At 38.0% G+C, this 260,218-nt stretch overlaps 1 protein-coding gene across 1 annotated transcript; it reads left to right on the forward strand.

Moving 5' to 3' along the window:
• The first annotated feature begins 76,690 nt into the window (after positions 1-76,690).
• On the forward strand, positions 76,691-209,849 carry MAN1A1 (mannosidase alpha class 1A member 1). The gene is made up of 12 exons (XM_065734660.1): positions 76,691-77,470; positions 108,932-109,028; positions 119,692-119,807; positions 131,727-131,807; positions 153,602-153,696; positions 180,078-180,201; positions 181,597-181,690; positions 185,443-185,558; positions 197,230-197,449; positions 198,253-198,425; positions 205,599-205,714; positions 206,922-209,849. Exons 1-12 carry the CDS (start codon positions 76,880-76,882, stop codon positions 207,046-207,048), a joined length of 1,950 nt encoding a protein of 649 aa, XP_065590732.1. The 5' UTR covers positions 76,691-76,879; the 3' UTR covers positions 207,049-209,849.
• Positions 209,850-260,218: the final 50,369 nt, after the last annotated feature.

The following is a 260,218-nucleotide window of genomic DNA, read 5'->3' on the forward strand; positions in this document are numbered from 1 at the left end:
AGCTTTGTTGATTTCATTGTTTAACTACAGAAGCAATTTATGTTCTAGAATTACAATAACTGTTTCAATATTCAATATTCAGTAACAATTAGATCCCCTAGACTGGGCTACATCTTGGATGTAAAACGTGTTTTCTTTCTGAAAAGCTCTCAGGGAAGTGAACTGTCACTCAGCATGCTAGAATCCATAATTTTGGTTACAGAGGATAATTTGTGAACAAAAGCAAGATAAGAAGCACTTTGTAGAACTACTCTTAAAAATACTTTTCTTGAATAAGAACCTTTTTATTTTGTCAAGGACTCCAGGCAAGAACGAGACTAAAACATCTTGAAATGTAACTAACAACATAAACTAAATCTTACACATTTAACTCATACACAGTCATTTTATTTGCAGGCTAAAGGAGAAAAAACACAAGGGAGGAGATGTATGTTACTGAGAAACAAAGGATATGTATATTTACTAAAGCAACATTGAGACCATTAGCACCTTATGTAAACAAAATTAGAGGACAACAGGATTTCTCTTCCCCAGTGTATGGCAGAAAATGTCACCTCCAAATATTTAATTAGATAAATTGCCTTCAAGTGTACTCTTTTAGGTGATCTTTTACATCTAATTGTAATCCTAACTGGTCTATGTCACCATAGCCTTTGCTGCTATAAATCTTACTAATGACAACATCTCCACAGCTTTTTTGTTTCATACCCTAAGCACAGCAAAATTGTCAGATCAGTTCATGAAGTGACAGGCTATTGTTCTTTCTTGCATTCCTGAACACCTCGTTAACACAAATTTAATGCCTGTAACATTTTAGAGGCTTCGATTAGGCATGAAAGTAGCATGAGGGACAAAAGTGTGCTGCCACTTCACAGAAGTGAACATGCACAAAACTATTATTTTCCTAATCGGAAACCAGAAAAAAAAACTTGCAGCTTCATTAAAAGCAATCCTTTCCAGCACTTCCTTAAAGACAAATAGTTCTGTCTTGAAGAAAAATCAGTAAATTATTTTACGTCAGTCAAAACAGAGTGGTACACTGCTCCATGGTTCTGTAGCTTCTACTCAGATTCAACTGACTGTAGGCTATAAAAATACCCAAGGGAAGTTAGTTTCATTTGGATTAGCACACATATTTAGTGTATAATAACTCACAATACAGAAAGAGCTCATACTGGGACTGAAAGAATGCCTGTTAATAAAAGAGATCTGGATTGCAATGAAGCCACGAGAATTTCTAGTCAATGGCGTATGAAATACAATTTAAAAGTTGGTTATTTCACAAGCTACGTTTCGATAATATTTTAAGAAATAAATAGACTTCACTTTTTCACAGTGTATTTCATCTGGGAGAAGTGAGAAGAAGGCCACTGGAAAAACAAGTTGTCCTATAAGACCAGCAGCAGGATATATCAGTAGTTAAGACATGTTAAAACAATGAGGTTTAAGCAGAAATTTACAGTTAGGTTTTCAGCAAAGTTTTTCCTGAGGGCCTTGGTAAGCCAGTAGCGCTAATAGTTTCTCAGTAATCACTTCATCTTTAAGGCCCAGTACTCAGTTCAAGTACAGTGAGAATGATTCAGGGATTATAGGACAGCAAAGGTCTGCAGAAAGTGATAGTGCTACAGTGTTGTTGTATCAGCATAGAAAAATGAATGAATGAAAAAAATGGGGAAGAAGTATTTTCCTGATAGAGGCCCTTGCCTGAGATTTGGTTAGGGAACTCATTCTCATCTTCCAGTGTGATCCCTAACCTCTGCTAGCTTGATCCAACTCCTTCCCCACCTGCTCCTCCACCACAGTCAATTCAGAAAGCACACATTTCAGAACAGGCACATCGCCCCAGTGCTCTAAGTAAATGAAAATTAATAAGGCTACAGAAATTCAGTATGACCAGTTTGTAGCACATCAACCACATCCACCTTCAACCTGCTGCAGTTGTTACAGGTTTCAGTTTATAAAACCTGCACACTTCTGTTGCAAGACTCTCCAGCTGAGAAAATATTCATCACTGCTTTGCAGAGAGCTCCTAGGACTGTAAGGCTGAGCATAATTTCTCAGTCCAGAAATGCTGTTCCAGTATACACTAGTAGTACTCCATGCCCACACAGATTTCCTGAGCCTTCAACAAGACTCCTACAAGTGGCTGTAGGAATACATCTTTACTCATCGAGAGGCTGAGGCATCTGTTTAGTATTTCCTTGCAAATCAAACCCAAGAGGAGAGCCTGCAGGGTTTCAAGGCACAAGTGAAGCCTCCTTTCTAAGACGCTCTGGCAGAGACAGCATTTACAGCGTCTTGTTTGCATGAATAATGCAAAGCATGAGGGTGATGTTTGTGCACACTGAAAAGTAACAGCATCATGCTACTGTGCAGTTGGTGTCCCAAGGGCTTTCAGATAGGAATTTTCTCAGTTTACAAGCACAAAATGATTTTTCTCCTACCTGCTCGCTCTGAAAACTTCAACTGAAAGTTGGTCTGAAAGTCAGGCAAAGCTTCCTTTTATTGAACATTGTGAAGATTTTGTGAGCTAAACTGCACTCTAAATTACAAGTGTGAAACTGCATTTGTCCTCAAGGTCTTCATTTCTGCCTTGGCAATTTGTCCCTGTAACTTCAGCTCCATGAACAATTGTTGATAATGTATGAGCTAGATGGAATCCATTTTGCCTTTCCATAACTGTGGGTTCTGTGATTTGAGCAGAAGTAAAGCTATAATAAAACCCTCTTATCTGCAAGAGTGATAATCATCATTGCTGAGTCAGAAAGTGTCATTTCCACTCTTATATCTCAAGTACAGCTACAGCTTCAGGGACTACCAAGCATTAATTGCATAATGAAGGTGGTCTTCTGGAATGATTTCAAAAAATCTTTTGAAAAAATATTGAATCTGACAAGTTAGAGAAATACCACGTGGTCTCTGGTACTAGTTTCACACAGCCAATAAACATAAAAATCCCCGTGTTACCTTCAGTGCAGTCATTTAGTGGAGGTATATGTAGCATGCACATCTCAGTTGCACAGAGAGCCTTACTGCAGAACCACAGCCCTGCTCGCCTGAAATCAGTGTCAATGGGGCTGAAGTGCTCCTGGTAACGTGTTCCTGGTGGCTGCTTCAAATCCATACCTCTCATGAAAATCTGTTGTTACTTTGGATAAATCCCCAGCACTCTTTAGCCTACATAACCTTTCTGATACTGAGACATGGAAAGTGATAGCCAGATTATTTCGATTTCTTCTCCATCAGTGCCTACAATATTCCTTTGGAGTTACGCTCTATTAGGCAACACAAGCAGAGATCAATACTTGGATCTTTATCCGTTTCAACTTTATTTGCTTATTCCCCACTGTGCTTTCTGTGGGAGAATGATATCTACTACTTTCTGGTTTACAGCATTTTGAACCACAGCGAGAACTGTTCACCTGAATACTGAACTCATGCATGTAAAGCAGAAATTAAGATAAAATTCTGATTAATAGGTAAGGAAAAAAAGAAAATTATGAGCCTTTTCCTCAGCCTATACCTGATTGCATCATATTCTGCCTGCTTTATACAAGGTAAGAAATCTTACAATTGTAACGAAAGAGTCTGTAAAGCCTCTGGAAAAACATGGGACAAGGCCCCTTTCCCTGCCCTTCTCCTCCCCAGTCTCTGGGTGTCTGTCTCTACATCAGAGGCTGCTGTCCCTAACACTTCCCAGTGGAAATGGAAAGCAACTTGTCTTCTCCCTGGCTGGGTGCTAATGAGGAAAGAGAAACAGTACCTCCCACCAGCTCAGTCTTTTAGGAGCTGAGCACAGATTGGAGAGGGCCAACTGTCTGTATTTAGGAATTTCTTTGAACTTTCAGATCTTTACTGACAGGTCTGGGGAGCCCTGAGCTCCACCACCTGTGACTTAAACTAGAAGCCCCTGCTAGCATTGTGCATGAACTCATGGGCTGCAGGACACCAGAACAGAGCTGTGCTAATGCACCTTTGGAGCAAGGCCCTCTCTGCACATCTCTGTATGATTACAACCCAAATGCTTTCAAGTCTTATTTTCAGTTTTCACAAAAGTAGAAAGACACATCTGAGGCAAAGGTATGAGAATGCGAACAGCTGAACTCTATTCCCAGCATCTCCATACCTTCCTGTGTGTCCTGGGAGTTAACAGCAGGTTTCCTTACCTTGTTGATCAGACATCCCATAAACAAGAAGCCCTCTCAAGATTGTTACAAGTGTTAGCTCATTTGAAAGGCAACTGTTCAGAGGACCTTCATGGATAGATCTGTATTAGCATTCATTCTTTCAACATGCCTACCAGCTCATGTGTGATTTAGCAATGTGCTTACACACTTCAGAGGGGTGTTCATGCTTTATAGATAAGCACACATGCAAATACACTGTTGGATCAGGATCAGAGTATTCACCACCAGATGGCACCCACAGGTGGCCGGTTTTATTCTTTCTAATAGATAAACATACTTTTATGATTTTTTTTTCTAGTGCACCAGTGACTAAACATGAGAGAATTAGACTCTCCTGGCAGCTGCAACTGTTTTTCCTTTGTCAGTTTAAGGCAGCCTAAGGCATTTTAAAACCTCATTATTTAACACTTTTATCTGCATAGATGTGTGAAAACAGGTTTATCTGCAGCACTATGTGTAAGCTAGACATGTGCCACATCACCATATTTCCCCCTTTTGTTTAGACTCATTGCTACAACACATGTTTGCAGACCTACCATAGCACCATAGATTTCCTTTCATATGTACGCACTCCCAAATCACACACTGGGGACAGAGATGGAAAGGCTGTTTGGCATCAGAGGCGCCGACATGAGACACTGTAACTGCTTACTGTGGATCATGTCACTGGGAGGCACAGGTTAATAAGAAGGTCTGAGCACAATGTCTGCAGCATCTCCTTCTGAAAACTTACCAGCAAATCATGTCAGTCTGCACGGTGTCAAGCTGTTACCATGTCAGTAACACAAACTTTGATTTACTATACATGTTTCCAGGGCTAAGACCCACTCTGCTAACAATAAAGGATGTTCTCAGGCATACTGGAAAGCTGAACCACACAGCTTTTAACATCTTAAACTTAATTTAAGGTTAGCTTACTTTAGCTTAATAAGAGCTATTGTTAAACAGAGTGGGAGGCCGCTAATCCCCCAGGTGTGCATAGTTCTTTGTTAGGCTTCACTAGCAGAGCCTGAAAATGTGTCCGTGTGTATTAACATGTTCTAGTCACAGAACCTCAGCATTGCCAGGCAGCAGATTCTATCTACTGACATCAAGCCACCCTCATGTCTTACTGAGTCACTCAGTGAAGGAGTACAAACAAATAATAAGAGAAAAAAAATCACGTAAAACCAGTGCTACGTTTCCTTCTAGTGACACAGAAGGAACCTGGATCTCCATGACAATGCACTGCCATAAACTACATACTCCTGTGGTACATCTATAACCATAGCATCATGCTTCTTCTAAACTTGTACATATATTCTACTTCTCCACTTTTTCTCCTGCCTCAATCTTTCACATTATTAAGGTATTAGGAATAATTTAATCAGAGAAGAAGGGTTGAAGGACTGAAACAGGCTGTCCAGGGAATAGGAGGACACTTAGGAATATAGTTTAGTGGTGGATTTGATAATGTAAGATTGATAGTTGTACTGAGTCATCTTAGAGGTCTGTTGCAAACCAGACAATTCTGTGATTCTACATAAGCCACTGTTATTATTAATAGCTCACAGCTGTTTGTGCTGTTTTAATACAACTCTTAGTAAACACTGCCAGTGAGATTCAATATACATAAATGCAGAAGGATGCAAGTAGGAAAAAACAGTTTCACATCTGCAGTTGTCTCAGAGCAGATTACCAACAAGACTAAGATCTTCAGCTTACAGTAAATTATTGGGGAAAACAATAAAAGAATTTGTCAGGAGCCAAATGAACAAATCAAGTATTCAGAATTATGAGAAAAGTAATAGACAGCTAAAGCAAAACAACACTACATCACTATATATCTCTTCATGAAAACTGTTTGCTGTTCTTGCTTCTGTCTCCATATCAAAAAGGGCCTAGAAAAAAGATAGCAGAGAAGGAAAACAGCAATGAAGCCAATTACAGAAGTTGCCTGAAGGCAGTTTCAGAATGGCTCCCATTATAAAGAACAAGTGAAATTACTAGTCTCATCTCCAGTGTCCGGCTGAGGGAGGATTGCAGCAGAGATATTTGAAACTATGAAAAAGTGAAGAAGGAACAAACAGAGGTCACCAGCTGAAACTAGACAGTGGCAGGTTAAAAGTAAGCATGGCAGAAATACACCCTATGAAAGAGGAAGTCGTTGGAGCAGAACACAAAAAAGGAAAATGTTCACATTGGAAGAATTGGTGAGCACAGTACTTGGCAGACAGGCTAACTTTTTTTGGCCTGCAGATATTCAAAACCGGGTGCAGGCAAGGAAGAAAGACTACACAAAGCAGAAAAACGTAGAGTTTGGCAATGCCTTGTGACTGTCCAAACAACTTTTGTTGTATATCCCAAACTACAGATACAAATAAAATGAACTCTCATGGAAGATAACCAAATGATAACTAAAACGGATAGGGTATGAAAGTAAAAAGTGTCTCCAAAGCATCCCAAGAAAACGTACCTGGCGGCAATCAGTTCAATACTGCTCAAGAAACTGAGATGGCCCATCTGATTTATTAGGCTATTAACCCCAAAAAGTAGCTTTTAGGCAGCCCTAACAACCAGAATCTACTAAGGGTTGTTGCTCACATACTGCTTTTGCACCTAGAGCCTCCCAGACTCTTAAAGCACATTTACATCAGGCATGCTACAAACAGTAAATTTCCTTCCTCTTGCCAAATCACGGCTACAAAGAGCAGAGAGAATTGCCCTTAGTTCTCCACCCCAGTGCAGCAGATTCTTACCTTAAAGAAAGACTCCTGAGCACTGATGAAAAAAGCAAACTGCAATAGCTTGCTAAGCAGACATCCACCTAAATCACATTAATTAGTTCAATTTAGTGACTCACATAATGTTGCAGAGTGGCAGAAATGCAGCATTGCAGTGCACGAATGGGAAATTACAGCAAGCTGCTAGTGGGCATTTTTTTCATTCTTGTTTGTCATAGCTCTAAGTGGATGGAAAGTGTTGGTATTCTCCTGACTATAACAGAGCAGTAAAGGCTAACACTTCAAGAAAGCAGAAGCTATGGAAAAGGAAAAAGCACAAACACAGAAAACAAAATAGAAACGAGGGATGTGATAGAATGGCTTAAACTAAGAGAACTTAAACCATGAATTGAACAAGTTTGGAAACTGACCACAGGTTAGTATAAGCTGGAGATTCAGATGAGTCTGCAGATTTTGAGATTTATACATTTATTTATTGTAATGATACTGATCCAAACAATATTTCATACAGAGCCTTCTAAAACATTAATAACTGTATAAACTCTTGAACAGCATATTTACCTTGCCCTGTCATTCGTCTGATTAAGCTGACAAAAGTCATCTTAATCAAAGCCAAAGTAAAATAAGATTTATTTTTAATTATAGGCACAGCAGCTTCTCTGGACTACTTCTGGACATTTTGTATACTGCAGGTGTTGGGGAAGTGGTAGTTTAGACTACTCTGAGACCACACCAATGGTCTCAGCATGGGATCCCATTGGAGAGTTAATTGAAAGATGCAATTCCACAACATCTATTTAAGGCCAGATCTCTATTGGAGACAGTTCAGCCAAAACAACTGTTGACAAAGCAACCAACATCCAAATCAGCTGCTTGAGCCAATTCTGGCATGTCCTACTTTCTACCTTGCTTTGGCTCAAATGGAGAAATCCTAGTTCCCTCTGCAATGGGGAACCTCTGCATCCCTTTATTCCCAGCACACCAACTAGCCATCTGGAAATGTAGCACACTGGGTTTGATTTTGGTGTACGGGTAAGTCCTACACTGAATCTCAGACCCGTAATTCTTACATATAGGCTGACATTTACATGCGAGATGTGTGAGAGAGAGCATCTGATTAGACCAAGCTGCATAGCCAGAAATTGTTTGAAAAGGAAGAATAAATGCTTGGAGGTTTAGATGCTCAGACAGATAATTGCAAAACCTGCAAATTTTATGCATTTGCACAGATTTAAACCTATTTTATCACTTTAGAATGAGTGCTCTGTGGGTGATTGAGCATCCTCTTCCTTTCAGCAAGGCCAGAACAATTAGCTAAGTCTAAGCAGAATGATCAGGACATTTTGTCTGTAAAATCCATTCTTTAAGGGTGTTAATGGATAGGCAAAAAATAATACAGTGGAGAAATGAATAATACTATTTCACATATGAATGTTCTCTTCCTAGGCTCAGGATTCAAGTCTTTTCACATACAATGATGTGCAATGTCATGTCCACCTCAAAATAAATGTCTATATCAGATTATACGGTCTTTAAATTTTCTGTGTACATTGGATCAGATTTGATCTGAAATTCACTGACACAAGCAGTGAACTCTGAAATGCTCTTTTCATCTAGATATTATTCAGGATAGAACTGCATTCAAACTACTTTCAGTTTGGACCAACATAAATGTTAAATGAAGGACAATGTAAAAAGCACAAGGTCATGCAAATTTATTTTCATTCTCATAATCCGAGATACTCTCTAGTATCTTAGATATAGGTAGCAGCTATTTCAAAAAGAGAATATATACATTGCCATCTATGCCTTTCCACAATGACTTTCTTTACTGCTTTTGCAGTTCTCTCCTCAAATTATAAACATAATTAATTGATTGTGGGCTATATTAAACTATTCCAGCAGGGGACATCACACGGGCAGCTGCCAGTTGCAGTGCTCAGTTCCATTCCTTTGAGCCTTATCTTTCACATTTACATTATGTTGCACCTGGAAGACATTTTTCACCATTACTAGGCACATATAAACAATAGATTGAAAGCATAAATAAACATACTGAGGGACTACTCATTGAGACCTAACGTCAATTAGTGAAAGTCTTTGGCATCAGACAGCTCTAGACATACAGCGAAGAATAACTTCTCATCCATTTTATTAATTCTGTGAAAGTTTACAAGTCTCCAGCCTGAAATCATTTAAGTCTCAAATTTTCCCTTCTATAACTCATTCAATTACACCAAATGTTACGTACTTGATGACTGTCCGTATTCTTCATAAGAAAGTGATGATCATTTTCTATCTCATGTACAAATACAACATGCTCCGCATTCTGCCTGGTGAACTACACTGACACAATTTCCATATCTAACATAGCACTGCAGATTGTCAAAGTTTTCCTGTTTGTTCAGCTGCTGAAAATGTATGGCAGAAACTCAGATTCTGCCTCCTGTCAGAAGCAGATGTCAATGTATGAACAGGTGACAATGAGTGACATTATTTTCCTTTCCTTGCATATTGATGATCAAACATAAAAATCACAACTTTCAGCTCATCTTGTACTTCCAAAAATCTTATGAAAACTGCTTTAAATGAGAGATCAAGAGGCAAGGATTAAGCAACTTGTGGACAAAATTTCCTAAAAATGAGATCAGAACAGGAAAAAAAAAGAACAAAGTGCAGCACTTTAAACAAATAATAATTAAAAAAATATAAAATGTAGTCAAACTCTGGAGTAGACCCATATCCTACCTTGTCTGATTAATGCATTTTGGCACAAAATAGCCCCCATCTCCTCAGTCAGCACCAACATTCAAGCTAATAAAACTCATGGAAACTATATGTAAAAACTGAGGAATGCTCATTATTTCAGGAGACCAGTTCAAATATTTTTCCATACAGATTGTTTTTTCCCCTTGAATCTTGAAACTTTCTCTTTTTTTCTTTTCCTTTTAAATCTGCAGTGCTTTCCTCTTTCTCCATATATGGAATTCTTAAAAATTCTTATTCTGTAAATGCGCATTTACTAAAAAAAGTATTGAAAATCATTTACTTTTAAAATAACTTTATACATATTTCTGCATTTAAAATTGAAGAGGTAATATTTCAAGGTTTCCTGTCTTAATCCAAGCTACTGATTTTAAAATGGCTGTGTTTATCACAACAACTAGTTCATATTTTTCAGGGTGCTTCAGACACCCTGATAAACTTTAAGTCTGTAATCCTTGCTCAAACAAGCACATTTATTTACATAATCCTTAACCTTTTCATATATTTTGCTCTATCTTGCTGTCCAAAAGCCATTCTTTAGTTTAAAATTGTATATGCACCCCTGAATTCAACATAGTAAAAAGTCCTTCTGCAATTTATCTCAACTCCACTTATCCAATGACTCAGCAGAGCTATTCCCTAGCTACAGATGGTGAAACTTGGTCTGAGGGTGCAGTGCTGTAACTGGCTGAGCCAAAGTTAATTCACATTACCCAAGAATGGAGAGGTCCCTCTTTTTTTTTTTTTTTTTTTTAAAAAAAAACTTCAGCCTGTGTATTCTTGGGCTCTTCCTCCTCTGTGAGAGCTCACAAGGTCAGAAAAAGGCAGAACAGTGAACTAATCTGGCTGAAAACTACCTGAGGAAAGAACTGAGATTAAACAAAGATTGAGACAGGAAGCATCTTTTTAGTCTACACTGGTGCTTAACACAATGAAATCTTTTATAGATTCCCCAAGGGCTGAGAGCGTACAAATGAGATCCCATGATACATGCCACGGGCTCATTGCTGCTGCATCTAGGTTTGTATATCAGCTGTACTGTGCAAACATTACCACAGCATAAATGTTTAATAATGGAGAAAGACAATGTGATTGATATAGCTAGAAAGCAAATCCAGTCGTGTATTGACTGCACTATTCCACTTCCCCTGCAGCCTAACTCTGGGACTTAATGAAACAAAAGGAGTACATTAAATTTATGCTGACAACAACAACAACCACCACCACCAACACAACATAGCAGGGAACTTTCAGCTATTCCAGGGACCATCTGTAAAGGTTAGATGGCTTAGAGCAGCAGTAAGCTTAAATCTTTATGGGGAAAATATGTGATGATGTAATATGGTCATCCTAAATGCATGGATATAAAAACTTTATAGTACATCACGGTTTTCAAGGCACTATAAAGGTTTTATAGCCATGCATTTGGGATGAGTGCTTTGCTCAGGAGTGGTAGAGCCACAAGTGAGTTATGCAAGTCTTTACCAGAGAAGTGGCATAGAACATAAACCTTCTTCTAGCACTCCATGCCATCTCATGAAATATTCTGGGGATGGGCCTTTTCAGTTTCCGTCTATATTTTTGTTGTTGTTTCCTATGGAAGAGCAGTGATTGTGAGCTATATTGTGCAAAGAATGACAGAACTCACTTCCATTAACAGTGCCCTTCAACAGCCATTTACATAATGAAGTTCTATAAATTCAATTTGTACGGTTGAAATTGGACTTACAGGTGTCTGAATTATTGCTGTTAACACAGATGTGAAAGATATGTTGACAAGAAGTAAGGAAAAAAAAACAGTGGCAGACATCAAATTGCAGAGCAAAGCCTAAACTACCCCTCTACACTCCCTTTAAGAAGCTCTGTGCTTTGTGCTTTTTAGGTTGTTTTTGTTTTTGTTTTTTTTATTTTTATTTTTTGTACCAGCCGATATAGAGTACAGTCTCTAGGAAAAAAATGTTCCTTTACAACTTTGGACTCCATAGGTATTCATTGTCTTTAATATAGCCAATCAATCTTTTTCTCCTTCCCCACCTTACACTGGGCAATATTATCCAACAGGCACTTCCTCATATAACTACTTGAAAGGAGTGCTACTAAATAAACTCAGAAATTAATCTCACATGCTCAGAGGGAACCAGGACCTACCTTCAAAGAACTACTTGGGAATCCAGCCTGTCTGGAGGCCTCCAAGGAGGGTCTGCAGTTCATTACTCGAATTAAGCAAAACTAAAAGTCTAGAATTCAAAGCAAGCATGGTTTGCTGAAATTACCTCTTTTTTTTTCTTCTTTTATGTATGTATGTTTTATCAGTTTTGTATGCAAGCACACTGCTGGGTTCCTTCTTCTATGTAAGAACAATGTTGAGTTTAGGCAATTTGGCAGAGAACTTGTCAGCTCTCTATCCTGAAAACAAGCATCCAGATAAGGTCTAATGGAAACCTTTATGCAGAAAGTTGGAATTATTTAATTTTTAAGAGCTTCTACCTTTCTCTTTCATGCAAACCAGTCAAACTGTCGGCCAATAAATAAAAATTGCTTTGAAGTGCATACACTTCTGCCCTATCACTCTCTTTGAATGACAAAATACGATTACTGGAATCTGATGGCTTTTTTTGATTGCTTGTGTTCTGGGGGCTTTTTTTGTTTTTGTTTTTATTTTGTTGTTGTTGTTGTTTACTGTTGCTGAATATTGAGACTTTGGTCTGTGAAAACATCTTCAAAAAGATATTACAACATGTGCAACACAAGATATACTGCTGTGCATGTATATGTAGAAAGCATGATTTTGATCTGTAATTTTATGAAATAAAGGATAGCACAGTTTGAAAAGCAAATGATCTTCAACTGGTAGAGAGACAGAACAATATAGTTATCGGATAAGATGTGTATTCTGTGACAAGTTTAGAGAGACCTGCAAAAAAGTACAAAAAGAAGAAGAATAACAGGAAAAACAAGACTGAGTAGTTCCTGTTGAGCAAGAGTGACATACGCAAAATAAGAAATGCAAATTAGTTAAGAATGTTATACGGAAAGTAGGCTTATTCTTCTTTAGATTATAATTTTTATCTGAAAAATACTTTGTAAAAATTTATATTTTCCCCCACAGACCTGTAGCCTGCACAGTCTGCTTTAGAAACAGACAAACAAAAAAATTAACTAAAAATGTGTGCTTTCCACCCAACTTCACATGACAAAAGCAGGAGAAATGTAGGGAGATGGTTTCTATTTCTTGTTGCCATGTATCAACAGAACCAATTAATACACCCCAGCCATCTGTGCAAAACTGCATATAAGATGGTGCTTCACAGGTGGCAGTGCAGGTCCAGTTCAGAGGCCATAGACTTACTGAGGTACAGCTGAAGGTTCAATTTGGCCCATGCTGCACTCTGAGGCTGACAATTACATGGGAGAAGAAAAGAACCTAGTGTGAACTTCAAGCCCAGGTTGAGTTCACAGGGGCTGACAGGAAAGAAAAAAAATAAGCACCTTTTTCACTGCACACTGAAGGCATTTGATATGAAAATGATTTAAGGATGACAGGCAAAGAACCCCACAGTGCCATTTTTAAGATCATTTTTTCAGTGTAGAGCTGCACTTTAAACCACTGCCAGATAATCAAAGGCTTTTGGAACATCAAATGGTACTACAGCTACCTGATGCTATTACCTTTTAGCTGGAGACTATCAATTTATGTCACTGAAGAGCAGGAAAAGAAAACAAACAAAAAGATGAAAGGATGAGCCAATTGCTCTCTCTTTTCACACTGTGGCATGATCTAGGACAAACCATCAGTATGTGACTCCATAATACAGTAAGGAGAGTTCAGAGACACCCACAATGGCAAAGTATGGCTGACCAAATGCTTTGGGAAGATTTCTTGAAAATGTACGTGCATCTTGCACTGAAGTCAGTGTTTCATACCTCACCTTGGACACTGTCCCAAATATTTAACCTTGCTCCATAACTTCCTGCTTCTGCACTTGGAAACAACTCAATCAGAAAAGAAACACGGAGGAAAGAGATGTATTAATCACTACTCATACAGCCTTTTGAGCTGTCAGCCTCACACTGTTAGACACCGGGGCAGTGCAGGAATCTTATATAGGTAGCAGAGCCTAGCACAGAAAGGAGGAGCCACTTTTGTACAGTTTATAATAGTGTTTTACCAGCATGTGAAAGAACTGAGCAAGGCAATATTTAGAAATAGTGCAAAGTCAAATACTGAAAGGACAAAGAGCCTTTCAGAGTCCTGGGAAGGTTGGTCAGGCAATGGCACCCATGACAGGCATCCTTTCTTAGGAGTTGACAGCAGCTTCTGCTCTGCTTATTTGAGGGAAGCTAACCCAACTTCACCCACAGAGAACCATGAGATTAGATTAGGGAAAGCATTCACACAGCTGTTTCCAATATCCTCTCTGTACCTCTTTTTCTTTACTGCTAAATGGCAATGAATCTGCATTAAGGAAGACATTGGTAGAAATCACAGAGTTTCAGATGTATCAGGAACTAACTGAGGTACAGCAGTAACCTCACATACTTGTCCTGGAGATGGAAGAAACAGGACTGGTTTAGGTTAGATTTTTATCTTAACATAACTTGACTGCACAAGCCACTCTCAGTTTTAAATCAATCAACCAATTAAGCAAACATATTTTCAACAGAAACCCACAGAAGGAGAGCAGAAAGATAACTAACACTGAAATCACAACCACATCTAAGTGGCAAATCAATCATTTCTAGGTGTGTGAACTATGCACGTGAACATAGACCAAGAACAGGAGGTGAGCACACCACATACACCAAAACTCAGAGAGTTGGTATCCACTGGCACCTTTTCTTAATATTAATTTAGTATTTAATACAAGAATGCTTTACAGCATCCATTAGATTTTAATAAATACACACACGTATATATCCTTAGCTCACTGTCATATTTTGATCAAAACATCGTTCAACTGCAAGTATTACTAGATAGACTGAGCAAACTCAGCTTGACCCTTACAGATATTTAATATTTCTCATTATAGAAGTGTTAAGGAGTTTGATTGTTCCTGCCCTGTTCTTGATCATCAGATCAGTGATGAAACTGAAGCTCAAAGCTCTGCAGCAGGATTGGTATATATAATCAGCATAATGCTGCCTTGGTTCTGATGCAGACTATTGGCTAAACTGCAGTGCAGACCTCTGTCTTTGCACTACGTGCTCACATATTTGATTAAATTGATCGTTTCTCTGATAATATCCTGCTTTTCTTGCTATCTGAGGAGGAATTGATCTATTACTACCTTTGCCATTCAGAAATGGGCACTTTGAAGAAGGAAAATGTCAGAAGAGGAAAATGTGCACAGTTCAAATTTGAAAATTATACCTATTACCAGTAACCTCATGATTTAAACCAACGTGTTTAGTTCCCCCAGAAACAAAGCCCTAAAATACCACTAGGCTTGCTTAAACAGGTTTACTATCCCATGTGATCTACCTTTTATCTGTACATAATAAGGAACTGGAAAAGATGACAAAGATGATAAAGAGCTACCTATGATATATCAAGCTATGTGGCGACTAAGAACGTGAAATTCAGGCATTCTATTGAGTCCACATTTAAGATGTGACCAGTTTGGGATCTGATGCATCTCCTTTGGAGGGTGTGGAACAAAAAGAGTAAAAAGGAAAAATTAGGCTAATATTAAAAAAAAATAAATCAATCAAATGAAAGTTACCAGGAAAATACTTCTAACAATGGAAAAACTTCCAGGGAAAAAGGGTAAAAGCTTTATTATTTAAGACAGTTAGTCTGTTCAAGTCTGATGTTCAAGAGCTATAATCTTATATTGACAAAACAATGGGTACATGACCCAAAGCTTTTCTGTTAATTACATGCCATTTTTTCCCTTCCATGCACTAATATATATGCCCTGAAGTTTCAGGCTGAGTGTTGCAGGTGAAGAAAGTAATCTGATCTCAAGAGATTCCTCCAGATAGGAACTGCACCTTGGATACACATCAGTTTGCCACAGCTCACCCTCCACCACGGAATGATCTGGGCCAAAGCATCACCAGCTTCAAGCAATAAGGTCAAACCTCTCCAGTGCCTCCCAGGACATGGGCCTGTGATCCTATGAGACCAGTGTGGCTCTACAAAGTACAAAAATAACCACAATTTGCAAAAATGAGAAGTGACTTTCAATTTGGCAGTCTCAGTTCAGCATCTTGTATGCAACAATTTTCTGCTCAGCCACATAATAACTTAGAGGTGCAAATACAAATAACTCTTCCAGTGTGTCACCAATATCTTTATGAGAATAATAAATAGTCTTCATCTCTAGTTTAATATCAGTAGGTACTGGGCATTAAGTTTTCTCAGGAGAATATTCAGAAAAAAATATCTTAATTTTGGAATTATATTTCCTATGAAGGCAAAAAATAATTAGCACAGAATTGAACAGCAGAGAATGAAGTAGATTTTTTTTTCATTGGCCTGCTATGCTTCTAATATGAAAAATCTCCCTGAAATGCAGAGAGACAAACACCAATATCATTATGATTTAAGAAAAGTAGTTCACCTTTCCAATACTACCGGCATAGACAAAGGGTAACATGGGACACACAAGCTTTTCCTGATTTTCTATTGAAAAGTCCCATAACATCACTGGCTTCTACTTAGTTCCAAGTCATAAATGAACAGATAAAATGATTTACCTTTTTGTCACATCTGAAGGAAAACATTTCCTAACAAGACCAAACACAAAAACCCAAAGGCTATATATACGTACATACATACACACACACTAGTAAAGGAAACATGCCAGGACACATTTTCTGGCCCTAACAGCAGCTGGCTAAACACAGCCACGTCTCTACAATTAAGTTCACTTAGCTTCCAAAACAAAGGTCACCCAAACTGCCTCAGTAAGTATGATCCCTGGCTTGTTCTAAGCCCCTCACTGTACCTGGACAGTGATTCAGATAATGCTTACTATCCTGAGCAAAAAGAGTGCCAGGGACCTTTCCCAGCGTCTGGGAATGTTGTACCACTGTTTAATTCAGCAGCATAAGTGCAGCCTAAATCTCAGTTATCAGAAATAGATTTTAAATCTGGAGATGTAGCAACAAGGTAGGAAGTTACACTTGTAACTATCTTTAGAATGAGAGTCTGACTCATTATGAAAAAAAGAATCATTTTGAAAGTCACAGCAGGATTAAAAAATCCTGACATTAGAGAGCTGTACACATCAAGGTTATCTGGGTCTGAGGCCATGGTACCTACAAATCCGAAATGCTCTGTTGATATTAGTCTTGGATAATAATTATGAGGTACTCTCCTCCTGTAACTACCACTGTGAATACTAACAATAAGACATTATTTTTATACTGTCAATTTGGTTCAGCAAACAGATACAGAACTTGTTGTACCTGGAGAAATGCCTCTGAAAATCTTAAAAGAAGCAGGAAATTGACGTTATATATCCTTTCACTTTGAATGAAACCATCACCATATCCTGGTTTGCAATATTACAGACTGAACTACATAGTAGTAATACAGAGTTATTGTGAACTGCCTCTGATTAGGTAGTTCAGACTACATCCAAACATTTAATCAAATACTGAGCAAAAGATCAAAGGGAATTAGAGATGCACAGCTCTGAAAGAAACTGAATTTCTTTCCTCTTTGCCCCCTGTGATCCTCAAGTCCCTTTAAATCTGTAGGAACTGCTGAAGACAGTTGCCAGCAATAAGAGCTGATTCCGTATGCACTTCTGAGCTTCAAAAAGAAGTTCAAAGTTCAAATCCATGCAGTCCTTAGAAATCCATACATTCACTACACTTTTACAGTTAAACCTACACAACTGGTAAAGTACATTCTTCAAATGCTCAAGCGAAAACCAGCTCATACAAGGTAGGAATCCTAGAGTGAACAATGAAGCATAGCAACTGCTAAGCAGAGCCTCAGCCAGGATACCGAACTGCATTTCATCTCTCCTAAATCCTATACTTTCTCTCAGTTCCAGAGCTGCAATTCCATCTCTTCTTACTTTTGCAGGTATTGCAATCATGGGCAGCATCCCTGCATCACCTGTTTCTGCAAGAGGCTCTGCATGCTTTCAAGCCAATCTGCTTCTCCCCTAGGGACTGAGGAAGCATGCAGCGAGTTTAGTGTAAACTTTCAGAGAAAACTATCAGCATGAACAAGAGCAAACGCCTTGTCCAAGCCAGCACTGCATGAGGTAAAAGTAGCATCTGGGTGATAAAAAGTCCAGAGGTAGAAATTCTGTCTGAAGGGCATGCCAAGCTCTCAAAAGCATAGTAGCTAGAAAGTTTGGGAGGAGTCTCATGTAACTTCTCATTCACTGTGATATCTGAATTGGGGGCATGTTGTATTGTTTCTTCCTCTGTGTCTACTTGTGTTAGAAATCCAAGGTCTGAAACTTAAACAGCTACTTGACATGTCTGTATTAATTAACTGCACCTTGATTGGCTTCCTTCAACTTCATCTGTTTACCAAGGCTCTGACCCTTGAACTTTATTTCCTTACTAATCTTATCTTTTATACAACTCTAGGAGGCTGAAATGTAGGTCAGTTTCACCAGGGTGACTGCACAAGGTAAACCTAATAATCTATCCTGTTTTTACATATTTACGTAGAGGGTAAAAAGCAAATTCTGGAGATTAATCTGCTTGATCTTAAAGGACATGCGAACACGCTGTCCTGATTTTTCTAGATGGAGTCCTACTTTCTCTAGCTATGTCCTTATTGTAAAAACCTAGAAGTTATATAACAGACATTATTTAAAAGATAAATGAATTCATTTGAAGGCAATAGCTATATCCTATGCTAGGTAGAATCCTCATAACAAAAGGTTGAACACTTATTTATTGAAAAGTTAGTGAGGTCGAAGTAAATACTTAAGCATCTTTTTTGTAGTTGTTCTGAAATATTTCTGCCCCTAAATACGTTAGCTCTGCTTCTACTTCACAGACATTGAAATAATTTTGTTCCTGCTCCTAACCATAGCTGACACAGGCAGCAGAAAAACAGAAAACGTTAGGAGTGGTAGAAAGAGGAATAAGGCAATGCAATATCTTCTTCCTGTTCCTATATAGACCTAACATCTTTCCCCTTCACATGTGCTGAAGGTTAAAATGAGAATAGTCAGCACCTATCACAAGATAAATAAATAAGTCAAGAAGACAGTGGAAGCTGTCTTTAACCTTTGAATGAAATTCAGATGAAGTAAAGGTGGGAGGGTAAAGATGTACTTTAAGGAAAACTTAAATGCTTTAAATGTAATCTAAACTGACAGTGTTATTTTGTTCTTATTTCTATGAAAAAAATTTAAAAGTGAAACCATAAAACCAAACACAAGCTTAATTCTAGAAACAAAAGCATAGGTAGGGCATAAGTTGCACCAAAAGAATATTTTCTTTGGGGAACTGATATAAGCAGTCTCTCTTTGCTGATATAGCTGCGCCTACATTAGAACATCTTGCCTATGTGGTTACAACAACAAACCTTTCCCTTGAGTGAAACCCAGTATAGAAATCAGACAGAAAAATTTTTATTTGCCAGAGAAAGGGGAGAAAAAACATGTCCATTCCCTGCATTTAAGAAATGTTCAGCCCTTTCTCCAAGTACGTGAGGTAAATATGCAATCATTATTTATATATGTTAACACACACCTTCTGCCTTTCTACATGTAGCTGCGATCAGTAAATTCGAGAATGGTCCAGTACTCAGGGAAACAACAAGGGCCAGACTGTGCTGCTCAGAGTTTCACCTGCTACAATACATGCCCCTAGTAAACTAGAAACTATCAATTTTATAAGTATACATAATTGGTGATGGACAAAAGTGTGGCTAAAACTTATTAACTGGTCAGCAATGCCAAAACAAATGAGCTGGCCACGATGGTGCCCATCTGCTCTGGGCATAAGACTAAATTTGAGAGACTGCTGTGAAACACTGTCTATGTAACAGAATTACATACTGGAATGTCCCTGTGCTTCATGTTCACCAAGAACTAAATTAATTGACATTTCCTGAACCAGGCAGTGTGGAGGGATGTGACAAGAAATCTAAATCTGAACCAAGCATTTATTTTTCCAAATTATGTCACTCCCTATACTTCAACCAATAAACATTATCAAAATAAGAATGAAGCATTTTCATAGTCTCCATCATTTATTTCCAAATAAGCATATAATCATAATATGAATCATTATTATATGTTGGTTTTTATCATTTATTTCCTAATGAAATTCTTCATATCTAGTAATATCTCTTTCTAATTGCTACCAGAAGCACTACTTCTTTTCATGATCCACTTCCTCGGTTCTTCATTTTTCTCACTATGTAAGAAAATGTCTCCCAGCCCCAAAATTCAAAAACTGTTTCCTTAAAAAAATCTTTCCTAACTTTATAATTAGACTGATATAGTGTAACAGCATAGGAAAGAGAATCGGAGACTGAGAGCATGAAAAGCACCAGATTTATGTAATTATCAAAAACTAAGATTTGATTTGGGGTTCTATTCTTCTAACTTCAACTTGTAATCTCCATTTTATTTCTGTTGTGTTCTGGTGTTGGAAAAACACAGAAGCTCAAAGAGCAAGATAAAGCAAGAGTCTGTCTTAATGGTATGCTCAGTGTTTTTTTGGAATCAAAAAGTCCCAAGAATTCATTTTTGCAGCCAGCTTAGGTGGTTGGAAAACATCTTATTCTTGAGGTTGTTTTTTTCTTCCAAGCTGTATTTTCAATGCTTTTGAAACTCACGTATACCAAAATAGATCCCTCTGCGTTTAACTAGATCCCCTAATCAACTCACATGAGGTTTTTTACATCACTGCACAGTACTGTAGTATTCACAACAGCTTTTGCCTTTCCAGGCACACAGTCTTCCTATAATTCTGCAATGGAGATAAATGCAAGAGAAAAAACTGAATGTTCTGTTCTACCAATTTAACACACAAACTGTTGAGCTTTAATCCCACAAATTTTTATAAATCTAAGAAAATTGGTTTCCTTGAATGATGTGAAAGACTCAGCAATATCCTTTAAAAGTTTTCACCTATGGTTTTTCAGAACCAAGTTGTTAATCACAAAGTAGTATATGCTCTTCATTGTTGTTAGAGATAAGGAGATGGTTATTTAGCATTACCTTTCACAGCAACAGGATGTCATTCATACAATTTCATTTGCAATAATATCCACCTTCACGATCTGCTGTCCTTAGGAACGTTTGTTTTGAATCTTGATATTTATAAAGAATATCTATCAACGATTTTTAGTGCCACAGTGAAGAATTACAAGCCTTCCTGCTAAGACATCTCAATCACTGCTGTCCTACTTCCTTCTTACCCATTGTACTGTCCTAGTATTTTAGTTTTGCAATTACGAAGTCTAGCCTCATTAACCACCTTCCACCTATTAAATCATTTTATGTTCCTAGTATAGTATTTGATCGTCCTAGTTCTATTGTCCTGTGTCATATGGCTTACCTTTTTCCATTAAGTTTACTGTTTTTACCCTAGTTTTTTGCCTTTATTGTCTATTATGTCACTCTGTTTAAGCATTGAATGTGCATTTGCATTGACCTTTGTGGAATATCTTGCATACATAGAACATTTAAGTGAGAAAACAATTCAAGGACAAGTAGAGTTTACGTAAACTTACTCTACCAATTCAGTCATTTTTGCTGAGGCCACTAAGCAGTTATTTGTACTTCACAGCAACAGTCTTCTTATCATACAAAATACAAAGGAAGACATGTTCCTTGTCCTGGAAAGTTTTCTTTTAAAAATATTCACTTCAACAACATAGCTAGGATATAGCAAGGATATAATATGATGACATATAGTAAAAAAAAATTACACTCAGATAGTCTATTAGGTGCCTACCCACTTGTGCCAACCATATAATGTTATTCAATTTTTCTTTATAAATTTAGAATTATTTTCTAGAAACATATAAAATGTTGCCATACTACAATAAAATTACCTATTTTAATATTGTTGTCTAAATGAAGTTACTGATGTGGTACAGATTACCTGATCAGGAAGATGTAGGAGGTTAATATTTCTTCTCCAGAAAACTGGACAAAGTCACAAGCTCATGGGCCTTTGTCCTCATGGGGGACTTCAGTCATCCCAATATCAGCTGGAGGAACTTGATAGCAGGGCACAAGCAATCCAGAAGTTTTCTGGAGTGCTTCGGTGATAACTTCCTCTTCTGTGTTAGGAGAGCTGGAATTGTTCGGCCTGGAGAAAAGAAAGCCCTGGGGAAGTTATGAATTAGGTTGCCATGGTTTTGCTGTTATTGGTATTCCACATTACAATATCATGCAGTGCACTGGCAAATAAAGAGTTAATGCTGCAGCTCCAGACTCAGAAGACTTTCATTTCAATCTTCTGGGCAGAGGGAAGAATCCAGTGACTTCCAGTCATTGTATGTCTCTTTGCTCTCTCTGACAGATCAAAGAACTTCGGTTTTCAGAAACTCTCACATTTATTTGATATATGAGCTTCAATCCCAACTAACTTGCATTTTCACTATTATAATTAGTAACCTATATTTGGTTTCCTCCATAGACCATTGCCACTTTTTCCCCCTTCTTTAGCTCCCTTTCCTCCCCTTTTGGGGCTAGTGAGTTCGCAGGGCTGTTGTCCCCTGTCAGGGACACAGATCTAGGGATAAAACTGTGACATAGGTGCATAAGTACCCAATGGTGGAGAGCAAAGAAAAGCACAGCCAGACTCTTCTCAGTGTTGCCAAAGAAGAGACAATGAGCATGTACCAAAATACAAGAAAGAATATTTAAACATAAGAAAAGTGAAAAACAAAGCTAAATAACAATGGAACAGGTTAAACAGAAAAGTTTTAGAATTACCATTCTTGAAAATACTCAAAATATGACCTGACACAGCCCTGACCCTGCTCTAAGAGTCCCTGCCGTGAGCGGTAATTTTGAACTAAGTAATCTCCAGAGATGCCTTCCAACTCAGCCTTTTTTGCTCTTCTTTTTTTTTTCCTTCCCTGAACTACGTTTATTCGAATGCTCAATGAGTAGAATTGAACCTCCCAGCCTTAGGCACCCTATTTGCACTTCCTTTGGTGCTTCAGATTTAAAGGTCAAAGTTCCCTCTCTAATCAATAGAAAGAGGCTAATGTCCTTAGTGACAAATTTTACCTGTCTAAGCAGTAGGAACATCTAAGTTGAAGCACAAGGCTGTTAGTTGAATTAGGCTGGAATTTAGCCATTGATTTTTCTGCAGATCAAAGTCTACAGATACAAATATACATTTCAATGGAAGAAATCTGACCAAAGTTCAAGTGTTGCACTTAACAGAGAGTTATTACTCAAATAACTGGAACTAGTACAAAGATCTTATCCATGACTGAGTTTATTGCATCTTGCTGCCACTCAGCTGCTACGTTTACCCTTAAGTAAATTGTCTATATATATGAAACAGTCCTAAGTGTGGGAGTTACATGATGCAGATGAGCCCATTTAATATTTGTTGTGACCAAAAAGGAAACCCAAGTCTCTACGCAAATACACATTCTGAATGTCATCTTTCTTATCCCCACAATTCTACCTCTAGAACACGAGTAACCAATGTCTAACACAGAAGAAAAATACTGTTTTTTTCTCCTGTTCCACTAGATTGATTTTCTACTATTTGAGCAAGTTTTCATTGGCTTGGAGCAAGATCAGAGGAAGCATAGAGCCAGCTCAACATTAAGGTCAGGATTGCAAGGCAAAACTGTAAGTGAAAGAGGAAAATGGGGCAGAGTGGGAGAGTGGAACTGCCCTGGAGGCATAATTGAACCTCTAGACTTGCTTAAGCCTGTCACATAGGCTTTAACCCTTAGCAATAAGCAATAAAAAATCATAAACCCACAGACATAAAAAGGTATCAAATTGAGATTCTCTGTCATGAACAAGAGAGAATATGGCAATGAGAGTTTTCTTCTTTAAGTGCAGTGACAATGCAGCACTACATACACAGGTGCTCACATGCAGAGAGATATGACCAAAGCTGATGACACTGTCATAAGAGGGCAGGACTCCACATCCCATCAACAAAAGGAAAGCCTGAGTGGGACCAAACCAGGAAGGCCTTTTACAATGTACACAAATGGGTTGGCTTGATACGCCACGAGAGAGAGAACAAGCAGGGGAAGGAGATGTTCTCATGACTGTGCTTCACTGTGCACTTACACTCAGTGATAACCTTCAGACATAGTTTCATGGAATCAAAACAACTGCTAAGAACAGCACGCTGTACCAGGCAGTACGTAACTCCGATGTGTATCTCCCAGACTCTATTGATAATTAATAAATGATAATTAAAAAAAAGTCATTCTCAGTCATAATGCATCAAAAACAAATTTTGACACTAAAAAAATACATATATTAAATACTAAATAATATATAATACTAAATAAGACCCTTTCAAGTACCATCTGTTAATTTAATTCTACATAAACTTTTAAAACAAAAATTCTTGGAGTTGAATCATTCATGTAAAAGAGAGAAATGCAAAATCTAATAGGTCATTTCTGTTTAACTGTCCTGCATAAACACCACAGCCTATCTTTTAAAGCGTCATCCATTTTTACTTAAAACATGGCCTAGGAAGAAGCCATCAGAACTCCATTTTCTCCTGATATTCAACTGTTGTTGTAAACACATTATTCCCTGAACATTTCTGTTTGTATTGTGATGAAATGCACAGGGATACTGTTGAATTTTTTTTTTTTTTAATAGTAACTTGTCATTAACTTTTCACTCTGGTAGTTTAATCATTGACTTCCAATTGTGCACTGAGTGAAATATTTGGAAAATCTGAACTTGAAATATTCCAGTAGTAACAAGTAAAGCAGATTTCCTGAGAATGTCACTGCACAGCTAACAGCAGCTAAACAAGTGGTTTTCTTGGAACTGCATTTGCAAAAAAAAAAAAAAAAAAAAAAAACCACTGAGGAAGGAAGTAGTTTCCCAGCCCTGTTTTGTTTAACTATTTGGATGCCCCAACATGATTTGCCCCATGCTAGTTAATACTATCATAAGTAGCATGGTATAGAGAATGGCACATGCTTGGAGACAGATCACATAGGTACATTCAACACAACTAACCTATTTTGGGGAGGAAATGAGGTTATAAACGGAGAGAAGAGCCACAGAATGAGGGACAGAAAATAGGGCTTGGACTTCTATTGAGTAAATACATAAAAATAAATAAATGATGGTATGTGGGGAAAGCATTACCTGTATCACAAACACTCAAGTAATAACAAAATTTCTGATATCTCTGTTGACTCTATTAGTAATTATATGCTGCTATACAAAACAAGACTAGCATTTTAAGAACACATTTACAATTCTGTTTATCTTTTTGAAATCTGTATTTCAGTTTTCTATACTTTTAAACCTAGGTACTTCTATTGCAGCTCTAGAAGGCCGCTGAATAAATGTATTTCACAAGTTCAAGGCAGTTCTCACAAGGGTTATCAGTTCCTCAGAGCCTTGTATTATTGCATGAAAACTTCATTTTGCATTTAAGGGATATACTTTTTACCAGAATCTATTATAATATGACAAGGGAAAATGACAGAAAGAGGGAAAATTTGGATTTAACATATATATATTTTTTTAAACAGTAAAGGCAGTGAAGCACTGGGACAGGTTGCCCAAAAATGTGGTGTATGCCCTATCCCCAGAGACACTCAAGGTCAGGCTAGACCATGCTCTGAGCAATGTGATCTAGCTCTAGATGTCCCTGTTCATTTCAGGAGAGTTGATCTAAACCCTTAAAGGTTCCTTCCAGCTCCAGTCATTCTGTTAAAAATACTCTAATATTCATGCCTGTGAGGAGCATAGGAATAACACATTGTGGTCCTCCCAAAAGATAAGTGGAGAGAAAGAAAGAGCTTCACATCTGCAAAAAAGAACAAATACCTCATAAGGTTATACTGGGAAGGACTTACACTCCCTAAGTTATATTTATTCATAATGAAGCTATGAGAAATGAGTTTTACGTCCACACACTAATAGAATAAATACAGCGGATAACCAGGAGAAGGAAGTCTTAAAATGATTTAATCACTGCAGAAGACATGGTGAACTAATTTACTTGGCCATGAACAAGTACAGATTTAAAAGGAGAGGTGCACAGGGAAAAAGAGCAGTGGATATTACCTTGCTTGTGAAATTGAAGTTGTGCAGTAGCACATACAAAACAACAAATGAGCAGAACTGTCCAGCCAATTAAGGACAACAGACTTAAATAAAGCCAAGTTTAAGAAGCTCTGAGAATTAATATCTAAGACCTAGTAAGTCAAATGTTCTTTATAGAAGAGGAAATAATCTCAGTGCGAGGGATAGAATAAATTGAAGAAAGGTAGGTGGCTAAAATGACTGATCTTTCTGTGATCTTTGCATCAAATCACATAGAAACTGTCAGGTGGAATTGATGCAAGTGAGTTTGAAGGAAGAGCCTACATAGATAAAAGAAAAAACAGCAAAGACCAAAGTCCAAAATGAGATACCACTAGCAAGAGATGTAAGCTCAGGTAAATATTTCCTGCCCCACTGAAAAAAGCCACACGTGATCCAGTGGTGCCAAGAAAAAAATGCCATCTTATGTCAAGCAGTTAATATAATAAGCACCAGTGAAAAAGGAATAAGGCATCAGATGCAGCAGGAGAAGAACAGGACAGAAAATGCTTTGAAAATTAGCTTTTCTCACATCAGTTGTGCCTAATAAATCTCATTCTTGTGTGAAAAATTAGTACCTGAGCAACCTCAGAAGCACTAGCACTGGAGTCTTACAGAGGATGGAGAGATAGTCCAGAAAATAAGATAATAATGATGCTAACATACAAATGGAGTAGGCATGAAGGAAGAAGAGAACAGCTTTTCCTTAGAAAAAAGAGAAAGATGAAGGAAATTATCAGTTTGTATGCACCTAGAAAATAACAGTGTAATAAATATCAGTCAAAAACAAGATAAACTCTCTTCCTATGACACAATGTTTTCCACAGGCAGAGCAAAAGCAATAGCTTTGAAATTCCTAGATTTCAGTATGCTTTATGACATTGCCTCCCTTGATTCTCTTAAGAAAGCATGAATTAGATGGTTTCCCTAGAGGTCTGCCCTCAGTCTTGTATAACTTAATGCTCGCACTAATGGTTTGGATGAAGGAACTCATAGTAGATGTGCAGCAGGAAGGGTTGAACACAGGATTAGGATTCTAAAGCTTCTTATTAAATATGACAAATGGTCAGGAAGAAAGAGGCACTGCAGTCAGGACAAATATATAAAGATCCATGATTAAGTAGGAATAATCTACTACATGGTGTGTACCACTACAACAATCTCCATGAAGAAAATAATTTTGCATTATGAATTACCATCTGAACTTGAGTGAACAGTGTCACAAAGTCACGAAAAAAAAAAAAGCACATACCAAAAAAAGTCTATAAACATGAGCATAAGCTATCAGCATAAAGGAATTCTTCTCTTAAGCCACGTTAAGTCAGTAAAGCACAACAAATGAAGACCTTGACAAATCTTCCCGTTGGAGACTCCAAAAACAATTCCGTACGCTTCGGGTCTCCCCTACACACAGGCAAGCAATTAGGCTCCATGGCCTTTTAAGGTCACTTCTACCTTGCTACCTATGAGATCCCTGCCAAATGAAACCCTCCAGTACAGCATAATATTGCAGCATAGCTCTTCCCTCATCAATGCTTTCCTGCTGGTATGAGGGTAGCAGTGAGGGCTGAGTGCTGTCTTGCAAGCAGCACCCATAGAGGAATGATCTTTCCTGAACTCTCTCTTTGGATATTCATCCTAGAAAGAAAATCTATTCAAATACTGATTATGTGATATGGTGCTTTGACACTTTGAAAATTAAAGAGAGAATTGTATATCCTGATTTTTCTAGAAACACTGTTTTCCCATATTTCCCTCAGACAAAGTCAACAAAAATAAGATAATGTTTTTAAATTGTTAGTGAAAAATATTCCAATTAAAATAAAATTTCATGCACTGCTGTTTAATGAAATTACATAAGTAGTAGCTGAAGCAACAGGTATCAGACTAGAGTTATTACTAAAATAAACAGCTTACGTGTATTTTAGATATAGAAATCAGAATTCCTTTCATCACTGCATTCTTGAATCTTGCACATTAATCTTGCTACAATGCAGCAGAGTTCATACTGCAGTAATAGAATATTGATTGCACAATGTTCAGAGACAAAGAACTCATGTTTCTGAACTTTATACACACGCATGTTGTTACAGTAAGAAATTCTCATCGATACTCCTTGCCAAATATATTCAACCACCACTGTGCCTGCTGGTTATTTAATTATAAGATATAGAATTTCGGGGGGACACAGTCAGTTTCACATTAAACTCAGATGCCAGCAATGGAAATGATCTAGAGAAAAGAAAAAGATAAATACTCAAACTCAGGAACATGTGATGTTTGTTTAGCTCTACTTATTTCCTAGTTTATTACTGCATAGGAGTATACTTCAGAGTTGCCAAGAACTTCTGTAAAGATGAGTAATGTCCCTGTAGTGTAGATTTCATATCTTGATTCCAAACAGCTTGCATTTTCTCAGGTCTTCATTGGTTTGAAGCCCGCTGTAAAATGAAGAATAAGAAACCTGTGGTGGTCACTGTGCATGCATTATTCCTCAGAACAGCCTCCTGATAGACACTTCTTCAAAAACAAACATAATACAGGAGTAACTTGGGACCGACACTGACTGTTTGCCTCATGCTCCTTACTGCTCCTTCTGAAGAAGGGCCACATATCCCATCCCACAGCTGCTGGCAGTTCAGCAATTCACAGCTGCTCAGCCCCTTGCTTCTGTTTCACTACTGAATGTAATCAGTTTCCAAAACAACCTCTTAACAACTCTACGGGATTTCATGACAGGACCATGAATATAATGTCAGTTTTACATGAACTTTAAGGTAATGCCTATGTAGTGGTTGTTACATATAAATACATGCATAGATTCAAGTTTTTGTTTGAGATTGTTTCATTGCCTGCTGGTGGTGAATGGATTAGAAATTTTATCAGCAAGCACTAACAACTCTTAGATAAAATACTGGACTGATGATCTGATCCCCTAAGGCAATTTTCATATTTGTTTTTTCCACTTAGAGTATTACATTATTCTATTTTGTTCACTGAGCAATATCCTATCAACCACCTAGAATGAGCACACAGATCCATTAGTATGCCCTTAAGTTGTAAATTATTTTAAAAGGCTTTACACCACTGAAATCACTAAACAACTTCAAAACAATCAGAATTGTTGCCACAACTTTCTAAAGTGCATAATACACAAATCTATATACAATAACTTTAATACTCCCAATTTTATCCCTAGATAGACAGTATTCCATAGGGTACTGCAATATACCTGTAAAATAATAGTATAGAAAGAGATTCTGCCCCCATCCATCTTCTTCTCCTCTCAAATTATGCTTAAGCTTCTCCATTCTGCATAGAAAAATGTTGATTTCCAGGCCATGTGTGCTGCTCCCCACCAATTATTATTTTCCACTTCAGTATGCATCAGGAGGAGCAAAAAATATTACAATCAATGTATTTGTTTTCTGTCCTGTTTTCCCATTAATTGTTAACTACAAATTTTGAGTTATGATTCATTTGAATTCTCTAGAGGAGAACTCAGTACCATCAGTTGCTCAACATTAATTTTCTACCAGTAAAAAAAATAATTTTCTTTAAAAAAACGTACTTATTTAAAAAATTAATATGTCCAAGTCTCACCTAAGAGAAGAAAATCTGCTTTCGTGATTGGTATTCATTATGGTCTACCATGTGATTACTTCAAAGTTTACAGAGGATGCTGCTTTGTAACTCTCTGTATTGTCTCCTCTAGGCATTATTTTCATTATAGTATAAAGTGGAAAAAGATGCCTTTATTACCACAGTTCATTAGAGTGGGCTAAACATTGCCAAATGAAGCAGCATGTTTTCCCCCACAATTACTGTTATTACCTAGTGCAATTTTGCTGAATAGATAAAGTGTTTTCTTTCAGAAAAAAAGATTTTGTGACAAATAAATTCTAAAATACAGTACAGAAGAAGCCTGAAGGCTTTTAAAATGTGTAACTTCGTATTTGAAACCTTTTAATCTTCACAAGGACCAGCTTAACTAATCTTAAACATTTTTAAAGGATAAGTTCACCATTTTGATCTACCATTTAAGACAAAAAAAAATTAAATGACTTTCTCAGCTAGAGGGGCTAATTTCCAAAAGCAATCTTCCTGTACCTGAAATTTTCTTTCTTTAGTGTATGGGCAAAGGATGCTGTTTTCATTTTGACAGCCACATTTTAATAACTGCCAGGGTTCAAAAGGCAAATGAATCAAATGTCTCCTAAATTGTCATTGAGTTCCTTCTGAAGGAATAAAAAGCCATTGAAAGACCTATTTTGAGTAGTCCCCAAACATTTTGGCTAGTGGACGAGGAAGTTCTGCTCTAGTAGGTAGAAGGAAGTTTCAAGCAGGATAATGTTCTTTAAACTAATGAGATTGGTAAAAGAAGAGGAAGGTTATCTGTCTAACTCCATGTACTTGAGGAAATGTACTTGTGGTGAACAGCAGCCCGCCTCCTTTTGTATCTCTCTGGGGAAAGTACAGGTGGAAGGAGAAATAAAACAGGAGATTTAGTCCCAATAACCCAACAAGAACAGACTTCTGAGCTGTTTCCCCAACATATACAGGGTCTGAAGAGGCTAGCATTTGTTGCCAGGCCTCTTCTTCAGCATACGTTCCTGTTTAAAGATTCTGCACTTGCATAGGCACAATTCTGAGTTGAGAGCTGAGCATCATAAGACTTCTATTAAATGAACAGAGCAAAATCACCACTTATGCATATTGCATGGAAAAAAGAAATCAGTAACTTCGATCCAATAAAAATAATAGAAGCTGGAGAAGACTCCGAGGAAAAAAGTCTCAAGAAGTTCTACAAAAAAATTGAAAACAGCTTGCCATGTCATGGCTGTAGTACAGATGATGGAAGAACAAGACAGCTCAAATTTCAGAATTCTTTAGGTTCAGTGAACAGCAGCCAGCAGTTAACAGATAAAACTAGCCCATATCCAAGGGTCTGAGACACTGTGACACAATGCTTCTTTAGGACTCCCAAAGCAGAGAGACGATACTCACATCAGGAAACAATTGGTTGCTCTGAGCTACACTCTAAACATATACAAAAAGAAAATTATGAATCTACAGTGTTAATACCATTAGTCAGTTATGACAACATAAAAAGTGTAAGAGTGCAGTAAATGGTAGTACTGACAAGATTCTTCAACATATGCTCGGTAACAAAGGACTTGTATGAAAAGTCTGAGATCACAACCAATGAGCGTAGTAATTGTGCTCTGAGAGCAGCAGCTTAATTCTTCGGACACACATCCTGCACTAAAATATCCAATACCAAAGAAATATGAGTTTAGAGATACTTAAGTCCAGTGGGGACTTTCACTCTTTTCAGTGACAAAAAAAGCCTTCTACAATTAGTTCATAAACAGAACAATGTAACTGAGGCAGGCCGAATTTAGACTGTGTCAACTACATTTCTGCTGATATGAGAGAGAATGTCCAAAAGAAAAACGCACATGCCAGAAGCGTCAAAAGTTTAAGTAACACTTGTCAACCTATGCTGCAATTGATTCTGTACCATCTTACAATTAAAGAGCATGACAATAAGAACATTTACCAACACCAGGTTTCTATGACAAAATGCAGTTTGTATAGCCAAACGAAATGCAGGCAATTGGTTTTAGAAATGACATAAATTGAAGGTGTGTTCTGATTGGGTGGTGACACTACCTGCACTGTTATCAGAACAAGTATAGACATGGCCTATCTGCTCACAGCATGTCAGTACTATGTCTGACATCCATGTCATAACAACTTGCTTTTAAACAGAGACATTGCTCTTCCCAGCAACAGAGGAACTGATTTGTAAGCTACAACCATAAAAGGTTGGGTTAAAGCTACATTAAATTTAAGTGGTCCACAAATACTCACAAGAACACTGTTCCCCCACTCCTATTCTTGAATAAACATTGTTGAACCCCTAATTGCTTAACCTAAATAAACCTCCTTCTTCCTCCTGGCCCAGGAGAGAAAAGCTTCCATGCTTTCTGAGTCCTGCTAACATGGAAGAGGGGCCTCCTCCTTACAAGTTGCTGATAAAAAGAAATCAAAAGCTACCAGAATCCATTACAAATATGTATGCATGCCTGCAACATCAATGAGAGGCTTCATCCTTGCCCAGTTCTTCCTCTCTGACATCTTCCAAGATAAAATGCTGCACTAAGACAAACACGTGCAAAAATAAATAAATAAAATCAGGTTACATACTTTAAAAAAGACAAGAATTCCTTTCCCAGAAAGGAAAAAAAGTGGTACTAATCAGTATGACCAAATTGCTGGTTCTCAGTCCTAGTTCTAATTTAATATACTGATGTGAAGCCTGGAAATCTACTCATGCACAAGAAAGCATCAAAACGCCTTCAGAAACACATAAATCGGGAAAATACCAGGCAACCAGGAAATTAATTTTTAATGTTATACCTGGTCACAGAGTTCAACAACACTCTACTTCCAAGGGTATCTATCTAGAAAGAAAACACATGGGCACTGTTAAAAATGAAAGCATATTCTAGCAATGTCAGTATGCCATTGAGCAGATTAAGGGATGTTAAGGAGGTTGATGGGCAGTTGTCTGTTAAAACAGCATGCTGTGAAGAAACTCAGCTATTTCAGTAGCAGATAACAGAAGGATGCAAAAGGGTAAACCAGCATAGGTTATGCAGGCAAAGCACTGCTGTGGTTAAAATGTTTTTCCTTGGAGGACATTCTGAACTGCCCAGTGGCATTTAGGATAAATGATGATTTTATTTATCATACTGCAGTTCTGTTGCAATACACTGACTTGTATTCAATTCTAGGAAGATTCTAGACATAGTTTGCAATAAAACCTCTAAAAATGGAACTCCAGACTAGTCCAAAGGAGAAAGTTTGGACAGACAATCTGGTCATATATTCGAGGAGGCTGGAGTAGACAAATTGCAGCCTCATGAGATGCAATATAAATTCCATTAACTTTGAAAGCATCCAATTGTCTTACAGTTGCAAAAATATATCTTAGAGTCAGAAACGGCAATACAACTCCGAACAAGCAACTTAAGATCACTTTCACCCTTCCTTTCTATTTTTTTAAACTTTAATTACCAACATCTTTAGTTAAGCAAAAATACCACTTACAGAACTCCTTCTTAAGGAAAGCAGTCCTTGCTGAATAAATATTTACAAAATTTCATGTCATAAAATACTCAAGATTTTAAGTAAATTTAAGCTTTCAAATGTGCTAACATTAAATTTGTGATTTTGTAGCTCTAGCTGTTTGAAATGATTTTAGAATAACATCTGTACAATGCTACACTTGTCAATTTTGTGTCAGAATTTCTATAGCTCTGAGTAAGCAAGGACACTGAATTGACATTGTTACTGAACAATTTTTTCATGTATTCCTGCAAGTCCTGTAGATGTATGTTTTTCTTATAGATCCCAGTCATTTTTTTTAAATCTCTATTTAATGCAACTTACCTGATCTCTTTTTATTACAAAATATTTGAATGGCTCATTCATAAAAAAATATATTTTTCTTCTGATTTGCAGATTGTATAAATTTAAAGATGATGTATTCTGCACCAGCTCTCCAGTAAGATAAAACATATAATGGCATTATACAGTAATTTGGATATTTCACTGACTTTATATTCTGGCAGTATGTTTCATGCCTCATTTGATAGAAAACTCATTAGACTAGTGCAAACCATGTTTCAGTGCAATAGATTTGGACTTCCCCAACTCAAGCCCCTGCCTCTTTTCTGTACTTTTATGCTTGAGCTAATAAAATTGCAAACTTTTACTCTTCTTTTTGCTCTGTTCCCCTTACATACAATATATCAGTGGCTCTGTATTTTGACATAGAGAGAAAGGATGAACAGCAAATTATCCCCTTGGGATCACAGAATGAAGCTGTCCTTCTTATAACCTGTGTTCTGATGGAACATTACATTTTACTGAGCTCGCAATTTGTGGAAAAAGCATTTACTAAAATTCAGAAATATCAGTAGGGAAGAAGACAAACATAAGAGCAAACTGCTGTGATGTTTCAAACCCAAGTAAGAGTTTGTGGATATTCCATTAAACCACTTCTACTTAAAGTAATTGTTCCACCATAGCTCTGGTGCTCCAGCATTGCAGTTCTGTGACCGTGGTAATCAAGATCCTTCTGTTTGTTTCCCTGACTTCATGCATCTCTGTTCACTAAGGTAGAGGGATACCTCACTCCCAAGCAGCCACTGGACCCCCACAGCCATTGGCATGTCTCTTATTGCTGCTCTTTGGGAAGGGTAGAGCAAGTAAAGCACATCCCAATCCATCCCAAAGAAGTATTGGCAAAGCTTTATGAGGAAAAGCATATGGAATTACCCCCACTGATTCTACCAGGATTCAGTAATTCATTACTGAATATGTATGCATTACCGTCAGATATTAGTGATATCATTGCAACCAAAGGTGCTGTCAAGTCACAACAGCACAAATAGGGAAACAAAGCTATTGGAGTAATTTATATGTCAATAAATGTCATAGATGAAGGGAAAGGAAAATGATCTTATAGTTACACAGGATTCTCTACAAAAGATAAGAATTGAACGTTAATGTAAATATGCATAAAAGCAGTAGACAGGGTTATAATGTTACTTTATATCTGTTATACCATCTATAACTTTTTTGTTAATCATTTCAAAACAAAAGCAGCAAGAATGCTAAAATAACTATATTAAAAAACGAAGTAGAAGTTCTGACAAAGAAATAAACCTGTCTTCTTTCCCCAAAAAATATTTGTCTACCAGAATAAAATAGCTCAGTTCTAGATCAGTCACTAATTCCCAAGACACACAGGTATCTAATGTTGCAAATGTTTAGTAGTTCTGCTAGGCATCATCTTTCCACTTGACTCCAAATGAATTCTTTTGTCTGCTTTGTCTTTGAATTCAAAAACAGTGGTTCTCCCATGTCATGTCATATGGTTTATTTGGATCTAAATTATTGCTTCAGTGCATCTACAAATAATGTTGAGTTGCATCTAGAGATGTACCTTATTATAAATAAAATATCAACCTTCTATATGAAGTAGAAACAAAAAGGTTAATAATGAATAAAAACATTTCTGCACAGCACATAACAAGTTACAGTCTGATACATAAGGCTTTTGTGGTATTCATTGAGAAGACTTACATAATTTAGTTTTGCCTATTGCTTCTCTTAAGTAATGCAGGCATCTCATACTTGAACTAATAAATTCTTTATAGTATACCACCATATTTCCTTCTACATAATGCATTGTGTATGACTTTTTTTAGTTATGTGCCTTAAACACAGTCCCATGCACTTCTCTTTCCCTGATGGGCTGAAGAAAATACATGAACAGAAAAGAGTAAGTGTTAACACAGTGCAGCTTTTAATTATGCAAACACACACACAGCACACATTCACTTAAGTTCTGCAACAGTTGAATAATTCTGGCTGAGCACATCTGTTTTAAAACACTGAAACCATTTTAAAAGTTATACATAAAGCAGAAGGTGGGAGAAATGAAAGTAGTATTTACTTTAGGGTCTTTAAACAAGGTTTTTTGCTTGTTTGTTTTTGTTTTTTGAGACATGGCAATCCTGCCAACTAGATTATCCTTCACTTACTCCTCCATATTTATAGTTTTCAGGTTAAGGTCACATCTGTAATATCCTATCCGTATTTTTGAGTGAAAAGGTGTGAAAGAGAAATTCTGTCCCAGAATATAACACAAAGCACCAGGATTATTTGCCTTCCACAGTGTCCTCCTGCACTCACTTCACTTCCCTTATCACAGATGATTTGTTTCAAGAGCCTTTAACGTGCTGTGACCAAGCTGCAATATTCTGAAGCTAATTAATCTGCAGCACATTTGTGAAAAGCAACTGCATCTCATTATATACACTGCTGTAGAGAAAGAGAAGCTTAATCTTTCTAATATCTTGTGTTACAGGGTTTATTACGCAGCTTCTGGCATGCTAATTTTTCATGTTTTTGACTATTTCTCTAATGATTGATAAACATTCTCACTGAGAGGCTCAGGTGAGTTCATTACTCTGTTTTAAGCTATTTCAATCGTGATTATTAATGCCATTGAAGTGTAACCATGACTAACGTGCCCACGTGAGGTCTGGGTTAGAACGAGAGAATGCAGCACTGCCTGGTACCTGACACAGTGTCCCTACAGGCTCACAAAGTACTAAGCAGCGGTGATACAGATTATGTGACCAAGTTCAATATCAAAACAACATTACAAGTTGCTCTAATTTAAGACAACTGGGCATTTGTAAATGTTTTAACACCAGAGCTGGTATTGCACATCTCTGTATATACTGCAGGCATTTCTGTAATCCCAGATTTTAACAAAATGAAATTGAATAGCATTCCACTAATCTAATTGAAGATAAATTCTCATTCCCATACCCTCTCTTCCATGTACTGCCATTTTTCCAGTGGTAGGCATTTCTATCTACGGAATAGAGTTCTCTGCAGATAAAGTGTAAATCATAATTTTAAAAAAAGGTTAATCAACAATTTGGTTCAGGATTTTTTTTTCTGTATTGTTGATATTTCAGTAATACTATGAAAGCCCCAAACTCCAGTTCTTCAGTCAAAACAATGCCTGGATAACTCAGAATTTATATTTGCCTTCATCTCTTATTTTAAACAGGTTTTAAAACTATCTATGCTACCCATGGTACCTTTTAAAATACACATAATACTTCTTTAAAAATTATTTTTAAAAGAGTTTGAGAAGCAACTGCTGTACATGCAAATAAAGCTGTCTGCATGCATGACTATCAGTGAACAATATTTGTGTTGCATTTCTCATAATATTGTGGTCTGTTCTTTGCTGATTGTTTTCCTCTTCATTTACATTATTTTAGTTACCCAATTAAAAACAGGATACAATACCATATGATAGAAATTTTAGCACATCATAAATATTCATTACAAGAAGTTGCATACAGACCTTTTACCTAAAAACTACTCAACCAATTTAGTTACTAATTATAAGTGACGAAGAGTTTCATGGAAATTAATGCTCAAATCATACACAGAATAGTCCAGTTTTAAGTGCAAAATACTTGCAAGGAGTACAATACAAACCTCCAAGCCGCATACTTTTTTTTGCCCCAAATATAGTTTCCCCAAGATAGTGTTTTTTCCTTCCCCTTAAGTTATTTTAATCAGTAATTGCAGTATTCACACTGCAGAGCAGAAAATAACTAATTTAAGAGAATGAATCACCAAACAATTTCACAGCCTGTCAATATAATATCAATACTGATAATTGTTACTGTTTACATCGTTAACAACCCATTCAGATGGTGCTGCTTAACAAAGACACGTTATCAGGTGTGGTATGTGGCCATGATATGTTCGTTCTGGATTCCAGAATGCCTGCAGACTTCAGAGGGAAATCTCTCCTTACTTCTTTATCAAGCAGAGCTGTTGAAACCTTGACACTTCAATTTGCAGAGACCTGTGCAAACCTTTCTTTTGGCATGGATTCGAGCCTATCGAATTTCACTGTGAGCTTTAGGTTTGAATTAGTTCAAACTCCACAGTAATACTCAGCCAAAATTGTTAATTTATGCCAAATTCACAGAGCCTTGAATTGTTTCCATCTCTTGTTAAATCAGTGCAGTACAGCTGGCTTAAAAATTGGATCTGGTTTGGCAGTAAGCTCACAAATTAAATCCGATTTAGTTCTGTACCCACACTAAACCATGCAAACCTGCACTGAGAACATTAGAAAATTCCTGGGAGAAGCAACCCCAGGGGTGATGAGAAGAGCCTGCGATCCCAAATGCCAAACACCTCTTTCCAGCTTGCTCTTTTCTTAAACGGCGTGCTGGATGCCATAAAGGCTCTCACTAAGGGAAACATGCTTGACTTTCTGCCATTGTGATTCTTCCTCCCCAAACACTGACATGCTTTCATCTCACATACATCATCTAGCTGATCCATCCTCATTATAATAACCAACATATCCTTACAATCCAACACTGACTAAATTTCAAGGACAGAGCCACCAGATATTCATCTGAATCTGAGCTGCTTAGGCAGATTCATTGCAGTGCTAGCTACTTCTGGTTCATTTATCATCAAAAGAGAGTTGTCTGCCCCAGGACAGTGACTACATTTAGCAGTCTGCTCCACCACCTCCATCCCTTCCCCGTATGGGGAGGAGAGACATTTGTGCTGCAGGCTACCAGCAAGGGGAGCCAAGCATGCACCTGGGCCATCTAACAGGAAGGGTCAGAAGCTCCAAGACTGGGCTGAGCAAACAGAGCCAGAAACCATTGTGGGCTTCACCTGTGCTAATTCTGCACCAGTTCTGGAGGCAGCAAGTGTCAGGAAAATCAAGCCTGCTGTATAACAAATATTTTCACTACAAAGTTTAACATTGAATTTGCTAAAATTGTGACAATTTTGAAAAATAAAAATTCCCATATATGGAAAACAAAGTTAGTATTCTCCAATATTAAACAAAGTATGGCCAATTAATAAAATTAGCTTTCTGATCTCAAATACAGACTTCATCTTCATTTCAGTGGGCTGTGACTGAGGTACAAGGACTGTTCCAAAAGTAACACCTCCTATTTTGTTATGTTGGCCCATGACAACAGAGATGGATGTTGGTAGAGGGCAACCTTTCCGCCAATTGTGAAGCACAACCTTCTGCTATGCTTTTACATAAAAGCACGTTACAGAATGCAAAAGAGGGGCAGTCTGACAAAACTGCATCTGACATGGAAGCCAAAAAACGGAACAGAAGGTGTGGAACTGAATTCTACCATATGGAAAAAATGGAGGACATTAACATACATTATCCCTTACTGAACACTGATAGAAACCAAACAGCAAATGGGACCACAATTATATGGTGGATGACCTAATTCAGTAGTAATTACCAAAAACATGAGTGACAAGCCACATTCTGGATGGTCATGCAAGTCTTTATGATCTTGGTATGCAGGCTCCTGTTCATTGTTGACAAAAAGGCACAGCTAATGATAAGGGCTATGTTGAGAACTAGTGTTTTATAGCTCAGAACTTGCTCTATCAAATAGCATTATTGCACTCTTTGGTTCTATTGTTATTTCCATGGAAAGAGGAGGTGACTACTTTCCAAAGTCACCTGTAAATATATTTACTTTCTAAGAGAAAAATTCTGAACTTTGCTTATCAAATGAAGAATGGATCCTTAAAACCATTCTAAATGCACCCTAATTTCTATTTACATTTTAATTAGAGAAAAAGAACAGTACAGTAACTACGCATCCCTTTTCACCCATATGTTTATCTGGCAAAGTAGCAAAACTGCTTCTGACAAATTCTTTGCAATGCCAGTCAAAGTACTGTTGAGAATACCAAAAGAAACATACAAGAAAAAAATCAACTCGCCCACCTGGTGATGAGTATCTCTAGCTGTACAACACTCTTTCTCAGAGTGCACCCTTCATCTAGGAAACATTCTCCCTTCAGAGGCTAGCTCTTCAATGAGCCCGGGGAAGGTGGACCCAAGGTCCATGCCTTCACTACACCCGTGAAGCACAGCTGAATTGCTTCCTGGGCTAGCCATACCTCTTCACCAGGTGCTCGATCATCAGTTCAGGCTGTGACTTAACAGTTCCCCTATACCATACTTATTTGTAAAACATTCCTGTATTTGAAAATATTCAGAACTCCTGAAACAAAGGATATTTAACTTTATTATAAAGCTAGTAACTTCAGAAAATTCCAGCTGATGTTTAGATTAAACAAGTGGCAACAAACCTTAGCACAGTGTATGCTCAAATCTAAGCTACAAAATCATTTGCTTTAAAGCAACAGCTGTTATAAGCTAAGAAATACAGAAGTAAAATAAAAGTTAAGGAAAAAAAAAAAGAACTTTAATCTTCGAGTTTTATTTAGGGAATTGCCTGGAAAAAGCATACAGGCCTTATTTCCAGATGTGCTTATAGCAAGAAATGCACCTGCTGTTTGCTTCAGTGTAATGCAGGTGAACATCAGAAACTGGTCTGAAAACTGATGCTCTTCGTTTAGTCTCTGATTTAATTTTTTTTTTAAATAAAAAGAAAACCCAAATCACTTCTTCAAAATTAACACATTTGCCAGCAAGATTTGTAGTCAAATCAGAAAGCTAACAGCTATGGAGGGAGAACTGCCCCCATCTCCCCCCGGAGAGGCACTCTTTGCCTATGGAACTGATGCCTCAAAGGGCTAGTGAGGTCACTTGCAGGAGCATCCGCATCTTGTCTCTACGTGAGGGTAATTTCTGAACACCTACCTGGCTGCTCGCCCTCGTACCTATGGCACTCACAGAGAGTCCTGAAAAGGTGAGAGACTTGAGTTAGATTGGCAAGAAAAAGTAAGACATCTAGTGTTTTCATCTCTCATACTAAATCAGTCCTATCTTTGCTTCGCTCACTCTCTTCTTATTGCTCTCTCTACCTCCCCCCATCTCATCTACTTTTCTGCCTGGTATCAGAGGACATCTTTTCCCATAGGAGACCTCAACCTCTATATGGCGACTAAGTAGCTATGTCAAAATAAGCTGAAAATGCCAACAGTGATAAGGAAATTTATAGATTTTAAAATTTAAAAATTAAGCCATGTTTAACAACAAGAAGGGAAATAGTGTTGGTTTCTAAATGGACCTCTGTGTGCTTTTTGCGTATGGTGAAATATTCCTTAACCAAATGCTTGTGTCAAAGGACCCAAATCACCTTAATGGAGAATTTGTGTGTATAATATGTTCTTGATATGCCAGGACAGCTTCCATCAATCCTTCACATATTAACATTTCAGCCAGCAGTCATTTACTGTATTAACGCATCCTGCATTTTCTGGTAATTACTCAATCTTCTGCTGTTTAACATGCCACCAAATGCTTTCCAGTTCTGCCCTAGGATCTATTTCCTTCTTTATGCTAAACTTAATCCTTTTTCACATTCAATTTATAAATACTTATTTGTTTTATAGAATTATTATGCTAATTCCAAGTCGATTTATGATCATTTAAGGATGCAGTTATGAAAGTATAAAAAACATTATTGTTTTCACTGAATTGTAGCATTTATGATACAGCTATTTTTATGAGGGATTAAACACCTCCAAATTTATGAAGGTTGTTATGTTTTTAATGGCAAAATTAAATGATAGTGAGAAGAGATGGAAATCAATACGTTCAGACCTAGACTAGATAAAATCTAAAATAACTAGGGTGATCCTTTTTACAGAGAGAAAGAGGAAATGAATTCTCTGTAGTGTGGCACCAGCTTTACATCAGGATAAGCAGTGTTTGTGATCCAGCAGAGACAGTCTGGGTTTCCCTGTCATTATGCTAGAGACATACAGAGAAGAAAGCAGCCCAAGAATTTTCAAGATTTGAGAACACAGTGTGTAGCTTTGGAAAAAAGCACAGTTGCTCTGTAATATTCTGGAAGGTTTTTCATGCAGGACTTATTCCAGAATAGTCTGTTTTATTATTCATACATGCTGGTCAGTTTGTGCATGTTGACAGTCCCCTATCAATAGGGAAAAAAGTTTGGGGAAAGAAGAAAAGAGCACAATGGGAGGAGAGAGATGGATCTGTGAAACTGAGGCTTTTTGATGGAAGAAGAGTAAATCTGACATTTAAAAAGTGAGCAAAGTCATCTATCTGATCATGTAGGAGAGGTCAGGACTGTCTGTGCACATGTGCAAAGGGATATATCTTTTTATGTATGCTGCAGTATAGAAAATTAGGGAAACTGAAGACTGTTCCTCCAGATAGCACAGCATGATCAAATGGCTTTCAGTGGACTTGTCAGAGATGTGTAGAATTAATGAGTTAATGCGTTGCTCTTAGCATCATCACTAATACTAAGATGCACTCTGGGTGAAGCTACCTCCTGAAACAGAGGAGAGAGGTAAGGGAGCAGAGCACAGCACCAGATTAGCAAGAGTTTGATTACATTTTTACCAGTAAAATTGAAAAATCCTATCTCAGAAACTCATCAGGAGCAGCAAGACACTGCCTTGCTTCCAGAAGATGTAAGTAGGCAGCCTTCAGGAGCCAAGTGTGGCTGAGACCATGCACACACACTGGCACAAGTGGTGGGATCCCCATGGGCTTTCTGCCACAAGCCCTGCAGCTCTATCTCTCCAAGAGAGAAGAGAACAGAGCGTGTATTGTCCCCAGAGAGCTTCTAAAGGCAGGTCAGGGAGAGTTTCCTACCTTTCAAAAGGGGAAAGGAGGCCATCCTATGAAAATCAAAGGATTTACTGAATTTTCATACTTCAGCAAGAGATAGGATGTCTTGTTTTCATCCCAGTGAGCTATCCCAATGGAAATGCTCTTCCTTCCCATCCTTCTCTTTTTCCTGTTGTTTTTCTAACTCTGGTCACGGAAGGGTGAATTAGTATGCAAGGTGTTAGGTAGAGGGGAATGAGGCAGTCATCAGTCATTTATAAGAGGAGACACTGGCATCGAGGATAACATAATGCAAACAAGAATACTGAAGCACAGAAAGAAACTAGAGACCTACATTTCCTGTGAAGAGCACAAAGATAACAAGTTAACAGGGAAAATGTGTTACCTCAAAACAAACCAAAGGCAGGGATACGGGCAAAAATGTCTTTATATCTTCTTACAGATAGTGTTGCAAGCATTAAAGCATGAGATATGAAGGTCACTCATCTAAACCTACATCCAGCCCTAAGCAATGTAAATGTTAATATACACTCATTACTTTGAAAGCTCAGATGACTCATAAAACAGAAGCTAAAATCTTCAATTTCCCAGCATTATAGTAGCATTTTATTAGTTAAGACTATAATATGTAGCAAATTCTCTTCATCATCAACATAACACTTTTTTCATGCTACTGAAATGAGTTAGTAACAAAAGCTCCATTTCATTATTGCTTTTTTTTTTTACTAGCTGCCATGTTTTAAGCTATGCCATCATCATCCTTCTCAATTTCCTTCACTTTAGCATCAAAGAACCACACAACTACAGCTACTTTCTTTGAGTTTCTCAGTAATATTGAGGATTAAGCTTTGATTGCCCTGTTTCGGAGCAGTAGGGGTAGGGCATGCCTCTGGTTTAAGGAACTCATACATAAGTGTTCACTGTCCAAACTTGCATGCAACTTTTTCAGTTAGAGCTAAATGCTGCTCTGAACTCTCATCAGTGGCACTATGTATATACCATGTTAATATTCCAACTGCATTTATGGCAAATTTCAGCCATTCTTTTCTTTTCTAGGAGAAGGTAATTGTACACAAGTTCGTACAGGGGACACTTCGATTGTGCATAAGAACTTATGCACCCTAGAGGGTATCAGTTGTTACCTGTAATGATAAGGTAACAGCTTGTACAAACAAGTGGTTTTTTTGTTATTTATTTATTTATTTATTTCCATCCATGAGAACAGTTAACAGAAGTACATATAATTGTTATGGCATTACAGCTTTTTCTCTTCAGTTGGCACATTGTCTGTTCTGCTTTATCCTTGTCATGGGTGACTGCTGACTTCTTTCTTGCAAAAAGAATAAGAAGTTATTGGAACCACCGGAAGCAAGGTTGTAACAGGTTGAATGATTACTGTCAGAGGTATTTTATTTCATCCTATACAAAATGAATTATTCAAGCACTTCTCTGATTACAGAACTATTTACTTGTTCACTATTTGATACTAAGGAGATCGCTTGTGATTTTGTGAGAAAAGATTGCCAGGGTCATGTAGCTTTTTCATATCTTATTTTGTATTGTTATTAAGTGGAAACATTACGCGCTCTATCCCAATATAGAATAATTTCTGCATGCAAAAGGGAACATTACTGCTCCCACTGCACAGGCTGAAGTTTTTTACTGATTTATTATTTTCTGTGGGGCAATTACCTTAGTGATTTGTAACTCCTACTATTGTTTTAATGTGACCCAACAAAGCAGGTAACCTTTCCTCACCACGTGCACCTTGACCAAAAACACACTAATGCACCTCCATTTCCCTACACTAAACACTCAGTCCCAGAGAAGATATTTGTCAAATCAGTCTGGAAATCATAGTCTTCTTCCCTACTGACAGCTTATTCTTGAGCTCTTATATCCTTAAGAGGTTCTTGTAGTTACACCTCTTTATACAGATAAATTATTTCCTACATTCAGGTCTTTGTGGAATTCCCTTAATATCTTACTTCATCATCAAGTAGTGCATGCAGAGGTATATGATGGCTACCAGAGTAGTCTACAGAGATTGACTTGAACAAAACAAAAATGAATAAATTCAACAATAGTTTGAGATCACATTTTACTAGATCATCTACATTAGTTAATGTTCGAATGATGTTTGTCTGGTTTGCAAAGTCCTTCGAATTAGAAGGTCTTGTTGAATAAGGTAGACTATATCAAAGGGAGATGGAAATTTCTCCTTCATTCCCAAAATCAAAATGGCATAATCTAATTCTACAGCCCTCTTGGCAAGAAAATTGAGCAACAGACTTTATTCCTCAAGGGCTTTCCACCAAACTGGCTTGCCCTTGATGAGCTATGGGCAAAGTTTCTTTGGTCTCTTCCATTCCTAGAAACTTTGTTCAAGATGAAAGGGACAGGATCACCAACAAAAGCAGAGCAAACATTGAGAAAGTCAAAGTTCACAGCTCTCACCACTCCAGCAGAGGACTACTGAGGTCCATAAAATTAAGTCTGGCCCTGACAGTTTTATTGGACATTACTTGTCATGGTTAGTGCTGTGCTGGATTCAGCTGCAAGCCTGGCAGATTTCTCTGGATTGGCTCTCACCTTCAGCAAGGACGCCTTTGGGAAGTTTCAGCTCCAGTTCACACTCTCACCAAGGAAATAAGCTGAGCAACCAAGCTGAATTATTTTGCCTCTAACAATTGCCTTCTGACTATAGCACTGCTTGGGTGGTGCTTTGCTTTTTCTGTTTTGACAATCCAAACTCAGATGGAGTTTTCTGTCAGTGTATCACCTAGTGCCTGCTAGCAACACAACAAGCAATCGGAGCTGACTGAATACTGTCGTTAAACTGATATCTAGCATAGCCAAATCTGATTATGTACTCTTTGCAGCTACAATATGTTGGCTTAACTATACCATCCAGAGACACCTCATTACATTTCATTGTCTGTGTTAGGACTCAAGTGGTAATTCTTCTGCCTTCACTATCCAGTCTGGGCATCCACTGCAAACAAATATTCAACATCTTGTATTCTAAAAAGGGTTCTTAATTTCTTAATTTCCTGCTAATTTGGATTTCTTAAATTAAGCCTAAACAGGCCAATCATAAGAAACTTGCAGTATAAGGAAGTAGAGGCACAGGTGGTCTCTCAAGCCAAGGAATTACACAGCAATATTTGCACCAGCAAAAATAAATAGCATTAGTGGATGAGTAATTGCAAGAAAACAATGTGTTCTGCACTCCATAATATCTCCTAGAAGTTACATATTAATCAATGATCTATGCCTAGCTAAAGAGCTGAAGGAAACTCACACTTTGAGTTTCATGAGGCAAGAATATATGGCCTACCAGCTTACTGTTGGCCATAAGATCTAAGGCTACAAGTTCATCTGAAGTCTTGTATGAGAGCAAATTCAAGTTAAGGGCATTTTTTGCATAAAGATGAAGAAAAAAAAAACAGACAAGATACTTCAGCTGCCTTTATGCTCTGAAAAAGCACTACAGATGGACTCACAAACACACTTTGATACCTCCCGGTAACTCATTGGCTCAGTCTGCAAGTAAAAGTGAAAGCACAGAGCAGACGGGTTTCCTGCCTGCCAGCCCAGCACAATTTTGTCCTTTCCATCGTGCACAGCAGTAGCAAAGCAAAGGTTAACAGGCAAAAGTGTGCACATGCAGGAAAAAAGGAAAAAAAAAACAAGATCTGGTCTTTTTTGCCAGGTGTCCTATCACAGCAGGGGAAACAGATGGAAAAATCAGCAAAATTTGGATGCACAAAAACACTGCTTCATCAGCAACATGTTACCTATTTGAAAATATGACCTTCCAGAAGAGTATTTCCTGCTAAAATCACTGGTTTAACATCACATTAAAAGTAAATGTCAACTAAAAAAAAATGAGATAAGAAACAGGTCTGATACTTCTCAATTTGTTCCTGAAAAGGAATTTTTATGGTTGGATTATTAGAAAGTCAATTTGCAGCTGTGACAAACAAGTGAAGAGTTATTCAAGTCACAGTATCACCAATAGTATTAATGATCTTGGTAATGAAAAGCTGATGACTTTTAACAAGTGTTATCTGACACACAAAATAAATACTATTAAATATGAAAAATCTCTGTGATTACATGTGCAGTTTAGAGGCTTGTAAAAACCAGGCAAATTGGTATGCTGTTGTCTTCTCTACCTGTCACTAGGCAGAATAATGCCATAGCTCAGTTACTGTGAGCTCCACTGGTGCATGAGCCTTAGCTCCAACCAAAATGCGGAAGCACAGGCTCTCTGAATCTTTCCATCAGGAAGCAATAGGTTTAAATCTACTACAAAAGCGATGCTGAGTCGTTTTGTGCAACTAGGTAGCACAGGCAACACAGGTTCCCAGCTAACAAAGATATTTCCACTTTTAAAATGTTTTACCTCTGTGTTTGTTATTCCTCTGAGAGAACCTTGCAGAGCTCCTTGTGCCATTTTTTCCTCTAGGACACTGAGAGTCACAAAGTCATGCTGCATGTCTTTAAGGAGAGTTAAAAGGCATGGTCAGGTAGTCGATTCCTGACCAGGTTTGTAATTTAGAATTCAAGAAGCTTTTGTTTCAGTGCCTGTGATAAACACTCTGCTTTAAGGCTTTTAAATTCCAGTCCTACTTTTTCTTAAAATGGTAAATGCCTGCTTAAGAAAAATAAATAAATCCTGTCAAATCTTCACACTTCTTTATGTGTATGTTTTTAAGCAAACTTTTAAAGAAGCATATAAGAGATGAGATTTCTTAATAGGTAGCATGCTAGCTCAGTGATTCTCTCAAGTTCTTTTAGTGACTGAAGTTTAACAGACTTTTGTGAATAACAGAAACACTTCCCACTGTATTCATGCTATAGAAGAGGTACAGGAGAGAAATATGATTTTCTAAAGAGGTACAGGAGAAAAATATGATTTTCTAAAACTGCACCTCCAGCTACAATTTTTACTCCATCTCATTAATGGATTCATGTAAGAAGTCTCATCTTTTACCTAAAAAAAACAGCTCATACCTGTTTGGAGGGTAGACCTTGGCTGTAAGGTGTATCTCCCAGGGAATCAGAAGAACCCTCCAACTACAAAAAAAAGACCAGTGTGGATGAACCGGGAACTATTGTTGAGACTCTGAGAGAAAATAAGAGTGTATGTCCTCTGGAAGATGGGTCAGGCTACTTGGGGAGACTACAGAGAACTTGCTAAGATTTGCAGGCAGAAAGTTAGAAATGCTAAAGCCCAGCTCGAACTTAGACTGGCTACTGCAGTAAAGGAGAACAGGAAATCCTTTTACAAATATATTAACAGCAAGAGAAGAACTAAGCAGAATTTCTCTCCTTTACTTGATGAGGCAGGGAATATAATCACAGAGGATAAGGAAAAGGCTGAGGTTCTCAATGCCTTCTTCACATCTGTCTTTAATAGACAGAGCAGTTATCCACAGGGTACTTGCCCTGACCTGGAAGTCTGGGACAGAGCCCTGTAATACAAGCAGAGACAGTCAGACCTGCTCCTCCATCTGAACTGCCACAAATCCATGGGACCAGATGGGATCCACAAAGGGTGCTGAGGGAGCTGGCAGAGGTGATTGCCAAGCCACTTTCTGCCATCTATCAGCATTCCTGGTTATCTGGAGAGGTCCCACAAGATTGGAGGCTTGCCGATGTGACTCCCATCTACAAGAAAGGCCGTAAGGAAGACCCGGGGAACTACAGGCCTGTCAGCCTGACCTCGGTATCAGGGAAAGTTATGGAGCAGATGATCTTGAGGGAGATCACACGGCACGTCCATGGAAACCAGGGGATCAGACCCAGCCAGCATGGGTTCACAAAGGGCAGGTCGTGCTTGTCCAACCTCATCTCCTTCTATGACTGGGTGACCAGACAGGTAGATGAGGGAAAGGCTGTTGATATAGTCTACCTGGACTTCAGCAAGGCCTTCGACACGGTCTCCCACAGTATTCTCCTGGGGAAACTAGCAGCCCGTGGTGTGGACAGGTTCACTCTTCTCTGGGTGGAGAACTGGCTGGAGGGCCGTGCCCAGAGGGTAGTGGTTAATGGAGTTAAGTCCAGCTGGCGTCCTGTTACGAGTGGTGTCCCCCAAGAGTCGGTATTGGGGCCCATCTTGTTTAATATCTTTATTGATGACCTAGACGAGGGGATTGAGTGTACCCTCAGTAAGTTTGCAGATGACACCAAGTTGGGAGGATGTGTCAACCTGCGTGAGGGTAGGGAGGCCCTTCAGAGGGATTTGGATAGGCTGAATAGCTGGGCTGAGCTCAATGGGATGAGGTTCAATAAGGCCAAGTGCACTTTGGCCACAATAACCCCATGCAATGCTATAGGCTTGGGGCAGAATGGCTTGAAGAATGTAGAGAGGAAAAGGACCTGGGGGTGTTGGTTGATGCTCGGCTTAACATGAGCTGGCAGTGTGCCCAGGTGGCCAAGAAGGCCAACAGCATCCTGGCCTGTATTAGAAATAGTGTAGCCAGCAGGAGCAGGGAGGTGATCATCCCCCTGTACTCAGCTCTGGTACGGCCGCACCTCGAGTACTGTGTTCAGTTTTGGGCCCCTCACTACAAGAAGGACATTGAGGCCCTGGAGCGTGTTCAGAGAAGGGCAACAAAACTGGTGAGGGGTCTGGAGCACAAGTCTTATGAGGAGCGGCTGAGGGAGCTGGGATTGTTTAGTCTGGAGAAGAGGAGGCTCAGAGGAGACCTTATTGCACTCTACCACTTCCTGAAGGGGGGTTGTGGCGAGGAGGGGGTGGGCCTCTTCTCCCTGATAAATGATGACAGGACGAGAGGGAATGGCCACAAGTTGAGCCAGGGAAGATTTAGATTAGACCTGAGGAAACATTTTTTCTCTGAAAGAGTGGTCAGGCACTGGAATGGCCTGCCTAGGGAGGTGGTTGAGGCACCATCCCTAGTGCTGTTCAAGAAGCGTTTAGATGAGGTGCTGAGGGATTTGATTTAGTGGTTTAGTAGGTAGGGATGGTGTTAGGAGGATGGTTGGACTAGATGATCTTGTAGGTCCTTTCCAACCCTATGTGCCTATGAATCTATGAACCTACAGAATGATTAAAATCTAGGATGAATGATTTCCTATGGCAGCATTTTCATAAATAGATTTGATTTTAGTTTTGATTGAATTGGACCCTTGATGCATTTATGACTGAAAGACATAACATTGTAATTTCGCAAAAATAGGATAAATATAAATTTAATTTTAATAGTATATACACAGTAATAGATGATATACTAAAAAGTTCCCAGTTTAATTTAAGGAGAACTAAAATAAAAATACTACTGAGATGAAGTCCTCAGAACACCTGATAACCAGCCTGTAGTTTCATAGAAACAGACTCATTTGAGTTAGAAGGAACTCTTAAAGATCGTCTAGTTTTCCTGTTTTCTGAGGAAGGAGAAATTTCTTCCTAGGATTTATGTGTATAAGACACAAATAAAAAGACTTGGTGTGAGTTTATATACATGCCCTCATGCACCTCCTGTATGCTTGCCTTTAAGAGGAAACACAAGAAATACAGGAATCAGTCTTTTAAAACTGGATTGTTTATACACAATTGAAAATAAATTCTAGAGATAGTTTACAGTATGGGAAGGGAAAGAGAGGGAATGTGGGTAGATTCACAAAGTATCTTCACTTCACATAGATGCTGTTTGAAAGCAGAAGTAAAATCAAAGTCTCTTCCCTGACATCCTAAATAGCGCATTAACTATATTTTCTGTCCGGTCTATTTTAACTTCTCTGCCACAGGCAGGAATTATTTCGCAGGAATCATTTAGCAGTGCTTGAATCATTTAGAAATGAATAACAATTTGAGTGCCTTACAGGTAAGCATCTAAGCTGACTTGAACTGCCTGTGCAAACTTCAGCAAGAAATGAGATTCTGTTGAACCTCACAGGACTGATGCTTTAGTTTGGTGCTGTCCCTTGCTGTGGAGTCTCACCTGGTTGCCTTCAATTGGATTATGAAGTACAGTTTGAAAGATTCTACTGATTGGCAAAAGTTACAGGACCTGACTTTGCCAAAAGCAGTGGTTTTCCTTTGCGATGCTTTTCTTTATTAGCACTGGGAGCTGAGGATAGTCAATCCTTCCAGGAACTGCTCCGCACACTGCATTATCCAGTCTATTTCAGCTTGTTACAATTCTATGTATATTAATTATCATCACCATAGTAACAGACATAAAGTACATTTGACTTAAGAAATAAGCACGATTAGTATTTTGTAGTTCCAATTTAAAATGTTATTAACCTTTTGGAATCATAACCAGATACTCTGAAATTTTTAAATGATACAGTATTTTAGTAAGTTTTGAAGCTGCCTTCATTAAAATCATTGGAGGTGCAAATACATACTTTTGGCTTTTAATGGGAACAATGTAAACTCCTAACTACCTGAACTAGCTACAGGAAATTTTTATGAATTATAGGGTATGATACCCCATGAGAACATGAAAAGAGTCTCACATCTTTCCAATTATAAAGAGCCTTTTTTGTATTTATTACATTCTTCTGCTCCTCTCATTTGTGAGGCCAAAGGGGATATTGAAAGAAGGTTAGGAGTGTGTCAGCAAAAAAATCACAGTATGAAAAGGGCATATGGATCATCAGATTACTGGAAGGAAAATAAAAATTTAGCATATTTGATTCAGGAACTTTTTTGTAACACAAACCATAGGCTACCTTTAAGTTGCCAGATGGAACCAAACACTGTAATTATTGATATTTCTGGGACCTAGTCACACTATAGCAACTTGTTAAAGACAAATGTCTTCAAAACAGCATGTACCACTGTGTCCAGGGTGGCCAAGGGTATGGCCAAACCTATCTAGTTTAGCAAAGGAAGGACCTCATTGCACAGCTCTTTTGAGGGGGAACATAGATCAAACTTTGTTGGACGTCCCTTCTGGGTGACATCCAGCAGATCAGCAGAGCACTCACTGCTTACTATCACCTCCAAGTCTACATTTCATCACCAGCAAAACTCCTGCCAACACCAATGGTGCAGTATCAGAGGGAAGATGATCATGATATCATCTGGGGATCTAGCCAACCATGCTAGGTATAATAGAGCAGATGATGCACAGACTTCTCAAACAAAAATGTTCTAGCTTTCAGGAAATGGAACTGTAAAAAGAAAGTATTAATAGTTCATCTTGCTTCACAGCATGATTCTCTGCCTATAGTGAAATGTACAGCCTCCAAACACAACACACCTCATGAACAGAAAAAATAGCTCAGGTTCAAATACTTCTCAACAGATGCATTTTAATTTGCACAGTTTATTATATTTCGCCATTTGTACAACCCTGCATTAAAATCACACCTTAGAATCACATGCAGATTCATAACTGTGTATATTACATGAATATATGTAAGGTTCATCACAAGCAGAATGTGAAAGACCAACCAAATCTTAGTATCTACAGTCGTAAACTGCAGGAATATAAAGATGTTGTCTGGTAACAGCTTCATAGTATGCAGTCTGGGAAATTAACCCAAATGATGGTGAGTGATTATTTTTTCACAGACTAAAATAAACTATTGCATTTTTTCTGTGTGCAAAAGCAATGGGTGAAACAAGACCTGCAAGGAACCATCAAAAGCTTAACATACACAGAAATATATAAATGAATTCATCAATGCTACCCATATGATATATTATGTAGTTTAACATTTCTGATACCAATATATATTTCTCACTTTAAATTCACTGTCATCAGAGGTGCAAAACCATCTTTATTGCTCTATAGAAAACAAAGTAATAAATAGCAATAACTACATGCTTAAGATGGAATTCCATTCAGCCCAGAACCTGAAGGTGTATGTGTATGAATATTGATTTTTGTTTGAGCAATATTTAGCATTCTTCCATCTATCTGCATGTTTACACCAAAATTCAGTTATTATAACAATAAGAAGGCATCCCAGGGAAACCAAGGTTGTCTCATCCCTGTTTTGTAGGCAATTGGACCCCAGAAATGTATGTTGAGTAACAGGCACAGGACAAATCAGGACTAGAGCAGAAATCAAATTTAGGCAGAAACTAAACTGGGAGAGAAAATAAAGCATCAGACCTTGATTAATTAGAGCAACATAATTATTGTAGAAACATGCTAGAAAACACATAGGCATGGAGCAGAGAAACACTGATTACTAATTTTTTGTTACGAGAGCTAGAAGAGAGCTCTGCTCCAAAGCAACCAAGTGGTTCTGTACTCAGATCAGGTGTGGAAAGGACAGGTTCTTGGCCATGGGCTAAAGTAGATTCTTAGGGCTCTCTGTATGGAATGTGAATGTTCCAGATACCTACTGCTCACTCTACTGCCCTTTAATCAAATTAAATAAATACATAAAATATTTTAAATCTCCCATTTTCCTCTCCAAGTAAAGAAGGGGTAAAATAAAAAAAAACCCAACTCCATAGAATATTTTGTGAGAGGGAAAACATCCAAGGAACTCTATTCAGAGGAAGTGTGAATTTTCTGACTAGTATTTATTTCCCCAAACCATACTGCTGTATCTTTCCATCAGTGAAATACAGAAGCAGTAGGGCTGGGAAATGCAGCCAAATGCAGCCACCTGCAGATAGCAGCACAAAATATTTCCTTGAGTAGTAGATGCCTGTGTTTAGCTTGCTACAGTGATTGAGAAGAAACAGAAGACTGAAGGGACAAGGAGGAAAAAGACACCAGAGGAAAGATTCAGTGCTTTACCCACTGAAGGATTAAATGAAAAGATGGTAAATAAAAATGTAAATCTGGGTGCATGTGTATATACTGGGAGGTATAAAATATGATGAATAAGTAGGAATTTATAGATTTTTGTTTTCCTTGATTCAGGTCCACATTACTATTTCCAGTCTCGGAAGTCTTATCTGTTGCTGAAAATGAGGTGGTCCTGACAGAAGGAGTTTCACCTTTTAGAAGTGTTTAGCCTAAGGGTCTGAGCTAAAGTGAATATGAATCAATAATACCAAGTGAAACAAAGTAAATAAAGGAATCAATGGGAAAACTCCCACTGAATTGAACTGTCTGTGGACTACAGATGATAAATTAAGGCAGCAGAAATATATCCACAGGGAGAGAAATCCTGAGAGAATAAATGTTTAGGATAAAATATTACTACATTTCTTAGTATGATTAAGAGCTATGAAATAAATTCAGCAATTCATTTCCACAATGTCCCTAATAAGGGTGTAATGACCAACCTCACCAAGGGCCCAGACACTGCCAAGGCTGGTAGGAATGTGCTACATTTGGGCAATAGAGCAAAATATTACTGGAAGAGAATCTATAATCCTTGATTGCTATGCATACTAGCAAATATGCCTATATTTTCTGTCAATGAGGACTTTTAAATTTAGTTTCAAGACAAAAGGAAAAGAAACACTCGATATGAAAAATACACTAGGAGGAGCAGACAGATAGTACTGTAAATATGAAGATTGAAAAGACTGATTCTTTTTTTAGGCAAGTTTTCCTGAGATCAATGCCTGAAAGAGCTAAACAGTTTGTAATGAACAATTAAAAAGCAAGACAGCATCATGTGAGAAAAGCTGGACTATATGTAACTACAGAAAATGAAACGAAGTGTACAATAGCTGTAAAAATATTTTTATAAGATAAGCAGAAATATTTCCTCTGTCATTCAACTTTTCCTGTTGTCAAGCTCAGTAGAATTAAAGGAGCTTAGTGCGTCCCTTCAATTCCACCATTTTCTGTTTGTCCACAACATTTAGGGGATCCAGAATTAACAGAAAATGTTCTGGCCAAGAATTAAGAGCTCAGGGCTGGTTTCTCAGAAAAAGAGGTAAAGCACAGACTGCTTAACTGGTCATGGTCATAGGGAAATCTGGAGCAGAACTGAGAAACAAACCCATTTCTCAGCCAGCATTCAGCACTGTAATATAGAAACCACAGTCTTGTTACTACCTCGGTCTTATCACAAAAGCATTACAGGAATTAAATTCTGACAAAATAATCACTTACTCAAGAAAGGCAATCTGTTGGGAAAGTTATGTTTTAACCACTAGTTTCACTCAGTCTTCAGCAAAATGTGTGACAGCTGTGGTATCATGAATCAAGAGCTCAGGTTTGTAGAATAAGATACAGAAAAAGATGCAAGTTCTTCACTACTATGACTCACCTGTACTTCATAAAGGGTAAAAATTACAGTAATCACCCTCTGCATCACTGGAAAGGCCAAGGCTTATTGGGAATGCGAGGGACAATTTCTCATTTCTAATTTCTCATTTCTAACTGCTTGTTTTTCTCCACTTCCTGGAATCCTGTTAAGGACTGCTGGCTGGGTCGCTCCTCTGAAACTGTAAAGAAAAAATGAATTCTCTTGGAACTGAATAGATCCTATACACCATACTACAATTATTCTGTTTAACAATGGTCTGGCTAAAGAGAGCTTAGCAAATAATGCAGCCAAAAGCATTCTCAGTTGTCACAAATGAGATCTAGTCACTCTCTTAGCATCAATTTTTGCTGTATGGTTGTGTGGAAATAGCTTTGTTCAAGATGCTTGAGATCTTTGTGTTTGTTCTAAACAATTCTGAGGAAGGATATTAATACTTTGGCAAAGATCCCAAACTCATTGTTTGTTATGAAGGCTACCCAGTAGCTGGATGAGTTCAAAGGATCCTTGTCTTTTTTAATTCAAGACCGAATAACATTATATCTTCCTTCAAATGCTGGCCTATAAAACCACCTGCTTGTACAGTTGTTCTAGATTTCTCATTATTTTAGACTTCACACTATGTGTCTGTTATTTTAAATCACAGTGCTGTAATTCATACCTGCTGACGTGACAGAAACAACTGAAAAATCATGATACTGCTAAAGCTGTTGTGCTCAAGGGAGATCAGAAAGCATAAACAATTTGGCATTAATGCCCTTGTCAGTGATTTTCTTACAGTAGGAGGGCTGAAACTTGCTGATGAGAGATACATTAAATCACTGTCTGGAAGCCTTGACTCAGCACCTCCCAGTTTGTAGTCTCTGATGGTCAATCTCGTGGCTTTACTATGGCATGCAGAGTACTTGGGCCTCTCTGTGACTCACCCGACAATGAATGAAACACTACCAGCACTCTCCCATCTCTGGATGCCAGTTTGACCACTTTGTGAACTAAGCCCCTAGAATTTTCTAGAATGACTACAACAGAACAACTGAATTATATACCAATAAATAAATAAACCAAAAAACATCACCAACAAAAAACTGTCTTCCTGTGATGTTTCTGTTAGTATTTCTTTAATAAAGTTGCTCATAAACTGTTCACATAAACTAGTATGAAATGATCTGGACATTACATAGCAATTCCCTCTGAGTCTTCCAACACATTCTTTCTCACGTGCATCCTACCATGACCCATCAAAACAGCTACCTACAATCTTGCCACATATTGCTAAGAATTTTTCACAAATTTAGACAATGAATATATCCTGCAGCAGATACTTGATGGCTGCTTCAACCTTCTTTTACCCTTTTTTACAAATAGTCTGAATATCATAGAATAACAGGCCAGCTGAGGTTGACAGGGACCTCTGGGTCCATCTGGTCCAACCCCTGCTCACATTGCCCAGGCCCACATCCTGGTAGAATTTGAAGGTCTCCAAAGAGGAAACTCCAAAGCTTTGCTGAGCAACTTTTGCCAGTGTTCCATTGCCCACACCGTGCATAAGTGCTTCCCAGTGTTTGTACAGAGCTTTCTGTGTTCATTTGCGCCCACTGGCCCTTGTCCTGTCACTGGGCACCACTGAAAAAAGCCTGGCTCCATTCTCTTTGCACGCCCCCTTCGAGTATTTATACACACTGATAAGTTGCCCACTGAGTCCATACAGAGCATCTAGGCAAAATAGCTATTACAGTATAACAGGTGAAGCCTAAATTGTTCCAAGTGTATTTCCTTGTGTGGTTAAGCCTGTAATTCAAGAAATTTTATGCAGTATCCCTAAATAACTTAAAAATTACATTTCTGACGAGTGGATTCTTTAGAGTTAGTATAAATTTATTCCTAACAAGAATAGACCAAGAATGACAGAGATATGAGAATTGGTTCAATTAAACCATGGAATCCTAGCTTTATTTAAACAATGCTGTCTGAAACAAGTTTCCAGAGCTTAAAAGCAGGAAAGATTTGTGAGTAGTTCTGTAAACAACTTGTTGCTTCTGCTACTGGACTCTCTAGGGAGAAATCTGAAAAAAAATAAAAAATACACATCTTTGCAACACACCACTACACTCAATCAACAGTGTACTCTGTTTTAAAAATGGTATGGAGGAACTCAGCTGTAAATTGAGTGTCAGTGTTCTCTTGCATTGACCGCAACAACATATTTGTCTTAGTGCTCTGACAGTCGAACAAGCAGGCATGCATGAATGATGCTTAGGGATGGCACTTGTGTATGTACTGTTTCCCAAAACTTGTTCAAGGACACGTCACCCTTGGAATGCACAATTCCTAATTCTGTCAAGTTAGGTGTCTCCATGGGTTATCTGCCAAGTAATTGTCAGTTCTTTAACCTAAAAATGTCTGGGGACAACTTCAAAGATCAATGGGAACACAAAGATATTTTGGCTTTCTCCTCTCCAATTGCTTACTTCCCCTCAGCTGCAGATTTTTCCCACATTCTGTTCTGCTTTCATACATCTAGGTCTGCAATAGATGGTGACCCAGTCCCAACATGGGGCCACACAGGGTGGACTTGAGGTGGCTTACACTGAGTGTTGCAAGTCAAGGTGACCACAGTGAAACTGCAGGCAAGGCCTGTTACAACAAAAGCTTGTTGAATTCCCAGCCGCTGTCTAGCCTCCTCCCATCCTCTTGCCACTACCACCAGCCCTCATACTAGACTGCAGATCATCGGCTCTCTGATCATACTTGGAGGGCTCCTCTTTCAATCCTAAGGACTGTATCTCCCAGAAGCCTGTCCTCTGGATGCCTCACCTGAGGCTCATCCCCTGTTCTTGCTACAGTTTTCACTGGAAGAACAGAGAAAGTCCCAATGGCCTCCTCAGGGCACAGCAATGCACTTCACCAATTTGCACTTCACTGATCTGCCAGGCAGATCACAAAACACCAAGCATGCATGCTGAGGGCACAGGAAATCAATTATGAGAACCAGTAAATTTACCCAGATTCTGAGCAATGTCGAGATTCATGTCCACAAGGTCATCAGTGGGGTCTTCAGGAACATGTGTGCAAACTCCAGGGACAAGCAGATGGTCTTGTTTTCAGTCACAGAAACACAGAATCATAGGGATTGGAAGGGACTTCTGGGGATCATTAAGTCCAACTCCCCTGACAAAGCAGGTTCCCTACAATAAGGGAAAGGGACAACACTCACCTCAGAGGGACCTAAATCACCATCGCTTCTCCTTGGACTGACTCAGATTTCAGGAAGATACAGATGAATGGGAAAACAACAGAACAAAGCATATCAGCAGGGCATAGCCAAAGATTTTCATAGATTCATAGATAGATTTGGGTGGAGCTTTACTCTCGGATCTTAGCTATGACTTTCTCTGTGGTCAAATTGTGCACTGTCATATTGCTTTATGTTGACTGCTTCTCTTACCTCACTCCTGATTTGAAGATGCAGACAAACAGAGGTCAAAATGCTGTGCAACAACTGTAGTCTTCCAGTGTTCAAAAAGTGTCATTTTTCTTATGGAAGAGAAGTTAAAATAACAAGTTCTGTGGTTGTTGTAAGAAATAATATGCCATTAAGCATTATTAAATGCACTGGCAACCAAATACTATTTTATCTGAGTCTCCCTTTCCCAGGGAGAAACTGAGATTAGTTTAATCAATTACTGGAAAGTTATAAAATAGTGTGTGTTTTGCTCAGAAAAATATTATAGGTAATCTCTGAAATTTCTTGTTAAAACTAGTCTCCCTGTACTATCCATATAATTTGAGACTTTTACCCTGTCACTAACCCAGTTATCTGCTAAACACACAGAAAATTGTCCTTTACACAGATCAGAAAGAGCTTCTCTTCATAGTCTGGGTCCTGTTTCACTGCTGGAGTGAGGGGAGCAGGAATACCATCCTGGCAGTGGGCGTGGAATGCTAAATGACCAGGCTTTGCACTGGCCTGTCAAGGAACAGAGGCCAGGAGTGCAGGAGGAGCAGTGGTCACTGTGCTGTGCCAGCCTCTGGGTGCTCTGAGTCCTCAGGCAAAGAGGACCTGTTCCTACTGCACCTCCCCCAGACCTCCCATAGCCTGAAAGCACAGGATAACCATGGGGCAGTTACACCATAATGCACAAAAGCACTTGCTTAATGTGCTTCTGTTGACTTGTGGAAATTATGTCTCTCTGCATGTTCTCTGGTCTGTAGCTATAAGAAAACAATGTTCTAATTTAAAGGGGATCCTGTTCCTCTCACTGCTGCTGCTGCTGCTGCTGGAAATAAAGCACTTACTGGAAAGTAGAGTTATGGCATATATATGTAAGAAAATTTGTTTTGTTTTCAATGCAAAAATATATACAAACATATACATACCGTCTTTTCAGCTTGTGGAAAACAAATCAAAACAACACATAATTGATTTTATTCTCAGTTATTAAGACTTTAATAAAACCCCAAGACTCAGGAATAAAGAACACGATTGCACTCTTCGCGGAACATTCCCATACTGGTCATGCGTGTAGCACCTGCAACACCCTTCAGATCATCCCCCGCCACTCACTGGTGTCCATGCAACAAGAAGGAAAACTGCTCTGAAAGAAGATCTCTCTTAAGTTGTTCCAAGGTTTCACTTAAAATTTAGATAGAAAATCCAGAGGGCATTATACAATCTTACTGAAGTTAAAGTAATGCTCCGCGTTCCAATTTCTGTCTGTTTCCAGAAATCACTTTATCATCTCCCATTGTTCCCTGGGATTTTTTACAGCAAATTGGAAAGTTCAAGAAAATAATCTGACAATAGGTTTTGCTTTCATAAAAATTAAAAAATTAAAAATTAAATAATGCATTCAAAACAAAGTAGGAAAGTAGGATAATATATATATATATACATATATATATATATATATACAGAGTCTGAAAAAAATATATATATAAATCAGTATTTTCTGAATTGGAGAAGTTGTGCTACTACTGTTCATTTTTTATGTTTTTTTTAATTATGTTTATTATTATTATTTTGTTATACAGTGTCAAAGCAATAGAAAAACTCCATGAAATATAAGCAAAAAATCTGTTGCTGAGACTTGAATCATGGTCTCTGGTAAAAGATGCTGGCTAATAAAAAGATGAGCTCTCATAAAATATTCAAGAAACTGCTTTGGTTTATTCCTTATTCCTAGAAATACATTCACACAGACCTTATTTCACCTGTATGAAATGTAGAAGACAGTTCCATTCTCCTGCTTCTGGATCAGAAAGTGCTTTCTCCTTCCACTTCTCCTGATGACATCTTATTTCTCTGATGCTCTGCTTCTTTTAGCCACACGGCCAAACATCTTTTATCCAATTAAAGATATCATGTGAAAAAATGAATTCCTGTTCATTCTAAACCATGTTAATGAGGCATTAATCTCTTTATTTTCTGTCTATTCTATGAATGCTGACATATTCCTGTTCATTCTAAACCATGTTAATGAGGCATTAATCTCTTTATTTTCTGTCTATTCTATGAATGCTGACATAAAGTCAACTTTCATAGAGTAGAAGTTATTCATGAATGCAGTTTCATTTGCCCTAAACAGTGCTCTACTTTTAATACCATTGTTGCAGAACTGAACTCAGGAGCCCACTCCAAAAAAAATTTTAAATGACTTGGCTCAGAAAGTTCTGTTTTCTGCAAGTTTGTGTTTAAACAATACATCTCTATATTCCAATATATAGTTAAAGACACAGATAACAGCTCTGCCAGTGGTGCTGCCTCTTGTCAGGTGTGGTATCAAAGATGCAATTACATCTGTGTACTGTGGAAACACCAGAACACAGTATTGTCAAACCCCCTGCAACTTAGGCATTGTCCTTCCCATGCACTTCAACCCCATATGTTATTTAGTTGGGCCCTATAAACCCTAGTGCTACAAAAAACATTCCGATCTTCATCTTCTGTTTATGCCAGTTTATTTTCTCCCTCATCTTTGTATACATAAGTCACATATATTAACGATGATACCATGGTTTGTCCTGGCTTGACCTATATAGTAGCATGGTGGAGGTCTTTGCTACATTCCTCATTTCCCTTACAATGCAGATGTGTTAGACTGTGATTTCCTTGGATGCTAAAGTAAAGTGAAAAGGGGTGCTGCCTGATCTCCTATCCATGCAGCATGTTCCTTGGCCAGTGAACTGGGCAGAGCTCCCAGGCAGCACGCAGGCCTGCTTTTTCTGCTTGTTTCACAGTTATTTAGAATAGCAAGGAAAAATAAATGACAGTTTCTTAGGCAAAGGAGGTGTTTAACCTGTGTGAGTTGGTGATGTTTTTCAGGCTACATTAAGCCTGACAGTGAAAAATCCACTCCCTGTAATTGCAGATGTAATAACTGTAGAAGATCTAAATTAAACTGCTTCCCTTAACTGAAAGCTGTGACCTAAGTCTTAGTAGTATACTTTAATAACAAGAAAGTTTCCTGGAATTCATTCACAATGGTAATTTAATGAACTGCAAATTAAAACAAACTGAAGACCAAGCTGGTGAAACTTTAAACAAAAACACTCACTAATAATCTTTCAAAAAATGTCTATTTTCTTCCCACAAATCTGTAATGCAAGTGAAGAATGGATTAACCAAAAACTGATGCTGATACTGCCCTTAGGTTTTGTTCCCAATACACACATACACACACACATACACACACACACATATATATACATACATATTATAAGCTGAAAATTTTCTGCCAGGATTAAATGAAGCTGCTTTTCATTAATACAATCACTAGAAATATCACACAAGGCCCAATGTTTAATTCTAAATAATTTCTTTATTATAAAATTGTATTTTTATATACATTGCATCACAAAAGCAGCATGTATTATAATATATATTTTGAAAAAAAAACCAAAAACCTAAAACTTAGCTATTACATAGTAAAATAAAATTACTTTTAAAGAGTTTGCTTTTTGCCTTTTAGATAAGATCAAAGACATTGTAGTGTAGAGTTCAGTTGTGCTGAATTCTGTGAATGAAATTTTTACATGAGATCACAATCCACTGCTCAGAGACTTAGCTGTCTGGTTCTTTCAGTTACTGTTGATATGGAGAAGACAACACTGCATAGCTCTAGTAATAACTTTCAACCTCCAAATAATACTGTCTAACTAATTAGGCCACCAGCATTTAGATGACTGAGCTTCTTGGTTATACTACAAGTGGGATTATTTGCTTTTAGTTCCAATTTTCTATGCAAAACTCCTTAGTTGTTCATTGTTTTCCAGTGAAAAAAGTGTCAGAAATTCTAAAAATTAAGATTTTCCTGTGATTTGTTTGAATATCTTCTGTACTTGAAAAATATTTTATTCTACCGAACTATACTGTATGATTCATATAAAACTATTACAATTGCAAATAAGCAAAAATTATCTTTAATAATACATATTCTACATTTTCATACCCAATACAATTAAGACCTATAGCACTTCTCAAAAGAAAAAAGGCTTCTCCTACCTCAGCAAAATCTTTAGGGTCATGCTTGACACTGTGTTTAAAAAGAGGATCATGACTGAAAGTGCTCACAAATCAGGGCCAAGAAGACAAGTGCTCATCACTGTGAAATGATGAATAAGCATACTAAATGTACTCTGTTATAAAAGCTAGCTTTCAAATCACAAAAGATATTAAATTCACCTTTGTAAAATGAAAGAAGGAAAATATTTAAGTCCAGGTACTAAATAATAAATCCATCAGGGATTCAAATGACTCGGTTAATTAGTAACAGAGTCTGAAATTTTAATCTCCAGGTCACCCATTCAAAACCAGCTAAATTCAGTAATAAAAGGTTACTGCTGCTTAATGACAGCCTCCTGAACAAGCAAAAAGACTGTGTTTAAAAGTAGCCTGACAGAAACCCTAGGACAGAGGGAGTCCTTTGATGGCAAATCCAGTAATTTGAAAGAAAAGACAATTGTTAACATCAGTCACAATGCAACAATGTTTTTCCCCATACTCATGGGAAAGCCATCACAATATTGCATTTGAGGAAGTTGGGAAGTTTTTCTCTTTGATAGTGTTGAATTGTCTATATTCTTTGCAATGATCCACATGGAGGGAGCTTTCCCAGGCACAGTGCTCCTGTGTGAGTGAGTCATTGCACAGGAGTGGCTTTCATGGAGATAGCTTTTACAAGAGGGGAATTATTTTGTCAGGGTAATATAACAAGCAGTGGCTTCAAAGGTAGTGGGGGCCCAACTATTTTTTCCTACATCAGTTTTTAAAACCTCAACTGTACAGGCCTCCAGTACCTAGTGTGAATGTTTCAGAGTATGTGGGCACTACTGATCAGGCAATGGATTTCCTATTACCTTTCCACAGAGGAAAATGTCCTTGCAAAAGTGAAAGGCAAAGAATGCTCAGGACAACTGGATTCTACTCCAGTAGGAAATTACGCTTACTCTTAGGGGCAAGATGGGTCACCTACCAGCATTACCATAAAAAAAAACTCTAGTAGTGATCAGCAGTACATCTGACCAGGGCTTTTGAACCAGATCTGTTAGGGAGCTTGTCAGAGATCAATTCAGCTACTTCTCATCAATGCAGTGACTGGAAACTGCATACAAGACCTAACATTTTATTCTGTGCTTGTGAGAGGATTGTGAGAGAAGCAAATCTGTTTTCACTAATAGTTCATGCTTTATGAACAAGGATATGGAGCTACTAGCACATACTGCTGTCAGGCGAGAGTAGTAGATATTATATACCAGTTCATTCACCTCCCTTTTTCTCCATTTAATTCAGAAAATAAAATCTCTGGAGCTTTCTTAAACCACTAGTGCTTGTCTGCTGCTGTCACATGATTGTCACGGGTATTACCCTGCAAGCTCAGGGAGCACTGAACACTTTGAGTTGGAGTAGCCAATACATCTCACCAAGCTGACATTAAGCTGTGTGGTGTGGTCAATGGTCCTGAGGAATGAGATGCCATTCAGAGACCTAGACAGGTTCAAGCAGTGGGCCCACAAAAACCACATGACATACAACAAATCCATGTGCAGAGTCCTGAACTTGGGTCATGGCAACTCCAGCTATTTGTACAATCTGGAGGATGCAAGGATGGAGCACAGCCCTGCTGAAAAGTGCTTGAAGATAGTAGTAAATAGCAAGCTAGATATGAGCCAGAAATGTGCCCCTGCAACCCAGAAAGCCAACCATATCCTGAGCTGCTTCAAAAAAAGAGTGGCCAGTAGGGAGAGGGAAGTGATCCTTTCCCTCTACTCTGTGCTGATGGGGCCTCACCTGGAGTACCACATCCAGATATGGAATTCTCAGTACAGGAGAGACATGGACCCATTGGAGTATATCCAGAGGGCCACAAAAAATGAAACAAAGAGATGGAACATCTCTCCTACAAAGACAGGCTGAGAGAGTGGGGTTGTTCAGCCTGGAGAAGAGAAGGCTCCAGAAACATCTGATAGTGACCTTCCACTATCTAAATAGTGGCTGTAAGAAGGAAGAGGACAGATCTTTTATCAGTATCTGTTATAGTAAGACAAGGGGAAAGGGCTTCAGACTGAAAAAGAGAAGATTTAGATTGGACATAAGGAATAATTTTTTTACAATAAAGGTGTTGAGGCACTGGAATAGGTTGCTCAGAGATGTGGTAGAAGCCCTGACCCTGGAGATATTATTCTAAGTCAGCCTGGACCGGGCTCTGAGCAACCTGATCTAACTGTAGATGCCTGTTCATTTCAGAGAAGATGGAATAGACCCTTTTAGATCCCTTTCCAACTCAAAAGATTCTATGATTTGATCATCTCTAATGCAGATGGAGAGAAAGAATCTCTTCCAGAAGAGATTCAGAACAAAAGCCAAAGGCAGCTGCTCTTTATCACATTTGAAAGAATTTATCTTTCCCCAGTGACTACTAAGGAGTCCATGGAAATGTCTCCTACTAGATTAATGTTAGCTGTGCAGAATATTCCCCTTCTTCCCCCAGCGTGTATCCTTCTACATTTGTTTCATTGTCTGTTTACAAGCAGCCAGAAAAAAAGGAAAGAGAATGCTTGACTATCTACAATTTATCTTGCTCTGCTTGCAGGCCTTTTTGGTAATGTTTAATAACTACAATTTATCTTGACAACACTTTTTATTTTACATATATTTGCTGGAGTACTTATTGTCTTGAACTCCTAAATTGTAGGCACAAAAGAACAACAGATAAAAACAGAAGAAAAGAAACATAAACTGATTTTAATGTCCGTATTAAAAACAATGGAGACAGATTTTCCTAAGGTACCATGATTCAGGCCTTTTACAAAATCATGAGTCTGTACCTATAGTTTACACTTCATGGAAAAATATGAGGAAGCTGTTTTAGACCATGGAATATTGTAGTATACTTTCTGACACCTAAATTTCTCTGAATCTCAGATTAACTCAAGTTTCTCAGCAGCCTTTTAGCATATTTTCATATAACAAGGACAATAATTACTGTGAGGCAAAATGAGAGTGAACAGTGTAAATGGCTACTACTATCTGGGCACAAAATAGAATCTGAAGATTTAGTGGTATCACAGATCAGAATTTGGTTAAAACGTACTCAAAAAAGAGACAAGCATAAATTATCCTCTTCTTGTTGTGTGCCTTCACTTATTAACACTATCTCAGTACTGTATTTCACCACATCCTTAAAAATCATCTTCATCAAGACCCAAACATAGACAGATCCCTCTTACTCAATACTTGAAGTAAAACTGAGACACCTTTTATCTATCTATAGAATGCTACAGCCTGACCTCATTATCTATTTTGATAGCTACAATCAAATTCAGCATAATTGATTACAGGACTAGATTTATGTTAGCAAATATCTGAGCTCTGCAAGCAAAAAAATAAAGCGAAAATACAGACATATTTGTTTGTCTATTCATCACAATCTTATGTCTTGAATAATTTCCACAGCAGAGTTTATAGGGGAAAGTTATAATTATTAATTTAGTATTGCATTGGATAACTTACTTAAAACACTTATTCATTTTTCATTTGAAATGGAAAACAACAAACACAAATGAAAATTGATTTTTTCAGTATACTGCTTTATGAAAAAATATGTTGTTGGACAAGTGGAGGAAGAAAGGAAAAAAGAAGAATAAAAAGGACACCTTACAAGGAAACAAGGCAATCTGCTATACTTAAGGTCATGCTACACAAACCTGTTTCAAGAAAAAGCCTGTTCAAGATTTTTAGTGATACTTCGTTGAGAAAACAGCTTGTTCGGGAGATTGCTTTCTTTCCTGATACTTTTCTTTCCAGGGGGAAATGGTTAGGAAGGACAAATTGCCTCTGTCAGGTTTGTACAAGATAGCATGAGAGAGAAATTTTAGCCCTGGTCATTTACCACCTCATGAGTCTTTCACCACTACCAGTGTAATCCAGTGGATGCGAAACAGTGAGAATGGAATAGTAAACATTGGAAATAACATATTATAGGCATTCAAGTGGCATTTAACTTTATATTTTAAAGATTATATATATATACATTATTTAATTACAGTTATAATAATACCTGGCTGATATTATTTTAACACTGGTTATTCTCTGTATTTTCTAAATGCTGAGACTCTTGCTGGTACGCCATCTAGTTCTCCATCTCAATGATAAGCAGCTCACATTACATATCCCCCAGTTCAAAAGTGAAGAAAAGCAAAAGATAAGGAGTATTAGACAGGCCTGACACAGGACACAGCTCAGCAATTTTTATTTAGGGATCTATTTTCCATATCCACCCATCCTGTTTTTGGAGGATGATGGAGTAACTCATTTTAGTCTAATGCATTAAACCAAAATAACTCATTTGGATTTCTCATTTCTTAATATTATTTGTATCTGTTTTACTTATACATTTAGACATTCATCTTCGTACACAGTTCATTGCATTAATCATCCACAAGCCACTTCAAAGACAAGAGTGTTAATTTCTGCCCTGGTGGTTTAAACTGTAAGTCATGCTTATTAAAAGATTCAGGGAATAAGGTCCAACTCATACAGAGAATTTTTTTTTTCTTTTTTGGTCAAGGTTGCAGAGCACATGGCTGATACTTCATTATCATTTAGTTCCATACCACACTAAGTATTTCAACTGACTAAAATAGGGCAGAAGTAGGCAATATCTAAGTGCAGTAATGTTAACAAAACTGTTCCTAAGGAGGACTTCACTCATAATTTGAAGGGCTTATACTATTTGGGATGTCCCATAGCTACACATTTGAATATCAGTTGCTTCAGCACAGGCTGCATGATGAATTGGGTAGTGCTTTGCCCCTTAAATTCATATTGTTCTCTGGAGCTGGAGCTACCTAGTCCTATTACACTGGCCCTGACCACATTCTGACCACTTACTCTTTCTTAGCCTTGAAGGGGATCAGGAGAACTTCCTCACTAGAAAGTCATCAAGCTGCTTCACATACAACAGCCTTTTGTAAACTGGTCATTCAGCAGTAACCACCCAGAGAGAATAGTTCCTAATCCCACCTCCTGCTGTATACAAATATACACTGGGTTTCTTCAAGAAGGATTCTCAACAAAGTTATACTTTCAGTCAAAGCAAGAGAAGGAAACTGCTTCATTCCCACAGAGACAAGCAGAAACTACCTGAATGAACTGCCCTAGCTGCCCTGTCTGTACTTTCACTGGTCATTGTGCATCATCTTGGTTAACATCTGTATGATCCTGGGTCAGTAAAGCAAAGAAATGCTGGCATGTAAAGAAAGCAAGAACTGGCTGATTTTAGGACACCTATTTGCTTCTGGCTAGTGCAAGAGACAATAATAAAGGTGTCTTGTCTTGGACAACAAGCATCGATTGTGACTCCAGCTGGTGATAAATAATATCTAATGATAATATCTGGTTTCCTGACACAGGACCTCAGAGATAGACTTTTATTCAAAAGTACTTACTTTCTACTCCCTACTTTTCCTTCCTCATACATACATGCTAAGAACTGTTCTCTAATTTCATTCTCCCAGTAGTTCATATGCCATATGGTCCATATTCCATAGATCAATAATCTGTACTTGTGTCCTCAGACTTGAATCGGTCTAGGTCAAGCCTGTGGTTTCCCCCCATGGAAGAGATCAGCTGAACTGATGAACCTTGCAGGATGTAGCAACATGGCTAGTTCCAGGCTAGGGGAGAAGTCATCAGTGTAGACTACAAAAGTCTGGGAGGGTACCAGATGTCTGGCCTTTAAGAACACCTGGAAATAGGGGTGCACTGTAAGTATGCCTGTGGCCTGAAAGCCTGGCAAACCAATATTGCTAATTTTCCACTTTCTCTATGAAGTGCTGGTGGACAATGGCTTAAATGAAGTTATCATCTTTCAAGATGACCATGGGATGGCTATGTGTGGCACGAACACATCAGTAATGGAACAATTAGCCAGGGATGCAAAAAGACATTTGTGGTAAAAGATATGGTTCCCAAGAGCCCTTGTAGAGATGTCTCTACAGCCACAGCAGGACTGTGAATAGGAGAGAGCTGCTGAGAGCACAAGTCAGCAGAAAAATCCCAGGGAGAGCAACACTTCTGGGAGATCAGCAAAGCAGTTATATAAACATTAATAGAACTGTGGTGAATACAATTTTCCTTTTTATTAGTATTATGCAAAAGGTATTCCATTGAAATTCCATGACAAATATTTAATTCATCATAATTTTTCTGTCTTCTTGAGTTCCGTGCTATCTCATTGCCACTAAAAATTAAAACAGAGGAATAAGCATGAGGCAATAGAAGACAGAAAATCTTTCTTTGAAGAGAGATGGTGAGGTTGCAGCAAAAGATAGCATGACACCAAACTGTTCCTGATAAAGATCTTTAAAGACAACCCCATTCATTTTTTTTTCAGTACGTAGCTCTCACAGAAGGCATGGGATAGGTCATGCCAGCCCAAACCATTACAGAAATGTGGCTTTTTCCTGCCTGCTAAGTGGGATGGATTAAGTCTTTGTTCCACTTGAACTGGAGAGAACAAATTACTTGAATCAGCCTAAATGCAATGTGGAAAATTGTGTTGTCTATCAGGAAACATTCCTCACAGAAAAAGAAAAAAATCCTAATTTTAAAGATCTTTTCATGGGTAATTTGCAAATCAATATTTTCCTAATATAGATTGAACACTAAGCTGTGTGTCCATTGAAAAAACCTAGCTCTGTGTTAATCTTAGGGGAAAAAAAGTGGAATAATAGGTAACAACTTCATAATGGGTGATTCTAGGAGCATGACGACCTTACCCAGATGCCTCATTCAGTTCTCTTTGGAATTTGTCCTCTGTTTTCATGTACATAAGTTAACAATTAACTTATTTTGCTGTCTCTCATCTGTTGATTCAAATATAGAAGGGAAGAATATGCCAAGTTGTTTTCATTTGAACAAAATAATCAGTGGTGCCAATGATGAATCAAAACTCAGTTTTGATAATAAAGAACAGACATGAATATTTTGCAAAAGGAGAAAGTAGCCAGTTACTGATTAACCTAAGAAAATATTCAATAACATCTCTCACAGTACATACATTACACAAATATATTGATATTCAACCACTATTACAAAAAACAAACAAACAAACAAACAAACAAAAAACAGCTATTCACTTTATCCGTTTGCAGTTAACTTGTAGGTTTATTCAAGACGAAGATAGGTTCCCATCCTGTTCCCTGCAATGTTAAAGGAAACATATTGTACAAAAGGTAACTGTAAAGACATACAAAACCATGAAACACAGAGAACCCTCTCCCACTTGTACTCCAATTTAGAGACTTGATTTATGTGTAAATATTTACCCTTTTCCACAGGCAATGCTCATATTCAGTTACTTGTCATTCTTGAGTCTGCCCAGGATTCCATGCTGCCTGGTGTGTTTGGGGTACATAAAGCATTCAAAGATGCCTTACACACATGAAAGCATTAGGCACTTAAAGTTCAGTCTTGCAACAGTGGACCAGAGTATCAAATGACACTGAGGTAACGTAGATGTTAGTAAAGCAGAAGGCTCAGCTGGATATATGAGGAGATCTGTGTTTCAGGAAAACTGGAAAAACAAAAACAAAACAAAACAAAAGAACAAGAGTTAGACTAGGATAGATGTTCAGTGGTGTACTACAAGTCCTTAGATTAGTAACAAAGCACTGAAAACTAGGAGAAGATTTCATTTTCCAAGGACAAAATTTTGCACCCCAAAAACGCATTTAATTTAAGGATATTAAATAAACCCCACATATTATACAAATAGGATAGATTTTATGTTTATTAGCTGAAGAAAATTAGGCTCACCACCCTACAAGACAAAAAAAAAAATAGTCTCACCATTTTCCTTTTCTAGGTTTTCAGTAAGAATCTGGTTTAGCCAAGCAGCAAGAGCAAAGGTCAGATTAGCTGTGATTTTTTCTGCATCATTTAGTCCAGGCAGTAAATCAAACAAGGGAATTTCAGTGGGATAAAAGATCAGAATTGAACTGAGGCTGAAAGTCCCGGATTTCATTTAAAGAAGACAAATAATTCAAAACGATAGAAGATCTGAGGAGACGTGTGGCTCACACACACACACCAGCTGGTATTATTTAGCTATGAGCCACACACCACTGCAAGTGATCTTACAAAAAAAAAAAAAATCACAGTCAATAGGGTGCGAGCTGGACATATCTGATTTCACAAAGTGCCTCAAGGTGAGTCAGATCAAAAATAACATAAACAGAGAAATAAACTTAAAAAATAATTCCTAGTCACCAGAAGGCTTTTGTGGCTTGGAGTGTAAGAATCACAGAATCACAGAACTGTAGCAGTTGGAAGGGACCCCCAGAGATCATGGAGTCCAGCCCCCTGCCACAGCAGCTCCCTAGCCCAGGTTGCACAGGTAGGCGTCCAGGCGGGTCTGGAACGTCTCCAGAGAAGGAGACTCCATCACCTCTCTGTGCAGCTGTGCCACTGCTCCGTCACTGCACTGGGAAGGAGTGCCCATGCACATTTGTGCAGATCTTATGCTTCATTTTGTGGCCATTTCCCCTCATCCTGTCACCACACACTGCTGAGATGAGACTGGCCTTGTCCCTTTGCCTCTCACACCTTAGATATTTATAGATCAGATCCCCTCTGAGTCTTGTTTTTTCAAGGCTGAGCAGACCCAGGTCTCTCAGCCTCTCCTCATAAGGGAGGTGTTCCATACTCTTTCATCATCTCTGTAGCCCTCCACTGGACTCTTTCAAGGAGATCCCTGTCGTTTTTGTACCAGGGAGCCCAGACACAATACTCCAGGTAAGGCTTTACTAGGGCCGAGTAGAGAGGGAGAATCACCTCCCTTGACCTGCTGGCCACACGTTTTTTAATGCATCCCAAAGAATGTGCCAAAGAAAGATGGAACTGGCCACAACAAATGGCTGTGAAGAAAAAATGTGCAGCAAGACAAATTGAGATCAAGTGAAAAAAATGTTGCAACACTTTTTTCCAGATGACAGAATATTTTCAATAGGAACAGTTAATGAAGAAAATAATTAACTATACAGGCTTATATATATACATATATAACTAAATATACAGTTCCTTATAAAATTCAAGGCTGTTAAAATCTACAGAGGAGAAAGTGGCTTTTAAGATGATAGACTGAAAAATAAGCTAAATTTGAAGAAATGCCTCAAATGGGATACAGTCAGTAAACCACATCTGTACTCACTCCATTAACATGTGCTGTTCAGCGAAACTAGGGAAGAAGCCATTGTGTACCAGTGCCCAATGGAAGCACAAGAGCACTACTTCAACTATTACATTACAGCAATTTGCATAATCCACATGACATCTCACATGGTCAGGATGGTAAGGAACATTCTCAGAGGTATGTGGGTTTTTTTTTGTGTGTGTGTTTTCATTCTTGTTTTTGTTTTTATTTAGTTGTTGTTTGTTTGCTTTGTAAATTAAATAGCCAAAGAGTCATTGCATATGGAATTAAAATCTTAAACTAACCAAGCACTCATAATATAAATAAATAAATGAGTAATTCAGAGCATCCTCTATGTTTCAAGGCTCTTGTTAACACTTTCAACCATCTATTACAGTATACTCTTCCACTTTGATAGAGTTATCAGGTTAGTAACCTGCACTTCAGTCACTTTTCCTTAGGCTTATATACTGAAACAGCAAGCTTTGGTTTGCAACCAAGATGTCCTGACATTCCCAACAACTGGTTGCTAAACACAGCTGTCAAATGACTGCAAAACCCAATTCCAGTGGCCATATCTTGCTCTCTGCCAACATTTCTCCCCTCTGGTTCAGGAAAATCATGCCATCTTGGAGAGGAAAGTAAGTCTGTTTCCAAGGGCTCTTTCAAAAACATTTTGCTTCATTCTTTGTCTTGATTTATTCTTGTCAGAATAAACTCTAATTTCATACCTGTAAATGCAATATACAATCTTGATGACTGCCAAAGATGTGCTGCTGCTGGGAGAACAAAGTTGTTATAGTCACCATTGCAGGCATGAGATATTACGCTGCTATTAGAGTTAGCTAGGGCTAAAGGAAAGAATAATAGTTAATACACATAGTTTTTAGTCACGTAAAATCCATTGAGCTTTGTCCCTTAAATACATGCTGTATCAGGTGACTTTCTACCTTTGATTCTGGGTAAAGAAGTGGGAAGCAAAAGAGCAGTAAATAGGAGCCCTTTTGATTCTGAGGGACAGGGGAAGAGTACAGAGGTGCCTGTCATGACTTTTAATACATCTTAAAGATCTAAGGTACAGATGGAATTTCAAATCAACTTCATCCTTAATTGCTATGAAAAGAATTGTAAGAAATGCTTATCTAAATGATGAAATATCAAAAAGGTTAACTTCAGTTAAAACGGTTAACTTAATTCTTAGCTTCACAGCTAAAATTCACTTAAAGGATGTCAGCAGTGATAAACTTATGTAGCTCTTTTTATTTATTTTTTTTTCCTGTCTATCTCTCACATGTATAACACCGCAGTCTTGTTTGCTTACTCTGAGGGACTGTAGAAAGTCTGTAGCAGAAGCAATTAAAAAACACGAAAACTAGGAGTGTGATATTCTCAAAGATGCTATTTGAGGGTGAGTATGACAACTTCATGTGAGTACTGTATACAATCCCCCAGGGGGTCAGAGATCAAATTCTAGACTCAGACTTGCTGTAATGTTGAGGAAAATGCTTTTAATCTTTCATGCTTTTATAAAAGGATAGTAATTTTTTTTTTCATCTGGCAGCATACCTTACAGGTCATCTTCTGTGCCTTCTGAAATACTGGGGAAGAAAAAACAGGCAGAGCCTTTGTGCCCTTAGCTGGATGTTTAGCTGAATTTTTCCCAGTAAGCACTGCCAACTGCATGTATTACAGAGCTTTCATTTTGAGAAATGAATGATTCCTTCCCACATGTGGAGCTAGAAGGAGTTTTGAAGGATAATTCCAGAAGTATGGGTAGGAAAGTGACCTAACATAGTATTGATGGGCCATGGTAGAAAAAAACTGGAAATAGTGGAGTAAGAAGTTCTGCAGTCTTAGAGCTCCACACACCTGGTACATTCCTGAAGTATTTATAAAGTTTGGATATTAGCCAAAGTTCAGATAAAGTGTGGATATTAGCCACATTCATCTCATATGTTTAATTAGAGGAAATGCTTGAGAAAGGATGTAATACAATTTCATTTTCTTTCTTCTGTTTTTCACCCTCAAAATGGAGGCTGATCTTCAATGCTCATCTCACTTTGAAGGAAAAAAAAATGATACCTCCCACCTCTCAGGCTGGTGCCAGGGCTTTTTGGCTGCAGGCTTCTCTGAGAGGTGATTATTCTAACTTCAGGGCTGTTGAGCAACACTTCTCAGGGAAAACTCCTCTCCTTTTTACTCTCTGCAACCTGCACTCCTCTCAGAGTTGTAGTACAACTTCAAAAGGGAGTGCGAGGAATGGATATGCTGCTCTAGGATACCACAGCACAACAAAAGATGTGGGTTTGAATCACCTGAGACTATGAAATGTGTTGAACACATATCGGCCAACTTCCTGAGCAAATGCTATAACCACGCAGCTCCTATATAAGTGGTCAATATTTCCTTCTTCTGAGCTGTTACAGAAAAGCATGAGACAGTCCCTTGTACTCAAAGCACTGAAGACTGAGCAGCTTTTGCAGCTGTGAATCACACTTTCCTCACACACTGAACCAGAACTGCAGCCAAATGCCAAAACTGCAGAGACAGGCAGTATTTCATGCACATGTGGCCTTCAAATTGCCAAAGCCTCTTTCCAAACAGCACTCAGGGTGTTATGAAGCCTGTTTGTGAGCGCTGGGAATACTATGGCTTTGTCATGGTTCTCAGTCCAGAAAGAACTAGAAGGAACTTCTTGGGTTTGTGAATTGAGTTCCCAAAGGCAAGCCTGTTATAAGTGCATTGGACGATCTGGACAGAAGTACTGTGTTTTGAAAGGAAGCTGTCAAGTAATTTTTAAAACTGGTCTTCACCAGAACATAATACTAGAAACCCCTGGAAAAGGAGCGGTACTGCTACAATCTCACTACATAGCTGCAGGATGTATCAGACAACACCTCTGCCTCTGCTGGATGTGATGATAAATGGGCCAACTGTTGATACTCTCCTTATCTGTCCCACATATCTCTTAGAACACACTGCCTAATTCTCTATCACTAGGTGAGATCTAAGGCTAGAACCACTCCAAATTAGGTGCAGCTGGTTAAAATGTTTGGATACAGGAAAAGAAACAGAAGTTTTCTTTCCCATGTCTTTCAGTCAATATGCATTGAATTTGCCCATTCAGAACATTTGTTATAGAAAAGGGCCTTGCCTCATGATTATGTAAATCTCTCTCTCACTGCCTCTCATGTATCAATCCTACCTTTCCATAAATGCCTGATTTGTGCATGATAGCTGGGAAATGATTCCTAACCCTGCAGCTGAACCCAGTGAGGAGGCATTTCACTCTGCAGCCCAGGATTTTGTTGGCATAACCACTGGATAGGGCCCAGCCTTACTCAGCACAGCAAAACAACTGCCTGAAGGCTTGTTTTTTTCCCATTAAGCTGATGTCATCCAGGATATAACTCAGCTCAATTAGCAAAAAAAAAAAAAAAAAAACGTAAGCCAGCTCAGTGTTCCCTCTAGGTGGATGTACTGTGCTGACAGTTGTGTCGAAAGAGGCCCTTCCAGTACAAGCCCTGGTGCAAGCCTGGGTAGGCTTTGCACTGCTATCATTAGGAGATTACTGCAAATGTTAGGCTTCGTTTGTTTGTGGTTTATTGGGATTACTTGATAGTATTTAATGTGGTAGCCTATCAGCAAAGATTAACTTGACAGCTGTGCTGTCTGTCAGATACAGTCAAAACTGAGCATGTACAACCCTTGGCAATACTGTGCATACAATGGAGGGTTTTTTTCTCGGATACAGCCAATATTTTCCTATTCTTTGCAATACTTTATACAGTTCTGTCTTGTGTCTGAAGTGAATTTTGACTTAAGATAAAGCACTTGTACAGTGATGTTGGGCTTAAGCAATATTCTTCTTTCAGTCTCCATTGCCCTCCTATTGTGAGCAGCTCCATGTGTCGGTGACTGGTCCCACCGTAGGGCTCCCAAATGACTCTGCTGGTAACTGTGTGTAACATCAGATGTCCACAACAGGAAAGCTCTGCATACAAAATTCCGGGTTCTGTTCAGAGGAGGAGGTTATTGCTGTCCTTGGAACAATAATCTCATTGCAGAGGCTGGAGAATTTAGCAGCTCCTGCCTTCACATTGAAAACACTTGTTGTTGCTTCCCACTCATTCAGGAAAATAGCAGGATGTCCCAACAAGAGTGCTGAGGGTGGCAGTGAACCTCCTGGCATGGGTATACATTTCACCTCCAGCTCTCACCTTGGTCATTAAAACCACAGTGGGCAGAGGGCTTTGGACTGGGGCTGGGGACAGGAGCAGAACCCAGGGCAATGGGAGGTTCCGCTGCCGTGAGTCTCTCAAAGTGCTCCAGCAACATGGCAACCTAAGGAATTGCTGCAGAGGGCTGAAGAAAAGCATTTATTCCAGCAATAAATTCTACCCCCAAATATTATCACATAATTAGCAACAAGTTTTGAGGGCAATCTGTGAAAAATATTATACGCCCACAGACTCAGTGATTGAAACAGAAACTGTTCACTGAAGCTGAGTGTGGTATTTCTCCATTTAGGAAGCTTTTTCATTAGTCAAATGACTTGCAGTATGTAAACTCTGCATCTGCCACCTTAAATGTTCCTTTCCAACTACAACAACAAACTAACAAACCAAGGCAAAGATTCTTATCTCCTTTTCCAAGCAGGCTGAGTCCTTCCATCCTAACCAGTTTTGTCTTGGCACAGCTCACGGGCTATGTTACACATTTCTGGGAAATGTATGTCAAAATCACAGTGCTTATTGTTTGGTTTAAGCAATCATTGTGGATCTAACTGTGGGGAAAGGCAACTCGGGGAAAAAAAAATAGAAAATCAGAGTAAAAGCTGAAGGAAATCATTGGTTTCACTGGATGCAAAATCTCAGCCCCAATCCTTAGGTCTCATGTATATTCCTGAATTTTTACAGAAGCGTTCAGCAGTATACTTAAGGGAGATCTGCAGGACTCAGTCCAGCATTTATATGTAACCATCTCTTCCGGACCTGTTTTTAATTAATCTGTTACATATTCTAACTACTAAAGAATGGGATTTAGAGAAGCGCTGGGCAGCAGCCTCATTTGATTCCTATTAAGTCAATGGTGAAACTCCCCTGAATTCCCCTGGGAGCAGAAGGAGGCCCATGCCAGGCACATTTTCAACACTGCAGCTTATGCAACGCCTTCTCCCTGCTCTTGTTCAAGGCTCAGGCTTCCCTCTACCGTTATTTTCCCACTCGCAAAACAAAATGATGCAAACAAAGTAACTAACGGCATCAGAACTTCTGGGAACAACGGATCCTGCCGCTTTCCCGTGATAAAGCGGTCTGCCTGTGGGCGAAGCGTTGCCATCAGATCAGCGGGGCTGACCTGCTGTCGCGCTGCGAGCGGGCACCAAAAAGTTGGAGCTAACGCTCTGGGTGTGCCACCCCGCGTGTTTCTGTGCGCGTTTCCCCGCCGTTGGTTTTCGCTAATAGGCAACGGAAGGACACACCCAGCGCAGCTCCGCTCCCTGCCTGGAGACTCGAGCGCCTTCGCGCCCGCGATCGCAGCCGAGCAACCCAACCGCCCGCCAGCCGCGGGTGCGGAGGGGCGGGGCGGAGTGGGGCGGGGCAGGAGGGCGGGTGCTGGATGGCCCCGCCCCTCGTCCGCTATTGGTCCGGCGGCGGCCCCGCCCCGCCTCGCCCCGCCCCCGGCCGCCCGGCAGTTGTTCCGCGCGGGCGGAGCGGGAGCGGCACCCGCGGCGGCGGCGGCATGGGCCGCAGCTGACAGCGCCCGCCCCGCACACGCCGAGCACTGCCGGCGGGGAGGAGGGGAAAAGTTGTCGCGGCCGCTCGGTGAAACTTTCCGTCCGCCGCTGCGGTCGGGTCGTGTGGCGTCGCGTCGCTCCGCTCGCGGCGGGGCGCGTTGAGGCGGCGGGGGGGCCATGCCCGCCGCCAGCCTGCTGCCGCTCTTCGGTAGCGCGGCGGGGCCGGGCGCGCTGGGCGGTCCGGCGGGCGGCGGCGCGGGCGGCGGGGGCAGGAAGGCGGCGGGCCCCGGCGCGTTCCGGCTGACGGAGAAGTTCGTGCTGCTGCTGGTGTTCAGCGCCTTCATCACCCTGTGCTTCGGGGCCATCTTCTTCCTGCCCGACTCCTCCAAGCTGCTCAGCGGCGTCTTCTTCCACTCGGCAGCACTGCAGCCCCCGCCGCCGCCGCCCGGTTTCCAGCCCCGCGCCCCGCCGCAGCCCGGGGCCGGCCCGGCGATGCCGGAGGAGGCGGGTGGGGCGGGCAGCCTGGAGCGGATCCGCGCGGACCACGAGCGGGCCCTGCGCGAGGCCAAGGAGACGCTGCAGAAGCTGCCCGAGGAGATCCGCAGGGACATCCGTCAGGACAAGGAGAAACTTCTGCAGGACGCCCGCGGCAGGAAGGAAGCTGCCGCCGCCGGGCTGCCCCAGCGCCCGTTCCAGCAGCCCGTGGGCGCCGTGGGACGGGAGCCCGCCGATCCCGCCGTGCGGCAGCGGAGGGACAAGATCAAAGAGGTGGGTGGCGGCCCCGCGCCGGGCAACAGGTCCTATCCGGCCACCTCCTCCTCTCCTGGTGTCACAGCGCCGAGACCCCGAGGAAGCGCGCACCCGGACTGGGAGCGAGGAGGCTGCGGGCGCGGCAGCAAGGAGCGTCCGTCCCAACCGCTGAGCGCGGACCGCTCGGTTGTAGCGGTACGGCGTCGGCTGTTGGACGCCGAGTGCCTCCTCGAAGCGCCCTGTCCGAGCTGTGCGCAGGTTGGGGCTGCCGCGAGCCGTAGCGGGAGGGTCCTTTCCGTAGAATAAGGGTTTTCCTATAGATACATCTCAACTTTGTGTCATTGCTGACTCTTTTACATATCAGTTTGACAATTTCAGCCGCCTGCTGGGATTACGGTTTATAAATTAATAAGTGGTGTGTTTTCCCCGTTCCGTGGTGATGGAGATGAGATAGGGAGCGAGGCTGTAATAACCAAATGTTTCTGTGCTGGTGAAATACCGTCAGCCTGTTTTTGGTTTTGTTTTATGAGACGTTCATATAGAGCGATGGGAGAAGTGGACATTTACGCCGCACAGAGCTCTCAGATCTCATGTCGTGCTCTAAGCATCAGTTTATCTGTTGTAGCAAACTGCACGCAGGTCATGAGTAGAGTCAAATTTGGAGAAGGGAAACTCTCCCGAGTGCATAGTACAGAGCGCAGCTTGAAGTGTGCAGAGCCTGTGTTGTCCTGTCTGCAGCCTCACAGCCTCTCTGGGGCACGCGGAGCAATTAAAAGTACCAACAAACTGTTCCCTGTTATCTGGAATTGCCTTGTAAAAGAGGTTAGAAATGGCGTAATGAGTCTCCAGAACCCATGCATGACATTTGTTGTACAGCAGAGTCCAACACGTAAGCAGGAGGAAGGAGATAACGTTGAGGAATACTGCTGATTTTGCAGGGCTAACACTGTGCCAACTACTCCAGTGATGTTTTAGCATAAGCGTATACAAACGTGCCTGCGTGCATCTATCTGCATGCTTCTGCATATGAGGCACAAATGTATGTACATCCATACAAACCCCAGCACCCCTTCGTTATTTCTTCCTTCCTTCCTGTCCTGTTCTTATTTCTCTCGACTTCCACCTGGGAACCCCTGACAGCATGGAACCCCCAGACCAGATGTTTGGCAGCTGTAAGCACAGGAAATGATGGCATATAGGCTGCTCGTAGTTCCCAGGTCTTTATTTCTTTTTTTCCTTTCCATCTCAGTGTAATTCTTCAACACTGTGTTGTTTGTGGGAGGTTTTTTTTTTCTCCCTGTTCAGTATGTGAACTTCACATGTTTACTTGATTGCTATGTGTTCTTAATGCACCTTAACCAGCTTGATTTTTTTTTTCTTTTAAGGGAATGCTCCTTTTCTGTGAACTTAAAACACTTCCTATTCTCTGTCGTTTCATGTGCTGACCTTTCTGTTGCTCTTTTCCCTGTCTTTCCAAGCTCTTGTCCACCTCTCTGTGTTAATGCCCTACTGTCAGGCTGGAATTCCAGTTTGCAGGCTTCTTAGGTATAGTTTTATACTGTAACTTTCAAAAATGTGAACTATGCCCTACAGAGAAACAGTGGAAATCACCAGTTATAGTGTGGCCTTTGCTTGCTTGGAATTGTAAACTGGGAAAGAAGTTGAAATAAATATTTAACTCTAGCCAGTATCAGCAGATATGGTTTGCAGCCAGAAAACAATAAAACAACATGATTCTGTAGGTTTTCTTAATGAGGATGTGATATAGGAGTTTTAACTTCTTTTTTTCTATGGCATACTTTTTGCATTTAAAAAAAAACAACAGAAACTTGAAGAAGATGGGAATATAAAGATTGCTGAACTTTATTTAGTATTGAAACCAACATATGGTGGCAAACAGAAAAATAAGGAAGTTGCTATAAGCTTATCAAGTAAGTCAAGCGATGGTAAAGGCAGCAAAGTGGTGATCTCATGTTGCTGCCGTTACGCTCTGTCCTTGTGGTTAAGGGAACAGAAGCCACAGCCCAGGACACCGATGCCCGCTGTGGTGCTCCTCTGGTTTCTCTTTTGATTATGAGTTACAAGCAGGCACTGAGGAAGGCTTGGCAGCACTGCCTGCCCTGTGCTTCCTGTTGTAAAGCTGCTGTCAGCTGCTCGTGGCTGCTGGATTCTGTACTGGCTGAGCTGATGCTGTCTGTGCTGTGCACCTTCATCAAGCTGTGTGTTTCAGGGATGTTTGAGCAAGGAGGCACAGCCGCTCTCAGGCATGTCACTGAGGTTATGCTTCGTTAGCAATTACAGTACAGGCAGTTTCCCTCTTGCTCTATGACTTGGAGCAGGGTGTGGGTACCTGGTACTCCTCACACTGCTCTCTTCTGGTGTCCTGATAAGAGCTGTGGGCTCTGAATGAGGAGCGTGTGGTTTCTGCTCCTGCTCCTCCACCTGTTGAATGGAGAGGCAGCCCCCACTTTGAGGATACTCCCCACTGGTGAGAAAAGAAGCTGACATTTGTCCAGTCACTGCTGCTGTCACTATTGGTTGTGGCTGGATGTCAGAAGTAACAGGGAGAAAAACATCAGGGAAGACTTGCAGGCACGTAGACAGTTCGGTAAAGGTGATGTGAACAGAAGCGGTGTTAAAGAGAACATAGACCTAGTGGGGACAGGCTATGAAAGCAGGAGAGGTCTGTTTCAGTTAGGTCAGGTCTGTTACCTGACTTTGAATCTTCTCCAAGTTTCATTACTCTCCCTTCTAGGAGGGGGGAGGGGAAAAAAAGCAATTGAATTACTTAGGTGTTAGGTAAAAACAAAAATGGAACTCTTATTATTTCAGAGGAAAGGAATAGAAAACAATGAATGAGCTAGCTCAGGTACAAGTACCAGTACAATCCCATTAGTGTAGTGCTCTGCCCTGACTAATCCTACAGAGCAGCAAGCTGTTGGTGGGGCACGACAGCAATGCAGCACACTGTTCCTGCAGAAGATAGCAAGCACAGACCCTGCATGTTTTCTTACGGTGCTGTTCAGACATATATGCCTTCAGAACAATGGTAGGAAACCAGAGCCTGATGTCCATAGTGCCATGACCTTGCTCTCAGTCCCTTGTACTTGCACAACTCAGATCTGTTGCAGTCATCTAGCAGAAATCTTGGAGAAGTGTATTCCTTGATCCTATAGTTCCTGAGTATTGGTCCTTTGAGACAGCACAGCAGTTACAAGGCAGCAGAACAGACTTAGCAACTGAAGATTACTTCATGCTGTCTTCCTATAAAGAACTGAATTGAGTTCAGTTGTCAGTGTGAGTTCTGGAGTTTCCAAAAATCCTAAACATTGATTTTTGTGGTGGCTTTTAGTTGAAAATGATTAGATTAAGCTAGAAGTCTTAGCAATGTTGCAGGAAAGTTCAGAAATGTCTGAAGGAAGATAAGCTTGTGAACATGGACATAAAAGGCTAATCATAGATCTAATATGCACATGACATAGCATCACTTGGCTCTTATCAGAACTCTCTGACAGTGAGGGGTGGTGATGGTGAAATCACAGGGGTGGTTTGTGTTGGCAGCCTCCTCATGCATACTTGCAGCTCCCTGGCTGGTGCTGCTTGGGGGGAACTGATGAATGTGCTGGTAGACATTTTCCTTTTGTTGATTTCTGTGAGGCAAGATTAATTCACTAATACTTATTGCTGTCAAAAGAGGAGGAGAATCTCTTCTGACCACTTCCTCTTACCCACTGTCTCCCACTGTCTCCTTTGCACGACTCCTTGGAGCCCTCTGGAAGCTGCTTCAGCTCACTGAACCAACAGAGAAGTGACAGAGCAGGAAAGCTGAACAGTTTTCTGCCAAGTTGAAGGCTTCCTTGAAGGGTTGGCTCAGCAGTAGATTGGGCTGAGGGAATGGAATGGTGCTAGATGGGTGAGGAAGGGATGAAGCCCTTAGGAGTCTGGCTTCTCTATTGCATTTGAATCTGCAACGTGGCATTTGCAGAGGAGAGCACTCAGTATGTAGCGGGCGGAAGTGTTGCACTTCAAAACTCTCGACCCTTTTTCTCAGAACAGAAAAAGGGAAAAGAAACACAGGAGCAGTAATTACAGAACCCCCAGCTCCTGCAGAGTGCAATTCTCTGTGCATTCACTGTGAGGAAGTTGTGGGACCTTCCCTGGTGTAGGGGAAATAATTAAATTGCTGTATGCAGGTATGGAGAGATTTAGGTTTCAAACATATAGAGCCCCATTTCCTGATGGTACAGATCCTTATGATTAAGATGCAGTGGAAGAAAGAGAATCTATATGTAATGAGTAATCAGGTAGTGATTCCTGCCAATACACTGATGATACAGTTCACTTCTGAACTTTTCTTCAACTGCTCTGACCTTAATGCAGATGTCTTGCAATTGTCATTTAGTTTCTCAGAGGAATTTAAAATGTCTTAGCTTTTTTTATCCCAAAGTTTTGTTTTTCTACCTGTAAACTTCAGTATTTTTGTATCTGCTAGTTCTTTTTGAGTTATGTTGTGCATTTCTTCTAGACAAATACTAGCTATTGTATTTGTTGATTGATTGATAGTGGTTTTATAAAAGACACTAAGAAGGTGTGTTATGTGCCTAAATACAGGGAATGTAATATGGTGAGTAGGTACCTTTTATTTCTAAGTGAAGGGTATCCTCTGGGGCTCAGGGACATTCAGTGTTTTTTTGGGGAGTTCTTTGCTCTCTTGGGACATGGACGTTACAGCATCTAAAATGCAACAAAACAGTGAACTGAATAGCTGGCATGGGGATAATACCGGTAGAAGATGCAAAGGAGCTGCCATTGAGTTACAAAGGATACGGGTCAGTGACTGTTGAGCAGTGTCTGCAGGTCCTGTGCAGAGCCATCCCAACCTGCCAGCCATCCAGAAGTCTGTCCAACCCTTTGCTGTATTCACTGTTGGATGGGACAGGAAGCTAAAATGGAGTTGTGTGAGCCAGGGGAAGGAATCGGTAGACCCCTAAGCTAATGTGTTTGGAAGGGTGGACAATGTGGAGAAAAGTGGGACGATGTCATGTTTTTGTTCATTAGATGTGGCATGTGGTATACCTTTGCCAAATAAAATCCTTTCCATTGGGATCCCTTGGTGCCTTTTATGGAAGGACATTGTTTCAGGTGACTTGTTCTGTCTGCCTGTGGTTTTTGTTTGTTTGGGGTTTTTTTTTGTCTGTTTTAGGAGTATAATTTATGACAAGGAGGAATGTTCTGGTGTATGATGGTGTGCATACTTGACTGGAATAGGATCTGTACCCATTGCTAGTTTGTTTTCCATCCTTATATCTTTCTGTGAGCTGACCAGGAGGAATGTTTACTTCTCCTATGTTCCAACTTGGTCTGCATTCTCAACAGGAATATTAACAAAGCTAGTGAGCGTTCCATGGAGAGAATGGGTACTGAATCTTTAGAATTATGGGGAAAATGAAAAGACTTTAAAGGTTCAGTGGAAAACATCTGGCTTTAAAAAAAAAAAAGAAAAAAAAAGAAAAAAATCAGCACCTGATTAATTCTTTAGCTGAAAACCATGTGCACATCTTATGCAAAGGCAAAACCTAAATTCCAGACACACAAGACTCTTCGTGAAAGCTAAATAAGGTGATGAAAAGGGGTGAGGTAAAGCTTAAAATGGAATGTCTTATGCATTTTGGCAAAAGTTATATTCCCATGGTGATAATTTTGTATTTAACATTAGTGTAGCAGCCTATGGTTGTGATTTAGTATAGAGAAATAGAGTAAATCATGATGTTGGTGAGCACAACTGCTTAAGGCTGTAATTCTGTGCTGTGGGCAAACTGAAGCAGAAAAACTCCACCTGTTTATTAGAATCTACTATTAAGGCTGAAAAATGTCTATCTCATTCAAGCAGAAAAATGCTAAGAGTGGTAGACAGGCTTCAATAGCTTCTTTGAATGTTAATGAAAGCACAGATCTATGAAAAGATGATCACTGACAGACAGCTTCTTGTAATTAACTTCATTATCTAGGCACTTGTATAACTGCTGGACAGATACCTTTTCTTACAGCTATCTGAAATACAGTGCTGTAAGAACGCTTCAGTGTCTTCACTTTTTCTATTTTTTCTTTTTTTCCTCCTGGTTTTGAGGAGCCAGCATAGTGAATTCCTGTGTTCTTTCATCTCAAATAAAACCTTAACATGTAGTTTCTTTATCTGCCCATTAAATAGTAAATGTGTCTTACTAACTTACTTGGCTGAATAGGAGTCTAATACTTTGGGAAAGTATTCACTGTTTGATTCATTGTTTGCTGATGTCTAACAGTACAGACCTTTTCTGGCAATAAACTGCAGCCTGAGATAGTACAGCGATGCTAAAACATTCTGCTTATGTGTATTTCTAGTAAGAAACTCGGTTATAAAGAGGTATCTCTGCATAAAGTGTTTTAGATACTCTGTTTTGAAGAGTTCCGTAGGTAGGTTATTTTTAAGTTATTCTTAGAACTGACCTTGTAAACCAAAGAAAATAATTGTTGTGGGTCTAAGAGATAAGTAATGTGGACACTGTACCAGGTAGTCAGTATACTGGTTCCTTTTTTGTGTCTGAAAACCTCCTTTATCCAAAAAATGTAGCATGTGATAAAAGAATGTGCGCATACTAAGAAGACTGTCTTCCTATTTTCCATCACTTCCTATAGTCAAGCCTGCAAGTCTGCTATGAAAACATAATTGGCGAGTAATAAAGCATATGCTTTCTTGCCTGATACAGATTGAGACCTTTCACTAAACTGTTGTTAATCTCTTCTTGCAGCAGCTACCAGGCAGCCTTGCTGCTGAGCAGGGGAGCTTGTGTGGAGGGGCCTGGGCCTGGCGCAGGTGTTGCGGTGTGTGTGGGGTGATGCACAGCTGGGGTCTGGCTCAGTTCTTTGCCTCTGCACTAAGGGCTGTGCTTGGTTGTTTGCTGCTGAACTGGGGGCTGTGCTGCATGCTGGGCTGCCTTTGCTTTTGTTTATGCTGTGGGTTTGCACCTGGATTGTGGAGTCAGGCCCAAGGCTGCAGGTGGGCAGCTGTGGTTTGTTGCGCTGTGCTTAGGTCTGCTGGCTGTGGACATTGCAAACAGCACCTGAAATCAAATGCTCTGGACTGACTGTTCTGAAGGGAAGTAAGTAGGGAAGTAAAATCCCAGGTTTGCCTTTCTCGCATCTTGTTATCACCACTTTGAACTCAGCAGTAACCTAGAAATGCTCACATGAAATAATGCACCAATTGGCTATAACTCTACACAGTAAGCTGATTGGATTTTATAGCTGGTGTTTATGAAGATACAGGTATTGCTCATTCTGATGCCTCTAATTTTAAAAGCTTTTGAAACAGATTGGACGAGCGTGTAACCTGCTGTTACGTTCGTACAACTGTTAGACTTTCACAGCCCTTGTGGGAACACTGAGATATGTAGTCTCTTAGGCAAAGGTAACTACAAGTGTAAAATCTACTTTCATTTGTCCTCCCACACTCTCTTGGAAACTATATGTACCTTGGCTTTGAAATTGCTTAGAAATAAAGTGAGCAAATGGAGATCTGACTTGTAAAGCACTTGGACCCTTTTCTTTAATGTATATGTCTAATAAGGTAAGAAAAAACACAGAGATAGGGAGGGAAGATAGGCAATACTGAGCAAGGGACCAAAGTGATGCTGTGCCAGGAAAGAGCTGGTGGCTGTGCACATCCAGCTGTTACAAGACCTCCTGTGTGCTCTTCAAAAATTCTTTCAGAAGAATCTACCTTTTTTCTGTGATGCTGGGCAGAAAACAGGAGTTGAAATTTCAATGTAAAAACACGAGGCATTGCAGTTCTCTTGTGAAGGTGTATGTTGTAAAGGTATATATTGGTGGCATTTGTGTTACAAGCAGTGCTGTGTATATCATCTGTATTCTGTAAGAATAAAACAGTGTCTGATACTTTCCTCCAGAATTTTACATCATCTGACTTGTGTAGAGGTGAACTTATTCCTTGGCAACATAAAACATTATTTTTTTTTTAATTCAGTCTGTGCTTTTAAAACATAGCAATAAAATTACGTTCGATCAGTGTAGATTGCTTCTTTAATTAGTATTCAGACCACCACAAGGCTTTTTTTTTTTCTTGGTAGTATCTGCATATTTTTCTTCTACTTGCTTCACTGCATAATAAACATCTATATGCCTTTTGAAATTTCTTTTGTTCAGGGACTGTTTTCTTCCAAGGAAATAAGAAATAGCTCATGTAAAAGAATACCAAGCTTAAAAATACGTTTTGCTTTCAAAATGTAGTGCTCAGGGAGATAGTAATTTTACTATTCCCTGGTATGCGCACACAGATGCAGACTGTCTTTAAACTCCACTGTCAGTTTTCTCACTGCCTTTGAGCACTGACATCTGTTGGTGCACTGAATGGTGATACTGATAAAGCTGTGCCCACTTTGCTGTCTGTATGTGCTGCTTGTTACTGTGGTTATAGTTCTCCACCCATCTGTGATTCTGAGAACTGCACTTCAAACACTGTGTTGGATCTAGACAGTAATACTAAATGCTTTAAACTGAAGCTTGAAGAAGAGGAATAGATGTTAATAACTTGCTGTGGTGGTTGGACTCCCCTTGCCCCATCCTGAAACAGTAAACAAGATTACCATTTAGAGAATAGGAGATTTATAGCAGTTACACATTTGAAAAGTCATAATACTTCAAGGCTGTATATTGCTGTTTTGCTTTCTGTGTTCTGGTGAGCCTGTCTGAAGATCCACCATGGGGAGGGGGGGGAAGAACTGGTATGATGACAAGCTGTAAGCTGTCTGATACTTTTATGTCTCACTCTGTAAAGCTCTGGGGTAAGCGTGGTACTGAACCTGAACTGACTCTTTAGAAATGTGTGTGATGTTGTCAAGGGCTAACGCGATACCACAGATCAGGAAGGGCATTTCAGAAAATGACCTTTCTAAAGAAAAGCCCTTAAGCCCCTCCATGCAGTATTTTTAAAATTCATTGTATTTAGAAAGAGAAAGAGAGACAAATTTATTTGCATCTCTTTCCATATGTGTCTTACAGTACAGCTGAATACTTCATGCAGTTGGTAAATGATAAATTCTCTTGTTTGTAACTGAGGATGTAGTTTGATGGCAAGATCTGATCTAAATAAGCACATCTAATAAAGACAGATATATTTTTATTTTTCTTTATGAATTGTCAGCTACATTTATAAAATAAATAAGAAAAGAAAATCATATGCTGCAAGCAGAGTCCAGATCAATAACCAGTTTTCATAAGTCACCTTATGCATCTAAACTTTGCAGAGTGTAGACGGTCTTTGAGAAAGTTTTCAGACTTTGTGGAGTCTGTGGTCTTACGCAGCCTGATGATGTGAAAGCATTAAGGAGGCATCATTGGTCTGCTTTTATATATGCTGTGGTTTTTGTTCTTTCTTCCAACCTTCTTCTTTCTGTATAATTTTGTCACTGAGGGATTCAGGCTTGCTGCTAGACCTCTGGTGGCCTCTGGTCACTGTCTGAGCAAACTTCAAAGTTGAATCAGGTTGTTCTGTCTTTAAGTCAGTTTTGGAAAATCTCTGAGGTGGGAGATTCTGTAGCAACTCTGGACAAATATATTCCCATGCCTTTTTTATGATTATGGTAACAAGTTAGAATAACATTTTCTTCTTAAGCGCTCTATCTCTAATTTCATCTTCACTTACTTTCCTAATGTCTCTCCCTGATAAACTGTTGCCACTAGGAATATGGTGAAAACCAGTACAAAATAAACATTGTATTGCTAGCTTTCCCAGCCTGTTAAGCAGCAAGACCATTTTGTTTGGTCCTGGTGTTTCTGTAGTAGCATTTTATGTCCCATAGCCATTTCCAGCAGAGCTTTGGTAACCTTCTGTACTGCTGTAGGGTAGCCCCTGCCTGATTTCCCCCCTCCCTAGGCTAACCTGGGGGTTTGATCTCACCTGGGTGCTCCACACCCTAGCCTGAATGAACTCTTTGACCTCAGTGGTCTCCTGTCAAAAGCCATTCTTGTACTTAGAGATCATTGAGGTTTCCTGAGGACCCCTGCCCTCCAGGGATCTCTCTCATGAGATCCTGCAGATCAGGTCCCTGTGCAGATTGAGCTTGTTCCCCAGAAGTCTGGGGCTTTTTTCTTGATCTTAAACTGTCTTTTCTAGCATTTAAGTAGACATATAGTTTTGACATTTCTCCTACGTGTATAAATTGTTTTGAAGTGAGCTATTATTGAAAGAGGTGGGGCAGCAAGGGAAATGACATGTGGCCTTTTCTAGCTTCTTTGCATCTGTGCTTCTTTTTCAGTTTCATTAAGCAAGCATAGTAGGCACTGCATGTTAGCTGAGTTGGTAGTTTGAAATTTTTAAAGCAGAAAGTGTTTACTGGACAAACAAATGTGGTTAATACAGGGATTCCAACTTGAATTTTGAAACAAGCTGTTGATGGAAAACAAAACTGTTAGTTGTAACTTTTACCTCTTGTGGGTGTGAATGGGTGACTAGCAATCTGATGTACTGCAAGAAATGCTGTTGGAGAGCTACATGGCATTCTTAAGTTATTTTCTCTGGGTACCTCTGATGAAAATAAGGTGTTTGTACACTGCAGATATGAAACTAAGGACATGAGAGCTAATTTAGTGCAAGTTCAACGTTGCCAAGTTTGAAGTTTCAATTTGACTGAAATTGAAACTATTGAATTAAATTTAAAGCAGAGTTCTGATTGATTTCTTTGTAAAGGCTTAAGATTAGCAAATCTAATTAAAAAACAAGTTTAGTTAATTTTTCATCTATTCTCTGTGACTTACTGTATGGTTTACAGCAGACGTTATAAATGTTTTTTTACAGTAGGCTTAGATTTTTTGCAGTACATTACCAGTTCATGGGAGTCCAACTTCTTAGTATTAGCTTTTTTGTTACTTTTGATATCATAAAGAAGTCTGGCTCTCCAGAAGTTTGGTTTTGAAAATGAAGTCCTTTGTTTCCTTCTCCTCAGTGTCCATATTCACCGGTCGTTTCTGAAAGTGTAAGTTTCCAACGTCATAGTGGTACATGAGTATCCCTTCGATTTGGCATGACTGATATGATTTAGTGGTGTGGGGAATACAGCTCTTGTCAGCTATAGCAGTGATTATGTAGCATTCCTTTTGCTTCAGCTCAATGATCCTGTTATAGGAACAGTGCTCACCCACAGCTTTTGCTTGCCACTTGGAGCAGAAGTAGAAAAATGTAACTTTAAAGCCTATATCAGTACTTACGATGGAAAGTAATGAAGTTTGAGAAGAGCATCTCTGAGTTTTGGAAGGCAGTCAAGCTTATTTTAACTTTGTTCAGACCTCTTTTTTTCTCGTCTTAGTTTTTCCGTGGTGCCCATGAATGGCAGTTTCATTTCATAAAGAAAATTATTTTGGATTTATTTAGCAATCTGAAGTTGACCAATGGTTGTGTCTTTACTATTGCATTTTTTTTAATCTGTTTTTTGGAGTAAAAGTTCAGCATGTGATTTTCCTATGGAAAGCAGATCCTATAGTGAAGGCTAACCAAGTCACGCTACTTGTGTCTACTGCATGTGAAATTTTAGGTGGACAGTCTTCTGATCTGGCCTTTGGAGAGGAGAAGAAAAAAAAAGTTTTTTATGTTAGCCATAGACTTGACCATGAGAAGTTAGAAGGATGCTAATATTGCTTAGTTGTTTTAAACATACAGTAGTACACTGTATGATGTTTTGTGTTCATTTCAGAGAGACTTTATAATAGCTTCCTGGTGTGCTAATTACCTATGACTACAGTCTGTGAAGAGGACTTGGTGTGGATGTTTTATTGCCTTATGTTTTGTACACAGTATTTTTGTGATGCCTATTTTCTTCTTTGTTTACAATGGGGAACCTTTTCTACTTTAGATTCATGCTGTTTGAAAAATGCAATTGTTGTTTGTTTTCTGAGGAAGAAACAAAGCCAGCAGCTGATGCCAGAGACAAATCTCAAAAAGAGCTTTAAAAGTCCTTGTGTCTGTGTGAACACATCAGGCAAATAAATAAGGATGGGATCCTATAGCATGAAGTCAAATATACCAGATATATGTTTTACTGGCCACACCTCATCTCCACACAGGAAAAAAGAAAAATTCTTGAGAACTTTGTGGATCTTTTTACTGCACCTTCACTAGTAATGATTCCCTTGTATTTAGAACTTCATGTTGCTGTTAGTCCTGCACTGTGTGGGAAGTTTCAGCTGTAAAATGAGCTGTGAATATGCCATATCAGGAAATAGGTTATTCATAATTTCTCTTTGATATTCTTGCTGTACTTTAATATCCAGTTTCAAGTTATTCATAGAAAACATCCTGGGAGGCACTGGAAGTGCTATAATCAAAACAACAGAATTTTGTTATCTTTTCTACCACCCCTCCCAAATCCTAAAAAAAAAAAAAAACAAAACTAGAAAAACAAAACAAACAAACAAAACAAACAGTGACCAACATCCAAATTTCAACTTCCTTAAAATAGTCAAGAACTTATCTAACAGCTTTGGAGAACATAGATATTTTATAGAGTAGGAGTAGAAAGACTTGGTGATCTATGCGGTGGGGTAAGGAAAAGCGTGAAGTATGTGGTCATGTGCTGTACGTGTATTTTTTCATTTGCTTTATAATTTGGATAAAAGCCAGGCTAACTAAACTGTAGTGCACTTTGTGTGGTGTATAAAAATGGTACCCCAGTGAACAAATTAATTGCGATAGTTTGCTCCCTGAAAGAATGCTGGTGGGTGCATATGAGATCACCAGCTGATCTTTCCAACTGGGGCAGGAAATTAATTTCTCCCAGTGCCTTTAATTTAAGGATAACTGTGTCTGATGGCTGGCCTTTCACCTCTTCAGTTATGGTATTCCAATGTCCCTTTCCCTGTTGAGAATAGAAAGAGATGAAAATTTGGACATTACAACGGATGAGTGCTTTCTTTTCTTGGTGACTGTATCTGTCAGTTTCAAAGAAGGCAAATGATACTCTCTGGGGGCTGCCATTTTCTTCTAGGAGGAAAAAAACCAGTAGGCAGCTTCAGTTAAAATCAATGAAAAAACCACCAGACTGCAAATATTAAACAAGTTTTTCAGTGTATTTGTTTTGGACAACTGTAATTTTTGAACTCGAGTTTAGTTAGTGCCATCAGGAAACTTCAAACGCAGATGCATATCTGATGTGCTGCCCCTCATAGACCATTCTTTTTCCATTCTGCTTGACAGCCCTTTGCATTTAGTTTGCAGTCAGATAACAGCACTCACTTGCACCAGCAGGCATTATTGACTTTTAGAAGTAAGTGTATTTTTGATGTTGACTTTGAAACTTCCTTAAAAATGTAAAATACTTGCTCAGTATTATACTTCGAGAGTTTCTTGCTGTGATTTCTAGTTATTGCCTATTATCAAGTAGAAGCAACATCATATTATAGGGTAGTCATGCAGTCAGTTAGAGGAATTGAAAGCACTGCTGTGTTTCTGGCTTTCAGTCATCAGCCACAGGCACTGATGCGAAATGAGCGTACTTGCTTTAGTCAAATCTACTGTGCTAGGACACGTAAAAGGACTGGACTAAAAGCTGATTTTTCTTCAAAGAAATGACAGCGTTGAAAGAATAGAGGCTGTTATTAATGGATACAAGCAGAAAATGTTCTGTTCAGTGAGATAGGCCAGTGGTGGAATTGGCATATTTGTTTTCATGACTGATGGGTGAGACAGTTAGATTTGTCTGTAAATATCCACATCAGCAATTTATTATCTTTCTTATCTACTATAGGTAAATTTTTAACTTCCAGTTCTCCATGTCAGCTGAAATTTGTAAATAGGCTTAACCTGCTATGGTTATACCACCTTTAAGTGTGTTTTGCTACTAGTTGATACTGTGGCAGCAAAATCACCCGCAGCACACTGTATTGGACACATTGTTGAGGTTTTGGTTATGTAGCTCTGTAGTTGTTAACAAAGTGTATCCTTCCGCCAGTGACAGACTGAACTTTTACGTGTCTCAGAGAATTCTTTTTGAGTGCTACTTCAGAACAATAGCTTTCTACTCAAATGACAAGCTAATTCTGTCAAGTCTGAATCTCCTGGCCACACAACATCCTGTGTTTTGACTACTATTTTAGAAGGTAATATGCTCGTTAGAACAAGTTCCACTTCCTTTGTACAGAGAACCACCCTAATTTTACAGAGAAGCCAAATTTTGACACACGTTTCTTTGTGCTAGTCCTCAGCTCCTGTTTCAAATACATACTGGTTTGCTATTTCATAAAATACTGATCTGTGCTTAACAGAAAATAACTTGGAAACTAGGTTGCATTGTGTTGTACTGTGAAGAAGTGATGTTAGGACCTTACAAAGTGTCCTGTTTTAAAAACTAATAATGATAGTTACTATTGCAGATTTAAGTCATGGTATGCATGGGAACTATGTACGGGCTGCCAATCATCTGTGTACATGGAAATTCAGGGTTTTACAGCAGTGAGCAAACAGGATAGATTTGGGAGTGTTAGATTTATTTTTATTTTTTTCGCATAGCCTTTGTAGGATGGAAATCTAAATTTGTGGAACTAGAAACCAATGTACCTTTTCTGTGTTAGTCTTCAACACAACATCAGGGAGTGTTTCAAATAAATAAAATGCTTCTAATTCTTATAGCAGAGTGAAACATTTCATTCTTTTATCTGAAAATGTATTATTAAAACAACTACATCTTCTTTTTTCATTTTTGACAGGAGAGATTATGAAAGAGTAAGTTCTGAAAATGAAACTGCAGTTTTGAGAACACTGTTAGAAGCTGCCTAAATAGCTTGTATGTTTGACTTCTGTCTGCTTGAAAAGAAAGATTTTTCTGGAGAAATGTAACATTAGGAGGATTGAAATCTCTGTTGTCCTAAGCTGTCATCTCTGAGACACACTATAGTTTAATGTGTTCAATGTTACATTTGAATCTTTAAAAGTTAAAAGCTCTGGCTTTCTGTAATTTGATTCTGAGATCATAAGTGCATGGAGATGGTGAGATCATAGGCAGCCTACCTGCATGTCAGTATGAGTAAAGGCATGCTGGTCATGCTTGCAGTGTAGGACTGGATGCTATGATAACACGTAGCTATTTCATGTAAGGTTTTTAGCAACAGATCTTACAAAGCATTTTGGAGAGCATGACTGCTTCCTCATTTTAAAATGCGGGAATTAAAGCAGATTTAAAGCACTCTTGCTCCTTCTAATATACAAATAGCAGATAATTAGAATAAGCCAATTTACACATCTCAGTCTATTCTCCAGTACAAAAATCATTGCCAAAATTCATAATAAATGTTTATATATATTTCAAAATAATTGGACTAAATAGATTTATAATTTTCCAGGAAAATAATGTAATTGGAAGAAAAAGATAATAAAAACAATTATTATCTTTTTTTAGTTCATTTTATTTAAGCCTTTTTTGATAAATATTCCTGCCTTTCCAATACAGGATACATCAAATGAAATTGCTAGGTGATAAAATCAGAACAAACTTGTTCTTAACATTCTCTGTTGTTGAGCTATAGAGCCCATTCTCTGGGACATTGTCAGCGTCAAAAATTTCCAGTTCAGACAATACTTGGGTAATTCCATGAAAGAAGACTCTCTTGGGGATTGTTAATCATACAGACATCCCATCTGGTCCAGAATGTACCAAACTCTCTATTTCTGAAGACTGACAATACTGACAAGAAGTATTTTGGTTTGCTTGTCCTGTTCTTAAACTTTTGTTAGGGACAGGAAGCTATTGTAGATAAGCCTTTTAGAGCCATCTAGCCTTTGTTGGGGGGAGGGAGGAGGGGGCAGGGATCTTTTATGCCTGGCTTGTACACAGAGAAATCTATTTTTGAGAGAGAAACAACAACAAAAGACACTGAAAATAAACTCTGGAACTATTTCCTAATGGCACAAAGAGCATTCTTAACTTTCCTAATTAAACAACATTAGTGTTACTCAAAAGTGAGCTATGAGCATGGGGAAAAGCCTGTTTTGTCCTGCATGTTTGGACATTGGGAAGGTCTTTCCATCAACCATTGTCACTGCTTCCCAAATAAACAGCTCAGCCCTGTTTCCCTTTCCATGCTTACCTCAGTTCTGTTGACTTTATACTTCATTGGATGATACAGTTGTCCTGGTAAATTCTGTTAAGCTGCTGTTCCCTGTCTGTTATCTATAGAGCTTACCTTTTTTTGTGCTGATATCTTGTTAGTGGTGCCACAGGACAGGGCAAGCCATCTGTGTATGTTCTGCTACTCCTCCTCTGTTATCTGCAGTATCTTGCACTTGTTCCTATTATCTTGTTAGGAGAGCCATGAGTCTGGGTGGGCCCTCTGCTAACATACAGGAAGTATGCTCTCTAACATACAGGAAGTTTTTTTAGTTTATAACTTTGTGTTATTTCAGGATAATATAGTTTATATTTACCTCAATGTTTACACTAGGAACACGCTGGCAATATTTGAGTCTGACTGATCACAGCTGTTTGCACTGGAGGTATCTGGAAACAGATAGACTTGCTAGGGTTAAGCCCAGAGCTATACAGAGAACACCTGTGGGAGATGAGGGGGGAGGGGTGGGGGGAGGGGGGAAGAGATCTAGGGAAGAAATATGAGACAAAAAGAATGTTTACTTATTTTCCAAAAATGCTTCACCCCAAATAGAATCTCCAGAATTTACAAAATTTGCTCACAGGCAGCCAGTAAATCAGAAATGAAAATTGACAGGGCCTGTCAAGCAGAGTGCTAGGGAAGCTCAGCTCTGTGCCTGCTCTGTTCCTTACCCATCAGCCTGCCTAGAAGGGACTTGTCAAATCCAGCAAAAGACAGAATTGAAATCAGTACATTTTGGGTGTTTTATTGTTAGTGGTTGTTGTTCTGTTTTAGTGAGGGGTAAGGGGCAGCTGGTTTTTAAGCATGGACAGTTGGATTTTTGTCAGAGTACTTCTCAACCAGCTGTAGTCTACCAGACATCTTGTAGCTCAGTGACTCAACACAGGGCAAGTTCCATTTTTGGATATTACAAGAGAAGTGACCTGAGAAACTTCATACCTTCCTAGAAAATTTATAACAAAAAAAATAAATAAATAATAAAATAAGGACTGACATAGTTGTTTGAATGGGCTGAATTGTGGAGGCGTAACCTGTCTTTTGTATCTGTGGTACTCATACATTTGTGTAATGTACTATATGTACTAAGAAAATGATAAGCTTAGATGGCAATGCAAAGCCAAAACTTCTGCTTATTAGGGAACAAGTCTCTTCTTAGAATCATAGACTCACACAGTCTATATATAGAATAAGAGCTTCAAGATCATCAAGTCCAGCCACAACCTTCTTGGTGGACTGGAAGCTGTGTACCCCTGCTACAGCTACAGCGTGTGGAAGCTGTTGCAGTATTAGCTGTGCTACAGAGAGCCATCAGGTTGGCACTGTTACAAATATGGCAGATGGGAATTATTCTCTGTGCTGTGAATGCTATAATGCATTTGGAGTAAACTTTGTTAAGAGACTAGAAAGTGCAATATGGAATCTCTCATTTTCTTCTCTCTTTCAGCAATGATTCCAGAGTGTTTGCCTTTTCAGTAACAAACTTTGTGTGTTTCAGCCTCTCTTACCTTGTATAAAAATAATCAGGAGAAGCCTCTACTGTTTGAATGCTTTTACTTTGTTACTATTTTCTTTTTTGCCTGTTTACAAATAAGTAGAGTTAATTTTTTGACTTTCCATAGAAGAAAATATCTCTGTGCCTCTTAATTGAATTCTGTTTCCTCTGTATTCTTCGCTGTCGGGTGGTGATTGGAACAGAGTACTGGTATTTGTCTTGGTTGGTGTTAATTGCACATCAGTTTTACATTTTCCCATTCATTTCCTCGTAAAACTGCACCAGATTTCTTCTGCCTGTCATGTAATCACAAACACAGACGTTCTCCATAAGCCTGTGACAGCTCTTATTAAATCCACATACATTTGAAGAAATATTAACAGTACTATAATTTCCTATCTCCGTTAAAAAGGCTTCTTGCAGAAGCACAATTGGGTATGGAAGAAAAACATTGTGTGAAGCACTAATATGCTAGTTATAGCATTGGAAGAGATGCTATCTAGAGGTTGAATTACTTCTAGTACCTAAATGCAGATCTGTATGCATTTTTAAGGTCGTTTTTAAACTGTACCTCTCTATAAAAGGCATCATTGTACATATATATAGCTTTTGGTGTAAATGTGTTATTTCCAAGGTGTTTAACTCCAGCTTGAATGGTGGGGATTATTTTTAGGTCGCTGTGAAAGGAATGCTTCCTATTTATTTCCATGGAAACTACAGCAGCTACAAGAGCACAGTAACACTATTTGATAGAGCAAATTCTCAGCTATAAAACATTGTTTTTCAACACAGTCACCACAATTAGCTATGCATTTTTTCCAGTGAGGAACAAGAACCTGCAGGCCATGCTTGTAAAATCCTGCACCAGTGGAGTAGACCCACTGTTGCCACTGCTGAAATATACCACCCACTGCATCACTGTGCTCACCCGCACTTTGATCTCTATTGATGTTCAACAAGCATTGATGAGTGTGACTTTTTTCCACATGGACAAAATTGGTGATATGCTTTTGCTTCATACACACTTCCATTCTGTCAGACTGGCCCTCTACTGCCATCTGTCACACGACAGCAAAATGTAGTGGAGTATTACTGGAAAGGTTCAGCTTTTACTGCCATAACACAATCCACCTCTGATAACCATGGGCAACATAATAAAATAGGAAGCATTACTTTCAGATCAGCCTTCATAGATAGTGGTTGGTATATTTCACCTGCTGGGCATGGGACCAAGCACCTTATTACTTTTTTTGCAGATGAGTTTGTGTGAACTGAAATGAGAAGTTAACTTACAAGTCTAGTTAGGACTGTGTAACATGAATACCGTGGTAGTGGAATTAAGCAAAAAGCTTAAGGTCTATTGCATATTTTGAGAACATTATCAGCACTAGTTGTGTCAGGATCCTCAGACCAGATAATTACATAAACATTGCAAGAGGAAGATAAATGCTACACAAAGAGTGATAGCATTTGTTTGCAATATCAATTTCAGTGCTAAGGTAAAACTGCTGAAAATGAACAGTATATACTCATTTTTTGTTACTGTGGCTCTTCCTCTATTGGTGCAGAGAGCAATTATTAATGTACAAAAAAAAAAAAATCACCTAAGAAAAAATTACCACACAGCCTATATTTCCTAGAAATACTTAGAGGGCTGCAAAAATAAATATATGTTAAAATAATTTATTCTTGATTTCAAATGCATCTCTGGGTGAGCTGTTTGATCAGTCCTAAATTAAAAAGTAGATACAAATGTGAAATGGGCAGAAATCATAATTTCCTACATGACACTAGATCTTCATCGTATTTTGCAGAGGTCTGATTATTGTAATTATTCTTGAATCTTTCTGTACTAAGACAGTAAGTAGATAGTAGCAGTAAGTACCTCTTAACTTGCTGTCAGAAATGAGCTGACAGTGTTTGCATAGCTGAAGCAGTTTATGCAATATAGAAAAAAATCTTGAAATATTTCTGATGGCTGGGAAAAAATCTTTAACAACTCATAATTCTCCTGTTATATTTTAAACAGCCAGAATCTTGGGCTGAAATGAGAGTTGTGTGCTTGTTGACAGAAAGAACTGCTGAAAGGCTTGGCTTGGAGGAGGCCTCAAATACCATCCAACTCCGATCTCCTGCCTTGGGCAGGGCTGCCACGCATCAGATCTGACTGCCCTGGGCCCCATCCAACCTGGCCTGAGTGCATCCAGGGATGGAGCACCCACAGCTTCTCTGGAAGCAATGTGTTCCAGTGTCTCACTGTCCCCTAAGTGAGAAATTTCCCCCGTACACCTAGGCTGCTCCCCACCCTGGCCATCCCCGCTGCTATTGTCAGGGATTGTGGACTTTGCATTTATCCCTGCTGTGCATCAAGAAATTCCTCTCAGCCTGTTTCTTCAGCCTGTCTTGGTCTCAGAATGGCAGTCCTGACACTCTCAGGTAGGGTATCCATCTGCCCCTTTCCACCTGGTGTCACCTGCAAGTTTGGTAAGGGTGTCACACTCTCCAGGTCATCAAGATATATAGAAAATTTTTAAAAGTGATGTATTGTCTGTGATTGACCTGTATGACTGTTTTTCAGCTGTTGAGAAACAGTTGAATCCTTTTGCTCTAATTTCAGGCTATTGGGTCACAGATACTCCTCTGAGCATCATGATAATGATGCAGATTTAGCCCTTGATCTATGCCACAACTGGGTCCTGGATTAATCTATGTAAATACTCTTTAGTGAATTGGTACTCTGACTTTTGAAAGTGCAGTTTCACCATGGTCACAATAATGAACTTGAGGGGAGGAGTGCTGCAATTTCTTTAATAATGTGCTGGAGAGGGAACCAGAAGGGAAGGACTAATTTGGTGCATGGGGAGAAATTACAGCTGGGAGTTGCACATGGATGAGGATTTTATATGGACTGCTTTGATCTGACCTCTTGTCATGAGCTGCTAGTTTGAGGAATGGGGGAAGTGTTTATTAGCAGTAAGGGGTGTTTTGGAAAGCTCAGTGCCCCACACTTCAAGAATTCGAAAGAATGCAGTGAAAGAAAAGAAAATGCAATTAAGGAAAAGAATGCACTTAGAAAATAATCTGAAATTTACTTTTTCAGAGCCAGCCTAGATTCCTGTCACAGCTGCAGCTCCTTACTAGTAAGGATGCTCCCTTCTCCCTCCTAATTTCTGAAGTGTGGTCTGGTAGGGATGCAGGATTGTACAATGAACGTGGAATGTAGACTTATTCTACTGAGGGGGAGAAACTGCTGTTGGGTTCTCGTTAGAATTTTTATTTACTTGTTTCTTTTCTGAATAATCTACCAGAAATTCAAACTGGGGGCAGGAAGGAGGAGAAATGAAATGAGGTATTGAGTGTTTTGTTCTTCCAGGCACTCAAAGGAGCTCTACTCATGTCAGCAAGGTGTGTGCCAGCTGCTCAGGTTTGTCACTGATGGGACATTTTAATAAAGATCACAGGCAGTTCTGCCAATGAATTTGTGGCTGCGGAGATGTGCAGGAGCTCAGGAAATCTTAGTGCCCACTGATTCACAATGATATGCAATTGTATAAAGTTGTTTGCATTGAAGATGGAGGGAAATAATAAACAGGTTCTTCAAAAACATTTTCCTCCCTTTTTTTTTAAGATTTAGTTGTGTGATGAGATGGTGACTTGAGTCACCTTTGTATTAATCACTTCATATGGATGTGTTGTGCACTGCACTTAATTTTTATTTGCTTTACTCCTGCTGAGATTGGGAATTTCAGTAGCAGCATGGCTGAATAGTGCCAGGTACCTACAAACGTGTAGGAGATGCAGTCTCAACTATGAATAATTCATAACTTAATTAGAAGCAAACCTTATCAAATAGCAGTGTAAAGAACAGCAGGAAAAATAGAGGAGAACAAAAGTGTGGTTGTGTCACACAGTTGAGGGAGCCTTTTTCTTCACCCTGTTTAGCTTGGGATTTCTTGGAAACTGTAACAATTCATAAGTAGCCTAGTAAGTAGGAAAAAAAAATGACACTAAGTGGGATGAGTTGCTGTATAACAGTGTTCTTCATAAGAGAAGAATTTCCACAAATTGCTTTCTTTTTTTTCCCTTTCTCTTTTATGACATTAGTCAAATTATGCATAAACTTCAGAGGCTGATACATATTCTGCATAAGATCAAATAAATATAATGTTTTTGTACAGCTCTGCAAAGCTTCTCCAAGTGAAAATCAGCTTTCTTTCTCGCTATTGTCAGAAATGAACAATGACTTGATTTCTTGCACATTACTTTATGATGTGGTATGTTTCTCTTTTAATGGATGCTTCACTAATGCAAGAGGTACACATGATTATATTTAAAAATGACCCATTAGTGGGAGGAGAGGGGGAACAAACAAAAAACAAAGCCTTGGAGCCCTCTCTTTTTTTATATCATGAAGATAAAATAAATGAATCCAAACTGCTGAAATCATAGATTTTATGAAGAAAAAGCATCCAGAATTTACACTAGTAATACAGAAATAACTTTTCAGCACATCTATCAAAGAGACCATCTAACTTTGCTATTAGGTTTTGAAGATGATGTAGCTTTGGAGAACTACAGTGGTCTTGGGTGAAAAGCTCTAAACTTCCCGTTTTTTTTCCTGAAATCTTGGTAACAGTTGCTGAATGGTAAGATAGAGGCTGTATGGAATCCATTTCCATATTACTTAGAATATTCTTTTGTTGATTTTCTTCCTGTATGTGCGCACAGATGTCAATGGAATCTGTAGTTGTCTGAAAATAGAGCATCTTCAATGTTAATGTCAGCTGCGTTCAATTTCATAGTGCTACACTTCAATACTACATCTGCATTTCCTTTTTTCTACTGATTTAGTTACTGAGGATATGCCATTGGTTCCCCCACTATTAACTGTGAGTTGGGTGTCAAAGAAATTGGACAGCATCTGTCTTGACGCTTTCATCAAATACTGCTTCCAGGAAAAACTCTTAAAATGCCTACAGCACATGCTGAAATTCTGGCTTACTTGGATCTTCCGCCTACCCCCCTCCCCCCGCCAAATGTATCAACCAAATCTTTCAGTTTTAAAAGGAAATTAAGAATTCTTTCACATCTTTTTGTTTTTTTTTCCTTGCTTGCTGTATGTCAGGCAGAAGAAAGCTGAAGTTGAGTGAATGAAACTAAAGTTGAGCTAGAAGAGATCTGCTTGTCCAGCTTTGGCTGGTTTAAGGTAGAATAAATACTATTATAATGGACTTGCATAACTATATGGACAAGTTTTTTGACCCACATTGCCCTACCTGAGGAAGCATTTCTTTTCTGAAAGAGTGGTCAGGCACTGGAATGGCCTGCCTAAGGAGGTGGTTGAGGCACCATCCCTAGCGCTGTTCAAGAAGCGTTTAGATGAGGTGCTAAAGGATTTAATTTAGTAGTTGGGTAGAGATAGTGATAGGAGGATGGTTGGACTAGATGATCTTATAGGTCCTTTCCAACCTTATGAACTTATGAACTTATGAACTACATGAAGTTGATAATTTCATCTGGCTGAAATGAGCCAGATCTTAGGCTTTTGAGAATGCAAGGATGGTATTCTTCATGAGGAGGATTGTAAGAAAGTTATCAGCTAGGATACCTTGGTGCTGGAACAAATAGTTTGCTTTTCTTATTGGTGTTGGTATTGTTTAGGAAAGAAGCACTCTGTTCATACAGTCGTGATCTGAGTAATACCAGTGTTTGGAAGTAAGAAGGTGAGCTCTGGCTTCATTGCAAGTTCCTCTGCTTTACCACCCTGTGACTTTTACTGAAATGAACTGCACAATAGCTTAAGCAATGTAACCCAGCTCTGACTTACTGCAATGCTATACAGTTAGGTTCTATCTCCATTTGTTCAGGAAATTCGTTCAGGAAAAAATCATAGTTGTAGATGTGCTTCACTGTTTGATAAAGAAAGATAAAGTATCATAGAATAGCCTGGGTTGAAAAGGACCTCAAAAACCATCTTGTTTTCAACCCCTCTGCCTCAATCCCCCTGGGTTGCTAACCACTAGACCAGGCTGCCCAGAGCCACATGCAGCCTTGCCTTGAATGCCTCCAAGGATGGGGCATCCACAACCTCACTGCGCAACCTGTTACGCTGTGTCACCACCCTCTGAGTGAAAAACTTCCTCCTAACATCTAACCTAAATCTCTCATCTTAGTTTAAAACCATTCCCTCTTGTCCTACCACTAGCAACTCCTGTAAACAGAACTCTTGATATTTATTTTTATGCCAACATGTGCTTTATGCAGCATCAAGGTTAGTGTTCTTATCATTTCTTATACAGTCTTATTTTTGCATGTGTTTGTGCATTATACAAAATACACGACAATGAAATAAGTGTAGAAAGTAACCTTACCTTCAAATTTCCTGTTCTTTTTAGTTAACTTTTAATTCATGTTACAGAATTAATGGTATAATTTATCCTTTTAAAATATGTAACAATGAATTGCTCTGTAGCTTCTGTCCCTCGTTAACAAATGATGCCCACAGCAGCATAAGATGAATATTAGCTGGATAGTTTAATACACTGCTAAAGAGGCTTACAAGCTACTGTGAGGAGTAGAAAATACAAGAATAGGAGCTTATCTGTAACTTAATATAACACTTGTGGGAATAATACTTAGCATTTCTGTCAGGCTTTCCATATGAGAATTTTGAAGCACTTTGCAGTGCAAGTGTTGAATTAATCCTCAGAATAGTTCACAATGGTTTGTTTTTTTTTTCCCTCTCTTAGTTTCTTTTTCATATGCTGAACTTAGATAACTCAGATTTATGTACTTTTTTGTGGTCAATAAATTATTTGTGCGATTCTGAAATGCAGGATTTTGCTTATACATCCTCTTAATATAGAATTATAGAAAATATTTCATGATACAGTGTGCATTTTTAATATTAACAGAATACTGTGAATTGGTTTGGCTATCCTTGCTGTACTGATGTCATCACATCTCTAGGTATTCCCACCCACAGGCTGCTGTGTGTCCTGTGCTATGGGTGGTGGTTTCAGAAGCACTTCTGAGACTGAGTGGTTATATTGAACTGAATATATAGTGGTTATATTATAACTGAACCTCTGAGTTCAGTTCTTCATTTCTGTGTCCGTGCAAATGAAGACAAGGCTTAAACGGCAAGCATCTAAATGTTCCTAAAATCTCTAAACACTTAGCACTGGAAAACAGTAACTGCGGGTTCTTGTCAGCATCCCATTAGCTAATATAGCAGCCTCCTTTGGGGTTTACTTGTCTAGGGGCAAATTCCATCATAAAGTTCTCACAGGAGCTCCATCTGAATATGCTTCTGAGCATGCATGTCAGCTGCCTGCTAAGGAGGAATGGTCCCTCTTGGACAATGACTGTTAAATGCACAGTGGGAGGTGTAGCTTGCATTTAACATTGAGGAAGTGACACTAGAAAATTAGGTTATAAACACCAGAAATCTGTCAAGCTGCTGATTTGCAATAATCTTCATACTGACAGGTAAGAAGTGGCTATATGCGTATATGAAATTTCATAGTGACAGGATTTATTTTACATGTCTTGAAGTAGAAAAACAAAATTCTGTTGCCAGTAGAGCAAGGGAGTATGCTGTCATTAGTCTTGTTTTGTCAGATTCATATGAAGATGTAAACAGTACCCAGTGAGATGAACTTCCTTTGGATATTTGAGATAGTTGTGGTTTTTTTGTTTTTTTTTTGTTTTTTTTTTGCAACTTGATTTCTGGAAGAAGAGAGAGTAACTAGAAAATGACGAGTTCAGAATAAAGATCTTTTGGTTGTAAGTGCTAATTTTTAATCTCAAACACTAAAGACAATTCAACTTACAGAAAACATAATCTGAATACAAACTGATTTATTGATTTCTCTATCTGGTTTTCTCTTGGTCTTCAATCAAGAAGCTGAGATCTTGCTTCAAAAAACAGCAGCAAAAAACAACACCCAGATATGTATCAATCCTTAGTCATATCTACGTGTCAACTTTGATAAGATTAACTACAAGTAAGTAGCAAAGAAGTAGGAGCAGCAGAACATCCTGCATTTTTACCTAGAAATCTGATCTGGAAAAATTTTGAGCAGGGTAAAAAGCTGTAATTATAGATATGAGTTACTTTAAAATCTGTTTTTGTGTGTGTGTATCCGAGGAAATTCAAGGCAGTTATTATTAACTGATACACTTCCAGATGAAAAAGACATTGAAATGTATTACAATTACCTGCAGAACTGCAAGAAAAGATTGAAATGAAGAGTTTGAAGAACAATCGAAGTAATAATAGTGAATGAAGACAGGAGTTAAAATGGATATGCTCTGAAACAAGAGAAACTTGCAAATGATTTCACAATACAGTACCTAAGCATGATGTGTTGAGATATACAATCTTATTGCTTCTTGTTTTCAATATGTAAGTTATTTAAGACAAGGTCAATAAATTCATCAAATAGCTTGTATTTCTCTAGAGGTCTAATAGTACTCAAACTGCCATTACAAAGATGGTGAAGCAGACTTAGTACTTCCACTAACTTCTGAGAAGATAGGTGGCATTGCCAAACATTGCTCGCTATGATAAACAGTGAATTCCATAAAAGCGTATGAAAATAGCTCATATATGCAGCATGATTTTATGAGAGTTGATTGTGAGTCAGCTTAAGGAGTTCATACAATTTTTCACAGAGAAATTCTAATTGGTGACCTCGTAATACCTTCAAAGGTACTGTTATGCTTACTAATAACAATTTCTGGAATGCTTTTGAAGTTTTTCAGCTGTATTGCAATTTGGCTACTGCTGGAGGACTGTGAAAACAATTGAAAATTGGTCTTTTTCTGAGCCTCGTTTAGATACAGTAGGTTAACAGTAATGGGCACGGAAAGAAAGTAAGGCTTCCCAAAACTTGAGAGTTTGTTAATGTAATATGTAACACTGGTTAATGTAATATTTTCTTTGCACACTGGGAATACCACACAAGCTTGGTTGAGGTTGGTTCAGCAGCCAAGCATCACATGGCTACCTGGGGAGGAGAGCAGGAGGAGAAGAAGAGGGAAAGCTTACGGTTTGAGATGAAACTGATTTATTAGGAGAAGGAAAGGAGATGAGCTAGGGATGAGAGATGCAAAAGTCACTTGTCACTACCCACAAACAGACTTGAGTGGTCGTAGGTGCTCTGGAGTCTTGCTTCAGCCAGTCTAGGTCAGCTAGTCCTGTGCCCACTCCCAGCCTACTTGTGACAGGTATGGGAGAAGAGACAGGATTGAGAAAACGAGGAAGCCTTGATGCTGTGCAACTGCAACTCTGCAACAGACAAAACAGTGCTGTGCTATCAGCATTATTTTAGCTGCAAATCTGAAACAGCAGCACTTAGGATGCTATGAGGAATGCTAATGCCAAACCTAATACAGACATCAACCATGTGAGTTGACTTGTACCAGAGGAAATTTTAGGTGGAATATGTCTAGCCATTTCTTACTAATTCTGGGGGCTTCCTTGATTTGCCTTGTTGATTCTGTGAAAGAATTAAGAAGCTTTAGTTACAGTAACAGGAAGGAGAAAAGCTGCAGGGAAACTAGTCTGAATGAACATATATCTCTGCTTAGGAAAAAATTAAAAGGTGAGGGGGAAAAAAACACTATGCAAAACATTCAGTGTTAAACTAAAGATTTTTTAAAATCTGCCAACAAGGGTTTAATAGAGTAGACAAGCAAGCTATTAAGGTTTTTTTAAAAAGGCTTTTCCTGTTAGGATTTCTCAAGGGTCTTTCTCTGTTGGATGTCCAATACCATTTTAGTCTTCTGCTTCCCCCTCTTGGGAAGACTTGGCATGGTTTAAATGACTCTGTTGAAGGTCAGCATAATACAATTTCACGTTGTGAAAACGTTTTTTCTTTAATATTGCCGTTTTAAAAGGTGCTTGAATTATTTTCCTGGCATCCTCTCTGAGATCTCCATAGCTTGCATCTTAACAGCTGAAAATAGATCTTACTATGTTCTTACTTTAACTCCACCTGGTACTGCAGTAGTTTGCATCTAAATACCATTACTGTGCTGATTCAACATCACTCATTTTCTAGCAGTATTTCATGCCTGAGCTCTTCATGAATAGTGTCATACTCTCTCTTCTTTTCTTCCAAATCTTTGCTGATAGTGTAATAGCACACTTAGGTATTGGCCAACAAAAATGGGGTGATATTTCATATTTTCTAACAAGTAAAAATGCTTGCATCATTTTGTTCTTAAGATGTAAAAGCAGTCTCAACTGCAGCTTCTTCTGAATGGCCTATGGTACAGCTCAGAAAGGGATCTTGCTAATGCAGACTTAGGGTTTTCTGGTGGGCTGTCAAGCTCATCTAGATTTTTAGGTTCAATGAACATGTCTTAGCAAAGCTAGAAGAACTGAGGAAAATACGTCCATGCAAATGTAATTCTGCCTACTGACATCCTGGAGGAATAATAAGGAATTATTTGAAAGCACTCAAGTGAAATCATTTCATTAGTTACACTGTGGGGAAGTTTGAGAGTATCTGAAGTCATCTGGCCAAGAACTGTGATGTTCTTCATCATTAGGAACTTCTCATTACATAGAAGTTCTCAGTAAAGGTGAAATCTATTTAAAATTTCAAGTGTTCAACAGCACTTATTCAGGGAGTCAGAAAAAGGTCCTTGATGAATGTAAAAACAGCAACAAAAAGTCTGGAAGTACTGCTTTGTGGATGCCTCATTCAAACAGAAAAGTAAAGATTGCAAAGGTAGTTGATTTTCTCCAAACAACTGTTAAAATTTATTTCTAATCTTCCAGTGCTACAAGTCCAACTAAGCAAAGGCTTAATTATCTTTAGCGTGGATCTATGTAAATTGCTACTCAGTATTATAGAACTTTTTCATTCTTATGTAGAAAATAAAGCTATTAACAGATAGGAGATTCTTGTTTGTAGGGATCTTGATTTCTACAAGGTGAAAAGCATATAAAGCCCTTCTGATGTACTGAAATCTAGAAAATCAGACCTGTTGCTAAGTTAGAAGCACAAACTGTGACTCTATGATCCAGCAGTGCTAAGGTTTGGTGGTGGCGGTGGTTGTTTGTGTGTTCTTAGGACTACTGTAAATCTGTGCGCTATTTTATTTGCGCATGAACACTGAGTCCTAGTAACTTTTTGCTACAAAGTCACGTGCTTGTATCTGGTTGCTCGTGCTTATGTTTGTGTCTAGCATACTGAGTAGTTACTTTCTGCAAAATGAGAAGACTTTCAGAAATAAGAGTGTTTCATTAAAATCTAATTAAAACTACTGTTAGAAGGTAGGGTCTGCTGTGTGGGCTAGCTTCCTATCTTACTATCTATGCTTTTGTACTGGGTGATCTTAGTAATCTTTTTTAACTTTTATGAATTTATGGTTGACCAACAAAAAATTGCTTCTGTAAAGAGCACACATTTTCCATTTACAATGCAATATGATCAAAATGTAAATCAGTTGGAAAAGCTGAAGGCAACTGAGTGAACATCTTGTAGTGTCATGCACTTACTGAATGTTTTGGCTGAACTGGGTTTGGAGCTGTTTCTGTCTTTCCTGCTTGGTTACTCTGATACTCCTGGCAATGGGACAGGACAACAGTTATTCCCAACACAAAAAATTGCAAAAGATTCTGTTCCCTGAACTGAATTGGTGTGGGGATGGGTAAGCAGCGACTCTTCTGCAAGAGAAGGAACAGGGAGGTGCTAGGATTAAAATGAGGGAAAAGGGGAGAAAGGTCATTGGCTTGTGCAGTCTTAATTTCGTTACAGTTAGAATCTTCAGGCACTTTCAGATCATTTAATTTCAAATTTGATATAAATATACCCTTCCTTGTGGTATTCTCAGATTAAACAAACTAAAAGAATTCCACTGTGATTTTATAAGGAAAAAAAACTTTGACAAAGTATAGAAAATGACAGGTTCAGAGAAGATTAGGATTTAGCTTGTTGAAATACTTGAGAATTTGTTTTCTAATATCTAAAGCTGAGCTTGCAGAACTTGCACATGATTGCAGAGCAGAATAAATCTGTCTTATATAACATGTAAAATTACTCAAAAACTTAATTGGTAAATTAGAAGGTGTCCATGTGCCTTCCTTTTGCCAGGAGCCAGGAGTGCCACACAGACATAAAGCCTGTGACTTGGCTGCCTGTTGCCAGATCTGTGCTGGGACAAAATGCCTGGTCCAGGGGGAAGCTGGGTGAGGGACTTGGCTCCTGCTAGCATCCCTGCTGCCTGCAGACATTCCCCCACAACCTCTTACTGCCTTTCAGCTGAGATCTGACACCAGATACACTTTCTGCTTGAAAATGCTCATATAGTAAATGTTGACTCCAACCAATTCTTGCATTTGTGAGCTTGACCCTGTAAATGCTGTACGGTAAATTAGCATTCCTGAATTCTCCTGCAGGGTAGATGCACTTTCATACTTCTATAAATAGCAAAGAATATTTTTTTTTCCCACAGGCATAGCAGTACTCTAGAAAATCTGTTGTCATTTATTATGTTTTGGCCTAATGCGGGTTTTTAATTGACATGATTTCTCTATGTAATTTGAGCAAAGGAAAGAGGAGGGAAGAAAGTTGAGGATTACTATTATCAGCATGTCCTAAGGCTGTTGTTTTTAAGTGTAGGATTATAACTGCTATTTAACAGAATTACCCTTGGCATGCATGGCCTCTGGAAGAGCTCTGAAAGCAAGGGTAGAACAGTGGTGACAGCCTGAAGCAGTATCTTTGAAAAGGTCTGAAACCATCACTTCTTGTCTGGAAGATGACCTCTGGCTTTCCTAGCTCAGTTCTGCTTTGTGGAAGCAGGGAGGAGAGGCTGCAGAGTGGCATAGTCTCTCCTGCTCTTAGATAAATTCAGGCTGCTGGTGTGACCATTGAAGAACAATTTTCCTGAGCAGGGGTTAAAGGTGATGCTGGCTGAAAAAGAAGCTGGACCTGCTGGAGCAACAGGATGGCACACCTCAGCCACCACTAACTTTGGGCTAGGTCTTGGTTGATCAAGACAGCAGAGAGTGAGAAGTGCCCTGGAGTGGATCTGCTGCCAGTTTCTGACATGAATGTCCTCTGTTCTTATTGCAGAACTCTGTGCTGAATTCCCTGAAGGAGTTTCCTAAAGCAGTATTTATTTGTGGTGCGTGGTGTGACTCTGTATGGCAAAGGCATCTTTATAGCCATGCTTAGTTGTAATATTTTTTGGATGTTTATGCAAAATGGCATATTGGAGTAGCTACAGAGGCATTCAGTAGTATTTGTAGTCATTATTCATTAGTCATTATTAATGTAGACATATATCATTATAACCTCAGGACCTCTCCTAGATGTCTTGCCTGCCCTGTTCTAACTTCATTCTTCTCATTAGCTGTGTTAAGTTTGAATCATCTAGTTTTATGCACGAAAGTCTTTGCCAGACTGAAAATTCCTGTGAACTGCTCTTAATTTTGACCATAAAAATTTCTGCTCTAGAATAAACAACAACTACAAAATATTTCTATCTGTTTATGAGATGTATGGTTAAGGGATAGAAAATAATATTTGAATTAATTTATAACATAAAATCATTTATTAAATATTGTTTATTATAAGCATGCAAATGTCCGTGATTAGTGGATCTTGCAGACATAAACCTCTTATAATAACTACACCACTAGCATCCAGAGAACAGTGCTACTGTGTAAAATATTTCATAGTTCTAATGCATAGAACATGAATTTAATGGAGCATTGAATTAAATATGTTTAATGTTGAGAATATTCTCAAGTCAGTATTTGCTGTGGCTTCTTGCAAAATCAACATTATAATCCTGCTTTTGTTTCCCTCCAGATGATGAAATATGCCTGGGATAATTATAAGCGTTATGCATGGGGATTAAATGAACTGAAGCCCATATCTAAGCAAGGACATTCAAGCAATTTATTTGGTGAGTTGAGTGTGTTTTTGCGCTTAGTGACGTTAGCGAAAAACAGTAAATCAGCTGAAAAGATTATAAGTGATAAACACGTGTTCTTTCTAGCCTTTGAGAGACAGTGTCGTTTTCCTTGCTTATGTTATGTATAGAAAATAATTGTTACTGAAGGTGATGCTATGACATATAGATTCCCTTTTGAATGAGAATAAATGAAGTATATGTCATTGCTGCATGATAAATAAGTAGTTTTGTTGCATTGAATTTTGCTCTGTCAGTACTTACCATACGAACTGGAACTCATTGACACTATAGTCCATAAGGACAAAACAAAAAATATAAGGTGGGACAGGTTCAAGAAAAATCCTGTACAAGAAACCAGCATTATTACTAGATGCTCTCTACAGCCATGAAGGTAGTTGAAGCTGTTTGGCAGTTCTCAGGAATTTATTCCTAACACTTGAGGAAACTTGTTAATCTGTATCGGTCAGGCTCTTTTAGCAGGCTGTTTTTCTTTCATGAATACAACCATTATTTGGACCTTTAAACATTATGTAAGAGATGTTTAAATAACACCTAAGTTGTTATCAATTTAGAACAAATATGGGGCTCAAAAGCTCCAGCAGGAAAAGCACACTGCAGAAATCCAGTGTAATGAGGTGAGACTTTTTACTGTACAAGTGGGACAGAGCTTTGGATAAGCAGCAATTGAAGGGCAGCAGCGTTCTGTGAAAGTGTGAGAAAGTAGTCCTACAAATTATCGTCTTTGGTTTTGCGAAAAAATGATCAGTTAAACTGTTTGACATCAATCTTTGTGTTCAAATAAATTCTGTTTTTCAAACAGAAAGCTGAAAAATGAACTAATTTCTGTAGCTGAGAAAAAGTCAATATATTATGTTGATTTTAACAGGAGCTTATTTTGTCAACTGTGTGGAAAAGATAGTTTCAAGTGGGAACAGTTCCTGAAGCAACTTAAATAGAGCACTTATCATATTCTCAACTGTATTTGGAAGTTGCTAAGAGAAAGCAGTTGTGATCATGAAAATATTTGTGAAAATAAAGCATCTACACTGATATTGCTACATTCCTTGTCTACCTAAGATGACATCCAGAAAAGTTACTAGATAATGATTATACAGTTAACTACTGAATTTTAAGTATTAACTGGCTGCTTGAAACCAAAGCAGTTAGGCTTCTGTTTTCCTAGGCAAAACTTTTTTTTTCTTCTTCTTTCAGATCACATATAGTTTTGCAGTTCAATATCAAAAGTCAGTAACTGTTTAATGCAATCCTGTTTGCTTTATTTTCTTGGAGGAAAACAAAATAGTACATGATGTCTTGAAAATAAAAATGTTTATTCTAGTTTAATTGGCATCAGAAGCAGTATAAAATTTAAAGTGATTTGAGTTCATAATGGTACCTCATGGATTTTTCAGAAGAAGCAGTAGGTATATTGACTTGTGAAATTTTTAAGCAGAAGTGCTTCAGAGACTGCACAAAAGGAAGTCTTTAAGGCACTGTTTTAGTGTGTAACAGGAAAGTGTTGTATTTGAAAATGAAATTACATTTAGAAGGATAAGAGCTGGAGTTAGTGTAATTACAGATCTCTTCCTCATCGTGATCTTCCAGAATAAGAACTTATTACTGATGAGATTTCCTTAAGAACATCTTCACATACTGGTCTTGGTGGCAAATCAAAATAAGTATTAGCTCTCCCTGATGAACTGTTTTATCGAAAAGAGAGGCATTCTGAAGAATCATTCTGGCTCTTCTCTGGGTCTGCATTCTCCTTTAGTTTTCTTTTTTTCCAGAGACAAATCCTTGTTTCTATACTGTTGTCTTCAAATCGCTAAATCTGGTCTGTATCTTCATGTATGAATTCCACCAAGGGCTTTTCCCTTTATGTAAAGTAATAAAAGGAATAAGTACCTCACTGTGGGTATCTGCAGATTCCAGCGCTGTGGTTCACTACTGCTTAATGTTGTATAGGCTACAAACAGCATAGTTCTGACACAGAAGGGGAAAGAGAGCTATTTTCAAATGATGTTGCTTCTAAGCTTTTGGAGATACAGTGGAATGATGAAGCATTTTGTAGATAATCATGGCTGTTGTCTTGAAGGCTCTGAAACATAAAAATAACATGAGGATTTAACAAGCTTAATCACACGTAGATGTGACTGTTAGTCAATACTATCATGAATTTGGCAACTTGCTTAATGCAATGTGATACTACTGTTAGGCTAGGAGAAAGAGGATGACAGATTGCCAGTGGGATGACAGTAGGAAGCTGGGCAGAAGCCCAAATAGTTCTGACTTCCAGGTCAGATCCTGATCTTGCTGATATTCTGTGAGCAGCATAAGTGGGGAATGGAGGGTGTATTCAGTGAGTCTGAGGAAGTCTTCAGAGTGGAAGACATTCATCTTATGAGCACAACTTGCTTCCTCTCATATGTGCACACTCAAAATAACTTATCTTTTAAGGAAAGACTTAAACATATGTTGAGCTGAAATATTTCTATATCCAGATGGAGACAAAGCCTCATACTTGCCTCTGACCTTTGAAAGTCTTTTTGGCATATCCATATAATATTTTGTTTTCTTTTTAATTGCCACTTCAGCTTTACCATGTTATACTGGCAAGCACCTAACATTACTGATATGACATTTGCTATGTGTGCCAATGGTTCTTCATAAATCGTAATTGTTCACTGGTAGAATGTAGTCCTGTGCAGATGTTCGGTTTATTATAAAAATATATATACTGAAGAAAGTGGCGGAGTTGCTATTGAATGATGAACTATTCTTCACTAAGCATTTGCTACTAATATTAAAACTGGTGAGCACTGTTGGTAGGGAGCTTGAAAAAATTCAGATTTCTGCACTTGAGCATCACTAAAGTTTTTATAATTATCTATAACTGTATTTCATGTATAGTATTTCGAGTTTAGTAATATTTTAACTTGTGAGCATAGTATAATTAGTCTCTGCTAGAGAAAAGGGACCTTTTCTGGAGGAGTAAGAGGAAGACAGTGTATATTCAAACACTTTATCTGGCTAAGAACTGAATTTTGTAGTCTTCAGAGTATTGAGGTTTCAGAAGATTTTTAAAGCCTCTCAGTACTCACATTCAGAACTCTCTTCCAGTGAATACAAATGTATATTTTTGAACTGATATTTTATTAATATCGTTTAAGAAATTTAATTTTGGATTATTAAAAAAGTAGCTGAATTTAAATTGAAAAGCTTCCAACATTTCCCATCCTCACTCCTCATCTTGCTTATCTTCACTATTGTTGCTGAAGTCCTTGAAATTATGAATTTCAGTATGCAGACTTAATTTTAGGAGTGAGCCTGACATCCTTCTCAAATAAATTAATAGAAACTGGTTTAAAGAATAACATAATCAGATATGTAGATGAATGGCTCAGCTCATCTGTGAAAGGAGGTCATGCTTCACAACTGCTATTTTTTTGAAGATGGTCAATATGAAGGCAAGGAAGTTTATTATCTTTTCAGATTTCCAAAAGCCTTTTCTGGGGCTGTTAATGTCCTCTTGAAGTACTTTTCCAGCAATGCTGTGGCCATACTCCCAAGTTACTTACTGCAACCCTGGAAAAATCAAGTGAACAGAGTGACATCTAGGCAAGGATAACAAGTTACCCAAAGCAGTTTATGCAATGGGTAACTGCAAGCAATACTGTGAACCCAGAGGGATTCCTTGAGAGATTATAATGGCACTTTAAAATAGCAAATTGGATATAGTATACCTAGATTTGAACCAATACATAAGTGATATGGGAGATATGAATCTACTAAGCTGAAAATAGGTAGTAAAGATTGGATTTTTTGTTTTTGTTATATTATATGGAGGTCCATTAGAAGTTAAATAGATGGAGTGAATAAGGATTTGTTTCTTATAGAGAACACTATCCTTTGTATAGGGTTGAAATATCAAATCAATAGGTGACGTTTAAAACAAGCAAAAGAAGAAGGCTTATTACAAAATGTGTAGCTGAGCTGAATGAGTGCCAGAAACATGGTGGTTGCTAATGACTTCCTTGGAAAACGGGTGAGACAGTGGAGGAAAAATTCCAAGAGCAATTCAATAGGCACTAGAGCTGTATCTAGAATGTGTAAAACAATAAAATACTTGAGATGAGAAGAGCATTGTAGAAATATTACTTCATTGCTTCATGTTGCACATGTGAGAAGACAGATTTGTTTTAGAAATATATATATATATATATATACATTATATATATATATGTATGTAGGCTTTTTCTCCCCATTCTTGGCAGCTGGTAACAATTACTGAAATTGGAAATGTTGCTGGGGAATTGACAGTTTATGAGCAAGTTTCATGTTTTGGCATGTTACATCTTAATAATCATGCCTGACACTTTACATTTCCTTTATTTAAAGGAAATCACTTTCAAAAATCTGAGTCAGCCTTTGAAATAGTAATTTAAGAAACTTACAAATCCAGTCAAAACGTTAATTTTGTCAAATCTGTATATATTTTTTTAATATATTGAAAATAATGCTATTTAAATGTTATTGTACAATGTGTATGTGTATACAGCTGGAAAGAATTAGATGCTTTGATTTTTTTCTTTCTTGTATTTAATATTACAAATATTCAGTCTTACTTTCTCTTATCAAGTAAATCTAAATTGTTCTTAATGTCTAGATTAATAAGAAAGCTGTTTATAGTTCTGTGTTTTTAGCTGGAATTGTGAGTATAAATTGACAAATTGAAGGAAGAAAACAAAGTAGAAAGCATCTGCTTTGTCTCAGTTTCTTCAACTTACAATAAGGTGATGAAGCAAATTTTCCTCAGTGACTAAAAACAATGACAGGTCTGAAGGATCAAGGTGGGGCTCAAATTCAACAGTTGTGTATATATTTTTTTCTTTTCCACAGTCATTAAATTAGTTATTCGATAGTAATATAAGAAAGTTGTTTTTGAATGTTTGCATTTATGAAGTGTTACTCTTTATTTTGTAAATGCTGAATTTCCATCACATTTATGTGTATACATATATATATAAATAAAAACATTGTGTGTGTGTACATTTATATAATACATATAAATGTCACATACTAGTTTTCATGTTTCAACTCAGAAACACAAAAATATCACTTTTTCAGGAAAAAAAAAAACAAAACCTAAAATGTTCTACTCCTCTTCTGTGTGTATGCAACAACAAGATATTCAAGTTTATGATGCTTCTTGGTTAGTGATCTTTACAGGTGAAGGAGACATATAGAATGACACGAAGTCATTTCATAGTTCATTCAATTCCTCACAGTTTTGCTGTATACTTTTCCTCAGTTTTCTTCCATTCCGAGTATGATACTGAGTCAGAAGAAGAAAAACTGTTAATTTCAAGAAGGATAAGGGGAAAGTAATCTTTGTGTATCTTCCATTCTTTTATAGGAAATGCATTAAAACAGATTTCTGAAACTTTTCCATGTAGTGTTTTCTTTGACATGCCTGCAAATTACAAATCTTTATCTGATTCAAAAATATACATGCAAGTACGTGTGTGTGTGTTATGTGTCCAAATATATTTGTTGGTAAGGAATGTGAAAGTTCTGGAGAATGAAAATTTGATATGGGAAGAAAGTTGTAAACAAGTTATTAAATGCACCAACATGCATTAATTCTGGCAACCTCATTGTGTGCTATATTTGACTCTCCCAGCAAAAAACAAACAAACAAAAAAAAAAGCCTTGTCTAAAAGCCTGAGACAGAAAAATAAAAGTTTCTTGGCCTGTCTTCCATACAGTTTGGCCATGAGACGTTTGAATTTCTTAAACCATATGTCCACATACATTCTGCCACAGAGCATTTATAGTAAGCTTGTCATCCAAGGACAGCAGTTTCCTCTGTGCTATCTCCCTGGAAACTCATATGAAACTATTCTTTCTGTGACCAAATTTTTAATTTATTTTCTTCTCTGCTTGCCTACTCAGGAGGTGCTACTCCATTCTCTAATGTAATCCAATTTTCTTCTGTGTACATAGCTTTTTTGGATATTAAAAAGGATATTGTTAAATTGACTTATTGCTTACTACACAGGGACAATCTAAGCTGCTCTGTTTATCCACCTCTTGCAAAATTCTAGATAATCAGTCATCTTGAGTCATCATCCACAATGGCAGTAGTCTCTTTCAGATTCTTCCAGATCGTTGTTAAAGATATCACCTTGTTAAACTTGAAAGGATCTTTAGATGCTGTTAGATAATCAACATTATGTTACGTTACGTTGACTGATTTCTTTTGCTTTCTCTTCAGTTAATTATCTTGTAGGCTATTTTATATGTTCTCTGTTGGTCACTTAAATGGAAGAAGTGATGCTTTTAGTATAGGGGAGAGGTTAATGCAGAAGCAGATTTAACAAAGGAAGTAAAATCGTGGTTGTTTCCCCCTGATGGACAGGTAAACACCACAACTGCTCTCATCTCCCTCCTCAAGGGAAGAGAAAATGCAATGTTAAAGGGCTAAAGGGTTGAGATAAGTACAGGGAGTTTATTCACCACTTAGCATTATGAGCAAAACAAACTCAGCACAGAGAGATTAATACACTTTATTGCCTATTACTAACAAAGAAGAGAAATGAGAAACTAAAAGCAAGCTAAGAACACCTCTCATCCTCCCCATCCATCATCTTCTACCTTTCCCCTGTGAGTGATGCAGGAGAATGGGGGCTGTGATCAGTCCATAACACTGTCTCTGCCACTCCTCCGCAGTCCTTCCTTACCCTTGCTTCTTGTGGGATCCCTTCCAGGGGGATGGTGACCTTCCTGAACTGATCCTGTGTGGGCTTTCTATGGGCTGCAGCTCTTCAGGCACTGCTTCTACTCAGAAATGCATACTCAGCAAGGCCCATTCTCCAGGAACCATACCAGCATGGGTCCCCATAGGCAGAAGCTCCTCCAGCGCTCCTGCCCCACCATGAGCCCCTCTCCATGGGCTGCAGCTCTGGCCCAGGACTTTCCATGAGCCTCATTCTGGCCATATCCACTACTGCACCATGGGCTTCTCTATGTCTGTACATGAAGATCTGCTCCATGTGGTGCCCATGGGCTGCAGGGGACAGCCTGCTCCTCCATGGGGCTCTCCTGGGCTGCAGGGAACTTCTCCTCTGCATCTAGAGCTTTTCCTGCCTTCCTTCTGCACTGATCTTGATGGCTGTAGGGCTGTTTTTCTCTTATCTTCTCACTCAGATATTCTTGTGCAGAAGCATTTCCCTTTCTTCATTCTGTTCTCACAGTGACACAAGCATTTGCCCGTGGCTCAGCTCTGGCGGTGATGGGTCTGGATCCCTTTTGGAGCTGGCTATGATCTGATATGGGGCAGTGCTGTGCTCTGCTCACAGAGGTCACTCCTGTATCTGTCCTGATACCAAAACCTTGCCACATAAACCCAAAGCTAGCATATACAAGTAATTGGTTTGGAGGTTTTGTAGACACTGTTTCACTTTGGTAGGCTTGCACATCTGATTATCATTTTATTATCAATTATTCACTTCTTGCTTACATTTTATGAATTTCAGTCCATTTTCTATACCCTGAGTATACAATTTATTGTATTATCTGCTATATAAATACATAATTACTTCAGGTCTATGCGTTTACTTGGAATATTATTTGTGATAGCTTTTTCCTACCTATGTCAACTTTGAATCATCAACTTGGAGTTAGCAGCTTTGCCAGCTCTTTTTGTAAATAGGTGTTAAGCAAATTTATAGCTGTTTTTTAAGCATATAACAGGACAATTTTCCTGCCAAATATTATGTCTTATGAAAATGAGCATGTATTTTAAATGCCTAACAATAATCTCAGTCTATTGTAGACCTTGACGTCTATGTAATTTCTTGGGAAAATTGTATAGAAGCTAACAAGACTGATAACTCTATTTGATCATTTATGTGATGTGCTCTGAGAAGCATAGCATATATTGGCTTGTGAAATGTGTTTTTATTCCATACTAAGAAATGATCATTTAACTTTATTATCTTTTTTTTTCCTCTTGTTTGTTTGATTGGTTATAGATGAAGAGCTACACGATGTCCTTAATGCTCTTAAGTTTGGATTATCCAGTTGGCTAACTTAGCATAAACTACAGTTATTTTCAAGTCATTACTGGCTTCTGAACTAGTGCTCCAACATCCCTCTGTGTGTTCTTTTTTCTTTTTTTTTTTTTTTCAAGTTTAACTGTTTGCAACAAATTTAGCTACTTAAATCTTACTGTCTTCTGGAACCTTCAGAATAATAGATAAGATTTTTTCAAACAAGATAAAATGTACTAGAGATTCTCCCATTCTCTTCTGTCTGCTCAGCAGTGGTGTGTTTCTACTCGAAGTAGGGCACATTCTGGTTCTGTGTAGGCCAGAGCCTGGAAAAGTAACGTGTAACTCCAAGGGCAGGTTCTCAGTATGCTTGAATTCTCTACTTCTGAGTAAGTAGTGAGTTGCAACTCAAGCACTCATCCTTAAAATTGAAATGTTGATTGTTTTGAGATGATGTTAGCTGTTTTACGAAGAGATAACCACAAAAGAATGTCATTGCATTGAGCCTATCAAAATCCTCTTAAGCAGATAAGGTTATAGATGATTTTCTTTTAGGTAGAGCTCAGTTGAAAAGTTCACTATGAGCAGCTTTGTGTGTGTGTGTGTTTAGTCACTAAATATGTATAGTCTTTGCAGTAAGGTTCTTGAGCACATTCTCTAGCAGTTTTCTGTACTCATTCTCATTTTCTCATGAGCTCAGTAAAAGTATAAGTTACTTGGACATGTTTAAGGGGATGCATTTCCTTTAATATGGGAGAAGGGCAGCCAGGTTCCAAGTAAGCTCTGGAAAGACAGTATTCACGCTCCAAAGAATGCTGCAGTTTTATTGCTGGAGTATCTGTGAGAAAACATAGATGACTTTATTTACAGTAGGAAGGGGACATTCCAGAAATGACGATACATGGTATAAGCAATCAGTAACTGCTAAAAATGATAAAGTGTCTAGTTATATTACACTTATGAAGTAACATATAATAATCACAGAATCATAGAATGTCTTAGGTTAAAAGTGACCTTACAGATCATTATAGTTGCAACCCTCCTTGCCATGGGCAGGGTTGCTACTTACTTGATCAGGCTTGATCAAGTGTTAACTAGTATTATATTTTTGAGAGGATAAAAATGGGAAGTTATTTCCTATCTGCAATCTCAAGTTGAGGAAGTTATGTCAGTCCTGTTATATGGAGGCCTTTGATCATTCCTCCATTTCACAAGGAAGCAGAATACCACAGTGATGGTGAATGCAATAGAATTCACTGAAATGATGAAGTTCTAAGTCAGATATGGAATAATTCAATCTTGATGTATGGCAAGAGTTTACAAAACCGAGTTCACTTTTTTATCTAGCATCTCAGGATTATATTCAAATTCTGTGAAGTTCTTTGCTGCTACTCTCTTGTTATTTACCAAGGGATATCTATTCCTGATTGAGTAATCAATTATCCACCTGAGTCATTAGCTTTGCTGGAGAAAGAGGGATTAGATCTAATGACTTTCTCTGGTTTTGCAACCTAAATTATTTTGCAGGTATAGATGTTTACTGCTGTGTCTAGGGTCTTCTCTAAAGATTATCTTAACAGTAATTTGCATTAATTACGAAGATTGCTGGAGCCAAATTTATAAATTCCACATTGAATAAATTGTCCCAAACTGAATTTTGTACAGTCTTTTGTAAATAGGAATCAAAACTCTTTCTAGACTAAATGCTGTTTTGAGAAGGTTGTCATAAATTTCAAGGAAACATGGGAATGTAATTTGGGTTGGTTTGTTTTCTCCTCCACCCTCCACAACAGTCTTTTAGTACAGTTTCATGAATGTGTATTTAATCCACGTCAAAGTGAACATATGGGTGACATTTCATTTTGCAATTACTTGAAGGGTAGTAAACTAACTCTTATCCATCTCTGCAAAAGAGGTGGAAGGACATGACTTGCACAGACACACAGAACTTTCTCTGAAACCCTTCATCTGGCAGCCTGTTCTGAGCTGTGAAATTCAGATGTACACACGCTTGCCTTTGTTCCCCATAATGGTATTGCGTGCAGGCTAAATGATGATGCATAATATCAGAGAAGGGTTTTTTTTTGTTGTTTGTTTGTTTGTTTGTTTTGGAGAGAATACTTATGGAAGGGCTGGCCTAACTGAAGTGTGATCACCGCTTTTCTGCTTCTTAAAGCTTTATATGTGTTACTGAGTATAAAAACAAACAATACAGATTATTTTTTTTCAGAGTCAGTCATTTCTCAATGAGATTTATTATCTTCTGTGAATGTCATAAAACCATGGCAACAGTGAATGGTTTTATCAGTATTAAAAAATATAAAAACCATGGCTGAAAATGCAGTGCATTAGAGCCACTCTTCAAAACAGCCTTAGTGGAAGAACTACTTAAATATTGTGATGTTTTGTAGTGGCATGGAAATCAAATTTAAGGTTGTGAATTACTAGTTGCCCTCTTGAATGCCTATATATCCCATTCTTAATTGGATTAATTAAAACTGGATTTTGAAATTAGAATTAATTTGAATTAATTTGAATTAATTAGATGTAACTGAAAAACTTTTCGTTGGAAAGTGTATCACTGACTTTATTTATTTCAGGTAACATTCAAGGAGCAACAATAGTGGATGCCCTTGATACACTGTTCATCATGGAAATGAAAGAAGAATTCAAGGAAGCCAAGGAGTGGGTTGAAAAAAACTTAGATTTCAATGTGGTAAGTAGTGTTGATGATTAATACTTAATGATCTGTTCAGTATCTAGGGACCAACTGAGTACTGGATTCTAATGTTGAAAGCATGATACAAGGCTACAGTGTTTAGATTATTAACAGATAAACGTAACAAGAAGCAGGAAAATATTGAACTTACTGCTGTGGGTAGTGGCAGGTTTTCAGTTTGGGAGATTTATGTAGGTAGAAGGCAACCACCTGAACTGAAGCAAGGAAAAGGTAATAAGGATGCATTGTAAAATAAGCAACAGACTTACCAGCCTTTTTTGGATAGAACTGTCAGGACTTCAATGCAAACAGAATCACAGAACATTATTATTTTTTTTAGTTACATAAAAACTTTACCTTTTTACATTTTGAAATCTTCCGTAAGTTAGACTTGCATTTAGAGAAGGCTACACATAGCACATAATCATTTAAATTCCTTTGAGTATTCTAGTAAAGCTCAATCCCATGACTTATACTGAACTCACCTCAGCTCAAACTGCTTTAGCCACATGAGGCACTAGGTCATTAAACCTGCATGTACAAATCATCCTATTAACTGGTAAGTATGCACTTGAGAATTAATTTATAAAGCTTTTATTCTTGAAATGTTCTAGCACAGAACAGCCAGAACAATTGTAAAACTTTTGGTTAAATTGTGAAGGTCTGGTCTTGGTCCTGTTTTCTTTTAAATCTTTTTTGTGGGTGTGAGTATGTAATATAGTTGTTGGGCACAGAGGAGTAATGGAGTAACTCCACTGCTCAGAGTAGTCCCAATGAAGTGTAATAAAGAATTGTAGGCACTGAGTAGTGTACTGTACTGAGCTCTGTAAACCTCTTGTAGTTAAGGTACATCATGGTGGAAACACTTTCTGCAAACAAAATACTCTTTCTAGTATGTAGAAGTCATGTTTAATTAGCTTCGCTTACATACTTGAGAAATAATTATCAATTTAAGAAAGAGGAGTAAATAAGAGTGGATATTACATAGTTTATATAAGCAGCAATTTAATGTGCATTTATGTTTATGTTAATAATATGAATACAGAATTTTAAACTGTGCTTCTGAGTAGCATCAGATGTCTGAACAACACACTATCTATATCCTGAGCATAAGATTTTTTTCTGTAGAGATTTTCATGGTGTAAAATTTTTGTCTTACTAGCTTAGCATTAGGAAGTTTAAGAATTTAAGAACAAAATATCATAGGAAATAACAAGCTCTTCTTTAAAGTAAAAACTGAGCTCTGCTTGGAGGAATATAATAAAATCTGTAAAGTGGTTTACATTACTAACATTAAATTTTTACATAACACTTATTTTTTCACAAGTCTTGCTATCCTTTCTATTGCAAAATTCTTATAGATGGTGCTCCCTATAATTTCAGCTCCTCCTACTAATCTAAGCATTACTGAGGAAAAATAAGTCAAAGCTATAAGATTTCTGTCAAAACGTCTGTAATTTTGTATTGCGTTAAGTCAGTCAGTGTAGTAATCCAACAGATTTACCAAAACTACTTTACATATTATAATGATATGCATCAATAACAGTGTCTGAAATAACTGTCCTGAGTTCAGCAGCTCACATATCTGTTTTCGTAACACTTCATAGTCATACAGAGCTGAATTAATTTCCCTATATTAAATGACGAAATTAAAACAAATAACAAGACCAACTTTAGTAAATCGTTATTACTTTCAGCTTTAATATTGGTCACATAAACTGTTCATTTAATGACTGAGTTGTCTGAAGCTACTTGTTTAGTTTGTCATTTTAAGTTCCAATTTCAAACGCTGCTTTGTATCTCTGTCCTGTGGTATAAAGCTGGAAATTACTTAGTGCAAAGTATGCAGGGCGTCTTTTTTGTTGTTTTATTTTGTTTTTTGTTTAAGTATTTAGAGCCAAAACATAGGCATGTTTCAGGCATTATGTAACATTCTCTTCTTTTATGTTTTGCCTATTGTTACTTATTTGCATTTCATAAACTCTTTTCCTGTGAAATTGATTTGGTTTTTAATAACTGACACATAGACTTACCTTTAAATGCTATTTATTGTAAATATTATAAAACATGGTCTTTTTTGTATGTTTCTGGTCATTTCCTAGGCGATGTCTACTTAACTGGCTTTTAAGGAAACACATTTGACCATTGTTTGTATAAATAGGATTAGATCTTCTATACATATAATTTTGGAACTGTTCTTTCTAAATCTTTAGTTTCTTTAAGATGTTCTTTTCAAAAAATGCTGAGTATAACCTGTGGAAGAATCTTTTGTGTTTTTATTCTAGTGTAATGCAGCAGCTGGATAATGCAAGCTATCAAAAATAAATACTACTTCAGATACTCAGTGTATGTCTTGAACCATTTGGCTAGCAGTATATCATTCTCATCATGTGGTCATATAAGTTTCCAAATTTCACTTTGTAATGTAGCTGCTAGTTTATCTGCATAGAAGGATTTATGGAATGAAGATGTCATAGTGTGAAATGGCATCATTACTTTACATTAGTTTTCATTCAACTGGAGCTGCAAGCTCTGTTTTTGAATCTGAGATATCCACATTGCAGTGCTCAGTATCTATTCACATAACTACTGAAATTCCTTGTATTTGATGCCTTGTTGAAATTTCAGTCAAACAGAATGGTTCTTTAGGAATTTTCATGTTCTTATTCTGTTGGTATTTTAAGAAATGTAGATGTACTCAGACCTTTGGAAATATTTGACATATAGCATTGAATAAATACATGGCCTTTGCATCATAGGGATGCACTCTGTTTTCTATTAAATAGCTTCATGTGCGTGGGAGTGTATCTTTGATCTTCATTAATAAAGCTGAGGATATGCTCTGACCTCAGCACATGCTACAGCTGAGGAAAAAGGAGGCTATATTTTACAAGACTGCTAGGGAACTTGATTGTTTCCTATCTATTACTACACACTTCTGTGTGGTTCTCTTTTTATATTTTTCCCTGTTTCCTTTAGGGCATGCACACACACAAAGCATTCATAGATTTCTGAAAGAGTTTCTCTACCACCACCCAACTTCTACTTCATACCAGGGAGGAAAGGCTATCAAACTGCAGTGCTAGGAGGTGAACCAAAATGAGCTCAGCCTTGGGAAAACAGAATGCAAGAGATGTCTCAATAAAACACATGAAGGGTTCAGGAGCCAGTAAGGAGTGGTGGAGGAGCTCAGCTGTTTGACTAAGTAGTGGAGGTCTAGGAGTTGTTAAGGACTAGAACTGATGGCACTTCACTTCTGTACCTGAATGCTCAATCTTCTTTAGGATGAGAGACTGTCTTCCTGTTCTGAGTGTGGTGGGAACTGCAGGCTATGGTGAGGCAGAGGAAAGGGCAGGAGTAGCATGGGGAAGGCTCAGAGCTGAAGTCTTGCCTTTATTCTTCATCTATGTTGTGATAGAAAGATGGGGAGAGATCTGCAACTAACTGAACTAACTGGATGCAGAAGATGAAATTACACTGAAGTTTTGGAGAAGGGAGGGTATCTCAGCCTACACAATTAAATTAAGTGCTCTCTAGCTATGCTGAACTCCTTCCCATCAGAAAAACAGGCTTGCCCATACTATATTCTGGGAATCCATGTCCTAAATTATACCTGGGCTGGAACAATAGGGACCAAAATCTGATCAGAAAGTACTAACAATGAAATGCTATGTTGGGCAGTGCTTAGATTCATGTCTTGACCTGCTTGGCATTCTAAAGTGGGTGAAATCAGGCAGGACCAGAGTGGAGACAAGGTGTGGAGAAGAAAGCAATCAGTGTGTTGGACAAAGAGAAAAATTGCTTCCCATACTAGAAATTTTCTCAAAGCTGCATTTGTATCCTGACTAAAATAACTTCCTTGCAGTTTTTCAGATAACTTTGCTTTGTTTGCCTCATATCTCTCTATTTTGGCCAAAATGGAAGGTGGCAGGAAGTTATGATTGCTTACTTGGATGGAAATGGTAGAGGTCTATGCAGTAGATCTAGCTATGTGGATATAATTTAATTGACTCTAATTAACATTTTATGTGAGCACTGAGTCATTGTACATTATCTATCTCATCAGAGATAACCTTTTCTTGTTAGCTACACGGGATGCATCTCCTTAGAAAAATGCTGAAAAGGGCTCCCCAGAACATAAAAAAAAGACAGGGATCTCCTGGAAAGAGTCCAGCAGAGAGCTACAAGGATGATAAAGGGCATGAAGCACCTCCCTTATGAGGAAAGACTGAGAGACCTGGGTCTGTTCAGCCTTGAAAAAAGAAGACTCAGAGGGGATCTGACCCATGTCTATAAATATCTATGAAGCAAGGGGCAAAGGGATAAGGCTGGACTTTTCTCAGCAGTATGAGGCAGTAGGACAAGGGGAAATGGCCACAAACTGAAGCATAGGAAGTTCCAAACGAATGTGCTTGGGAACTTCTTCACAGTGAGGGTGATGGAGAACTGGAACAGGCTGCGCAGAGAGGTGGTGAGTCTCTTCTGGAGACAGGACGTTCAAGACCTGCCTGGATGCCCACCTGTGCAACCTGGGCTGGGGAGCTGCTTTGGCAGGGGGTTGGACTAGGTGATCTCTAGAGGTCCCTTCCAATCCCTACAATTCATGATTCTGTAATGCTGTGCTGTGGGGAAAGTATTAAGAGCTTTTCATTCTTTACTGTTTAAGGTGGGTACAAAATGAGTTGAGGAACTGATTAAAGATAAAGGAATATTTAAAATGGCAAGAATCAATTAAGGCTTCTGTCCTGCCTGCAGTCTTAAGCAAAGCTGTTCACAGAGATTGGTCACTATCTAATCTTATAAACCATCTTGAAGCTTGGAGACTTGCTTATAGTATGTCTACTTTTGGCAAATAGAAAAATGTGTGAAAAGTACAGAAGCTTGACATTACATACGTCACTGCTGCCATGTACATGTTAACGTGTCCCTTTTCCAAGATTCTGGAATACCAAATGTTGCTTACATTGAATTAATAACACTTTGTGCATTTATGTTTAGTTCAGATATCTGTAGCACTGAAGACAGTAACGACAAACTTTTAGAATGAAAATTGTTTATTTCAAACATCAGCATTTACAAATTTTAAGCCTACTGTGATGAAACTGTAGGTACTATGACTGAGCTGTAATTATTTTTAACACTCTGTAACCTGAAGTTCCCTTTTGGAGACAGATGAATTTTTTGCACTTTTTTTTTTCCCTTTCTCTTTAAATGCGAAAATCAGAAAGAATCCTAATACAAAATAGCTTTCCTACTTAAAAACAAAGAAAAACCACATGTGGGAAGTATTGAGTAAGGGGACTTCAAGTATACTAGGTCAGTGAGGATACTTAAGAAAGGCAGCAGTTGAGGATGGTTTGTGGGACTGTTTGTTCACTAGTTTGCCAAATAGCTTTTTATTACACTCTAAACAATAGACTTCAAAGTGACTAGATTTTGATTTGATTGCAAGATATTGTTTTGATAGGTTAAAAGTAGATCTTGGCAAATTTAGTATTAAATGCAGTTCTTTTTCTGCTAGTGTTCATAACACTGTGTTTGCTTAAGGTCTTACAGCTTGCTATGTGGGTACACTAGTAACCTTAAACAATGTGCCATGTAGTAAATAATGTTTAGATGCTTGCAGTAAAGGTTGCTAAAATTGCTTCCCATGTGAATGAGAACTGCGTGCAAAGTGCCACCAAATTTTGTTTGTGGACTATGAATTAAACTTTCTTCCTATGGTTGCAAGTAACCAAAATGTAGATAAATTACAGTAGATTAAAGTAAGCTGTTATAGTATTCCTCGTGTCTGTTTTTCACTTTCTGGACTGCATGAAAATGCGAAAGTTTGTTGCTGTTCCCAACCTTTGTGTTTAAGCACAGGAATATTATTACTCAATAGAAATCTTTAAGTACAACTACAAATCATTTCACTTGAAATGTGGTCCCTTTGAGTCTAATTTGGTAGTCTATAATTATGTACATTATTCAGTATTGTTCAGTGCAGGGTCCCTGGAGTTGTATTGCACAGCTTGTTAACCTGCAGGATACAGGTGAGGGGTGTGTGTGTTTGTAACTATTCCTTGTATGCAAGAATTATATATGGAAATAGAGATGAGGTAACCAAAATTTTATTACTCTGTTACAAAACAAGAATGGGAGAACTGAATGAAAAAAAGGTTGGGAATTAATCTGTCCAGTGACTGAGGCTGAAATAAATTGTTGGTAGGATTAAGGCCTTATTTGGATCTTTATGTAAAACAAAAGAGTGAGTTTTTAACAAATATAAATTAAGGTGCCCTGATTATTGTAAATTTATTCACCCATATAAAAGGCACAGGGTATTTTCCCTAATTGAATTGTGAGTAGCAGAGCAGCTACCAGTGCCAATGAGTGCCAGGTGGAAGCTGATGCTAGATAAATAAAATTGTACTTCAATTCTTGTGTTATAAGTGAGGGTTACTTCCCATGAGAAAACACAGATGAAAATTATCTTCACTTTGATCTATAACTTTGTGGAGAGGAAGATTTTCAGGAGACAGGTATGCTATAGAAATGGTCCAGAGGATAAAAATATTGATCTTTAAGAATATGGAACAGTTGTGTAAGAGAAGGATTCATGAGAGCCCAGCTGACAAGTAGCATTTTTTATGTGCACAGTGCTTTCAACATTAAACTTAAAAACAGTTGGCTGAAGCTTCAGCATTGTACCAGTTGTAACTTAACCTTATGGTTTACCAGAGTGATAGAAGTGAGGAAGCAATGAGATCAGGTTGGTCTGTCACACGTTTGCAAGTAAAATGGAAATGCAGAATAACACTAATTAATGTAGCACTTGAGGGTTTTTTTCTCTTTTTTTCTGTTTGTTGATTTTTGCTGCTTTTTGAAGCTTCCTGAGGTACAGTCAGTTTCCCTTCCTTTAAAATGAGTTAAGCTAATAATCTTGCTAGTTAAGCCTGTCAAGTACTGCAACTTCTTGCGATGTTTCTCAGTACTGAACTGCAGTTTCTACTCTCACTTAAAAAACTTCTTTCAACAATTCTCATTATCAAATATGGTATGCTCAGCTGTTTCATTCTTGGATTATGAAGGCTTGCTTATTTACTTAGATGTGTGATAGCATTGCTAGGTTAGAGGGACAGGGTGCTAGCAGGGGCCCTCAACTTGCTACCCTGAAATGTGCTGACAACACTGCAGCACACTTGAAATGTTACAGAAATGAGGCATAGGAGAAGGCAAAAGATAAACTGGTTATAAGATACAAGAAAAAAATATATTACCATAAGAACAATGAAGCACTGGAACAGGTTGCCCAGAGAGGTGGTAGATACCCCATCCTTGTTAACACTCAAGGGCAGGCTGCACATGGCTTTGAGCAACCTAACTCTAAGTGTCTCTTCATTGCAGGGAAGCTGAACTAGAAAGCCTTTAAAGACCCCTTCCAACTCTTAACAATTATATGATTCCATGATTCTGTTTACTTGAGATTGAGAATGAGCATTCTCCACCATATATAAATAGCGTTTGATTTTATTTTATTCAACATTATAGAGGCTGCTACATCTCTTTGTCAGTAAATATTGTTGTCTTTAGGATCTAATCAAGAAAAACAGGTGAAATTCTATGAAGCTGTAATCTTTTGTTCTTGTACCACTTAATGGATATATGGTTACTTATATTGTTGTTTTTATTCACTAAATATGGTAAGCAGTAGTTAGAGTTTCTTTGAATTTTGGGTGGTACTTGGACTATCCCATTTATGATCAGAAGTTCAAATAGTGAATGATCAAATATTAATAAAATGTAAAATGAAAGACCAAATTACTCTCGTACTCCAATTAACATAAAAGTCTTGGACATAAAACAAAAATACATTGTTCCTAGTATAGGAATGGATTGGGTTGGAAGAGACGACAAGGATCATTGAGTTCCAAACCTCTCTGTCACAGGCAGGGCCACCAACCTCCAGATCTGGCACTAGATCAGGTTGCTCAGGATTCTCCAGGGCATCCACAGTCTCTCTGGGCAAGCCTGTTCCAGCACCTCACCACTCTCTCTGTAAAGAATGTCCTCCCAACATCCAAACTAAACCTTCCCTCCTTGAGCTTAAAACCATTCCTCCTTGTCCTATCACTGTCTACCCTCGTAAAAAGTTGGTTCTCCTCCTGTTTATAATCCTGTTATAAAAATACTGGAAGGCTGCAATGAGGTCTCCTCACAGCTTTCTTTTCACCAGGCTGAACAAGCCAAGCTCCTTCAACCTGTCGTCACAGGGGAGGTGCTTCAGCCCTCTGATTATCTTAGTGGCCTTCCTCTGGATCCTCTCCAACAGCTCTCCATCTTTCTTGTACTGGGGGCCCCCAGACCTGGACTCCCCACATCGGGACTCATGAGGGCAGAGTAGAGCAGGACAATTATCTCCCTGTCCCTGCTGGCCATCCTTCTACAGATGTCACCCAGGACACCATTGGCCTTCTGAGCTGCAAGGGCACATTGCTGGCTCATATTGATTTTTTCATCCACCAGACCCCCAGGCCCTTCTCCTCAGGACTACTCTCAAGGAGTTCTTCTCCCAGTCTGTATTACATATTTGGGGCTAATCTGATGCAAGTGCAAAACCTTGCACTTTGCTATGTTGAACCTCATTAGGTTCACATGGGCCCGCCTTTCAACACCTCTAACTTTTTTGCAAACAACTGTAATCTTTGTGATTTCCAAGAATCCTACTAGCCTAGTATGAGTTTAAGAATGCCTTATGAAGCATACGGCTTTCAAATCTTCCATTAATGAAATGCCTGTCCACTTAATTCATCATGTCTGCTTCAGTGTCTTGTGCAAAGGTTTTAGATGAGGATCTTGAACAAAGGGTCAAGGATGTGTGCAAGTGAATTACTGGAAAACTGCTATCAATTAAAAGAATGATTAGTTTCAAGAAATGTCCTGTAAGATCAACGCTTCAGCAAACATGCAGGATTACAGTGAAGTTAATCTTTGAGGTTCAATAGTAAAATATTTTTCTATATTGCTGTGTCGTAGGAGGTTCAGGCTGGATATTTGGAAGAGTTTCTCTACTGAGAGGGTGGTAGGGCACTGGCACAGACTCCCCAGGGCATTGGTCTTGGCCCAAGCTGCCATAGTTCTGAAGTATTTGACAATGATTTCAGATACAGAACTTGAATTTTGGGTGATCCTGTCTGGAGCTGGGACTTGGACTCGATGATCCATGTGGACCCCTTCCAACTTAGGTTATACTAGAATTACTTCAAAGTGTTCTTTTTGTCTGTATCTGAATTCTAGAAGCAGATGTCAGTGCTATAATATATACTATCATTTTCTTAACAGGCCTTTATATTTCTTAAGTCACAGTGATTGTGACTTAAATGGCCATATTGAATCCAGAAAGATGGAATGTAAGGTTCTGGAGACTAAGTATTCACCTCATATATCACTCAGTTTACTTGGATCAAATCAAACAGTAATTTCATTCAGGTCTTGTAGGAAACACAACTATCTGAGATATCTGATGAACGCATTCCCTTGTCTAATACCTTCCTCTTTACAGCTTCAGCTTTCCCACATCAAAGAAAAGTTTTTGGCCTTTGCTAAAGCTCAGGATTGTAATGGAAAGGACTGTAATTTTTGAAGTAGACTCTTAAGCAAAATACAAATTTTAGAATTTTCTTGAAGGGATATATAAGCTTAGTTCAAGTTCCAAGGAAGTACTGTCCCTTTAATGCCCTTAATCATCATTTATTTTGAACAGCCTTGTTATTTTTATTTTTAGGTGTTTTTTTTTTAAGTCAGACCAGTTCCCTATGGGCTATTTTTGATGCTGGATTTCATTAACATAAATATCCTTAGTTATGTTCTTACATAGGTAGCCAGCTTAGTAGATGAACCGTTGTACTATTTAGTTCAGATTTCTAGAAGATTTAAGTATTTTTGTATTTATATCCTCGAGTTAACCATGTACTTTGATATAATTAAAAAATACAGTGCGTAGAAATTCTGCACTAGTTAAAGCTGAACTGAATGCTTGCTTTGTTCTACATCTTGCTGGATTCACTGACACAAAGAGTGAATATTTGGAAGCAGAAATATCAGATTAATTTTTGAACAAGAAATTAAGTCCTATTGAATTTCCTTTGTAGCTTTTTTTCAGAAAGAATGTAAGTAGATAAATATTGTGAGAGGAATAAATTAGGAGAATCCACAGAGCTTTAGTACCTTTAAGACTGATAAACTAGGAAGAAAAACTTTGTTCTGACCAGTCTTGTACACTAGCAAAGCCTTCTCATTTGGCAGTCTCAACATGTGATGCCAGCTGGAAGATTTCTATAGGCAGAGCTATGTGACTTTGATGTTTTGAAAAAAAAAACAAAACCAACATACACATGTGAGCATACACACACAATATGAATTATATATTAATGAGAGTGATTCTCTGAATTAAATTATATTCTCAATTTTTAGAGGAGGACCCGCACAGTCAGTTTTGTAGGATGTTTCACACTTAATGAGAAGTGGACAAGCATTGTATCAAGTCAGAGAGTGTCTTGTACCTTTACAACCAATGAGACAGTGAACAACCCTTTGTAATGTGCTTAGATACCTTTACTTAAACAGAGCGCCTTGCATACTGAAATCTGAAAGAATATTTTTAACGAGCAACTCAGTACTGTTTTCATCTGCTAAGGTACTTTGCTAGAATTTCAATTCCATAGAAAATAGGATACAAGTTCTTCTCTCCTGTTCAGATTGACGTCTGAACATTAAAAATGGAGAAATGTACAAGAACTTGATGAATGAGATAGACACCTACAAGCAGGGAGAAAATACTGCAGCTCCACTATGCACTGATTTCTATTGAATATAGCTATAGTGTGTGCCAGGAAATAGAAAACAGAAAAATAAATCAATAGAAGTAAAAAGAACTAAAAATACATGAAAGTCAAGCATCTTATTTTTGAACCTGAAAGTCTAGACGATTGACAGGTCAGTGCTAGTTTTCTATAGAGATGCAAAAATAAAAGAATTGGTATTACATTCAAAGACTGAAATTAAGAAGCCTCACCAGACTATTTTTTCAACTAAATGTCTCTTCCACGGATCAAATGTATATTGGGATAAAACCAGAATTGATTTGGTCAAGAATAGGATGATAAGGTAGTGATCATAAGAGTTAGAATCTTTTAGATTTATATTTTAAAAGGCAGAGAAGCAGCTGCTTTGAGTTTTGAGTGAGGTAATGGCTGAATCTGTATTGCTATGTACAACAAAGGCAGTCTCTATAATTGGTAAAGACCATGCCAGCTTGGGAAGGGCTGTCATTATCATAGTGAAAGATCATCTGCTTCCTAGTGAATATATGGTGTGATTACAGATAATTGACTCATTCTCACATTACCTACAAGTCCCAATTTAGAATAACCTGCATTTAGAATGAAGTAGAAATATTCTTGATAACAACACTCTGACCAAGAACTCATATGGTGTCTGATACAAGATGGTGTGAGGTGAGGTAGTGTGGGATGTATGATCTAGAGAATATTTTGTGTGTGAATTCTGAATCGCTTGCAGTCACTGGAAGTGCTCGCATATGTGGATTTATACAGTGAGTCATATCTAAGTGGAAAAGATGAAAAGATAAACTGTATGAGAATAATTGAGGTGATATTTTATTGAAGAAGAGAAGGAAGCACTTCAAAATGCTGTAAGTTATAACGTTTGCATTCCCTACATATTTTGTGTTTTACCATCTACTATTGTGGTTTAATGCCTGTGTATGTACTTAAAAAATAAAATATATTTTTTTCTACTTTAGCTAGAATTACCACTCCATGTAAATATAATCAGAACTTAAAATAGCAGTAGAGAGAATCTTTCTCACAGAAAAGCATCAAGGAATAACACTATCTCTGTTTATTTCACCAGAATGCAGAAATTTCAGTTTTCGAAGTGAACATCCGTTTTGTTGGTGGACTTCTTTCAGCTTACTATCTTTCAGGAGAAGAGGTAAGATATTTTCACCTTTCATATTCAGATTAGCAACCTGTTTTATTTATCAGACTTAAACTTATTTAGACCTTTTGAAAATATGACTTCACACAGTGAAGGTCTGTCCAATGGCTCTTACTGCTCCTTGTTACTGTTAATTTGTATGGAAGTTTTTAAGCTATTGCTTTGTGTGTGGGGTTTTTTTTGTTTGTTTTTGTTTTTTGTTTTTTTTTTTTCTCAGTTGATGCCATACCAAGTACATTCCTACTGGGCTTCATGTTAAAGCTCAGTGCTGAAGTGTGTAATTATGGAGCCTCTGTGCCACTATGCTGTGGAAGTAGTAGATTTGGCACATCAGGTATTTGCTTCACAAATCATTTAGGAGCACGTCCTTTAGCTCATATAAACTGCACCTCTGACAAAGCTGTTGGCTTTCCTGAAGTCGGAAGCATCAACTCTCATGGAAAAGACATGTTAAGAAAGAGAGGATAACTGTGTTTATGTATGCTTACATGTGAATGTTTTTAAAGCATTAATATCCCATTAATCTCAATGATTAGTTTCATAGGTCTTGTGACAACACTTACCATGGTTTCTAGAGAAGATAAAGAAGCACTTTTTGTTTAAGAGCTTTAATGAATGCAGTTTATTGTGTAACATATTTTGAGGAGGCTATACTAAGCGACAGTAACTATGATATTTAAATTTTTTTGTTTGGCACTTAAAAAGTCTTCAGTCTTACTAGTGTAATTTCTTGTTCCTTGACTGTGGATTATACTCGTATTTTACTGTAGGGTTAACACAAGTTAAAACTCCTTAACCATAAGTTGAATCTGTCTTGGGATTTCTTTAAATTCAAATCACAGAGTCACAGATTTGCAGGAGTTGGAAGGGACCTTGAGAGACCACTGAGTCCAATTACCCTGCTAAAGCAGGTTCCTTATGAAGAATCAGTTATTATCATTAACTTCAAAAAAGCCTAAAGATGTATAATTTTCGATCATACTCAAAATTCTCAAATATTAGGCAGTGATATATTTTGAACCTGTTACTTTAAGTAATATTAAATTTTAATAAAAATCGACATATATACCATTTAAAATAAAGATAAAATTATCTTAGCAGGTACTATTGGGTTATGTAATTAAGACAAAGCAATTATGAGGAGACAATTTTTTTACTGACAACATTGCCACCTAAAGAAACTTACTGTTTATTTCTCTGGATCCTCTTATGAATTTAGACTATATTGAAAACACGGTGATATTATAAAATACACAGTTGTTTATATTTTAGCTTCTAAAATTTGAGAATAAAATGCACTTAGATTCATTTCAAATTCACTCTTAATGAAAAAAAAAATTGAGAGGTGATTAGTAGCTTTCTTCTTCACCTTTAATAAATATTGTTTTACTTTATGTTTCTTCCCTGGCTCTTGAAGGAAATCACTCATCCTCTACAATAACTTGGCAGCTGGAAATAAGCATACCTAAGGCTGTTATCAGAATTGAAGGTTCTTCCAACTCAAAAGATTCTATGATTCTATGGAAGAAGTTGTTTCTAAAGACACACTGATAGCAAAAAATTAAAAAGCCAATTTGCTTAGACTAGTTTAAGGAAGAAATGTAGAAGAAAGGAAATATGATTAAATATTTCTAGCTCTGCTGAGTCAGTCTCATAAGGAGAATCCATGCAGCTGCTGAGGAGTGACCAAAAGCTTCCTAGAACATCTCAATCAGTTCCCCTCCTGGAGAGGTCTAACCACAATCTCTTTATTGTGCAACATCTGTGTACTAGATATTCTATGTCTGTCACTCTCAGAAACCCTTTGTGTGAGCAGAAGTTCAAGGATGATGTCTGGCTTGTGTAGACAGCAGAGGAAAGAGCTTGAGTACCACAGTGTAAGAGGGACATAAAAATACTAGCATGCAAAGAAGGACAACTAAGGGTCTGGGTCTGGAAGGCAAGACAAAATAGAGATCAGCTGAGGTCCCTGATTTGTTCAGCCCAAACAAGAAACTGGGGGAACTCATGGCAGCCTACAGCTTCCTCATGAGGGGAGATTTTCCAGTATATGTTTTAATTAACTGACTGTGACAGAAACAGAGAATATTTCTTGGCAGACGAGAGTTGGTGGAGGACTTTGTGTGAACCTTTAAATAAAATGGCAATTGTCTGCCAAGAAATGCCTGAGCCATTTGTCATCAGTGCTGCTGATTTTATACGTTGATGGTTTATATCTTGTGTCTGTTAATGTGTGATCTCACTTTCAATCAATACATGTTTTTTCTCCTAAATAACATGTAGTCACAGCTTCTCATCTATTCCTTCACCCTTACAGAGGTAGTTTTACTATCATCCCTGGGTCTGGATTTATAGCCGCACTGATATTCAAATAAAACTTTATTGTACAAATGAAATGAGGAAGCATTTAGAACAAAAGAAGGATTTCACATAATGCATTATTAAGTGAAACAATTTGCAACGGTATGTTAGTGATATTGGATACTAACATCTATTCTCATAATGATTGGAGTCATTAACTAAAGCAAAACACAAAGATGATACATATGATTAGGGAGGGACCAAAGCCCTTTCAGTTGAGAAAGACACTGTCCAACCCAGTGAGTATTTTTCATTACTCTGATAGAAATCTCCTATCTGAAACAGAATGGTGTTTCTAAATAATAGTTGTCATAGTGACTTAGAGAGCGTAACTCAGTGTGCTTTCTCATGCATCTCTTAAAAATGTTCTACCTTTATCAGATGTGGGGAAACTTCGTGGTTTGCCTTTTTAATGATTTGACATTTTTAAGAGCTGAACCTATAACCAGCTGCTGCATATGGGAAAAGCTAGATGCAGCTATTCTGATGGCACACCAATCATCCATCAGTGTGTTGTTTCTCATGTTGTTGGGTCAGTCCTCCACTGGTGCTGCTGACAAGCATAGCAGGGACTGATGTTGCCAGAGCCTGGTTGCTTCCACATCATTCTTTAATCTATTATATCAGTGGGCATTCCTAAGGGAATGGAACCACCTGTATACTGATTGTTCAGTGGATTAAAATTTTCAGTTAAAAGCTCATTTAACTATTTAAAACTCACTTGTGAATATCTTAATTAAAGAAGTCTATGTTTCATTAGAAAAAGTGACAGAAATAGTTGTTTGTACTTCTAGATAACATTCCCATGTGTAATGATCCAAAGCTGCAACATATTGTGTGTTTCATAACAATTTCTAAATCCTAACTACATAAGTAAATCCACTGTGCTCTGAAATGAATAAGGAGCATGGGAATTTTAGATCCAGCTGGTAAGTTCTTAGATTCCTTTGAAGCTTTTCTGCTTTCTGAATGGGATGACTAATTGCTTGTTTGGAAGGTTGTTGTTGTTTGGTTTTTTGTTGGTTTTTCTCTTCTTTTTTGTTTAATTAAAATATTTTGGAATCGACAGCTGTTCTTCCTGCGTAATATATCCTCTTTTTTGGGAGTAAAGGCAGTTGTCTTCATGGAAAGAAGATAAAATAAAGTTGATACTGATCAACTTGATGTTTATATTGCCATTTCTCTCTGTGACATGAAGTAGAAATGTAACAGATTTTTAACTACTATGGCAGTATAAGGGTATAGATTATTTTGATTCAGAGCTGCTTTTTCCAGGCTGGCTACAAAACATTGCTGACTTGGTACAGTGCTTAGACATTCTCCACCATTTTACTGTAACTGTTTTTATCTGGCTCCCGTACTGTTGCAGATGGATCACTTAATGAAGAATATTTAAATTCCATTAAAAAAAAAAAAAAAGAAAGAAAGAAAGAGAAAATAAACACAAAAAATCACCAACATATAATTAGTGACTTACCAGTCTTCATGGCAGAAGGATTAAGTTTTCTCCCTGTGCAAAGGTATTTGTTTCTGCCAATCAGAAAATGTAAGTTTTAGTATAGATCCCTTGGGGATCTTTTCTCACCAGTATGAGAACTGACCATGTTTTATCTTCCGCTTCCTTTCACTTAACTTGACACTAATTAACAAAAGGGCTTTGATCATGGAAACTTCATTTTTTACACTGTTCAAAACTTCAGACATACTGTGTATCAGCTTAAACAATTCAGTGTGAATGCCACTGGAATGCCACTGTTCCACCTCTTCACAGACTGGCAGTATAATTCCCTGTTTATTAGAAAGTAAAAGACTTCTATTGCATGTCGTTTTCTTCAGTGTTGTTTTAAGATTTGGTTTATGTTTGCTACTAACTATCCATCTGCTGCTACTATAAGTGATACATCAGTATGTATACCAGTATTTCAATGGTGTCACATTTTAGTTCCTTTAGGGCTCTGAAAAGATCTTCATTATTTGTTTTTATGATCTTTTTTTTTCTTTCCTTATTTTATTGAATCTGAGAGTCATTCAGCTTGGAAGGGATCACAAGAGGTCATCTAGTTCAATCCCAATATTGGATTGTGCATTAGGGTTACTCTTTTAAGAATCTCTTCAAGAGTATTCCCTAGTGAAAACTTAGCTTTTCACTTTCAAAACTTGAGCATTACCGACGTGAACCTTTTGTTTATAACAGAGCGTTGAATTGGTGCATGAAACATCAGTTAGCAGAATGTCAAACGAAGTCAGGAGCTACTCTTTCTCTTAAAACCGCTGAGTTTCTGCAAGAAGGCATCATTACATTGTACAGAAATGTGGTTTATATCTGCTCTGATGAGGTGCTTAACCTCACAGACAGAGATGGAGTTTAAGTCACTATTGTTTCCCTTACTGTCTATTATCTACATTAGTATTTCACTGTCCTCATCACCTTTAATAATAATGCACGTCTTTCTTTGCTAGCTGCATCAGAATGTACAGACTCCCTATGGGCTTGCATTCTGCAGATGACCTCCTAAGATTTGTCTTCTCAGACTGCTCTTCTTTTGTTCCAAGCTGATTGCCCTCCAGTCTTCTGACTGCTTATTAAACCTGTCTCCATTTAATAGGTTCCCTGTACTCTGAAAGCTTCCTCATTCCTAATATTCTCTCCCTTTTTACAGTCCTACTTGCTTGGCTACTCTATGCTACACTGTCTCTCTAGGTGGCTGCACACAAAATGCTGAGGATGTTTCAAAGAACTGTAACGGCAGTGCTCATTTTCATACTTTGTTCACATTTTGCTGTTCAGTGTTTTTTCTCTCCCTGCTTTGGAGTTATTCATACCACACATGCATACCCTAATGGGGAAAGCCTATCCAAATAAAACCTTGTGGAAGCTCCGCTATCTATTCATCTGTCAAGCGATCTACTGTCATCACCAACAATTTTTGAACATTATAATAAACACTCACATACCGTGCTAATGTAAAGTGAAAACAGTGACAACTCACATCTCTATTCATTAAATTGTTAACTGATGAAGTTCAACATAAGTAGATTTCTCTTGGAGCTGTTTGTCATTAACATGAATACTCACAGCAGTGATACCCAGGGCAGGAAGGTCAAAGCAGCTGTGGTGAAAATCCATTTCAGCTGCCATATGTAAACCTCATAGCAGGAGGAGAAGTAAACCAGGAGCCTTGATTTGGGCTTTAAGAACATGAGATTAGAATTGACCTGTATATTTATTCTCTAACACATGTAATGGATTTTCTTTTGCACAACTAAAAGTAAGTTGTGTGCTTAGAGAGTTCATAAAAACAACTTGGTTTGCCTAATGACAAACCTATTTGAAAAGTCTTTGCATTCATTTAATGACTTTAGAAATAAGTAAATAAACACTTCATTGCTCATTTCACCGATTTAAACAAAAAATCCTGCTCACTTCCAGACTTGCAGTAGCTGGATGCCAAAGCTAGTAAACTGTTAAACAGGAGAATGGATGATAATGAGAGCTAAGTAATATCTGATTGTAACAGCTGGTGTGGTTGACATGAACACCTAAGCTATATTATTAAGTAGAACTGACAGGGTGCTGGTTTGTTTGCTCTGAGGATTTGGCTCTCAACCAACCCCCAGTTTCACTTGTTTGTGGTCTACAGAACAGTTGGAGAGGGTGTATCTGTGAGTAGTAGTAGTGTGGGTGCTTTCCTTTTGAGCAGCAGTTCTGAATTGACCCAGAAGAGGAATTATTTCTGTGATATGCTATTAACAGTCTGTTTGAGTCCATGTATCTGCAAAGAAATTTGTAGATACTTGTCTTTCATTTATCTCAGTATTCGGTTTTGTTATTTTGCAGCACCAAATGCAGTTTTAATAATAAAGATGAGTAAAATCATATTGCCTGAAGAGTTAGTAGGATTGTCCTACTCTGAAAATTTAATAGAAAATGTACAGCATATGGTTAAATACAATACTCCTGGCTCCATGGAGCCAGTTGCAAACAGTGTTGGCACTGTTGCAAATATACTGTCCTTATCTAAAGAATAATGTCTGTAAGCTTACAACCAAAAATCTGACTTTTTTTCTGCAAATGAAAGCAACATCGAAGTATCTCAGCTTGTGCTGACAGGGAGAATAGAGGGGCATTAGCTCACCTTCCTTTAATTTAGGCTACATCAAAAATATGGACAATTTCATTCTCTCTGTAAATTATAAAAGTTCAGTTCAGTGGCTCAAAAGTAATAGTTAATAGACTATATTGAATCATTAAACTGATTTCACCCCCCCTCTTCCCCAAACAGAAACAAAACAAAAAGGGAGGAGGTAAAAATAATGTGCACCAGCACATTAGAAATGAAACAGTTATTTGCGGTAGAAAACTTATATTTTCTGTAGGATGTCATGGTATTTGTTGAGAGATGTTGGGAAAATATGCTAGTATGCACCACACTCCAGGAAAAGGTTAAATGTCATCAAATTCCTGCTTGACCAACCCAGTGCCTATTGTGATGGTGTCACTGCATCAATGGAAAAGGGAAGAGCTACTGATGTCATCTATCTCAACTTTTTTGACACAGTACCCCATAACAGAGTCATAGAATGGTTTTGGTTGGAAGGGATCTTTAAGATCATCTTGTTCCAACCCCTCTGCTATAGGCAGGACACCTCCCACTAGATCAGGCCAATGAAAGCTTCATCCAGCCTGGCCTTTAATGCTTTCAGGGAGGAGGCATCCACGATTTTGCTGGGCAACCTGTTCAAGTGTCTCACTACCCTCGTAGTTAAGAATTTCGTCCTACTATCTAGTTTAAATCTGCCCTCTTCCAGTTTAAAACCATTTCCCCTTGTCCTGTCTCTACATGCCCTTCTAAAAAGTTCCTTCTCATCTTCCCTGTAGGCCCCCTTCAGGTACGTCCTTCTCTCCAAATTGGAAAGATATGGATTTGGTGGGTGGATTGTTCAATAGATGAAGAACTGCCTGCAGGATCAAGCCTAGAGAGTGATCAATAACTCAGTGTCTGAATGGAGATCAGTGACAAGTAGTATCCCACAGGTGTCAGTGCTGGGACCAGTACTCATTAATATCTTCATCTAATATCTTCATCAGTGATATTGACAGTGGGGTTGAGTGCACCCTCAACAAGTTTGCTGATGACACCAAGCTGTGGGGTGCAGTCGACACACCAGAGGGATGGGATGCCATCCAGAGGGATCTAGACAGGCTTGAATAGTGGGCCCAGGTGAATCTCACAAGGTTCAACAAATCCAAATGCAAGATCATGGCTATTTGAAGAATCAGTTTAGAGATTCATTACAAAATAGCAAATTCTCTGCTACATAGAAGTCCTGCAGCTTCAAGTTAAGTGAAGATCATTGAGAAAATTGAATGCCTCACATCAGAAACAGACATTATTGTTGTTTTTGATGTTCTTTGTGCCTCCAACAATAGGTACAGGTAATGGCATTTTTGCTACAGAAGACAGATATACTTTTAGCCTCCTTTGGATTTAGCAGTACACCTTGCCGGGCAGATCAAATCTGTATCAAATACAAGCTAGGCTTGTTGACTTTAAATTAGCATGAACACTTGGGATCAATTTATGGAGAGTGCTAATTGGCCTGACTTTAGGTTTTTTGTTTGTTTTTGTCAGGATCATGGCTTTTCAAAGAACAGAAATCTGAAACATTTGAAAGGAAAACTAAGAAGGGGTTTTTACTTTTAGAAACTGCAGGAATCTGTTTGCCATTTGTTTGTAAAAAATGCAACAGTTGAATAGTGTTGATAATTTTTTTGGTCAATAAATGAACGCAGTTCCTGTTTCTCCTATGCCAAAAGCTATTCGCTGCCATACAGACTGTATTTGCACTCTATGTGCAAATGATTGAGTAGGAATTTGGAAAAGATGGCTCACATGAAAAATCCTGAGCTGTTTCCAGTACAATTTATGCCAGAAGGGAATTTGGGTATTTGGCAGGTGATCACCCCTAATTGGAGCTATCATGAAGTATTTCAAAGGCAAATCTTTTGTTTTCCTCAAATTAGTAAATATAAGGCCAAATACATAGAAGTGGGCAATTTACAAACCTTTCTCAAGCCAAAAACCGAGAAGAGGATGAATAAAATCACTTCAGTGAAGACTTCAAAGATGAAAGAGAGGAATAATATTAGTGCCGGTGTTGCTTTTCTCAATGAAAAATGCTGTAGGATATATTTAAACAGCAGATTTAAGTTCCTTAGCTCACTGTTTGCATTGGAAGTCTTTTGTCAATAAATATTTTAGTTTTGTATTTCCATAGGTGTTATCTGGTCAATTTTCATAGAATCATAGAAGGGGTTGGAAGGGACCCCAAGGAACATCAAGTTCTAGCCCCCTCTGCCACAGGCAGGGCTACCAGCCTCCAGATCTGATACTAGACCAGATTGCCCAGGTCCCCATCCAACCTGGTCTTGAGCACCTACAGGGATGGAGAATCCACAGCCTCTCTGGGCAGCCTGTTCCAGCACCTAATCACTCTGTAAAGAACTAATTCCTGAAACGCAATCTAAACCTTCCCTCCTTGATCTTAAAATCATTCCCCTTGTCCTGTCACTATCTTGGTATTTAGTTTTCTAGCATTGCATAAGATGTAAAAGGTCAAGAGATAGTTAAGATATTCTGAAGAACTGGGCTTTTATGTTTAGGTACATCTGTGATATTCTCCACTCAAACATCATTAATTCACAGAATCACAGAATTGTAAGGAGTGGAAGGGACCTCTAGAGATGATCTAGTCCTGATGATGGCTACCGTGCCAAAGCAGCTCCGTAGCCCAGGTTGCTCAGGTAGGTGTCCAGGCGGGTCTTGAATGTTTCCAGAGGAGACTCCACAACCTCTCTGGGCAGCCTGTGCCAGTGCTCTGTCATCCTTAAGCCATCTGACTTTGGTAATCCTTTTAAGTAATAACTGGTTAAGCCAGTACAACACAGGGATTCTCATAATTCGGCTTACAAAAAAAAAAAAAATCCAGATGTAAACTGACAAAACTCGTAAGTAAACAGGGAAGACCATTTCGGCAGCAGTGTTAATGAAGTAGTCAGTCAAACAGAAACCAAACTTCCTTCTGGCATCATGGGCCAGTTCTGTTGCTTCTCATGAGTCAGATGTGTTGAACTACCAAATGACTCCATAACCATTGATCTAAAGAACTGAATGTGTCTGGTTTGTTTGTTTTCTTCAGTCTCTAGGTTGTCATCTACTTTTGTAGGCTAAACAAGATAACATTAGTCATTTTTGGAAGCTGGTTCAGCTCTGCTAGTGGTTTAAAGTTGTGGTTTTTTTCCTTGGGGGGCATGTTGTCCTTAATTTTTGCAAGCATGGCTAGATAATTTTACAGTCCAGTAGGTCTTGAGGACCACTGTATGAGAAGAAAATGCTATAAAATTCATTTTCTTCCATTTTTCTTTAAAAATCCTTTTTTTTTTTCTTCAAACCAACAGCTGCAGAACAAAGTCAGCAGCTCACGATGCCGTTTCTTAAAGGATGCTATTTTCCCAACTTGTTCTTAAAAACACTATTCATAGTATACAGACAATTCCAATCTTTTTCCTTTTATTATGCAAAAGTAATGAATAACTCATGCCTTCTCATCAGTATTTACAGCTTGTAGGGTATCTCTTGCAAACATCAGACTGACTGTGCTCAGTCTTTTCTCACCATAGTTGCCTTTATTTCCATTTATATTCAAGAGGGATCAACAAATAATCTTCCTGATTCTAGGCAAGATCAATAACTGCTGAGATGCTGTAGACAAATATTGCCAGACTGCTACAGGTGACTCACGATGGTAGTCAGAACTTCTGGGGAAACTTAGTCTAATGTTAAATGCCATAAGACATTCTGATTTGCTCAAGGATTATTTCTTAATGTGATTATTAACTGGCCCAATGATGGAAGTCAAGAGCTTACTGAGGTAGTAAAAATTCTTTGCTCAACTGTTTCTTTCTCAATGGTCTATGACAGTGATAGAAGAAATGAATGTAGATCATTCTAAGTCATGCTCATAAGACTTTTTATTCATAACCAGATCCAACTTGAAATGCAGATACGTTACTGCTGTGTTTTAATTTACACACTACCAACTAGAAAAATAATCAAGTGAAAACTGCCAAGTATTCTTTCTAGGATTGGCCATGAGAAGTCTTCAGTCAAACAATAAAATGAAACGGTAGAATTATGTCATGAGTTTAGGTAAAAACAGAGAGAGCTTATAGGACTGTCATGCTTCTTTTTTTCCCCCCTCCTTGCATCAAAGTAGGGAGAGACATAATACCTATTAATGATGATATGTATATTACCTCATATCTTTATGTTTACTTCTGACCATCATTTCCTCCAAATATACAATGCATTCAAAAATAATGTATTGCTAATCTTTGGAGAGACCATCTCGGGGCTTATTTAGTTATAGGAATGAATTCAAAGTTTAGCTGTTAGGGAAAAGAAAAAAAGAACAATTTTGTTGGAAATTCAGAGAAACTAATTGATTTACTCATAAATGTATTACTTTCTGGCAGCACTGCTCTTCAGTCAGAGCAATTGTTTCTGATGTTTAAGAATTGGAAATGTCTGCTTGCCTTCTTATATTTTAGCCACTTAGTTTTATAGCTTGTCCAGTAAGAGAAATAGTCTTAGAGTAAACACAGAGGAATTGAATTAGTCTGCCTGATGATTTAACTTACAACATAAAAGTAGCTTCTTAAATTATAGTTCTCTCTTGAAGACCTTCTCTTTGGCTTACATTAAAAGAACTGCAAGAGAGTTCACGTTTCTTATATTTAGTTAAAGGAAAATACACAAGCATTTTATTTAGGCTTGTTTTGGATGTGCACGTTTTTCATCAGACAGACTAGTGACTACTGTTGCTCAGAGAAATCTCAACAATAATAACACACTGAGCTAGGAAAGCATTGTTGTACTTTTCTAATATACGAGAGATTGTTTTTTTGTTATATTCCTGGTATAAAAATCAGAAAGATTGTGTGTGGTTTTGTGGAGAAGGGAGCTAAGAAAGATGTTAAATGTTAGTGTTCCTCTCCCCTGAAAAATAGCATCTCAGAAATGCAACATCAATGTAACTGCTAGTGCTAGAGAGCTCACCTGTCACAGAATAAAGCAAAGCTGTTTGAACAGAGCTGCAAATCCAGGCTGAATTTACTCAAATTACAAATTCTCAATCCCATTGCTTTAAATAAATTTCTCCAAAAGAAATGAAAAATACATTCTTTGGTTAGTATAGTGACTGAGAGACTACTGAAAACTTAAGGCTGGAGCAAATAAACTTTTTGTTCCTTTTTCATACATCTAGAAGTGAAATGAAAGAGACTGTAACTGCTTGTCGCAGAGGAAGGTCAATTAGAATTTTATGTCTGATGGCTTGTTCCTAAGTGATCCATGTTGTAAATCTATCAGACTAACAGCAGGCATTGTCTTTGTACTTGCAATCATTTTACTTCTTGAAGTATTTATGATGTTTCTAGTATCTGAGGTCAGAAAATCTGGAAATTCCTGTATCAGCTTTAGTATTAGTATAAGAATTAAAAGCACTTCTTAGTTGTTTAAACACTGAATAGCTTTAATATACAAAGTTGATTTTAAATACTCATTAAACCTGATATATATTTAAACAATAGAAGAAACACTCTAGATTAGTTTAATGTAATCTTGTATCCATGAGCACATCTAATTAATGGTCAGTGGAATTGCCAAGGCATGAGCAGGAACAGAGGATCTCTTTGAAAGACATTAGAGTAAGCTTTAATGCAAATTGAAGTTACTTAGGCTTTTTGTGTTTAATGAAGACAAACCCTCTAATTCTATGTCCAACATCATTACTTGTTTTCAAACAACAGTATTTAGACATATCTGTTTGGGTTCTCATCCTTGGTTCCTGGGCTCTAATCCTTTCATCTGCGTCATTGCAAGGGAATTAGTTTACTACTTGCTTCTTTCTAGTGCAAGCCACCATTGTCCCATAAAAGCGGTAGCAGGTTCTGGCCATCGCTGGTTTGTTCCACTGTCCACTGAAACTGTACTTTGAACAAAAGTTCAATTAAGACAGTCCTTGTGACACTTCTTTACATGCCCCGTGCTGTGCTTCAGGTTATATATAAATTTCACCTGCAGCTTGCGGAAAATACAATCCTTTTGCAATCTGGAGCACTTCAAGTGGGAAAAAAAAAAAGAAGTTTTATATCTTGGGGCCCTAGCACTATCACTGGAGAAACAAAACAATTGCTCTGCAGCAACTGACAGCTCTCTCCAGAGGGAACAAGCCCTGGGCTAGGTGTAGAGGAGCTGGTCTGTGCTACCTGGTCTGTGGGCCAAGGCAATACAGACACTGTCAGAAGTTTTAACTATTTGAAGGCTGGCCTTTGAAGGATACCAGTACCTAGGTTACTTAAAATACTTGTGATACTGAGATACCAGACTGAGTGTTGATTCAGGAATATTCCCTTTTGATAGGGGCTAGAGTAAAGAGGCAGAGTAGTTTCTTTGCTTTTTTCCATAAGTTCATCAAGCTGGCCATATTTTCTCTGCAGATACCTGTTTGCTATAATCCAACTCAAGGAAGTTTTTAGAATATGGGAGACCTTGTGTTTTGGCCCCTTTGGAAGGTATCCCCCCCCCAAATCAGTGAAACATGTAGGGACATTACACTTTTGCTGCTTTCTCACTGCTCTGGTCTGCTATTTGAGAATCCCTTCATTAAGCTATTATTCTGATTCTAGAGTAAAATATTAAAATTAACTAAATGAAGTTAGGAAAAAGAGTTAAACTATAAAAGTAGGAATACACAGTCCTCTATGTGTTACTGTGCTTATATAGTTAATACGCATTCTTTAAAACTCCATTAGCAAGTGGAACAAGCTTGCAAGTATTATGGAGCAGTGGCTGAAACAAACAGCTCTCCATTTGCTGTGAGATAACATTAAAAATCACACTTTCTTTACCTACAGAGTGATTTTTTTTACAGTGTCTTTCACAGAGTGTGGTTTAGGATCACAATTTACAGTAAGAGTATTTCTCTGAATCACGTAACGGAATTAAAAGATAAAGACAAATTTACAAAGCTGGGAATTAATCTTCAGTTAGCACTTTATGCTACATTAAGAATGTAATTATTGATTCACCATTTAATGTTTATTAGGCTTCTCCACCCCTCCCTCCCTTTCACACAGATGGTGTTGCAAATCACCTCTCAGCGGTCACCTGCTTGAAAGGAGAGTTTCATATGCAAAGTGCTATTCTTTGTTTAGATATGATAGCTTGCAAGATGTAAAATGAGGCAGCTATTTAAATTTGTTGTTCCAGCACTTGGGCTGGGTACACAAGATTAAATAAAAAGAAAATTAGGAAGCAGATGTTTGTGGTTTAACAGATGAACTGTGATAAAAGATATTCCTCATTACTGGTGGATATGAGTAATTTACTAAGGCAGCTGTTTCCTTAATCACGAAAAACACAAATCTCTAAGATGGCATCCAGATGTTTTCTATATCGCTTCACAGTATAATGAGTTTTCATTGTATATTCAGTATTTCTAATTCCATTCATATTTACTTATGTCTAATATATTTTCAAATACATGTACCATCTAACTTAAGTATACAAGACCTGAGCACTAAACACATGACATATTTTGTTCTTTCAGCCCACTTACCTGGTGCTAGTCAAGTGGCTGCTCCTAGAGATGATAGTGTTTGTGTCACTCACCAGTGTCCAAGCATTTGAATACCAGATTTCTGTAGGTTGCCAAGAGTTTTTTTTTTGCTGGGGACTAATGAGGAGAGATGGGTCTGTAACATGAACCCTGTTCCGGTTATTTGGATAACAGGTAAAAATAGATTTCAAACTTAGGCTGGCTCTTAGGTTTGGGCTTAGTTTTCCATTTTCACTAAGGCTGCTGACAATTTTAATTCCTGCTAACTTGCCATCTGCCCTTGGCAGAAGCACTTACATCATTTGATGAGAGGTCTGGAATTCCAGCCTCTTCAGTGATTCATTTGTACTTCTGGCAAGACATAAGAGTGGTATCCCAAACCTTTGACAGAGATTTACTTACACTGAGCTGTGTTATAATTTATTTATTTGGGGTTGTGTGGGATTTCAGAAACTTAAATTTTAAGCATGGCTTTTTTAGGCATGAATCTTCCTACCTGTGGTTTGGATCTTTAAAGCCAGCTGCCATAATATGATTGATCTGTAGCAAATGCAGCTCATTACTCAACTTGCATGCTGCAAACTACACCATTTGGAAAGTTAAGGCCACCCTGAATTTAGGGTGAGGAATTCTCGAAGGCTTTTATACCTAAATCATTCCTTCTATTACAGACGATTGTTTAAGTGTAATTTATTCATCTCCACCTTTTCTTGAATTATCACATCAGAGGTAATAGTAAATGACCGGCTCTTGAGCTGTCTGGGTGCTAAAGTGCTGTAGGTTAACTTTTAATTGTGTGAGTATGCATAAGCTTTAAAACAGTTAATGGTTTCTTGGCATTGGTAGATAAATTAGCAGTTACTATAGCATAAAGTTCTTTATAAGCAATCTTAAATACACACAAGTAGCACAAAAGGAAATGAACAAATATAACTAGAACAAACTCTTCCTTTATGATCTTTTAATTCTACTCTTATTTAGCAATATCTTTCCTTCATTCTAGTTTTAAAGTATGTGTGAAGCGTGTATATATTACTGCATATTAATATTTCTTTGTTTTATACTTTGCTTACTTTCTGTCAGTTTGTATATTTATTAGTGACTTTCCTGAAATAAGCTTTTCGATCAAAAAGTATTTAGGAATTTTTTAGTTAAAAAAAATCCTGAAGTAATCATGTGTGTTAGCTTCTGCTGATAACTTGAGGGGTTTTGTGTTCTGCTTGTTGCTATGTACATTTGGATTAAATCTGGAAATCTCTTACTAATCCAGTTACTTCCATTTGATTAATTTCTTCTTAGTCTTTTCTACCGGGGAGGGACTATTCATGGTACTGTGTGATTTCTTTGATACAATAATCAGCTAGAAAAGAAAATTAATTTTCTTGTCATCAGTAAAACCGTAACAAAAAAAAAAAGGTTAATTGAATACAGTGTTGTTTTTTGAGGTTTTTTTTTCAGAGCTGTAATCAAATTTTTGTAATAAGCATCTTTAAGTAGATTTGCTTTAGAAAAAGTTACTAGCTTGATGTACATTTTAGCTCTCTTTGTATAATAGCAGATGCTTTTTGTTCTTTTAATTGTGGAATAAAATCCATGGATATTATAACATACTTCTTTTTATGTGCTATGGTCTCTACAAGCTGGAAACCAGCAGACTCTGGAGTATCCCATATGAATCTAAATACTTATCTCTTTGTTACGTCTGTGCATTGTGAAGAAGACGTGCTGCTCTAATATTTTGCAAGTGAGATGGAGTTGTGGCTCAAAGAAACCACAGGCTATCTGAATCTCCAGGGTGCAGAGTTCAGGGAGGTTCTTGGCATAGTTGAGGATCAAGATTTTTGAAAGCTGGAAGTTGCTGTTCCCCTTTCTGAGCTGACACATCACATTAGGTGCCAAGAGCTCTCAAAATCTCTAGTGAGTGCTCTAATGCCTGTTGCCGTCATCAGCGTATTAAATATGAACTTTGGATTCATGTAAGGAAGAGCTTGTTAAAAAACACTGTCCTGTGGCTGTTTCAGCCTTCATCTTAGATAAGAATTCTGTAACTTCAGGATCTGCATTTTCCAGGTTCTCTTATCTGGAAACTGTTGTATGCATCTTTTATAATGTTACACCCAGCTCTGTGTGACAGCAGATGCTTAGCAAGATTCTGGGAATGGCTGAATATTGTGATTGTTTTTAAACATAATATTTCTCTTGCTTTATTCAGCTGATATTGTTCTTGTATGTGAGAGATTTGAATGAAAACTAGCACAGCTTTGAGGATTATAATGAGAGAAGAGTGGCTGAGATTATTCACCACTCTGAGTCTTCTTGATGTAGTCGTTTTCCGGGGCTTTTCTGTTGTCTCCTGACACCAATAAGCCCCTCTGCTGTGCAGTGTATCAGCAAAATGTTTCACTTAATAGCGCATTATGTGAAATACCTTCTTTTGTTCTAAATGCTTCCTCATTTCATTTGTACAATAGAGTGTTATTTGAATATCAGTGCTGCTATAAATCCAGACCCAGGGGTGATAGTAAAACCACCTCAGTAAAGGTGAAGAAATAGTTGAGAAGCAATGACTACATGTTATTTGGGAGAAACAATATGCATTGATTGAAAGTGAGATTACACATTAACTGCAGTTCTACATATGGCCAGTGATTGGTGGCTACTGTGTGGAAATTGTTAAAATAAAACTCTCCTCTGTCCAGTCAAAATTCTCATTTGAGGGTGTGGCAAACCACACTTTGTAAGGAAGCCAAATGATGCTTTGTGATGATTCACTTTTCCAGCACAAAGTCAGCTCTTCCCTGCCCAGGGCCCAGCCTTCCTTGTGGGAGGATGCAGCTTCGACCCCAAAGGGATATGGGTATTCTAAGTAGGGGATCTTGTGCAAGGGGGCTATCCAACATCCAGCCATGCTCCTGAAAAACAGTGAAAAAAAACTCAAAATGGGTTTTCTAGCACTTGTGGATGTGGGTTCACAATAAATACAGTTGCAGCTATGTAGGTCCGAGGTGATGTCTGCTTGGACTCCAGCTGTCAGTTTCTATACCAAAGTGACTCATTACAACACTTGTGTTCAGAAGTGTTGCTGACTTGAAGCACAGGTCTTTAATAACTGACTTGGCACAGGTAGAAGTCAGTGAGGACTGACTGGAATTAACCTCCAAACCACCTGTTACAGTCAAGGTGACAGAAACTGTAAAACAGACCATTGCTGCCAAATTAATGTCAGCAACCAGGTATCTTGCCAGGTTGTCATAAACAGGGAAAATCCTACAGGAAATTGTTTCACATAACATGACAAGTGTCATATCACTTGGTATTAAAGATAGTGGAATAATTCATCTTGTCCTGTTTAAAGTATTTTGGTATCTCAGGTGGAACACAGCAATTTTTGAAGTGTTTCTAATCTTTCACTATAAAAAAAAAGTGAAAAAAAAAAGATAGCAAAAATTCTGCATTATCTTTTAGTGAAGAAAGTATTAGAACAAAATCTCCTAAAAGAGTTCTTTCTTTGCGGATCACTTTAAACCTAAATCAACATTTGTTAGGCTGAAAGGATTTCTATTTGGTGTTCTGAAGAGAAGCAAAGCAGCCTGTCTTTGTTCATTTTTCTGCTCTTATTTCCTGCTTTTGCACTGAAATATTCATTCCCTACCCTACTGGGAAAGGCAATCAGGTACAGGAAAGAGAGCAATAAATCTTATTTAGCAGCTTGTCAGTTTTTATCTGTAAATATTAAACAAAAAGGAAAAATGCTTTATTTGGTAGAATTAGAAATGTTCAGAAAGTGTCTTTGACAATTAAAAAATAAATAAATTAATAAATAAATTGTTTCCTCTGATTGCTGTTAAATTTTAATTTCTAGTTTTACTGCTATGGTGCATACTGTGCTCTTCTTAAATTACTTGTGCCTCATATGCAATTCTGAGATATTTCTTTGTTTCCTGTGTTTTCTTTTCTTCCTGATTAGCAATTAAATGTGTGATGAAGTAATCTAACACTTTCAAAGGAGTTTGTCCCTTTGGGTTGCTCCAGCTAGAGGAATCTTTTGGGAATCTTTTTTTTTCTATTTTTTTCATTTTTTTAAATCCAGGGTAATAACCATTCTGCACCCTAAACAAAGTCAATATTGCACCAAATTATAACTTGTCTTAGTCCTACAGTTGCATCTTTACAGGCAGATATTTATTTCTTTGTTGGGAACTCCTTTATCCCTAATAAGATTTTATGATGTACATGAGTCTGCAGAATCTCATTAATGGTGGGTTTGGGTCTTCTAACATGAGCGATGCAGTTGTGAATGTTTGACTTCTTTTAACTAAGCCTTTTAAAAGATAAGGATTCTTTCTTATTACATGTTTTGTTGTACAAATATGTTAGAAATTGTAGTTAAAAATAGAGAAATGTTTGAGGAAACATTTAGTATCCTAACAGTGTTACGTACTAGTTATATAATTCTTGCTCTTTTCAGTTATTATTTTTTCCTAAATCACAGTGCTTTACTGATTCGAAGAATAATAACTATATAGCCAACTCATATGTGAGTGCAATTTTTAGTGCTTTAGTTGCTTTTTGCAACTAAAAAACTATGGTGCGGTTCAGAGCATTTTGTTGAAGTTAGCTTTCTTTACTGCTGGATGAACACCCATAAGAAGAGACCATAAAATGTCCTTGAGTCCCTCAAGATAACCACTGTAATGGAAAATTTTGCTGTAGACTTTCCCGTCATTATATATAATGTCCTAAGTTCTTCCATGCTCTGTCATTATTGCATTTCTGTACTTGCCAGTAGTGGATATCATACTTTTTGCTCACCGACTAAGAACTTAGTAACAGTAGGAAGAGTTAAGTTCATGGAAAAAAAAATGAAATTCATATCAGTAACAACATTTATTTATTGGTCTAGAAAAATTGCAATTTACGCTAGCTTTTCCTGTTACTATTTTGTAAATGTTAAAGCCTCAAATGAAAAAACAATTTGGTTCCTTTATTAGTCTTCAACCTCTGACCCTCAATGAAAGGGTGCCATTTTGCTGTACAAAGTTGCTATTTAGTGCGTTCAGTCATATTTTCTTACCTCTTCATATCAGCTGTGTTTATTTTTAGATAACTGTTACTCTTGACATTTTTATGGAGTAAGCAACTTTTTAAATAAGAAATTAGGTTGTTAATTTATAGTAAAAAAAGAGTAGAAAAATATATGTGAGAGGTGGCAGAACTGTTTGAAATTAATATACTGATGCTATATAACAGATATTCAGTTGAGAAATTAGAATGCATTTTTGTCCTGAAGCAATTAATATAATAGACTTCTTTATGAGTTTGAATTTCTTTTTGATGATGAGAGATAATACAGCCTGTAGCTGAGCAGTTATGGAGTCTTGGTCAGTTGCTGTCCTTGCTGCCACTGCTATGGTTGAACATGTATGTGCCTTTTGAAAGAGTGATTACCTCTTGACCTTAAATACAAGTCTAAAAAGAGTATGTATGGCACATGACAATATCCACCTCCAGTCACATTGACAATCTCCACCTTCAGTGTCCTTTACGTATGATAAAAGGGTTAGTTTTATGCTGTGGAGCCAATAAGATACTTCTACAGGAATTCAGGCACCTTTGTGCCCATTACTAGGGAGGTTCATCATGACCACTCTCTTGTTAATACCTCAGTGTTTCAGAGCAGAGCTGCTAAGGTAAACTGATATTTTGACCATACTATATACTGTTAAAATCTTAGGAGAGTTCTCTTGTTCTGAAAGAGCAAAGCATGTGTTCAATAGTACAAATGAACAAATGCAACTGTGTGGTGTAACGAGGGGAAAGCTTGTGGGCTCCTTATGGGTCACTTGCTCCTTTCTGGTAAATCTATAGGGAGTTAACACAGTTCTGCACCAGCTGTTTTTCCAGAGCATCCCTCAAGGTTTAAACCTTGGGAAGACTGAATGATGTGCTGTCTGATGATCACAAATTCATGACTAATTCTTGACAGAATCCACAAAATCATTTCCCTGAGAAGTCAGAAATAACAAGAATTCTGAAGGGATTTCCAAGCAAGTTGTTTTCCCTGCTGCATTGTTTCAGCTTTCTCCAAGCATTTGCAGGTACTCCACTCAAAAATGTTTTCTGACGTCAGCCAGAATTTAGCTTCAAATTCTTTAACTTGTCAAAATATCTGCCATTCCAAATCTAGGACTAATTTCACACAAACCTGTGTCATATGAAGAGACTGTGGAGTAGTTTGGAGGTTCTTTATGGTAATGTGATTGTCCCAGTGTTTTAAATTCTCTCCTGATCACATTTTTAAACAGTAAAAACCTTTTGTCCAGAGAAGCTGTGGATGCCCCATCTCTGGAGATATTCCAGGACAGGTTGGGTGGGGTCTTGGGTAGCCTGTTCTGGTGGAGTGGGGGCAACCCTGCCCACAGCACGCGGTTGGAAATGGATGGTCTTTTAGGTCCCTTCCAACCCAAGACATTCTGGGATTCTACAGTATTCAAACTAAATAGCTCCTTTGCGTAGTTTTCAGAGAATATACTGTACTGCATTTGGCTATACTGTGAGTTGCATCTAGCGTTCAAGCTGAGTTCTAAAAGTAAATAAATACAAACCCATCATAAATACATTCAAGGGGAAAAATGAATTGAAGAGAGAAAGAGAAGATGGTAAAAGTAACTTTGTTATTCTGGCTATTACACCTGGGATAATGCCTTTCAGTTTCGCATTGGATTTCAGTGCAGCCCTAAGCAAATAGGCCTTGAGCATCTACATTCTGTGATCTCTGTGTAGGTTTCTGTATTTAAGTTGGAACAATTTTGCTTCTTATTAGAAGCTCTTTTATTAAGTGCTCAGTGCTCCAAAAGTCAGGCTAACCTGAGCTGAGCTGGTAGTCAAAGGAGAGAAACATCCTATTTGTTGTAGTGTTATAGCTATTGCTATTATTGTAGAAGTTCCTGATGTTGAATTGTTTGTCATTCTTGAGGGCGTATGTTAAGCATTCAAGGTTTTTTCTTTGTTTTAAAGGGGAATGTTTAGCTAAAGCTCAGTTGACTCTGCTGTCTGTAGGAGTATAATCAGTTTCTGAATTAACCATGGCACTGACGCCAATCTGGGTGTAAGCTGACTGAGTCCATAAATGCTATGATGCTGCAAAAGTATCACTACAATACTATTTCTCTTTTTTGGGGCAGCAGGAGGTGCTGTGTTGTGCTGTGCTTTGTGTTTGTCCCAGATTACCGGTGTAGCACATTCACCACACAGCAGCTCCCTGGTGATCCAGCCCGAGTTCCCATGAATTCTTACCAAATCCCAGCACTGTGAGCTGACTCATCCAGAGCATATGCAGTGCTACTGCGACATCATGCCTATGCCCAGGGAGGACATATCTTCTTGGGGAGGCAGCGGCATGCTGGCCAGCATGGACCCAGCAGTGCACCCAACTAATGAACCCCCTGCTCCATTGCACAGCAGAGCCTGACCAGTCACACTGCTGTCTCTGATTTAATGCTGTTCCTGCCAGCATTGTTGTCTGGACATCTTCACCATGTAACTTTGCTGTATGAATTCTTCTGTAGTCCATGGCATATGCTAGCTATCCTCTTATTACACTGTGTAGTAGGAAACAGAATGTGTTGCTCTGTTTCTTGGACTACAATCACTAGGGAAAAAACAGGGATTTTTTGTGGTGCTGAAATATCATATATTGGGAACTGCAGTGAATTTTCTAACACTTTTATCATCTTAACTTCCAGATTTTCCGAAAGAAGGCAGTAGAGCTTGGAGAGAAATTGTTGCCTGCTTTCAACACTCCCACTGGGATACCTTGGGCATTGCTTAATATTAAGAGGTAAGACAAGTAATTTTTGATGACTAGCGCATATTAAAAAAATTCTGTTGTAACTAAAATTCTTTGCCATGTTGATGTAATATCCTTAGTTCTTTAACTTAAATTAGGAAATATAAGTAGACATATATTGTACATGTGAGAATGCATACAGAAGTGCATTTATCCACCTCAGAAGTGACTGTTACTTGTGATTTAGTAAGTTGCTCATCCCTTTTCCCAATGTCCTACATAAATTTTAGTGTTGTTATAGGTACAGTAGTTGCAAAAGGACAGGTGCTACTCTGAAAAGGTAATGTGTCCAGCTACCTGCACTCTTTATTTTTACCTGTTCTCACTTGCCGTTGTCAGTGTGTCCTCCAATAGCTAGTATATCAAGAAGCAACAGTAATATCTTTTCCCAGTTACTTTTTGATTCGCATCCTCTCGTGAGGAAGGCATATTCCCTTTTTTTTCTCCATATTCTTAGAGACCAATTAGCTTTAATAATACTGCAAATAAATCTCTGCATCACCCTTTACAAGAATGCAGGAGGGAGCTTGTTCCTTGTGGAAGTTTTCATCACTGATTAACTGCTGCTTGGTGATAGTCCTTGTAGTTCAAGTAGTTACTTATACTCATGTTAATGATTTATTCTCAAAAGATTTTAATGAGTTCTGCACAAGTTAATTGCACAATAGCCTGAGTTTTTCATTTGTTTTTAAGCTGTTACAAAATCTTCTGAGTACAAAATCCTAGCATACATTTGTAATTGCAGCACAACAGTACCTTATACTACATAGTGTATTTAAATGTTATTAAGTTAGGTAGGCTAACAATTTCTTATATGCACGAATGTGTGCAAGAACTTCTTTACGGTGAGGGTGACGGAGCACTGGCACAGCTGCACAGGGGGGTTGAGGAATCTTCTTCTCTGGAGATATTCATGACCCTCCTGGATGCCGAACTGTGAGACCTGATGTAGGGAACCTGCTTTGGCAGGGGAGTTGGACTCAATAATCTCTTGAGGTCCCTTGCAACCCCTATGATTCTGTGATTCTTATCTGAACCCTTACTTCTCTACTAAATATATTGATTTATTTTTTTTTTGCAAATGTTTCAAATTCAGTGGCAGATCTATATAATTTTGTTCCCAGCTTCTCTCACAACAAATGCTGTGGGACACTGCAGATGTTGACACCAAGCAGTATACAGTTGTGATTAAAAGTAGCAAATGTTGGGGATTCATTTCTTACCTTTCACCAAAGTGGAAGAAAATCTGTGTCAAGATAACTTCGTTAGCTATGGCAGCAAGTGTTACATTCAGTGCTGTGCTCTTGGTTATTCATTCTGAATCCTTGCACATCTGTCTAGATTTGACCTTCAGTAGATGACTCTTCAATAATGCTGTGTGTAAACAAATATGCTGTCATCCAGGCTTAGGAAATGCTAAGCCACTGAAGCCTGAATGTATTACAGATCTAATATGCCTCATTTCTGATTAGTATTTTATTTGATTTTGTTTTGATTTATGCTTCAAACTGGAGAACAATAAATTGTGCATGTCTGGTTATTTTTAAATGATTATTTTTGGATTTACAGATGAGCTGAGTATTTGTTTCACTAGGCAAATATTCTTCACAAAATAGCTTATTTTCTCTGCATCTCCCATAGTATCAGAGACGGCCTTGCTGTCTCTGTAATTGCCTGCATGCAAACCTTCTTTTGTCTTTGTGTGCCCAAGTATGCCAAATGCATCCACCTGAAGACTTGTCCTCTTTTTCTTTTCTATTCTTTTTCTTCATTTTGTTCCTTTTCTCTTGATGCAAAGGCCATGGGATGCTTGCTGTCTACTTGTGGAACCTTAATTTTCAAATACAGAAGTTAATTCTACTTTTTCTACAGCTAAAATCATTAGCCAGTTTCTTGACTGTGTTTGTTTCTGAATGAAATTTCACACTGTGACTATAGAACATTTTAAATAATTAGATTGAGTGTTTGTAATGGAATTTCCTTTTCTTTCTTTCTAAATATTTAAGCTGCATTTCCACGTTTTTTGATATTCCTGATATTGCTCTGCATCATCAACTCACTTTCAGCATCTATTTTTCACTCCTTTCTGACAAAGCTGGTTTTTAAAATGTATTTATTCCTCACATCCAAAAAGAATCATCTTGTCCTCAGCGCTTCTAAAGCAGCAACTACTACCACTTCTTTAGATACTATTCTGAAGTTTATGATTGTTTATTTTTATTCTTAGTGAGTCGTGATAAACTGAGTTATTCATGCTAAAGTTTTCATTTCCCTCTCTCTTAAACTTCAAGGAACTTATGACTGAGCAACTGTGTTGCTTAGATATTTCTGCAATTTACCTCTCCAATTTATAGGGAAAAAAAAATTACAGCTCTCTTAGTGAGTTAAGCAATCTTAAGAACTATCCAGCTTGTGTCATGTTCACAATGTCAAGTAACCTTTTTAATATATCTACCCTGTAACTACTATAAAGAAAACTGTATGTGATTTGGGATTTTGAGATGGTGTCCAGCTGTGAAACACATGGAGCCCAGATTATTTTTTTTCTTTTCTTTTTTTTTCTTTTTTTTTTTTCACTCAGAAGGTTATGATGAGCTGAAACAGGTTGCCCAGGGTGGCTGTAGATGCCTTATCCCTGCAGGCATTCAAGGTAAGGCTCGATGTGGCTCTGGGCAGCCTGCTCTGCTTGGCAATTGCCCATGGCAGGGGGTTGAAACTAGATAATCTAAGAGGTCCTTTTTAACCCAGGGCATTCTATGATTCTATGATTGCTGTTGGTCTATTGGACCAGACAAGAGAACACGTCTCAATATGGGATTGTGTACAATGTTTTTTTTCTTTCGGATGGAAATTCTCTCTTTATACCACTTTCTTTTCTTTCCTTTTTTCCCTTTGAAAGCAAACCTGTATCTTTTTTTTCAGAACCTATTAGTTCCAATAATATCACATTACTGCCTTATGATAAAACAACCCAGGAGCATTCTTCCATGAAAAATTGTAGTTTCCATAAAATGTTTGTTCTCCATGCACTGACCAGTGGAATCACTGTTTTAAAGTTATTTATTTACCCTTGCGTGCCAGTATGCATCAATACCTTGTGCTTGCTTCCAAGTGTTGTGACTGGGAGGATACTGTGTTTTTTTTTCCTGTCTCCATGATGAGATTGACTGATTTCAGCACTGGTGGATATGGGGACTGTGGGAAGTCCTGTGTAGAAGGAAAGGCCATGAGGCATGGATAGAGTATGACAGAGCAGGGAAGATTAATGGAAGTCAAAAGGGAAGAGATTTAAATAAATTTGATTGATGTGTGCTGAAGTCAGGAAGTAATAAGATTTACTTGACGTAAACATAAAGTGTGTACTGTCTGATGTCAGCCAAGCATTCTTTGCCTTTTACACTTTATAGCATTGATTGTACATTAACAGTGGACCTGAGCTGAATTCAGTATTATTTATTTTGCAAAGCAAGAATGCAGAGAAAATTGGTTGACCGAAGTAGTTACTCATTTGTAGGAAATCAGGGGTAGAAGTAACCAAAACTGCAGTATTTTTGGTTTTGGATCAGCCCATCATGTCTTCTGTTTATAAAACAAACCACATTTGCTTTGTGTTTTTTTATTTTTTAATCACACTTTGTACAGAATATTCATGTTAGGCCACAGACCTTGCCAAACTTCCATACTTGTATGAACATTTTCTGAAGCTATGTATGACCCTGTGGTCCCCTGCCTTTGCTCTGAGCAAGATGATGTACTCACAAAGCATCTTTTTTTCCTCCTGCCTTGTTTGAAAAAAAAAAAATGCTCTCTTGTTTCGGTTCATTTTTCTAAAGCAGCATGTGCTGTGTTTCTTCTGTCTTTCCCATTGGATGAATTTTGAATGCTTTAGGTTTTACCGCCAGCTATGCTTCTCCTTCTCATAACACCAGCATACAGCAGAACAGCTCTCTCCCACCAGCCCAACTTCCCTTACAAATTAATCCGGGTGCTTTTGGTGAGATCAGTTTTGTGCTAAAATGCCAGTGTAGCCAGAGGGACTAAGGCAAATGTGTTCCTTCTGTTGTGAGGCACGCACTCTGGTATTTCAGGGAATTGGTAGCATTTTAAATTGCAGTCATTTAAAGGAGCTTACCTGCCATAATCTTCCATTTAGTAGGAAATGTGGCTCTAAAATCAGCCACCAATGTATGAAGTGTTAAAGATAAACTACACAGCTTGCTTGAAAATGTTTTAACATTTCAAAGTGATTTCCAGATTCAAAACATGTTTACGGTTCATGTGCCTAAATCACTTCAGAAGCAGAAATTGGCTCTCATAATCACTTTAGTACCCTATTGTGTTAGGAAAGCTTACTATTTTCTTAAGAAAGGATACAGATTAATGCTTAACAGAGTGGTTTTCTTCAAATTGTGGGGCTTTGAAAATGTCATAATCAATGCACTTACTGTTATATTCCTTAAGGTTTGTAAAGGCATCTTAATACACTGAGAAAGCTTAAAAATACAAAGATAGGATCCAAGCAAATAAATTCAGTAATTTGTTTTTGGACAGCTTAATTCCTCCTCTTAACTTATCAGAAATGCCAAACTATGAATGGTGCATGATACTGCAAAATTTTCCTAAACATCGTGTTGTCTGTGTAATATTATATTCTTTAACAGAGATAGTGATTCATGCATTTACTTGTCCTTGTGACTCATCAGGCTTTTCTAAAAGGGAAAAGTGAAAAGGGAGAGGGAAGGGGAGGAAAGGAGAGAAGAAGGGAAGAGAGAAATCTCACACATTGTCAGAAGGTTAATGTAAATTCTTTGGTTTGCATAATTAATTCTAATGTCTAAATTAAAAAAAAGAAAAGATTACAGAGCTAAGTAAGGGTTGTTCAAAATTGACTATCAGTGGCAATAATAAATGTGTGATTTAAGAGGATTGTCATTAGGAAACATTTGCATTGTCTTTGCTGTTTGTCACTGTAGGGCTGTGCAGAAGTTGTATTTAGGTAGAATCTTTAATTTTCTCCTATCTATCCTGGGCTTAATTTTAGAAAAGAAGAATCTAAAATGCGTTAGAAAATAAAGCTAGAAGTAATCTTGTAGTTTGCATGTTTGACAAAGGCTTGTGTGTGGTTTTGGCTAGTGCTCCATGGGTGCTGTAAACTAAAGTGGTAACTGTAATAAAAACGGATTTGGATATTGAGTAAAACACTGATATTTCCACTGTTAAAACATACTGATTGAAACCAGACTTTTTCCTACAGGCATTTGGATCACAGTGTGGATTTGTATTAGTACTGGATGTGGAACGATAAATCCTTGCTGAACTTCAGTTATGTAAAAATTATTTGTCTGGTGTTAAACACTTTTTTTGAGGATCAGATTATTTGCTTTCTCAGAGCTATTGATCTCTCTCTATTGGCTAATGAAAGCTTTAGACAAATTATTAATAGAACTCAAGTTTTGAGTTAGGAAAATGAATTCCAGCCAGATTTATAAGTAACCACTGATGAAGACTGTTTCAGTAAAGGTACATCTTTTCAGCACTACCATTTTAAGTGCTGTTTAATCTATTGATGCATTGCATGCTTCATAAACAAGTTTGGAGTTTTTGAGTCAGTACAATGCAATATTTACCTTAATAATGTTTTTGTTTGAACTCTTTAAGTATCACCATGTTATATACCATCTATTCAGCAACTTCTGTTTTAGAATATCTTATAATACTATAGTAAGCAAATTGCTTGCCTTTTGCCTTATTTGCAATGAGTAGTCCATTCTGCTCTGAATGACTAGTACCTTGTATTCAATAAGAATGAAATGAACCGGTCCAAGTTTATAGTTATTGCAAACAGCAGCATTCCTTTTTCCCTCGAGTTACCATAATTTCTCTGCGTTCACAGATGAAAATAAGTAAATTGGTCTGAAGGTATTACTAAAATTCGGATTTGATGACCGTATCAGTACTGTTTTTGGACACAGTTATTTTGGACCTTTGACAGTGTCTAATTCACCACTGAACAGTGCAAGGTTCCCAAACTATAACAATATTCATGAGATCAAGGAACATATTGGGGGAGGAGGGGGAAGAGAAGAAACAAAGAACCAAGAAAAATATTTTTTTGCTAAACTCCATAAGGTTAAACTGCATTATTCAAACAGCAGTTTCAATTCAATATTGGAACCATAAATTTCTGTGAGAGGCTGCCCACTGGAAATACTACACCAAGGATTCGGGACCTATTGTTGCTACTGCAAAGTACTTCCTCAGGTCAGGTGCTTTTTTTATAACCAAAGGAGATACATTCTGGTCCTAAAATCTAGGTTAGAGCAGTAGTACCAAAAGGTACTACTACTAAAACCAAAAGTACTACTACTACTACCAAAAGTACTATTTTAGATGCTAAAATAATCACTATTTTAAATAAGAGACTAATATTTGTAGTTATCATACAATATTCTAATTGTTCTAAAGGAGTGAGCATGAAGAAGTATTGATAACTACATTTTATGTAAGTCGTAATTGAGAACAGATCCTTCTACCTTTTTTTTTTCACTTGTTTAATTTTAAGTTGACTTGCCATAGCAACCTGTGATATCTTTTGTTCTGAATGGTTTCATTAAGGAAAAACTTTTCATTAATAAATTGCATATTCTTTCAGCCCAGTTTTCCATTTAATACTATATAGCAACCTTAAAATATAAAATAGGTTTCCAGTCGGATGTATTTCTTTGTACAAATCTGTCAGTTTCATTTGACTAAGTAATCAGATGTAGTATTCAGTTAAGAGTAGTGAAATATTCATACAGACTGATTTTAAAATTTTTAGAGCATTTTGAAATGTTATTTATTTTAACATAAGTTTAGTATTTGTTAGTTGTACAGTTATATTTAGAATCTGGTGACATTAGGAGGGCTTCCTTTACTTTCGGAAATCTTAAAACGATTGAAGGATCATTGGCTTCCTGTTTACAGCTCCAGCTATTTTAGCTGTGAAGTGGTTGTCTTTTAGTAGTATTTCTTCAGGTTTATGACCAGCTTCAAACATTCAGGTGAGAACAGAACATGTCCTTGCTTTTAAATAATGATCTCAGCATTGAATATATGCAGCAGGAGCGCTTTGTTTCTTTCAGTTATCTAGTGTTGCATCAATGTGATGATGCAGTTTCTTTTCTCTGTTTATAATGCCTCTTGACCTGGTTTGAATCCTGAATCTAAGTTGCAAGTGGCTGTTTGTGGTATCAGTTTTTAATTACTACTTCTGAGATCATCCAATGTCTCTGTATGTTTTCAGTAAATCAAGAAATAATTCAATCCGTCATCAGCTGTGTTGGTCTCGTCTGGTCTGGTCTAGGGTGCCTGCCTTGGCAGAAGGGTTGGACTAGGAGATCTCTAGAGGTCCCTCCAACTCCTACAGTTCTGTGGTTCTGTGTTCCAGTATATGTATTTTTAACCCTACCACTCCTTCAATGCTTCTTGCCCTCTTCTAATCTAAATCTTTGTTTTGGAGAAGAAGCACACCAGTGATGATATTTTGGTCTGTTTCTTCTGCTGAACTGTGATTCTGCGCTTGCTCCAATATGTTTAATAAGAGAAATTGGAAATCTGATATCATTATATAATGATATATATATGTTATAAAAAGATATATAAATACTGGTTTATTGATATATAAGCACTTAGCACTACATGTCAAATTGGGCTGATTTAGGCAAATTTGGGAGAAATAATTTTTTTAAAAAACTGTGCTTTGCTGCTGAAGGCTATCTAATCATAAAAATGCCTTTTCTTATCTCCTGTTTCTCTCAAATACAGAATTGTTTTATACCACTCCCCAGAACACTTAAGAAATTCTAATATATATATAAATGCGTTTTCAGGCTTCATTAGCTGTTGAATATTCAGTCTTCCTTTTCTAGCACCAAGGCTGACGACAAGAGTTTTGTTGTATCAGACTGAGTAACACAGATTGCTGCTATTGGGCAACCATGATGTTGTATGTCTGTTCTTGTATCTTAGAACACCTGGGGGGGAAAGGGAGTGAAAAGAATTAATTTCTAAGCAGCAATGAGGCTGGAAAAATAGAACAACTTTCAGGCATAAATGGAAAATACAACAGTTACATTTGTTTTACTTGTTTCTCTTTTCCTCACAAAAGAACACTTAAATCATCTTTCTGTTCTATAAAAGCAACTTTTGATACCAATATTGACACAGGCGAATGTATGCTGTTTGAACTCTGCATTAATTAGCTTTGCCTTCTTAATATCTTAACACTATCAAAAATTGGTGAACTGCAATCCGTATGGTTGTTTTCCCTTAATATTTCTTATAAATACTGCAGTTTGTGCTCTGTAAAGGCCAGACAGGTGTGGAACACTTCTAATAGTTTCTAATGAGGATATCAGCTAATTAAAACATGCTTTCTTAGTCACAACTATATTTTAATCATTAAAATTCTCAGCAGTTAAGTCTTTCAAACAATGCAACTAAAAATAAAGCATCTTTTGTAGTTGAAAATTATGTTGAAATACAATCAGTCTCTGACTTTTGTAATTAGAAAACTGTTTAACAATTTTTAAGACTAGTTTTTCTACTAACCATATTAAGTCAAATTATAATTTATAATTTATTTGCTTTAGTAGAACACTTCATTAAAATGTCAGAAGATACAGCTTCTAGCTGGGATATTTCACCAAGAACTGTGCACACAGAGCTTTTCACAGATGGAAATAACTACAGCAGTTCTGTTCTGCAGAATGAATTAATGAAGATTGATTACAATCTGTTTTTATTAACTCAAGGAAGAAAAGCAGTATAGTGATATTAAGAAAATTAATTATAACTTTCTAATCTGGTAATTAATGTGCAACTGGGCATGAGTGCAGTTAGTGGAATTCAGTGATTTGACAATCCTGACAAATTATCATCTTTTTTAAGGTGGGCAACTCTTTTTTAATCTCTGCTCAATTTCTTTTTTTTTTTTTTAATTTCTGAACGGTTTTCACAATTTAGATGTTAGATATGGTCTTTCACTATAGTGACATGAACTGAAGTTGAGAGTTATTCTTTACAATCCTCCTTTATTCTTTTCCAGTGTTGTACTGAGGTTTCTTATGAAGCAGTTGTATGAAACAATGATTACTGGTAATTGACCTGCATATGTTGAATAATCTTAAAATGCTACTGAGAATTTAATGTACCTTGTAAATTGAGAAGGTTCCAATTAAATAGAGTTCTTCGGATAATCGCTTTCAAAACTAATCAAGTAATATAACGATGTTAATGAAACTCTTATTGACTTAATTGTGACAAATTAATAAACCTAACCAATGCAATTACTTTAATGGTTATATTAGTTTGCATTTTTCGAAACCTATCCGTAAATGTTTTTCAGAGGCACAAAAGGAAAATAGAAGTTACGTAGGTGTACTGAATTAGCATGACAAGGTGACTTGAGTGGGGGAGTGTTTGTGCCCTTCTTGCTATCTTTATGAGGCATGAAGGTCATCGTGAATCACCCCATGCTCTGTGCCTCTTGTCTATTAAGAAACCAAATGCTACGGAACAAAAATCAGAAATAAGACCTGAACAGTGGTATTGATAAGAGAAAATATTCTTAATCAGTATGACTGCAGAACAAAATAACGTAGTCTTGTCAGTAACATTTATCTTTAGTTCTGAAGTCAAGGAGGTCTTCCAGAAAAAAATTCAGTCCTATATAAATGCCTCAAGGCTTTTTATAACAATATGTGTTTTTTCCTCAGAATAATATAGGTATGCAGTGTTAACCCTAACACTGAAATCTTTTCATTCTGTTTGATAGATTGGCCTTTATTGTCTTTTTCCTTAGTCTTTTTTATAAAAACAAATATATATTTTTTTCTTTTTCTGATCAGTTGCATGTGCAGAAAACTGAAAGGTGATCCTCTTCTTTGTCATTGAGTTTCTGCATTGTTGGCCAGTATGATATTCATATTGAGAAAGAAACTGTAGAAGAAGATACTCAATTCTTCTGTCAGGAGAAATAAGGATCATTAAATAATTTGTATTTGCTGAAGTCCTGGATTTTCTCTATTCTGTTTTGCACTGAGTTGTTGCTACAAATCCTGTGCACATTCATACCAATGGTTTGATTTTATCACTATCAGTGTTGTAGGTAGTTGAGACAGACTCAACTGAGCATGCCTCTTGCTGCAATGAGCCTACCTGTGTTAGAATGATTATTAAAGTCTGTGAAGGCTAAACCTGAACCATTTATTTTTCTAATGATGCCGTATAATTTGGAATGACTGTAGTAGGGAGCTAAAGCCTGGTGAGTCAGTCTTAAGAATGAGTGTTCTGATGAGGAATTCTTCCATTACCATGTTCTGCTCAGACATGTAACTCATCATGGGCTGACTTTTTACTCCTTAGTGCAGAGGACTGATGAGGAGTATCATCTATGTGTTTGTGTTAGCTGAATGCATCTAGCTGACATCCAAAATATGCTCAATCTTCTTTATTCTTGCTGTAATCTCACATTAAAAATAGAGCAATTTTGTGTTATACTCCTTTTTGATGAACAGACCTTGCTCACTTTTTTGTAGATTGTCACCTGAATCAACCTGACTTAAAGGATGCAGTATAACTGAAGGTAATTTTTAAAGACCTAACAGAATAGTCAGTTTGCTGTATTTTAAACAATCCACTGCCCACCAACAAGCTGTAATAAAATCCTGGCACTAAATGTGAAAGTCACACAAATGCCACTACTACCAGAGTGTAAAGAAAAAATAAGACTTCTTAGTTTGAGAGCTATTCAGAAGGAAATGAAGAGAGGCCACTGAGCCAGCTAAGCAGTTTGTTCCAGAAATTTGCCTTCATTGGTTTAAATTTCATGTTAAAATTACGTTTTTATTGTTATACCTCTGACACATCTTTATGAGGAAGTTAATAGGAGAGAGCAATCTTTCTGCAAATTAAATGAAAGGCTACTGTTTCCAGCTGACATCTGTGAAACTGCTGCTTCATTCCTTGCAGTAGTTCTTAGAGAAATAAATGAGCAAGTATTCATTATAATGGAGCTTTAATGGTAGCCATATGTTATATATCTTGTAATGGTGCTCATGTTGTGTGGTTTCTGTGTAGTATAAAAAAAAATAGTATGTCTGTTAAAGGCCCATTAATGCAAATGTCTTGATTCAATACTTAGCCTTGGTGAAAATTGTGTGTTTTAAATATCTCCCAGTAAGCCACAGTCAGTACAGCAAATCTGACAGTCTTTCTGGTTGACCTTTCAGGTTGTCCATTTCATGTCATATTGCATTCTTTATAGATAATGAAATCTGTTGGAGCAAAGAAGATTCTTAAGTATTTTACTTGGATCTTTATTATTTTCAAAGTAATATTTTCTAGCAGATAGTCGAATGCTCACTCTTTCGGCATTGCTGTTTCACATCATTTCATAATTTTCTACTGAGGTCATAAATTATTTTCTCTATTGTCTACCTGGAATCAATTTTGTAAATTAATTGAATTTTGCATAACTTTTTCATTACTCATAATTGTTTTGAAAGCTTTTAGACCTGGCTTTGAAGGCTTAAATCTGGTTTACTAGAATGCATGGTTTTAATGAGTGCTGCAAATTCACACGCATAGTTTTGGGTGAATTAAACTTTAGATAGTGCTTCAGACTTGCTTCTTTTTTTTCTACTTAGTGAAGTATTGAACAGTTGCATTTGTGAATGACAGATTGGTTCATCTGAATGATGTACCGTGTAATTTGATAATGTTTATCTTAAAAATAAGAAAAGGACACTCTATGGCCTTTGCTTGTTTTCTTCCTCCTCCAAAAATGCACAGTGATGGGATGTTCTAAGTATTTTACTACTATTTTTAAACAAGTTTAATTAATCAATAATTTTTTACTTTAGCTCTCTATTGCTTTATTTCATAATCTTTGAGGGGTTTCAGGAATTAAATAATCACAGACATTAAAGCAGAATTCATGTAATTAATTTGTGTGTTCTAGTGGTGAACACCCAAGCTACACCTGTTTTTCCATACGGATATTTGTCTATCCATTTCTTCAAGATCTACAACATACACATTCCATGCTTTTTCATGGAAGCTTGTATCAGTGCTTTTGTCCTCACTGTTGGGAGTTTTGGGGGTTTTGTTTTTTCCTGATTTCTGTCCTGGAATTTCAGTACTTTACTATTTCAGTGGAAGATTTCTTCCCTTTTACCTGTTGGAAGAAAATTATTGTCATGTCAAAGCTCTAGCCTGTTAACAAGAACATCCCTAGTGTAGTGCTTTCTTTGTTCCTAATCATTCTTGTTACTCTTCTCTAAGCTTTCCAAAATTTGTCCCTGTTTTTTCCTGAAATGTTGTTGATGTTTGGTATTGAACATATTTCAAGAAAGAATGTTCCATCTGTGAATAAAAGAGGCCTTTAAAACTTTCATTCCCAAGATGATACTTAAGCCACATCATCTGTCCTGTGACATGGCCCGTTTGCATTTGCACTTAACATCCTACTCATTTCTAAAATTACTTTCTCCATTTCTGCTTTTTCACATTCTGGGGGATGCAGCAAATTCCTCAGTAGTGTTGAGAATTTTCCAGATCCATTTTTCATAAAGATTTTTTGAGTCAGCAAAAATACTTGTCTTCTCAGAGCAACTGGTGTTTCAGCCTGCTGGTATAGGCTAGATTTGTTTCCCCTAATCAAGAATAACAGAAAGAAAAAACAAATGTTAGACAAAATCCTGAACTTGCCATCGATTTGTATAAATTTTTTGTTATACTGAATCACATCAGTATCTGATCCTTGTTGTTTCATTGTCTCTTGAGCCTCTTGAAATAAGCAGCCACTTTATTTTCTCCTCTTCTGTAACTCTTTTGCGTAACCCTGATTGGTCTGTCATTCATCAGTCATGTATTGACTAAATGTGCCTTACCTACTTCAGAGTATTAGAAGAGAGCTGCAGAGCAAGCAGGTGTAGCATAGGTCAGTATCTGTACTTGCCTATCCTAGGGTGGAGGAGAGGTTGACCTTTTAAATTCCATCCCTAATTCACCCACACATCAAAGATAATTCAGGCTCTGGTTTCTGGAAATTTCTCTACTGGAAAGAGGCGAAAGTGAAAAAAGGAAGCCGGCTCCACTTATTGTATTGACTCTGATCATTTGGGTTAAGTGTTGCTCACATACTCTCCACACTGTAATACAGTAAAAGTTAAGAAATAAATCATTTTGATACATGAGCCAGTTTATTTTAAGTCACTCTTAAGAGATGTAAAATAGTTGCTTTTGATAATTTATGAGTTCAGAGATGCCCCATTACTCAAAAGCTTTCTGTTACACAGGAAACAATTTTGCACTTTTCCAAAATAGTTATTTAATCTGACATTATACTTTAAAAGTGTCACAAAGACTCATCAGTATGCCATATATTTGCAGAATCTACTCCATTCTTGCTAAGAAATGCTTTGTAAAACTGTAACAACTTTTTCAGTGTGTGTAATGAAATTCTGTGGTGGTGCAAGAACAAAAAGTACCAATACTGTCTCCATCAGAGCTGCACAAATCTGTTTTCTGTGCCTTTGATTGTTTTATCATTTTAAATGGTAATCTTTTCATGCTCATTTCACTGCATCCTCTATTATTTTCATTATATTGATTAAAATCCCATTACTTTTAAGAAATGCCTATTACTTTATTATCAAACCATCTCATTTACAAAATCCTCCAGGAAATAACTTAAGTGTGATCATGACTATTAATGCATGGCTTGTGGTTATTTTTTTTTAAGCATTACTCTTAGAAGCAATGTTTGGTGCTTCTGATTTTTCTACTCTGACAACATAGCATATGTCTTTCAGCCCTTTTCAGCTCAATTGAATTATTCGGTAATTTAATAGAAAACACCTTCCCTCCTTCAGGATATTCACTATTTTATAGTGTCGTATCCTAATATAGAACATGCATTACTGCAAAAGATAAAGGAACAAAATCAATTTTTCTTTAACAATTACTAGCCTTGACTAATCATTCAAGGTAATGTTTGGTTTTTTTTATTTTATTTTTATTCTCCTTGTGGTATAATCAAATTATCCTGGATCATAGTTTCTGGCATGTGTCTGAGAATTAAGCTGTATGTGCTGTGCTTAGCTATCTCAGCTAGCATTATTGGTTTCTTATAAATAGCTCATGTGTAAGATGAGCAGCAGCTGTGTAAAAATATCTGTTGCTTGAAGTAATTCATAAGTGAAATTTTGGGTTTTGTGCAATGGAACTGAATAACTGATAATGGAGGCTATCACTGGAAAATCTGTAATGGGATGCCTTCCTTCTGACTAGAAAAATCAGTAACATACTAGATTGTGTGTTTTTATGTCTGATGCTTGATAGATAGTAGGATATACTCCTGTTTATTTATATATTATTTAGCAGATCTGATAACATTTTAGCCCTTGTTTGGTTTGTTCTTAGTCATATGAACAAGGAGAGACTTTATTCATTTACAGAAATGTGATCAATTTAAATTGTATTTAATGAAACAATATTGCATCACTTTTGCGGCATTCAAAGCATGGCATTCAAAATCAGACAATGATAAATAATATCAATCTATTTTATGAGACCATTTATATACTTGAAACTCTGTCATTTGAGAAAAACAGAAATAGCTTCTCATTATGAAATTGACTGATAATACTGAATAATGTGTATTGTGTGAAGTGGGGGAAAAGAAGTCTGTAAAGTATTTTAAAGTAAATTATGTTTAACTAAGGACTTGTTTTCTTTACACTAATTTATTTTAATCTGGATTCTTAAATAAGTTAAAGGATAAAGCTTTGCATAAACTATGACATATAAATTATGTTGGGAAGAGGATCGAGAAGAGTTGTTTTTTCCTTTGCATTGTGAGTTTCCAGTAAAATAACTAGTTTCTAAGTCTGAATGTTGTGAGTTGAAAGGATTTATGTAATGATACTGGTAATTCAGTCTGTCCGCATGAATTCTCAGTGCAGGTCTGAATTAATGTTTCTTCCTATTTACTTCCTATTTAACTATAATATTTACTGGATTTTTTACTCAGTCTGAAATGCCTTGTGTTTACTTCCAGGGACTGTGCTTAGTTTATACTGTGCTTTTACCTCTGTTTCTTCCCTAATAGGATAAGTTATTTCTATGCTTAATGTTGCTATTGAAATGCATTTTGTCCTCCCCAGCTCAATTCACACTTTCCACTCCCTGTGTATTTGTACTACCTGTTATCTCCACTATTATTTTAATGTCAGTTACAGGATTTTAATGCTTGATCATTATTGAAGCCACCAGGAACTTTTATGTTGGCTGTGAGCAAGTATCAAGCTCTTAGGCACTGGGACTAAGAAAACCAAACGTTTATCTGATCCCAGAATGAATGGATTTATGTGACACAGCAGTGTGTGGGTAAGGAGAAAGAAGATTGAAGCAGACTGGAAGAAAGAGACATTTATACTTTTCTTAAAGTATTTGTCAAAACAGATTACATCGTAGCAACACTAGTCTGAAAAAGACTACTTCAATTTTTTTTCTCCAGACAAGCTGTCCCTCTCAATGAGCCAGATTTCTCTTTCTGTACCGTTTCATACTGCTGCTAGGAATCCGTGAAAGCAGACACTGGAGGGAGAGGTATACCTCAACAATAACAGTGTCTCTGTGTTATACATGTTTATATATCTGTCAGTGCATATGCAAATATAATCCATGGCATTTGTACATTAATGTTATCCTTGTATGAATGCCACAGTTGCATGTCCTGCAACAGGCTGTCCAATAGCTGAAACTACTGAAGCCATATTAAAAGGAGGAATATCTGATTGTCAGTCAGAATGTCAAGCAGGGGGAAGGGCAGAAATTTGAAGCAAATCCTCAGCAGGAAAAAAAAAAGCTTAGCCTGAACATTGAATGTTGGAAAAGTGATATAAAATTGGAAGCAGCGTAGAGATGTACTGAGCAGTGTAGGTTAAGAGTGCTGATTGCCATGGCTATGGTGGCTTAAGGCAGAAAGCACTTATTTTGAATGATATGTGAAGATCTGAAATAAGCTTAAGACTTGGACAAAGCTGATTTGTCTTCAGTGTTAAAAGGCATGGAAGAGAGGAAGAGAGCATCCATAAATGTTTGTCATGGACTTTTCCAAAATTATTATTCTTTCACCACCTTCCCCATTGAAAACACCATAAAATGTGTTTTCAGTTGACTTCTCAGAGCTAATTTTGGAGTTTTTCCTGGGAAATGGGAGATTTTGTTTGTTAGGGTTTGGGAGGGGCAGTTGACTGCCAGTTGCAAGTCACAAACAGTTGCATACAAGTTCAATAGGGAATTGTATTCTAACACCTTCTTATTGCACTGATATCATAACTCTAGTCTTCTATTCATGAGTTTTCATTTCCTGTTATTTTCACTTTTCTTCAGGGACTTGATTAAAACTACTGTGCTGGTTATTTATTATCCCCTGCCCTCATCTTCTGTGTTTTTTTCCCTCTTGCTATTTTAGTCCCTGGAAAATGATTTATTAAACCATTAGTGCATAAAGTAATAAGAAACATGAATTGTTTAGCTTATTTAGTGGTGTATTGTCAGACATACGTAGGTCTTGTGCTGTGCTCAAATAGAGAACTTTAATCAGAAATGATTACATCAGCACGTACAGTTTTAGATGGCTACACTGAACATTTTTCTTTAAGTACTTCCATGTCTAATAGTGATATTTCACATGGCCGGGATACAAGTTATCTCTCCTTTTCTCAACTCCTCCTTTGTGTGAGTGCATACACAAACTCACTGTAAGCTCCATTATGTTACTTCACCATGCTAGTTCTCCTTTAGAGTAGTAGTAAAGTGGTAAGTGTCATAGGGCAGATAATCATAAGGAAAGGACTGTAAAAACTTTGACAGTAAAGTCAAAGTGTATTTCTTCTGAGAAATGCTGCAGGAATCTGATATAAACAAATTAGACAAATACTTGTAATGAATGGGCTGGTGAGGTTATTTTAAACATCAGTCAGCACTGTAGTGCTAGAGCCAAATGTTCAGAATTCATGTATTAGACCACAAACATAGTACACGATGGTGTCTAGTGGTTTTCAGAGCCCAAGGAGGGAGTACTCTATTTTTCATTCTCTGCAGCTGTCAGACCTGAATGAGTACAGTAAAACATGATCTTACCACAGGCAATTTCTCTGGCCTCTGCTTATTGCCTGTTGTTCCCTGGAGCCAGATGAGGCCCTTTCCTCTTCATCCTGGTTCTCTTTGTATTTTGGTCCCCACCTGCCTCTTAGCTCCTCCTGCTCCCTCTGCTGCTGTTTCCATTTGCCTTGGTGTCCACTCACTTCACTATTCCCCAACTACTATCACAACTCTCACAGAATCACAGAATTGTAGGGGTTGGAAGGGACCTCCAGAGATCATCGAGTCCAACCCTCCCCACCAAATCAGGCTCCTTGGACCAGTTTGCACAGGTAGGCGTCCTTCTCCAGAGAAGGAGAGTCTACAACCTATCTGGGCAGCCTGTTCCAGTGCTCCATCACCCTAACTGTGACTCTGATCTTAGGATGAACAAGAATTTTTCACCATAAGGACTAATTCTGTTGTCATGAGATTAAATCTTATGGTGGTATTGTTTTGTTTTTTTTTACTGGGCAGGGCACTTATAAAGATGTGTTACAGCCCACGACTTGGATATGCGCACTTCAACACTTTCAGAGACAACCCTTCTCAGAGATAGGAACCCATCTTGAAGGAGACCTTGTCACAGGCTGATCCTCATCCACCTTCTGCTTCCTTCCCACTTTGCTGTTAACTGCACTCCTCAGTCTCTCTGTCTGTTCTGGCCAGTTTACAGAGAGATCACTGGTGGAACGGTCACCTTGAGGGAGATGAGCCCACTTGAAACACAGTGCATGACTGTTTAGCAGCTTGACTTTTTGCCTGCAAGTATTGTAAGGAAACAGTTAATATTTCAGGAGACATTGAAAAGTTGCAGGTACCTTTCTCAAAAAAGGGGAAAGAAGAGTTGAGAGGAAGAGAAATTTTGTCTTTGGAAAACTTAACCTCTCCGACATTGTAAGTAATGTGCCTAGGTACTCTAAGGTGTCTAAAAAGTCTGTTAATTCTCAAGAAACATTGAAATGTTCTGACGAGTCCCATCTTCCTAAGACTGAAAGGTGGAGTCAGGAGGCTTTTCTCTTGCCCTTTTACAGACAAGTTAGGTCTGTGGAGGTGCCACCTACATCGACTTCGAAAGACCCAGTGGACCTCACAGAGAAAAGTAGGGTTCTTGTTTTCAGAGCTCTTCTGTGAGCGTCTCTTCAGAGTTGTCCTGATCATTTCTCACATGATGAATGGTCAGACACAGTACTTGACATTTCCTTCCCTCATTCTCCGCCTTCAGCCAGATGATGACGAACACGTGCCTCCCTTACAAATTGATGTATCTCCTGCACTGGCAGAACAGAGTTGTCAGGAGATCAGCATACATTAGTGCTGACACTGCGTATGACTAGGCAAACAGAGAAAATTAATGTTCTCAAACATCATGCTCCTGGGCCGATAACTCTTCATTATCTCACTTGTTACAGTATACAAACCATTTGTGTTCTGCCTGACATTTCAACATAGAAATGTTTCTGTCCCCTGTAGTACTGTAAAATTGAGTAACTACTTTTGTTGCTAGTCTACACACAGCAGTTGCTGATGGCACTAATTCACTGTCTGCCTCCTCCCGCTAAGTCAGCATCCCTAGGAATCACCTCACCAGGTAATTGCTGGCAGCGATTGGTCTTTGGAGAGGGCAGCTCAGCTGAGCAGGAAGCAACCAGCTGGGCAATGATTAGGCAGGGGCAGTGGTTATTCATTCATCATCACAGCTGAAAAACTAACCAGCTGTTAGCACTTGCCTGAAAGATTCTCCTAGCACCAAGGAATAAAACAGACATCAAAAAGTGCCATGTAGCCTAGCTACCTTAATTTAGTTTTCTTCTGTGCTGCCTCCAGCTGTTGAGGTGCTGTGTGAGAGATGCTTAACCAGGTTGTCATAATTTTCCTATCTCAAAGAAGAGATGCTGTAGACAACTCAGGACTCCAGCAGCTTTATCTGCCTGGCTTGATGCTGCTCAGAGAGAGAGAGGGATCGCGCAGGAGTGCAAAAAGTTAATTGCAATATATTGAAAGTTGGACTGCGAGGTCTTTCATGCTTGCTGCTGGGGCTAGAAACACAGAGCTACAGAGCTAGCCCAGTCCAGTGTACTCCTTTTGACTTTGCAGGCAAAGTGCCATTCTGGCTCCTCCTTGCCACTGGACTTGGTGTGAAAGTTCAGTACCAGTGGTTTGGGCAAGCCTGGGATTTCATTTTTCCTATCTTTCTTCTGTAAGATAGGAGTGCAGCTCATTCATGCTATGGAGTTGTTAAAGTTATTAAATATCATTGAGGTGTTAGCAAATAAATCATCAACTTTTCTGTCTGTGAAGGCAAGCTCTCACACCAAGGTGCCATATGTTGTACCCTTCAGGGAAAGGATGTGTGAAGGAAATAGATTAATAATAGTCTGTAATTTATCCTTTAGCATTGCCTGTACGTAGTGTATGTTGGGTTTTTTTAATTTAGTTTAAAAAGTGTAAGCTTCTAATAAAATAGGAGGTTTTTTTGTTGTTTTCTTTTTTGTCACAGCTTTTTTATAGTCATAAACCACAGTTGAATAGCAATGTCAGTTAGCTGCAAGAAAGGAGAAAGCTGCAGCACAGAGGTTTGCAGCAAATCTCTTCTCAAAGGTATCAACAGCAGCTCACCCTCTAAATTCCCCAGTTTGAGCTGTGGCGTTAGATATAACCTCACCCAGCAAATTGGTGGCAGAGGATCATCACTGGCTTCTGGGAACAGAAAAAGCTGCTCTTCATTAATTTTTATGATATATTGATGAATGCTTCCCTTTGGGGCGAAACAAAAAATCATTCTTATAAAAGCATTTTCGGAGGTGGCAGTCCTAAATAATGCATGAAACATTAGATATTCTATGAAAATAACATCTGAGAATACTACCTTTTTGGCTGCCATAGTGACTCCTTAGCTACTGTTTCATAGTATGCAGTTCTAGTAATCGGTAAATATTTTTTCCATTATTAACTTAATTTTATGTTGAGGGATTGCATGTGTCACAAAGTTTATTTAGAACATATTAAATGTTTGGTTATGAATCTATTTCTTTGTCCAGTAATGATAAAAGCAAATAAGTTTTATTTAGCATTTTGACATTTTTCATGCCATCTTTGGCTCCATAGCAACTTAATTTTTTTAAATATATATTTCTAAATGAGAAATGGATATTGAGCGTGCACATGAAAATCTGACTCTTTACTGACCTCTTTCCATTTGTTATAAATAGGTTTAGTTTATTTAATTAAATTAAAATATTGTTATGAAAGACTGGTAGTGAAAGATAAGAAATAGACTGGAAGGCTTTTACAATATATAGGCATTTTACTAGCAATGCTATAACTAGTCATTATATAGCTATGCTGGCTTTTTTATTAAAGAAAGGAAAGAAAAAAGAGTCATACATGGAAATAATGAGCAATTTTGCTGAAATGAAATGTACCCTTAGAGATTTTTCTCACTGAACTGAAATAATGGACAGAAAATAATAAATTTGACATTTATTACATCTATGATAGAAATATTGGATGTATTCATAATGCGCTGTGTTAACTAAATCACAACATGTGGCACCATCTGTATGGCTTAGACAGGCTGGGTGTATGGATATAGAAAATTCATGGACTTTGACTTATTCATATATAACATTACAAAGTGTTAACCTCCAGTGTTACCTTGTTATATTTGTTATATCAGTGTGCACAGAGTTATAAAATTCATCTGATACCTGAGAAATTAATTGAAATCCTGGGGAGATATGGGCATATGTCAAAGGCTAGCTGTAGATGGGGTGAGTCTCTCTGGGTTTACTCAGTGAAGAGAAAAACTCCATCTTTAGCTAAATCTCTTCTATGAAGTGATTTAATTCAGTTATCTCCCTGTACTGATAATCAAAGGAGCCCTTGAAGAGATTAATTTCTGTGAATACCCTTCTTGGACTTATATGCTCTCCCATTTCCATATTATCAGTTGAGGTTGGTTTCTTGGTTGATATGCAGTGTCAGTAGGCTAAATTACACAAGTCTTGGATATGAACCATGCAGCTGAATCCCATGTTGTTATAATTTTAAACCTGGAACTTGGAAAAGTGATCATATTATGCTTGCAAATTAATCTGAGAAGTTTTTTACTAAATACCTATATAACCAAATGGCAATTCAGGCTTCCTCTGGGGGGGTGGGAAATGAGGGATGATGTTTTCCTTCCCACAGTAGCTAATAATTTTACTCTATTTCTCAGGAGCTGAGCTTCCAGAAAAAGCTAGAAGCGTCTCCTAAGGGAACTGGGAGGGGAAAAAGGATAAAAAAATATGCAAAAAGCTGTAGAAAAGTTTGTGTGACTTTTCCATCACCCTTTCCCACATTTTTACCTCCATCTGGGAAGGTCCTTTTATGTCATGGATATCAGTAGGTGGCTGATGGAGTGGAGTGAGGTATGTGAACCAGGGGCTGCAGGCCAGGCTAAGTGATGTCCTGCTCTTGTAGGTTCCTCTTAAAAGAGGTCTCCAGTTGTTTTCTCCAGACGTATTCTCTTTTCCCATTGCCCTTTGGGAAGTACCACACAACTCATTTTTTCCAAGCTGAGTCTCATGACTGTGGTGAAATTAAATGGACTCTTAGCACTACATTCTGATTTTTGTCATAGCATTTTGTATTTACACCCACCATCATAATTGAGTAGCTTTTTTCAAGGAGCTATAAGGAGTTATTTTCATAATTGATCCTTAAGATTTGGATAACATCAGCTCTCAACACTTCAAATTGCTGTTGCTGGATCCCTTTTATTCTATCCTTGTACCTTTTCTACTGGCCAATTCTGCAGAAGGATATTGACTTTTAGATTATGGTTATGCATCTCGCATTAAATATTGATATTTTGAAGTCCTACTCTGCCTCTGACTTTTGGAGTCATCCTGATACCCTCCAGGAGAGGAAGGAGAATAATAAATTGTCTGGAGAGACTATAACAGTGGTGCTCACCGATGGACAGAATTTTAGATGTTTTGACCCGCTGAAGTATTTGTGCAGTATCCCTGTGGATTCACTGTTTCTTTCAGGGATACTGAGAGGACCAGGAGAACCCATCTCATAAGTACATGGCTGAGAGTCTGGTGCAATTGCAGGAATTTTGGTGGGGTTTTTTTGACCATTCTAGCCTGGATGGGTGCTGGCAGGGCCCACTGATAGAGGGAAGGGAATAAACCAAGGCTCTCTAGAGTTGGGGATAAGGCAAGGGACTTGATTGAAGTGCATCTACACCAGTGCACACAGCATGGGCAACAAACAGGAGGAGCTGGAAACGTGTGGTGGTCAGAAGCTGTCTTGAACAGTGTGACCACAGAATGGTGGTGCTCTTAATTATTGGTGAAGTTAGGAGAAGGGACAGCAAAACTGTTACCTTGGACTTCTTGAGGGCAGAATTTGAACTATTCACTACACTGGTAGGGGGGGTCCCTTGGAATTCAGTCCTGAAGGATAAATGAGTCCAGGAAGGACGATGAAGCTGTGAAGGGTCTGGAGCACAAGGCTTATGAGAAGCAACTGAGGGAACTAGGATTGTTTAGTCTGCAGAAGAGGAGACTCTGCTCAGGGGAGACTTTATCACTCTCTAGAACCACTTGAAAGGACGTTGAGATGATGTGGGAGTCAGCCTCTTTTTTTCTGCATAACTAGCAAGAGGGTTGGCCTCAAGTTGCACCAGGGGAGATTCAGACTGGAAGTTAGAAATTCTGTTTTCTCTGCAAAAGTGATCAGGTGCTGGTATGGGCTGCCCAGGGAGGTGATGGAGTCACTAAGTCACCATCCCTGGAGGTGTTCAAGAAATGCTTAGATGCTGTACTAAGCAACTTGATTTAGTGGGGAAATATTGGTGGTAGGTGGATGGTTTGAACTGGATGATGTTGGAGGTCTTTTCCAGTCTTGGTGATCCTATGACTTTGCAAGATATCTGAGCACTGCATTTTTTTTGTCTCATGCATGGGCAGAAATCAACTTTTTAATATGGCCAGTTATTAAGATTTACTGAAATAAGATTTACCATGTATTTACTTCGCTTTATTCTCCAAGACACATGCAGCCATTTGCCTGTGCTTTGTAAATATACTCACTCTTCATCATTCTTGAAACAGAAGTATTCTTCCATTTCAGAATTTTACTTACTAGTTTCTTTGTTGCTTAAGGACTGTTTTGTTAGCAAATTATATGATATCTGGGAAAAAAGAAAAAACAACAACAAAAAACAAACACAAGAGCACCCTCTTCTGTTTCTTTTTTTTTAAGCTTAGAGTCCATTAATCATAAAACAAAGTCTTATTTCCCTGGTTAAAAAGCATCAGAGAGTATGAAATCTCTCGCATTCGGTATGCTGAGTGCTTTTTTGATCTGGTAATATTTCTTCAGGAGCTGCCTATCTGCATAGCTGTGTGTTCTTGAACATCACCTTAAAGTAGGCATAAATTTAAATGGAGCCAGAAGCAATACTGTGGCTATTACATTCGCATGCTCACTTATCTGCTTTGTTACTCCCAAAGATGAAATATATGAAAAAATATTAGGCATCCAAACTGAGGGAAGCATGAAAAACAGCTGAAGACTCTTTGCTTGAATCCTTCGATTCTACCACTTGTTGAAAAAAGCTTGTCCATTTTGACATAAAAAATGCCCATCAGAAAAAATGAGTAGATATTATCATTACTTTGCAGATTTGCCAGAAATATATTTTTTTTTTCTAATCAGCTGTCCCAAATGAAGTCAATAAAAGATAAGTTAAAAATTACATAGATGCAACATGGACATTTCTACTTGTATTGCACTAAGAGTAAAGAAGCAAGCTTTGTCTCACAAACCACCTTAAGCAAGAGAATCATCCACTGATTGATAAACATTGCAGTGATGCTCAAGTTATCATTGCTGCATGCAGAAAACCTCCTGATTACCTTGGAAAGTTGTCTGATTAACAAAATACAATACATCAAAATGTTCTGACAGAATGTGTTGATATCAGCAGAAGTCCTGGTGGAGCACAGGTAGGAACTTAATATGCTTTCTGCCAAATTTGGTTGATGCATTGCTGCAGGAACAACTCAGTGTTTCCACTTGGAGAATTATTGAAGAGTTTAATAGAAAAATGATGGTTTTTTGCAAGTTGCACCACAACAAAGCAACTTTTCAAAACCTTGGAGTATTTCACTTTGTTCTGGTCAGCTCTGTTTACCAGTAATGTGTTATGTCACCTCTTTTGGTCTCAGTAATCTGGAAGCAAGCTCAAATGTTTTCTTCCAGAAGTCATCATTGAGACAGGATTATGGACTAGCATGGCCCAGAGAAGGTGCCTGTTTCTTAGGTGAATTACTGGTCTGGGGACATCACCTCTTCAGTCTGCAGATAAGTGTTTCTAGATGCTGTCTGCAGTACTCACCTTAATCTTATTTTTTTATAATATCTTATGTTTCTGTGTCACAATTTGGGAAACTTTTTACCCACAGTAGTTTGAAACGCAGAGAGCTTGCAAGCCAATTTTGTTTTCTTCACTTTTTTTTTCATCAAATGTAAAAAGCCCTCTATTCTTTGCAAGATTGCTCTTATAATGTGGTATTCAGATCCCAAAAGGCTGGTGTTCTGTTACTGTTCTATAAAAGCTGGGTTGTGTGCATCTTTGCAGAATCCTGACTTGATTATCTCATTTACTTTTTCTGCAATTATTAAGATTAGAAACATTTTTCTCCTTTGGAGTTCTGGGGAATCATCTTTGTCAAAGGACCTCCATGTGTCCGAGACCTTGTGCCTTTATGGTCAGGCAGGAGAGCTTCACCTGATCCCTTCCCTTTTGTTCAACCAAGTTCTCTCTCTACTCAGCACTCAAGTAAACCCAGTCAACTCAGTGTTCTTTATGGTCTGGGAAAAAAAGAAAATGTGGAGCATTCCTATGGGGAAATATTTGACAGATGCTCTGGTACTTCAGAAGTGGGACAATGTAATTTCATCTGTCAGGAGGTAATATTCTGGGTTTATTTTAGGTGGCACTTCAGTGAGCTTCAAAGCTGCCTTCAGCTCAAGGCCAGGCTGCCAAAGGTTTAAAGCCATGGTGTTTAAGCTGAATACAAGCATGTTCTTTATTTGTCATCTTTGTTCTGCCTTTAAAGTTTAATGATTTGGGATTACTTTCATAATTTGAGTAACAGATTGTCTCAGGAAGAGTGTTCAGTTTTCATGGTTGTGTAAGTGATAACTGATGACTCTAGTGATTGCTCATGTGCAAAAGTAAAGTTAATTTATATGTGCATAAGTCAATAATGCTGTTTACTTCTTGAAAATAAGGAGGAGACTTAGAACTTAATAAGTGCATTTATACCTAACATTTCTGCTGAACTTATATGCCATTATTCATCCAGCCCAGGAAAGTTTTTTCTTTGGTCATTTATTTTTTGTATCTTTTCTTTAATGTAGGGAGGAGGGATCTGAATATTGCTGCTGGAAATTTCAAGGGGAAAGAAATTCTTTTTTTAATGAAATTTTAACAGCCCTTTTCTTCTGAATTCCAGCCAGCATTAGTTTGTATTGGGGATCTAGCAATAAATGTGCTTTTATCTACTCTCAGTACAAATCCCAAGATTAATTTTACTGTGAAATGTCTTTATGTCTTAATTAAAACTGACATTACTCATCTTGCTAAAAGTGTCCTGACAGCCAATGCATAAATATCCTACTCCAGTTAAATTCTTAAGTGTTAAGAAAGATAGACTGCATATGCTTTTAAGTTAAGGCTTGTGATGTATATGTGCAGTAATTTAAGTCTGTCCTTCTACTTGCACCAAAGAAGGATGAGAACAGTTAGAACTGCAGCTTGTGATAAATACAGGAAAAACAGGTGAAGTCTGAGAAGATTTTTGTCGCAATTTATTTAACTGTTGTAATACTGTAAAACACTGATACAGTGACATGCACTGGAGTTATATGTAAGCTAAAAGTCTGGATTTCTGTGAGAAGTGATCTTATAAACCTAAGCAGAGCTGGACTGAAGTAATTTGAGTTCCTGTAATAAATTCATGGAAGGATGCTGAAAGCATGCATTACATCTTAAATTCATTTAAATTCATTATTTTCTTGTAATAACTATATCTATTGCACTTATTTTGTTAGCATTGCATAAGATACTCATGTCTTCTGTTTCTCTTCTTCCCCCTTCCCTTGAATAGTGGAATTGGTCGAAATTGGCCCTGGGCATCTGGTGGCAGCAGCATTTTGGCAGAATTTGGGACTTTGCATCTGGAGTTTGTACACTTGAGCCACTTGTCTGGGAACCCTGTGTTTGCTGAAAAGGTTAGACTGTTCCTTAAAAATTATGTTCTAAAAGATAAATCACATGTTAGACTAGTATCTCTGGGGAGAGATTTGGTTTTTCAGATTTGGATTTTTTTATTTAGATTTTTGGGGCAGGCACAGACAAGAAGCATCCAGAGGCAAACTTAGTGGATAAATTATCTTGTGACATTTGTGTTAATTCATGTTTAACATTGCTTCTGTTAAGAGACAACTAAAGAGTGATGAAAGTGTGTGTGTGTGCATGTATGTGTGTTAAAAATTCTAGCCTATGCTTCTTTTCAAAGTGGAATCAAGCTATAGCTGCAAGAAACAGGAAGTATGTTTATGTAAGCTGTTCTTAAACCCTTTAGAGACTGAGATTTCACAGCACACCAAGACAAGCTGTTCAAGGTCTGGTACACTTGGTAAAGAAGAAATACTGGAATAATTTTTGCATGGAAGTGTTCATATAACTATTCATTAAGTTAGGTGGACGACTCTTTGCAGTCTGCATTTAGACACTGACTGCTAGCAAAGCCACATCAAGATGCAGAAGGCAGTTTGTCTAACACAGTAGAAATCCTTCTAGGGCTTGGTGTAAGCTAATTTATCATTTGTTGATAATTTGTTGATAAATTTAATTTATCATTTGCTCAGTTGATCTCTAAACATTCAGGACATTAAAATGAAGCTATCAGTACCTTTGTGTTAATAATTCTGGTCTGTGATTATCATGATCATCTTTCTCCCAGGTTGCCATCTTTGAATTCTTGTGAAAGTTAAATTTCAGTCTAAATTATTTCATATGCTCTGCAACGAACTGTGCTACTGAATGGCCCCAGCTGCAGAGCTGTCGTCATTTTTCCAGGCCACTCATTTGTGGCAAGCGTTTCAATTATGCTGGTAGAGAGCTCGGGGCTGGATCAATTTCTTCTGGGCAATTTGGTTGTAAGAAGCTTGGTTCCAGCAGTGTTCTTTCCATGCAAAATTGCCTTCTAGTTCACTTCTGCATCTAGGCTAGGTGATGAGCTTAGTATTTAATACCATTTCTGATCTGGGAGTATGGAGAATATAATGTTGAAGTAGCTGAGCTTAGTTAAGGCAGCTAGCTTCCATGAATTTCGGTACACCGTTGGAGGGGAAAAATATTCTGCATGGTATGACCTTAACTTTGAAGATTTCTTCTATTGTGTTTCATTACTAAGTTGGTACAGAAGCGCCAGAGGTTTTTGAAGCTTATTTACATGATGATGTCAGCTTAGAGGATCTTTTTTTAATAATTATGATTACACAGAGGTACTCAAACACTGCATGTACATTGAAGCATTTGTTCTTTGAGACATTTGTACTGATGCTGTTTTATTTTGGGGAAAAAAATGCATCAGTGCTCAGTATTCTGTACCCTTCCAATAGGTAATGAATATTCGAAAAGTTCTAAGTCGACTGGATAAACCAGAAGGCCTTTACCCCAACTATTTGAATCCCAGCAGTGGCCAATGGGGCCAGCGTAAGTAGATCAGTTGTTCAGAACTGTGAGCTGTCTGTCAGTATGCTGTCTGCAGTTGCTAATTTCTTTCAGTCGCTGATAACGTGTTTTATTGATTCTTCATATTGTATCTGAGTTCTTATACAATGCAAAAAAAATGCATCTTTAAAATTAATATTCCTACTTGCTGTATTTTAATGTACTTTTATGTAATCTTTCAGTATGGCTTATGGAAGTGGGGAAATATCTGAATATGTCATCTTGAAAAAGCATTTGTAGACTAGAAAATTCTTTTATTGAAAATTCTTAAGTGTTCTCTAAAGTAACTGTTTAAGGAAATATTATCAGCTCATCTAATCAAATTCCACACTTTTAGACAGGTGTGCCTCCACTGGAGATAAAAAGAAGCTTTTTTGCGCTTAATATCAGCTGTGATTTCTGTTGAAGTTTAATGCCAACAAATAAGGAAGCAAACTAGACAGAACAGTCATGGCATTAATCCACTAGGAATCATGACCAGAGGCACCAAAATTAGAAGTATTTTAAGTCTTTGAACTACTTAGGTCTTTTGTGATGACTGGGCCAATATGCATTGTACATTGTCTTCTTCAGTCTTTATCCTGTGTTCAAAGCCAAAGCAATGTGAAGAAATACATTTTGCGAGACTCTACTTCTTTCTTCTTTTTCTGCTTACTTTCAGTCTGCAGCTATTCCACTCATGTTTCCAATCTCCAAGTCCTTTACCTTTTTCCATTCCTCTGTTATTGAAATAAAAGTAGCAAGATGAAATGTCTTGATCTGAAAACACACAGGTAGATTATATGGTTCTGTTTATTATCACTGCTGGAGCTGGTTAGACCAAGCTCAGGTAGAAACAGGTAAAGAACTGGGGAAATTCTTGGATACAGTATTTTGTTGTGCCACAGGCCTGTACGTATAACCAGTGTGTATAACCAGCTGGCATGTTTATACTGACTCTGAGGTCTGTGCTTGCTTGCTGCCCACGTTGGTTTAATATGGCTTTGTAAAACTGATAACACTTTCCACTGGAAGTGCTGATTCTAAAGCCGTAAGCACTGAATTTGATCAGAAGATTACATCAATGCCTGTGACCCTGTTCGGCCAAATTCAATCCCAACTTGGCTTCAGTCAAACAAAGAAACTCAGCTTTTTGGCACTAGACTAGCCAACAGCTTTCCTAATTTGCATCCAACTCCCTTATTTAGTGCAATAGTATCGAGAGCCCCAAGGAGCATGACTGAACTGTGGCATCCTGGGTATGGCTTTAAGCTTAGTCCTGCAATCGTGCAGTTATTCTTTTAGTGAGCTGGATGAGAGGGGATCTTGCTAGTAGCTGCCACTGCCTTATTTATCTTATAGTAGTCAAATACTGATGTTGCCTCACGACCCTCCACATTTCCCTGTTTTTAATGTAATTCTCTTATGTACTCCTCTTTTACCTTGAATGCTAGTTTGTTTTGGTACACACAGTAACAATTACAGTTTATACCACCTTTGCTTTCCAATAGCCTGTAGTATTGACATAGAAATTAGCTTGCAGCATGTGAAAATGATGAACACAAATGTTGATGCAGGTCAGTCCCTAGCATGCTGAAACAGCAAAAGCAAATTTGATCTTTACTTGTTGCATCTCTTCTAATTCTCTTTCAATTGCCTCTGTTTGCAGACATTGATTTTTTTTTCCATAGTAGACATCAGAATATAGGACTTGAGAGATATTTTATTTGAGATTGCTTTTCTTGTCTGTTTTCAGTTGATTATAACAGAAAGAGAAAGCCTAGACCCGTAATTGGTACAAGACACAAACATTTCCTCTCAAACGTCAAGTGGAGTGGGGGGGAGTAGTTTCCGAACATTTCTTCTCTAGCAGTGCTGAAACTGTGAAGGGTGCTGCTGGATCACTGCCATTGTTCCTGTAAATTCATTTAGCCCTTGTTATTTTGACAGTAAATTGACAGTGATTTGCTGCAGCATGCGTCAATTGGATTTGTCTACTGCAATAATGTATATAATAACAGGGCTTATTATTGATGAAACTGTGCGTGTGCTATTTAGTTTGCAAATGTCAGAGGTTTCTATGGTAATTTATTTAGGAAACTGTAAAGGTCATTTAAATGCTGCTGTTCAAAGATCAGCCTTCCATCATAGAAAATGTTCTCATTTTTTTAGGAAGCTTCTTTTCCTTTTGGATGATGAACATTTAATTTAATAAATGGCATATTCTTTACAGAAATTTAATGTATCTCATTCAAAAGAGGGGGGGGGGAAAGCAGTTTGTAATCCAGATTTGATAGCACAATGTATTTGTTAGGCAAAGGAACAGGGTACATTTTGAAAACTATATTATTTTTTGTATGTCATGGGCTAGGAGAGAAAGAAAAATAACAGTAATAAAGTTTGAATAGAAAAAAGTTCTAATGAAATTTGAACAGAAAAAAATCCTTATCTTCTGCAGTTGCCTGGCTTTCCAGTTCAGTAGGCAAAAGGATGCATTCCATGAAGAGTGGATACTAAAGAGTCTCAAAATAAATAAATTCTGTGTTCTTTTGAATTCTACCAGAGGCATAACTCTGAAGTTAAAAGATCAGTGAGGTACTGGGAAACTTGAGGTCTGTACCGCTGACTCCTCTGCATCTCACTTTATGAGTCTGGGTTGCCCTGAACATGTCCTGCTTTTCTCATGCCCAGAATTCTGTGATGCAACTCTCCAACTTGCAGTGTGATATATGTATCCACATCTCCATCCTGAATGTCTTGGATGGAATTATCAAACCCCTTCCCCATTGTAAAATTGACAGTTATAAATGTAGTCCTGGTAAAACACTTTGAAAAACTTTCACAGAAGACATGATATATGCCACATCCCTTAATGTTACCAGGCAGTATCAACTTCAAGAAGAAAACTTGGTGCTCTTGCTTTAATGGAGTTTAAAGATTGAAACACACTTTCTAGCTGCATTGTTTTATGCACTTAAGAGATCTGTGCTGAAATCTTATGTTAGCTGCCTTAAAATTATGCCAGGAATCTTCTAGAGACTCTTAGAGATTATGTAAGGAGCTGAGATCACCAGTAATTCCTACATGGCTGGTGCAATGATATTGAATGGCTTGACTTAATACCAAGTCCTAAATGGGTCCAATTAAATAATCATAGCATTTGCAGTTCCACACTGTTTCATATAGTAAGCATAGAACAGAATAAAGCAACATCAGAGCAGTAATCTTCTGTAGATTTGACGTAGTCTTTTTTTTTTCCTCCAGAACCACTGCTGAGTCCTGACAACCAACTCGATATTGAAAAACATAATCGTATTTTTAAACATAGAGATTGGTGTGTTCAAGTACCATAAAATAAATAATAAAATAAATCCACTTCAGTAGTAGGGAGCTAAAACATTTGGGCTTTTTTTTACAATGTGTCTTAAATGACACATTATTTGATAAACAACAAATAAAAGCAATGCTTACATGGTAAGAGGGGAAAGTATTTCTCAAATTACACAGCATTTTCTACTTTTTTGATATTTTTAAGATAAAAAAGAAATTGGGTTAATACATTTTTATATGAAATAGATTATAGATGCGAAGTAGATGTTATACATATAAATTCTTGTTTCATTTTCATGGACTCCTGTGAGTTAGCAATGAGATATCTTTAAATGCATTACTCTACCACAATTACATGCTATAATTGTATTTTATTGTCTGTGCTGAATGTGGACTTGCTGTTGAACTTCTTTATTGCCTTTTAGATCACGTCTCCATTGGAGGGCTTGGGGATAGCTTTTATGAATATTTGCTGAAGGCATGGCTGATGTCAGACAAGACAGATGAAGAAGGCAAGAAAATGTATTATGATGCTGTTCAGGTAAATGAGAGATTTAAATCTTCCTTGCCATAATAATCTAATCTCTAATAATCCTAACAATGTGGGAGATTGATGTGTTTGCCACCACAGTGTGCTTCTTAAAAATGAATTCTTTTTTTTTTTTTAAAGACTTCATCAAATATAAATGTTAGAGGAATACAGATACTGAAGGAAGAGGGGGGGAGAGTCTTGAAATATAGCTAATTTCCTTCAACTGAAAAATGGTCATAAAGTATGCAACAAAAATGAATCTACAAGTAGCACTCAGGTAGAAGTTCAATATTTCCCTGAATTTTCCCTGTATAGACTCTTTGTCTGGGTTTTTTTGTCGTTGTATTCAGGAGGTAATTCCTCTTTTGTGTTACAGCCTCATATTTCAGCCATTACAGTATTTTGACTGTAGTCAAAATAGGGATCAACATATTATGCTAGATAATATTAACAGAAAAACAGATTTTGTTACACAATGCCTTTTTGTTACAGGAGGCGTATGTTTGCCAGTCTCTGTGAAACAGCCAATTATTCAAATTGGACACAAGAGAAAGTTCTCAAAAATCAGATTTGTTGATACTTGTTATTTTTATGTTTTATTTATGATCCTGCTGGTCTGCAATTTGCTTTGTTATTGATGGCATTTCCTTTAATATACTGTTTTTGTAGAAATAATGTTTTTTGACACTGAATTGTAACGTGTCAAGCATTAAGTTTAAATCCATATTTACAGGCTTCCCTTGCAGTCTGGGCAAATGACCTATTTCCTCTGTTCTTTGCTTTCATATATATATAAAAGAGGATAGTATTACTTCTTTTTTTTCCCATCCTTTCATCTGTTTTGACTGTAAGCTCTCTAGGTCTGGGACTTTTATCTCTTATTAACTGTATGTATGTACAGTGCTTCGGCAGACAAGGCTTCGAGATGCCAAGTAATATCTGCTTTCCATACATCTGGAAATGCGCAGTCCTTAGAGAAGAGACATAAGTCTCTTTTTACTTCCCACACAGCAAAAAAGTGGTGGCATTAAAAAATACAGCCCTGACTCACTGGAAGTACTTTTTTCATTAGAGAGAAAAGTCATATGGTGATGATTTGAGGGTGGATATGATCCCTGCTGGTAGTACATTTGACAACTGGGCATCCGCTGCTAAGAAACTCCTGCCTTTAATTTTGTAAGTGCAGATTTGGATGCGGTCAGCTTCATTTCCACTGATAACTGAGCAAAAGGTGGATTTTAAATTAGGTTTCAGTATACTTGAAGTCATAATATAAGAACAGTGATATTGTAATAGCTCAGCCATTAGGTTGGCAGCCAAAAAGTAAGAACAAAGTATCTGGTAATACAACATCAATTCATCTTATTGTGAAATGCATTTTGAGCCACCTCAAAGTCTTCTACTTTCTCTGGTTTAACAATGTAATTTCTTTCTTTTAAATGCATTCTTACACAGAGTAAGTGCTAGCCCAGAGACACGTGCAATAAAAAACAGGGGTTTGCTGGTACAGCTCTTCTGGAAGCTGCCGCAGGCTGAGTATTGCAAATGCAGTGATGTTGTGACCCCCACAGTCAGGACAATGAGCATCCTGTTCCCTGTCCCCTGGGGACCAGCAGAGGAATGTCTCTGCCCACTGCCAGCAGGGGGCCCGGGGCAGTCACACAACTCCAACACCCCTAAAGCTGATGTCTGCCTTCCCCTGCTTTCAGCCCACATTTCGGGTGGGTGGTAAGGACTCAGGGGTCTGGGTCACTCCTGAGCAAGGCATGTGAGTTGGGCAGAAGCCTGTATGCTCTTCCCTGGGCAGTGGGGAAAAGAGCTGGGATCTCTTGCAGCCTGCTTATCTGGTGATGTGTGTCCTTGTAGGTGTCTGAGCTAAGTTCTTATTCTCCACTTTCTGTAGTGCAGTACATCTGTATCAAAGCTGAAAGTGTACATGCAGCATGTGGAGGCAGAGCTTGACACGGCTTGTCCAGATAACAGCACCAGGGGAGCTGCAGTATCACAGAAATTGCAGACTGTTTGGGCACCACTGACATGCAAGGTTCTTTACCAGAGTGGCTAGTCTATTTTGAAATCCATCCTACTATTGGCTTTATTGCTATTGATCCTTTACTTATCTAAATTAGCCTTAATTTAAGTGTCTGCACAAGCTGCAGTTTTCCCTTATGACTAAGCCTCCACATTTTGGGCATTCTGAATCTGCTTTGTATTTTCTCAGATTAATTTCCCTTGATGCTTTCAGCCTCTTTTTAAGACTACACCAAAGGGAACACCAGACTTATTCTCAGCCTTTTGTTCCCGCATATTCCCAACAAGTTCTAGAAGTGTGACATGAGGGCTTGATGCCTAATTCAGTATCTCCTACTATCTGGAAATCACAAATGAAAATATAGAACGAGTTGTACTTCACTGTGTAAAGTTGAAATTTACTTAGCTAAAGCACTGGGGGTTTTCCTTTTGCTGTTCAGTAACTTATATTAAAAACAAAGAGTTCTTTCTAGAAGAATTTTTGTAATGTCTATGGATTGTTTTCTGGCCGAAGTTGAGTGCAATAACTAAGATGCCAAACTATGTTTAAGAACTTTTTATTTGCCATGAATGAGGTGTATATTTAGCTGATGCTATTTTGAGAAAAGTTTACTTCTAATGGAAAAGGGACAGAGATATTGTTTTGAATGTCACAGCACAATCTGAATGCATTTATGAGACAATCAGAGGGATTCATAAACTCTAGAATTTGCATATAGATAAGTGTATGCATTTTTTACTATAAATTCATTTTCTTTTGAAAAGTAATACATAATTTTATATAATGTCCTTCATATAATTTGGGAAGGAAGAGATCTTCTTAATCTGGTTTAAATAGAAGGCATGCAACGTCTCCTGGTTATAGAACCTGTTACCTATCTTGAAGAATTAACTGACCATAGAACAAACTCTCAGACTTTGCAAGCATCCAGTACAGGAAATGTTTCACTCTTTTCGGCTAACACAGTTGATCTCTGAGGGACAACTGAGTAGATTAAGTAAAAGAGTACAATAATTTGGAGCAAGAATGGACCTTCTGGGTTCACTTTGTATAGCAACAGCAAGTCACAAGCAACTGCATCAAATCCTCTTCTCTTGAATGCCAACCCTCATTTTAAAAGTTGAAAAGCAATTTTCCCATTACTTTTATTCATACATTGTCTCACACTCTTGACATTCTGATATCTGTTCCTAATTTTCACGTTACATGTTTTTTTCTGGTCATTGCCTCCAGCTTTCTATATCCTAAGTATTTCTTCTCTTTCTGACACTGCCTTCATCTCTTCCTTAAGTGTATTTCTGAAGAAGTGCCTTATCTAAAGGCAGTAAAGGGAGAAGTACCTCATCCTAGCTGAACTTCATAGAAGAAGGAAGAAACCCTCAGCAGCAGCTCCCAAGCTGGTTCAGTTCAGCCAGCAGTTGCCCTGTGGTATCAAAGAGGAAAGCAGCTGTGTTCTGCGGAAACAGTGGTGTACTTTTAGAAGTTTAGATTTGCTAATTTCTCTCCTTGGATAACAACTGCTTAGAAGTAACATTGTGACATGAGAGCTAGTTATCTTCTGACAGTGTGGAAATAGAGAATGGTGGAAATAGCTAAAAAGCTAGGTGGTGTGAGACCTGGTCACAGCCATTTTCTGCTAGATTTCAACAGCACACCCCTGAAATTTAGCCTACTGCTAAAATGGATTAAGTTGTTGAAGAATGTTATAAACTTTTTTTTGGGTACTGAATGGAAAAAATGCCATTTTTTGCCTCAGAATTTTGAGTATTCAGACAAAATGCAGAGGATCTATTTAATCTGGTTTGGGTTTTTTTGTCTCATCGTTAACAGTTGAGAGTAACCTTGATATATACTCAGGGAAGCTATGTGGTGCATTTTTTGTTCAGTTTTGTTTTGGAAGTGGTGGTGGTATATTTAATTGTCAACATTAAGCAATGAACATTTTTCAGAACTATCCGAGAGTTCAGCGATTCAGATAAATAAAACAAAGCTACACAGGCTCTTTTCTCATTGAAGTGAGGGACCAAGCAAAGTATTGTTAGCAAAATGAAATGTGGTATTGGCAGATAGGCCCTTTTCATCTCCAGGGTTTCAAGAGGGTATATTTAACTGTGGTGACAGGCTGGTGGCTGCTCTGGGTTGATTGCAGTTTCCACTCAGTCACTTAAAGTGATTTTCTTTGCTATTCTAGTGATCCTAAAAACTACATAACTGGTATGGACAGTGATAGAACTGCAACAACTCAGAATAATTTTTCATGCTGAGTAAAGCCAAAAGTACATTAATGAATTGGACATTCACTATTTTAGCACTTCTTGGCACTCAAGGAAATAGAAAATGGGATAAATCTGCGTCAGCAGTCAGCACAGTGTAATAGGAGCTGATGTTCGCATTGAAGCGTTTGGGCCCGTGGACTCATTTTGGGAGAGAGATACTGTCTATGATTTAAGTGTATGAAAATGAATAAATGTGTGGTTTATTTACATAGTTTGTCCGCTGTTGTGTTAAAAATATTTATCACACTGCTGCACGAGCGTTCTGTATGTAGCAACAGTGAAGCTATCTGCTAGTGAAACACAAGATTCATTATGTTTACAGGTCAAGAACATCCAGAGGACTTGATGCTCCTTTTACTTTCCTGAGCTAGATTTCCTCTGTTGTCAGAAGTATGGGAGGAGTTTTGAGACTGTAGCAGGAAGCAAAGCTTCTAAAACCTAAAGGAAGGCTTCTGCAGATTTTTATGTTAATGATTTACTTATACCTATGCAATCTTTATGTTTTGGACGATACAAAGTACTTTGTTGTTTGTTTGTTTGCTTGTTTATGGACTATCACGAGAAGCAGCAAGCTATACAGTTGTTGGAACTCTTGAAGGAGGATTTTAACCAGAAAGTCTTGCAAGAGAAATTGTCCCCATTTTGCCTCAGGCTTCGCTCTTGTCATCAGAAAGTCCTGTCATGTCTGAGCAGCTATATCCTTAATACTTGCACTGTTTTTCTTTCCTTCCCAAAGGCTAGTACAGCAAAAAGCTTGCCAGGAGAGACAGGTATTTATTCTAGAACATTCAGAAAATAGATAATATAAATTTTTGAGAGAGAGACTTGGAGACTTCCTTTGATGCATGCTATTCTGTTAATACTGTTTGAAGAATGTGAATAAATCTTGCCTTCTGGTAGCAGACAGCATTAAGTACCTTTAATGCAAGAGCATTGGTGCTCTTGGAGACGCTAATAGGCATTTACAGACAAAAATACATAAGTAGATTTTCAGGAAAAGTAAATTATCAGCTTTCCTCTAGAACTTAATCATCTTTTAGTGATCAGATGGATAGATATCATAGTAGTTAAGTGCTTGCCAACTTTTCCATTTTGAAAATCTAGGCATCTCCATTACTTCATTCATATTTCATTTCACATGTAAGCTTGTCTTTGTAGCAGGTCGAGTCCAAAAGCAGTAAGTGCTTCACAGTATTTCGTATATCAAAATGTTTCTTACATATAGTCTTTAAACAAGTGAAAGTTCTTCTGTATTCGGATTTCAGTTTGATCTTTTAAAAGCAGAGTTTAGTACGCAGCTGGAATCTCAAGTGGAAACAATACCACATTTCTTTGGCAGAATTGTTTCAATAAACTGTAGCAAAGGCTCAGACTTACTCTTTATTTCATTCTAGCTTCTCTATCAGTATGCTTTCATGTGACTTGTGTCTTGTAATATGTATATAAGTTAAGTTTAGGAGAAAATCTATACTATGTATTTTCCATCATCTCCAAAATAGCAGTAATAAAGGAATATTGGAAATTTCCAACTTTTCTCATTGGAATGAGAAATAAACTCATTGGAACTTTGGACAAAGGATGCATTGTATAAGTTGTGAAGACTGGTGAAGAAAAAAAGTATCTACTGCATTAGATCAACTCAATACAGTGAAGACGATGAAAGAAACTCAGAGTCAGGAAAGTAGGCACATTACATACAAACTCAAAATATGTAAAACAACAGTAATACTGACCTGCCTGCTTTGCGCTGGTTCAAAGCAATAAACTGTACTGGTACAGGCCATAAATACTAAAATAAAAAGCAAGAAATTGCCACTTTTGAATTCTTAGAAATATCATGCTGTAGAATTCTCTTTCATGCTCATTGTTGCTTCAAATTGTCAAAATACTGTTTAAGATCCCTAGGGGAAGAAAAATGTATTAAAAATGTGGACTGAGATCATTTATTTTGCTTTATTATAAAGAAGCATGCAGAGTTGTAATTATCCCCAAGACAAACATCGTAAGGCCTAGAAGTTTAGAACAAAGATGATATTTTTGAAGTTTCAAATTTCTTACTGAAGGGAAATGGATTGCTGTGGCTTGCAAGGAAGTTTTATCCCCCGCTACAGTGACATCTTGAGGTAGGAAAGGAAATACCTGTTTCTTGTTCTTTGAGCATAGTCACTGAAATTCATTAATCACAATTAAGCAGTTTTTTGTAAAAGGAGAGTTAAAATATATACGTGCTTGAGGAAGTAGAGCATCAGTTTTCACTGTATTTTGAGGTTTTTTATTTGTCATTCCTGCTCCTTATGCAGAGTTAACTATTTTGTATCGTGTGTCTATTTTGAAATTAGCAGCTTTTTGAGGTACAGGACATTTTTACTGAGAAGTCTACATCTATGCCAGCAATTTTATTCCTTGGTGACATAATCCACCTCAAGAATACCCTCTACTAACAATAAGCTTGTTGATCTTTTTTCCTTTCTTAACTCATTTGAACACTGAGATTACTTTAATTCTATGTCATCCATTTTACTCTATAAGCAATCTGTTTTTCTGCCCTAAACAACCCAAAGGGTAAATGAAGGACTTCTCTCAATCACAAGAGCCACAATACAAAGTGTAGGGGACTATTAGTGCTTCTAAGTGAATTTTCAATTATTTTTACAGTTACTGTGTAGAAGGGATAATTTCCCACAAGATGAAATTAAAAAAAAAAAAAAAAAAAGATAGCTAAAAGCTTAATTGCAGTGACGACTGTAAGCACAGTATTGCATAAAGGCATACAAACAAAATTTCAAGGAACTGATTCAGTCATAAGAATTAGTCTGGCTAAAAGAGCTTAGCTCTTAGATTCCAAACCATATACCATACAGCCTTTACATGAAGTAAATTTATTTGTTTAAATAACTGTCCAGCTTTTATTTTTCTTTAGTCTTCCTTCCTTCCTCTCTTTTGTCAAGTATAGTCTTGAGTCAGGTTATCTCTTTTTTTTTTCCGTTATCTGACAAGTAGCATCTGCTGTTACTCCCTTCAAAAGCAAGCATTTGCAGCCACTTTTCCTTTGCAACCTTTTATGTTGCACAGGCTTTCTGCATTACCTTGATACAAAAAAAAGAAATTCTAATTGAATTGCAGAAATACATTCTGTAAAACAGTAATATGAAATTTCCATTTACTTAAAAGGAAATCTGTGCTTGCTCCTAACAGTTATCCATCAATAATGTATTTTCAGCTAATCAAAGACCTCGTTCTTCTAGCATTTTGGATTCTTTGCAGATGTTGTCTGTTGGTTTATGTTTTGCATATTCATTGCAGTAAAATTAAATAATAATCTCTATAGTGAAAATGTGACACCACCTGATCTACAAGTACTGAAATTCAGAAGGAATTGTTTGTAGGTAGAGTCTAGGTTATACTAGAGCTGCACTTAAAATAAATGTGTGGCTTTTTAAAATGTGTAGATAATTATGTCAAAACAAAAGTAAATTAATTCTGAGTATGAAATTGAAAATTAATTCTGCTAAATAGAAATTTTCACTTGGGTGGATCTTTATCAAATTGCTACCTAATCTTCTTTTGTAATAATTTAATAGATTCATAGATTCATAGATACATTAGGTTGGAAAGGACCTACAAGATCATCTAGTCCAACCATCCTCCTATCACCATCCCTACCCACTGAACTACTAAATCAAATCCCTTAGCACCTCATCTGAACGCTTCTTGAACAGCGCTAGGGATGGTGCCTCAACCACCTCCCTAGGCAGGCCATTCCAGTGCCTGACCACTCTTTCAGAGAAAAAATGTTTCCTCAGGTCTAATCTAAATCTTCCCCGGCACAACTTGTGGCCATTCCCTCTCGTCCTGTCATTATTTATCAGGGAGAAGAGGCCCACCCCCTCCTCACCACAACCCCCCTTCAGGAAGTGGTAGAGTGCAATAAGGTCTCCTCTGAGCCTCCTCTTCTACAGACTAAACAATCCCAGCTCCCTCAGCCGCTCCTCATAAGACTTGTGCTCCAGACCCCTCACCAGTTTTGTTGCCCTTCTCTGAACACGCTCCAGGGCCTCAATGTCCTTCTTGTAGTGAGGGGCCCAAAACTGAACACAGTACTCGAGGTATGGCTGCACCAGAGCTGAGTACAGGGGGATGATCACCTCCCTGCTCCTGCTGGCTACACTATTTCTAATACAGGCCAGGATGCTGTTGGCCTTCTTGGCCACCTGGGCACACTGCCGGCTCATGTTAAGCCGAGCATCAACCAACACCCCCAGGTCCTTTTCCTCTCTACATTCTTCAAGCCATTCTGCCCCAAGCCTATAGCATTGCATGGGGTTATTGTGGCCAAAGTGCAGGACCAGGCACTTGGCCTTATTAAACCTCATCCCATTGAGCTCAGCCCAGCTGTTCAGCCTATCCAGATCCCTGTGAAAGGCCTCCCTACCCTCACGCAGGTTGACACATCCTCCCAACTTAGTGTCATCTGCAAACTTACTGAGGGTACACTCAATTCCCTCATCTAGGTCATCAATAAAGATATTAAACAAGATGGGCCCCAAAACTGACCCTTGGGGGACACCACTCGTAACAGGACGCCAGCTGGACTTAACTCCATTAACCACTACCCTCTGGGCACGGCCCTCCAGCCAGTTCTCCACCCAGAGAAGAGTGAACCTGTCCACGCCATGGGCTGCCAGTTTCCTCAGGAGAATACTGTGGGAGACCGTGTCGAAGGCCTTGCTGAAGTCCAGATAGACTACATCAACAGCCTTTCCCTCATCTACCTGTCTGGTCACCCAGTCATAGAAGGAGATGAGGTTGGACAAGCATGACCTGCCCTTTGTCAACCCGTGCTGGCTGGGTCTGATCCCAATTGCCATGGACGTGCCGTGTGATCTCCCTCAAGATCATCTGCTCCATAACTTTCCCTGATACCGAGGTCAGGCTGACAGGCCTGTAGTTCCCCGGGTCTTCCTTATGGCCTTTCTTGTAGATGGGAGTCACATCGGCAAGCCTCCAATCTTGTGGGACCTCTCCAGATAACCAGGAATGCTGATAGATGCTAGAAAGCGGCTTGGCAGTCACCTCTGCCAGCTCTCTCATCACCCTTGGGTGGATCCCATCTGGTCCCATGGACCTGTGGCAGTTCAGTTTTGTTTTAGCAACTTCATTTCCCTGCCAGAACTTCACCCACAGCACTGCAGATAGCAATTAGTATTTCTCTATAGGCTCATAACCCTAAGTTTTTCATCCTACTCCTCAAGTTCAGACACTTATTATATTCTTGTTTAAACTGATAGTATTTCTTCCTCATCCTACTACATTCTTAACTTCGTTTTCCGATTTTTTTACTCATAAACAGTTGTCCACTTTTTGCAACTAGTGTGTTAAACTTGTTCTGGTCCTCAGACTTGTTTGAAAAACAAAAATCTTTGTTTGGTCTGTCCTGATGGCAATTAAAAGCTGTGTGAAATTCTTTCTGAAAAAAAAACAACAAACAGGATACACTATTTACAAATATCTTGCTGTTTTAACCTGTAAAAATATTAAAATGTTTGAATTGAACTGTTGAAAACTATCCAGTAAATGGATTCTGAATGGCTTTGGTACGTTGCATATAGATTCAGAACTGATAATTGAAAGATTACTGATTTTTGTTTACTGTTTCCCTTGGAAGTACTTTAGTATGCTAATGTTTTATACAAACACTCCATTATTCCATGAGTAGTGTTTTATCACCATTTCAAAGTAAATCCTGAAGTTCAACTGTAGTTAAGCTGGATTTGTGGGGAAAAGGGAGGTTTTACCACACATCTTAGTGTAAATACTGTTACCTGATATTCTTTTACGTGTTATACTCATGCAGGATATGGATTTATTCTAAATCATTTACAGTTTTGAGACTTTCTAAATTTGTTGATTCTTTCATAATGCTAACTGTTTTTTACTGTGAAATTCCTTGAGCACCTCGAGTACTGTGTTCAGTTTTGGGCCCCTCACTGCAAGAAAGACATCAAGGTCCTGGAGCGTGTCCAGAGAAGGGCAATGAAGCTGGTGAGGGGTCTGGAGCACAGACCTTTTGAGGAGTGGCTGAGGGAGCTGGGATTGTTGAGTCTGGAGAAGAGGAGGCTTTATAAAATGTGAACAGCACACTGAAAGATTCTGGAAGTTTTCCAGTAATTTCTATCTTCTCATATATTTTTACTATTTACGCAGCAAAATATTTTGTAGCAGGTTCTGTGAACTCTATTCTGTCAATGCTTTAATTGTACATTTAAGTACTTTATACCCAGTGAGATAACAGAAAAGAAGTTTCCAAGAACATTATTTTAAAAAGCTGCATCTAGGTATTCCATGACTAGATTCCCAACTAGTTCTCTGTACTGATGCTTTATTAATTTTCTTTCTCTTGTATTATGCATGCTTAGTTCTGTTTCTGGATCTCTTGATTTCTGTAGAATAAACCAGAATACTGGTGGTTAACTGAATGTATGATAGAGTTGTTCACCTCCTCTCCACTACCCTTTAAAAGCAATAATTTAATTACTGTTTGTGCTTCTAATTAATGCGCTCTTCTGCATCACCTCCATTGTTTTAATTCTGTTTCTCTGCAAACGGATGGCTGTATTCCTGGTTTCTGTAATCAGTGACCAGACATTGCTATCAGCACCCACTTCTAATTCTCTCATAAAGAAGTGTTTCTTATTCTCATAGTTTTTTTTGTTTGTTTGTTTTCTAGAAATCTCTATGACTCTCTGCTCTTGATTTATGACCGTGGAGGAATTCAGTCTTGGGGGAAAATTTGTTGGTCTTGGTGGGGAGTGCCATATAGTCCCGAAAACCCAACATCATTTAGTACACTGACTCTGATGTTAATATAAATTTAGACTTGCATATAATACACGTGAATTTATATCAATAAAGAACTTCTTTGTCAGAGTCCAGATTGGAAATATGGAAGCTGAAGTAATGGCTAATGACCATTAAAAATGAAATTATCTGAAAATGTTCCATTTAGGAAGAAGATGAATAATTTTTAAACGATATTTTATTTTTTAGGCCTTTTGTATAAAATATACTGTGTAAATTGCTGAAAGTTGTGGCAGAGTTAATCATCATTACCAATGTACTCTAATCTATGTTGCTTTAGCTATACTTTGAATTTGTGCCAGCTCATATCCATTTTACCTTATAAGCTAAGGCAACAGAGAAAAAACAACTGACATATAAAAGAATCTTAAGGTGTCTCCGTTTTTTATTTTGGTCTTTCACGCTTTCCAAGTGGTAACCTTTGATTTAATAATAGCAATAGCAGTAACAATAGCAGTAACAATAATAATAATAATAATAATAATAATAATAATAATAATATGTGCTTCCACAGGCCATAGAGACCCATCTCATTCGAAAATCAAGTGGGGGACTGACATACATTGCTGAGTGGAAGGGTGGCCTGCTTGAACACAAGATGGGACATCTGACTTGTTTTGCTGGAGGCATGTTTGCTTTAGGAGCAGATGGAGCACCTAGTGACAAGACAGGCCATCACATTGAGCTTGGTGCTGAAATTGCTAGAACTTGCCATGAATCCTATGATCGTACAAGTAAGTGCAATATCAGAGAGTCCAGTTTTGTGAAGGCAGTCATCAGTATTTTATTCACAGTGGTAAATAAAAGTTGAATCATAGCAAAAACTTTTCATAATTTCTGACACAATGTTGCTTTGATTCAGGACTAACTTTTAGAGTGGCTGCTTTGTTTCATAAATAATTTCAGGACATCTGAATTATAGCTACGCACTGTAGTGACTGAAATTACAACTTTTTCGTGTTTTTTCATGTTGTCAACTTCTTCACAGCCAGTGCAAGTGAGGGAGGCGATCTGTTCGTTTATGCATCATTAAGTATGCTTTCTGCACAAAAAAATATTTTATTCTCAATTCTTCTGGTACAATGCAGCAAAGAAAGAATTGCACAAAGAAAGGGAATTTCTGTGCAAGAAATTTCTTTGGATTCTTTCATCTTATAAAAATAACCCTGGCAGCATTTCAGGTCCCAGAGTGTATTTTCAAGTTTAACACAGAAAAGTGAATATCCTCATGTTTTCAGGAAAACCTAATATGTTGCTATTTATATAAAGTTTCTCATAATGCAGATGTTAACATCACTGTTCAAACTGGGACTGCTGTTTAAGGAATTGATAAAGAATAGCTGTTTATCACTGTGAATTAATTATAAAATATTTGAAAAAGGAGCTGCTGTCAAAAAATTGTATACATCTGCCAAAAATTATATACATTTTAGGTAACATGCCTTGTGTGATATGAAATGATAGTTAATTTGGCAGGTTACGTATTTCAAAGCTTTTTTAATGCCTTTACCTTAACATATGTTTTTATATTGGGTAGGCATGAAACTGGGACCAGAAGCATTCAGATTTGATGGTGGAGTTGAGGCCATTGCGACAAGACAAAATGAAAAATACTACATCCTACGACCTGAAGTCATAGAGACCTACATGTACATGTGGCGGCTCACTCATGACCCAAAGTACAGGCAGTGGGCATGGGAAGCTGTTGAGGTAATGTTTTATTGTTTTTTTCTTATTAAGTTCTAGTGTCTTGTTATGTGATCTCTTGAACAAAATCTGGATTTTGCTTAGCAGTTGAAGAATAAGTAATCACTTAAAATTAGTAATATCGACTTAAACATGCAGAGATTCATTTACTCAAGGAAATAAGATGATTTTGACTAACTCATATCCTTTTGGTGTTGTATATTTGAAAAATTCCTTGCGAATTTTCTTTGTTAAATATTTCTCTGATCAGACTCATATCTGATTATCCTGCTCAAGATGCTGAGTATTGGAGCATGCGAATGGAAAGTGAAAATGTGACATTTTGGAATCTTGGACATGGAAATTAGCACTATGTATTGTATTAGCTATAGTAATTGTATTAAGATGATTTTAGTTAGGGTGATAGAGGCCAAGATTAAGTGTCTAAATAGTACCAAACATTTTAAAATTGAGTTACTTTTAACAATAGGTCATCTCCATTAATGATAGCAATCTCATCAAGATTTCAATTTCTTTAGCCCACGACCTTTGAACTTCAACCAGTTATGCTGAATCTAGCAACATTAACATTCTACACTGCAAAAATTGTCTTGCCAAATCCATCATTTTTATCCCTTACTGATAGTTAAGGTTTGCCATGAATAAGTCACTGAGAGAAGCATGATGGCCATCAACGGGGACTTCAGGGGACTGGGCTGTTTATGGACGAGGTGTTTTCCTCTATCCCTTCTTTTGCAGGGAGGAATATGGGGAGGAAAAGCCATCTGATAAGTATTTGGCTGAGAGGCTGGTGCCACTACAGGAATTTTGGTTTTTTTTAACCATGGAGCAGGTTACTTGATGTCTAGCCTAATGGCTGCAGATCAGCTCCACATAGGCTGTAGGGGAAAAAGGATTCTGGCTGAGGAGCTGTCTGGGCTCTTTGACATTAGACTAGATTTGAAGGGGGAAGGAGTGATAGCATGCCATGACAAGGTGTGGGACAGCAGAGCTAAGATAGAGAGGTAAGGTGGTAGCAGGGGCCCTCAGCCTGATACATCTTATAAATATAGTAGGCAGCAAGCTGGAAGAGCTCATAGTCAGGGCTTTAAACTAAATTTGATGGGGGAAGAGGATGTACTGCTGAGGAACAGAGAAGAGTCAGGGAACACTTCCACATCAGGAAGCAGCAAGGAAAAACTTAAGATTTTTGCCACAGGTTTTGGGGAGGGCTCTTCCAGGAAACTAATGTGTCTGAAAGCCCAGCTGAAATGCCTCTTAACCAATGCACGCAGCATGGGTAACAAGTAGGAGGAATTGTGGTGTAAACTGCCATCTTACTGCTATCGTGAAAACACGGTGGGATGACTCACTTAAATGGAATACCACGATTGAGGGTTATGAGCTTTTAGAAGGGAATAGTTGATGTAGAAGAGTTGCCCTCTGTTAAGAAGTGGATAGATTGCAAAAAGGTTGAGAGCCTGTGGATTAAAATTAAGGACTGGACTAATAAAGGGCATCTGGTGGTTGGGGTCCACTACAGGCCACCAGATCAAGGGGGGCCTTTTGATGAGGCCCTCTTCCTTTAGCTGCAAGAGGCATCACACTTTCAGTATTAAGGCACATGAGGGAGCCAGCACTGCTTCTCTAAAGGTAGATAATGCCCAACCAGTCTGGTGGTCTTCTATGGTGGAGTGATGGCATTGGTGGACAAAGGAAGTGCAGCTGATGCCATCTACCTGGACTTCTGCAAGGCCTTTGACGTGCCCACACTACATCCTTATCTCAAAATTGGAGAGATATGGATTTGAAGACCAGACTATTATGTGGATTAAAAATTGGTTGGATAATTGTCAGCCACAGGGTTGTTGTGAACGGCTGATCAGAAGTGGTATCCCCAAGGGTTCTGTCATGGTTCTGGTGCTTTTCAACATTTTTATCAGTGACATAGAGAGTGGGATTGAATGCACCCTCAGCAAGTTTTCTGACACCAATTGGGGTACACAATAGAAGGAAGAGACACCATCCAGAGGGATGCATATACAAGCAGTTCCATGGAGAAGGATTTGGGGGTCCTAGTGGACAAAAAGCTGGTCGTGAGCCAGCACCGTGCTCTTGCAGCTTGGAAGACCAACAGTATCCTGGGCTGCATCAAAAGGGGGGTGGACAGCAGGAAGAGGGAGGTGACTGTCCCTCTTTAGTCTGAGGTCCTACCTGGAGTACTGTGTCCAGGTCTGGGCTTTCCAACAAAGGAAGGATGTGGTGTTGTTGGACCAGGTCCAGAAGAGGGCCCTGAAGATGGTCAGAGGGCTGGAGCACTTTTCCATTGAAGAATGTTTGAGTGAGTTGGCCTTATTTAGCTTAGGGAACAGAAAGCTCTGGGGAGACTGCATTGTAGCCTCCCAGTACTGGAAGGGAGTTTACGAGCAGGAAGTGAACCAACTTTTTACATGGTCTGATAGTGATAGGACAAGGGGGAATGGCTTTAAACTAAAAGGATAGATTTAGGTTAGATGTTAGAAATGTTTTACTTAGAGGGTGGTAAGGCACTGGAGCAGGTTGCCCAAAGAGGTTGTAGATGCCCCATCTCCAGAGGCATTCAAGGCTAGGTTGGGTGGGATCCCAGGCAGCCTGATTTGGTGGTTGGTAATCTTGCCCATGGCAGGAGGGTTGGAACTAGTTGATATTTAAGTTCCCCTCCAACCTCTGCCATTCTATTATATGATATAATCATTTCTCTTATTTCAGTAGTTAATCATTCCTACTGTTAGACACGAGTACTGTTGGATTTACCTTGTTTTGTCCTCCAGGCATGGGCTTATATTACACTTCCAGAGTTCACATATTTTCTCCTCACACTGATGTTGCACTTCTTAAATTATCTGCCTATCACTATTTGTTTGAGATTTTTAAGTGGATTGAGCCCTTATGATAAGATAGAGAAGACTAAAGGATATTAATTTTGTGGATCTGTATTCTAAAAAAAAACCACACACAAAAAAAAAAAAAAAAAGCAAAACTCTCTGCAGTGTTTTGTTATCAGTGACCCCTCAGTCTTTTGCAGATCTAGTACTTTCTAGGATTTTAAAAACACCCTGTTTGTCAGTTTGTCCAACACCTCTTGTTTCTGTGAATGTGTGATTGTAACTCTTTGGAATAGCCTTCTATTGGTCATAGAAGCTTGCTCTACAGTCATAGAAGAACACACTGTCTTGTTGCACAATTACCTGTCCCTGTGAGACCCTACTAGAGAGCTATTACTGCACTACAATTCCATGTATCTGGCAGCAACGTGACATCTGCAGCTACCTGGCTCCCTGTGCAGCAACAAAAAATCTGTAATTGTACTCTGAATTCACTCTCTGAGGTACTGAATGTATCTCAAATGTTGTGCAAAAAGAGCATTTCAATTTTGATTATTAAATACTCTCGAAGAATGAAATTCACGATAAAATCTGCTTTCCATAGTAGAACTATACTAATCTCCAACTCTTTATTACTTGCACATTCTGCACAGTGCCACATCTGCAGTCAATACCGTATTTAGCTAGGTATTTGGGTCAATGTGTTTACTATCTTCAGGTGTTGGCTGTATATGTCTTCAAATGATATGTTGCTGAGTTACTGATTCCAAATCAATTTTTTTGCAAAAGCATCTACTATAGAGTGCTGTTCCCATGCTTCCTTCTTTCCTAACACCATCCATATGCACACATTTTGCTACTGGACTCTTCCCAGGCAGATTATAATTGAAATGTTTAAAATCACTGTTTATGGAAGTCATCCCACAAGGCTCCAGCAATGCCAAGTGTAGAATATTCCTTCTCCAGATGATTTTCCTGACTCATTGTTGCTGCCCACACTGTTAACATTGTTTTAAGCAATTGAAATGTTTTCCTTATTGTTATTCTAAACCCTGTTGGTTCAGTTTGTTTGTGTTTATTTCAAGTTTGTATATTCATTTACCTTCTTGATGCTCTCCCTGTGTTCCTTGTTTAACATTCTTGTGGCTACTTTAGTCTAGCTCTAAAGTAATGGTTTAGAGCCCATCTGTGGCAGATGCAGCTGGTCCCATTCTGTACAGGCCTGTCTTCCATTGTCTTAATGTGCAGCTGTTTCACAAAAACAGATCTTGCAAATTCACAGTCAGCTGTAGGTTTCAAATATTTTCTTTTTTCTCCTTTGACATTTCTAGCCCATACAGCTCCACTTGATGCTGCTTTCTTTTCATTCCAGTGTGTGTTATGATAGTTTACAACTACTTCACAAGTTCACAGAATCAGAGAATCACCAAGGTTAGAAGTGACCTCCAAGATCATCCAGTCCAACCAGCCAACTACCACCATTTCCCCACTAAGCTATGTTCCTTAGTATAGCATCTAAATGTTTCTTGAACACCTCCAGTTCTGTTCACATTTGCTCTTAATTTTTGCACCAGAGAACACATCACTCCATCCTTGTGCTCTTTTGGAGTTCCCTCCCCACTGAATAGGGGAATTTTAGCCACCAGCACTTTTTTCATTAAAATAAAGCAGACACTGAAGGAAAATAAAAGGGGGGGGGGGGGGGGAGGAGGGGAGAGAATAACAATCAGACGATTTGTTGTAGTCTGAAAATGCTTTGTTTTAGGTATTCCATGTCCATTTTCAACTCATGACACTGACAGTAATAATTCATGTTTGTTTCCTAGTGCCCATGTAGTAGGAGGCTGTACCTGCACCATGGTCATGAACTACTAAACCCTCCAACACAGAACACATCTATTATTTCATTCTCTAACTTTTATGGTCTGTAAAAACATTCTTCTCTCTCTTTTTTTTCTTTTTTTTTTTTCCCTGGAGGCTTGCTTTGCTGGCTCAGTTTGTCCAAGTTCATTCTGTATGTACTTCAGTTTCTGAAGAAAATGCAATTAGGACCAACAGCAACATCCACTTCTCCTGAGTCAGAAAGATTTTATCAGCTTAGCTCACAAACGTCTCCCTTTCTGCATTATAATTATGGCACGTATTTTGAATTCATAGCCCTTCCTTTGTTTTTTTCCATTATGAGGCTTTGAGACTGACAGCTGGTTTTTGCTTTATTTATGCTTTCCATTACTAGCATTACTGATCTTAGCCACTCTCATTTTCCAAGGACTACTAATTTAAAATGTATTATGTTAATTCTCCTCACCTACCACTGCTCCACGTTAAGTATGAATGTCCCCATGTTCTGAAATGGAAGGCACAGGCACAAAAGGACATTCCTGCCAGATTAAGAGTGGTTATGACAAATATATATTTTTATGGAGATGGCACCAGATGCTAACATTCTGTTCCTTTAGTGTAGTGCAAAGTAGCTTTCAAGGGTAAGATGATCCACATTTGCACAAAGCAGATACCACCAAAGGGCTAAAACTGTGCAAATTAATCTCTTAGTTTTTATCATAGTAGTGTGTTCAGTATATATGGTATCTCTCTACGTTTCACTCTGGTGATCCTCATGAGGAAAGCTCTAACTACATGTTAGAGCATATAAACCCCAAAAAGCAATTTGCTTTATTTTGCTTCATCCTGATTAGAATGCAGATGTTTCCTTGAATACTAGCTTTATCCTTCAAGTTCTCCTTCTGCTGTGCCTCAGAAAACATAATCTTGTGTTTGACATTGAAAATCCAGGCACAGGTTCAGTATTTTGAATTCATTGCGGGTTCAAGTATATGAGAGAAAAGGAATACCGGCCAGGGGAAATTACTTGTTTGAATTTAAGTATATTTGTCACTTAGTAAAACTGTCCAGGAAAATTAAAGAACCTAAACACACACAAGAGAAGATAAATAGGCCTGTTATATTTTAAAGGATCTCTTCTGAAGAAAAATGTCTTCTAAACATACAATAGGCAGCTTACTCTCCAGTGAAAGCTATAGAGAGCCTGACATGCAAGCTAAATATATGTAGATAGCTAAGCAGGACTCCAGCATCAAGGAAATATAGGATATCTGCTCACAGAAAGACACAGATCTTGAACTGCTTTTACAGCAGGTGGAAGTGATAGATACCTCAGTAATCATTAGTGACTTTTAGTCCCATCTTTCATCAGAAAACACTTATTCTGCCTGTCTGCTTGTTTTCAGATGTATCTTCTGCCTTTTCATTGGTTTCTGCTATATGTGGTTTGAAATATAGATTTTCTTTCAGAAAATCTATACATCTCATAGTCTCTTCAGTGATATTTGTAATAACTTCAGAAATAGAGGAACTTGTTGTCCAATGGGATTAGAGCCTTTCATCTCCTTGTCAGGGTTTTGATGAAGCTCCAGGTACTTCTGCTTGAATGCTGTTGCTCCCATGCCTATTTCCACCGCGAGCACTGAGTTGCAGAGTAGGGTGGTCCTGAGTAGACGTAGTCAGCCATTGTGCTTACTGTCGTTTTTCTTGTGAGAAATTATTTAGACCTAAAGTCCATTTTCTGAATTTGTTTTTAAATGAGTTGTTAAATTAAATCATTGTAGATTCTATTCAGGATACTTATATTAAATTTAGCCACATAGCTTTGTTGTCTAACAAGAAACAAACATTTTTTTTTAGAAAAGTTTTCAAAGAAAAATAGCACCTAAGGCAGAAAGCAATACAATCACAGCCCAATATCAGATGTTTTCCTTTCAAAAATGAAATAATTGCAAAAAAAAAAAAAAACCCACAACCAAACAACTTATATAGGAAATGTACATTTGGCTTCAATTTTCCAAAACTAGGAAAGGCATAGAAAAGACTGATCATAATCATAACATTCGATTCAGTCACAATAGTTTTTCAACACTAAAATATGATCAGGGAAGGTGTCTGTGACAGGATCTCTGACAGCTGGACAGACAAGCCTAAGACAGAGAAGGTACCCTATCAAAAACAGAAAAAAGAAAATAATGTATAGTACATATATCTTTACACTGGTACATTACTGTACATTTCCCTCCTAAAACTGGTTTGTGTTCTTTTATGAATTTATCATTTTGATTCTCTTCTTAAATGTAGAACTACACGTGTGTTTTTAAAGAGATTTCTATCTGGAGTTCTATCTAGTTTGTAGCTCTTTATCAAATAAAAATGTTGACAAAGCTGTGGTAGTTGTAGTGTTATTGTCAAACAACCCAAACCTGATGGATTATTCATATTATTAAACCTGTTGTCTTTTCTTTTTCTTCCCCTCACCCATCTGTAGGCACTGGAAAAACATTGCAGAGTAGATGGTGGCTATTCTGGCATTAGAGATGTTTATAGTAATCATGAAAGCCATGATGATGTGCAGCAAAGTTTCTTCCTTTCGGAGACACTCAAGTAAGTTAAGAAAGTTGACTTTCATTAATATCAAGTAGTTCTATCTTTACAGAAAAGTATTTATCATTAATACTCTTGACATTCAAGTAACAAAATCTGACTGAAGTAGTAGAGCCTTAGATGACACGAAGCCAAATTGCCTTTTTTTTATCTTCTATATCAGTAAAGTAAATTCTATGACTTTTGAGAATTATCTTTACTTCTTTTAATGACACTTGGTAGTCTTTGGTGAGAAATTACATCTACAAGTATTGGTAGGTTCTAATTACATATGCCAACACTAGTCAAACAAATTGACAACACAGCAGACTTATCAGGAATGTATCATGTACTTTTCATTTTAAATCTACAGACTGAGAAAAAAAAAAGTTGCATAGTAAACTTATACAGATAAGAGAAAAAAAGAAAACAAAAATCTTTTACTTCTACCGCTGTCCCCAAATTTTTAATGAAATACATTAAGTTTTATTTAGATGACCTCCAGAGGACTCTTTCAACCCACAGGATTTTGTGAAAAGCCTCCAGGGAAGGATAGAGAATAAATTTTCATTTAGTAAGGAGACTTTCATCCCTAAGATATCTTTAATAATCATGTAGCTACTACCCTGTACCATTATACTAAATAAATTGATGGGGTTTTTTTATTTTTATTTACTGCTCGCTTTAATATACCCTATCTTAATAAATGGCTTTCCAACCTACTGGTCCTATTGCTAGGACTTAGCTAGTATTCTTCAAAATTCAGGGCAGCTGCTTCTCTCAGAAGTAATATAGGGTTGGACTATAGTATTTTTATTACTTTAACTTGATAAACTGCTCCTTCAGGAGGAATATATATATATATATATATATAATGGTTATGTATGATCAAAATAGTATGTAATAAAATTACAAAGGATGAAATGGAAGTGAAATGAAGTTATATTTAACCTTGATAGCCTAAACTTCTTTTTCCTCTATCAGATTAGAAGAGCTGGGTTGGTTGGTCTCCACTTGCTATTGCCCTTGATTCCAACCTGAGCTGAGTAGCCCCAAAGCTTTGTGGTAACCCTTATTATGCTAAGACTTAATGTTTTCTGTTTGGTCTGTGGTTTCCATTCTTAGATTAATCTACAGAGATCAGGTATTCATGTTTTCTTGAAAATAATTGTTGTTTCACTTCCCTGATATAATCACATTTCACACTTTTTTTTTTTTTTCTTGACAGGTACTTATATTTGCTGTTTTCTGACGATGATCTTCTTCCATTTGAGCACTGGGTCTTCAACACAGAGGCCCATCCCTTTCCTATTCTTCGCAAAGAAGATGGGAGTAAAGAAGAGAAAGAAAAATAGATCGAGTTTTAATTTGTTTCACCCCTTGTGTTTCTTTCTAGGACTTGGGCATGTGATTTGATTTTAAATTCTTGAGTTAAATTTTTAAATCAAGTGTTTTGCAGTCTGTTTTCTTTAGAAGTAAATATATATGAGTGGACCCAAACTCATAAAACTTCAGTCATCAACTGAACCACTTTTTAGAAGAGAAGTACAACATCTCTCCAGATTTTGTTAGATTGTGGTGTAATCTTGGCCAAAAAGAGCAGAGGGTCTGCATGTTACTTGTTTCCTGTTATATTTTTAATTTGACTGCAAAATTTTTTCTCCTCCATGAGGAGATGTCTGCTTTAAGCTGTAATATTTTGCCATGTTGCAAAAAGCCATATTGAATTACGTATATAAGAGCGTTTTTTCTTTTTCTTTTTTTGTTCTGTGTTAATTTGTTTTGTGTGTCACCCAAGACAAATATTGTGACTGTGACAGCCTCTTCTTATGCGGGTCTATCATTACTTGACAAAGTATCTGATGTATTTCATTGTCAATGAAGTCTACATAGGAATATTTTCATCTCATGCAGACACAACTCTGAAACTGCCGTATACGTTGGAGTTAGTCTCAACTAGTTTTATGAATTTAGCACATTAGTTAGCACACTAGTTTTTCAGGTTTTTATTAGAATATTACTGTAGAGTAAATAGTTTCTTCCCTTTTCTAAGGAGTTATCCTGAAGCCTTTAGTCAGGCCAGTGTGGAGTAAAATAACATAATCATTTCTTATTAAGAAAAGGAGTCTCACCATCTTTATGTTTTTTATTCACTAGCTTTCATTTGGTCAGATGGTAAAAAGACAAAATAAAACAACTCAATGAATTAATCCTTAAAGTTGACCTGAGAATTATACTGGAGACTATTTGGTTTTCTGTGACTTTCTCAAGCACTTAGGCTGGTTCAAACTCAGCAATCAGTCTTCATACTTTATTGTTACAAAGCAATTTGATGTATCTGTGTGAATAAAATCATATGTTCAGATGCCTTGAAGAAAAGTCATCTCCTTCAGAGAGAAAATTATCCAGCATATAGAACTAAAATTTTCTGAAAGCACCTACTCTGGCTTCTCTGACAGAAATGCAGTATGCTGTAAAATACTCCTTAGATTAGAAGATTAGTTTATTAAGAAAGGTAACAGTTTTGCCAAAAATGTTTTACTTTGTGGTATCACCAAAGGGAACAGAATCAGATTAGCTCCTTTGTCTATTTAAGTAAGTGCAGCATGGAGTGTCTTACATTGTTTTTAAGTCTACAAATGTTTTCACTCAGTGAAAGGATGAATTTTATAGAGTAGAGAACAGCACCTGGCTTCCCATTCTGAGAAAGTGTGTTATGGACTGATTTGACTGCAGCAAAACAAATGGTTCTGATTAGTAATCTATTTTAAACTTTGTAAGCTGTCTGTCTCACACATACAGGATAGCTAATCAGAGCTGAAGAAACATTTGTTTAGGCATTACAGAGTACATTTTACTACTATTTTCTATATTGATAGAGGCTTGATAGAGTACAGGCTTTACTTATGTGGAAGCCAAGAGCAAAGATACCATTACATGCTTATATATATGGGAGGCTCACCCATAAACTTCACCCTCTGGAGTGCTTAAGACATATTATATTTATAAGATCACCTGCTGCTGCCTACCACATGATAGCGCATGTGCTGCTATAGGCCTCATCATCAGTTAAATAACTTCAGTAACTCAGACAAAAGCAGTCTTTGAGAAATGTGTTTTGTAAGCCTCTTTTTCCATGTTTTTCTTAACCACAGTATGCTTCCCCCCATATGTGTCCAGTGATCTTGTGTTTATTTAATAGGCTTCAGAGAAACAATGGAGAACCTGCTAAGCTCTTCTTGTTTCCAAAAGCAGGCGAACACAGAACTGTTGTATGCATTGGGTCCTATGTGCTTAAATACGTGTCATGACTGTTTACTTGTAATACAGACATTCAGTACAAATATTTTTTTAGTTTGATAGTTATGATGATTTGAAAGAGCACAAATTTGATGTGACTGGTATTGGTATTCAGGTTGTATGTACAAACTGCACTATACTGTACTTTTTGTAAACAAATGTAAGTAGACGAGAAGATTGTACAACGTGTAGATCTGCCAACTGTAAGAAAACTTTTCATAAACTGAGAATATATTGATTTTATTTTTCTTTTTAATAACCCCAAAACACCAAAGCTAGAGTAATCATTTTGAAACAGTCACTACTTAGCAGCGGTTGTTAGATTGCTGAGGTAACATCCATTTTATTTCCCATTAACTAGCTGTGTGGAAGTGGATAGCAGTGGTCGCTTTGTGTTCCCAGTCATTCATAAGCGCAAAAGAAATTGCATTATGGAGGGGTATAGTCTTTGCATAAACACACTTGCCTATCCTCTTTCCATTTCTTTGTAGCAAAATAACACATTTAAATCTGCATATGTTAAGTCACAAGAAATAAATCATTTTAAAAGGCAACCATACAATTTCACAGAAAAAAAAATATTGTTCTGATCATTGGTGAAATATGTATTGCATATTTGTTGGTTGTACACAGATTTTTGCAGTGCCCCGTGGCTCACTGTTTCTAATGATTTTATCATACATATTTTCCCTTTCTGAGACATTTAAATTGGTTTTTATTTGTACATATTCCATTTAGTCTTCTCATCTTTGTATAAATCCTGAAATTATGGAATACATAATAGATCAAGATGCTTAATTTTTAAGAACTTATATTTGTAAAAATTTCTCTATTGTGAATAAAGTCTTTTAATATATCTGTTCAACTTGTTCTAATTTTTCTTAAGTGCACTGCAGAAGTAATTACAATAACTGCTGCATAGCCTTGTCGGCTGCTCTACTCAAATTTTTGTCAGCAGATTGGTTACACACAGATTAGTACTCTGTATTTGTTTAGATACCTTTGTTGGTACTCAGTTAATGTTAGTCAGCTCATAGAATCACTACAACAAAAATCAATTCCTAGAATTCACTGAAATTCATTCTCCCAAATGTATTTTGCTAGAAAATAAGCTTACTAATGAAAGCGGGAAGCTTGGAAGTCAGGCAGCAAGCAAAGCAAAGTGAAGGTCAGTTACTCAAATTCACATCTCAAAGTGCCATTTAGAAAAAAGCACTTGGGTTGAGATGACAAGTCTGTCATGGAGCCCAGTGCTACACAATCACGTAATGAAACTACTCTGTTGTTAGCCCATGCTCCAGAGGAGAGAGGAGCAGTTGTCATAAGAACTGTAACTATACTTTATGTCTGAAGGCTGTGCCATTAACATCTCTGATCTAAACCTTGAAATAACAGCTACGGCTCATATATAAGCTTGTTTTCTCTGACTAGTAGAAACCATCACCAAAAGATGGTAGTAAAATAAACTGCTGTGATTTCACAGAAGTCTCTATTTTTAACAGCATCTATTTTTGTCAAAAGACTTACTCATCACACACACCTGTGCAAGTGATTTTTCAGGGTAGCTATTTGATCTAATGTTTCATTTTTCCAGCACAGCTGTGCGTGTGCAGCTGTAGAGCACAATCCTCGTGGTGGTTGGAGTGCAGCCCCTGGCTGTAGCTGGCTTCAGGGCCACATAAAATGCTGCTTGAAAAACAATTTAAACACAAACTAGTGCAACATAATAGTTGTAAATACAAGTCTAGGTTTGACTTTTGACTGTTATGTGTAATTTGGTCTCTTGCTTGAGCAGTAATTGGATGTTTGATGTAGTGTCTTTTCTGCCAAAGGAAGTAGGTCTGAGTTGACTATTAGTCAAGATGAACAGAATTTACAGCACTGTCTACCTTGCCCTGTGGTTTTGCTCTAGTACAAGACTAACCCAGCACTCATCAGAGGCCATCTGCTATGGAAACAAAGAGCCCCTTCAGCTGATCTGCATTAATCATGGGATTAGCCTGTCCTGGTTCATCTGAAACACAGAAGAAAAGATTATGCGTCAAAAAGCAAGCTGCCAAACGCAGGGAACAGTCCCCCAGCTCATGTATGTCTATTAGGAGAAAGGACAAAATAGGTTTCTTGCTTCCTTTTGGCTTCATGCATTTTCACACGTGCAAAGTGGTGGCTGCCACAAGGGACACAATCCTCTGATTAAAGTCACTGTAGTGACTCACCTTCCCTTTGGAAGCCTCTCTCAAATAAAACTCTCATATGCTTTCCAAACTTTCTGTGCTCACCTCATGATGGATTCGTGGTAGGGTCTTTGCCTTTCAGAGTTTCTACATTGACACCTTACAGAATCCTCACATTACTGCCATTTTGTCCTCTCACTTTAATTATGCATTGCCTTCACATTATCACTCAGCATAGCACAGAGCTACTATTAGTCTTTACTACCTAACAGTACAAAAAGTATAAATAAATCATCAACATTATTTAATTATACTAGCACATTCTAACCATTAAATTATCTATCAAGGAGTATAACCCTTCGGCACAGGGATTTGCTGGTACTGTAGAAGCTCCAAGAGGCGCGCATGACAGAAGAGCCCAACATCATTTATTACATAATCCATGTGAAATAGTTAGAGAATTTTGGTGCTGCAAATTAGTGATCCAACAATAAGTTAGACAAATACAAAGCATAATGTGTGAACAGCGGGCTGATGGGCCAGATACTAAGGTTTATAGTAGATGGAGTTGCATCAAGCTGGCAGCCACTCACCAGTTGGGTTCCATGGGGTTCTGTTTTAGGGCCCATTATCCACATTTTCTTCAGTGGTTTGAATGCAGGACTTGGTCATAGAATCATAGAGTATCCTGAGTTGGAAAAGACCCGCAAGGATTGTGGAGCTCAACCCCTAGCTCTGCACAGAACTACTTAAGATTCAAACCCAGGATCTGAGAGTGCTGTCCAAATACTTGAATTCCAGTAGTTCGGGGCTGTGATCACTGCCCTGGGCAGCCCGTTCCAGTGCCTGACCACACTCTGGTGTAGAACCTTTCCTTAACTCCCAGCCTGACCTCACCCTGTCACAGCTCCATGCCATTCCCTCATGTCCTGTCACTATTACCAGAGAGGAAAGTTCGGCACTGCCCCTTTGGTCCCCTCATGAGAAGCTGTAGGCTGACATGAGGCTTCTCCTCCGCCTCCTCAGGGCTGAGCAAACCTAGAGGCCTCCTCTGCTCCTCATACAGCTTGCCCCCTAGAGCTGTCACCATTTTCATTGCCCTCCTTTGTACACTCTCCGATAGTTTTATGTCTTCCTTATGTTGTGGTACCCAAACCTGCACACAGTGCTGGAGGTGAGGCCTTGCCGAGCAGAGCAGGACAATGCCTTCCCTCACCCAGGGTATGGTTGACTCTTTGGGCTGCCAAGGCACTCTGCTGACTAACATTCAACTTGCCACATCCAAAACCCCTAGATTTCTTTTCACAGGGCTACTCTCTAGCCTTTTGTCCCCTGCTACATTTGTATATCCAGGGTTGCACCCTCTCAGGAGAAGAATCCAACACTTGCTTTCATTAAACCTCGGATGATTGGTAATTGTCCAGCCCTCTAAGATCTCTTTTAAGGGCTCTCTACCCTCAAGACAGATAACATCTTCTACCAATTCTCACAAGTTACTGCATCTTCTTCCTAGCATTTCAAATCACTCAACTTACAAAAAAATCTGAAAGACCTGATATCAGCCTCTCACTATCTAAAGGGGGGCTATAAGGAGGAAGAGGACAGACTCTTCAGCAGGATCTAGGGGAAAGGGTTTCAAAAGGGGACAAGGGGATATGGTTTCAAAATAAAAGAGGAGAGATTTAGATTGGATATAAGAAAAAAAGTTTTTTACAACAAGAGCAGTGAAGCACTGACACAGGTTGCCCATAGAGGTGGTGGATACCCCATCCCTGGAGATATTGTAGGCCACAGCTGCACAGCCACACTGGGCAGTGTTCTGAGCAACCTGATGTAGCTGTATACAACCCTGTCCATTGCAGGGGAGCTGGACTAGATTACCTGCAAAAGTCCCTTCCAACTCAAACAGTTCTGTGATTCTGTGAAAAGAGATAATAAAAATAGATGAATACCCTTGCTTTTATTGTCCATTTATATGGTAAAAATTGTGTGAATTTTTTTTTGCTATGAGGTGTAAAGAATGAGAACCCCATTGCCCCACTCCTTCCATTTGCAATTTAAAATATTACAACAGTCTATTTCGAAAATATACTTAAAATAACTGCAGAGCAATGGGGATGAATTCAAAAAGAAGAGCAAAACTATTCCCAAAGCTGTATTTACAAGGATTTCTATTTCCATTTGATCATGTTTTGGCTTCATTGTTTAAGAAATAAATTGCGCACATTTAATGTTACTTTAAATATTAAGCTACAGTTCTATGGTACACAGATAAGCAGAAAGAGCACTAACTACAGGAATACTTTGCATGAGCAATTCCAATCACCACAGTTTATATAACACCCCTCAACCTACAGCTACACAAGGGTTTTGGTACCACCCAGAGATGACAAGGTCAGCAGCAACAAATTAACACTGCAACACTCCGTAGCCATCCTGGGCAGGAGCTGACAAACATCAGATCACTGAAGCCTAAGGAATGCAAAACGTACTGACTCAAAATGTCACAAAAGGAGTCTATTATCCAGACACATTTAGCATGCTGGTTCCTGGAAAGAGACAAGAGGCTCAGCAGCCCGTTCAAGTGGCTCAGAGCTCTTTTTTGGTGGTTCAGTAACCTGGAACCTATTCCTTCATGTTCTGACTGTGTAAGGCAGAGTTTGCTGCCAGCTGGCATGGCTGCCTGTCCCTGTGTCACTGGTGTCCCACGGCCTCCCTGCTCCCAGCCCCTCACCCGTAACCCAGCTGAATCCAATGGCACAGCTTTTTGTCCCAGGAACACATAGCAAGGCCGGAAGTTTGTAGTCACTCCTAAGCAGTGCTATACAGAGCCAAGGCCATTTGCAGCAGAGGGCCCAAAGATCTGGAAGGGAATAGAATTAGGACAGCTGACTTAAGCTAGCCAAAGACATAGTCCATATCATACGACATCAAGTAGAAAAGAGTTTTGAAGGGAAGATTCATCTGTGTCTTTTGCTGCTCAGGGGGCTTGCTGGGCATAGGATAGCAAGTGGTGAGCAACTGTTCATGTACCACTTGTTAAATACATACATAGGTACACACACACACAGAAAAGGATGGTAGTTATGACTGTATCTTAGTAAATAGTTTTATCTCTACCCACTGGTTCTACTTTTTTTAATCCCAGATTCTATCCCTCATCGCACCAAAAAGGAAGAGATTGAGCAAACCACTGGGTGGTGTTTAGCCACCTGCTGGGTTAAATGGCAGCAGGCACCTTCTGTTCATGAAAAGGCTTCTGCTCAGTCTGAAGAGAACTGAAACCTACTGAGACATATGGTACAAATCATAAGGAAATGTCCTCTATTCACTGCTGCTACACGTGAAACTGAGGGCACAGCTAGCTCATGGAGTAGATTTGCTAGCTGTGAGAGCCTATATCTCCTTGGCAATGCACTATTTTCAATGTAACTTTTAGTTAGAAATGTTCTTTCCCTAACCAACACTGTTATCTTTTGACCAGAAAAATCCATCCAAAAAACCAAAGGCTCAGGTACTCACATGGGCACCAAAAGATGAAGGTCAAATGTCAGAACAAGTTGTAAAATTCCCCCCCACATCCTCCCTTCCTGCACCTCTCTTTCCCCCTGTGGTCCCCACATGTTGTCTGAGCAGGGCCCAGTGACAGGATCAAGGTGTCCAGGAGTCTCAGGTGCCACAAAGCCAGGTGCCACACACAAACACCTCTCCAACCAAAGAGCTAGAGGGAAGTAAATGTGCTTAAGGCCTGCTACAGTCAGGGCAATTCTATGGAAACTCTGCAGCCCTAGAAAGATCACTGCTTTTTCTTTTTTTTTTTCCAGTGCTTCAGTATTTAGCAGGAAAATGCCAAGAAGTGGCTTCAAACATGCATCTTCCACTGCCTTTAAGGTGGAAAACCAACTCTCACCACCATGATCCATCTGTTTGAGAGCCACAGTACAGCACATATTGACCATAAACAAGCACAAGCCAAGCACAACTTCCATAAGAACAACTCTGTTCATGCAGCCCAGGAACCTGAGCTCAGTGACTTGGGTTGGGTGCAACAAATGCTAGGAGAAGAACTGAAAGAAAGGAGGAGAATTAGCAGGCCGAGAGCACAGGAACTTCAAAGAAAAATGCTAGGAAAACCTGCAAGTCTCTTAAGAAAACTTATTTCCTCCTTTTCTCATAAAACACATTTCTAACTAAGTGTCATTGTAAGAATACAGACAGATAGAAAACTAATTAAAACACAGCTTAATGGTCCAATGGGACAGAGACAGGAAAAAGTGAGTTTATCATCTTACTGATCACCTCTCTCCTGACACCCACAGATGTAAACAAGGGGGAAAAGATAAGGTAGGACCTACATAATGAGCAATTACCCAGCAGGCTTCCCCAGGGTCTCTGAGCCAGAAAGGATATGACCAATGCAGTTTCTGTAGTGGCCCTTGACTACTGTGGTAAAATTTCCATTGAGATATTCAGTTCCTGAGTGAAGCCAGTTGGTGTTGCACCCACATCTAAAGATCTGACAAACTATATTAGGTTACAGGAAACTGAGGCTACAGAGAAAAAATAACTTGGCATTCTCGTTTCACATTTAACTCTGAATAACCAGCAAAGTACTCCACCATTTTATCTTAGATCAGAAATTGAATGCATTTGTCCAGTAAAATGTTGCTGTCCATGTGTTACTTTAATTCAAAAATTGAATGCTTATCAATAAAGAAAAATCATGCAGACTCTGATAGTGTTTTATACTATAATATATTTACAGATACAAGCAATTCTTGTAACTATCTGCTTCCGCAGCAAGATTTGACAGACTTTAACGTAGAGTCTCAGCATATAGTTCTCATTACTTTCTGTACAAAGGAGAAGAAACAACCTCACACTGAAGTGATTGGACATTTGCTGACTGTAGAGTTAATTGGCTGTTCATGATCAGGATATTCAGTCTTCACTCTTTATACACACACTATCATTATGGTGGGCTAACTGGAAATATACTTGCACCCAGTGAGCATTTTTCTCTCTTAAAGTAACTTATGCAGTAAGAAAACCAGCTCAATTTAAGTCAATAGCCAAACTCACATTTATGCGTATTTTAGTGAAGTCAATTTCTCACCCAGAGAAAACATTTCACACATTTTTACATGGAAATTTATGAAGCAGATACAGCCTAGGGAGCACTATGAAAAGAAAGCATAAATGCTTTGTCTTTTCTTTTTATTAATATCCTACGGATGATCTATTTTTAAAATGCAGCTATTTTAGAAGATAAACACTATGTGTGGATTTATTCACTCTCAGCAAACCATACATTTGCTTATCATTCTGAACTATGTTGTAGCAGGTTAAAAAACATCAGTAACTTCAATTCAACTGATATTTGGCTTCTTTAATTGAAGTGTGCCTGTCTTCACATGAATGGCTTCGACAAAATTTGGAGCTTTCTTTTCTTTATCACTCTCAAATGTTTCCATCCATCACAGCATCTCCAGTTCTTTTTCAAACTCACCCAGCACAGGCTGCTAGCGTCTATAAAGTATTATCTCCACCTTTAATAATTTGCATACAAAATCCTGAAGCCTCTTTCTATTCCTCAGTAAGATTTAACAGCCAGGAATAATACTGAACTCCCATTTTCTGAGACTCCATTAATTTTATAAAATATAGTGCAGAATCCTTACATGCACACCATAAATATTATATATTAAAATAAAACTACACTTGTCAGATAAGAGGCCCTTTTGAGATACATTATTAATAACCACCATTTATACTCTATAATGCCATAATATGAAGCTGGCTACACAGACGCATTCTCTTCCTGAATTTTTTTTTTTTTTTTTACAATAGAAGATATGATAAATTTAAGTTACTGGTCAATTTCTCAAACAAGTTAAGGGCATAAGGAGATCAATGGTGAAAAGGTTAAGGCAAAATGAGTTGCTGAAAGCATCATATTGGAGAAGACTTCCATTTGCAAAAACCACATAGCAGAGTAAGGACCATAGAATCATTTAGGTTGGAAAAGTCCCCTGGAGTCATCAAGTCTAACAGTTAACCTAGCACTGCCAAGACTACCACTAAACCATGTCCCTAAGCAACACATCTACATGTCTTTTAAATATACCCAGAGCGAACGATTCAACTATTTCAGCCTGTTCCAATGATTCACAATCCTCTCTGTAAAGAAATATTTCCTAATATCCAACCCAGACCTCATGCAAACTGAGGCCATTTCCTCTCGTCCTGTCACTTGTTGCTGGGGAGAAGAGGCCAATCCTACATCACTACAACCTCCTTTCAGGTAGTTGTAGAGAGAAATAAGGTCTCACCTGAGCTTCCTTTTCTCTAGACTAAATAATCCCAGTTCCTTCAGCTGCTCCTCATAGAACTTGTTTCTCCAGATGCTTCACCAGTTTCATTGCCCTTCTTTGAGTCATCATCAACCAGACCAAGAACTGAACTGCAGTGGAAATTGCACTAACACATCAGAGATTCCTCCTCCTTAGCAACTGAGGCATGCAGCAAGGGCAAGGCCCTAGAGGTCACATAAATCAACCTCTGAAAACATGACCAGATAACTACAGCCAGAAAATATATACATATCATTACTCTGTTATAAGCCAGTATTATAGGCTGCATCCTGCCCACTCATTGTGCCACAGTTCACCTCCCGCTCTGCAGTGTGGTCGTGGGCACGGTGCTTTCCCACAGTACACATGGGTGCTATTAGTGCGAAGGAATTTGACTGCCTGGGAAAGCTTAGAATGTTCTTGCATGGCATTCTTTCACTGGCTTATTAAAATACACTTTATATTACATTCAATTTTTGTCTTACTCTTTGTTAAAACAGAAAAAGAAACAAACCCCAGGAGTTAGTAATTATCCCTACACCCCCACTCTATAGACAGTAGACATGGGTTGTTCATTGCTCTGTGATGCAAACATCACTCAGGAGTCTTCTCTCTCTGACTCTCTGCTGAGCTTCAGTGACTCCACAGCCTGCTCTAACCCCTTGCTGCCCCCTTTTATTACTAAGTACATAAGTAGCTACAGACTTTTTTGAAGGAAACATCTTAGAGAGAGAAATGTGCACAGACCTTTTAAATGTTGGGATCGACAAGTATTTCCCCCAGCTCGTATAGCTATTTCTTTCCTGCTCAGACCATCCTCTGAGCATGTGTACAACTAGTTGGTCTGAAAAAGCTTTTCAAATCCCAGGGGTATCTCACAACCCAGCCTGCAAAGTGATCGGATTAGTGCTGGTCCAGAGTGATCACTGCCGATTTCAGCGAGTCCCAGGCCAAAGCTGGCTGTCATGCTTAACGATGAGCCAAAAACTGTTGTAAACAACATTATTTACAGATTTGCAGCATGATGAACAGATTAAAAGCAGAGAAGCAGAAGGATGCTATGGACACAGCAGCATCTTCTGAGTAATTCAGGGGAACACTGTAAAGAGACACAAGTCATCACACTGTCTCCAGCTACCAGAAATAATGTGTTAAATCTTTAAGAGAGCACAGCTTGGTGTTCATCATCACTACTGAAGGAAACCAAGAACCCCCCCCCAGATGAAAACAGAACCACGTAATTAAATTAATTACTGAAAATGTACAACTTAGGAACCTCATTTTAGACTATTACAACCAATGTTCAAACAGACCATGAGTAACAACTTCTTGAGAGTCAAAATAGAAATCGATCAGTCCTAATGTTCAGCATTCTTAAGAGGGTGTAGGCAGAAAACAGACACTTTTGTTATTTACACTGTTCAACATCGTTAAACAAACATTACCTGCACTGTGGAGCCACTGAATTTTTGATAGTACAGATTTTTATGATGCCTACACTCTTGACCCTTCTAAGAACAAAGGCTATGTCAGCATCCACACATTTTAACCTCGAACCACCTCTTCTCTCTTTCCGCCTCACCTTCAAAATTAACAAAGAAAACAAAACCAACCACAACAAAACCCTTTGCCTTTTTCCTTCATAGTGGGAAACAAATTGCTCCAAAGACAATTTATGAAAAACCCTTAGTTAATTTTATGCATTTTTTTGCAACCACCTCCTTCTTGCCAATTCTCTCCCACTTCAGGCCATCAGTGACCATAGACCTTTAGCCACTGGCTAACCAACACTACAGAGTGGCCCTGGCCATCATTTAGCCCAGGGACTTTCCCCAGCACTCTCACTGGTAGCAAGGGGAATTTCTTCATGTAGTTTTTACTCAGTCTCTCTTTGCTTAGTGCTTTGATTTTTTTTTTCCCATTCGTTTGGTTTGGGGCTTTTTTTTTGGAGGAAACATCCTCCCAGGCATACTTCATTTGTGCCCTCAGTCCTGCTTATTTGACCAAGCAGGTACTTCAGAGGATCTTGTACTTCATCTGAGCCTCATCACACCTAGTCTTGTGGGCCCTAATGTTTTTACCTAACTATTATATATCTTTAAAACCAAGGGATATTTGCTTTTCCTTCAGGATTACTTTCAGGACTGTTTTCCACTCTCACTGTGCCCAGGACAGACTTGAAGGCTGAAAAACACTTACAGAGCAAATATATCAGCCATGGGAGCAGAAAAGAGAGAGGGAAACTCTTATTAAAACACACCAATAGACCAGCACCGCAGTGAGTCCTATTTTCTCACGCTTCACATTGTGAGGAACAAAACCCTCTAGGAGCTCACCAAGAATTAGACCTATATTTACAAAAGGGAGCACTTACACCAGGCACACAGAATGACTCACCCAGGTTATGCAGGCAGGCAGACAATCCCTCTCAGCACAGCTGCCAATACTTAACTCTGTGCTGCTTTCCAGCCGCTAAACAATATTCTTTCTCCCACTGCTGTGTAAGACATGAGCCAATTTTACTTTTACGATACTAAATTACCTCCATTCATCTCCTGTCATGGTAAATGAGTTACTAGTGAACTCTCATTCCTCAAAATTTTATTCACAAAGTCTTGTCTTTATAATTCCATTTACCTGCGTGTGAAGAAATACATGCTGTTTATACAAATGTGAATAAATCAGGTATGATTTCCTTTGCATTAAGTTGCTGTTTCTTTCACTGCAGGCAAAGAGATAAGCGTAAGTAGTGGTAGAAGAAAGAAATTAATTTCAGAAGTGTGGAGATTACAGCTAATATTTCTTAAATGGGAAAAAAATAAAATAAAAAATATAAAAAGCACCTTCAGTTTCAGCAGGCAGACTCAAAGAGATTTCATCATAAAGCAATAGGTACAGCACACCTCTCAGCACATGAGAGTGGGTTCCAGGTGCCTCCTGCATTCTCCCTTTCCCTTCACTCACATACTCTAAAAGAAGCAGCAAAACTGTTAAGCCATACAGACAGCAGACTGTGTGCAATCAGGAGTCTGCAACATGAGATTGCAAGAATAATGCTAAATAAATTAAAAGGTGACAACAAAAAACCTGAAGAGATAAAAGGAGGTATTTTAATTTGTCCTTCACTTGTTGTCAATACTCTTTAAATGCATCCAATGCTGCTGCAACATTTCAGACTCATATTTGCCACTGAGACATGAAAGCACTGAGACCATGGTCTGACAATGCTTCTGTAAAAGCAGACTGACTTTCCACCTATAATTAATTTCTAAAATTCCATTTAGTCATCCTGCATTAGTTTATCCTTTTCCAAGGGTTTTCTAAACCCTGAGGGTGATTTCAACAAAGTCTTTTCCCCAAGTATAAAACACTCAAGTTTCAATGACAGTTACATGACTGAGTACTTAAAAATACATAGATACAAAAAGGAGATACTATTTATAGCTAGCCTTAAACCCATGATGTGTCTGCTCCTTTTCCCAGCCAGAGAGAGGGTCCATTCCTTTAATTAAGGATCTACAATTTAAGGAAATAAAAATGAAACCTTTCTCTGTATATATAACTAAGTTTTGACTACAGAAATAATATGTGGCCACATTTTCCAGGTCACCAGAAAAAAAAGGTGAAAAAAAAAAAGAAAGTTTATCTTCAGACAAAGGTCATAAGACAGGAAAACAAAATTATTGTGTATATATATATATATGTATTTGTGAGAACCATGTGAAGAAAATAAATCCTTAACAACGTTTTCTCCTTCACTAAGCAGAAATAAGCAAAGCCTTGAGATGTGCCCATATTTGAGTTTTATTTTGGGGCAGGGAGAAGTGGAAGAGTAGGATATTTTACTAAAAAATAAGTCTACTTTGATTCAACTGATCCTAAATTCCCAAGTTTTTAATTAAAATATGGATCAAAGTAACAATGAATGCCAGTTGGGAAGGTGGCATCTATCTGAAAACAGAGAGCAACCCGTCCAGAGATTTCCAAACCTCTCACGTTCAGGAGCCCCATGAGGGATGGAGGGAGCAGCACAGACCTGCTCAGCCAGCTGGGCTGTCAAGTGGCTTTTATTTCCCTATGCAAAAGGAGTTGAGCAGACAGATGATGAGAAGATGAGGGGAGGAGGGCAGACATCAGAGGAAACAGATTCATAAGAATAATTTAATTTAGATCATAAAATTAATCCAACAAAATAGATGAACAGATGCGAAGGGAGTTGAAACTCCATCTTGGATCATATCCTCTTTACTTTACTATACTCAGAATCTGAATGTGATCTTATTTATTCATAATATTGAAACCATATTAATTAAGCAATAAGATACTCCAGACAGCTTATTGTTAGGATTATTTGCATAATGTGTGTACTTAATGAGGAGGAGGAGAAATTAGTGGCTTCATCCTAAGAGGTGACTAAATGCCAGAGGAAACGATTTCTGGCTTCCTCTTGTTGTTGGAACACTTACCATAGACAGTTTTTCAAAGAACTTTGCTAATTAAGAAATGTACCCATACAAACAAATATTTGGTTATTTCAGTGTTGCTGTGATCTCCCCAGTGAAGCTGGGAAAGCCAAGGCAAACAGAGAGGGATAAGGAGATCTGCAATGTTTCTCAAGCTATAACCTCACTAAGTAGGTTAAGTCAGTCATCTGCTTTAACTACAGGGTGACTAGTGTAGCTATGACAAGTGAATACAAATGTGGATCAACCCCCTGAGGTGTCTGCCAGTGAATGTACTGCCTTTCCAAGTGGAAGAGGTGCCATTCTCTGCTGTGCCATGCACCTGGCACATGACATTAGGCAGATCTTAAGGACCCTGTTTTGTCCCCCTATGGTAGCAGAATCAAGATCTCATTGGTAGCCTCCTCCAGACTGCTGGCTTCCACAATCCAAGCTTGTTTATTATTACACAGTTATGGTGTAAAGGACCTGGATGAATTGTTGTGTATAATTTCTATTTGTCAAATCTGTACTTAAAAATAGAAAGAAAGGAGCTGAACAAAATTTACCTGAGCAGTTGGGACAGTCACCAACGTGAAAGTCATTTTCACTGTCCATGCAAAAAACTCTCCTTACACCCTCTACATTATATTCAAACTTAGGGGAGGCATACCTACAATTTCTTCCAGAAAGAATTACTCTAGGATTCACTTGTGTTACAGCTGAGTTTGGTTTGGAGGTACATCATTTGTCTCGTAAGCACATAGGATGCACAGGTTAGGCCATCTTCATGCATTCTGTCTTTCAGTTGCCTTCACTATTACCTTTATCATTTTATTTTGAAAAAGATGTAAACTCTTTTATGGGCTCACTGCTTGTTCAACAGAATAACTGAAATTTAATAAATTTCCTGACTAAATTCACATAATTTAGGGCAGAAGCAAAATAAGCGAACAGATATAGGAAAAAAAAAAAAAAACTTATTTTAAACAGCCCCCTTTTCCAAATACTTAAATTTACCCCTATCATGTGATTGAATATAGTACAGTATTCCCTCCCAGCATCACTGCTCTTATAAACCTTCTTTAGTTTGTTTGCAAATGTTTTAAGAGAAAAGTCTGTTTTTTGTTGTTGCTGTTGTTTGTTTTTTGTTTCTCGTGTGTGTGTGTGTAGTTATAAGTTCATCACATGAGGATGGTCCAGTCACACTGGGAGCCCCACAGACATATTACAGTGGTTGAGAGTGGGGATTTCATCATTCCTGCAGACAAACTGTTACTTTAGCCATTGTGAAGTCTAGACACATCTTTACTCTTAGAAGAGAAAACTATTTTATTGATCTCTTTTCAGAGACTAATTGAAGGAAGAAGATTTCAAAGGACTGGTAGGGGAAAAAAAGATTCAGCCATGAGGCTGTTACTGACTATATGCTAGGTGCTGCAATTAGTCTGTCTAGTTTTGATATAACAGCTCATAAAGATCTTCATTTCTTGAATAATTTCGAAGGGTTTTGTTTTTCTCACCCTACCTAACATTTGTATATTGAAAACTATATTCTAAGTTGCCAAATAAATAAATATCTTGTCTATACATACGGAAACAAAGGAAAGTCTTATAGCCAGATTGCTATACTGAAACACAGAAAACTTACACTTGGTCAGTTATAAAACGATACATCCCTAAGGAATGAATTTCTCTCAAATAGAGGAAAGCTGATCTAACCCAGTTACCTGGGATCTTAGATGCTATTAAATGGTGTCATTAGACAATAAGGAATTACAGTTATTTAATGTGTTTAACCTAACCTCATTACAGTCTCCACTGGGAACAATTATTTCAGAATGCTTTTTGATTTTCAGAACTTAAGGGCACGGTGTTGGAGTCTTCCCGAGCTTGGCTGAAATCACTTCACTAAATCCTGAAGAGCTGTTCTGCCTCCCGGCACAAGTTGAACCCACCTAAGAAAACCTCATTTGCCGCAAAGAAACGCAGCTGGCTGCTGCCTCATTCATCTGCCTGCCAACTCCATCCAGTGCCACCACACTATGGCCTGGGGTTGTGTCTCTTGCAACCTTTTCCATCACAAAAAGATTTCTCCGGACTAGGGGACTCCATCTTTCAAATCAGGGCAACTTTACTTCTTTGTAACTGTTACAAAGCAAACCTGCCAGATACCAAGTGCTTTCCCAGCTTGTAACCCCTTCCTGCTGAGATGGAAGTATGTGTCATGAGATGTAAATAATAGCTACCTGTATGTTTCAGAGAAACACACTGCACACCTTGCTTAACCCCTAGCAAAGAAAGCTTTTCTAAAACAATGATTCATACAGGGCAGAATACTACACTACTACACTATACAGAAATGTAACATCAGGGAAATAAACTACATAAAGTTCCATCACTGTTAACACAACTGAAGGAGATTATCAAATTGTTGTTAAGAGTGGTAACCAAGAAGATTTTCCCAGAAACATTTCAGTTTCTTTTTACAAATATATGTGGTTCGACTTGATGATCATTAAGGTCTTTTCCGACCTGAGCAATTCTATGATTGTATAAAGTACATCTCGCTGTGATTTCTATCAATCAGGTTTTGACTTATTAAATGCCACTTTCTTTTATAATTGTATAAATTTGTCTGTTCAAAGCTGACCTTTTGTCATTTGAAGGATTTTTAATGCCTATATGAAAAGATAAGAGAGCTGACATCCAAAATGAATTGAAGTGGGAGATGCCCTTCTCTTTTTTACATTCAAAAACATTGCCAGACAAAAGAAAAGAAACTAGGGGGAAAAAAAGTGGTGAAGTTAGAAACAGCTACTAAAGAGTGACAGGAATCACAAATACAATCAAAAGTCAAGTAGAAGAGGCTATCTTTTCTTTCCATTCTTCTGAGTTTTGTTGGACTTCAGTAGGGTTAGTCTACCAAGCTCTTCGACCATTTAAGTGTGGGAATAATTCTTCCACAACTAAAAAGCTTTTAAAATTTTCCTGAATATTACATCTTCAGCTCAGAGACATTCTTCTGCATTGTTCTGAACTGAAGTCATGGCTGATATGAAATAATAGTGCACATCAGTTCTGTTTACTTGTAAGCTACTTAGCCTTCTGGATAAGATTCACAACTGAAGTGATCTCTGCTGAGACGATCAGGCATAAAATAACTTCATCTGCACTAAAACCAGAAAACTATTGTGATTCATCTTCTGATTAGCCAAAAGAAAACAGCAAGACAAGGTTAAGTAAATTAACCTACAAAAAAGCAAAATATAACATCTCAGCTAAGTGAAGTTCTGAAGTGCTAAACAATGTGGATGAGGAAAAAGTCATTTGTATAATTTGTCCTGTGCATGTGTGTTAAAAAAAAAGAATCCCTTTTTTAACTAAGTTCTTCTTATAACACAGAGTATAAATTATATCTTACTTTTACAGAGTTCCATCAAACATAGTTTGGTAGTTACACTTGTAACTTGAATTTTTCTACAAGTTTGAGGTAATATAATGGATACATAATACAGGTTCAAATCACATCACCAACTTAAAATAATATAGAACTGATAAATACATAACTTTGGGCTTTAATCAGTGTGCTCCAAAACTTGCGTCTGCCATCTGAAAGATGAATTCTCATTCAAAGTATGAGAGACAAAGACTTTTCCTGTTCACATAGGAAGTGGGCAAGGCTTCCTTTCAAAGCTAAGCTAGCTTCTTTTGAAAACCAATTTCTTACACACAGGCAGGAAGCCTTTTATCATTATTAAGAATTCCCACTGATGCTTCAGTAATTCTGCTCATTGTTTTCCTACAAGAACAGAAAAAATGTTTCATGGATAATGTTGTAGCCATGCATGTTCTTGTAGTATGGAAATGTGAAAGAGGAATATAGATTGTATGAATTCTCTAATTCTGGCTGTAGATGTAGATCTAGCTTTGGTTTAGGATTTTGGGGTTGATGGCTTCTGTTTGTTTTTGCAGATTTCAGTCCTGCCCTCTGCAGCAGAAAATTCCAACCTCTTGCAGTGGTACATTAAGCAACTTGTTAACTTGGTTTCTCTACTGGAGAAAAGTGCAAACTGAAGCAATTATGGGGCTCTTGGATACAGTCCTGGTTGCTTCCTACAATGCTTCTCATCACAGATTCTTCACTCTTTCCCCAATTCAGAACTTGCCACAGCCTCAGTACCATCTGCACTAGTTTACTCTTCCTTTTGCTAAGAAATGTCCGTTTCATTGTTGTCAGAACAGGTAGCAATTTTACAGCATTTAATAAGTTGGAGTTTCATGATGTATCTCCTAAGGGCAAATGTTATCTCTGCACACATACCCTATGTATGTGACCCACAGTTTTCAACTTCACCACTTAAATTTAAGTCAAGCAATTGGACATCGTTTTAAATAAAAACAATAATAATAATAAAAAATCATACCAGGCAAGCAGAAGTTATTTTTGCCCCGTTGTGAAAGCAAATATTAAAAAAAAAAAAAACACACAAAAAAAAAAAACCAACCATACATTTAATTAGAAGCAATTCTGTGTGAAATGTTTTCCACCCACTCTGCACTGCCTCTGCAATGTGTGTGAGCGAGCTCCAGCAGCGCTGTGCTGCCACCCTCTGTCCTCCAGAGCAATTCTAAATATCAGCAATTAAGAACAACGGTAACTTCTCTTCAATCTAGGAGTCTTTGAAGGCTAAACTCTACACCATGCGAGCAGCAAATGAGTTATAAGAGCCCAAGAGATCATGATTTACTTCTCAAGCATAGAGAGCCGTGCTGAGCATACTGTTTTGACTGGAACTTTGTGGTTACTCCTGGAACCATTTGGGAAGGGTCTCAGCAAAGCATGCATCTGTGAGCGCTGATCTGAAAGTAATGCTTCCTATTTTATTATTTTGGCCCATTATGTCAGAGGTGGATGTTGGTGGTATGGCAGGAGAAGCTGAACCTTCCTGTCAATATTCCATTAATTTTTGTTGCTGTGCAACAGACAGCAGCAGAGGAGCAGTCTGACAATACGCCATCTGACATGGAAGTGACTATAAATCAAAGATATATCATTGACTTCCTCCATGCAGAAAAAATTGCACCCACTGACACTCACCGACACTTGCTGAATATTTATGGAGACAAAACAGTGGATGTGAGCACAGCGAGGCGCACTGTGCTTCAGCAGTGGCAACAGCAACATGAAAGACAAGCCACATTCCAGATGGCTGTGCAGATTTTTTACGAGCACAGCATGCAGGCTCTTGTTCATCACTGGTGAAAATGCATACCTAATGGCAGTGACAAGGTTGAAAAGCAACATTTTGTAGTTGAGAATTTGTTCTATCCAACAGTGTTATTGTGCTCTGTGTATCCTTTGTAGATTCCATGGAAATAAACAGGAAGCATTGCTTTTGGAGCAATCTGTAAATGTACCCTCAGCTGCACTTAGCACATCAAGAAAGGAACACAACTCCAAGATGACCCTCCCCACATGACCATCCACATTCATGGGGACCTGATTGCTTCTGCTCTGGTGATTCCATATATCTTTTTAAGGTCACCAGATCTGCCTCAGTAGCCCACATTTTCTTTATGACAGCCGTTAGTTACAAGTAGAGCATTGTTGCGTTTGTAGGATTCCTGTATTTCAGGGTATGTTTGAGTATTATGTATATTTCTGGAATAACTGGAGGAATGTGTTTTCTCTTGCATATCTCAAAAGGGTTCGAAGGACTTTGAAAATCCTGTTAGTGTAAGAAGGCATAGGATCTCCTCCACCTTACTGATGCATCCATTTGCTAATACAAGCTGGAGTCCAGAGAAAGCAGATTATTTCTCAAGAGGCTGCCAAGCATTAATGATATTCCACCATAAAACTGCAAGAACACATTGAACAGATTTTGCACAGTGCTTGCATTACGCCAACTTTTCTAAGTACTTGAAATATAGATAGACTTCCAGGTATGGCAAAGTCATTTCAGGGCAGGTGGATATTTCTAGATGGCTTTGTACCACCCTGCTCACCCTTCAGAGTTCTACCATTTTTGTTCATTTTTAGATTGTCTCCCCCACAGCACTATTTTGCCATATGATGTTTGGAAATCATAAGTGCCCTTTCACACTCATTAAGCTCTCAGCAGCAAGTTGCTGTAATTGTAAAATAAGTCAGGATGTCAAAGTGCCTAGCAAGAAAAGCGAGCAGAAAGCACAGAAAGAGCGCAAGGAAACACAAGGGCATGTGTCAGCCCCTCCTTCCCAGGGCAGGGATGATTTTGTAAATTGGCCAGGGGTCACTACACAACTGCTAGCACCAAACACCCTTTGGCAGGCTGCTAAGCTCTGTTTGAGTGGAAACTGGAAGGGAAGGACAGAAAAGCAGACATTCTTCTGTTTTACTGTTACAGCTCCCAGACATGCCAAACAGAGGGATAAAAACACTGTCATCTTCAATTTAAGAAGGTCACTTCTGCTGGTGCTTGTGGCCTTGTCACAAGCTGTAAGGGGTAGAGCATACAAGCACGCACCTGCTTAAGTACACAAATAAGACTTCCTAAATAAAGACACTGTAATTGTGGGAGGACTTCTGAGGATAAAGGAACACAGTAGAAACTATAATAGGTGTGAATCTGCTTGAAGACCTTAGAATCACAGTCCATAGAAACTCCCCATGAGATATGAGTAATGCACGTATTCACATGAATCCCCATTGATACATGCAATTTACTGCAGAAGAGACTCAACAGTTTCACTCACATCAATGATAGCATTTTTCCTAGAGGAAAAGAAGCACTCTTGTGTAAAAATAGCATCTATTCATTGACCCTAAAAAGGTAGTCATTGCTTTTCTCCTTCTGTTTCTCAATAGTGTCTTCAAAATAACTCTCAGAAGACAAGAACTTTCATAGTCCTCAGACTCAGAACTACTTCTTCAGTGTTCCTTCTTGCAAATTTTTTTCCAGATTAAACAAAAAGCATACTACCAACATCAAGAAAGCCTTTTGACCTTACCCTCCTTTCCCTCTAGCTCTCAACACACGCCTGCCTGAGGCTCCACTGTTCTCAAATACATCTTCTTAGAAATTAAATGTCTTCTATTTCATCTTTCTTATCACTTATGTGAAACCACTACCTTAACTCAATTAAAGGTTTAAAATTTAATTTAAAATTTTTAGATGTTAATGTAAGTATCACATTTACTATCTAATTTTCTCCAGCTCAGCCTTTTCAATACCAAAATCCCTCCTGAAATCCCAGAGCAAGGTTTGTATTGAAGTGTTGAAAGCCGTGAACTAGGGGAGCAATGCCCCTCCTACCATAAGCTAAGATCAGGTTTAGAACCTGCAAAGCAAAACAAAGGAACATGAACATCTTTAAGTCTATGGGTCCCTATGAGATGAATCCTAGAGTCTTGAGAAAACTGGCCAGTGTAGTCATCAAGCCACTCTCAGTGCTATTTGTAAAGTCACGGTGATCAGGCAAAGGCCTTGGTTACTGGAAAAAAAAGGCAATATCACAGCCATTTTTAAGAAGAGTAGAAATAATGAAGCAGGGAACTACAGACCTGTTAGCCTCTCCTCTATACCAGGGAAGATCAAGAAGCAGATCCTCCTGGAAGCTATGTTAAAGCACATGGAAGAGAGGTAGATGATATGGGATAATCAGCATGGCTTCACTAGGGGCAGATCCTGCCTGACTAACCATGTTGCTTTTTATGATGGCCAGATTTCATCAGTGGACAAAGATAGAGCCATTGGCACCATATCTGTGGACTTCAGTAAGGCCTTTGACACAGTTCCCCATAACATTCTTCTCCCCAAATTGGAAAGATATTGATTTGACGGGTGGACTGTTCGATAGGTGAGGAACTGGTTGCAAGATTGTGCCTAGAGAGTGATGTTCAATGATTCAACCATATCCCAGGCTGCATGTAAACAAGTGTGATTAGCAGAGCAAATGCTGGTGAGACATCACCTGTGTCCAGATGTGGAGTCTTCAGTACAGAAGAAACGTGCACCTGTTAGAGCACATCCAGAGCAGGACCACAGTGATTCAAGGGGTGAAACACCTCCTCTATGAGAACAGGCTGAGAGAGCTGGGGCTGTTCAGCCTGGAGAAGAGAATTCTCCAGAGAGACCTGACAGCAGCATTTCAATACATAAAGGGGGCTATAAGAAAGATGGGGACAGCATGGTCTGTTGTGATATAAAATGAGGAAAACTGTTTCAACCTAAAAGAGAGGAGATTTAGATTGGACATAAGGAAGAAGTGAGGCACTGCAACAGGTTGCCCACAGAGGTGGTGGATACCCCATTCTTTGAGACATTCAATGTTAGGCTGGACCAGGCTCTAAATAACATGATCTAGCTGCGTATTTCCCCGTTTATTGCAGGGGAATTGGACTAGGTGACCTTTAAAGGTCCCTTCCAGTTCAAATGATTCTGTATTTCACCTTATTTTGACCTATCTCAATTGTTTGATTCAATTACATCTAATTTTATCTGGTCAAGATAGTTAAATACATTGTAAAACAAAGTTTGTACACAACTCCCTTGTATTTTCCATGGAGATACAAAAAAAAAACAACAACACCAAAACTTCTTTGTACTTTTAGCATCTGCAACACTTATAGTGCTAAGCACTATATCACCATGCACTGTGCAAAGCTACTGTCTGCTCTGCTCTAAAGCTACTGCCTGAGTTTTATGGAGTGCCTCTTACTCCTGATGAAGATGTCAGGGGCACACGTGAATGAGAAGCAGTTCACTACAGGGAATATACACCATAGATGCTGATGTAAAAAAGGGACATTGCTCTATCTAACTAACTTTGATGTGAAATCCCTTTAATCACCATTACTCCTAAGGCCAATTAAGCACAGAATTTACTCCAGTACAGTAATGTGACTACTTCCCTCTCTCAACATGCCATCCCATACTTTACCACTATTTAGAGGGAATCAGGCAGTGGCTGTAGCTCCTAAGAATATTTCAGGACTTCAATTTTCTCCTAGCAGTGAAAGTTAGCTGGCAGACATGGCAATAGCCTGACAGCCTTCTGCTAGCACTAAAGCACTGTCTAATGCACCTGCTATCAGAGGTAATTTTACAGAGAAGCGTAGAGATAATTTTTCAATTTGCTGCCTAGTGAATCAATTGCAGCTTAGTAATCAAGACAATGGCTGTAAAATACAATGTGTGGAGTGTGTAAGTGGAGAGATGGTTTCACACTGCAAATCTGAATCAGAGCAGAGTAATAGTATTTTCCCTTAACCCTATGGAAGTTCCAGAAGGACCTCTGAATTTAAATGGGTAGAAGCAAATTACAGCTGCTGATACTCTTAAAGATTCCTCTTACTTCTGATGAGGCCAGCAGGGAGATTGGTGTAGGCAGGCTTGAGAAAAAGCAGTGTGCTGTGGAAACCCATAGGTGAGATTACACTCTTCTTATGGGAGGACTGAAGGAAAATTTAGAATTGATGTGAACTGGGCAATATCTCCAGTTCACAGATAGCACTGCTACTCAGCATTAAAAAAAATCTTTAAATGAAGCAATAGCATCTTAAAGGCAGCTCTGTCCTTGTCAGCTCACTAAGTCCCACGTGAATAGTTTATAACAAGGTTCTGACTGGATTCTTGTTCTGCCTCTTAATTTCTGTTTGATTGAAGAGGCAGGGAAAACAGGAGAACAATAAAAAAATTGAGCCTTGGTACCCAATCCTATGACCTTAAAGAGAAACAGATTTTTTTTTGTAAGGTTCTAATGGATAAAATGGGATTTCAGTTATAAGGAAAGGAAATATTTCCTATTACCTCTAGTTGACAAGAAATAGGGTTTTCAAAAGGACTTCATACTTCTAAAAGATCACTTGCAAGGCCTTCAAGCTTGAAACTTCTTTTGATTGGCCAATTTCATGTAAAATTAGAAGAAAAGTACTATGCTATACTACTGTACACTTGTAGAGATGAAGAGGGCTTCTTGTACTCCATCATTTTTAATTTATAAATTATTTATGTTCTTAAATTTACATAATAGAAAATAAGGTTGAGGATCTTCGGTTTATAGGTTCATAGGTTCATTAGGTTGGAAAGGACCTACAAGATCATCTAGTCCAACCATCCTCCTATCACCATCCCTACCAACTGAACTACTAAATCAAATCCCGGTTTCTTCTATTCTGAATTACATATGTAGGACAGGAAATTTCTTAAGAAGAGAATGCATGAGAATTACGTGGAATTACATGTCTTTCTAAAGAAAATAGAAGTAATTGAAAACATCTCCTCTAATGAGAATGGCTTCTCCCAGAGGCAAAAACTATGCCACTCCAGGAGAACAAGAGCAGCATAGTTCTTCTATGCACAGCTATGTCCTTCAGACTTGGGTAAAGTAACATTACTGAAGAGGAAAAAAAAAATCAGAGAGGGGACCAGCAGGAGAAAGATAAAGGGCTATATACCAACAGACAACACCAGGATCATGCATTTGAGAGGCTGGGGCTAATGGAATATTAAATGCTGAGCAGTTATAAAAACACAGAAAAATGAACAGCAGTAGAAACAATTTAGTCTGTAGCCTACCTAGAAGTGGACATTAGTATAGACATATAGTGGACATCTTGTATAGAACTTGTAAGAAATGAGTCTCTGTTTCAAGTTACAGCTTACATGGGAAAGACAGAAAGGACTTGCTGAAGTCCCAACTGAAAAACCAAAACTGCTTAACCTGTTTAATTTGTCCATAGTAAAAAAAGGAAGGAGACAAACAAAGGAATAATTCCATGGCTAGTGCTTTACCACAAAACTATCCTTCCTTGTAGCACCTACACAAGGCCATGTATCTAAAGGACGCTTAAATATTTTTATGCTACTGAAACTGATTTCAAGATTTGCAATCTCTTGCGGAACACTGTAAAAAAATCAGCAGACCAGGACAGATGTAAGTACTGTACAATTGTTTACAACTTATTGTGCCCATAAACACTTGCAAAACAGAAACACAGCATTAGATATATGCATCACTTTTAGAGGCAATAATTTAGGTTCACTGTAGGAGCGAGTGTACTTGCATTTTAGTCTGGTAATTTATCTGGGAAAACAGCTTTCACATATAGAGTGCTGCTTACTTTGTTATCAGATGTTTAATTGATTCAAAAGGTTAAATGGCCTTATTCATACATTAATTTGTATAATAGCTTTTAAAATCAGATCCCTGTTCTAAGAGATGAAGTAACAATATCATTCAAGAGATCAAATACCACCTATTGGATTGCTGCTGCTATCTTAGTATCAGATATTCACTCGGGGTAGATAAAACTGAAGAAAAGCTGTAAAACCTAATTTAAACATTTTGTTGTCTTTGTTAATCATTTGTAAACAAGGCCTAAATATATGTCTGTGGCACTGACTTCCATTTTTGTTAGCTGTTGCCACCTTGAACATCCATGTTACCTGGTGTAGGGAACCTGCTTTGGCAGGGGATTGGACTCAGTGATCTCTAGAGGTCCCTTCCAACCCCTATGATTCTATGATCTATAACAGAAATTATAAATCACGGCCTGAAACAATGATTGAGCACCTGGTGGGAAGGCAGGGGGAGGGGAGCTCAGATGCACACAATGTACCTGCGTGATTGGAAGGTATGGAGCCAGGATCCACCCCTTCTCAGACCTCATTTAAGGGTTGACAGTGGGGGCTCAGCTTTTTCACTGGAGATCTCTACCTACTTGATGCCTTCTAAGGGTAAGCAGCTCGTTTCCTTTGTTTCTGTGTCTACAGCTGCTGTAGTTGGGTTTGTCCTCCATTGCTGTAGTCAAAGACTTAGCTGCCCTGCTGTTATCACTATACTTTCCACTGTGTTATAGCATTACAATGTCTTAGTTTGGTGTTGGCCAGTGTTTCCTGGTTTTAGTATTTCATTTGATAACAACGGGATGAGTGAGGTTTTGTCATAGGGCTTAACTGTTACAGGATTTGGAGATATTTGAGGATGTTACTACAGGATTTTCACTAGAATTGGAGTATTTTCCAACTAAAGTCAGTAGCTCTGGCTAATCTTATGCAGTCCACAGTACTTTCATGTTTTTATGAGTAGGAATCACCTGCATCTGGCTCACAAATATGACTGAAAATAAAAAGAGCAGTTATAGTGTAAGCTATTTATGGGAAAATGCTTTCACAAATAGAGGAAACTATTTCTAAGCCCACAGAGTTTATGTCATGCATCTCCGAAGGCCTCAATTTTTCTTGGTCTTTGTCTATGCTGTGGGAATTGTCACTGCTAGATCTTGTATGAGAAAATGCATATGGCAGAATCAAGCTGGTATCAATCAGTATTACTTAAAATACCCTCAACCAGGGGAAAAGAAATCAAGATTGTGTGGGATAGCAATTCAAGCTTGCACATGAGACTCTAGTAAACTCTGACTTTTGCCTACCCAAAGAGATCTCTAAATTGAAAGATTTACTGATAAGGAAGGCACAAGTTCTGAGAAGTCTTTTAAGTGTTAATAAAAAAAATTAACAAGTCACTCAGCACTTCATTCCTCATTCCTTAAACAATACTACAAACAGGACAAGAGCATGGCACAAAACCCAGCAATGAAGTAGCTGGACAGCAGCACCCATGAAACCTCATTCAACTACTTCCAAGGTTATAGTGATTGTGAGGTAAGGAAGACAACAGGAGAGATGAAAAACAGTGATACACCACTGCAGTATACACTGCACTGTACGTGAATTGCTAGAGGAGGATACATAAAGGGAGTGAGGCAGGTATATTTTTTCCTTTGGTATTTGTATTATTCTGAATAGGTGCACTCTGCCTCAGAGCAGTTGATATCTGGGAATTAAGTAGCTATAAACCATCATTTCTCAGCAGACAAGACTTTTGAGCTCCTTGCAGCATCACTTGAGAAGTGGAATTTGCCATAACAAATGGTGTTCACAATGTACTTGCTTATACAAATAACTCATGGATCTGTCTGCAGGCTGCCTGTATCTTGTTTTCTGTCCTAAATCAGATCACTGAATACTGAACTTTTAAACTGATGAGTATAATTTTGGAGTCAGCGTTCAGCAATTTCAGCCTCATCCTTCATTTTACTCCTCAAGGCAATTTATCAGGGTTAAATCCACAAATGTGGAAAAAATTATAAATCCTTATTTCTCACCTTCCACAAAAGTAACTAATCACCACTGTAGGGGCATGGGTGTAAATACACAGCCTATTATTTCGTGCTTAAGTTATATGAATGTTTAATTAAGAGAAATCAAAATTAATCTACACGAAGGAGTACAAAAACACATGTCTCTGCATTAGCTGTGAGCCACTCTTACAGTTTGTTCAGTGGTGGAATTCATTCTATTCATCTTCTTCACCGAATAATTAATTTTAAGACTGAAAGTCATCAAAGGAAGGCATGGAGACTAGAGCATCCTCTTGCGGGTGAGTGACCTGGTCATCATATGTATTAGGGAACAGATGAGTTATTGCAGTAAGCTTCAGCTTGTCTTTGGTTTTCTACAGTACCACTGGAGATGTTGGCTATTCCTGCACCAAAACAAACAAACAAAAAAACCTGAACTGTTCTAGAGGCTTTTCTGTGATCCTTTAAGCAACTGCTGTTAATCATCTACGTCCCTAACACTAAATCTTTTTTCCTCTAGAGTGCTTGTGCTATGTTCTAACTCCATATTGTGATCGGACCTTGGTTTATGCTGGAAGACCATGCTTTTATCCACCTAAGGAGCTGTGGGCTATGCAAAAAATATTAGTGTCACAGTTATTCAAGCTCCAAGTATCATTCTATTTGCTGTTGTAGATGCAGATTTATGAACTCTGTTCATACTGCCATCTAGCTCCCGAGCAGCACTGAGTGATTTAGCAGCACCTTCAATGAGGCATTCAAATATATGCTTCTGAGCTTTGGGAAGAATATATTTTGGCAAAGTGGTCGCAGATTACTTATTTCTACTGTTACACAACAGTCCAAGGAACATTTTAAAGGTTCCTTATTGAGTAATTTGTGGGGTTTGTTTGTTCTGAGAGTGATTTGTAGAAATCATGGCTTGGCTGCTAACATCAACACTATTACTTAGCATTTAGAGCTGTACAGGCAAGCTTATTTCCTTTGTTAGTTAACTATCCAGAGACTACTGGATATAAGCGAAAGATTAGATATACATACGTTTGGTTGTTGACAACTGAGTAGACAAGACAGCAGGGTCTCAAAATTCTCCCCCTTGGCCCAATACAGGATTTAGTTGGTACAATTCACCTTCTAACCAAACTTGCAACTGCAGCAACTTCCTTTCTCTGTATTCTCCTGCATTCCTCTGCCTACAAGGAAGCAACAGTTCAAAGATTACTGAAAGAAACTGCTCTCTCATTATCCCATAAAGAGTCAGAATTTCATAGTAGCACATAAACTACTCTGGAAGAGTTAGTAGACGTGACCAATTCTTACTAACCCTAGCTATAAAATTTCATCACTGGTGCTTCAGATCAAACAGTTTGATTCTAGTGGTGATACAGGTAATTAAAAAAAAAAATTCAAGAAATAACCAAGCAACAAAGTGATTGAAAGTTACCTCAGCGTTAACCAAGATAACAGAATACCTCTTTGTAAAACAAGGAAGATTTTATAACTTATTTAGATACTCTTGACTCCTGAAGCATACCTTCTCTATGAGGTGTCAGCTTGTTGCAGTTACTTCCCCATCGATCAGTCTGCCATCTCTCTGGAAAGGTCAAGTGGAACGAGGGCCCTTTCCAGCACTCTTTCAAATCACTTCATTCCATTGCAGAAAGGGCGAAAGCTCTCAGGTGACAGGCTAATTAATTCAATCTTTTCAGCTGTGTGGAACTGTGACATTTATAATTTATTCTGAAAGGAAAATAAATATTATTTAATCCTGTTGAATACATTACCACATCCCTTACCAAAGCTTGGTACTGCACTGTTTTATTTAGATGATGCTTCAAGCGTTATTGTCAGATTAATGATTTGCACATACTTATTTTCTGTGTTTGCTTCTTTTAAAAATGGCTCCAAATAAAACAACATATGCATTATAAAATAAAAATAGGGGATTTCACAATAGTAGCTGCAAAATCCTTGGCAGAGCTTTTGTGTATTATTATTTTAGGACCATTACTGTAGTATTTTCCATGAAACAAGAGTTTTTATTTCTGCCCATGAGACTCTAGCTTTTAAAACAACACACTTATTTGTTGGCCGTGATATATGTTCAGTTTCTTTTCTAAAATGATAAGAGTTCTTTCTGAGCTCAGAAACAGAGCTGAGATTTTCCTTCGACTATTTATATAAATCATGAGTACTGCAGAGCATTTTAGTTAAGTTTAGGGAAACTTTCAATGCTGTAAATATTTAGAATATTTTCTGATAGTTGCACAGACTAAATGAAAAAAATTAGAGGCTGACTTGTTTCTTGTTTTATTAGAAACCCTGAAATTCTAAGGTACATGGGAAAGTACTCATGAGAATACTGAAGCTCCAAACCTGTGAGACAGGTGTTGCAGAATGTGCAACAGAGTGAACCAAAGGTTCTTTTCTCCATTAGATGAAGAAACACGTGAAAGGTCTCACTGCCTCATTAGAAAGGCAGGATGTTAATAATGGCTTTAATTGGACAAGGGTGACTCAACTATTAAAACTGCATCTATTTCAGGTGCAGCCTGTCCTTCAGATAAAAGGATTCCTGTAGACAGTTTGTGTTCTGTCAAAACCAGCAACCAGTGCAGTTTGTCACGTGAGGGGATCTTTCCATTAGGCCAAGACAGAGTATAACCCTTGCTACATGCCACAGAGATGATAAAGGACCTGGAGCACCTCTCATGAGGAAAGGCTAAGTGGCCTGGGTCTGTTCAGCCTTGAAAAAACAAGACTCAGAGAGAATCTGATCCACATCTATAAATACCTAGGGTGCAGGAAGCCAAGGGATGAAGCTGGGCTCTTTTCAGTGGTGCGTGGTGATAGCGTGAGGGGAAATGGCACAAATTGTGTGGAACTTTCTATGCTTCAAATGTGTGTGGGAACTTCTTCACAGTGCAGTGATGGAGCACTGGCACAGGCTGCACAGAGAAGTGGTGGAGTCTCCTCTGGAGACATTCCAGACCCATCTAGATGCCTACCTGTACAACTTGGTCTAGAGAGATGTTTTGGCAGGGGTTTTGGACTAGGTGATCTCCAGTGGTCCCTTCCAGCCCCTACGATTCTGTGGTTCATTTACCATGCAACTCCTCAGAGTAGAAGGCCATGATGATTGTGTTGGCTCTGGGGCAGAGAGTTCTTGAGTCTGTATATGTGATCCCTTATTTCCTTTATTTACTATTCCTTCAAAGTAAGTCAGCCAGAGCAGCACTTGCCCAACTCTTAGTTAATTAGCTGTTTAGAGTTTACGTTTCATCACTCTCACATAGTTCATCTCTGATCCTTTATACCCAACAGATTCTGGAGCTATTGTCAAATGTAAAATACATCCAAATACCTTCAGCTGCAATGTCTCCATTGTTGTATCTAGGCACAGCTCTTGAATAGTGTGCAGATTTTCATAAAACCAAATGAAAACCATATAGATGAATAAATATAATATAGATGAATAAATATATCCTCTAGAAAATCTAATAGCCTCTTCAGCAAGAATGAGTTTCTTCTAAACATCCTTATTTACTTCTTTCTATTCCTTCATCACCTCAGTAACTGCCAGCTGTTCAGCTTTTAAAGCTCTTCCCTCCACTGGTTCTGCCCCATTTACTCTCTGCAGTTAGCTCTGAGCTATAATCAAAAGTAGGGAGATTCATAATGGAAGCTGCACTGTTTATTCATAACAGAGCTCCCAAAATGGAATTACATTACAATGAAACCCACCATCATACTACAGATGAGTGAATTCTCTTCACTTAGAGAAATCAGTAGAGCTCTTTCCTCAACCAGGGCAGTCTTTATACAGCTGGGCTCACTCTAGCTCAGCCATTGTGTTCAGACACCCAGCCCAGGGAGCAGAAAGTAAAAATGAGCAACCATTAAAGCTCTAGACTCTCGGAGGACCTAAAAGCCATCACGGCTGCCAGGAGATGGCTGGGCCAGTACTGAGGACTCAGCCAACTGAGAAGGTGGCAGGGAACTGCTGATGGCACAGAGCTTGAGGTGGCTATAGTGAAATGAGACATGGCTGCATTTTGATAATGCAGCTATTGCAGAGTGAGTGTCTGGGGGAGATGTGTGAGTAACAGGTGGAATTCATGGAGAATGGAGGAACTGGAGAGGAATAACAATGACATTTTGTAGAGCATGAATCCTGAAAAGGCAACATCACATAGCACCTTACTGTTATCATTCTTACCGTAATTGCCGCTACTTCTCCTTTCTAATCTGCAAGTTAGGTGACACTTCAGAATTTTTACTTCCTTTTACTTTTTACTTCCTCCTTCCTTTTCCCTCTCAAATAGTTACAGAGTTAAAGGAGTGGAAGGCAACTCATCTTTCTCAAATGACCTAGTAATCTTTTATTCCCTATTTCTGTTTTCACTTACAAATAGTGCCAACTAAACTTGATCATAAAGTAGAGTTCTGCTTGATTTCTGTGGCAGCCTTTATTGACACCTTCCCAGAAGAAAAACGAATGGAATGAAGCAGAAGCTCAGAGAGAGCGTGCATCAGGACAGCCTCAGATTCCCAGGAGGAGGCACAAACATGAAATCAGTGTCAGCTTTGGAAAAGTCCTGTCACCTCTCTCTTGCAAAGATAAGTTATTTCAACTGATGATAGAGAATTCTGCTAAAGCTGGAGTTTGGCATGGAGGGCAATGATTGAAATATAAATACAAGGAAGTCTGGCAGGTGGATTATATCACACTCACACAAACTCACCATGGCATATGCCATGTGCTTATAATGATGGAAATATGTCCTGTGCCCCATACAGTGTCCCAAAATACTATCCTGGGCCCTGAAAAGCAGATCTTGTGGCAACGTAGAGAGACTCTCTATCCTAAGATGCAACTGGTGGCAAACATATTTTGGGAGGCTTTGGTTTTAATATGCTGTTGCACCTTCCACTTCTAGCACTCAGGCTTCCAGAACACTCTAATGCTATTTTAGCTGATGACTTGTTAGCTGTTGTTACTGTGTTGGGCAGAAAGACTCCTCTGAGTATTTTTTCCTGTGTGAAAAAAAACTCACTGAGTTCTCCCTCAGGAAAGAACTTTGCTCTAAACAAAAATTAAAAAACATGACCCAAACCTGAACTTTGGATCTAAGTGAAGTTGAATTTCCAAAATACCTATGCTAGGTTTATGACAGATGTAAGAAATTGAACTAAGTCACAAATTAAAATTTCCTGATCACAGAAAATTTGTAATTCAAAATAAGGTTGGCTTTCAACACTAAGGACTGTTACACTGAACATAATGTACTTTCACATAGCCTTTTTTCTATTGGTAAGCTGTTGCAGAATGTTCTTAAGTATACCAGTTTCAGGAAACCATACCAATTCAGGAAACAAGTAAACTCAAGTTTATTTCAGTATTTCTTTTGGTTACATTCTTTACTCATGTAATCTGGAGAAAACAGTTTACACTATCATTTTTTCAAGATAAAATATGAATGCATTATAGTAGAAAATATATATACCAGTGTGATTTTATGTAAGATAATTTTTATAGCTAATCCTTATGAATTCTGAGCATACTCATCATTAGTCAAATCACATAATACATAATAAGAGCTTTTAAAGGACTTGAAGTCAAAAGTTTCTGAACATTTTAATCAGCTAAACATCAGTAATACACTTGTCACCCAGGTATTGCTGACTGTAGTGTGAAGACCCAATATTTAATACTTACTGTAAGCGATACAAAGTAAGTGATTTACTCAAGATCACACAGTACAGCCAAAAAGGGATCTCCATGATTCACTGATGCTGAAGAACAGGTAGTTCTGTGCATCTGAGGACTATAAAGTATTCCCATGAACAGGCAGAGGAGAAAATAAATATTAACTAGATTATATCCAGCTTCATAGTGAACAGAAATATTCCCAGATTCCCTGGCATGCCTTCTGACATTCTCTACCATGTAGACAATCACTAAAACTGGATTGATAACAGCTACAGTTTCTTGAACTCAGCATGGAAACAGTTTCTTGTTATGTGAACTTCAAGATTGCTGTGTTAAGCATCCTTTGGAAAAAGATAACCCATCAAATTTAGTCACTCTCATTTAATCTGTGTACCATCTGCATAAGAAACAATCTCCATTTATCAGAAGAAATTAAGACATTGATTTTGTGTGACTGCAAAAAGAAATTAGTAGTTCACTCAGTGATTACTCTATGGCAATTTAATACATTTAATCTGATCACTATTAAATTGTTCTTTTGTTATACTTGTTGATTCTTTAAGTACTCTAATTGGGCAAAAGAGCATAAATTATAGTACACAGTAAGAAAATTATTATTTCAATAATTATGTATGCTTTTCAGTTTGAGTGAAGTTCTTGTGAAACATTTAAAATCCAGGGCTAGATCCTCTATTTCTGCAAATCAGTGCTGCTCCGTTTGCTTCAGTGGAGAAATGATGATTTACAGTCTAGAAGGACCAGACTTAAAATATTTGTTCATTTTGCTATGGTTTGCAAAGATCTGAAATTCAAACATTTCTATAGTAGATCTTCCCAAGCACAGAGATTTTGAGTTGTAACTGTGCTGTTAGAAAATCTAGGGCCAATACCTGTGTAATGGGATGTAATTCCCTTTTGAGAGTGTGAGAGTCTTCAAATGTAATAGAAACTAATATTTTTCTATTTTATGCAGATGGTCAAAAACTAGTTTCTTATCAAAATACCTGAAGTTGTTTAACTACATGTATTTGAAAAGAAATGTAATTTCTCCACTTTATTTCCATGGAAACTACAACACATGCAAAGAGCATGATAACACTATTTGACAGAGCAAATTCTCAGCTATAAAACACTGTTTTTCAACACAGTCACCACCATAGGCTATGCATTTTCACCTGTGGTAAAATTCAGTGTTTGTAAAAATCTGTACCACCAGAACTGACCCACTGTTTCATAACTGCCGTGATTTCATCATTGCTATGAAAAAAAAATTGCCCACAGACTCTATTTTGTCTTGACCCACACAAATGGAAGTCAGAAGGCACTAAAACCAGACGTTACAGTGGGTGTGTTAAGACAGTCTTCCTCTCTGCCCTGACTCTGGAAGTTTGAGGCCTCAGTTTAGTCAGTGTTACTACATAGGGGTCAGAGTTGATGGTTTCTCTATGTTGCAGGAAATCTAAAAGGATCGTGTTTTTCCTATCCCAAAACTAAACCAAAACAGTGCATATCAATTTGCCCACAGGGACCTGCATCTTTTATGGGGAATTCATGTGTCATCATTCCATGGGCTACCATCTGGCTTATAGAGGTGATAATAAATCTCATCACCAGTAATGATGCAATCCAGGAAGCTGTCACCTTCAGCATCATATTGGTTCAATATGTCCCAACAAACTTGAATATGGTGTTCTTTTTGTTCCTGTGTGAGCATATGTTGGACGCACTTGGCACAAACTCTGTGAATTCCAAAGCTGACACTGTGGTTTCCAGGGCACTGAAGATGATATTCAGCTCTGTACACAGTTCTCTGGGCATAATCCACTCACTCATATTCTCATGGATGAGCTGATCAACATATTCTTCATTTCATGATGTGTCAGCTGTGTATGGCTGCTCAGAACATGGTTTGCCTTTTGCGTCACCATCACCTTAGTGTGCTCACATCCATTGTTTGATCTCCATAATGAATGTCGGTGAGTACAATCTTTTCCTCATAGAGGAACTGAATTACACAGCTCTACTTCATACGTTTTCCTGTGTCAAACACCATTGTCTCAGATGGTCCTTCTGCTGCCATGTACTGCATGATAACAAAATTCAAAAGAATATTGATGGGAAGATGTGGGAATACGAAAAGTATATTTAGAGCTGCTGCTGTGGAACAGGATAAAAAGCATGAGAAAGGAAGGCTGAGAACCAAGGACACTTCCAGAAGAAGAGGAAAACAAGTTCAAGTAAGCTGCAAGATAGTAGACCCCAATTGGAGGAAGAGTGCATGGTTTGGAAAGACTCACAGCCCTGATTGGATAATTGCCTGTATGCACAGTTAAGGACTGCTTTGCGAAGTTTTATTGTTGATATGTAAAGGTGAGTGGGAAAGTTACAGGAGAGAACTTGTGAAAGTATATAAGGGATGTTGAAGCCTGTAATAAATTATTTGGATCATTCATATCTGAGTCGGTGCCTGAGACGCTGCAGGAAGATTGAACCTCTCCTGCCATACCAACATTTGTCTCTTATGTCATGACCCAACATAATAAAATTTGAGGCATTACTTTCAGGGCAGCTCTCATATACCACACCTGGAATGTGTTAATGACACCAACTCACTTCCCTTGTATTGTTCACATTCTTTTACATATTTATTCACTTATTTCTACGCTTATTTGCAGAAAGTGTGAAGAACTGCAATATTAATTTTTCTTCTACTTTTTTATATACACTATCTGCACAGTGGTAAAAATATGTAGAAATGTTTAACTTTTTTTTTTAATGATCCCAAACATTCTTTGTTGCGCCTGTATTTTTCTAGATACTTTGGTGTTCTAGAATGATTAAGTACTGTAATAAGGAAATTCTTACTATAATATCTTACTATAATAAGGAAATTCTTATTAAAATTACTTAGAGAAGTATTTTCTTTTTCTGCTCTATTCCAGCATGAATGCTTTGCTGTTGTGTATTAGGACACACCATATGTGAGAAAACTCAATACGGTAGTACTGGAAGAACTATGTTACTTCATTGGCACTCCTCTTACTTTGTTTTAAGGATGAAACAAATAGATGGTTCAGTTCAGAAAATGGAGATGTACAGCTCTCAGTCCCTGACCACTCAAGCTCTGTGACACAACCAGAAAGCTTCTGAAACACTGGTGGATCACAGATTAAACAGGGGTTTGTGTCGTGAATTCTTATGCACTGGAAGAAGAATAATCTTTCCAAAGACATCTGAAGAGACAACTGAGGAGGTTTGCCATTTGCATCAAGGAACTGTACAGACAGAAGAAGTTATATAATGTTATGTAACCATTTCTACCTTCTGCTGGAAGAAGCACTTGGTAGTTCAGGATGCAATGACACTCATTAAAGCATGTCCTGTTGGATGTCTGATATCTGAAAGTCTCAAGATACTGGGAAGCAAGGATCACTCATATAAAGTGGGATTAATATTAGATTTAAACTGCAGATGGCAGCAAAACCTCAAATATGTTTGCAATCTTGCCCTGGCAACCTTTGATCCATACACAAATAAAAAGAGCATGTTTTATCATATTAGAAATAAAGAGCTCTATTAAAAAATCTGGCAACACATTTGCTAAATTAGAGGGTGACATAGATCACAGAAAAGTGCACGATATATATTTTAGAGATAGCTATTTTTGGGATATCTATGCCAGTGGATTATGAGACATGACAGCTCCCCAAGTGAGCGTGCCAATCACTTGCATAAAGAGTCCCAGAAAAATGACAGTGAGTAGAGGCTGTAGATTGCCCCTGCCCACTGTCAAACCCTCCAGCAGTCCCTGTAGTTCTACAATTAGCAGCAGGAGGAGGGAAGTCTGGTAACACAGGACACTTACATGTCCTTGTCTTGCTATTTAATTCAAAACAAGGGGCACTCACTGAGGACACTTATTGCAGTTAGTTAACAGACAGAACAGAGCCAGTAAATTTTCCAGAGTGGAGTCTGGCCCCAGCACCTACATGCTGACAAATGCCAAATGTAAGTGGTGGCTCAGTGAAAGGAGAGGTGTGGAAATTAGAAGTGATCCATTTCTGCTCTCACAGAGGATACAGCTAGTGTTGTACAGTGCACGAACCCTACCACAGAATAGGCTTATAATGAAATCACTGAATTGGAGGTGTTCTTCTTAATTAACACTGATAGAACCCTGAAAACAGAGGGAGGGGATGTTTTTTTTCTAAATACATCTGAACCCAGTAGCTTAGTGGTACATTAGCGCAAAGGTGATATGGAAGAACAATTGTAAGTTTTATCCCAGGATACAGCCTAAATGGTGTTTTTCTGTACTGTATTTCCAGGTAGTCTGAAATTGTTTAATGGCCGTGGGCTAAGGGAACAAGATTGTCTCAGTGGTAGAACATTTGGCTCTTTATTTCTGTGCTTTTCTAAAAAAAAAAAAAAAAAAACCCAACCCAGTAAAAATACATTTGTCACTGAAAAAAAAGGAGCAGTTAAACAATGTAGTTGTAGGCAGTGATCCAAGCAAGTCTCATATCTTAACCTGTAGGAAAATTCAGTGTTCTTTTTTTTTATATATATTTCTCACCTAGTTTTGCTCAGGCCTATTGCTCTGTGCACTTAGTGTGCACAACCAGTTTTCAATGCTGAACTAGGAGTAGTCAGTACTAAACTAGGAACGATTGAATGGTAATTAAAAAAGGTTTCCATTGGAAATCTCAGGATGCTGAGGGCACCCATATATAGGCCTAAATGGCCCTCATCAGTTTCAGCTGGGGCCTCCCCCCAGCATTGTCCACAGGAGCATTTAGACTGGGCTATGCTGGTGCAGTGCCAATCTTCCACTTCTAGCTCTGGCTCTGCCACCTAGGGGCATGTAGATGTACACCTACACTGTAGCTGATAGAAAATAGATCCTGTGGTCATATGTTGTAAGTTGTTTCCAATCCTCCCTCTGGCCCTGCCCCTAAGGTGAATTTTGGACCCACATTATGGCCTGGTCTCTGTTCCTGCATCCATCCTCTTCTCCTTTAAATCCTGCTGGAAGTCCCTGGATGGACCTGGCTATGACTCTTCACTTCCCATGTCAGGGGCTGCCAGTGGACCAGCTTCAGCCCCCAACTCCTCCCACTGTGGTCAGATCATGTGAGATAGTGCCTGATTTGCACCTTGAATAGCTACTCTGGGCCTGGTACAAACTGGTTGAACAATAGTAAAGTGACAAACGACTGCTTACACACATTAGGTGGTACTGTGTGACTGTAACTTCTTGATATTTCATATTATTATCTCTACATTGAACTTGCACTATTTTGCATTACAGCCTTCATGGCTCAGCTAGTTACAGACAAACGTATGAAGCTCTTTTAGGAGAGAAAACATATATCTATCTTTAGTCAAACCTTCACAGTAAATTATAGAACCATAGCTTCATTGAGGCTGGAAAAGACCTTCAAGATCATCAAGTTCAACCATTAACCTGATCTATAAAGTCACTAAACCGTGACCCTTAATGCCACAGTGAATGCTGACAAATCTTCAGATAGGTGGCTTTTTCATAGTCTACTGTGGAAACAACTAATTGTTACGTATTTATTTGTAATGTTTTTCCTTCTCCTCTGGAATATACGTCAGCAGCAATGACCTTTTCTAAACACTACCTTCAAACTGCTAGGGGCCAGTGCGTGAAACAATGTGGCTTTTTGGGTTCAAGACTCTTCCAGAGGGTATTTCATTAAGTTGATGCGCTTTGCATTTTGAAAAGTAAAATGTTTTCTGCTCAGAATGCCTGTCCCCAAAATGAATTGGGTGAGCCGATAATAACACAAAGAATCATGCAACACAAATGTACATCACAATATTCCCTGGGAAAACTAAACAAAACCTGAATAAAATCTGTACTAAAAAAGAGCAGAGCTGATGCAAGGTTTTTGGCTGCCCTAGGCAGATAAAAATTGCTGTCCTCTTTCCTCATCAGTACTTGGTTTCTCAAAATTTTCCACCCAGCCCAATGCAGCTGTAAGATCTTCAGGCTCTGACAGATGTCCTCTGGCAAATATTGTAGAGGGAATGTAAATCCTTAAGTATCTGCGTTGTCTCTATTACAGGGGATACTGCTTGAGCAGCAGCAGTTTCAGAAAGGAACATAGGTTTCTACTGCCCTGACCCATAGCCTAAGCTATTAGTGTGAACCCTAACTAAATTGACAACAAAGGGAATAACTATGCTTCAAAATTTATACCTGAAACACTGTTAAAAACTTTCCCTTATTGAGCCAGTCTTTGTGTCTGTAGTTTCTGACCCTTAGCCACCTTCTTTACAGACTATCAGGCGAATGGAGTAGTTCTATCAAAGAAACTCAAAGATCAAAGAAAAGATTTCATGGCACACATAGGACACATGCAGATGTCACATTTGTCACACAAAATATTCTCAATATATAAAGTATATCCACAGATCTGCAGATTCATAACGCAATGATTTCTTCTGTCTGGAATTGACACAGATTTCTGAGAAGAATTCCTTGTAAACAGAACAGCAAGTTCCTTCTGGCAGCTTCAGGGTCTTTATCAGAGTCTCACTGCAATATGGATTCACGGGCATAACACAAATATTAATGGCCATGAAGTGCAACAAGAAGGCAGCATATGCCTTTTCCAGGCAACATGCAAATCTTAAAAAAAGAATTCTGACACTGTCATGTTTGTGATTTCAGTATTGTTTAACATTCTAAATACAGCCTATGAAACTGGTACCTTAAAAGACAACTGAAGATTTTATTTTGTTTCCTATAAAGATGTTCATATTTTTTTCATTATTCTTACTGTTATTTTTCTCAGAGTAACTATATGGAAATTACTTATAAATATGAACTTATAAATAATACAGTGTTAGGAAAAGCTGTGTTTTAGAGTGTGTAAGACAATAAATACAAATAAAATGTTTTCTCTTAAATATTCACTATATCTTAAGAAAATATTTTCTCTTAAGATTCACTATATCTTAAATGCTTTTCCAGAAAAATGCACAACTCTCTTAAAGCCTTGTATACACACCAGATGTAATTCCCAGCATTATTTTATACCAGAAATATACATAATGAGGAAGGATTTTCTCTTTCTTTTTCTATTCAATGCCTGTTTACTGTTAACTTACTGAACAGGTAATTTATTTATGTATTTTTACCACAAGTATGTTTATACATATCTGCTGGCACTTTTTACAAGGAGGCTTTAGAGTACCAGGGAACCACATTGCTCACAAAATAGATTTTCAGAAAAAATCTTACTTATTTAAAACCATCAGCGTAGTATGCCTAAGGCTGCGGCCTGTAGTTGCCTGTAGTCAGTGAGTCAGAAATACAGCAAGGCCTGCAGTCTCTAACAAGGTACACAGGTCACAGAACACTTTCCCTGCCAGGACAGGAAAACCTCATCTTTTCCTGTCACATTGCTCAGTAGCTGACAGAATTAATGTCTCACAACTGGGATGATGGCACTCAGAAAGGCAGGAACATGCTGGGAGGTTTGGTGTGAATATTAACTCATGCACAAACTCAGTTTTTCTTCTACTACACATTTTAGTAGGCAACTGAGGAGCATATTTCTCTTGGGCTGTGTTTCATGCTCCCTGAACAGGTATCACAGGCCCTCAAGCTTTGGCTTTGTGAAGAGAAAGTACCCAGTAGAAGGAATAGATCAATTCACATTGTTGAGCTGTGGCTGCATTCACTGCCATCGTCTTTCCATCCAACAGAGAAGACCTTGAGGAGAATAAACCACATCAGTCTGAAATGCAGTTCCTCCACAGTTTAAACAAACCTAAGCTGGTTTAAGTGGCTTAATTGACAGAAAATTAAACCAGAAAGAAAAATGTACAGTTCTCTGCCACTTTTGCTATCCAAACTAGCTCACCATGGTGTAAGTCAAGATCTGGTGCTAAAACAAAGGAAGTGTGAATGTGCAGCCAAGGGGAGGAATGGAATGTCATGGGGTCATGAAAGAATGAACACAGGCTCATTCAAGTCACTATGGATTTGCATAACCAACCTGTCATTTGTTAAACACTTTAACACTGCAGAAACTGACATTGATACTAAAGGAAGCTGCTGTGTCCACTGCCAACACCCCGTGCTGGCATAGCTGTACAGCTCTCCAGTGAGTCTGATCAGAGAACTGACCCAGGTTAAAAAAATCTATCTTTTCCTGAATGAGTTCTCAGTCAGATTAGGTTTGCAAACAAACAAACAAACAAACAAAAAAAACCCCACACAGACACACAGAAAAAAACATTTTGTACTCGATATCAAAAATGCTTATTTTGAAGAGGAAGAGATATAGTCTTCATAATAAGTACAAACTCAGCACAAAACTGGAATTTTTGGCACCTTTCCATTTTTGCAATACACCTATGGAAAATTGTTCCCTGAAAACATATACATTTAAGGAGCTTCCATAGCAAAAACTCTGTGATTGAAGTTGATAGCAAAACTACATACTGAAATATTACCTTATTGTCATGAGTGAGGAATATCCTTTGAAGATTAACTCATTTTGCTACTATTTAACAATAGTAACAAAAAAGATCCATTTCTGCTTTTACGTTAGAACGCAGTATTGAAAGACATGACTGCATGACAATGAACAAATGATGCAACTATGTGTTTCCTAAGCACCCTAAGCACTCTTGATGTCTTTTATACTGCTTATATAATCCTGTATACTTACACTGTTCTAATTGTGTTACTGGTCCAGTACATTTCTTATTAGCTGTTTGTCTCAATTTCATTCCACAGGAATGTATCTAAATAAGATTAACACGGTCTACGTACCACATATTTATTTTGTTCTTGCTATACAATCCTCTTTAGGTAAAAAGGCAGGAGGTTAGGCAGCGAACTGTAAAACTTACTTGCAAAATAAGTAACCTACATTTGCCAGCAAATTTTCATTGCTTTTCTTCTCTACCAATAATTTTAATATGCTCTGTACTTTCCAGCTATATGATTCCCATGGGCTCTGTGTAGGATACAGTCACACCTGGTATCTCAAGACACTATACTTTGTAAGATGTGAGAAAATATGTTAATTACATCAGTTAATGGAATGTGAATAAATCAAAGGCTGCATGTTTACAGACACTGTCAATGGGATTTGCTTTTCTTGATACCAACATATGTAAACGTGCCCTATTTACTGATGCAAAGGAATTCCTGCTGGAACTTTTTTTCCCTGTTACCAAAGTTAGCTCTGAAGAGGAGTTCTGTAAACTTGAAACATGTATGCATGAACTCTGTGCAGCTAGGGCTACCTGCTGCATGTGGGAATAAAGCCACTGCAACACACCTGATCGATGAGCGCAGTGTCAGACATATCTGCTGAGTCGACCTGCAGGCAGACCACAAGGAAGCCACGTGCTGGTGGTCAGGCAGCTGTGTGGAGGTGGAAGGCACACTGCACACTGTCCTGAGCCACTTTAGGAACCACTCCTTTGCAGAATATAGAAAAACTCTGCATTAATTGAGGTAGATATAAAAATAGACAGTTCTATAATTAGAGAAGTTCTGTATTTCAGTTTCTCAAGTTCTCAACACACATCGTGAAAGTCACAAATATTGCTAGGTACTCCTCAGAATTCTCAGAAAATTCTTCAAAGAATTCTTATAACTTTTGTAATTTGCAGGCATGTGTTTGCTCATTCTCACTTTAAGCACCTAAATGCCAAATGTATGACTAATGCTTTTCCTGTCCATGTGCTTTATTACTTTGAGTAAACTCTTGAACTGTATAAGCAGTGAATTTTTGAAGCCTCTTAGTATTACCAAATATAAATCAATGATCCCTTTAGCAAGAAAAGAAAATTCTTTAGAACAATTAGATGCCACATTCTACTTCATAATTTGGACATCATAACTGCATCTTACTAAAATAAAATAAAATAAAAATTCCCAGTTGTAACATTCAGAATGTATGGTATAACTTATAAATCCATTATTAATTTCCATCTCAACTGGTGTGTGTTTCTCCTTAATATTACCACCTCAGATATTATACAGCAGAATTGGAGAACAATTCAGACATGGTCAACAAGGATGATTAATATCACAAAGCAGACAAGCAAGCAATTAAGTTAGGACTTTTCAGGAAAAGAAACACATCTGAATATAGCAGAAGTTTATAAAGTGATGATATGTAGTGAGTGTGTGGATAGACACTGATTATCCATACATGTGCCAGTATAAAAACATCAGATGAAACCAAAAGCACGGCTATCAGAAGCACACTGTTCTTACTGCAGTGGGTTGTAAGCTTGTGGAGCTGGTACTGGGCACCTGAAAACTGGCATGGATTCAAGGACAAAACAGACAAGAAAAGAAACCACTAATGCATGAAAACGTCTGATTCAGAATGTCTTGGTATGAGAAAGGCTGATAACATTGAAAGTGGTAGTAGGAGGATCTTCTGTGCTCCCTGTATCATATAATCTAACCTAAGTCATAATCACTATATCTATGAATATGCGTGGATATTTTCCATTCATGGAATATATTTGTGTTCATTTGAGGCCATTTCAGCCAGTCAACTCAGAAAATTACTGACATTACTGAAGGGCATATTTGAAGATTTCTACATATTTATTTATTGTTCAGGCAAAATGTATACAGACATAACTTTATTCATAGCCTCTTTTTTTCCAATAGCACGTCAGAAAACAAATTGAAGCACTCATCCACTAGTATCTCCTCTCTGTGTATCAGATCTACAGTTATCAGAAGAAACAAATTATGTGCGTCAGTGGGAAAGGAAGATATTTTCTATAAGAATAGCTGTAAGTGGGTGGATGTGCAGCTAGAGCCATGACTGAACAAATGACTCTGTAGTATGGCAGAGCAGTGGGAGATGGAAGAGCAAATCTGGGAAGTCTCCAATCACTTCTGCTAAAACTGTGTGGTCTGCCTGAGAATGAGAAGTGGTTTGGACTTGATAGAAATTTGCCTCCTTTTCTCTATTTGACCAGTTCATTCAGATTTCAGATGGACCTGGTACTTATCAAGCCTGACATAAAAGCATTTCATAAATAACACATATTGGAAAAGATTGACCGTGATCAGTCGGAATAAACAAGCCCTGACCAGACAGAGGCTCCAGTTCTGCCCTTCCAGACATAACATTTAAGAAGTGTTATTCATATTGTGACAGGCAGTTTGGGGATCCTCACACTAAGTTGTAGTGCTTTGGCAAAGCATCTCAACTCCAATCATGAAAAATCAAAAGCGAGCAACAAGCAAACAAAACCCTGATGAATACAGGAGTACTGAAGCATCCCAACAGACTTTTGAATGCTTCTGAGGTCCCCACAGAGGCTTTGTGTGTACTGTAACAAGTAGCAATAACAAAAAAGCACCAGCTACAAAGGAAATGGAGCATTGTGGTTTTCTAAACACAAGCACCACAGAGCAGAGGAGCGCGGGCACCTGGCACAGAAATCTTCTCGGGTCCCAGGGTGCCACCGATTCTCGTGGGTGATTACAGAATGCCGTTTGGAAGTGCCATGCACACCGTGTGCTTTCTCGTTGTCCTCTTGGTGGCAGTCACGCAGCTTCTCGCTCCCAGGATGGATGGCCTCGAGCTCTGCCTCTGCTTCTGTGGTACCTGGACTCAAGGTCTTTCTGCTAGGTCACAGAAAAATGGAATAAAAGTAGGCACTGAAAAGAACGAAAGCAAAGACTGTTCCTTCTGGGACTCTCCCAGGTAGTCTTCATAGTGAAATGCCAACTGTATTTGCCTCGTCTCCAAAATTGAAGGGGACTATATAATAATATATAATCAGGCTAAAATGGGCATAACATTTCCTAAAATAATTCTTTCTATTGTCAGTCAAGGAAAGAAAGAATTCATTCACCACAGCCCAACAATGTTCACTGAGACAGAGCAAAGACAGCCCCAGGTTACTGAAATGACCTACTTTCATCCTATATATTCACCACTGAGCAGCATTAAAAATTCTCTGACAAGTCAAGGAAAGACTGAAATTTGAAAGTGGTATTTAGGAAGTTTTAGAGCAGGAAAAGGCACCCAAGTAATACAATTATTATTATTATCATTAATTACAGTATTACCTTGAAAAATCTTGAGTGTGTATTATCACTGAAAACATTTGGAGCCCTCTGTTAGCTTTATGCTGTTCTTCTCTGTTGCCAAGACAGAGTAGAGCAAGTGGCTTCCCTGGTAACTCTGTTGGAACAGATTGTTTAAAAGAGTATTTTTGTAATGAGAATGGCTGTATTTTCATCTAATGGCCTCGTTTTATCCTGTAGATTCTGGGCTTTTTAGCAAGTACTAAGTGACAAGTGACACATGAGCAGCAGAGAAAGAGGGCTCTTCTATTTTATATCTAAGAAAAACAAGTTATACTTTTTCGGTTTTAGAGATTGTTGCTCTTCTTGGATGCCAATTGTGTTGGTGTCTTTGTCTTTTTCAATTGATTGAAAGACGTCCAGTTAGGATGATGTCAAAATATGAAAAGAATTTATTCGTCTTGAAAAAAATAAAGCATGCGTTTTAAATTTCTATTGTTCAAGCTCCAGTTATGTCAAGAGATGACTATATAGAGATAAACTTATCTAGTAAGGAAATTTAAGCCTTTTGTCGCTTCACTGCAGCTTGTTTACCTCATCACCTATCTCTTTATAATTTGAAATATGAACTGAACATTTAAATTATTTTTTCAAATCTTTTCGATTCCCTCTTAAATACATTACCTACATTTACAGGAGCTAACTGGAGAAGAAATAACAAGATTGATTATATTTCATACCTCCTAATTCTCCATTTCTAATCTGTAGATTCTGGTTTTATTTCATTAATTGATGGGTATTGATTTTGTTTTGTACCTTTCTTTACATTGAAGTGGTCTGATTTGAGCAGGGAGGACAATTCTGTACAGACTATTTACTTGCTTTCATATGCAAGAAATCTTAAGAATTGCTATTTCTGTTGGCACTGTACTACTGTGAACTTATTTATTGTCTCCTCAACTAACATTTTTGAAGGAGTGAAGTTTGTGATAATTGGAGAATAACAAGATCCAGTTCTCTGGTACTTTTAGTCAAAGTGGCACTAGAATGTGAGCTGGGGATTATTTTTCTACTTAGAATAAATTAAACTCATGCTAGAGTGCCATGCTGTACAACACGCCTAGACTTCATGCATAAGTCTACCAATTTCTATGTTTTTCTGTTGTGTTTCATATTTCTATTTCAATTGTGTCCTCTTGTTCACAAACTGTGTCAGTAGAATTACCTCAGTTCTTAAATTAAGAAAAGCCAAGACACAGAAAAAAGTAGGTATTCTTATGTAGCTGTGTTTTGTTAAATTGCTATTTTAGAAATATCATCTGTTACTCTGGATATTGTGGTGTTTTTATTGTTTTGTTTTGTTTTTTGTTTTGTTTGTTTTCTGGGAAAAAGAAATGTTTAGGAGGATAAGGTAGACAGTACTACATATGTTAAAAGTTGCAGGACAAATGCTATGATTTCAGATGATTCACCTAACAGCTGCTTACCAAAAGTTGCATTCACTGGTCCTAACAAAAAAAGGAACTCAAGGGAGGCATACATGTCAGATAGCACTTTAATAAAACCACAACAAAAGCTTTAAATAATGGAAACAAGTGCTTGTTGATGATGTTTTCTATTGAGGCTAGTCAGAATGGATTTGCAACAATATTGTTGGCGCATGCACAGTTTGGAGAAGTGGAGCCTTAGTGGGAATTTAACAGTAATCTGCTAATACCTACAAGAGAGTTATCAAGGAAAGGGAGCTAGGTTTGGCTCATGGCAGGACAAGAGTCAGTGGCACAAATTGAAACCTGACAGGTTCAGGTGGATATAAGGGAAAATGTTCTTTCCAGAGGACAGCTGGACAGTAGCAGGCTGCCCAGGGAAGTTCTGTAGCCTCCACGTCTGGAAGTTTTCCAATCCACTTGGGCAAAGCCTGACCTCACATCTGAGCCTGCATAGGGCAGGAGGCTGAATTGCAGAGCTGCAGTCTCTCCTAACCTGAATTAATCTATTACTTAGAATTAAAAACCAGTCTAGGTATGATTGATCTCTGTGTAACTACTTAGCAGAAACATTCTTGAAGTAGATTGTCCTTTGGTTTAATAAAGGAATTTGTAGCTGACTTGAGATGCTAGCAATTTAATGTCTGATGTTAAGATTCCACAAGACACTGTAATATCAGAGAGCAGAACTGCCATCAGACAAAAAGAACTTTCCTTTAACACCCAGTGTTCATGTGGAACCTTGACTTTCTTTTCATTGCAAGAGGTATGGGGAAGCAAAATCCATGAAATAAATTTTGGATATTATAATACATGATATTGTGTTCATTCTTAGATAAGTTTATTCCCTTAAAACAAACCATGGAAGAGGAAGTTGTGCTAAAATGAATTACCATAGACATACATCAGTTATATCTGTGAATGATACGTAATCCTCCTTTTCAGCTGTCATTCTACCAGAAAATGCTGCAAAAATTTCTCAGTCACTTGGAATAGAAATTTGGATGCATTTATTAAAAGTTGCCCTATGAATTTTAAGTTTAAATTTGTATTATTTTTTGTGAAATATGCTAGTTTTCAAGTACATACACACAGAATATATGTTGCAAAGAAGAAGAATACATACTTGTAGCTTACAAAACAGTAATGAAAAAAATTTTTATAGGAATACAATGGGAGATAGGTTTGTTAACACAGTGTGTGACCCAAAGAAAGATGTAGCTATACAAAACTGAAAAAGGAAAACAGAAATTTTTGCAGAGGCACAGGTTGTACCTGAAATGTTTAGGAAGTAGAGGTGCCACAGACAGAATGCCGGGATCCAAGAATAAGAGGAGTGTTTGTCTCATTACATAACAGTGAGATTGTCATTCTTGGTGAATAAGTAATGTAAAATTCTTATAGGGATTTCTCACTTGTTAGGATGTCAAATCTTGATTAAATTAGTATTATGTAATTAGTCTCCCAGATCTGTTCTTCCTCTCTATGCTTGTCTTGGGATCATAACATGAAACTGATACCAGAAAGTACTTCTAACAGCATTGTAAAAATAGTTTTCTCTAGATGATACAGTTTGAAATGAAGATCTGAAACTGTCTCTGTGAGAAAACGATGCTCAGTCCCACTAGCTACTCTTGCAAAAAAAGTAAAAATAAAAATAAAATTAACCCTGTAGCCTAGGTTCTAAATTAGCCCTGCACTATTAGAACTACTAACTCTGCAATGTTGCATGTACATTAGAAGGGATTTATCAGTCATATTCTGCTGATAGACTGTTCCTTCTTTAAGAAGTAATTACATTTTGACTAAGTTTGGATCTTTGGGCCTAGGACTAGTATCTGGTGAAGCCGTCTTCACCACTGTGCTCACTGAACAGGAATAAAAGTGCAGAAGATGCAGGAATTCAAACAGAGGTTAATATTCTTTTTTATAGCCATGTCAAATTCATTCCATTTTTCGTACTTTCTCAAATATGGAAATAATTGGAGCTGCAGAAATAATCATCTCTCCTGAGTAAACACACATCATTTTTGCATATGGCTTTCTCTTTTATTTTTATCAAAATGACTTGACAGAACGTGTTTTCAACAGCACATTACATTAAATATTTAAAGCATTTTTTTATAAATGGATTTTAAAATTTGGTGTTTGGCATAACAGTCATTTATTTAGCATGGAACTCTGATACTGAAAAAGATAGCACATTATAGATATTCTAAGACATATGCACAGAAATTAACTTACATTTATGCACAGATACATCTTTATAATCAGGTGTGTAAACATAACCATTAAAAAAAAATAAAAAGAAATCAAGTTTAATATATAATGGAAGGTATTAGTAGCTCTTTGCTGACACAATTAAAAATTTTAACTCTTCCAGACATCTTGATTTTATAAGAGAATTGGATGAAAATAAGCAACTTAATACTACTTCTTTGTTAAGTTTAATAATTTTTTTCTCAATTCTTTTTTCTGACAAGGCTAAGCAAGTTGTATCAGATGCAACTTGGAATTACATTTTTCCTTCTTCTAGGGGAAGCTAAGCATGTAAGAAAATTCCATGATGTAATCTCATTGAAATGGAATTCTCTTTTTCCACCACTGAAGGAATGCACCTGAACACCAATTTGGACTCTCTTAGCTCTGATATCACTCTTTCAATTACATCTAAATATTCACAAGCAACCATCAAGAAATATCCAATTCAACTATATGTTTATGTGCTACCTAAAACAACTGAAGATTAGAATAAAAAATAGGCAGGGGTACATTTTGCTTAACTCTTCATCACTGCAAAGGAAAAAAAAGAAAGTAAGGTAATTATCAAACCAAACAAAATGAGGAATGCATGATAATCCTATAAGGTTGACTGATAATTATGGAAGAGCTGCTGCGCAATGAAAATGAGTTTGCGCAGGGGGCACTATTTCTGTATCAGACACTTTTATCCCTGAGTGATGTTAGATGAGATTTGAGCAGCTGAATTATGTATTATGATCAAATAAATATTAATTTTTGCATGAAGAATTAAAACACTTTAGATTTAAAAAAATCTTTGCATGTCTTCCAGTAATTTTCATATTTGGCAGATCTACTACATGGCAACAAAATCTAGATTTTCTTCCCTGAATATGAGTTACATCTTTTACTAGACTTAGATGATCCATATTTCCCAAAAATAGAAAAAAGATTGTGCAATAGTCTCTCTTTACTGTAGGAATTCTATTTTGAGGTATGAATATCAGGTTCCAGTACATGTCAGTACAAACTGGAAATCCACATTTATCTATGTATTCAGATTGTGTAGTTATGAACCATAACATAAATAACGTTTTTATTAAAATGACTGTCCATTTGGGCAAGCACAAGTTAGTATTCTATGTTTATATATATATATATATATATATATCTGTATATATATCCATACATATAGGTGTATTTATGGATTAGATGCAACCCTGAAGGTCTTCTGTCACAGTGGGATATTATGGAGATTTATCTGCTAGGAGAAAGCTTTTTTGCACTACTTCTGCAGGAGTTGATCTGAGCCTATTTTTATTACAATTCCTGCCCTGGCAAATTTGACATGCCTCCAGAGTACACACTGTATGACAGCTACATGGAGTAGAATCAGTCCCTTACTTCTCAATATCTACTTGGACTTGCTCTCTCTTTTGGGTGGATGCCAAACTGAGAGCTACTTGCTTCTATGATGGACCTATTTGTGCTGCCTCATAAGCTCTGGCTCTGAAAAAAAAAAAAAAGCTTCTGAAAGGCAAATGTTTTTCCCCTGAGTAAAACCAACTGCTAGAAATTTAAGCTGTCTTTAAGAGAAGTGATACAATTTATAACATAAATATGTTTCCCAGATAATTTCCCCAAATCTTCTCTAGGTAATAACTAAACAATAAAGTGTAGTCTAGCATCAAAAAGCTTCTGTGGCAAAAAGTGAAGCAGCCAGCTGCATAGTGTATGGGTGTATGAAGCTTGCCATAGACATGGAGTTTATTCATTCTAGAAGATGCTTTAAAAAGTGACATATTTTTAGTGAGAGGAAGGTTATCCGCAATTGCTATTGCACATGCACTGTAAGTACGGATTTAAAATCTTACAAGCAATAATCCAGTATTTCAAGTTACACATAAACACTGCTCAAAGTACTTAAAGAGAAGTGAAGGACTATTAAATACAAAAATTATGACATTAACATCATAAAATTTACAAATATTAGATTTTCTTATATGTTGGGATTTAGTATTGTTTTAAATAAATATCTTTATTTGTTTTATTATTTCTCAGAGTGACTTTCATTCTGAAATTTTCCAAATGAACAAATAAAAACCTAGGCAGTAGAAATATCAGGAAATATTGCATGTCTACAGCTAATTGACAAGAGGGCTGCACTGAAAACTGCCTCCAATTCTGCTATGTTGGTCTGAGTCATCAGAGGCAGATGGTGGTGGTAGAGTAACTCCAGTATTTGTTAAATTTTGCTGCTGTGCAACAGATGGCAGCATAGGGGCAGTCTGACAAAATGATATCTGACATGGAAGTGTGTAAGAAGCAAAGGTATGTGTCTGAATTCCTCCATGCTTTTGTACTCGGTGACATTCATTAATGCTTGCTGAACTCTGATGGAGACCAAACAGTAGATGTGAGCACAGTGAGATGAGTGGTGTGTTTCAGCAGTGGCAACAGTGGTGTGAAGGAAAAGTCATATTCTGGCTGACCATGCACAGCTGTCACACAATGAAATGAAGAGCATCTCGATGAGCTGATTTGCACAAATTAGTGAATATGACCAGGGAACTGCATATGGAACTGAATATTGGCTTTAGTGCACTGGAAACTCTGGTAGCAAAATTGGAATATCACAAAGTTTGTGACAAGTAGATCCCACAAATTCACACACAGGAACAGAAAGAATAACATATGCATGTTTGTCTGGACCTACTGAGCCAGGGTGGCTGAAGGTGACAGTTTCCTGGATCACATAATTACCAGCGATGAGACTGGTGACACCACTACGAGTCCAACTCAAAATGGCAATTCATGGAATGACAAGTGAATTCCCCACGAAAGAAAAAGTTGAAGATGCAGCTCCCAGTAGGAAAAGTGAGACGGAGTGTCTTCTGAGATAGGAACAAACCTTCCAGATTTCCTGGAGCCCAGACAAGTCATCAATCCTGACCTCTACATCACGATGCAGACTAAGCTGAAGGCTTGCACTCAGGCCAGAGGAAAAGACAACCTTTTTTCTCTTGGAACACAATAGCGTCAATCCACATACCAGTTTGGAGACAGTGATACACAGGGCCAATCTTGGCTGCACTGTCCTCCTGATTTCCATTGTGGGTCACCACCACTGGTGCAGATTTTTAAGAGAATGGCATGCAGACTGTTTTCATTGCCGGTGAAAATGCATACAATGACTACACTGAAAAACAGTGTTTTGTAGCTAAGAATTTGCTCCATCAAACAGTGTTATTGTGCTCTTTCTATTTGTTGTAGTTTCCATGGAATCAAATAGGAGGTGTCGCTTTTGAAGCAACTTATATAGAATATGTGATTTTTATTAAGCAAAAGCTGATCTCAGAGAGATTACCTGAATACTTAAACGTAGATATATATCTGCTGAACTTAGGCTCTGATCGTGGAGTTTAACTGGATAAAGACTTAGGGTGAATTCCTTTTTTTTTTTTTTGTCCTTCATGTATCCTATTTTGGAGATACTGCATTATTTCATCACAATTTTTGATGTTAACTAACTCCTTATGCAGTAAATCGTGATATTCAAATGCTGGATGTTACTACTTTCCTTGCCGTGTTGTTTGCATTTTATTTAGGTCTGAATATT

The sequence above is a fragment of the Cyrtonyx montezumae genome, unplaced genomic scaffold (assembly GCF_038088225.1).
Source record: "Cyrtonyx montezumae isolate F1298 unplaced genomic scaffold, pur_monq_1.0 scaffold_0, whole genome shotgun sequence".
Lineage (NCBI taxonomy): Eukaryota > Metazoa > Chordata > Aves > Galliformes > Odontophoridae > Cyrtonyx > Cyrtonyx montezumae.

What these genes read in the sequence shown, in the direction of transcription:
- MAN1A1 (XM_065734660.1), top strand. Translation starts at nt 76,880, where the DNA reads ATGCCCGCCGCCAGCCTGCTGCCGCTCTTCGGTAGCGCGGCGGGGCCG. An exon ending in CAGTGGCCAATGGGGCCAGC is followed by an intron (nt 181,691 to 185,442) that starts GTAAGTAGATCA and finishes ATTGCCTTTTAG; the next exon opens with ATCACGTCTCCATTGGAGGG. An exon ending in GGGCATGGGAAGCTGTTGAG is followed by an intron (nt 198,426 to 205,598) that starts GTAATGTTTTAT and finishes ACCCATCTGTAG; the next exon opens with GCACTGGAAAAACATTGCAG.